This window comes from Silurus meridionalis, chromosome 1 (genome assembly GCF_014805685.1).
Source record: "Silurus meridionalis isolate SWU-2019-XX chromosome 1, ASM1480568v1, whole genome shotgun sequence".
Taxonomy (NCBI): Eukaryota; Metazoa; Chordata; class Actinopteri; order Siluriformes; family Siluridae; genus Silurus; species Silurus meridionalis.
In genome coordinates, this window is record NC_060884.1 from 22,479,538 (window position 1) to 22,752,751 (window position 273,214).

The 273,214-nt window shown below is 38.2% G+C and overlaps 1 protein-coding gene and 1 non-coding gene across 4 annotated transcripts; both read left to right on the forward strand.

Moving 5' to 3' along the window:
• The first annotated feature begins 108,165 nt into the window (after positions 1 to 108,165).
• On the forward strand, positions 108,166 to 243,028 carry LOC124390770. Of its 3 annotated transcripts, none has more exons than XM_046856770.1 (5): positions 108,166 to 108,429; positions 128,089 to 128,210; positions 133,048 to 133,095; positions 214,600 to 214,805; positions 241,490 to 243,028. In XM_046856770.1, exons 1-5 carry the CDS (start codon positions 108,384 to 108,386, stop codon positions 241,677 to 241,679), a joined length of 612 nt encoding a protein of 203 aa, XP_046712726.1. In that variant the 5' UTR covers positions 108,166 to 108,383; the 3' UTR covers positions 241,680 to 243,028. The 3 variants fall into 3 exon arrangements, with proteins under 3 accessions (XP_046712726.1, XP_046712742.1, XP_046712733.1); XM_046856786.1 differs by lacking the exon at positions 241,490 to 243,028 and adding an exon at positions 239,812 to 240,299; XM_046856777.1 differs by lacking the exon at positions 108,166 to 108,429 and adding an exon at positions 116,704 to 117,730.
• trnav-cac lies at positions 118,362 to 118,433 on the forward strand. Its single transcript has one exon. It is a non-coding gene; the product is annotated as a tRNA-Val (tRNA).
• Positions 243,029 to 273,214: the final 30,186 nt, after the last annotated feature.

A 273,214-nucleotide genomic window follows, 5' to 3' on the forward strand; every position in this document is an offset into this window, starting at 1 on the left:
TTTCATTGCAAAAGCGATTAGTGAAAGATCAGAAGGAGCCAAAACCTAATGAGGAGAAGGGCACTAGTGGCTATCTCGCAAAAAAACCCAAAAAAAATTCAGAGCATGTCTGGAACACTGTGCTGTGTTGGACACTCACACACTCCAGCAGGCACACTCTTGCATCCGGCCCCTTATGGCTTGACTGTCCTTAGGAAGACCATGGAGCAGAAATGTACTCTGTGCTCATGCTTTCACATGTAGCTCAGTTTATTTTTTCTCAGATTCTAAAACTAATCAGTATAATTGACTATTACACACAAACCTAATTAGGAGTGTAACAGAGGAAATAAATCTATGTGATGCTTACTTTTTGGGCAGAAGTTGTGGAAGGTTATTAGACAAATTATCATATGAATGTGAGTTGATTATGTGAGAACACTAAGCGAGCAAACTACTGCAAGGAGAAAGAAATACAGAGAGAGAGAGAGAGAGAGAGAGAGAGAGAGAGAGAGAGAGAGAGAGAGAGATAGTTTGTATTATGATTATAACTGTAAGGCATTATACAGTATTAACAGACTACAAGGTAATATGGACTGAGTCTTAAATGTTTGCTTTAACTTACGGGTTTGATATCTATCCATAAACCCCTCTATATAAACACCTATATTTCCTTTGGTACAGGAATGAATACTATAATTCATTTAAAAGTGTAGCTGTTAATCCATTACTGTAAAAGCTAATTCAGCATTGCAAGAAAGACTTACATCAGCACTTGGGATGAACGATTATGGAAATTTAAAGATTTAGAAGAAAGATAATATCATCACTGCTTTTAAACAGACCTGCAGAGGTTTCAGAGACAGAACTGCCCATTTCTGACAAATTCTGAGAAACTATTTTATTTGGTTTCTTTGGTCACAAAACAGCTTCACAAAAGTTTGAGTCCAGACCCCTTGGCAAGCATTGCAAATAAAACCATCTCAAATTCACCAGAAAGAAATGTGCCAGTACCCGAAGTTTAAAAGCATGAAAGTGTCTGCCATTGATAAACATGCATAAAAGAATTTAAGCAATTACAGTGAACAAGAGTGACTTTTTATATTCTGTTATATATTTTCTTTTAAGTATGACTTCACAGTGTAGCCCGCATGTGCCATATTTAACCGATTCTTAGTTTGTATAAAATTTGGCTTATAAATATTCCTAATATTATTTCGACCTTATTTTCTATTATGTCTTTATATTGCTATACTGAACAGATTTCATATACCTGACTAAAACTTGGAAGTGCTTGGAAGTGTGGACATGCATCTCTAGTATAACACATATAATGTTTATTGACTACTACTAAATAACATTTAAACTGATTTGGATGAAACTTCACTTGTATATGTCGGGTAGCTTTCCAGTAATAGTCAAGGTCACCAGTCAGTCACTATTACATAGTTACACACTAACAGACTGAAGGATTTTTTTTACCCTCAGTTCTCATGCAGCTTGCATCTTGAATAACACATTATTAAACAATAAAACATCACTACATGTATGCTGTTGTGCTATACTGCTTCAGTTTGCACATAATATTTGCACATTATTGCTCTTCCCATTATTGAGTGCAACACCATATATTGCACTCACCTACTTACATTCTCAGGATAATACTGCACATTGCTTAACATTTGATTATATTGCTTTTTCACACACGCTTGCTTTTTAACTCTTATATCTCTTGATATTGATTATTTTTTGCATCTAGTGTTTACATTATTTGTAGTAATATGTCTACATCTGTAGTGAATAAGAATGGCAGTGCACTTATTATGTGCGCAACAATGTTATATTGAATCTAGCGTGTATTTGGATATCGGGTGTAACGTATACACGAAACCTACCACTATGCTAAAGGAATGAACAGAGGTGGAGGTAATGCCAGCACTGTCAGCATTATGTGTAAATTCCTCGATCTCAGCTATATCTCACAAATTCATAATCGATCATAACTGGAAGTTTTTTCTTTTGAATTTTCTTGTATATATCCACTATCTTTTCTAATAAATGTAGTTTTATAAAAAATTTTACATAATCATATAAAATCCATAAATATATAACATTGTAGCCTGATTAAATTGCCACGATCAGGCAGTTACTTAGGATGAACGAGTGCTATAGAATGCTATAAATGCACCACATGCACTCGTGTTAATGATCAGCGTCTTTCTCCTGCAAACTATACACAACTTCTTGCTTTCATCCACCTAAAATTGTGATCACGTGTTTATGTGCTCATTTCAAACAACATATTCATATTCGGTTAAGTCACTGTGTGGTAATGAGTGAGGTTTGTGTCTCTTAAACTAGTGGTTCTTGGGGAAATCTGAGAAAATCGCAACCCACAATGAAGTTTTGATGTTATTGAGTTGGTATAGTTATTAGTCTGGTTGACTGGTCACTGTAATTAGATGGGTTTGATTCAAACCTCAGAAATTTAAAACAAGTAGCCAAATGTAAGTAATGCCAAATACTGTGGGAGAAAAGTTCAGGAATAAAAAGCTTTAAATATATCAATAATGAGACTAATATTTAAATAGATTATAGGGTAGGTTATATATAAATGTGTTATATTTGGAGAGGATTTGGGCCTGGTTAAAAAAATATATAGTCATTTCAAGTAGGATTTTATTGTCATTCCAACACACATACAGTAAAGTTCACAATGTTCCAGGACCAAGGTGCCACAAGACCTGTGAAAGACAATCAAGGCCTGTCTTTCAGTTTACAGGCTCTGTATGGAGTACACATGTCGTGTGTAACAGGAAAACGAGGCGCTTCCGTGGGACTCCGCTTCTCTCCGGAGCGGGAACAGTTAAAAGCACTACGACGGCAGGAAGTCGGTGAAGTTGCTCCGGGCGCCCGTCCGGTGTGGACCGCGCACGCGCACGCGCACTGGCTCACGTAGAGGCGCGCGCGCACGCGCGCACGCACGCCCGAACGCCACAGCGGTCCCCGACGTTGTTAATCACGCGCTTCCCGCCTCGCGCCTCCGCCGCACCCCTCACGCGCTGATTTGCAAGAGCAGATTAATCAGAGCGCGAGGCTCTTGATGAAATTTTGCTGTTATTGTGCCCAATTTTAGCAACATCTTTTATTATCTTCATTATTCATTTATGTGGAAAAGGGAGGGCGCACGCGCGCGCGCGTGTGTGTGTGTGTGTGTGTGTTTATAGCTTAGTGGCACCAAATGTCCCCACAAAAACATGGGAATATCTGCCAGTTTAGACCTTGTGTGGTTCAAATAAAGTAAATAAAAATTATATATATATATATATATATATATATATATATATATATATATATATATATATATATATTAAAAAAAAAAAAACTAAAAGATGCAAAAGGTTTAATATTCGGCACTGAGGGTCAATGATAGAAAATCATAAAAAAATTAACAAAATTAGTTGCATAAACATATTTGTCAGTTTAATGTCCTTATAAGGATAGTAAGACAGTCGTGTGTGTGTGTGTGTGTGTGTGTGTGTGTGTGTGTGTGTGTGTGTGTGTGTGTGTGCAGGGGGGATCCTGACAGGCATGCTATCAATTATGCAAACCACCTCCCAACTTTTGCAGATTGCTTCATTTGCTACAACATTGTTTGTGAGAAATGTATTAATTAAATATTGTCAGCCATACGTTTCAGTTGATTTTGTTTTTCGAGTGCTGGAGTTTCATTTAGGTTTCCTCATGCAGCTGTTATGTGGCTGGCCTGTGCCAAACTGCACGGCCAAATAAACCCCGAACCCTTCGAGCAGCGAGCGATGCACGCTCAATGTAATGAGCAGAAATTGAATTTGAGTTTGCTCGGAATTGACTTCAATTAAGGGCTGCCTTAATGATAAATTAATCTTTTCTTCTTTTGTAAGCATTTGTTTTTCAAAGGCCTTCTTTGGCAGCTGCGCACAGAAGGGACTCAATAAAGAATCCCAACCGGAGCGAGATCCGTGAGATGATAGGAAAATTAAAGCTTTTGTAGTTAACACGCTCGGATAAAATTGGATGTAGGCTAAGCACACATTCTAATTTCCATTCATTGTACCACGTTTTCTCGCACGTGGATAAACTGGCAGTTTAAATATTGTCAGGCGTGGCAGATAGTGTTAATCCGTTTTAACGAACTCCTAATTAAACATACATTTCAGGGCTTAAAAGTGTGTGAAATCCAAAGGCTTAGGGAGAAATTGGATTGGGGGTTGCTTTATAACACTTTTTTTTTTCAGACTGCAGAAATGTGTCATTGACTCTTTTGATTAGCTCACCATGTCCTAAGCATGGAGCACATTATTCCCTGATTGGCACTGAGAGACCCTGGGGAGGGAACTGAGTGAACGAGTGCAGTGCAAGGCTCTGTGGCATTTTGGGGTTGGAATGCGGAGCCTTTTTAATGCTTTGTGCATTCGATACCCTTTGCGGCCGCTGCAGGGGGCAGACGGGCAAGCGGTGTGACTCCTCATACCAGGAGACAGGGTACCTGGCAATATTAGCCTGCAATCCATCATTAATGGAGTGTTGTCATCCTTTAGAGGTATTGGATTTCCTTGCATGTGCTTCATCTTTGATAGGTTTCCCTCATTCATGGGGCAAAGCATACCCAGTTTGTGTGTCAGCATATTTGAAATTTTGAAATACAAAGGCCATCATTATCTTATCTGCCCTTTGCTACAAGATACAGTGGATTACCGGCATCTGCTCTGAATTAACTGCAAGAAAAAGCTAAGACTGAGAATATATGCTGCTAATATAGGAATAAAGGTGTGTACTGTATAGAATAGGGACACAGGAGGAGAACCAATTGTGTCAGAGCTGTATCCTATTCTTAGTAGTCCAGTCCTTTAAAGGTGTAGACATGATTTTAAATCAATAGAAATCCATTCAATCTAACCAACAATAATAACAAAAATGTAAAGAAAAAACTGCAGTATATCAGTCAGTATCATCATACATTATGAGTGCACATGTGACACTTGGTTATTCACTGTTCCTAACCAATAACTAGTTTAGGGCCTACATTAAGGTTGAAACCAAAATGTTCTAGTGTTGAATGCATCTATAATTCTGTTTACCGAGTAACACACTAAGATAAATAAGGTCCTGTCTAGTGGTATAGGTATCTTTTTGAAAAAAAAAACATTGTTTAGGTTACTGAAGTAACCAGACTTGAATGTAAATTTTGACATTACAGTGTCAACCTGCATGTGTTTGTTGCAGTTTTGCATGTGTTATGGAACTGTGCAGTTTCCTATTTGATAAATTGGTTAAAAAAATAAAAATGTAATCCCTATCACTCCACCCCTAATGGTATTCTTGAACCATTTGGCATAGCTACTATTACGTGGCTTTTGTTCATTTATGAGCATAAATAAAAAATTGTTTCTGAGCAAATGGAGATATGTTCAAAATGCGGTGTTAAAATGTGTACTAATGTACACTTTACCAAAAAAATTCTTTATATATTTAGACTAATTAGAAAGTTCGGTTTGGTGTTTAGCAAGCTAGTCACACACGCTAGCTACCTACAAAATATGTGGTGTTACATTACCTGGCTAAATTTCATTAGGAATGATCAATATACATATGAACACAAATATGGCACACCACACACTTGTAAGCATTAAAATCTGAATTTTAGGGGATTGCCACAGAAATGCACTGATAATAAGCACCATGACTGCTTCTGAATGAGACAGTCTTATTAATATTGCCCCCAAATATACTGTCTGTATATGTATGCCAGCTATATATGGTTGAAATGAGAATACAAGCTTCTTGACTTGACTTGAAGTGTCTTCTTTTTGTAACTCAGTAAAGGAAACAATGAATTAATCAATGCTGACAATTAGCACTGAATGGCTGTTATATAAAGAATAAAATGTTTTGTTTGCTTTCAAGTATTTCTAAAAACTTTTATGTTTATCTAATTGTTTTTTAGGCAACAAGTAATGAGCATGTGGATCTGTGTGTGCATGGTGATAAACTGGCATCTTATCAAGGTTGTCTTCTCTTGCAGGGTTATGACAATTAACGCTGGATCTACTGTGACCCTGACCAGGATAAATCAATTACTAAAGATAAACAAATGAATAAACAACTAGAGGCTTTTATTTCTTCTATTATTTTCCATAATGGTTGAAATAAAACCAGTTCTTAGAGATTAAATCAGACTGTTGAACCCAGTGAAGAGGGCATGCACTGTAGTAGGCCTCAGGACATGTAAACCATGTCTTAATGAGTCTGTGTTTCTTGATAGTAATTATAAAGACTTAATGTCAAGCTGCTGTCAGCTGTCTGGACGTTAAAAAAGGGTCTTGGTATTATAAGACAAGTGTAAGCAGGAAATTGGTAATTTGTGGAAAACTCCATAACACATTTCTGAACTGTACACTAAGCAAAGAATGAACCGCAGATATTTCCTCATGTAAGCGAGCTGGGGAAGTGATTATTTATTTGAACATTGTGTATCATACCCCTGTAATTATGTGACACACCGAGGTGAGACCACTCTATTTTTGTTATTGCTGGGTGCTCAGACTAATGAATTCCATGAATCATAGGTTAAGTATATGTATTTTAGAGCCATGTAAAATAAACTTGAAATTAGGAGTTTGCCAGACTACACTGGTCAGTAGAGGTCAGTTATCTGTGTAAACAACAACAAAAAAGACTTTTAAATGTTTGTTATATAACAGATGATTAGTCATAGTATCATAGTAATGGAGTGCATCCTGATAGAACACATGGTTTAGTATCACTAATTCCACAAGTTTTCTCTCTCTCTCTCTCTCTCTCTCTCTCTCTCTCTCTCTCTCTCCATCCCAACACACACACACACACACACACACACACACACACACACACAAACACCCACACCCCTCAGTTCTACAGCAGCTGAAAGTGCTCTCAGAATTGATGACTCCTCTCCTCTCCGAGCAGTTGTGTATTCAGGAGTAGTTTTAATTAGTGCTGAATTATTGAGGCTTACCATTGGAATGATGTCTGTGTGTGTGTGTGTGTGTGTGTGTGTGTGTGTGTGTGTGTGTGTTAGGCAGGGAATAGAGTTGATTGAGGCTGATTGGGGCGACCTGGATCCTCATTTCCTCATTTTTTTTAATACTTTTTCAATCTTTCTTGTCTACCTACCGTACACACTATTGTACCGTACCTACCGTACACATTACTTCAATGTACTTGTTATGTTTTCCAAAATTAAAGTATATTTGAACTAGTATATTTATTTATAGTTTTAAAATTTAGGGCTTTTAAGTTGTACTTTTTTTTTTAACTCATCATGTGTGACTAAACTGTTTGGTGCAAATCATCTGGATTTTTATACTGCAATTTTGTTTTTAGGAATGAGAAATTGTGAAATATTTATATACTTTTTTTGTATGCTTATTTGTATAATATTTATTCATCTATGGTAACCATTTTATCCACTTTATCACTTTGTCAGGGTTGCAGTGGATTGTGGGTACACTTAGTGCAAGGTGTGGAATATGCCCTTATTGAGGCACTAATCTAAAACGTCACTAGGTTACATATGTAATCCTAGTTCCCTGAGAGAGGAGATCTTTGGGAACGCCCCGCATTGTTCACGCCCTCAATGATGTGTAAAATCTGGCCAATAGGCAGTCGTGACGTCATTAGTGGGCAACGTCGCGCAAACCAAGAAGCTACGAAATGGAATCGCCATCAGCTTCTGAAAAAGGAAAAGGTTAGAGCTGCAGAGATGCAGGGAGTATGGCCCATTGATGCAGCTCTTATTCCCTCAGGGAACTAGGGTTACATACGTAACCTAGTGACGTTTCCTTTTCAGGAACTCGAGCTGCGTCGAAAATGCTTTGGGAACAAGTGTCCAATCACGCCATATTGACCAGTCCCTGCCTAGTGTGTCTAAGCACAACCTGCATGCAGGACAGAGGAGCCAGGAGTGGCTCTGATGTCAAGGCCGTAGAACCTGGCAAAGGTCAATGGGGTGGACCAGCCCGCAGCGTTACAAATGTCCTGGAGTGACACTCCAGTGGACCAGGCCATAGAGGCCGCCATACCCCGGGTGGATTGAGCCTTAACACCGAAAGGAGTGGAAAGAACAGAGGACTCATAACACAAACAAATGGCATCCACAATCCATCTACTGAGCGTCTGCTTATTAGCCGGGAAACCTTTTCTGTGAGGGACATAGCAGACAAACAGCTGCTCTGACCTTCTCCACGGACTCATCCTGGAGCACTGGACACAGATGATTTTGCTTTTCCTAATTAGGGGGTAGGAAAGGAGGAGGGCAAAATGCCTGCAAAACGACTGGTCATGAGGGAGCCGCAGGCACCTTAGGCACATACCCTGGTTTGGGGTAAAGAACAGCACTGGCCAAACTCCAGGAGAGAGGGGGCTACGGAAAGAGCCTGTAGGTCCCCGACCCTCTTAAGGATGGAGATTGCCAGAAGAAAAACTTTCTTAAGCGACAAATACCCAAGGGCCACCTTGGCCAAGGGATCGAAGGGAAATCAGATAGAGCCGCCCGCACAACGGCCAAGTCCCACACATTCACTCTGGGTTGTGTCCTGGGCATCAGCCTCCAGGTGCCACGTACGAATATTGTCACAAGGGGGTGCTTCCTCAACGACTGCCCCGCTGGTTAGATACAATATCCCGCGATATCGGACACGTAAACTTTCAGGGTTGACGGCGCCAACCCAGTGGCATACTGTTCCTGCAGGAACTACAGAACTGAACCAACTTGGCAGTTAACTGGGTCCAACTGGTGGTGCTCACACCACGTGGTGAACAGATGCCTTTTAGCGGCATACAACCTCCTCATGGAGGGAGCTCTGGAATGGAGAATGGTCTTTACCACCTCAGTAGAGAGACCAGCTGCTAGGAACTGCCCCCCATCAGGGGCCACAGCCACAGCTTCCATAACTCTGGGTGGGGGTGAACCAGGGCTCCCCCTGCCTGTGAGAGGAGATCCCTCCTGGGAGAAATTTCCCAAGGAGGTCCCTTGAGGATGGACAGCAGGTACGTAAACCACGGTCTGCCTGGCCAATGAGGTGCCACAAGCTCCTTGCTGGCAGATTTTTTCCAGAACTCCCGGGAACAGCACGATAGGGGGAAAGGTGTAAAGACGTAGCCTCGGAAAGGGCATCTGCTCTCCAGTTTAACCGGCCTGGGATGTAAACTGCTTTTAATAAAAGGAGTTTTCCCTGGGACCATAAGAGGATCTGCCATGGCAGCCTGTACAGCGGAGACTCCCCTGGTGGTCGATGTACGAGACCACGGACATGTTGTCCGTATGGACCAATACTTGGCGACCTCTCAGGTCTCGGTGGAAGTGTTCCCACCACTGGAGGGGTTTTAAATGGAGTAGGCCAAGTGGGATTACACTGGACGCTGTCGCCATGAGCAGCCTCTGGCCCTGCCTCACAGTCAGTGACTGGCCTGCTTTTACTCTCTTGACTGCAGTGAGGATGACTTTGATCTGGGCAGGAGACAACTGTGCCCGCAACACGGTTGAGTCCCACACTATGCCCAAGAAGGTGTAGTGTTCTCTGTAGTCTTAACCCTAATTTCTTCATGTGGGTGAGAACGGCATCTCGATAGCAGACCGCCAGAAGCTCTGATCGAGCTAATACCAACCAATCATCGATATAGTTTAGAATGTGGTGAGGGTGAGGGGTGAGAGTGCTAGGCCAAACGAGAGGACCCAATATTAGTAAGTTTCGCCCCCGAAAGCAAACCTCAAGAACCTCCTGTGAGAAGGAAGGATGGCTATGTGAAAATTGGCATCTTTAAGATCTATCGTGACAAACCAGTCCTTAGACTTAATTTGAGACACAATCTCCTTAAGGGTGAGCATCTTGAACCTGAGCCTCTTGAGTGAGCGGTTCAAAGAGCGCAGATCTAGGATCGGCCGCATCCTTCTTTGGAACAACGAAGTACTGGCTGTAGTAGCCTGACTCTCTGACTAAGGGAGGAACCACCTCGATGGACCCTTTCCATAAGAGGGTGCACACTTCCTGTTCCAGGACCACCACGGTAGGACACAACCTGTTGAACCGGGGTGGAGGGAACCCGAACTGAATCGAGTAGCCGCTCTCTTTTGTGCGCAGGACCCACCGAGATATGTCTGGCAGGCCTTCCCAAGCTGCCAGGTCTCTGACCCTCCCAGAGTGGCTGGAGCGGTGCCCTGCAGACGTTGGGGCCTTCTAAAAGGCGGCAGGTCTCCTCCATCCGCAGCTTTTGGGCGGAAATAGAGGGAGACACCCACGGGAGGGAGGCTGAGGCAGAGTTAACAGCCTGGCCTCCCCCTCTGCTTGAAGTCTGATCGGAGAACCAGCCCCTTGAGGCTGGCTTCTGACCCTCTCAGAACAGCTGAGAAGATCCCCTCCAGCTGTGAATGCTTCCCAAGCAGGCCCGTCTTGTGGGAGAGCTAACAGTCTGGCCTCCTGGTGGTGTCAAGGAGAGGACCACCCTCAGGTTAGCCGACCCCTTCGACTTGTGCTGCTCCCGCCAAGCAGCCCAATGAGAGCGGCAGGGAAAGTACCGCTGAAACGCCGCCGACTGCGTTTTTGACTCATGAAACCTGTCGACTACCGCCCCTACTGCGTCGCCGAACAGGCCAGAAGTAGCTATAGGGGCATTCAGCAGAAAAACCCTGTCCCTGTCAGGAATTTCTGACAGGGTGAGCCATAGATGCCTTTCTGTGGCTACTAAGGCGACTGACGGCCCGCTCCTTGATATCATCAGCCCCAGAGTTAAAGCCTATGTCCAACGCTCGCAGCAGATCAGTCTGGTATGCCTGCAACACACCCATAGTGTGGATGCAGCCCATTACTTGACCTGCTGCTGCGTTAGCCCTGCCCACTAAAGCAAAGAGATAGCCAGCTAGCGTCTTTTCAACCCTGGGCATCTCCCCATAGCCGCACATTTCCTGAAACTTACTATATTTGCATATAGCGAATGAGGAGGAAAGGTACGGGCTGCATATGGGGTCTTCCAGGACCTAGACAACTCGGTGTGTAGGTTGGGAATAAACAGTAGGCTCCGGGGCAGGGGCTGTGCCGCAGGACGCAGGAAATGCTCATGCGGCTTGCTGATTGTTTGCTCGACGTCCTGGTTTGCTCGACGTCACCCTCCAATGACTTCACGACTGCCTATTGGCCAGATTTTTCACATGATTCAGAGCGTGAACAATGCAAGGCGTTTCCAAAGCGTTTTCGACAAAGCTCGAGTTCCTGAAATGGAACAAAGAACATAAACAAATTTAAACATTTATTCATGTATAACAAAATTTTTCAAAGGTTGGAGGAAACAACAGAACCCATAGTAAAGCCACACATACATAGAAATAATATTTACTATTCCATAAAGACCGTAAGGCAAAATCAGAATAAAACCTGGCACTGTGAAGTGTCTACACTACCTGACATTTATATGTTCATAAAAATAATCTAGAACAGTTCATGTGACTTGAGACACAGCTACTGACTAATGTTTGATTACCAGTTCTACATCAGCCCTGTACTTCAGGACTAATTTCCGGAGGGCAGTAAAGGTCACACATGTCCACCTGTGAAATAACATTGACATGATGACATTCAAATGGCAGGATGAAAAGAGCCATGGGTGGAAAATGTTCAGGGTCCTTTTAATCATTAAACCATTAGTGCAAATGTGTATTTGAAACCGAGCCATTAGGATCATGCACTGAAAAGAGAGAGCACTACTCATTTCTGAATGCACAATCTCTTTCTGTGTCTTACTCTGTATTTAAGCACTGTTTTTTATTTTTTCTCTTTCAGTCTCTCGTTGTTCCTTAATATTTATATTTTACTATTTTAGTCTGTCTCTGTTTCTTTACTTCTTTTTAGTTTAAACTTTTTTAGGGGTTGTTTTCTTTTGTAATTTGTAATCTAACTGAGTTTTTACTTTATCCTATGTTAATATCAATCCAGTGATCATAGACTTTTATTGATTTTTTTTTTTAATACTTTATATTAAACATATTGTATGTATTTAAGAGTTGGTTCTTGCTGCGACTCATCGGCAGTCTCTCTCTCTCTCTCTCTCTCTCTCTCTCTCTCTCTCTCTCTCTCTCTCTCTCTTTCTCTTTCCAAATGAGGTTGTGTGGAGAGAGGAGCTGTGCATTAATGAGCCTATGCAGGCCTGTATTATGTTTAATTAGCTGGTTTATATAATGAGCTGCTCATTGCTAATGGAGGTGACTTGCTGTGAGGAGTACATCTGCAGGAATAGCCCACACAATCAGCCCCCTTTTGGACCCATGTGAAGGGAAACAAGAGCTGCGTGCTTCAAAAATGAATAACGTCTCTGTGTCATCTTCAGAAGTCCATTAATTAACTTGGCCAGTTGAGGTCTTTTTCTTAATTTTATGTACCATTAACATAATAAACACAATTGAAGTAAGCATGATGCGATTGCTTTAATAGACACTATTTATTTTACCTTATTATTTAAAGCTGCAGTAATCGTGGAAAGAAACATAAATATAGCTGTATGGCTCCTTTGTGAGGAATTCCCATAAGAGCCGGAGCAGTCGCAGATGTTTGTTAAAAAAAACCCTACCAAAAAATAAAAAAGAAATTGTGCAGCCTTGTGCTTTTGGCTGGAGTTAATTTGCACAGCAAAAAGGTGTTGTAATTTCATACCATAACGGCCAGTGAAGTCCTACTTCAGTCTTCTGCTTGCTTTTACACCCAATACAAAATGGACCTTCATTCAATCCACTGCTTAATCCACACAAAAAAAGAGCTAAATGATTCAGTGGTAGGTGTTTGGACATGAGAGTAAATTTGACGGTGGCCGCATGGGAATTTAAGGGGGAAGGTTGGTCTGAAAAGATCTGCTGCTTAGCATTTGTGAACTTGTTTGAGAAAAGCTCCTTCATTAAAACAATACAGGAATTTAATTCTTGACAGTGAATCTATTGTGACCTTCTAAAGACCTGGCCTGGAGGTGAGACATGATTAGTGTTATAGTGTGGGACAGGTGCATCATTATCTCATTCTGCCTCCTCCATGACTGTGTTCCTGCTCCGAATTCGACTGGCACTCGTTTTCCTCTCCGGATCCAGAACAGATTTAGTCATCAGTATTCCAGCAGGCTCGGCCTGCCCTCCGGTTTTCTCCTCGTTTATTAAAGCTCCCGTTCCTGCCCCACGGTAATGTACCGCTCCATGCCTACTGTAAATGAACTGGAAGAAGAGTTCCTCACACTCTGTTTTTTTCTTACCAATGAAGCGAGGGGAATAAATTAGGCAAGCTCAGGACAAGGCAGAACTTGTATTTACGGAATACTTTATGATTCCCAATTTTGCCCGGCCCCTGTTCCCTCATTGCCATTCAGGGTTTATTAGTAGACACAGCATGCCTGTGTACTGTACAGGGCCGGTCAGTGACATGCTGAGAGTTATGGCTAAAGTTGAGCCCTAATTGGGAAGAGTATTAGGAGGCTTAGGGATGCTCTGGTTTGCATTATGGCTGAAGTCAGACTGAATCTGAAAATATGTATTGTGGTAGACTTTAGCACTTGGAATAAATTAAAATCACACTCAAATTTATTCAAAGCTTCAGTAGAGTAATGAGACAATAAAAGTGGGCTTTTATCTTATTAGTTCCGAAATATAAGGCTTGTGATACCTCCAGTTTAGAGAATCAGACACGCCGGATATTCTAGCCAGCTCAAACTTTGTCAGGAAAAAAAAGCACTTTTTGCCCCTGTGTTCCAGGAAAGTCAGGGTGGAAGGATGAATAATAGATAAAGCTTCTTCCAGAGCTGTTATCAGCTCGTGTCGGCCCGAGACTCCTGAATCTGTCCCCTGTTTTTTTGTGACACAAAGCTTTTTTGACCAGAATCAACTGTCTGTAGCGTGGCGGGGTGCTGTCTCATTAGGGCCAGTTCGAGTTACTCTTGAGCCATGCTGGTCATCCACTGGCGCCATAAGCATATGGCTAATGACTGGAGATCAATTGTCCGGTAACCTGAATGCAGTTTGTTTTGGCATTTGGTTCAGCATGCGCATGCCGGACGACACTCTGTGGCAGGATTACGTAGACTCACAAGGGAACTATGGTCAGAAAGCATTAGAATGCAACCTGTACAAGAATTTATGAGCTCCGTTCAGTGTGTGTCTTTATTTGTTTTGTAAGAGAGGTGAGATTTCTCTCTGTTAGATTGCAAAAAAAAGTGAGAAACCTTTTCCATAAATATATACTCACACATAAAACATGTAACACAGAAAAATAAAGTAAAAATGCAAATTTCCTTGTGTGTATTAAAAAAACAAACAAAACAACCCCACTATATGTGTATATATATATATATATATATATATATATATATATATATATATATATATATATATATATAATAAATTAACAAATATAAATCATTTAAATTATGATATAAATATAAAATGCATAAAGTATATAAAATAAAACAAGCATGCATTTTTATAATAAAAGATAAGAAAACAAAAAAAAAAAACAAAAAAAAATGAATTTAAAAATCATATGGTTAGACCTCAAAAAGTCACGCAACATGAAAATACAATATAAAACTATCATATGCATACAAATAAAAGCACATACTTTACATTGACAAATGAACTGGGACACTGGGATTTTCCAGCCATATATGGTTCTTCCAAGTTAGAGGCACACAATTGTATAGGATGTCCTTGGATGCAGTAGAATTACATTTTCCCTTCACTTAAACTAGGAGACTCAAACCTGTTTCAGCATGACTATGACCATGTGAAGCATAAAAATGATAAGCCAAAAAAAAAAAAACATGTCTAAAGAAGCACTGAAGACTCTGTTAAGTAAAAGTGGTTCTTGGCACTCTTGTGCAGGCCCAAAAAAAGTAAAAACTTTCTACACAGTCATCATTTGGTTACATAATATGTAATAAAGTATTCTTGGTTTCTTGGTTTTCCTTGGTCAAGAATATTCACTTCTGTGCATCTCTACCACACACTGTCAATATTTACCTTTGTGCTTAAGTAACAGGCTGATGTGGTTTAGTACACTGTATTCCATAGAGGCAACTTTGTAGTCTGCTAAGAGTCAGTATTTTCCATAGTGCAATTTGTTATCAAATGCAGAAGTGCTTTTAAATATAAGTCTTAAAGAGTAGTGCACATTCTGGATAATAAACATATATACACAGCAGTGATGCTGCACTTAAGAGGAAGTTCTAAAATACATAGTTCCAACTCATTGAAGCCCAGTGTTTAAGACACTGGACTTCTGCTTGGAATGAGGGGAATCTAATCCTTGAGCAGGGCCCTTAAACCTTAACTAACCCTAGATCATTGTAATTAAAACCATTGCTTTAGCATAATAAAATAATGAGACTACAATCAAAATATAGCTACTTACTTTATTCTGTCATGTTTTCCCCTCTTTATGTTTCAGTGATATCTTTAGCACTGTAAAACTAATCTAAATATTTTATGCTACAGGATATTTGGATATAAAAAAGGGATTTAATGTTGCTTTCACAAATTTCTTTTAATGCTCCCCAGACTTAGAAAACAGGACTGGTGCTGGATCCTCCCCTGTACATATGAAGTGGATGCTTGAAACAGAAACTTTGCTTCCTTCCAACACCTGCAAAAAGAGCCAAAAATATATTCGTCAGTTTAATTTAACTTTGCAATATTCAAATCAAAAGGATTGGAAGTGGACATTGAATGTGTGGATGCATGCCACTCTTTCAATGAAATGTGAAAATTCCACACAGTGTGGGCTTTATAATGGGGCTGATCATTTCTGGCAGCCATGTTGTTTTTTTTGAGCTTGCATTTAAAAGAAAGAAGGACTGCATTTTCACGATGGTTTTGGTGAATGTTTTTACAATGCTTCACTGTCATTAAACTTAATGGTCTGTTTAAATTCGGCTTCAACTTGTCTTGTGCATGGAGGTTGCTCAACACCAGAAAGCATGGTTGGGTATGAGACAGAAGACGTGGCAAGCACATGTGCGTATATAGCACTGGTTTGTGTTCAAGTGTACTCATAATGTCTTATTCTGTCTCCTGTGCTGTTTAGGTTCAGTTGAGGTCAAGTGGAGTAAATTGACCATAAAAGCAGCTGTCTTAACACTTGTCATCGCTGACTTTTCCATTGTCCATTTAGCAGGAACAGATATACAGAGAGCTGCTGATTATAGTGATGGCAGAGTAAAACAAAAATTCCCTGCAGCAGTGTTCCCTCATATGTAAAAAACAAAACAAACAAAAAAACCCTTGTTTGCTAATTAGTTGCAAATTTGTGCAAACTTTGGCTGCTTATGATCACTTCAGAAGGCAGATCTAATCTCTCTAGAAGATCAAGTATAAAACTGAAACCTGATATTTACTATTTATTTTGGACTCCGTGTTATATTAAAATGGGATTCGGTTTCCAAATACTGCCCTTTCCACCCCCTGATGTCTCACAGGCTTTACTCTGCTTCCCATTAGTATGTGTGTGTGTGTGTGTGTGTGTGTGTGTGTGTGTGTGTGTGTGTGTGTGTGTGTGTGTGCGTGTGTGTGTATGAGGCTTTTGGCCTGCAGCTTTGGTGCTTCCCCAGTGACCATGTCGGCTATGAGCATTTACAGTGTATAACGTACATGTCCAAAGAACTTGTCTCAATTTCTCAATTTCTCTGAAACACTGCGAACACTGCAACCCTGACACTGCCTCAAGTCATAACATCACAGTGCAGATTATTTACACATTACATATTTTATACTGTGCTTTTATGCTATTGAAAGTTAACGTCTCCTCACCTTTTTGTAATCCCCAAGGTTCAGGTTCTGGTTTGGGACAAAATGACTGTAAGTGCAAAAATACAAATTATGATTTGCTAACATGATATAAAACAACAATTTAGAATATTTTTTCTTGAATTTTTATTGATAATGTACTCCTGGTATCTAGAATTTTAAAGCTATTTAAAAAAAATGGTGCTTCTAAATGTGAAAGAAAAATGTGCTTATAGCTGTCCTGTGTCTCCTCTTAATCCTCGCATATTTACATACACACACATGCCACAAGAGGAGGGAAGCCTGGCATGGAAAATGCTTTTGGTGGTTATTTTTATTTAAATGTGGTTTATATAATGGCTGTCTGGACTTGGACTTCAGTCAGGTCTCAAAACAGTTTCTCTATTAATTTGGACTTAACTTGGAATTACTACTTGGACTTTTCTTGCCTTTGGGCATTTGTCTCCTTGAAAATGGTTTTGGTCTCAATTAAGAGTTTGTAAAAAGTGATGTTTGTTTTGCCTTTTCTATTTGTGCATACAAAGTTTGACAAGAGGTAATTTCTTTTTCTGGAAAACATAGTCTAATCATGGGACATACTCGAATCATCTAAGCATGAGGGAAGCCAGTGAAGTTGAAGTAAAGTTGGCCTCAAAAAGGATTTGATGGTTTTTGGTTTCAATCTTGACTCACTTTCATTTGGATTTGACAGTGGTTGGTCTTGACTTCAGCCCTTTTTATGCAGGGGAAGAATACATATATTGAACATTAAAAAATACTTTATACAATTGAACAATTGTGTGGGTGAATAAGATATTAATTGCTGTATAATAACAGAACAATGTTTTGCATCTAAGCCTGAATTTGCTTCACTCTTTTAATTCATTCCATGATCTTTCAGGTTCCCTCTTCAGGCTTTACTGTCACACCTTGGGCTTTCAGGTCTGCAGCCCACTCTGGAAACAAGGCCTCGTAAACCTCACTTCACAAATCCAAAGTTATTATTACGTGCCCACAATAAATCGCTGCTGAGGAGAAAGAGAGAGAGCAAGAGAGAGAGAGAGAGAGAGATAGAGAGATACAGAGTGCTTGAGACATAGAGTCTTGATCTTACTCGGCTTCGTCTCACATATCGTCCGGACAGGACAAAGCGAAAGCAGCATGGATCAATGAAGCTCTCTCCAAACAGCATTAGTACACAACAGTGTATGATCAGTTTACTGAACAAAAAAAACACCCTTCAGCTGGCTCCTTGCGCTCAGCAGGCCCTTACTGGAAACAACTGATGCATTGTTGCGGTGAAATTAATCCTCCGAATTCATTAGCTGAATCAGATATTCAATCGACGCGACCCAAAATAATTACGTGCCGGCGAATGGATGACAGACGACTTCTATGCCTGAGTGTTGTGCTTGCTCGCTGAGCCTGCCTTATTTCAAAAGTGGGAAATATGATACAGGCCAAGCTCATCATAATAACAAAACGCTGTCCGCATCTGAATCTAATTTATCTCTTGTTTTAGGTTTGTCAGTGTCTTCTGTTTCTCTTCGAGGCACCAGCGAGAGGAAATGAGACGTGAAAGGTGCCAGTGTGAGCTGGCTCTCTGCTCTATTCTCAATTTTTCCGCAATTATTAATCCATACACAATCTGACTGAGTGGCCTGGGTTACTGAATAGGGTGGGGAAAAGAGTGAGAGAGAGAGAGAGAGAGAGAGAGAGAGAGAGAGAGAGAGAGAAATAGATAAAGAGATATCTAATAAGAACAAAACAATGTCTGTGCAAATATATCAGGTTCTTTTTCGCTCCAAACATGATCGACGTGTTGGGACGCGAGTATGTCGTGCACAAACACACACACTCTGATCAACGCAGTGAGCACACAAATCTCTCTGGGCGAAAAATATGATCTAGAAGCCAAATTGCCCACCATTAAACAACAGTCTTCTATAGAGAAGGTGTGAAGCGAACACACGGCTCTTTCACAACGGCCTATGAATAAAATGTGGCCCAAATGCGTCTAATTAATGGGCTCCTCGTGAACCGTGTCCAAAAATCACCTCTTTAAAATGTGCATTATTTTAGGCTGCATAAATTGGCCAATAGTTGCTCCAGTGTGTCACCAGAATGAGCAGTGTGCAGTCAATTAGTTTAAAGTCCCTTGTGCTCTAAATACATTTGTGTTCACTGTTGGCAGTCGCAGACTGTGTAGATTGTACTGTAAGTTTTCCCAGACATTCTCTTCCAGCATGTACAAGAGACATCTGGACTGTGATATTTCACCATAAATCTTCCTGTACAGACGAAGGTGGTGTGATGATTGGTGTAAATGGAACAAAAGGCTCTTTTTGGAAACACCCCCACACACACCCTCATTTAAAATGAACTGAAACTGCTCAAACTGTGGTTAATAAGTGGTTGTCAGTGGATGTCAGTGTCTTCGTCATTGTGTGAGGTAGATGGCAATAAATGAGGCTATCTGATATCACATTTTTCTGCTGGGTGCCAACCGTGGCTCATGTAAGCTGTGGCACAGCTGCTTGTCCGATCTTCACGGCTTTTATCTAATTAAATGACGATGCCACAGATGACCTATTTCTTAAGGTATTTTTAACCCTAAAAAAAAATTTATTTTATAAAATTAAAGGCAACAGAGGTGCTATGAAGATATAGGTTAAATCAGAATGACTTTAATATGTGGCATTTTTCTTTGTTGTATAATGCTGTGAATATCAAAAGAACATAAAAATAATGCCCTCACAACAGGGACTGTGTAGCTTCTAACATATACAATTTTATATATATATATATATATATATATATATATATATATATATATATATATATATATATATATACAGTGAGGAAAATAAGTATTTGAACACCCTGCTATTTTGCAAGTTCTCCCACTTAGAAATCATGGAGGGTCTGAAATTGTCATCGTGGTGCATGTCCACTGTGAGAGACATAATCTAAAAAAAAAAAAATCCAGAAATCACAATGTATGATTTTTTAACTATTTATTTGTATGATACAGCTGCAAATAAGTATTTGAACACCTGAGAAAGTCAATGTTAATATTTGGTACAGTAGCCTTTGTTTGCAATTACAGAGGTCAAACGTTTCCTGTAGTTTTTCACCAGGTTTGCTCACACTGCAGGAGGGATTTTGGCCCACTCCTCCACACAGATCTTCTCTAGATCAGTCAGGTTTCTGGCCTGTCGCTGAGAAACACGGAGTTTGAGCTCCCTCCAAAGATCCCAAAAGACCCAAAATCTCGCAATACATGGCCCCGGTCATCCTCTCCTGAGAGACATAATCTAAAAAAAAAATCCAGAAATCACAATATATGATTTTTAAACTATTTATTTGTATGATATAGCTGCAAATAAGTATTTGAACACCTGTCTATCAGCTAGAATTCTGACCCTCAAAGACCTGTTAGTCTGCCTTTAAAATGTCCACCTCCACTACATTTATTATCCTAAATTAGATGCACCTGTTTGAGGTCGTTAGCTGCATAAAGACACCTGTCCACCCCATACAATCAGTAAGAATCCAACAACTAACATGGCCAAGAGAGGTCCAAAGAGCTGTCCAAAGACACTAGAGACAAAATTGTACACCTCCACAAGGCTGAAAAGGGCTACGGGGAAATTGCCAAGCAGCTTGGTTGGAAAAAAGGTCCACTGTTGGAGCAATCATTAGAAAATGTAAGAAGCTAAACATGACTGTCAATCTCCCTCAGACTGGGGCTCCATGCAAGATCTCACCTCGTGGGGTCTCAATGATCCTAAGGAAGGTGAGAAATCAGCCCAGAACTACACGGGAGGAGCTGGTCAATGACCTGAAAAGAGCTGGGACCACCGTTTCCAAGGTTACTGTTGGTAATACACTAAGACGTCATGGTTTGAAATTATGCATGGCAGGGAAGGTTCCCCTGCTTAAACCAGCACATGTCCAGGCACGTCTTAAGTTTGCCAATGACCATTTGGATGATCCAGAGGAGTCATGGGAGAAAGTCAGATGAGACCAAAATAGAACTTTTGGGTCATAATTCCACTAAACGTGTGTGGAGGAAGAAGAATGATGAGTACCATCCCAAGAACACCATCCCTACTGTGAAGCATGGGGGTGGTAGCATCATGCTTTGGGGGTGTTTTTCTGCACATGGGACAGGGCGACTGCACTGTATTAAGGAGAGGATGACCGGGGCCATGTATTGCGAGATTTTGGGGAAAAACCTCCTTGCCTCAGTTAGAGCATTGAAGATGGGTCGAGGCTGGGTCTTCCAACATGACAATAACCCGAAGCACACAGCCAGGATAACCAAGGAGTGGCTCTGTAAGAAGCATATCAAGGTTCTGGCGTGGCCCAGCCAGTCTCCAGACCTAAACCCAATAGAGAATCTTTGGAGGAGCTCAAACTCCGTGTTTCTCAGCGACAGGCCAGAAACCTGACTGATCTAGAGAAGATCTGTGTGGAGGAGTGGGCCAAAATCCCTCCTGCAGTGTGAGCAAACCTGGTGAAAAACTACAGGAAACGTTTGACCTCTGTAATTGCAAACAAAGGCTACTGTACCAAATATTAACATTGACTTTCTCAGGTGTTCAAATACTTATTTGCAGCTGTATCATACAAATAAATAGTTAAAAAATCATACATTGTGATTTCTGGATTATTTTTTTTTTAGATTATGTCTCTCACAGTGGACATGCACCTACGATGACAATTTCAGACCCCTCCATGATTTCTAAGTGGGAGAACTTGCAAAATAGCAGGGTGTTCAAATACTTATTTTTATAAAAATAAAATAGTATGATTACTTGGGTGTGATGCCGGACAACACGGGGAAACATGTTAGCATATATATTTATATTTAGGTCTTGCCTATATTTGCCTATATATATTTTGGACATGCATGTGAGTTTCCAACCCACAGGCATGTATTTGGAAAGGTGGGAGGAAACCAAAAAAAAACAGATAAACCCATGTGGATTTGAAGAATACATGTGAATCTAAGATAGTACAGCAAAGACAGTAATCTGAGTTCAGAATCGAATCGGAGACCCTGGAGCTGCAAGAGAGCCGTGAGGCATCCTGGAGCTGTACTGCTGTGTTGCACATGCACAGAAATATGTGCAAATTTGGTAGGTTGAATATTGCAGTCTTAAAAGGTATCAAATGTAAAAGTGGTACTCATTCTGGTTCTGGTGTTGGCTCTTTAGTGTTGTAATTGGTTTAAGGTATTTTTCCAGAAGGAAGAAACAGATTGAAATGGATTATGATCAAGGTGTAAAAGAATCTGTGATGATCGTTGATGTTTTTTTTCAAAATCAGATCTCAATGTCGAATCGTTAAAAACCTTCATGTACAACCATTTGTTTGTTTACTTTTGGTTTGTATAGATCTATGCCATCTAATGTGTGGCATTTTGCTTGTATAATGCTGTAAATATCAAATAACACAAAAGTAATACCCTCACAACAGGGACAGTGTAGCTTATAATATGTACTATTTATATTGTTTATTCACTTTTGGTGCAGTGAATTTTTAGGGAACGCTAGAAACATTGAAATGCACTTATATTTGCACAAGGAAAATCAGAAAAAAATATATATTTATACTGTTTTTTTGAAAAGTATATTTATTATCTTCCACTCCACATGCAAAAACCTGATAATAAGCTCACAAATGAAAACAGGATTATTAGAGAAGGGAGGGTTTTACAGTTTTTGTTTACTGCTTGCTAATTTCCTGACCAAAGAGTTGCAAAGCTATCTGATAAGCTAAAAAAAGTCTAAAAAACAAAATAATGAAATTAATGTATGTGGTGAATGTACAGTATCCCAACAATTAATTTGTTCCACTCAATGCTTCGAGTGTGTTTTGCATGAGGTTACGATTCAAGAATGTATGACATGCGTACTTGTCTTGGAAATATATAAAAAACAATCATATATGTATTTATTATTGCAACTGATAAAGAAAGAATACAACACAACATAAGACACAAACTATTCAATTTAGAGAAGATCATTAATGACATAAGGACCTGAAAGATAAAAGTAGTAAATTGTAGGGAAGCAGAAGGAAAGAAAAATGGCTCTAGTATTCGACTCAAGCTTAATCAGCCTCTTTCGTGGTTAATATACAAACATCATTAAATAATAAGCAGTGGCATGAATACTGATGATGTTTACATTTTGTGAAAGTGCTGTTATGCACTAGTGGTTTGTTGTATGTGCAGCCCCCCCATGACTTAAATCATGTGTCTGAGAAGAATTGCTTCACACTGTCTCTGATTGGTGAATACATTGCAGATTCTACAGCCTCTTCCATCAAACCATTATTTCAGGTTTTCTGAAACAAACCTTACCAGTGTGTATTTGTCTTGCAGCACACTGCTGCCATTACAATCAGAATCAACATTTGACAGCTACTGAAATATCCTTGTTAATCCATAGTCTCAGAATGAGCACAGAATTTGCACAAACACTTCTAAAATGAGACATACACTTGCTCAGGTTTTGCCCAGTTTGTTTTTCAGTTGTTTTCCCCAAGCTACAGGGCTGCTTCTGACTAGTTATATTCATCTTTAGTATGATGTAAATGCACGTGTCCACTAAATCTGTGGATTTAAATGTATAGCTCTGATTTCAATTATAATCAGATTTGATTTCAAATATTACTGAACATACTTATTACTGAGCATATTGTACATTACATGCAACAAACTTGGTAATAGGCAAAAACACCAAAAAAAATGGATAGTGAATGAGCACAAAAGAGTTCTGTAGACAAATGAGTCCAAAATTCAAAAAAACAGGAGAACCTATATAAGTCAAAGAACAGGAGAGATGTTAGCAGACTGCCTCACTACCACAGTCAAAAATGGAGGTGGAAGCTTAATGGTTTGGGGTTGTTTTGGTGCAGAAAAATAATTCCTGGTAACCCAACATGGTGACCATTCCATACATTAACACTATGCAATTCTGGTTGAACTGCAGTTAACTGAAAACAACTTCACCATGCAAAACAATGACAATTGAAGCATAAATCAAAACTTTTTTAGCATTATTTAGTAAAAAAAAAAACAATCAGCTGAATTGTTATCTATCATGGAATACCGTGCCCAGCCATTGGACCTAAATCCTAATGAACTGCTCTAGGATAACCTGGAAGGTCAAAAAAATATCCAACTAGTGAGAAACACCTTTGGCCACTTTTACAAGAGGAATGGCAAAGTATTTCAGATAAATGTTTGGAATGATTTGGGTTAAAAGTGTTTTCCGTGTAAATAAAGTTGAAATGTTTATTACATTTTATACCATCTATACATTTTATAACATCTATACATGTATTTGTTTGGTCAAAGTAAAAGAAGTTGCATATAAACAAAATGGACATACATGTGTGTCTCAAATACTAGGTGTTTAAATAATTTTTGACAGGCATTGTACATACCAAGAACTACAGACATGTTCAGATATTGCCCATGGGCAAACATGCAAGATTGTGTCTTTACTCACCACTCACTAAGTGATTCACAAAAAAACTCAGATCAACCTTTTTTCCCCCTCCATATATAGTGCTCCATAAATAGTACATATATAAAACTCCAAAAAAGCTCATTGTGTTTCGGTGTCCAAATGCATATCTCCCAGCAAGGAGTGTGTAAACATAGAAGTATGACAAGCCAATCATATTGTAAACATTCTGAAGGTCGTGGCCAGAACTGTACAAAAAATATCAGACACTCTGTATCCCGTGGGCGGAGTATCTGAGGCTGAGACTATTTCCATCATGAAGCATGAATATTTCAGAGCGGTTGTGCTAGACCCAATACCTGAATTAAAGATGTGTTCAGCTGAAGCACCACAGCTGAATCTGATACCATAAACACTAAAGTGTCACTGAACTGTTTGAACTGGTGTACACAGTTTCACTCCTAAGGCCAGTGTAATGGGGATTCATTGATCGCTTGGGCTCTCACTGATTGAGTTAGATAATTAAAAAGCCTCTTGTATCTGTTCCATTAAGGGCTGCTTGTGTTTGTCCTCTTTGTGTGCTTGTGTTGTGTTCCTCTTGGAAAGTGGGCATGCTTTGAAAGTCTTTTACGATTTTGTCTTTTAATGTTATTTTATTTTTTTATTTTTTAAACTTAGTTTGATCTTAAAATGGTTTCTTTTTGTTCTTTTTTGTTTTGTTTCTGCTTTAATTAAAAAAAAAAATATATATATTTAGAACATGGACATGACAAGAGTATTATAAAATAACACAGATCAGGTGACTACATGAGAAGCGCTAATGGGCAAACCTCACAGGATACACTGATCTGGCAATGACTTTGAGGAAATTACACGAGAAATGTGGTCTGGGTTACAAAAAAAAGGGTACAGATCAGGTGAGGATGCAGGGTTTTTGGAAAATTTGTTTATTGATGTATCAATTTGGACCACCTTTAACCTTTAAAAGCTAGAATGTAAAGCTTCTGTCACCGCCTTTTACTGCTAATATCTTCAGCATTTGTATTCCTTGCTCGATGACTATTTGACTCACCCGTTCACAAGCTGTATTTCTGTCCTCTGCTTGCACCGTTAGTATTAGCACACCGTTTGTCCTAGGTCTGAAAATAGCCGAGCACCTCTCATTAACAGATTAGGTGTTGCAATGGAGCTCTGTGCGGTTGGAGCTCCATGCTCTGGTATTGTTCCTCTAGGACAGCAATTAGAGCTGATTGACGGGTTTCCACTTGGGCAAGACTGAATGGAGATGAAGGACACAATGCTCTTCCTCACAGGCTTGTGAAGATAACTTCTTGCAGCCCTGGTGCCTCACCAATCCAATCAGTGCAAATTTGTATGACATTTAAGGAGGTGGTTCATTTGTCAGTAAAATGAATTATATGGGTATACAGAGGTCTCAAGGAAGCAAGAGCATACATGTATTAACACGCACGCACTCACTCACACTAACACCCACACACACACAGTCTCTGCAATTTGCTGAGCACAAGCTCTTCATAAATAATAGATGAATTCTGTGGCCTGGATGGTGATAGTGGGATGATGGACATGATAACCTGATGTCAGCTCTTCACCATGTTACTCAACTAGCGCTCGCTGTTTACATTGTTTACACTGCCGGAGAGCAGCAAATTAAACCCGCTGTTGCCAGACACTGATAAACCTACATCCTTCACCTCTCTCTTTGGGCACGATAACAAGGCCTTTATGCTTTCAGCCTGGTTTCTACTCATTGCCAAAGTTATCATCACTACAGCTCAGAGTATGTACCACTAAAAATGCTTGTGTCTCAATGTGTGTATTCGAGAGATCAACAATCAAATGTCAACCTGTTTGACCACCACACTTCCCTGACAGGAACAAAAGGGAATTAGGATTCTCTGAGCAGCACTGGGGTGATACTACATGCTTGGACCAGTGTTTAATTAACGTCTCAGCCTCTCTTTCTCACCTGAGAAATGGAGAGACAAGACAGGGGGACCTTTTGGGGTGTAATTACACCTCAACATTCCTCTTTTAATCAGGGATGCCTGACTTTCTCTGACTCACCATGTCCCAGGATGTTAATCAAATAAAAGTGTAATGTAAATGAATGGTGTTTGAATTCACTCTGCAAATCTCCCAGTTTAAAAGACACCATCCAGTATGTGCCTCAACTCTCTGCTGAAATGGTTGATGTTTAATCAGAATATTTTTACCCCCTTTATTTGTGCTTTTGGTAGATATCAAAACAACATTTTTCTTATTAGTTTCAGAAATTCAAATGAAGCAGTGTTTTGACAGGGCTGCCTCTGATCTGTGCATGCTCAGAGAACGCAGAACCAAACAACAAACTCAGATATTGCGGAAACTGAACTTATTTGGTCCATAGCACTCTGTTTATTAGCTCAGATGCTCATTGCTGTGCTTAAACAGCTTAAATTATGTCTGATCACACACCAGCCACAAGCAGCAATTCCTTGTTTTGAGCCCAGTGATAAGGTTGGTATAGAGGAATAACCCAAAGATTTAATAGTCTTTTTGGTGACAGCCAAGATTGGAAAATGCAATGCTATGAAGTGATTTTATCATATTTCATATTTATTTCATATTTTATATATTTCATTAATTAATATTAATATATTAATATAGTTCATATTTTGCTTTATATAATGCAATCTTCTCTCTATTTCACTAGTCAGTGAAATAATCCGTTTCAAAGAGTCAAGCAACACATTATCAAGTAAGATATCTAGACTGTTATGGCAGATGCATAAACATTTTAAATTTATATACATTTGTGTTGCCAATGATGCTCATAGAGTGTAAAAGGTTTGGAAACATTTTGAATGCATCAAATGAATCATTAATTAATATGTACTTTAGTTAACAATTTGCTCTTCTCGTCACTAAATAGAAGTAGCTGCAAGACTTCACTGACAAAAAAAATAAAAGTTTCAGTGACTTACTTTATTTTGATTTTTATTGTTTGATTGTGAATATTAGATCCTAATAATATCATAGCAATTCATAGCCAAGAGCCAAAGGAGCAATACGTTTCATACTTTCTGAGTGAGAGGGACGACATTCTCTCTTCATTTCAATCACATATGCCGATTGTGACGATCTGTAAGATCGTGAATGGAGATTTTCCTTTGCATGTGTTATATCATGTCCCATGACACAGCATGAACAGCTGATAGTTGTCCTCTGATAACTAGAAATGTTACAATATAAGGCATTTTACTCTTGCATTAAAAAATAAGATTCCTTTCTATAACTCACATCTAGTTTTAAATATACTGTTTTGTAACACAAATCTAAAACACATATAATATGGTTGGGTAGGCATATATATTTTCAGCTTTAAAAAAACCAAGATCAGCTGTTGAGAAAATGCTGAAGCATGCACAACAATTTGAGATATATCCTGTTTGGTTTTGTCATATGTAAGAGGCAACAATGCTTTGAAAGAAAGTCAAACGGAATCAAACGCCATTTTTGCTTCACCATTTCACCATTCAAACACAATGATATACACAAAAATAAAATAAAAATATAAACAAACTGTTCACATATTGGACCATTACTCAATGCTTGTGCAAACCTAATGGCTGTACCCTGCATTGAGTAATGGTCCAATATGTGAACAGTACTCAATGCAGGGTACAGCCATAAGGGTTGCACAAGCCAGTACACTCTTAGTGCCGGTTCCGGTTGCGTTTGGAAGGGCATCCAGCATAAAACATGTGCCAAATCAAATATGCTGATCACGAAAGAGAAATTTATACCAGATCGGTCGAGGCCCCGGTTACCAATGTCCGCCACTGGTATTGTTAGCCAACAGGGTACCGGGCTATTGTTGGCCGAAGGAGGAGAAGGAGAGGAGGAAGACGTCTACAGAGACAGCAGGGAAAGGAGAAGTGTAGGAGAGTGGAGGTTAGGGTGGGTAATTTAAATGTTGGTACTATGACTGGTAACGGGAGAGAGGTAGCTGTACAGTAAGAGTACAGTAAAAGTGTAGTGGAGGTGAAGAGAGTTTTTGATAGGGTAATGAACGTGAAGCTGGAAGTTGAAGGGGTTTTGATAAATGTCATCAGAGCTTATGCTGCACAAGTGGGTTGTGAGATGGAGGACAAGGAAAAATTCTGGAGTGAGTTAAATGAAGTGGTAGAAGGTGTACCTAGGACTGAAAGATTGGTTATTGGGGCAGACTTAAATGGGCATAAAGGTGAAGGAAACAGAGGTGATAAGGAGGCGATGGGTAGGTATGGCTTTTAAGGAGAGAAATGTGGAAGGGCAGATGGTGGTAGATTTTACTAAAAGGATGAAAATGGCACTGGTGAATACTTACTTTAAGAAGGTGGATCATAGGGTGATTGTCAGGGGACAGTGTAGTTAGACAGCATCGGATGGTGGTCTGTAGGATCATTTTAGAAGTGAAGAAGAAAAGGAGGAGAGTGAGGACTGAAAGAAGAATAAGATGATAACAACTAAAGGAGGAAGAGTGTAGTGTAAGATTCAGGGAAGAGGACAGACAGGAGCTCGGTGGTGGTTTGTGGTGATTGGGCAACTACTGCAGAAGTAATAAGGGAGACAGCTAGAAAGGTACTCGGTGTGACATCTGGAAATAGAAAGGAAGACAAAGAGACGTGGTGGTTGAATGAGGAAGTGCAGGAAAGCATAAGTAGAAAGAGGTTGGCAAAACAGAATTGGGATTGACAGAGTCAATAATAATAAAGATAATAAAAGTAGGCAGGAGTACAAGGAGATGCGGCAGCAGGTAAAGAGGGATATGGCAATAGCCAAGAAAAAGGCATATGAGGAGCTGTATGTGAAGTTGGACACTAAGTAAGGAGAAAAGGATTTTTACCGATTGGCCAGGCAGAGGGACCGAGCTGGGAAGGATGTGCTGCAAGTTAGAACAATAAAGGATGGAGATGGAAATGTGTTGACTAGTGAGGAGAGTGTGTTGAGAAGATGGGGTGAGTATTTTGAGCAGCTGATGAACAAGGAAAATGTGAGAGAGAGAAGGTTCGATGGTGTGGAAATGGTGAAGCAAAATGTGACAGCAGTGAAGTGTGCAGTAGGAACGTCAGACTGGTACAAGGTGGAGGTTGGACTGCATCAAGGATCGGATCTGAGCCCTTTCATCTTTGCAGTGGTGATGGACAGGTTGATAGATGAGGTCAGACAGGATTCTCGATAGACTATGATGTTTGCGGATGATATTGTGATTTTTGATGTGAGAGTAGGAAACAGGTTTAGAAGATCCTGTAGAGCTGGAGGTACGCGCTGGCGAGAAGGGGAATGAAAGTCAGTAGGAGTAAGACAGAGTGCATGTGTGTGAATGAGATGGAAGGCAGTGGAGTGTTGCGTTTGCAGGGAGAAGAGGTGGAGAAGGTGGAGGAGTTCAGGTACCTGGGGTCAACAGTGCAAAGTAATGCAGAGTGTGTTAGAGAAGTGAAGAAAAGAGTGCATGCTGTGGTGAGACCTGCTATGTTGTATGTTTTAGAGACAGTGGCATTGAGTAAAAGACAGGAGGTGGACCTGGAGGTAGCAGAGCTGAAGATGTTGAGGTTTTCGTTGGGAGTGACGAGGATGGACAGGATTAGAAATTAGTTTATTGGAGGGACAGCACATGTAGGACGTTTTGGAGACAAGGTGAGGGAGGCGAGATTGAGATGGTTTAGATATGTGCAGAGGAGGGACATGGGGTATATTGGTAGGAGAATGCTGAGGATGGAGCCACCAAGAAGGAGGAAAAGAGGAAGGCCAAGGAGGAGGTTTATGGATGTGGTGAGGGAAGACATGCAGGTAGTTGGGTTGAAAGAGGCAGATGTAGAGGACAGGGGGGTATGGAGACGGATAATCCGCTGTGGTGACCCCTAATGGGAGAAGCCGAAAGAAGAAGAAAAAGACTAAATGCAGGGTACAAAGATTTTTGTGTAACCCTTTCTCTCATTGGCTGCTCATCTATATTTCTGTTGTCCCTAAACAAACAAAAACATTTATCGTTTACACTACAAAGGTTAAATTATCTTCAGAGTAACTAAAAACACAATACGCCAATGTTAGCCAAATTCTGAAAGTGAAAATTTCACTGTAACAACTCTCCAAAATGTATACATTTATTAATGAAAATAAACTGAAATTAACTGAACTAAAATGAGAGTAGCAATCTCTCTTTCTCTCTCTCTCTCTCTCTCTCTCTCTCTCTCTCTCTCTCTCTCTCTCTCTTTTGCTATTAGAAGCATCCTAGCTCATTTTAATGGATTATACCCTGCTTTGATCTACAAATCAGCTTCTTGATGCTTATTCCTGCCTGTTATATTCATATACTAAAAACATTATTTCCTCTACATAAAAATTGATCTTGGTATAAAATTCACTCCCAACATATAATAACTAGGCCCAGGGTGTTCACTATCTCAATATTCTTCTCCTTTTCTTTCTCTCACTCTGCAGTTCACTCTGTTTAGATGGCTGTTTAACCAGGGCTTTTGTCTAAACCAATGTAAAACTGAGGCTTTTCCCTCTGTTCTGTGTGTGACCTGTCATTTTCTACAGTATTTTATTCTAATCAGTTTCTCACCAGGGAAAAGAGCTCGCAAAACAGCACTAATGTAAATGTCACTAAGAAGTGCAAGCTGCTTGGCTTATGAGGTAATAAAATTAGCACAAATGGAAATGAGTCAGGGTTATGTGTTTAAACAATTTTGTGAATTTTCATTTCATTTGAAATCGGTACTTGTGTACCTTTTTTTATTGATTTTTCTCTCGTCATTTTCAGGAAAGTGCAACACATGATGTGAATTAGACACAAGCCATGTGTTAAAGTGCTTTCATATAAGCATCAATCTTTGGGTTTCCATTCATGTAACTCTCATCCTCGTGGGTTTTTCTGTTGCATGTCAGTGTCACCAGCAGTACACGTCAGTTGGACTTTATGCTTATGTACACCTCTGTTTAATGAGCAACAGAATCTGTAATACATGTTTGTGGTGAATGTGAATGTTGGCTACTGTTAGTCTTCAGTCTAGGTCAACAAGATTTACTTGGCAGTAGGTGGCACTTCATACTGTACAACATCAGCCTGCCAGTCAGTGTCTTTAGAAAGTACCAAGGGCATTTCCCTGTTTTAGTGCTCTTTTGGAATTTCTTAAATAAGGCCTTGAATTCTTTATTTTCTGTACTCCTTGTTGTCAGTTTACTCATTATTTATTTTTTAGCAAAATGAGCACTAACAGTATTGCAGCATGAGCTTTTTCAGTTGTATTCATCTTTGTCATTTTACATCTTACAGTTTTCTAGTGTTCTACCTATTATTTATTTTACACAGTTTTGAAACATACATTCAGAATGGCAATATGCTAACAATATGACAGCAATAGAATATATATATTTTTCGCATGGGCTTATTGTAATATAGTGTAATTAAAATGGGATTTTCCTTTAGCAAATAACATTTTCTCTCCATGAGGAACCCAGCCATATCTAGCAAGCTACTCATCAAACCATATATATTTTTCTAGATTTACCACCATACACCTAATAAACTAGGTAATTCTTTACCTAATGTAATCATTACAAATAGGCAAAGTCAAATTTGAGAGTGAATATAAAACTTTTCTCAATCTGAATGGTAGAATGTTTTTTTTTGTTAGCAGTATTCAAATAAATAAATAAATGGGAGAAAATACAAAATCTGATCTTTTTTTTCTCTCATTTTTTGCCACAGCAACATCTGACTGGTAATCCAATCATCAAATCCAGATGATGTTTTTCCAATCCTTAATTGTCCCGCTTCTGTAAGCCTGTGCCCAATGTAGCCTCTGATTCCTGTTCATGGGTCATAGAAGTGGAACTAAATGTGCTTTTTTGCAGTTGTTGCCCACCCACCGCAAAGTTTGAAATGTTTTGCATTCTGATGTGCTATATGGATTAAGTGGTTATGTGAACTAGCATAGCCTTGCTGACAGCTTGTGCCACTCTGGAAATTCTCCTTTAACCCATGTCATAAACAATGTATTTCTTCCTAAAGAACTACCACATACAGGATGTTATCTTCACACAATTTTATGTAAATTGTAAACTCTGCTGTCCATGACAATCCCAAGAGACTGGCAGTATCTGAAATATTTAAACCAGTCTATCTGGCATCACCAACCATGATTAAAGCCACCTTTTTTGTATTTTTTGTTTAATATGAACATTATCTGAAGCTGTTTACCTGTGTCTCCTTGATTTTAACTACATCTACTGTAATATTTACTTTTGACACAAGGCCACAGGACGGCCTTACACATCCTGCTTTTGCAGGTCATGGAGAATGGAGCAACACTACTTCTGTGTTTTTGCTTTGCTTTTCTGTCAAGGATAAGGACACTTCAGCCTGAAGAATTTCTTCCAACTCTTGTATTGACTTCCGGCATTTCCTTTTTAACTGCCAATTTCTATATATCTGTATTTATTTCTATATATTGTTTAATGACATTTTAGACAGTAAAATGTGTGAGCTGGAAATACTTTAATACCATTTTAAAAGTTCTTCCTTTGCTTTGTAAGCATTGACTGGCTTTATTTTCTGTGTAGAATACACCAAGGTTGTTCAGTGTAACCACAAGATGAAATGAAGAAACTGGAAGAAGTCAATTGCCACTATTGTTATGTTTTTTTATTTTTAAAGTTAATCAAATGTAATGTTGTAATTAAGTGATATTTGCAGATGAATAAATGATGTTTGCTGCTTTTCAAAAATAAATAAAACATGCTTTTTTATCCAGGGGTGCCCAAACATTTGTATTCAACTGTGTGCATAATTTCTTTTTTTCAGATGCATGTCAGAATTAGCCTCCAAGTTTTGTACATGCCTCCAAAGGCATACAGTGAACTAAAAGCCTTGTTGTCAATGAATGTTACCCTTTCAATGAACGACTTTGCTCACCACTGAGCATGCTGCCATCTTTGCTCTTTAAATCTCTACTGCCCTGCTGTTCTGAGTAGACACCCTGTCATATTTCCACAGGGGATACAATCAACCCTAATATCACTAGGACTTGAGTCTGCAGCTAAAGGACAGATTTGCTTTTCAATTGAGATCTGTTCCATGAACCTTTTGTGTTTTGGCCTCAGTGGGGGCTGAATAGTGCTCTTTGAACCAGAAATGCAATGTGGCATTGTCTGCTTTAATCTTCTGACTCCATTATGACATGCCATACAAATCCAAAAGGGCTATGGAAGAGAAGAGTGTGGTCTTTAGACAGCAAGGTAGTGGCGGCTCTTGGGAACGAACTGTTTGTGCTTAGAGGAGATAATATGGGGAAGTAAACAGAAAGGCTAATCAAACTTCAAGACGCTCAATCAGAATGCTAAGCGCTAAGTTTTGATTATCCTTGATTAGAACTGCGCAATCAAAAGGACAACAAGATGACAAACTTAACCAACAATACTTTCCCTGCCACTTTGCCAGTAGCACAGAGTTTTGCTGTCAAACTTCAGTCTGTGTGATTGAAATGATAATGATTTCTTTGAAGGATGGAAGATAGAAGCGGGTTCTTCTCATCATAGAGAGGCACTGATATACATTCTGGTCATTGTCTATTTTCAAGCCTTTGTGACACACATGTCAAAATAACCTAAGCTCTATGAGCAACAAAGCCTCTTTTGTTACTCTTTGTGTAATTTACTGCAGCAGCGGTGGATGACTTTTGCCAGGAGTGTGTTATTGCTCTTGCACAAGTCAGTCAAATTGTTAGATGAGCAGCCAAATGTCTGTCCTTGTGACCCTTGTGCTCCAGCAGCTTGTTCTCTTTGTATGATCGTGCATCATCAATTTCAGGTAACAAAATTGTGGGAATTGTGTTTTGTGGCAGAACTCAGCAGAAGACGAGCGACATTGTCACCGTGTCAGAAGCCATAAAAAGCTAATCAGACTCGCAGTGGCTGTGGCTCTGGCTTCTTTGACAGACTCATCAACTTCTGAATCACTCTGTTTCCCTCTTCAATATCACCATGCATGGATTCTACATGACAAGTACCCCATAAACGTACAAGTAAGTATGCACTCATCTCACCCCTGATCATCTAATAAGCAGTCGTGCTTGGATCATCTGAATTTTCACCGCTGAAAAATCCGCCGTTATTACCAAAGAGTGCCAGTCCAAGATGTAATTCAATAATAAAGAGAATGACAGTTTGCACGCTGTTGCCTTTATGTGGCTAATGGAATCGCTGGAGTGGCAGACGCTCCTATCCTTTCTGATGGAAGTATAACAGAATGAAAGGCTCTGTTTGTTTCTTCACAGTCGCCTCTTTCAGATGCAGGCCAAGATGCTGGGTTAATGACCCATGAGAAATAAGCAAATGTTTAAGTAAATGCACTCACAAGGGGGGAAAAGGCTTTTACCAAGGCAGCGTATCAATATTTTAAACGGTTCCCATTGCCGTCTTCTCCTAACTCGATTAGTTGTGTGATGTGTCCTGACAGCGGTGTTGTTAGCGATAGCCCATTAGCTGTGCCTGTCGTCCTGTTTTCCATTGGCATGCTGCAAAACACCCTTATATTTCATAATTTGTTTTGCTATCAGAGCTGATTTGTAAATGCGCAAATTCTAATTAGCAGCAGCTACTGTTTCTAATTAATTAAATATTAAACGGATCCTGCGGTGGACGCTTTTCTCCCCGTTCCCCAGATGGAAGTTATGCGCTATGCAAATTACACTCCTCGCCTTTTAGGTTGTCAGCACTTTTAAAGCGTTGCATTCTTTGACCAAAAAAACAAACCAAAACACTTTCTTCCCCTGGTCGTTTGTTTTGCATCTGCAGTCTTGTTTGAATTAGTATTTATTTATCTTAGCTGCTCTGCTTGCTTCTTTTTTTTTTTTTTTTTTTATAAAATGTACAGCCCATGGAATCACTGTTCTGTTTAGCTTTATTAGAGTTGTCTTAATCTCAGGCCTGGCTGGATTTTCTCAGAGGTGTTTTTTTCTTCTCAGTGACTTTAGACAGTGGGGCAATACATATTTATTTTTTTTTTACATTTTTCGTCCACTCAATTTATGCAAAAATTTCAATGAGAGAGAAAATGCCAAGTAAGAATTTGTGCACATACAAAGTAGGAATATTGCAACCAAGGCTAACAAAGTGTCTGCATTTTAATTTGTATTTCAGTTGAGTGTTGCACACAGTATAATTTGCAGAAATTTCCCCCATTAGTATCCGGATCTCAAACATAATTGCAGACTTATGCACTATTTAGAAGTTTGAGAGTTATGTACAGTATACTGGGTGGAGCTTGAAAAAAACAAAAAACAAAAACATGGCCGGTGTCAATTATGTGTGATTCTGGACTTTCATAAATAATAGTTATTTTAATGTTCTTTTGAAGTTCACCTCCCCAATACACATACAGTGGTCAGAGGATGGGCACTTTAATATGAATTGCTCATTATAAATCTATTTTATTAATCTCTCTGTTTATTTATTTAATGGATTAGGCAATGAATAAACTTAAAATATAGCAGATGGGTGCTTGACCATCTTATCCTTTAATCTGTATGCATATTATCTTTACAGGAAAGTGCATCAAATTGTGAAGTGTGACAAATAGCTCACATCCCAAAAAATCCCCAGACCACAGTTTAGTATCTAATTGCTTCATTAAATTGTGTGCACAACTACTGTATATTATATGTAAAAATACAATAATTGTTATTATATATTATTAATAAATCAAATTAAATTAATTACAGAATGTGCTGTAACAAGCACTATTTTATTCATTGACAAATAATAATGGTAGAAGTCATATTTGTTAATCAAACATCCAGTGACTAATGTGATTATGGACAATGATCATTCATGCAGCTATATACTGACTAGACTAATTATATTTCACTTACATTCATTTATTTAAATGCTTTCCATCTTCACATGCATATTTCATTGCATATCATTTAAAATGACCTTGCATGCTTATATTGTATTACATTTGACAGTAAAGAAAATTTACCTGCATAAGTATTTACGTAAATTTCAGAGTTAAGAATACATGCCTTTATTCAAATGAGGTTACACCATTGCACATACAAAACAAATAATCAAAAGATATGGAAAAGCATGCCTTAAATCAACTTTATACATTAATATTACTGTTTGCTAATGATCACTTCTGTTGTTTTAGTCTCTAGACAGTAGTCACCAAGTCCAGTTCCAGCACCATAATGTTTCTTTGACAGTTGCTTGCTTTTGACTGGCTGTGATTTGAAGAGCTTTCAGATATTTCATTTGTATTGAAATGCCAGACATTTATTGAATGCCCACTTATCCCAAGTGAACTTCAGTCTAATTAAGTTTCAAGAACCACATCCATCAAGCTATTGAGGCAGTTAATTTGCCATTGCCTCCTGGATCCGTGCTCCCTTCCCAAATCGCTGAAATTCGCACGGGCGCCATCTCATCGCCATTGTACGAATCTCTTCACTTGCTGGGCTGAAGCTGGTATGGCCATTTCGTAATAATGTTCATCCCACGTTCTATCAAACACACTTCCAGAAAATAAAATTGTCCATTGTAAGCGATTGTAAAAGAATGTGCTTTGGAGCTTGTCTTTGTCTGTTAGGGAATTAGATATATAAATAATTAGTTTAAACCATTGTCTGTAGGATTCCTCCATTTGTTTATTTGTTTGTTTGGTCAACATATCCACATCCAAAGGACAAAAACACACCATGATTCGATTCAAACACTGAAAGTACCCTATGTACCCTACTGTATAACCCACTGCTAATCTAATCAGAGGATCTGTTTATTCTAAATATGTGTTCACTTTTTTGAGTTTTGTTTTTGTCTTTGCACTGGCTGGAGCTGTTTAAAACTAAAAAGGCTCGTCTGACGACATTGTTGGAACGATATATGATCAACAATAAATTGCTGCATTGTTTTTGTCATTTTATAGTCAACATATTAAATTTTAATGAACTTTATATTGTGCATTTTAAAGAGAAGAAAACAATTTGGCTCTTGCCTAAAATGTTCTTTTTTAATAAAAAGCAAAACAACTTTTATGCACCAATTGTGATTTGAAACAGAAACTCTCTTGTTCACTATGTTGCTTTGAGAAATGCCCGAAAATTACAGCCATAGTGACTAATTTGTTTTGTTTTACATTGCCAAGATGGAGTTAACATTTCTTTTGCAAATAATATGACTTTCAAGTGCTTGGTACAGACCATTTTGTGAAAAAGTGTGCATATTATTTACCAATCGGCCAATCAACATCTATAATATTAACTTAATTTCTTCATGAACATTAAGTTTAGTGCTAAAAAGAGTTTACTTGAAAATGACAAATGAAATGTACAGTGTACTTAAAGTACACCTGCAAGTTGATAGGAGGATTATTGGTAACACTTTATTTTAGGGATCAGAAATCAGCCAGTTATTAATGACTAATAACTGCTTTTGCTTTATTTTATGTCTCTTTTCTTATTGCATTTACAGCATTTATTTATTATTGGAAAACAACAAATGTTCACTTTAGAACAGATAACGTTTTATATTTATTTCATACTTATAAGCTACACATTCACACAGTGTACTGGGAACTTATAAAGTGTGTTTTTTTGCCATTTACAAGCTATTAGTACCTTTTATTCGTAGCTAACAAGGTCAACGTTATGACAGAAACAAGTGTAAAGGGGCTATAAGACAAAAATAAGAACAAATTAAGGCCTTATAAATAATTTGTAATAGCATTCACGTCCATAACTAGTCATTAACTAAAGCAGTTATTAATCATTACTTACTGGCTAATTTCTGATGCCTAAAATAAAGTGTTACCAGATAATTTTTTTTCACCGTACAAAAAGATGTTAAACAAATACAAAATGTACATTTTGAGGTAGTTGAGATGTCTATTATTTTAAAATAACCTCCTCTTCTATATTTTTCATCTCACATTGCTCTCCTTGATTGCTATTTGTTTGAGTAGCTAAAAAGAAATCAAAAATGCAGATTGCAATTTATCTACTTTTGCAAAACAATACAAATAATCTTAATAATCCTCAGTGTTGGAAGGATACCAATGAGCTAATAAGGACCTATGGGTATTTTAATTATAGTACACTGCATCTGTGTGCCAATTAAAAACATGGATATTAGCAGTAGGTAGCCTGAATGAAAAATTAGCTGCACCATCTAATTGGCAATCAATTTGGTATTCTCATCCACTGTACAGATGAAAACGACTAATTTAATCTCTTTTTTTTCTGTAATTTTCACAGAGGTATCAGTGAGAGCACATCTACATAATAATCAGCACAATTACTACTCTCTGTCCTTATTAAGCAAGCGAGCCTGATTATTGTGAAACTTTTCACAATAGAACTTTTACTCCTACAGCTCATAAAGTGTGTTTGGAGTCACGGACCACACAGTGTCATTGTTCTCCGTTCTCAAGACAAGATGAATGATTTTTTAATTACTCAAGCATGTGAGACAGTGATACAATCCAACAGGAACATAAGAGCATTTGTATAAACCCCTTTTGTGTTAATCAAACAATAGAGATTCCTCTGATGATGAATCTTCTGAAACTCAGATAATTAGCTGGTAAAAAAAAAACCCAACAAAAACAAAACAAAACTCAATTGTTTGTTTTCCCTCCCTGTCTTTGGAGTTATGTCAGCTCTGCAAATAATTCTCCCCGCACTGGGGTTCTCATGTGCACTGCAGCTCTTTCAGAAGGGCTAACAGGAGTTAGTTCACACCATCAGAACATGCTCTCATTAGTGCAATTATGCTTTTGTGCTTCATTTTTTCCCCCTCTTTTTTTCTTCATTTTCCCATTTTCTGCCAGCCTATGCACCATTCTATTTTGCTGCATACAAACCCCCCATTCGCTCCCACCCCCTCCACACTATTTGTCATGAAATCCCTCATTTGCTGGATCCCAAGGAAGGCAGATTATGCTTATTTTTCATTTGGACAGAGTGAGATGGAGCCAGGTGTTTGGCAGCAGCAGAGTGTTCAGGTGTAACCGGTTGGGCGATGGGACCTGACGAGCCAAGCCCGATGAAAGATGAGGCGTAGAAGATTTCGGGGAGCGGGACACCCCACTGCCCGCTCCCTCAAGAGCACCACCCGCCGATTAGGGAGAGAGAGGGGAAAAAAATCTTCCAGTGGAAATCTGCATCATAGCGTGATCACTTGCCACTGCCTTAATTAGCTCGTTTCAGCCTTGATGAAAGTGCAAGGCTTGCAGAAGCCAATATGGCAGCTTCTCGCTGTGCTAAACTCATCACGATTGCTCTGGAACTTTCAAGGTGAAATCATGAAAAGTTTTTTCTAAGGTCTATAAGGCTTTATAGGTTTTCAGGATATTCTTAATTGCTTGGTAAAGTGACCTTTTTGCATGCTTTTTGCATGTCTTAATTCACTATCTTATCCTGCACTGATCTTCAATAGTAGATCATGACTGCTAGATTATTCCACAGGTTACTCTTAAACTACTAGGTGTATACAAACTAAATAATAATCCTATACAAGGCAGAGTCAACTCAAAGAAAAACAGGTGACATAGAAGCAATGAGGATGAGAGAGCACTAGAACCAAACACATTCACAATCTGTGTGTGAGGGTTAGAACAGTGCTCAAGTGCTACAAACCAAACTGTGCATGACAGAATATTATAAACTAAAGTTGCACTATTTACAGCAATGGTCTAAATAAATTTGGTTTTATTTTTATAGTGCTTTTAGCAATAAACATTGTCACTAGGAAGCTCTACAGAAAACTCAATGTAGATTTATGGGCCTAATGAGCAAGCCAGGGGCCTGTAGCACACTAAAGATACACTAAAGTTGATTATGCTACAGCACACTTTTGTGCACTTCGGTACACTCACGTCGATGATTCATGCACTTAAAATGTGCTACAAAATCAAACTATACTTAAACTTGCTTCATTTAGTTTTACTGGGCTTTATTGAAGCCTAGATTTAATTGCTTCGTGTGTACTCAATCAAACTATTTCAAGTAGACTTTGGTGTGTTTTAAATATACTATAGTGTACTTTTGTGTATGCAATATTCTCTGTGAGTAGAAAATTCAGGAAGGGCCACTTGATGCCTCAAGTAAATAGGCAAAATATTATTGCAGACATTTAAATAAAGAAAACACAGAGCAAACTAAAACACATCTAGATAGACATTTGCTGTACATATACACTCAGAGGGAGAGAGAAGTGGGAATAAGAAGAGTGAATGATATATACTGTATTCTGTATATAATGCTAGACCGTAACTAGCCTCAGAGGAGGGATGAGGGAAAGCTAACTCTTTATTAATGCCATAAAAGCAATACGCTTTGATGTACTGGTTGATTTCTTGCTGCAGATAATATCTAGGCTATATCCTCTGGCACTGACAGGACTTTTCAGGCTAAATCAGCATTACTATATTTGGCTATGCCGCAGAGTACGACTGAAATAGGGAATATGTATCTAATGACTAAGTCTCACAGCACTAATTGGACATTCTTATTCCCCTTTCCCTACAGAACGTCTGCGTCATTACTCCTAGGAGGAACACTATGTACGTGTGTGTGTGTGTGTGTGTGTGTGTGTGTGTGTGTGTGTGTGTGTGTGTGTGTGTGCGTGCGTGTGCGTGTGTGCCCCAACTGCTCGCTCAAGCAGTAAATTACCTATTGGACTTATCTTGATTAAAAGAAGTGTAATATCTGTAAGTTAAATGATATGAAGATTGGTGCCAGGGGGTTTCAAAAATGAGAACAATGTCTCAGCTGATTTCTATGGTCAGATCGAGGACTGCAAAGGCTCTGGTGAAAATGAAGGTGTAACAAGGACCCAGGACATTTCCCCTCCCTGCCAGCAGATGTCATACTGAATTCTAGCATACATTTTTACTTCCCTTCCCACATCCTACACTAAACAGTCCTTGAACATTGTTTCAATGTGACTTCTTGCCAATAACATGTACACTATATGGACAAAAGTATTGGGACACCTGACTTTTCCAGCAGTATGTGGTTCTTTCTCAAACTATTACCCCAAAGTAGTGTAAGGCGCACAAGTGTAAAGTGTGTCTTTGGATAGTTCACTTTAACTAGGAGACCCAAACCTGTTTCAGCATGACAGTGCCCCTGTGCATAAAGTCAGCTCCATGTAGATATGCTTTTAACAGGTTAGGGTAGAAGATCTCCTGCTATAGAGCTTTAACCTCAACCCAACTGAACACCTTTGGGATAAATTGACTGCACCCCAGGCCTCCTCAACCTTCATCAGTACTTGACCATACTAACAACCTTGCATTTGGATGAGCACAAATCTCCACAAGCACACTCCTAAAAGAGTGAGAACAATTAAAAGAACAAATTGGTGTTAAATGTGGAATGTAATTTTCAAAAGCCACATACAATACCTATGACCAGGTGTCTGAAAACATTTGGCAATATAGTATATTGATGGGTCATGCTCACTGATCTAACTTGACCCTTGCGTTTATTGTTAGACTTGCTTGTTTGTTAACCTTTTTTTTTTTTGTCTCTCAATCTGCCATATTACAGAAGGAAAACGATCTTTATAATGAAACAAAAATCTACTGCCAGCAATCAAGCGCTTATCATCATAATCATCAACATGCAGCCGCTTGTTGAGTTGCTCTTGTGCGATCAAAAAGCCTTTTCACATGCTTCCAACAAGAGAAAAAAGAAAACAATAAAGCCTTCATGCACTTTTTGGCCTTTTTTGTTGAGGGTTTTTGATGGTGGGTTGACTGAATTGTGGATGGTGTGGATGTATTTATGTACTGACATGCTAATTGTATGTATTTTTCCTATTTTCTTTGCATTTTTATTGTGTTTTGTGTTACCGTATGAAACATACAAACGTAGACAAATGTATTGAGACACCTGACTTTTCCATTCGCTTTTCCCATCACTTGACCTAGAAGTCCCAAACATGTTTCAGCATGACTATGAGCTTGTACATAAAGCCAGGTCCACAGGGAGCATCTTTTGACCATAAAGCTTCTTCATGGTGAAATGTTCTGAACATTGACTAGTGGCTAATGCCAAATCACTCTATGAAACTTTGCTACTAGGTGAGGCCCAGTGTATGAAGTAAAAATTGTGTAAGAGAGTTAAATAAAATTACGGTGTTAGTAAGATTTTTTCCTTTTTTCCTTAAGGCTGCTTTTACATACAGTAAATATACAGTCGTATTTGAAAAAGCGATACCTTTTGAGTCAAGTGCGCATTGATTTAAGTTTCTATTGCATTCTATTGCATATTATATTTGCTGCATAGCTACATTACACACTTTATATCAAACCATGACATACATGTCTTGGTTGATGAACTGTAACAACAAATATGCTATTGATTTTACCATTCATAACTATTCATGTAAAATTTCCATGGAGTAATGCGCTGTTGTCTTTTGCAGGGCTGGGGGCAGAGGTGGTCATTTACCATATTCTTATAGGAGAGTGAAAAATGGATTTAGTGTATGTCATTCTAGTGGGGTGGTTTCATTGTGGTGCATGTACTGTAAACCAGCATTTCTGTGTCCCTGCAAAGCAAAATTGATTGACACACTTCCGCTTGTGATAAATGCTTTGTTATTATGGCCAGTATCATGCTATTGACTATGAGCTTGTAATTACACTCACACATATACAATCGACATTATATCAATACAGTGCATTCAAGTGAAAATGAAACAAAATTCACTGGCAGTGTAAAGATCAAACCTCTATGACATTTAGGGTCACCTCACCTCACCTCACCTCACCTCACCTCACCTCACCTCACCTCAACTCAACTCACCTCACCTCACCTTACCTCAGGAAAGCGATGCTGGCTACTTCATAGTGTTTCTTGGTGATCATACTCTCCAAAGAACACAAGAAAGTTGTCCACACAGACACACAAACATGTTCTGCAGTGCATACACCAATTCTTTTCTCTCTATAGGCTGCTTCAGGAGTTGCTCTGATCTATTGGTTGCCATTTGTCATGGAACAAAAACCTTTAGGTTTATTTTTTTTCCTCTACTTCTCCTTGAATTCATTATACAGAGCCACACTAATGTGCCTTTGTCTGCTCTTTCTCGGTACAAATGCTCCCTGCATTATTGTGTAAGCGTCCCGAATTGAAACATCAGTCTGGTGAAATATTGACTTTAATATCTCATTTGAAAAATTCATGAAACCTTTGATGTTAAATCCATACTCAATTTAGCAAAATGCCACTAAAATATGCAGGGCTGGGGAGGGAGGTTGGAGGGAAGTAGAAAGCATTATTGTCTGTGTTTCTGTAGAGAAATTACATTTTATGGCCGTTACACCGATCCTTACTGTGTTTTCTTTCCTTTTTTTCTTTGCCGTCTTGGGAGAAGAGGGGGGTATCGTAGTGGAGGCGACCCATTAGAGGCAAAATGAAAAGAGCTATTGATTGGTCTCTTATTCCTCCACTCTTTGCCTCATTTCCTAAATGCACAGTAATAAGGGCTTAGCCGTGGTGACACACAATAAGCCTTAATGAATTAAACTTTAGGGAATTAGTGAGTGCGAGTGTGATGATTCACATATGTCCCTATAAGTGTTGGCCTCGCATTTTGTTTTGCTGTTTAGAGTTCCAGCTGCTTTCATCCTTTATCAAGAGCATGCCCACCCCTAATAGCACTGTAATGCAATCATGACAATATATGATGATTTCTATTTACAAAGAAGAGCTGCTCTTTTCCACACGAATAGGAAAGGCGGGGTTTGCGAATGGATTGAGATGTTTTAAGTAGCACCACACTACAATTCAATTTCTTGAGGCTAATTATGATCAAACGTGGCCTTTTGAAATGAAGGGTTATGGCAGGTAGCAATGAGGAAGCTTTTAGCAAATGGAATTTGCTAAAAGAGGAGAGAGGGAGTGTGAAGGGGAAAAGGCTGAGAGTGAGAGAGAGGGGCCTGTGAAATGAAATGACAGCCAGACGAATGTCATAAAATCCACTCGCGTGCTAAAAGATCCGCATTTGGGTATGGTAAGCACTTTAGCATGGCCTATGGATCAAACAGTAGAGAGAAGGAGGAGGAAAGAAAAACCCCCATTAAACAGCAACAACACATAGAGAGCTAAATCTTCTCGCTCTTACTCTCTCATTCTTTCTCATTCTCTTCAATCACCCAATATATTCGTGCCCAACTCTCCACCTCCCATCCCGTCCCAAAACAAAGGGACATTCTTCCTTGTTTTTTGTCGACAGGCCTTCCCTTTGTGTGCACTCGATTAGTAAGGAATACTATGGCACACATCAGAACAGGTCCGCCTCTTCTATTAAAACTCATTCCTCAAGAGATGGCTATCAAAGCCAAACACACACGCTGTCTAGGACTTCAGCTCAAGCAGAGACGGTGATTTTTACAAAATGAAATGACAACAACCCGACCCTCATGCAAAAGCAGGGGCAATCATTTCCTTCAGCTGCAAAAAATCCCTGCTGATGATTTCAGCATTTCAGAACATGTTGCAGAGGTTGACTTTAAGTATTTAAGTAAATCCTGGGAATTATAAGAACTAAATAGTTCACACTGGATCTAAAGAGAAGCAGGAAACCCTGCACGTGTTCCAAATGATTATATGCCCGCGGGACAAGGGAGTAGGGGGTGTGGAACCATATGAGGAAAAGAATTGAAAACAGACCCCTATACTATGCCTGTTAATGAGAAATGCTTCTCTTGTCTTGTCCACATTTGCCTTGACATAGCTCCCAGTTTATTTTCCCATGATTTGTTGGGTCAGTGTAATAGTGTCTAGTGTCTGATATTGTAATCTATGCTGATTACTGAGAAGCCTCTTAAAAATTATTTTCTTCTAGAGGAAGAAAAATATCATCTGTAAATGATAAATAAAACAATTTATCTACAAAGTGGCTTAAAATACATTATATGAACAAATGTTTGTGAACAACTGGCCATAAGATTTGTATGCGTTTTTAAACATCCCATTCCACATTTAGTTCCTTTTTGATATTATAATAACCTCCACTCCTCTGGGAAGATGTTCCACTAGATTTTGGTGTGTGCTTGTGGAGATTTTTTCACATTTAGCCATAAGAGTGTTAGTAAATCAAGTGTTGGTATAGGGTGAGGAGATCTGCAGTGCCGTCAGCATTCCAATTAATCCCAAAAGTTATCAATAAGGTTATGATCGGAGCTCTATAACAGGCTACTCAAGATCTTCCATTCCAAACCAGCTAAAGCATATCTTCAAGGAAATGGCTTTGTGCTGGAACATTATGCTGGAATAGGTTTGGGTCTTCTTGTTCAAGTGAAGAGAAAATGTAATGCTACCACATCCAAAGTTATCCTATACTATTGTGCACCTTCAGCTTTATGGTAACAGTTTGGGGAAGAACAACATATGGCTGGAACAGTCAGGTGACCCAATATGTTTGTTCATATATAATGTATGTATTGTATGTAGTTGCAGTAGTATGTTAGTATGCTGGACCAAGTAAAAATTCAGGCTGCCTTTGTGTGGCTGAGACATGAATTATTCATAGCCTAAAGCTCTGTCAATGAATATTATATATATATATATATATATATATATATATATATATATATATATATATATATATATATATATATATACACACACACACACACACACACACACACACACACACACACACACACACACATGCTCACATGCACCTGCACCTGCACACACAAGAACATGCTGACAAACAAGATAAGGTATTTATATACATGCTGCATGATGGGAAAACCCACAGGTAAACTTTAATGACTCTAATCAAACCTAAGTATATTTTACCAAAACTATGTAGATGTTTTATTTACATTCTCACCACATATACTACTACTTATATACTACTTCTTACCTATATGAAGGAACTGGTTTAACAAATTAAGCTGTTAGGATGGAAATCTGTCTAAAGAAAATGCTCTAATTGCTTAGCCTGTTAGTAAAAACTGCTTTTTTCTCACACAATTAAAGTCAACTGTTGATCAAGTTGTTGGTTACACACAATAAAGGAACAGACATAAATCTAATAGATTATTTTTACATAGTATTAATAGCAGTAGTCTGTAATGAAACCATGACACTGGTTTCACTATATAGATGCAATAACTAATGTAAATATAATAGTTGAAATCTAATCAAAAATGTAAGCTTTGACCAACAGCTATAGTCTCATCTCCAATATAAAACTTTGAAAAGTGAATACTGATGATGATGATGATCTTGATCATGATCAGATGGCTGTTTGTGGCTGACATTTACTTTAAGTGACTAGTTAGATTGATATGGATCATGCTTATGATCAGAATTATTACATCATAAACTCCTAATCGTTAATAAAATATCACCAATGTTATTTTTTTTTCAAATGAGATGATTTAAGGATTTCAAATTGTACAAAATGTCAACATTCTTACAATGAGAAAAGTTTCCTGGGCCATCACACATATTGGAAACACACATAGATGTTTGAGTGTGTTTGTAGAGATTTGTGATTTGTGAGATTCAGCCACAAAGGCATTAGTAAAGTCAGATACTAATGTGAGGAGGCCTGGGGTGCAGTCAATGTTCCAGTTCATCCCAAAGACGATTAGTAGGGTTGAGGTTGCAGCTCTATAGCAGTACACTCAATATCTTCCACTTCAACCAATGTAAACCATATCTTTATGGAGCTCATTTTGCAAACATGGGCATTGCCTGGCTGAAACAGGCAGAGGTGGCAAAAGTATACACATCCTTCACTTAAGTAGAAGTACAGACACTCATGTTTTTAAAAGACTGAAGTACTGACTATACATTTTCACCCAAGTTAAAGAAAAGATTATTACTACTTGTTAAGTGTCATGCCGGTAACTGGACCTCACATTATATTAATATATTAATACAAAACGAAATCCAAATGATGATCAGGTGATCAGGAATGTCTCTGTTCTCAATTATGTTTACATCACTGACTCCCTCTGTCTCATACATGTTAGCCATACTTCTTGTTGCCTTCTGCCTTGCTCATTGTTAGCTTGGTAGGCTAGCCTAGGTCTATGGTGCGAGATAGCCAGGAAATGATACACCAGTGGTTGGTTGAAAAAGCCGTGCAATGACAGAAAATAGGTTGATGTGCTGAAAATACAATGCAATGAGAAGAAAAACAATGACATTTCACCAAATAGATTAAAGTATAAAAGTTGTCTAAAAAATAAATAGTGAAGTAAAGTACTGATATGAGAAAGATCTACTTAAATACAATAATAAAGTATTTGTTACTTCCCACCTCTGGTTTGGGTTTACTAATGTAAGTGAAAAGAAAGATTTCATGTCTAAAGACATTCTATACAATTGTGTGCCTTCATGTTTGTGGTAACAGTTTGGGGAAAAAACACATAAGGCTGAAAAAGTCAGGTATCCCATTCGTTCATATAGCATGTACAGTCTCTACCTTATTATTGAGAAGTGTGCTTAATGTGTATAGTAAAACAGTCATTTTAAATATAATAATTAGCATCAAGAATGTTTAGTTCTAATAACTTAATTAAAAGCCACAGTATTTAGTGATGTAATAAAAAGTAAACTTTTAAGAAAGATTTACTTTTGCCTGTGTAGACTTTCAGAGGTGAGGCAGGATGAGTGCACTCATGCAATTTCAATATGACTTATTTAATTTAGCCTTAAGCAAATTTCAAAAGAAGACAGACTATATTTAACATTGTGGATACTATTTTAAATGTTCGCCTGTTTCCTGGAGAATGTTAGAAACTTTTAGAAACAGTCTGTAGTCTTATAGTGACAAAGTAGCCAGTCTTTTCAGTGCTACTCAAAGAGCATTTCATCCAAAAATGAAACTTACATTAATCATGCATTGCTTGACAGGTAGCCTAACTGTAGCCAGGTCATTTATATTTGTTGATGGCTTGTAACCACCTCATTTTATTACTACTTAAGGTACTACTGGGTGTATTTGGCATACTCTAAAATGTCTGAACCTGAATAGACAGACAGGAACCATTGGTATACTTTGAACAGGATACTTGCTATCATGACACACTTCTCATCTATTTAGTATGCAAATCTTTTCTTTTTTCCAGGGTTAATTTTTAAAACCTCTTATTAACGAAACCTTTTCAGAACTGTCTTGGGAGGGCTCTCATAGGGTGAAACCAATAGTCAAGATGAATCATAGATTTAGGGAAATGACTTATTGGTGCTTGTGCATGTGATATGGGTACTTTGGCCATGGTGCAGCTTCACATACACATTTATCTGCTCTTTTATTTAAGATAAATATGATTGATGTCCTATAAGCTCACTCATTTATTCTAATAAAATGGCCTTGATGTAACATTCTCCTGAAGAATGAAAGAGCAGCAACAGACTGAAAATAGTCAGTGGTAGAAGAAGCCATATAGGTGAAAATACCTGTTTTATACAAGTTCCATTTTCTCTGGTTGGACAGGTGACTTGTTCTGCTGCCAGCACTTCAAGAACACCCTGGTGACATGGTCAGCACCTTGATATTACAAGGTGAAAGTATGGTAAGAAAGAGATGACAGCTTTAATTACCTTTTGAACTGAATCCAAACCTACTGTCTACTGCAACATGGACAAGGGAATATCTGTCCTAGAAAGCATATGTTGGAATGAAGGAAGCATGGGAACGTGCAGCAAAGAGAAAGAGTCTGCATTACCATAACCATTCAAAGTACCTTTGTGGCAACAACCGGTGTAATCTAAGATAGACAACAGTCTGCTCCACAGTAATATCTTGACAATATTTGAATGACAAAATTGATTGTTGTCTATCCAGACAGTGCATTTTGCAGTTACTAGCAGAATTTTTTAGTTATTGCTCATTTTAAAATGTGAAGTTCTTATATCTTAGAGATGTAACTAGACCAAATCCTTTCAGTTGGGCCAAATCTGTGGCTGGTGTAATATACAGTAATAGCTTTACCTGTCTCTCTTCCTTGTGTGATTGCATTTGCCCCACTGCATCTGGCATCAACCTACAAATTAAAAAGATGCTAGAACATGAGCATTCACAAACCTGGCCTTCAAATCCAGGAAAGTAATTTTTTTTGCCCTGATGTCACTGAGATCATCGGCCAGGTAAAGTAATGTATGCATACGAAAGTATCTGAAAATCACCATGAAACACACAGTTGTAAATCTGCAATCTGCAAATTTTAAAGCTTACATGTGAATACCCTGCAGCCGTGCTCAAGCTTAATCTGGTACAACCTGCAAATGGCTGGACCCACTGTTACAGGAGATTCAAATTTCACATTTTTTCCTCAGGACTTTTTATTAGCCATTTTCCATGTATTATCTCATTTACAAAAAGGGGTTTGATTATTTTACCTCTAGCCATTGATTTGCATAATTACCATACTGAAGTGCAGGTTTCTTTAAAGCAGACAAATAGCAATAGTCAGCATTTAAAAAGGGGTGTGGAAGAAAAGTTTTAAATCAAATAAAGGCTAATCAGAAATTTAATCCGAATGCTTTTACAACATTTAGCATGACTGCCCTCATCATAGCAGCATGAATAATTTCAGTAATGATTTTACCTGTTCTTATATTGTACCTACTATACAAGTACATTATTATCACCATCATAATTGAGAGCAATATATATTACCATGAGTGCATATGTACTTTTTCTGTTTGTTACTACTTAATAGTCATAATGAGCCTTAACAAAATCACCTGCTTAACATTGTCTTGGTCCCTTCTGTGTTGCCAAATCACCCCTGACCCCTCACGGTAAGGACTCCACAAGATCCCTGAAGGTGTGCTGTGATAGGCATCAATACATTAGCAACACATTCTTTAATACCGTTTTGGATATACTCTGACCTACTTGTTTAGCTTTCACAATCTGCCCCTTGTGATCACTGATCAGATCCTTACACTCACCTATTTTTTTTTCTAAACTCCAGCACATCTGTTTTGAGAAGTGACTTTATTTGCTGCCTAATTCTGTTTATCCAACACCTTGGCAAGTGCAACTGTAATTAGATCATAAATGTTATTCACTTCACCACTCTGTGGTTTTAATGTTATGGCTGATTGGTTATCATACCTGGACTCCTGTATTAAAAATAACAGTCTACAGATACACCAGGAAAGAAAAAAATCTTTCTCTCTCTCTCTCTCTCTCTCTCTCTCTCTCTCTCTCTCTCTCTCACACACACACACACACACACACACACACACACACACACACACACACACACACACTCACACACACACACACACAAACACACACACTCGCTTTATTCTTTCACTGTTTTGGCTGAATTTCTGGAGTCACTTTCAGATCACCTGTCAGTTTCATGGCCCAATGATTTAATCAGAGAAAAGGATCGTTTTTTGCTGGATGCGGAGGGTGGGACGTTCAGCTCCTGCTTGCTTCTGAAATGAAACTAAAAGAAAATAGGTATCAGGTATTAAAGTTTTCTTCATTAGTACATTAGATGACACACACATGCTCAAGATATATAAAGCCTTAAAAGTATATTAAAGGTTAACTTTATACGAATTCCCCCTCATCCCCCTCAATGCAGATTTTTAGCTATATGTTTGGTGTTTGTTATTTATTTCCTTAATTTTGCAATTAGGCATTTATACCTAACAGATAAAGAAAGCTTATAGAATCCAGTTTAGCACTGTGCAAACTTCGAAACTACATATAGTATATTGACCCATTAAGTATGGACCCAATTAATTTGAAAACAGAACTGGGAAGTTTTATCACATAACTAAACAATGTTTTTTATATTTGACTATTATGTCTATGTTACTTTGCAATATACATCATTTGTCCTCTTCTTGTCTCTCCTGAATAACCGTTTTCTTTCCTAGGACACCTTCCCAAAGAGCGGCAGATGCTCTAATTTTATGCACCCAGGAGTGGCATTTTCACTTGCACACACTCAGTGCATACAGACTCTTTCTTCTCACCTTGTATGGATTCACAGAGACATTGTGCCAATTTGTTTGAATGTAGGAAAAATATAAACCTTAAACAATGTTTTTATAGCCAAAGTGTTTTCTAAGTGATTTTTGTGCCCTGAGTGCTTACTGTGCAGATTCGATCCACTGAATACGATTTACACTGTAAATATCAAGATGTTTACACATGTACACATTAGGATTAAAAAGAAATGCATAATAAGTAATGCAACTTAATTATAAATTGCAGCTTTAAAATAAAACAGAACTTTCATTAGAACTCATTTTTATTCAGACATGTGTTTAGCCTATTTTGCAGTATTAAGAGTTCCAAAAAGCTAAACAAGGCCTCAAAGTTGTTAAGTCTATTTGTGATCTATTAAATGCTACAATGGATGAGGCACAGTTTATGGTGCAGTGATTTTTCTGGCACATGTTAAAACCAATGGCAGTAGAAGAATCCATGAACCGTACTCTCAAAACTCTAAGCGCTAGTTTAGCCCAGTTTTAGGAAGACCAACCTTGCAAACCTGTCCACATTCAGATCTTAAAGGACCCTTGAATTCCTGACAACCAGTTCTTTCCAGTGGGAATTAGCTGACAGATTGAGGCTATGCCAGCCTCAAGTTCCATCATGGAAGCAATACTGAATTGTGTAATTAAATTAACATGACGGTACACTTAGTTTCTGTGTTAGGTGGTGGAACAACATGAACGTGTAATTGACTGCTCTTATATTGCAATAAAGGCAAGAAATCCACTAACAGCCAAGTCAGCTATGGTGCTATTTATGCTTTAAACAATATAGTTGTTCAATGGCCTGGATCAAAGTCAATCACAGAGCCCCTGTGTGTGTGTGTTAGGTCATATAGGTAGACCAGCTAACATTCAAAGCTAAGTAGTAAAAGGTTCTGTTTGGAGTAAATCTGGCAGAAATGCTAGAGAAAGCAGGAGAAAATAAGAAACTGCATACAGATATTATTTTGATTACTTAATAATTAAATATTAATTACATTAATACAGACAGGGATGTAATTACTTCCTCCTTCTCCCAATACTCAAGCATGTTTAAAGCATGTTTAATGTCTGAAATCCAGGTATTTATTTGAGATGAAGGAATATACAGAGGAAACAGTATGCAGGAGTACATATACATGCTTTTATAAATATGATTTTTATTTTTGTGAAACAGTGAAACAATTCATAGATGGGATATCAATGTCCAATATTGACAATGTACAATTCTGCTGAATGTATCAGTGTGTGTCTACACTGATGTAAATACGTTGTTTGTTCAACATCCTGACATCTTGAGGGACTTGAGATTATACTTTAAGTCATTACAATTATGTTACATTTGGAATTAGTATTTTTGGTCTATGATTTATATATGCTTCCTCATGGGTTTTCCAACTTTCAACTGTAAGATTGGGATACTAGCCGTATACTCATGTTCTTGCCTAATAATACCCTGATTTGGTCTCCTGTTTTCCTAGCTCAGTTGATTCATGGTCTGAGATTAATTTCTTCTCACCACAGTTGTAAAGAGTGCTTATTTAAGATAATAATGTTTTCTACAACTTTTTGGAAGTCCCAGCATAGCCCTTAAGCAGATCCCTCACCTGTTTGGTGGTATAAATGAGATAGATGTAAGTTGATCTGTATAAGTCTCAGAAATTCAATAAATGTCGTTAACCCTTTGGTCAGTTGAAACCAGTCCTGCCAGTCTCAACTGACACAAACCATCTACCAGAATTGCCATAGACTGGATAAAAAAGATATTGGACTATTCTGTGAAAACACTGGAGACATTTGTGTCTAAAAATCTCATGAGATCAGCAGTTTTTCAAATTCTCAAACCAGCCCATCTGGCACTAACAGCAATTCCAGAGTCAAAATCACATTTATCACAAGTTTTCCTCATTCTGATGTTTAAAGTTGACCTGATTCTTCATGATTATTTTGAATGCCACTGCTTCCACGTGGTTGGCTGATTGGATAATAAAATCAATAAGCAAAGTTTTTACATGCATTGCACAACATTGCATCTTGCTAAACTACAATGGTGGTTTAGAAATCACTCTTGCCTGCTTCTTGTTGGTGATGAAAGTCATTCAAAAATCACCATTACTGTTTCATCTTGAAAATGTCTCTATTAAAAGACAAGACAGCATTGCCCTAGTACATTAACCCCTCCCCCTTTCTTTATCCCCTTATCTACTTAACTAACTTTATGTGCTATATGTGTAATTTTCAGCTATATAAGCCAGAGGCTAGATGAATAGCTTCTTGACATTTATAAATGAGAGCCCATCTGTATGAAAACAGTGGTGGAGGAGAAAAGAAGCAGTGAAGAGGTTTTTAAAGAACCTAGAAAACAAATAAATTGATGTGTATTCCTGGGAAGAATGTTCTTGCCAAGGTACTTTTATTGCTCATGCCAAATAAACAGACATTGACACCCTATTTAGCTTATTTGTTTATTGTCAATTTATTTATTTATATTAAAATAAATATAAAAAAATATATATAAAAGTAAAGGTTATATAAGTAAAACAAACAAAATTAATTTGTATTATTATAGTGTTGTCCCAATTTTAATATGGATGTTTTAGTTTGTTCTTTTGGAAGAACATTTTGGTAGGAATAAGAAAGCTTTATTTAACCATCCTAACCATCTTCAAAGTGTCAAAAAAAACACAACAACTAACAAACAACAACAAAAACACAATGAGTTAACGATTTAAAACATTGCTTTATAGAATACATTTTCACCATGACCATTGTGCCCAACTCAGTGACAGACCCTCAACCTAAACGTGTTCACATGACCTTGGGTTTCCCCGGCAACTCAGCATTCTTTAGAATATTAAAACAATTTTGGTGGCTCTAAGTTGTGTTGGAGGTGCTGTGAACTCTTCAGCTCATTAGAGCTTGGCCTCGCTGAGCTATGTCTATATCCTGTGGTAATGAAGACCCCAATGAGGCCAAGGAGACAGTGTGTGTGCGTGCGTGTGTGTGTGTGTGTGTGAGAGAGAGAGAGAGAGAGAGAGAGAGAGAGAGAGAGAGAGGAGGAGGAGGAGGGAAAGTGAGAACCTGCCTGGAGAAGAAATAGTGTGGTGCTAGTATCAATTTTCTGGATTATTAATTCAAATTCACATGTGCAGACTGCTTCAAATTAAGAGCCCAGCCGACACTCTTCCCCTGCTCCAGCCAGATCAGATTTGAGCATATTCTGTTTCAGACGCTCAAATTAGACGGCCCACTCAGCATGCTGGGAACCACTGCGTCCCACTAATGAATGTACAGCACAGGCACGCACACACACACCAAAACACACACACACACACACACACACACACACACACACACACACACACACACACACACACAAAGGGATCACGAAGATGTGCAAACTACACCTGCTTCATTGAAAACGGAACTTTCAGTCTGGCAGCCTCGACATGGAGAACAGGAGCTCTTTGTTTTTGGCTGGGTGAGAAAAAAAGAGCAGAGTCTTGAAAGGAAGGATTTGGAGCGAGGCGTGAAATGTGAAGGTAGCACATTAACTGCTAAGGTTTTTGCTTTTCTAATATTATGCACACTGTGTACTCTGGCTCGGCAGCTGCAGTTCAGCAGTATGATTATGTGAATAACTGAGAAAGTCCTAACAAGCTCTTTTTACCTCCAACTCACTCTTTTAATGTAAACTTGCCTCGACTTTCCCGACATCTCCCAAATGTATAATGTATAAATGTAGTTATTATTTTCAGAAACATTTTTTAATTCCACAGCATAAAAAATCAAAAGGTCACCATTGGTCAAAACTATTTCAATTTGTGTTATCGCTTATCTCCTGCATGTCAGGAAATGACCTAATGCCTGGCAAGGTGCACTATTTTAGAGATATGGACCCTGTGGAACTATCAAAGCCTCATTAAGCATTGTCAGTGGCTTTCCAGTCATCTCCTAAATGATTTTGTTAACTATAGAACTTCCCCCCCCTCCCCCACCTCTACTCCACTTGCTGTGTCAGTGTCCTTGATCGAGGACGGTTGTGTCTCCCTGCAGTATCAGCAAAAGATGATTTGGCTGGGTACTGTGTTGCTAAACAGACCTCTGCGTAATGTCCTGAGGGAAAATGGAGACAACTGGAAACTGGGTCGTTAAACACAAAGCTGAATGTAACGTCTTATGGGCACCTAAGATCTTTTCAGCCCCTGAAACACTTTTTACTAATAACTATTTTTTTTTCTCTAAAATTTTATCTGTTCAATAATCTTATAAATAAACATCTGATCATGATTTGGCACACTTCAGATATCTCTTGACTTTCACACTGTTGATCTGAAAAACAACACGTGACTGCGAGGTACTTGGGTGGGTGGTGAGGGAGTCACTATCAAGATTTGACAGGCAGGTGGAGCTGTGTGCAAAGTTAAACCTCTGGAAAACACTACAATAGCATAAGGCCATTTGTTACACAGACTGAGAGAGAAATACAGAAATAGAGTAAATGAGAGAGAGAGAGAGAGAGAGAGAGAGAGAGAGAGAGAGAGAGACAGGTGGGAGTGCCCCTTAGTGATCTGGAAGTATATTTGTAACCACTTATATAAGTAACCACTTGCTGTGTTAGATGTGAGTCACGTTAAACATTACAGCATTGTATTTCAGAGCTGATGAATCCCCGTGTAACAATGACATATTCACTATAACTCATAAACAAAGTAATGAATTCATGCAATCAATAAACCAATGTTTACGAGAGATATTATATCAAACAAGCACTTTGCATATTAGGATCCATATTTATAATTCATTTTAACAGGTGGCATGCTGGCACAGTGGGAAGCTAGAGTCTCTGGTCTGATCCTGAGCTCAGGTTTCTGGATGTGTAGGAGTTTAGTATTTTTCCCCCATGCCTATGTACAGTAGGATGTCTCCAGGTTTTCTTCACCTCCACGAAAGGCAGTAGGTGGATTAGCTACTCTTAACTTGTTCCATTGGTGTGTGTGTGTGTGTGTGTGTGTGTGTGTGTGTGTGTGTGTGTGTGTGTGTGTGTGTGTGTGTGTGTGTGTGTGTGTATGTGTGTCTGTGTGTCCACTAGAATAAGGGACTGACTGAAGATAAATAAATTGCCTCATCACTCAAAAAAGCATGCTCTACATGTATTGGATATATCTAAAATACCAAGGAAGAATACTTTTAAAAGAACAGAAATGTCTTCACCTTTGGCACAATTTACTCAAAGTTTAATTAAAATCTCAGATAAAACCCACACAACCCAAATTCCAAAAAAGTTGTGGTTTCAAAAACTTTCGAAACTAATGGTGCTATACTGACCATGTGTTTCCACATCTGTAATTTCATCATGGACAGCAAGTTAGAACACAGCAAGTTAGCAAACGTGACATGACATAGGTTTGACATACAATAATGCTGCAATGAGGCTTTCGAGGTGTTTTGAGTGGCATGTGCGGTTCAAGTGTGAAAGAACATTATTGGAAGACAACAAGAAATCAGGAAGATCTTCAAAAAGCTCAACCCCCAAAAATGTCGAAACCATTTGGTAACTTATACATGACGATCGTCTGAGTACAATCCACATGATCTCACTTTCGCACCCACCACGCTTTGAAAAGAAGTCCTCCAGGACATATTCCAGAAGTGGCAGGAACTCAGGGAGCACTGTATTGCTGTGCAAATGGACTATTTTGAAGGTGATAGTGTGTAAATGTGGATAACTAAAAGTGATTTCTTGTAAGCAGAGCTAGACTCAGATTCTGGTCCAAACGTTTTGATACCACCTTGTTAAAGTTAAATATAAATTAAATAAAAACAGAATGCAATTATTAGCAAATTTCACAAACCTATATTTTACTCACAATAAAGCATATGAAATGTGTAAACTGAAAAAAATGTACCATTTCATGGAAAACAATTAGGTTCTATTGTGAATAAAATGTGGGTTTATGAGATTTGCAAATCAATGCAATTTACATTTAAATATTTTCCCAACTTTTTCGGAATTGGGGTTGTATTATTTTCTGCTTCTTGGTTTATTAATAACAGGATATCCTAAAATTGTAATAAAAACACAAGAAGATGCAGAGCAGCATAAAAATATTTTCTTTGTTTGTTGAAGATTTATTTCATTTTCTATTCATTCCTTTTGATTTTAATAATCTCTCTGTACTTCTTTTCATTGTTATGCAAATGTAGACTGGATAGAGCAGCAATATATGAAGAGAGTAAGAGTGGAGGAGACAAGCAAAACAATCAAAGCAGAGTAATCATCAGAATAATTTGCGGCCTTGTCCTGTGAATGTGCACAGCTCTGTGGCCTTGTTCTGTGCAGTGTTTGCGCATATCATCATTTTTTTCAATTACCCAGGCCATGGTTAAACGGTCATTTGCAGTAGGGTTGCCTGCAGCTAGAACACTGAGCTTCTCATTAGCTTCACCAGTGAGATTCAGAAAGGGGAAAATATCCAGGACGGGCTTTGGGAAGTGACGGCCTAGATCACAAGCACATCACTATCCCTGTGCTGTCCCGTACATATCATTAGAGAATCGAAGCAGGATGACCTCCTAGGCCAGAGCAGCACAAAACCTAATGACCAGGACAGGCCTCCTTCTTGCTTCTTACTGTCTTCCTAAATCTAAAAGCCTGAGCAGAAACAAGCCACATCACAGCAAACATCAATAAATGACCCATGATCAGCCAAACCAGCACCACTCACAAGGACACACACACACACACACACACACACACACACACACACACACACACACACACATGCAAACACAAACATACACATGCATACAGCCCACATTGGGATTTCATTAAGAAAAAAGCAAATGGAATTGATCAAAGGACTAACTGTCAAATGACGCCGTGACCACTGCTTTCCAGTTTCTCAGATTTCCTCCTGCCCCCTTAAAAAAAAATCTACTAGGCATTGAAATTATCCTGAACAAAGAGTGCTAATGTGGGTGTCATTAAGCGATGTCCTCTGTTCGGCTGTGACCCGAGGAGTTTTGTCTCCTGCAGCTAAATGGAGGTCAGCCGAAGATGGCATCCATTACGGAGGCATTTGATTCAAATGTCACACTGCCTTGTATGCGCTGCTTTTCCCTAATGTGTGTGTTCTCTGGCATGGGTGGGGGGCGTCATGGGGTGGGCCCACTCTCGGATCATGTGTTTTGTCTCAGAGCCTGATGCATTTTTTAAATAGCTAATTTGAAATGGGTTTGGGTGACCCTGCCCGGTGGGCCAGTGTGGGGTGGTGGGCTATTCATCAATAGAGACGGAGGGGGGGCACAGGCGGGCATGGATGCAAGGTGACACCACGCTGAGGCAGCAAGCTTCACCTTGGATTTGGAAATGATGCTGTTCTCCTGTACACATTCTATTTCTCTTGCTTTCTCTCTCGCTCTCTTGTTGAGAGACCGTTATCCTCTAGAGCACCAGCTGCTAAAACAAGACTGATTGTTACTATTCATCATCTTGCCTGAGCACTACAGGAACAGTAACGTGCAAAAATGGACATACCTGAGGACATGTAGCATGGAGAGCACACACCAGTGCCAGGCCTTTTTTCACCTACAAGGTGAAAAAATAAGTCAGTTGTAAACTGTCAAGCATCCCCCTAGAGCAGCAATTATTAATCAATAGTGTAAGCATAAATGTGCCTAGGATAGGATGTGAAGGTGAAACTTGATCACAGTTGAGAAATAAATATGGAAAAAACAAAACACTACTGGATGTACAGTTCACAGTGGTGATACACTTTTATTTTAATTTCTCCTACACCACAGTGATATGAAAACAGTTTATTTTTTATGCTTTTATACTTTCTAGTTACATTTATTCTTGTAGAACTGGCATAAAATTAATTCATTTTAGTTTGTTAAAAACACAAACACTTTACTGTCTATTGCCTGTTCTAATCTTTGACACTCGAGACTCCTTCCATAAATGTATATATATATATATATATATATATATATATATATATATATATATATATATATATATATATGCATGCAACTAATTAGATTAACTGGCACCAGTTCAGAAAAATTACTGGATATGAAAAGTGTATCTTAGTAAGGCAGAGAGAGTTTCACCAATCTGAAAAATCTGTCTACAAATTGTGGAACAATTAAAGAACAATGTTCCTCAATATAAAATTGTGAAGATTTTAAGAATCTCATTATCTACATGACATAATATCTTTAAAAGATTCCAAAAGTCTGGAGAAAACTCTGTGCATGGTCGCTGCAACATCTAGACTAAAGAGGAGAGAGAGACCATCAGGCTTGTTATCAGCCCTCAGTCAAAAGCCTGCATCTCTGATGGTATGAGGGTGCATTAGTGCCCATGGGCAGCTTTCACATCTGAAAAGGCACCATCAATGCTGAAAGGTATATACAGGTTTAAGAGCAACATGTGTTTCCATCCAGATGAGATCTTTTACAGACAAGGTCTTCCATATTCCACCAAGGCAATAGTAAATGCATACCACATCTATTACAATAGCATGGCTTTGAGCCCGGGTGCTGAACTGGCCTGGTACATAATGAAATGAAAAAATATGACCAAGAAGAACCAGGACTGTTAAGCAGATACAATTCTCCAGCAACTAGTCTCCTCAGTTGAAAGATGTATATGAACTGTTGTTAAAAGAAGAGGGGATGCTACGTAATTGTAATTTTTTTGAGATGTGTTGCAGCCATCCAATTTAAAATTCGTTTTTTTCCCTTAAAAATTTTACATTTCCTCAGTATCAACATTTGATGTGTTTTTATGTTCTACTGTGTATAAAATGTCAGATTTACAGATTTTTGCATTAGCACCAACTTTTTTTGCTGTAAGGGTTAACTAATATTATTTATTTGCACTCTATTGCTGTGTATTGTATGTATGTAAAGTATATAACAGGAAGAAGAAATTGGAAAGCCTAAACATTTCATTATTTCCAATTTAGAAACCCCCATCACTGATGCTCTACTTTAAGTAGAAAATTTTAAATGGGTCATTTTGTGCCGAACAGAGCATAAGGTTTAACATGTGATACCTTTGGTGCATTGGTGGGCAGAGGAGAGGGGCAGCAGCCAGCAGGCACTGAAACCCTGGCATAGATGGGCAAGTGAGGAGTTGGCATGGCCAGGCATCGGGGAGTCACAAACGCCTGTCATTTGCCGAGTCCCCCTTCTGTCACGGTAGCTCAGCTCTGTCATCCCTCACCCCAGTTGAAATTAACAGGTAATTTGTAAATGTCACTTCAGGTTAAACGGCTCATTCTGCTTCCTCACCACCAATCCGAGGCCCACCAGCTAATTTCTCTTGTCTTCTTTTAATAAGATGCTCATTTATAAATAGAATTATGCCCAGCTAAATAAATGAGACCAAGTGAAGCGGAGAGAAAAAGAGGCCGCGAGTGCGACAGCACGCAGAGGTACATTGCCATCGCCAAAGGTAAAAGAAACATACTTAAAAGGACAGAATTTGTTAAAGTTTTTTTGAGTAAAACTGATTATGGTCAGAAATGTAATTTTCTCTCTCCATACACACACACACACACACACACACACACACACACACGTTCATTTTAATGAGACTTGACTTCTGAGTTTCAGGAGTGTGACTAATTAATTGGTTGTACTTTAAAAAAATATACCAAGGTGATGAATCCAAGGTAATTTTTCTTACCTTTCATTTGTGGATGATCAAAGATAATTGAATCTAATTTAAGCATGATCTACTTTTATTACCTAAGACAGCCTTCACACCAGCTCCAACTGGGTGCTTCATTAAGGAAGAAAAATATCAGTGCAATAATGTAACTCACATACTTAACCTTTTAGATTTATCAGGCCTCATGTCTGTGGTTTTAGGCTGTTTTAAAACATATAACTTTTTTTTACACAGTGTCTTGCCTGAGGTTTATCAGATTATGTAGAGCACAGAGCAGCGAATAGGAATTAAACAATACCATGCATTCTCTCTTTTATAGACACATAAAACAATCTCTGGTGTTGATAAATCCTGCCACTATTAGGGAGTGGAGACTTCACTTTCAAAACAAGACTATAATCAACCATCAAATAAAAAGATTAGGCTAAAGATTGTAATATTTATGCTTTTGCAACCTTCCACTCCTCACTAACACACACACACACACACACACACACACACACACACACACACACACACACACACACACACACACACACACACGCACACACACACACACACTGAGCTACAGGAGAAAAAGAGTGATTATGGTGGTTTACGATAAGAATCCCCATAAACCATATTATTATAAAGCATCTAAATAGAATCACTTATCCTTGATGCAGAGTGTGATAGGCTACAGCCTCATCTATTCTCTTTCTCCATCTTTTTCCCTCTCTCTCTCACTTTCTCTCTCTCTTCTTGTTCCTCTCTTACTTTGATTCCATGAATGAGGATTTGTAACAGACCTTCACATTTCTTATTATTTCTATTAAATGATTTAATCTCAGATCTAATACAAAAAACAAAAAAACTAAACAAAACAAGTTTTATTTATTTGCCAAAAGTCTGGTTGTCCCTATGTACATAGTGTTACAATTCTCACCCCTTTAGACATGCCTAAGGAAGAATAATTACAAAATCACAAAGCACTACATCAAATTTGATTTAATGTGTGCCTCACACCCTTTTCACTCCAGATGGATAGAATGTAAATGTCAAATATCTTTCTACTCTACCTTCTGTTTTGCTCTTCCTGGTTTCCCCAGATCTTGGACCAGATCTACGTAACCTATTTTCCATGATCAGTGTAAAAGGTACAACTCAGCCAAGAATTACATTTACACCAAAAGTTGTTGATCTAGTAGGTACTGTAGGTAAGAAAAGCTTCCAGACACTGGTTTAGCATTTCCCAGGCCTTAAAATAAATCAAAATGAATATCAACTCTAACAAGAGCTTTATTACTATTTGAATGATTTATAAATGCCATCAAACTTCAGCCTACATCTGTGAGAGTCTGGTAAAGTAGGAATGTATTCAATACTATTTAATTTTCAGCTAAACAATTTGATTTATTATCTCTAAAATCACTAATTTCTTATTGATTAGTTCAATGCTGCCTGGGTAGTCTGTTATAATCCTTGTTTAAATAACCTGGTGTATATTCCTCTAAACTTGAGATAATGATCTTAGATCCTGACTCTTAAGCAAGACCCTTAACCTTTAACTGTTCAGTTGTATTAATGAGATAACTGTAAGTTGCTGGATAAAGTGTTAATGTTTGAAATGGCATAAATGTAAATCTATCTGTGCACACTGTTGCTGGATAGAGATGGTCAGTGGTTATGGTACAGCCCTAGATACAAAGAGATGTTGGTCTCTCAAGCAAAAGTTTTCATTAATGACTACTCAACTCATCACAACTGTAAGCTTCTTTAAATACACTGTAGTGTAGTTTACCTTTTATTGTGCATATATTCTGTTTTAGAGCAACACCAGCAATTCAAAGCTTCCCTGTTTGACCCTTGAGCAAGACCCATAACTCTCAAAGGCTCAGATAACTGTAGGTGTCTGGCAAATGTCATAGATAGAAAATGTCTCTAAATTGATTCTGAAGTCAAATACAGGTTTGATAGCATGATATTATTATACATTTTGTTTTAATTGAAAGACATAGTTTTATTACACACCTAATAGACTAGGTAGTGAAATGGCTACTCTTTTTTAATCAAATTTAATTTATAAATTTAATTAAAAAAAGAGTTGCTTCAAAGGGAAATTACTCTAGTGTAATTATTCATGGGTAGGTATAGAAGCTCATGGTAGATAATAGTATATGAGCTTTTACAGAAAAAGTATTTTTGCCCTGTAGGTTATGAAGTATTTTATATACAATAAAGTATCACTTGATGTAAATACTTAAGGTTTAATCTTTTATATTTTTGTGTTAGATTTTTTTTTCGTGTGTGTGTGTTAAGTTCTGTCAAAGAAATTAAGCCAGATAAAAGGATAGTTAACAAATTGTGTCAGGATTATGGATAGAGACTACAGTTCCCAGCAGCCACTGCACCCTAATGTCTCTTGGTTACATGTCTTGGCAATCAGACCTAAATCACATTGTCTTTCAATAGTTACACTAGCTTTTTAAACAATGCAGGGTAATTTTACAATAAACAAAGCAACAAACAAATGCTATTTTTTTCCTGCATTATTTCAACCTAAGTCAATATACTGTTTATTGCTGTCTTATTAATAGCATATATAATGCCAAATATTCCAATAAATGCACCAAAAAGTAATGATTTGTGGTAGCTATTAAACTCTGCATGTCTTAATGTGGTTTGATTTAGGTGTGGTTTTTCAAAATTTCCCAATCATGCTTTGCATCAAGTGCACTCAGGCACATTTGTAGATATACTGTATGACACCATTTTCGTACTGAAGGTGCATTGCACAGTTTTTGTATGCTGCAGGTGAGCAGGTACAGAATATTCATTATACAATAAGTTAGGAATAAAAAAAAAAACATTGTGTGATTTCGAACACATCGGCAGGAGGTTAGCCAATGACATGCAACATTTAAAAATTAATGCCTACCTGTTTTTTATTGTTTGTTCTTTTTGTGATTTATTTTCTCTAAATTTAGGGGGCATGTAAGGGGCACTGAGGCCTGCTGCTCTAGGTTGGAGAACATCGCCGCTAATCTGAAACTCCTATCAGCACTGCTCTTTCTTTCCACCGGGGTGCTATTAGCATGTGTGCTCTGTTCACTGCGATCGCATCGCCTCAGTTAAGGAGTTGCTGCAATAAATATTTATATATATTATAAAGAGATATGCCACATCAAGGCCATTAAAGACAACGCCATATGCAGCTTTCTAAAGCATGCATGCACATAGGTATCATCCCATTTGTCAAACTAGGCGAGCTAATTATCTCCTAGCAGGCGATATTTTCTTCTTCCTGTGTATTTCACTTCCCGGCATTAGGACATGCGTGGTCAGGCTGGCCCCAAATATATCCACCATGCTCATGAATGCATTAAAACATTTCAGGGTGCCAGTAATATTATTAAGATTAAGGACAGGGTGAATCCACAAGCCTTATGATCCCTCTGCCATCGCTTTTAGCAAGCAAAGGAAGGAAGACTGATGTTTATTGATGCTATTAGCCAAAAAGGATGATTCATTTAGCTAATGTAGCTCTCTCTATAATAACTGCTGCTGTTGGCTTCGAGTTTTATTTTAATGTTAGCACTAGTGATTGGCTTTGTGTATATGCAATGACAGAACATGGAGAAGTTGTTCTTTCTCTTTCTCTCTGTCTGTTAAAAAGCAGCAGCTCACACCCAAAAATGTCCTTTTGTGCTGGAGACATGTGAGCTCATTAGCAACAGGCAAATAAAAACTCTGCTAACTTAATAAAGTCTTAATGACTTCTTGGATATGAGATTAATTAACTTTGAGCCCTTTCATAATTACTTATACAGGAAATAATGCTCCAATTTCAACCCCAATTGTGATACATTTTTATAACACAGATTTAAATCTGTGATGAGGGTTTATTATTTGAAACATTATCTTGGATGTGGTGCAATTTATGCAATTGGAGAATGGAGCATATTGTGTATATTGGATTTGGAATGAAGTAATATCAATCAGGATAAAGCAAAATGTCAACTTTTAATTAAGGGAATCTTTTTGATGAAATATAGATAGTGAAATTAACATATCCATGGCATGCTGTGCATTTCACATGTAGGCCTTTAATAGTGTCCTACCTGAATCAGTCCTACTTTTAATACCATCATTATGACACCACAGCTAAAGAAACCATCAATATTATACAGAAATGCAGTAAAACAGAGCTCTGCATCACAGACAAGTATACTACAGTGAGAATCAAAGTATACACACAAAACATTTCATACAAATAAAATAAAAACAAGTAAGGGTTCCCAAATCACAAGCATTAAAATTAACCTCAGTAATTCACCCGGGTTTTACATGAGATTTTGTACATTTATTTAGTGCATTATGGTTTTCCTGGGAATTTGAAATTAAGGCAAATTGTGTATTTTTGCAAAAATTATACAGGAAAAAAAACACAAAGGAAGAAATGGTTCATGAAAAAGCTTAAGAACTGTTTTGAACTGTGTTGGCTGACCTTTCCTCACAATGTCCAGTTTTCTTGAAAAGTCTTGTAAATGTGTTTGTAAGTATATCTGTGAAAAAAAATCAGTTATTGTGATAAAAAAAAGCTATTAAATATGCAGTTTGCGAGCTGACAAGTGTGCTTTCTGACCATTCATTTAAAGGACGTGAAACTGCCGACATGACTGGACACCTGCTAATGGGCCTCGGAGCGACCAAATCGCAGTCTGATTGGTTAAAACAACAGATTCAAGCAACATGGATTTAAATCTACCAACAGCCTGCGCTATTTAATTTTGCAGGCCTTATTGCAATATCTGATGTGATAGCTGAAATCTGATTGGATAGAAACTACAACGTAAAATTGCTACACTGCTTATGAGATAATTGCTATAAAATGAAGAGAATGTACTATTGAGAATAATTTTATACTTATACATGGACAAACATATTAAAATGGCAGTCAGTGATTCTAATAGAGTTTAGGCCTCAGTATATATATATATATATATATATATATATATATATATATATATATATATATATATACAGTGCCCTCCACAATTATTGGCACCCCTGTTTAAGATGTGGTCGTGGACTTCTAAAGATTTTCCTTTTTTTTTAAAACAACATAGAACCCAAATGCAAAAAAAGAGAAAAATCCTACCTTTCATTTAAGTACATAACTTTGGTGGTAAAATAAATCATCCATTTAGAAAAAAAAAAAACTTGAAATCATGTGTCCCACAATTATTGGCACCCCTAACAATTCCTCTGAAAATTTTATTTTTTATTTTTTTTTATATATTTTTCTGTAGTTGCTAAGGTTGGTCAGGGTATCTAGGGACTTTTAATTAGTAATTCATGATTTCCTGTTTCCCTGGGGTATAAATATGACGTGACACAGAGGCCTAATTCTCTTACCCATTTGTCAACATGGCAAAGACAAGAGAACACACTATTCAAGTAAGGCAGATGTGTGTCGACCTTCATAAGTCAGGCAATGGCTACAAGAAAATAGCCACTCGCCTTAACTTGCCGGTATCTACAGTCAGAGGAATCAATAAGAAGTTTAAAACAACTGGAACAGTGACAAACAAGGCTGGAAGAGGTCCCAAGTTTATCTTGCCACAACGCACAGTGAGGAGGATGGTAAGAGAAGTAAAAAAATTTCCCAAGCTCACCGTCACAGAATTGCATCAAAGAGTGGCATCTTGGGGTCACAGAGTCTCCAAAACAACCATCAGACGCTCTCTACATGCCAACAAGCTGTTTGGGAGGCATGCAAGGAAAAAGCCTTTTCTCACTAACACTCACAAACGTAAACGTCTGGAGTTTGCTAAGCGGTACTGGGACTTCAACTGGGATCGTGTGCTTTGGTCAGATGAGACTAAGATTGAGCTTTTTGGCAACAAACACTCTAAGTGGGTCTGGCGTAAAACAAAAGATGAGTATGCCGAAAGCACCTCATGCCCACCGTGAAGTATGGTGGAGGATCTGTGATGCTGTGGGCCTGTTTCTCTTCCAAAGGCCCTGGGAACCTTGTTAGGGTGCATGGCATTATGAACGCTTTGAAGTACCAGGATATTTTAAATAAAAACCTGATGGCCTCTGCCAGAAAGCTGAAGATGGGTCGTCATTGGGTCTTTCAGCAGGATAATGATCCAAAACATGTGGCAAAATCTACACAAAAGTGGTTCAGCAGTCACAAACTCAAGGTCCTCCCATGGCCATCTCAGTCCCCAGACCTTAACCCAATCGAAAACCTGTGGGGCGAGCTAAAGAGAAGAGTGCATAAGAGAGGACCCAGGACACTGGATGATCTAGAAAGATTGTGCAAAGAAGAATGGTCAAAAATCCCTCTCTCTGTGTTCTCCAATCTTGTGAAATGTTATAGGAGGAGATTAAGTGCTGTCTTGTTGGCAAAAGGAGGTTGTACAAAGTATTAACATCAGGGGTGCCAATAATTGTGGCACACATGATTTCAAGTTTTTTTTTTTTTCTAAATGTGTGATATATTTTATATATATATATATAATAAAAGTTGCTAAAAAAAATATAAATAAAAACAATGCAATGATTTGCAAATCGAATAAACCCTTATTCACAATAGATCATAGTAAATATATCAAAAGTTTATACTGAGGAAAGAAAAAAATAAGTAATTTTAAATTGGATAACTGAAACACGTGTCAAAAAATTGGGATGGGCAAATAAAAGTCTGGAAATAGTACTTTGCAACTACCTAGGTTAATTGACAGTCATGATTCTGTAATGAAAATTACTGCATGGTCTCATTAACACCTCCAGAAATCATTGTATGTGAACACAGTTTGCCATATCATCTACAAATGCAGATTAAATCTCTATTATGCGAAGAAGAAAGTATGTGAAAACATAATACAGAAACACCTCAATCCTCTCTGGGCCATAGCTAATTTAAAATGTACAATGAAGCAAAGTGAAAATCTGTTCTGCAGCCAAACTGTTCGCAATTTTCTTTTCTTTTTGGAGACAATGGACATCATGTCCTCCAGACTGAAGAGGAGAGGGACAGTTTAAAAAGCCACATCTCTGATGGTACGAGAGTGCATTACTGCCAGTGGGATAGGTAGCTTGCACATTTGGACAGGCTCCATCAATGCTGAATCGTTTATACAGGTTTTAGAGCGTGTTTAGAAGATGGAGGGAGTATTTTGGGCAGCTGATGAAAATGAGAAAGAGAGAAGGTTGGATGGTGTGGAGAAGATGAAGCAGGAAGTGGATAGGATTAGTAAGGAGGAAGTTAAAACAGTGATTAAGAGGATGAAGAGTGGAAAGTCGGTTGGACCAGATGACATACCATTAGAAGCATGGAGATGTTTAGGAGAGATGGCAGTGGAATTTTTTCCACCAGATTGTTTAACAAGATTTTGGAAGGTGAGACAATGCCTGAGGAATGGAGAAGGAGTGTGCTGGTATCGGTTTTTAAGAATAAGGAAGATGTGCAGACTTGCAGTAACTACAGGGGAATAAAGTTGATCAGTCACACCATGAAGTTATGGGAAAGAGTAGTGGAAGCCAGGCTGAGAGAAGAGGTGACCATCTGTGTGCAACAGTTTGATTTCATGCAGAGGAAGAGCAACACAGACACATTATTTGCTTTGAGAATGTTGATTGAGAAGTATAGAGAAGGTCAGAAGGAGTTGCATTGTGTGTTTGTGGATTTAGAGAAAGTGTACAACAGGGTGCAGAGAGAGGAGTTGTGGTATTGAATGTCAGGTGTGTCAGAGAGGTATGTGAGGGTGGTGCACGACATGTATGAGGAGAGCGTGACAGAAGTATAGTGTGCAGTAGGAATGACTGACTGGTTCAAGGTGAAGGTTGGACTGCATCAAGGATCGGCTCTGAGTCCTGTTTGCAGTGGTGATGGACAGGTTGACGAATGATGATGTTTCGGATGATATTGTGATTTGTGGTGATAGTAGTGAGCAGGTTGAGAAGAGACTGGAGAGGTGGAGGTACGTGCTGGAGAGAATGGGAATGAAAGTCAGTAGGAGTAAGACAAAGTACATGTGTGTGAATAAGAGAGGGGGCAGTGGAGTGGTGCGGTTGCAGGGAGAAGAGGTGGTGAAGGGGGAGGTTAAAGTACATGGGGTCAACAGTGCAAAGTAATAGAGATTGGGTGAAGAAAAGAGTGCAGGCAGGGTGGAGTGGGTGGAGAAGAGTGGCAGGAGTGATTTGTAATAGAAGGGTATCTGCAAGAGTGAAAGGGAAAGTTTATAGGACTGTGGTGAGACCTGCGATGTTGTATGGTTTAGAGACAGTGGCATTGAGTAAAAGACAGGAGGTGGAGCTGGAGGTAGCAGAGCTGAAGATGTTGAGGTTTTCATTAGGGGTGACGGGAATGGACAGGATTATAAATGAGTTTATTAGAGGGACATCGCATGTATCACGTTTTGGAGACAAGGTGAGGGAGGCGAGATTGAGATGGTTTGGACATGTGCAGAGGAGGGACATGGGGTATATCGGTAGGAGAATGCTGAGGATGAAGCCGCCAGGAAGGAGGAAAAGAGGAAGGCCAAGGAGGAGGTTCATGGATGTGGTGAGGGAAGACATGCAGGTAGTTGGTTTGAAAGAGGCGGATGAAGAGGACAAGGGGGGTATGGAGACGGATGATCCGCTGTGGCGACCCCTAATGGGAGAAGCCGAAAGAAGAAGAAGAAGAAGAAGAAGAGAGCAACAAATTCTTTCATCCAGAAAACATCTTTTTCAGGGAAGGCGTTACATATTTGAGCAAGACAATGCTAAGTACATACTGCATCTATTACAATAACATGACTTCATGTTTGTGAACATTTGAAAAACACAACAAAGGACACTCAGAACTGTTAAGCAGTTTAAATTCTGTATCAGACACATATGGTACAACATTCCTTTCTCAACACTTTAGCAACTGGTCTCCTCAGTTCCCAGACGTATACGGACAGAAGACATCATGCTACATAGTTTTAAACATGGCCCCGTCCCAACTTTTTTTTGCAACCTTTTGCAGCCATCAAATTCAAAATAAGCTTTTTTGTTCTTTAAAATAGTATATATTCTCATTTTAAACTATATTTAATATTAGAATATTCAAATATTAGATATGTTTTTGTGTTTTATTGTGAATTTAAAATGTGTATAAAATATTTGTTTATGAGATTTGCAAATCATTGCATTCTGTTTTTATTTACATTTTACACAGTGTCCCAACTTTTTTGGAATTGGGGTTGTAGATATACATACATATATACAGTAAAACTGGTCCTAATTATGTGAGAACTTTTTAATAAATTAAGATAATCCTGAGTAAAAATTTTATGTATTAGGTACTAAACTGACTATAATTAATGGGCACAATTTATGACCCGTAATGGTGCTTCTGATTGCCTCAGCCCAATTTCAGGTGTGTTTGTTTTATACAATTAGGTCTGGTGAGTGACATTACCACTATAACGAATAATGACCTGTAAAATATAATAATTATTTAGTAAAGATGTTTGTTTCAGATTATTGGTGTATTTTAATTGTATATATAGATACACTAAATGTGCAAATGTATTGAGACACATGACTTTCCCAGCCATGAGAAATCTTTCCTTAAACTGTTACCACAAAGTTAGAGGCACACAATTGTTTAGGATGTCTTTGGATGTGGTAGCATTACATTCTCTACCTAAACTTGCTCCAGCAAAGCAAGCTTCATGGGCATTTGTTTTACATGGGTTAAAGTGGAAGATCTCGAGCGGCCTGCTATAAAGCTCTGCTCTAACCTCAACATTATTGAACACCTTTGGAATGAATTGGAACATTGACTGCACCCCAGGCCTCCTCACCCTACATCAGTACCTGACTTTACTAATCCCCTTGTGGCTGAATGAGCAAATCTCTGCAACCACAATCTGAAATCTTGTGGAGCATCTTCCCAAAAGAGCAGAGTTTACTATAACAGCAAATGGGGACTAAATGTGGAATGGGATGTTCAAAAAGCACTCAAAAAATATTTTGATCAGATGCCATATACTTTTTTCACTTGCGTTATACTATATAGTAATTCGAGTTTTATATAGAAAGAGATTTCATTTATTTGAAGATAAATAATGTAGAATAAACCCATTTAGTCAGGGTTAAAAAAAAAAGCAAATGCATTTCATGAAAACATTAAAAAAAGCAGATTTCCTTTTTCTTCTTCTACTCCAAATATTTAACAAAAAAAAAAAAAAAAAATGCACACTATGTACTTGCCAATTTGTTTACTTTTCTGTGACTTTTTGGGGATTTGTGCATTCGGGCTCTAAACAAAGGTAAGGCAAACATTTTCTGATGTAGCACTTGCAAATCCAGAAATGCAAAATGGAATGAGCATTGTCAAATGCTCTCTGGATATTCTTTACAACCAACAGTGAAATGTTATGGAATAAATTGGGTTTTTAATCATGTATGACTGATGTAATTGTGCTATATCACAATAATTAACCTTAATTGTGCATAATAGTTAGCTATCCTGATTTGTTCATATTGTCTTCTTCTTCTTCTTCTTCTTCTTCTTTTGGCTTCTCCCATTCGGGGTCACCACAGCAGATCCTTCGTCTCCATACCCCGCCTGTCCTGTACATCTGCCTATTTCACCCCAACCACCTGCATGTCTTCCCTCACCACATCAATAATCCTCCTCTTTGGCCTTCCTCTTTTCCTCCCTCCTGGTGGCTCCATCCTCAGCATTCTCCTACCGATATACCCAATGTCCCACCAGTTTTTCCACCAGATTTTAAAGTATGCTTCTAAAGATTTGTGCTCATTCAGTCACATGCTTCTGAAGTATGCTTCTGAAGATTTGTGCTCATTCAGTCACAAGGTTGGTAGCAAGACCAAATGCTGATGCAGGGTAATGAGGCATTGGGTGCAGTTAGCATTCCAATTCAGATGTTCAGTAGGTTTGGGGTTTTCATGTTCTTCATGTAAACCATATCATCTCCTCGTTTAAGTGAAAAAGAATGCTACCACATTTAAAGACATCCAATTACAGTAATTATACAATTGTGTTCTGCCAACTTTGTGGTAGCTGTTCTGGAAATAACCAGATATGGCACAATACTTATGTACATATAGTCTATCTTTGGGATCAACATAATCTAATAAGGGGTTCCAATATTTCAATGCTATTCTGTGCTTTCACAAATGCATGTATGTGTAAATGTATGTATATGTTTCTATAATTCATATATTTATATATAAGTAAGTGTAGACAGTAAACAACACAACGACTATGAGAACCTAGTATCCATGTAAACTGCACGAGAACACTATATAATCATCCCTCTTATTCTATTTCTTTTTCTTCCTCCTTTTCATCTTTCTGCCTAACATGTAAAATATAATAAATATTTCATGTGGCTGAAGGAGTTCAGTCAACAGTGAATGCTGAGTGAATGTTTTAGTACACTAAAATGTAAATTTTATAACCTATAATGGATTAACTCATGGACAAAGCTGATTTACACATGAGATGCTAGATGAATTCACACATTGGAGTATTTTAATAATTATAGTTGAAGGTAAAATAATTATAGTGGGCTGTGACAGGCAAAAGGATGCTTTCTAAATGCTGAAATAAAATTTCTAAGTGGTGCAGGTGCAGCGTTTATAGTTGTACTGAAAAATGAACAGTGGCTGGTAATGACAATTTATCTTTGTTGAGAAAGTTGTTTATCTTTTTCCTTTTTTTAAATACATGCCAGTCATCCATTTTTATTATTATTATTATTATTTTTTTTTAACTGTACATCAGGTAAGTATGCCAGGTATTGTCTCTGAATCTGATTCATTTATTTGGACTTTTCAGAATTATGTTAATTTACTTAAACGTTCAATGATTTTTAGTACACAAACAGAGCAAACACAGTGTACAGAATATAAAGAGCTGTGATTTTAAGCCTTTCTGATTGTTAATTCTCAAATCCATTGTGCTGGAATACAAATCTTTGCTAGTTTACAGTTGTTACAGACCTATATGAGTTTTATTCTTTTTTACACTACTTTCTGACCCGCTATGATTCTATTGTACTTATCCACTATTGAACACTTTTTTTTCTGCACAACCACTCACTCACTACTTAGTGAAGAGGCACTTTGAGCAAAAAGGGGGCATCTGCCAAAATCTTCTGCTAACTTATGTGACTGACAGCATCCATTTCCAAACCTCGAGAAAGACTGGCGAAGCTCTTGCAAAGTGACCCTGACATCAGTCACTTACCGGCAAAGGGGTTTTATTCAAGAAATGGATGTTCTCCGTCACAGAGAGGCACTTAATGGGTCTGTAATATATATCCTCGACAGTGCAGTACAATGCAGAATCTATTTAAGACCATACTCAAAGCATTATCTTAATTGAGGGGCTGAGGTAGAGTGGATGCAACCTCTCTCCATTTAATGAACAGATTTTTGTTCGTCGTAGTCCATTTCAATCCACATCTCAGCAATTTGCGCTAATGCAAGTTCTTGCTAATTTATAGACACCCAGCAGATATACAGTATTCTCTTATTCACAGCTATTCTGTGGAAAATATGACTTTCAGGTACTGTATAAAGTTATATAACATGTTTATAAGAAAGTAATATTTGGTAATATTTATTTTCATTTTATATATCTGATTTTGAATATAACCTGAATTTGTGTTGGTCTTCTGCACCAGAATATTTTTTGTGCTCCTTGTAATGATGCACTGATCCCATTTTCTAATTTATAATACAAGAACATTGGTTCTGACACCTTTCACTGATTCTATTCTGACTTCCTTAAAGTAATGGAAGCATTTCTGTTGCCAACTTTTACAAAACATCACAGGCATGAACAGGTTTTTTAACTTTTTTGTCCAACAATCAAATAACAAACATGGCATGCTCACGATATGAATTTAGAAACACGTCAGTAAGTTATAATATATATGTATAATATATATATATATATATATATATATATATATATATATATATATATATATATATATATATATATATATATATATATATATATATATTATATCAAATCTAATCCCATAACCTTTTAGCAGTGACACTCAATATTGGATCTGTTTACCTCTAGCTTCTGAATTGACATAAGAACGAGTACAAAAGAATTGCCAAAACATTAGAAACAACACTAGACACTTTTCAAGCCATCATCAAGTGGATAAAACTCAGCAATCTCTAAGAAAAGCCTTCCCCAACCCAAAGCTGATAAAAGGACAAAATGAAAATGTATCAGGAAACAATTATAAAATGTATTAAATGTATGTACATTTAAAATGTATTTTATACATTTATATGTATAAATGCATAACATTATAAAATATAAAATGTATTCCCCACATCTGGGCGTTGGGGTTAGGCTTGCTGGATGGAAACCCTTACTAAACGGTACACATATTCTTACCAAAATTTGCTAGTATGTACCACTTACTGTTTTTAAATCTTTTTGTTCTGGCTGGTTACATCATGCCTGTTTTTTTGTTTTGTTTTTTTTTTAGTTTAGGTGCATACACACATTAAATACATTAAGAATTATAGACTTTATTTAAAGCCATTTTTGTTCTCATGTGTAATGTGTTATAAGATAAGATAAGATAAGATAAGATAAGATAAGATAAGATAAGATAAGATAAGATAAGATAAGATAAACCTTTATTCGTCCCACAGTGGGGAGATTTCTATGTTACAGCAGCAAGACAAAGAAATTAAAATAGATGCAAATATATAAAAAAGAATAATAAAAAAGAATATACAAAAATAAAAACAGAGAAATAAAAACAAATAATAATAATAATAATAATAATAATAATAATAACAACAAACAAAGAAATAAAAATAAATGCAAATATATGAAAAAGAATATACATATACTACAATAACAGTATATACACAGTACAATGTATAAATACAAATAGGAAAAAAAACAAAAGTATGCGTTTCAAGTAATATTATCCAAGGCACAAACCCAAGTCGGTTTTGGAATGGCCCAGTCAGGGCCTAGACTTCAACTTTCTCTTGCTTTCAATTTGTAGAGTTCGATCTCCTTGAAGTGGAGTGGTGAGAAAAGAAGAAAGTATTAATGAAGAAAGAATTCTGTGTGTGGTACTTCACAAGTAAGACTGAGAATCATATGTGAATCATAATTTCATTCACACAAGATTTTGTGTTATTTTATTCTTTTTGTTTGCTTCTCATTTGATCCACCATGTCTCCTGGATTAAATAATCATAATTTCTGGAATGTATTTAAACAAACATGATAAATGTGACATAAGAAATGCACCAGCTGCATATTTTTTAAGTTGGCACATTGCTTTCAGTTTCTTCAGTGGCTTACTTTGAGAATAAGAAGTCACATTACATCTTATGAACTGCCAACCGGTAAAGACTGTCATCTCAGACAGAGGAGTTCCTTCCCGCTCTTTCTCTTTCCCTTCACTCATTCTCCTTTCCCACTGTCCTTCCTTCCCTAGCTGGACAGGAGCAACATTAATGAAGCCATGTCCTTACAGCCGTGTACTACTCCCTCACCATTAAGTGCTGCCTGTCCGTGTCACACACACACACACACACACACACACACACACACACACACACACACACACACACACACACACACACACACACATCTTACTGTCTTTGTTGATTAATGATTAATTAACACTTAAATATATCCCAAAACTCGGGTGAAGAAATCTTTAAAGGAAACCTTTGTGCTCCTTTGGTTTTTAAAACACAAGCTCTCGTTTTTCCTTAAGGAAACTTGACAAATGTCCAACTTTTCAAAACATTCGGAAGGTCTTAATTTTTATATCTTTATCTTTAACAAGATAGCAAAACATGTCCCCCTTTACTACACTCACATTTAGACACACACTGTGCCATGGTGAACGTGGAATGGTCATATATATTGTTTTATCACTAAAGAGCTGACAACTTCCCATATGAACTCTCTCTCTCTCTCACTCTCTCTCGTTTCCCTTCACTCTTTCACTTTTATTTTCCCCTTTGGCCATTTCATCCCTTCTTCATACCTCTTTCCACATTCCCCTTCTGTCTTTCTCTTACTGTCTTACTCTCTCTCTTTTGTCGCTCCCTTTCTGTTACAGATGTATATTTAGGTTGGTCGTGTCCATGTCCTGACACTAGCTCCTTTCTTAGTAGGAGTTGGTGTTGCTCTCTGTATTGATGTTTTGAGCCTGCTACAGTCGCTGTCCCTCTCGGCCTGCAGCTCTCTTCGCCACTGCGTGATTGCTTAGCTGAGGGCGCACGGGGAAGCCTGTAGAAAATCAATAAGAGGCGAAAGGCCTTGGCTTCCTTTTCTTAATAAAAGTTAGATATTATTTGTCACATGGTAAGGTGAGGATTTTATTACTTAGCCTTCGGTGTTGCAGTGGCTGCAGTAAGAGGACGCGGAGAAAGGTTATTACGCGCCGATCATATTGCTTAATATCTTGCCCATCGTGCTTTTTAGCTCCTTTATAGAGCACCAAGGGCTTCAAGTACATCTTTCGAGTAAAGTTCAATATGGACCTCTATTAGATCCTCATGAAAGTGCTTCAGTTAAAAAATGGAAAAAATAAAAATAAATTTCCAGTATCTAGTAATATAGTTCTGAAAAGAGGTATGTTTTAGGGCCCTATGTTCCTTTTTATAGTTAATAGCTTAAATCACTTAATAATCAAATAACCAACTTTCTGTCCATCCAGAGCAAAGGACTTTAATTTACACACCACAATTTAATTTCCAATCCTAATAGGCTTTGATTAAAAGCACTTGTCCTCAACTTAGTCCACTAAATTGGCAACTGTGTTTACTGTTTCGGAATCACTCGAGTAAAATATCAGAAATTTGTCAATCTACCATCGTGACATTTCCCCTCACTCTCCTCCCAAAGTTTTCCTTTGAATAATTGGGTTTGCTATCTCCTAAATTAAATTACAATCAGCAATCTGCATCAAATTATGTTAATACGCCCTCTTTAAGTGGATCATTATCTGCAAGGCTTTTTTCATAATAAGGACTGGATTCCTCTACTCATCTTTGTAGTGTACTCTATCTAATTGAATTCATTCCATCAAAGGATCAAGAAAAAAGTATTAAATAAATCAAGGTGTTTCAGGCAACTCTGGGATGAAATGCACTTCATTTCTTTTTTGGGGGTAACTTTGAGAAGGTAATTAATTCAACTAACCCTTAAATGTCTTTGTTTAAGCTTAAAATCGATGAGTTGTTAAAAATCTTACATTCAAAGCAAAATAGTCAAGTGACTGGGTAAAAACTGCTGAATTTAATTTGCCTATTGAACTATTGAAAGAAAAATGTGTGGCATTAAGAAAAATTTGAAAAACAAGCTATTGTTTATGATTATGATTGCTAATATTTGAAGTGTTGGTGCTCAATACCTTCTATTATATGCATTATGGTCCTGTCACATGGTATGATTTTTATTATTATTATTATTTTTATCTTGATGGCATATACAAATCCCAGGGTTAAAAATTTTAAAGGGTTTAAAGATCAGTATGGGTTTTATCCCATTGCACTTCACTGACTGTGCTGCTGCGCTTCAATGAAAATGCATGTAACCTTGAAGGAAAGAATGTTGGTCATATAATGTATATGTATTTATAATATTATGTACCTGAAAACTGGGCTTTTCCTATACAAAAGGGTAGGTCATGTTTTGTCCTCAGGTTTAGAAATAAGAGGAATACTGAATATATGGAATATACTTAGGTATACAGCACATAGGTCAACATATAAAACATTATAGTAAACGTAGGAGATTTTCTGTATTGGTCCTCCTAGCAAGGACAATTTACTGCACGAAAAGAATGTGTCTTTTGGAGAGCATGATTACAAAGCACTAGATTTATATTCTATAGTACTGTATGAATAGGCTCATTTTGCTTTATGTGAGGATTTGCAGACATTTCCAATATGTAGTCTACATTACTGTGATAACATAATGTCTTGCCAGTCTATTCAGTCATTTTTTGTTGCATGTGAGATTTGACAGTGTTGCTGCTTGGCTCAGGGAATCCACTCTACCAATGAACACAGAGTGGATGGAGTGGAACCATCCATGCCGGAACCAAATCAATACTACATTACGATCATTCATCTGCTGGGTGTGGTGTGCCACAACCAAATGGTATTTGATCAACAGAAAGTGTCTTATCATGCTCTTCACAGCCTCTCTTTTGACCTGGAAACATTCTCACATCAATAAGCAAAAGCAAAAGACTGAGAGGCGGCCATCATGGGGACGCCAGAGCAAAGAAAACGGATCTACTCTTCATTGATTTGTCTTACTTCTATAAAGACCCAGTTGCTCTGAAACATCACTACAATGATGCTTGAACACAGGCTTTCTGTTTAAGGTTAACAACAAAGAGCACCCTTTGGCTCTCCATTATCCATAAAGAAGGAAGCCAATGCCCACTTCTGAAAATGACTCATTAAGATTTTGATCAATCTAATGCTGATGTTGATCAATCTTATCCTACTGTGCAGCAGAGTACGGAAATGCCATCAGAAAATTGCATTCTAAATGAAATTAGGCACCATCCAATCCCATGTGTTTCTATTGAGGCATTAAGATCTGATATAATTTTGGGCTGAAAAACATCCTTTTTTCTTTTTTTCTCCTGCTCTCAATGAAGCAATCAAATTTCCTTGATGGTCTCTGGGAGCACTTAGCTTAAAAGAATACACTTCCAAATCAAAAAGCTTTCAATCATCTCAAATCGCATTTGGATGAGGGGGTGCTCCCAAGCACAGAATTTGTTGGATGCGATTGAACATTTGAGTGACTCACGTGCACATTGGCCATGTTGGGAGACATTAGGATTGACTTCCTGCATGGCTTGCCGATTGCCTGTGATGGCTGGGACAGCTTGAGCTCCAAACCAGCATGTCAAACACAGGACAGGACAAGAGCGGAGCAGGACACAGCACTTTTCATTACCACCCTGAGCTGACTGATAAGAACAGGACATAACTGACTGGCCACAGAAGTAAAAATGTGGCCTACATAGCTACAGATCTTTACAGAGAAAGAACTGACGGATTGGGCAGGTGTTTCTTGTTGGCTTGTACACTTAAAAAAAAAAAAAAAAAAGGACAATAATTATTCAAATATATAAAATGCAAACTATTCTTGTACTTTCCAATACAAATGAGCTCTGTAGATCTTGGCTTTATTTAGTATTTCTCAGAAAATCAATATACATTTTTCATTCTGTAAAAAAAAAATCCTCAGGTGGCTCAGGTGTTCTCAAAAAATGAACTCTTTTAAAATGCATTTATAGCTTGACATGTAAATGTCATAATAGAAAAAAACTTATCCTCATGCTCAGCCAACCGATATGAGAGGGAAATTATTCTCATAGACATATTCCTTTCTAATCAAATTTATGTCACTTATTCATCTAATAGCAGGGTGTAAATATACAAAAAACAGGGCAATAAATAAGAAAAGTGGATGTTACGAGCTGTGGTTTATCTGACGTATGCCTGAAAACGCACATGGCCGATGGAGAAGGCCAGTCACGGATGATAAGGCGGGGATAGCTTTAACACAATTTTCCTATGTCACTAATGGGAGACAGATCACCCCTTTATGCCAAAGTCTTATATCTTTCCTGCTCATGTGAGGGAAATGTATGCTAATGGCTTCCAATCCCCATCCACTCGTATTTATTCTATAATGACTTTAAATTTCTGCATTAAAATAAAATCGGGAATAAATCTGCCGGAAAGCCGAGAGAGAGGAAAGTTTAAAAGGGGTAGAAATGAAGCGCCATCACTCTTAAACCCTCATAAGAACTGCCTGATCTCTGTTGAGCTCAACATGTTTATTTCATTCAGAGAATTAAAAACATTAAGCTGTGCATTATTAGGCTTATAAACATGTGTGCGATTGCACAGAGTGATGACATCCATCTGCTTGCTGATGCTGTGAAGAACTGACTATACTTTCAGATTCAGATGGTGTTGCTGAGATTTAAACTCAAGACCTTCTGATTAGAACTCCAACATCTTTGTCTAGGAAGGCAGGAAGAACCCAAAAGCAGGACACCACTAGGAGAACAATGTAAATTCAATAGTGAAAACATACAGGCAGAAAAAATGTCCGATTATTTATGAACACCAGGTCCTTGCACACACAGGGTTATTATCAACAATCTGAAATGCTGGGAGCGCAAAGCAAGGGGCAGGACAGAGAGAGAGAAAGCACGTCCGAAAACAGTCTGAGTTTGAAACATAAAGCTGTGGGATTTATGACTTTGAAGATGGGGAATTGGCCAATGAAATGAGGGGCGAGCTTCTTGCACATGTATTTGAGTGACAGGTCACGAAAAGCAAGACCCTTTGGCCGATCCAATAACTGGTGGCAGAAAGGCGTCTGCGGTTAGCCCATTGTTATTAGCTCCAAGGGGACTTGAGAAGGGCCTCGTGGGCTTTCTTCCACCCTTGTCGACAACAGCTGAACAGGGCAAGGGCACATCGGGCGAGAGGCCTGGGGCGGCAGTGGGCAGACTATTATGGGCATATTCAGCCCAGAGAAGTTTTTCAGATCAGATGGAGGAGTCTTGAGCGCAGAGGATGTGGAGGCTAGTCTGTAGTTCCTGATAAAGCCTTTCTGTCTGGCCATTGGTTTGGAGGATGGAAGCCTGAGGAGAGGCTGCAGGAAATGCCCAAGAGATTTAGACGTATGGGACACTTTGGGCGGCCAGGAAGTCTGGGAGGTTTGCTGTGCAACAGTTTTAGCACTCAGGGCAACAAAAGAGACTGCTTGGGCCCTTGCCTGGTCCATGGCCACCCTATTGTCTATGAAAAGGCATCTATGGCTCATCTTTCCGACATGGATAGGGTGTGTTGCTGGATGCCGCTCTTGTGCTGACTTCCTGTTTCGCGATGCTGTGAATATGGTCTGTGCGAAGGAGTGCGTTCGGTCCGGGAGGGACTATTGCCGGCGAATGTCGAGGACAAAAGGTGTCCCGAACCGTGAGTGTGTGGGTAAGCCCTGGCGCGAGTACTGGAGAGCAAAGCGCCAGGGTAAAAACAAAAGTTCACTGCTTGGCGAACTTTTGCCTGTCTGTCTTTCTTCCAGTGCAGTACCAATGAGTTTGTTACAGTGGTGCCGAAACCCTGTGCTGAAAGAGGGGTATGACGCCAGGGAGACTACGCCATTAAGGCGGAATGGGACCAGGTCAACGGGGAGTGCTGCGGCTGCTGCAATGCCAACACCAAAAAGAGTGTGATTTCTTCATCACAGAGAACCACCTATTTAGATGTAGTATGGGATTCAACCTTTATGTGTGCGCAGTTGTCCCTTGCTCATATTGAATTTGCTAAAGGGTTAGCTCCTTCCACCCTGAAAGTTTACATATCAGCCATTGCAGCCTCACGGGACAGTCGCTGGGCAAAAACCCATTGATGAGTTATGTCCTCCATGCTAGAGTGCCTGCATGGGACTTGGCCAATGTCTTGAAGGCCCTGTCGGAGCCTCCCTTTGAGCCATTGACCGAGGTGCCTTTGAGGTTCCTCACAGTCAAGACTGTCTTCCTTTTGGCCAGCTCCTCTATCAAGAAAGTAGGGGATCTTCAGGCTCTCCCTGTGGCACCTTCTTTCCTGGAGTTTACTCCAGGCATGGCCAATGCCGTCCTCTACTCTAAGTCAGGGTATGTTCCCAAGGTACCCTTGGTCATCCCATGACCTGTTATGCTCCAGGCATTCTTTCCTCCTGCTTTTCAGGCCCCAGACCAGGACAATGTAAATTCAATAGTGAAAACATACAGGCAGAAAAATGTCCGATTATTTATGAACACCAGGTCCTTGCACACACAGGGTTATTATCAACAATCTGAAATGCTGGGAGCGCAAAGCAAGGGGCAGGACAGAGAGAGAGAAAGCACGTCCGAAAACAGTCTGAGTTTGAAACATAAAGCTGTGGGATTTATGACTTTGAAGATGGGGAATTGGCCAATGAAATGAGGGGCGAGCTTCTTGCACATGTATTTGAGTGACAGGTCACGAAAAGCAAGACCCTTTGGCCGATCCAATAACTGGTGGCAGAAAGGCGTCTGCGGTTAGCCCATTGTTATTAGCTCCAAGGGGACTTGAGAAGGGCCTCGTGGGCTTTCTTCCACCCTTGTCGACAACAGCTGAACAGGGCAAGGGCACATCGGGCGAGAGGCCTGGGGCGGCAGTGGGCAGACTATTATGGGCATATTCAGCCCAGAGAAGTTTTTCAGATCAGATGGAGGAGTCTTGAGCGCAGAGGATGTGGAGGCTAGTCTGTAGTTCCTGATAAAGCCTTTCTGTCTGGCCATTGGTTTGGAGGATGGAAGCCTGAGGAGAGGCTGCAGGAAATGCCCAAGAGATTTAGACGTATGGGACACTTTGGGCGGCCAGGAAGTCTGGGAGGTTTGCTGTGCAACAGTTTTAGCACTCAGGGCAACAAAAGAGACTGCTTGGGCCCTTGCCTGGTCCATGGCCACCCTATTGTCTATGAAAAGGCATCTATGGCTCATCTTTCCGACATGGATAGGGTGTGTTGCTGGATGCCGCTCTTGTGCTGACTTCCTGTTTCGCGATGCTGTGAATATGGTCTGTGCGAAGGAGTGCGTTCCGGTCCGGGAGGGACTATTGCCGGCGAATGTCGAGGACAAAAGGTGTCCCGAACCGTGAGTGTGTGGGTAAGCCCTGGCGCGAGTACTGGAGAGCAAAGCGCCAGGGTAAAAACAAAAGTTCACTGCTTGGCGAACTTTTGCCTGTCTGTCTTTCTTCCAGTGCAGTACCAATGAGTTTGTTACAGTGGTGCCGAAACCCTGTGCTGAAAGAGGGGTATGACGCCAGGAGACTACGCCATTAAGGCGGAATGGGACCAGGTCAACGGGAGTGCTGCTGCTGCAATGCCAACACCAAAAAGAGTGTGATTTCTTCATCACAGAGAACCACCTATTTAGATGTAGTATGGGATTCAACCTTTATGTGTGCGCAGTTGTCCCTTGCTCATATTGAATTTGCTAAAGGGTTAGCTCCTTCCACCCTGAAAGTTTACATATCAGCCATTGCAGCCTCACGGGACAGTCGCTGGGCAAAAACCCATTGATGAGTTATGTCCTCCATGCTAGAGTGCCTGCATGGGACTTGGCCAATGTCTTGAAGGCCCTGTCGGAGCCTCCCTTTGAGCCATTGACCGAGGTGCCTTTGAGGTTCCTCACAGTCAAGACTGTCTTCCTTTTGGCCAGCTCCTCTATCAAGAAAGTAGGGGATCTTCAGGCTCTCCCTGTGGCACCTTCTTTCCTGGAGTTTACTCCAGGCATGGCCAATGCCGTCCTCTACTCTAAGTCAGGGTATGTTCCCAAGGTACCCTTGGTCATCCCATGACCTGTTATGCTCCAGGCATTCTTTCCTCCTGCTTTTCAGGCCCCAGACCAGGACAAGTTTAACCGACTGTTTATAGTGCGAGTACTGGACATATATACATCCACAAAACGGAACTGTGGAGGAAGTCGGAGCAGCTGTTTATCTGCTATGGCCCTCCAAAGAAAGGTCTCCCTGCGAACAAGCAGACGCTCGGGAGATGGATTGTAGATGCTATTTCATCCTCTTATGAGTCCTCTGGTCCCCCCAATCCTTTCGAGGTTAAAGATTACTCGATTCGGACCTCTAAGGCTTTGTCCTTTGGAGTTCCCCTCCAAAACATCTGCAACACTGCACGCTGGTCAACCCTGCTAACCTTTGTCAAGTTTTATAGCCTTGACCTTAGTGCCACTCCTGGGCCCTTTGTCTGAGCTGGCAAACAGAACAATAAGGGAAAAGCTAAGCAAGTCAGACTGAAAGCAAGAGTCAGAGAATCCGGGAAACTGAAAATTAACTTTCCACGAGGGGAAAAGACAAGCTGAAAGGTCTCAAACAAAGAATGGAGTTTAACTAGACAATCTGGTGACAAGAGCATGCGACCGGCATTTATTTATATGTAAGAAAGATGGCCGCTGTCCCGGCACTGCCGACTGCAAGATGGTGCTGATTTGAAAGTGGACGTGGCAACCCTGGAAGTGTCTGTGGGACTGGCTGCCAATCTTAAGCATCAAATATATAATACTATAATAATAGAATAGAATACTATATATATAAGAATTGTTTTGACTCATTTATGCAGTTTAATGTTCCCCGTACATCTTTTTTTTTAAGGAGAGAGTTTTCTATACTTACGGATACAGAGACAAGCATATGGACCATTCAGTTACAGCTGGAATCTCAAGTTATCATTTACCAAAATGTATATATTTACTTCAAAATAATGAGGAATGAAATGTTTTTTTTTTTCTCCAATAGTAGGAAAGTAAAAGTTTCATAAAATGAAAATACTCAGATAAAGTACACATAATGAAAAATGTAGTTAAATAGAGTAAAATAGTATAAATATTTTATTACTGTCTCCCACTGAATTAAATGTAATGTAGAGGTGAAGATGCCCGATGAAGCTTCTTCTTTTACGTTTTATATCCATCAGATGTAATAATAAGGACTTGTTCGTGTTCATCAGATCTGATGATGTACCAAATTCAGGAATGTGTAAATTGTGGACTCTTATCAATGTAATTCATGAAAAGGAGCTAAAACAACTAAGACATCCTATTATAAAAACAAAAATCAACTTTCTTAAAAAAACAAACAAAAGAAGATGTGGAATTTACTGAATTGTTAAATCTTCTAGTTTTTATAATTAATAGGTTTACTTTCAAAAGTTCTAGGAACCAAGTGTGATTTTCATAATTGAGATGGCACTAATTCCAAAATTTCTTTCTTCACAGATTTTTCAGAAATGACTAATGTTAGAACAACTAGCCAGACACATTTTCCATATTCCACATTTTACAGTGGCTTTTTTTTTCTTCACACTTTTGTTGTTCAGATCAGATAATCATCACCTTACATGGTTGCTCTCTTATATCCACTCCAGTGTCATCTGTTGTTTTTTTGTGCAAAGATCAGAACATTGCAGGCACTCACTGAGTTTTCAATGAGGACCACCAGTGTGAAACACCTCCTCCTTTAGCCCAACGGGGAATGTGTGTATAATTTTGTCTCTTCAGCTGTCCCTCTACATATGGCTTTTTCATTTACTAGTATTTGGGTTACAGGGTTGCTCCAGACAGATTTCCCTTCATCTCTGTGACCATTTGTACATGTCTGACTTTAATGAAGATGCAGGGGAACACCGTTGCAGAGAAAGAAAGTGTGTTTGATTACAGGAATTAAACCTGTTCAGTTAAGAGGGAAATGATTCTTTTAGCATTCCTCATCAATTGAAAGCGAAAAAAATACAAATAATATTTTATTACATACAATTGTGAATTGAGTAGTTAATTATTTCTTAAAACTGTCTTGAAAAGTCTAAGATTTAAATGTACAAAAAGGTTATAATACTAGCCAAGTACATATATTAATATCTAAAACAGTCTTGTCATTACAGGTATCTGTAGTGGTTTTATGAAGATATAATAAATATTTTGTATATAATATGAAATGTATTTGAAGCATATAGTGCTGGAACAATTTTTCATTAAACACTAAACTCATTAAAGTTTATTTGCCAGTAATTCTGTATATTTTTCACAGGTACCATTACCTTTTGTTTCTGTATTAACCCAGAATAATATATTCCGCACTAGAAAAAGGCCTTGAGTAGAAGCTGAACATAAATTGACGGTGAAACATACAATAAATGGAATGTGTGAAAAGGCATGGCAAATAAAAATATTCTTCCTGATCTTAAGCAAAACCTCCACAAATTAAAAGTTCACTACAAGGTCATAAAGGGTTTTCACTAACAGTAATAGAAGCTTATATGAACCTGACCTAAACTTTATCAAAGGTATTTAAAGATTAACTTTCACCCAGCCTAATTTCCATTCTCTTATTAATCTTTTTATTGGGACATGAGGACAACTCAGATGTGAAAACATATTTCACAATTAAGGCAGTCAGACTCATTAAGGAGGCCAGAAGCAATGAAGAGAAGTGAGGCGCACAAGCCAAACACTTCTCATATAAAACACTGTTCATAGATGTCTGTTTTTATTAACTAGCCCTGCTGTGACTCCGCGGCTCGACCTAGAAGACTAAAGCAAGGCACGTGCAAGTTTACTTGCACACATGCACTTTAATTTCTTCATATGCAGTGTTGCTAGGATCCAAAAATATTAATAGTTTCCTTTCAGTTAATAGTTTTATTCTTAGGGTTTATTGTAAAAGACAGATTTGGTTATTGCTTTTTTTTCTATTTGTTCAACAATCATAGTTATTTTAAATTAACAAAATCTTTCTATTCCAGGCTTGATTTAAAAGAAAATGTAGCGGTATGCCTCAGGAATTTTTGCAATCAAAGAACTCAACAGTGTTCATCACTCATCTGTTTCATTCAACTTCAAATATTTTTCTATCAGTTAATATCAGTATTATGTTTATTATTAATTCATTGGCCATATCTTCTTTGTTATTGTTAGTCTAAAGTCCACAGTCACTGAACAAAAAGAGGCTGTGGACAGACACAGTTTTCATTGGTATTGCAGTGGAGTTCTTTCTTCACCTATAAAAGCGATGTTAGGAAGCTGGGGTCAGAAAGCAGGTTACAGCACCCCTGGAGTACAGAGGGTTAAGAGTTGCTCAAGAGTCCCAAGAGTACCAGCAACCACTGAGCCACCATCTCCCCAAAATAAAAATAATAATAAAATAAATTGTTAATAGATTTAATAAGAATAATATTCTTATAATATCCATTGACATCATGCATAATCTAAATTTATAAAACAAACCTTTAACTAAGGCTTGAGGGTAAAACGTCATACAGCATATGGAACCCAAAAAGCTCACTTCACACCTGCTTCATCCTGAGCAGATTTGTCCTCTTTCTAGGTTTGAATAAGTGTCTCATCCTTTCAAGTTGAGCCAAGTCCTAATGCAGTCTGTTTAACGCTGAACACAGTTATGGAGAAGGGGTGGAAAGGGAGGGTGGATGGTGAAGAGGTGACAGATTCTTTTCCCCTCAGTAAGCCTTGGAAATAAATCTCCTGCCTCTCTGTTTGACTTTTTGATGAGAAAGTGTTGTGCAATAATGCAATTCTGAAAGGAAAAGGCACTTAGGAGCCTGAGAGGTGGATTAGCAATTTGTACAAGCTATGTATAACCATAAATCGCAGACTATCAGGCCAGTGTTGTCTTTGATAGGGGGGTGTTTGAGTTCCACAGAGCCTGTTTCGATCTAAAACGTAATATCCAGGCAAAAACAGCTGTTTTAATACTGGAGAAATAAAGGATGGTGTGAGGGGTGAAGGGGCGGGGAGAAAGATAACGTATGAAGCCGAGAAAGCGATGCATGTCCAGACATGACCTTATCAAAGTGACTGGAGTCCTTTGCTTATTGCCCAGAACCAATTTGAGCTGACCAAACGCAGCGGGTACGTCGTGGGGAGGTAAAAGGACAGCTTTCTCTCTTCACCACCCCCTCCTTCTTTCTCTCCTTTGCTTACAGTGGGCCAGAAGTGGCTGAAGATTAGCATATGACATGACAGATTACATTAAATCACATCGTTGCAGTGCTTTATGGCATTAGCCTCTTAGCCCAGGCAGCTAGGCACATGCAAATGCAGCTTTGAAAGCCCTTCTTACTTAAATCTGCTGAGTGACATGACACCTTTGATATGATTATTAGCATGCCGCAGGAAACGGAGAGGAATTCAGACAGTTCTGAACAAAGATTTCCAGGAGCTGATGAACACAGCAGCACAGTACTACTTCAGGCTTTTATTGCTCAAGGACCATGCGCATAAAGACTAAAGCTTTAGTATTTTTTTAATGGTGCAATAATTTTCCATAGGCATGCTCAACATGTCCAAAGTTAACCTTGTTATCTGAAAAGAATATTTAATGCATTGTAAATGTGACTATTCTAATAACAGAAATGTTGCTTTCTTCTTTATTTTCCATCCAAATAGCTCATTCTGTGAGTGACTCAGCTAATGATTCAAGCCACTGAATTATTACGGCTTCAAAAAACATTCCACTTTAACGTCCTATTTCCTCTGCTTATGATTCAGACAAAACTAGCATTGTTGCATCCAGTCCATTTGTTTTGACACTCTGTTACATAACAACATATCACATTTCATTCTGTTTAAATCAATTCGTTGTCATTGTGCTTGGCCCTCTCACACACAGACTGTGTGTGCGTGTGTGTGTGTGTGTGCTTAACCTGGATTTTAGCTCCTCTTCATAATTATTTTAAATGTGACAGTGGAAACCCTCTGCCCCTTCACAGTGTCTTCCAAGTGTTCGCTGGTATTTAATCTTAATTATAAAGCTATCATTATGGCACAGACATGCGTCTGCCGGTAGCGTAGCTGTGGGCCTCCATGCTCAGAATCAATCACGCTCTGGGTAGGTTCGGCCATGGAGCTTTCTTCTCCTTTCATTTATTCTTGTTTCAATTTTCATAATTGCCATTGTTCTTACACTTATTGACATGCACAAGGACACACACACACACACACACACACATACACACACACACACACACACACACACACACAGTTCTCTATGTTCAGCAGGCTCAGGCGGTTTTAGATATTTTGTTGCATTTTGGATGTTCAGTTAAGTGGGAATAAAAGGATCTCACCTTATTTTGGAGAGTTACATGGACAGTGTTCAGCTCACAAACACGAGTAGAAACATTTCTTTGATGAGTGCTGCATAATCTTGCTGTGTGGCTGTTGTTTGTGTTTGTTCCATCATGGCCTAATCATGTTTCCGAAAGAGGTCTGGATGTGTCACTAAGAGTGCATGCATTTGGAAGTGAAGTCAGATGATGCAGTTAAGCTCAACATGGCAGAGTGCATTAGTGTCTCGGCGCCAATTTATGAAAGTAGAAGAAAAAGCCCAGCAGAGCAGAAAGCGACAGAGTGCTATTCATCATTCAGCATTATGCTGTTTTTATTTAATTCATGCACAAATCACTCTCCAGCGACCTTCAACAAGGGCTAAAATCTCCTAACATGGAGAGCATTTGCTCCTAACAGTACTTTCACACCTTATTAGATATGTTTGAGATGGAAAAAGAGGACAAAAGCTTGCCAAACTGTCAAGGTTCTGCAAGTCATCTGAATTCTACATAACATAATTCAAGATGGCTGCCTGTAGCATTCAGAGATCGGATGTATGAGGACATGGCGTGTGGCTAATTTCTTGAAAGCTCACTTGCTAACCTGAGTAACCAAGGAGGTGAAATTTAGGAGCAGTGAAGTTGTCAGGACTGCATTAGAGGAGCTGATCAAAGGCCTTCGTCAGGCCAGCCTCACCAGACCCTCCGATGACTCTGATCCCTCTGCCAACAGACTTGTTTTACAGTTAAGGCAGCTTTATGTTTGAATTTTATGTGCCAATTAATTAGGTGCTTTCTAATATATGTCGAGAGAACTGTAAACTATTTAGAGTGGGCTAAAGGCAGAGAGATCTGCACTAAAGTTCTCTTGATTTATGACATCCAACGTTCACATTCAGTAAGCAAGAGACAGCTGAGAGTGCATGCTTGCCGCTCGGAAAGCACTCCGCACCAGGAGGAAGGATTAAAATGGCTTCCATTGAAGTCTAAATATTTAATTTCTTAATAGAAGACATTAATTTTGGAAGATCTGTGAGGACATTAATGAGGCTAATGCGGAGTGGCATGCCCCATGACGTTAATTTGATAGGGAAAAAAACGCTATCTGAATTCTGTGATGTAGATGTCCTTAACACTCCATGCTCTTTGGATGTAAAAATTATTTCTCCAACCCAATTACCCAATACACTTAAAAATTACAATGATTGGGACTAATTTAGTTGTTTCGATAGGTTGTAAATAATTTGTAAATTAATAATATTTATATTTGCTTTTCAGCAGTCACATTTATTAAAAAAAAATGTATTTAGGGCAGAATTATAATCCAAGCATCCAGCTACTGAGCTGAGGGTTAATAGCTTTGCTTTAGGGGACAACAACTGCTCAATGCAAGACCTGGGATAAAATTTCACAACTTTGCAGTTGAGGCGAACACTTTATGTACACCTAAACTGAAGAAAATCAATCTCAGGTTTTAGTACACACTCCACACATTTTATGTTATGTTATGTCTGTATGTTTCTTTCTCTATACAGTAACATTACATGTGTTAGCTGGCTCTGTGAGGCAAATATGAAATCTGATTGGTTAAAGAAACATCGCTATTTCTTAAGGAGACAGTGGCAAAAACGCCAGCAGTACAGATTTTGAAGGCCCTGGGCAGATTAGATTGACATGGCAGCACATAGAGGCTGAAATCTGATTGGACAAAAAAATCTAACATCCACAAACACATACTGGAAGCAGTGCAGCCAAGAGAAACACTATGGAATGAAGAGAATAAACAGTTGGGAATAAATTAATACAATTTCATAGAAAAAATATTAGAATTTAGGTTGTAAATGTAGGTCAGTGCTTCTGATAGTGTTTAGGCCAGCAGAGAAGGCTTTGCTGGCCCTGACCGCCTGCCACTGACATGTGTGGTGTTAAAGTTAAATGTCTTTAGCCTAGATGTAAGTACATTTACATTTTACATTTATTAAATAATCACTACCTTGGAACTTAGGTACCCTGACCTAAGCTATAGACACCCTTATATTTTGACTTGTGTAAGTTCTTATACATTTTTTAAAACATGCTTTTTACAAATGTCTTTTGTAAGATCTTTTGGTGCTTGAAAATTATTTATATTTTTTTTGGTAAACTAATAAAATTGACAAAATTACATTTATCTTGTTTAAAAAGGTATTTAGATCATTTAGGTATTTTCCATTAGACTCTATTTTCGCCTGTTTTTATGTTATGTTTAGTATAGTAGGTTAGAGTACAGAGTATAGTTTTTTAAAATATAGCTTCAAGGACGATCTTTAAATAGACTGAAAACATTTTTATTTTCATTAAATAAACATACTGTGTGGCAGTGCATGAATTATATAATTAATGTATTTGATAAATGTTAAAAAGAAAAGAAAAAAAACCCAGGAGGCATGAATAATTTCATTAATTGGATGTTTATTTAAAAAATCTTTTTTTTTTTTTGCCAATGTTCTGGGTGTGAAGAATCATTTGGATTCAAGCCCCCAAAACTTGGCTTGGGTGACATAAAATGCTCAAACTTGACACTGAATGTATGTGACAGCTTGATGCTAATGTTGGTGGCATAAGCCAAGCTATATATATAATTCCTGGAAAAACATGGGAGGAAAGCATCACCTCAGATGGTGTGAGTGGGATCTGATACCTAATAAAGCTTAACACATTCACCTTCATTAGAAATTCACATAGCTGCTCTGTTAAAGAGGAAGGAGAGAAGACAAAAAGAAGACATTCTCATAATGACGCACATGATTGGAAATCCAAAAAGGGTACCAAAAGTGCTTTACATGATTTGGAGAGGAAGAACTTGAGTGGCCTGCTATAGAAGATACGATAAGATAAGATAAGATAAGATAAGATAAGATAAGATAAGATAAGATAAGATAAGATAAGATAAGATAAGATAAGATAAGATAAGATAAGATAGGATAAGATATACCTTTAAATGTCCCACAGTGGGGAAATTTTTCTGTTACAGCAGCAAAAGAAAAAGAAATGTTTAAATTTACAAAAAGAATAGAGACATAATACAGTAGAATAGATACATAATACAGTACAGTATAGAGCTCTGATCTCAACCCTACTGAATAATTTGGGGTGAATTGGAACATTGAATGCATCTAGTGGATCATCTTCCCAGAATAGTGGAGGGAAGCACATACCGTACTTATGACCAGTTGTCGACAAACATTCGGCAATACAGTGTACATTGTGCCCTGCAATGGACTGATATCTATTTACAATGTCGTTCCACTTTGAGTCCACTGTTCCCAGGGTCTGGATCCAAGTGTTTCCTAAACAGCTTAAGTTATTAAATGAAATCATAAATGAATATAATTAGATAGATATAATTCTGGAAATGTTTAATGAAAATTTATAATTTTCATCAAACAACATTAATCTAATTATGTTCTAAACTGGATAAAACAATGTACAGGTTAAATGTTAAAAAGTAATCTAAATCCACCAACTAAATTTGAAAGGGATTCTGCAGTAGCACAAACAAATAGCTCAATTTAAATATCTAGGTATCTAGGTTGTTTAGCTGTACAGTATGTGTATCTTTCATACAGAACAAAGACACTAAAAAAGAACCCATACAAACAGACACACAAGCAGGATATACTGTAAGATTGGATACAACAGTGAAGTGAAACCAATTGAATGTCCATAGAGAACATGCTGAGACAAATATCCAGCAAAGGTTTATTTGTCGGATAACACTTTCAGACCAAAAAAAAGTGTGATGGTTCTCAAGTTCTACTGTTTTGCTATGGTTGCTGCAGTGCTGTGAATGACTTCTCAAATGTCCAGACAGCTTGTGAGTCAGAACAAATGGCCAAGTGAATCTCAGCAGCTGTCAGAATACAGCATCTCTGCCATTATGCTATTAACATAGAGTGACTACCTATGGATGATAGCAGACCATTATGTTTCAGTTATGCCACAGAAATCACAGGAGAGTCCTTCCGCAGGGAGGCAGACAAACTTGATTAAGTGTATTCTCTGTATCACTGCTGATGACCAGGGGGTGAGTCCAGAAGTACTTAAAGCATGGTGGCTCCTAGGTGGTGTCTTGGTGGATAATGTTCATTTAAATTATTGCACAAAAGGTCAAGTTATGCTGGATGTACAGTATTTCAAAACGTTGCTACTGGCTTTGGTTTCAAATGCCATAAATGTAAATTTCTACATGATGAATTTGGTGAATGGATTTCCCCTGAAAGCTTGTTCTTTTCATCCACATAGTTAATCCAACAGTGTCTGCTTTTGTGCCAAAGAGGCAGGATATTTACTTAAAGTAAAATAAAGGTCTTACTCTCAATTCCAGCTATGTCCACTCAGATAGCCATCTCTTCCAGTAACCATCTCTGTTGTAATCGAATGGGTGATGAGGATTTCATTCTTGCATGGTATAATGACCATCTGCCAGACCTTAACCACATTGTATAGGAGTTGATTTGATTGTGTTCCAGTGATAGTCAACAGACAGGGTGAAGGAGGCAGATGATGAAAATTGGAACTGAAACGCAGCAAAGGTTGGCTTTGGCTTATGGGATGGAAAATGTACATAATAACTATATTTGGTCCGTATTGCACTTGCTGGATGTATTAAACACTCGTATACCCACCACATATTCCCACCAAGGACCTAACTTTTAGGGCAAATATTTTCATTGCATATGCCTTCTGTATCACCTACCTGCTACAAAGCTATCTTACATCATTCTGTGCAAGGTTGATATGAACTGAGAAGGATGACTTTTATTTATTCTTTGCTCTAATCTTTTTGTTTCGGAAAAAAAATTACTGCAGGAGTGGCCTTGAAATTTAGAAACTATTTTGCCTGTTACTCTTTGTCTAGGGATTGTAATGAAATACTAAGGTGGATGTCTTAGGGCTGCTTAGTATATGATATGTTATCCTTAAAATATCTTGGCGGTCAGATAATCGGGCCAGGAGCTCAACTCATGTTTTTTTTTCATAACTGGAAAAAATAAAAACCTGTCTAAAATGCATACATTTCTAGACAATTATGGCTGTAATGAATGTTTCATTACATACAATATGTGGCTAATAGCATTTGGACATCTAACCATCATAATAATCAGTATGGCTGTGGGGATTTCTGCTCATTCAGCCACAAGAGGATTAATGCACTAAAGTACAGATGTCCTTTACAGAAGGCCTAGTGTGTAAAATGAATTCTAATACAATCGATTGGTGTTTAGTGGGGTTAAGTAGCTTCATGGAACGCTTTTCCAGTTCAATTTGTATGGTGTCCCTGGTTTTGAACCTTATGTATTTGCCTGGATTATACTTGCTAAATCTGTTCCCTAAATCTGACTGTGAACATTGGCAGTGTACCTTGATAAACTTGAAACTTAAAAAATTCTGCATTTGAATCTGCACATGCCTCCAGAGTCTTACTTGATACTGTTATGATAAAACAGCAGAAGAGATGGGAGCTGAGCTGGAACTTGAGCACACGGGTCAAGTATTTAGCACAGAATGCTCTAGGAGAATGAGACCCTCTTTAAACCGGTAAAAGCCTAGTTTAATGCGGTTGCAAAGCACATTTTTGGGGGTTTTAATGTATGTAAAGTCCCACATTGTTAGGTGCTTAGTTAATGTGACCAGCAAATTACAACAGGGTATTTATAAAAGAAACAACATTTTGGCTTGGGTTTTTGTTTTAAATTAGGAAAGAGAATGTCAAAGAATATTATATTAGCTGTGTACCATAAATGTGTTGAGTGTAATAACATGACATTGATTATTCACAGGTATGTAAAATGTAAACCTCCTGAGAAACAAAGCCAATTGATTTCACTGCATCAAGACAGCTAGAAGGAGTATTTTTGCTTCCCTTTGAAAGAAACTCTTGGATGGTGGTCCAGCCCTATTCTCTTATATTTTTCCACCTCTCCTTATAAGTATGGGTTTTAAAACACTTTTCTATAATCAGGTACATATTAGCAGAGTCTCTTCTTTGTCCCAAAAAGCATTTGAGTTTTTTTGTCACTTTTTTATAGTGACAGCTAGTAGCTAGGCTTATAAAACTAATTTTAGATATATTACATAATCGAACAGAACTTAATACAGGCTCTATGCAATTCCAGTGGACACAGATACGCATAAGTTTGACATCAATTAAGCGCTTAAGTCATTCTGATTCACAATTTACTGACCTGCAGCTGATTATAAAGTCCAACACTTTAAAATATCTACCAATCATTATAAGGAGAAGCCATGCATCCAGCTGGGACAAATGAAAAGTGCACTGTCCAATAATCAAGATTGTGCAGAAGGCACCCACCCACACTTCATTCACTCCCAGTGAAGCTGTGCGTCCAGACAGGATTTAAAATGACATGTTAAAATCCGGTGCCCAATAAATGATAATCTTCTGTCTCATTAAAACAGCAAGTACACAAACACCTTACAAATTCTAGCTGATGTATGGGCTTTGGTGTTTGTGGGTGCTATGAGGTTTTATAATAGATTTTGCTAAACAGGTTTGAATTTAATGAACAAACAGTGTGATGTTGTAATTGGATATTTGACCAGTTGAAAATTGATGAACAACAACAAAAAAAATTCTCATTCAATGACACCTTTTAATGAAATTTTAATGGGTTTCCTGTGTTAAAAGTTTACCTTAGATTGGGTCAAGGAGAGCCTTGGAGCCTGTGTCAGGGAACTCATGTAATGCAACCAAATGCCAATCAGCCTATTAATGCATGACATTACACTGGGGGAAGAAAATGGAATACCAAGGGGGAACCCTCAAAGCACATTCAAAATCTTAGCACTTTGGGCAGAGATTGGATTGAAACCACCAAATACTGTAATAACATGTTCTCAATAAGTTTGTATCTGGTATTTAGTGCCAAACACTACAAGACATACAGTAGTGGTGCTTAGGCTAGGGAAAAATGCTACACTATGATATAATGCATGTATGCAGAAAGTCTGTAGAGATGAGTTGGTGTGCCTGTACAGAAGTTAATGAGTCCCCCTCCTTTTCACTTCTCTGGTCCTCTGCTTGTGATAAGATCCACACACACACTTCAAAGGAGATGATATGGCACTATAATGAAGTATTATAAAGCTAAGCTGTCTGCTGATAACCTATCTGCCTTTTATTTCATTATGGCTTACATGGTCACCACTTGCCTTTAAAGACAATTCTCAGTACACACATGACTCTAAAGAGAGAGTGGCTAAGCTAGCTGACCTTTTTAAAAGGTTAGGTCTTGTTTTGCTTCATGGCTTTTTCTTGGTCCCTTTGCCCCAGGAACAGATGAACTCTTTGTTTACAATTTGCCAAACAAAGAAAATGAGAATGGTAAAAAAAAATAAAGCTCTGGGCAGGTTTTAAACACTCCAGTTTCATAAGGCTATTCAACTGGATGCAACTAGATTTCTCCCTCTAATTTTGTACCTCTTTTTTTTCCCCTATAACAACCATCACAAATTTTGGGGCTGGTATGTCACTGTTAATTTATCTTTTCAATGTATGATATCCTGTCATCTCCTCATTTGTCTTTGAGTGTTTCTAATCAGAGATAATCCCGGTCAAATCCTTTGATTGTGTGTTTGGACGCGATCCATCTCTAAAGAAGCAACTTAATGGGGTCTGTGGCACATGGTGTTGAGTCATTTATCTAATAAAATGACTAAAGATGCTTGTTTTTATAAGAGGGCACTTTATAAAAAGAAGCAAGACTTGCCATTTAATTAGCCAAAGGAAGGCCGAACTTACTCCTTGATCAAGCATTTTCCAGGAATTTTTCTACTGACATGCTCTCTGGCCTTCTCTCCTACCTTGGAAGAGCTTGCTTGCTATCTCCTATCTAACGAGGTGCACTGGTTCCAGCACTCGCATTTTAAAAGCTACAAACCTGACAGGCTCCTCTTACATCACGGCTGATTACATGAGGGGAGTGAGGTGTGTTGCTAGGCTGCACACATTCCATTGATGGCACGATACAGATGTTCCTCCATTTGATGCCTGTCATGTGATTGAACTTGTCTATGTGCATGACTGTTAAATTGAGGGAAGAAGGAATCACACTTTCCAAAATGCCAAAAGTATTTAGTTTGACAGAATAATCTCCCATCATGCACATATTGAAAAGTAGTTTCCAAAAAATATCTATGCACGCATACTACGTATTCTGTTTGCTTTAAAGACCAACAGGACATTTTCAGCAGCGTGACATGTAGACCTAGCTTATGGAATCTGTTGTTTTAGTAAGACTTGGGAGCCTGAAACAGTTCTAGGTAAAAATATAATTATTAAGAGATTTTCAATTGCTGTAGTAGTGATGTTTCTTTGCTTTAGTAAGAAGACAGACAGATAAGGTTGTCACATCCAACATTATTAAATATGAATTTATTATCATGCATTTATATGATGTCAGATATAATCAGTAGTGCTCTTGATTCTACACAGATATCAAGAATACCTGGTAACTTGAAATGTTAATCAGCATAAGAAATAAGATTGCAATCTCACAGGAATGGAAGCTTTCAATTCTATTACACTTCAAATTAAGTTGATTATTGAGCAAAGCCATTACTGTAACTTGTACTCATTTGTATAAATAAAATTAAAGAATACTCTGTATCATTAAAAAATAAATGTAATTATTATTGTTTTTAGGGACAAATATAATTAAGCCTTTTTTAAGATCCACTGGAAAAGAATGTGATGTGCCAGGCCCCACTAAAAACAACTGAACATGAAACTTAAACAAGCTACCTATTCCCACCGACTAGTACAGTGTGATACATATCCACTATGATTTCCTGATAGAGTGAGAGGGTATTGCTCTGTTGCGGACCACTCATTCTACACCTGTCCACCTAAATCAAATTTCAGCTCATGTTTTGGGAGATGCAATCTGCCATATAACCTTGAAATTGGACGAGAGGCACCATCATTCAAATCCCAATGTTTATCAAGACCATGTGTCAGTACAAAATGCTGTATATGTATATATATATATATATATATATATATATATATATATATATATATATATATATATATACACAAAGGTATTGGGAAACCTGACTTTTCCAGCCATTTACTGTACATGGAAAATCTTGAGTGCTCTGCTATCGTGAGTGGTAAGCACTGACCTTAACCTATTGAACTCCTTTGAAACTAATAAAACTTTGACTGTACCCCAGGCCTCCTCACCCTACATCAGTCTTCTTCTTCTTCTTCATTTGGCTTCTCCCATTAGGGGTCGCCATAGTGGATCATCCGTCTCCATACCACCCTGTCCTCTACATCTGCCTCTTTCAAACCAACTACCTGCATGTCTTTCCTCACCACATCTATAAACCTCCTCCTTGGTCTTCCTCTTTTCCTCCTTCCTGGTGGCTCAACCCTCAGCATTCTCCAACCGATGTACCCCATTTCCCTCCTCTGCAATAAACCATTCTGTCCAAACCATCCCAATCTCGCCTCCTTCACCTTGTCTCCAAAACGTTCTACATGTGCTGTCCCTCTAATAAACTCATTTCTAATCTGGTCCATCTTCATCACTCCCAACAAAAACCTCAACATCTTCGGCTCTGCTACCTCCAGCTCCACCTTCTGTCTTTTACTCAATTCCAATGTCTCTAAACCATACCACATAGCAGGTCTCACAACAGTCCTATAAACTTTCCCTTTCACTCTTTCAGATACCCTTTTATCACAAATCACTCCTGTCAATTTTCTTCACCCACTTCACCCTGCCTGCACTCTTTTCCTCACACAATCTCTTTTACTTTGCACTGTTGACCCCATGTACCTTAACTCCTCCACCTTCACCACCTCTTCTCCCTGCAATCGCACCACTCCACTGCCCTCCCTCTCATTCACACATGTACTGTCTTACTCCTACTGACTTTCATTCCCCTTCTCTCCAGCACGTATCTCCATGTCTCCAGGCTCTTCTCAACCTGCTCCCTATTCTCACCACAAATCACAATATCATCCGCAAACATCATATACCACGGAGACTCCTGTCTGACCTCATCTGTCAACCTGTCCATCACCACTGCAAACAGGAAAGGGCTCTGAGCTGATCCTTGATCCAGTTCAACCGTCACCTTAAACCATCGTTCCTACTGCACACTTCACTGCTTTCACACTGTCCTCATACATGTCCTGCACCACCCTCACATACTTCTCTGACACACCTGACTTCCTCATACAATACCACAACTCCTCTCTCAGCACCCTGTCGTACGCTTTATCTAAATCCACCAACACACAATGCAACTCCTTCTGACCTTCTCCAATCTTCTCCATCAACATTCTCAAAGCAAATAATGCATCTGTGGTGCTCTTTCTCAGCATGAAGCCATACTGTTGCTCACAGATGGTCACTTCTTCTCTCAGACTAGCCTTCCACTGCTCTTTCCCTTAACTTCATGGTTTGACTGATCAACTTTATTCCCGTGCAGTTACTGCAGGTCTGCACATCTCCCTTATTCTTTAAAACCGGTACCAGCACACTCCTTCTGTATTCTCCATATAAATCCTTTTCTTCTTCCTTAGTTCCAACTTCTCATACAGCTTCTCATATGCCTTTTCCTTGGCTTTCGCCACATCCCTTTTTACCTGCTGCATCTCCTTGTACTCCTGCCTACTTTTCTAATCACTCTGTTGATCCCAATTTAATTTTGCCAACCTCTTTCTCCTTATGCTTTCCTGCACTTTCTCATTCCACCACCATGACTCTTTGTCTTTCTTTCTATTTCCAGATGTCACACCAAGTACCTTTCTAGCTGCCTCTCTAATCACTTCTGCAGTTGTCGCCCAATCATCCAGCACCTCTTCACCACCACCGAGCCCCTGTCTGAGTTCTTCCCTGAATCTCACACTTCAGTCTTCCTCCTTCAGTTTCCACCATCTTCTTCTTTCAGTCCTCACTCTCCTCCTCTTCTTTTTCACCTCTGAAACCATTATACAGACCACCATCCAATGCTGTCTAGCTACACTGTCCCCCTGCCAACACCTTACAGTCTCCAATCTCTGCATCTTCTACATAGAGCATAGTCCACCTGTGTGCACCTTCCTCCATTCTTAAATGTTAACCTATGCTCCTCTGTCTTCTTAAAGAATTCAGTACTGCCATTTCCATCCTTTTAGCAAAATCTACCACCATCTCTACTTCCACATTCCTCTCCTTAAGGCCATACCTACCCATCACCTCTGTTCTCTTCACCTACATGCCCATTAAAGTCTGCCCCAATCACCAATCATTCATTCTTAGGTACACTCTCCACCACTTCATTGAACTAACTCCAGAATTTTTCTTTCTCCTCCATCTCACAGCCCACTTATGGAGCATATGCACTGATGCCATTTATCAATGCCCCTTCAAGGTCAAGCTTCACGTTCATAACTCTATCAGACTCTCTCTTCACCTTCACTACACTCTTACTAAACTTTGCTTTCAGAATCACCCCTACACCATTTCTCTTTCCATCCACACCATTAAAGAACAGTTTAAACTTACCTCCAATGTTCCTGGCCTTACTCCCTTTTCACTTGGTCTCCTGAACACACAACATCTCTACCTTTCTATACTCCATCATATCAGCTACCTCTCTCTCTCCTTACCAGTCATAGTAATAACATTTAAAATACCAAAATACCCTTACATCCAATCTCCTCCACTTCTTCTTTCCCTGCTGTCTCTGTAAATGTCTTCCTCCTCTCCTTCTCCTCCTTTGGCCAAGAGTAGCCTAATTTTCACTGTTACACTGTTGGCTAACAATACCTGTGGCGGTCAATGGTAACCCGACCAGTATGAATTTCTGATTCGTGATCTCATATTTAATTTGGCATGTTTTACGCTGGATGCCCTACCTAACACAACCCTCCCCATTTATACAGGCGTGGGACCGGTTTCTGGCAGCGTGACATCATGACCAGTAAGCTAAAAAAAAGCACATACAAATGTTTCTCCTTGCCCCCACTTTATCACAAGGGGAATGCTAGTGAATCCTGTTTGAGGAGCTTTTGTAGGTGGTGACTCATGTTGTCACCAAGCTGGATGTTGCTTGGCCAGATGAGAAGCAGAAACAGTGTTCACCAAGCTTTCTGCAACCAAGTCACTGCCTTTCTTTCCGGACTCGCACACTGAGGTGTCCAGGTCTTGGAGCAGCCCATACTCGGCCCACCTCTTCAGTCCCAATGTCTGACATGCACCTCAGTATACAGTGCCAGTTCTTTCTTTGCTCCCAGGAGGTTGTGTTTTAGCTTCTGCCCAGGACCAGGGGGGGCTTGCCACCTCTCAGGAGGTCCCTAGAGCAGCTGCAGGGCACTGCCCCAGCCACTCTAGGAATACCAGAGATCAGTTTTGGGAGACTGGTTCCCTTAAGAGATTATCTGGCAGCCTGGAAACACCTTCCAGATGTGTCTCAATGGATCCTGCAAACAGAGGGGCTACTCGATTAAGTTTGGGTCTTGTTCCCCCCCTCCCCCGGTTTAACAGGGTGTGTCCCACTCTAGTAAGACGCAAGCAGGCTCTGGTAATGTAACAAGAAGTACACAATCGATTAGAGAAGGAGGTCATCAAGATGGTCCCTCTACTAGACAGAGAGTCCGGGGTTTACAGCTGGTACTTCATAGTTCCCAAGAAGGATGGGGTGTTGCGTCCTATTTTGGATCTACGTCAGCTGAACTGCTCACTATTGAGACTAAGGTTCAAGATGCTTATCCTAAAACAGGTCATATATCAAATCAGATCTGAGGACTCTTTGATCACAATAGAGCTGAAGGACGCTTACATCCATGTATCTATTCTTCCATTCGGCCTTGCACTCTTACCCCCACCTTCACAAAGGGTTCACCTTCTGGCCCAGGTGAGACTCCTGGGCAAACGCATTTTATACTATATTGACGATTGGTTGAGACTAGCTCAATCTGGGCTCTTGGTTGTCCAGCATCAAGATATCATTCTTGCTCACATGAAGGAACTGGGGAAGACTAAACACCAAGAAGAGTGTGCTTTCTCCGCCACAGAGGACCACCTATCTATGCGTAGTGTGGGTATCAACCGTTTGCGGGCACAACTGTCCCATGCTTGGATCAAGTCTATCTCATAGACATCAAGAGAGTGAGAGAATGCCAGTCACTCACTGTGAAGCAGTTTTAAAGACTGCTGGGTCTGATGGCAGCCTTGTCCAACGTAGTTCCGCTTAGCCTCCTGCACATGAGACCACTCTAATGGTGGCTCAGGAACAGAGGGCTCTCCCAGAAGGGCCACTAACTCTGCACAATCAAGGTCATGTGGCGAGCCCTATGGGCCTTAGATGTCGGGAGAGAACCCGGGTTTCTGTCTCAGGGCAGCGTGTTGGGAGCTTTTTGTCATTGTGTAATGCTAACGATGAATGCTTTCCTCTGATGGGGGAGTGGTCTGTGAAGCAGGCCCCATCTCACCTGGCACATCAACTGCCTAGAGATGCTAGCTCTGCTTCAGGCTCTGAAGCAGTTCCTTCCAGACCTGAGAGGCCACCATGTGCTGATCCATACAGACAACACATCAACCATCAGGGGGGTCTGCGATCTTGCCCATATACAGGCTGGCATGCCAGATCCTCCTGTGGGCCCAAGGGAAGCTGCACTCCATGAGGGCAGCATATATTCCAGGGTGCCTAAACAAGGGAGCAGACGCCCTTTCAAGGCAAGGGCTGAGGCCCGGGGAATGGAGGATTCACCCAGACGTGGTGGAGCAGATATGGAGGAATGGTACAGAACGCAAGTGGACCTGTTTGTGACTCAAGAGACATTGCTTGAGCTGGACGCCTTCCCCCTGTTTCCCAGGAGGGATCTTCTCTCTCAGGCAGGGGGTACATTGGTTCACCCCCATCTGGGGTTGTGGAGGCTGTGGCTGTGGCTCATCAGAGGGCATAGCTCTTAGCTGCTGATCTCTCTCCCTCAAGGAGGTCACATGCCGCAAAGTGGCACCTGTATACAATGTGGTGTGAGCACCACCAACTGGATCCAGTTAACTGCCCAGGCGGTCCAGTGCTGGAGTTCCTTCAGGAACAGTTTGCAAAAGGGTTGTCTCCACCCTGAAAGGTTACATGTCAGCTATTGCAGCTCCGTTTGCTGAGCAGTCACTGGGCAAGCACCCATTAGTGACACTTTTCCTCTTTGGTACCCGGAGGCTAAGGCTTCGGGTGTGACCTAGAGTGCCTGTGTGGGACCTTGCCTTTATCCTGATAGCTCTGTCTAGGCATCCCTTTCGAGGCCTTGTTAAAAGTTCTTTCTCTGGCTATCTCATCCCTAAAGAGGGTCAGGGACCTTCAGGCCTATTTTCCTGTAGTTTACCCCAGGCATGACCAGTACCTTTTTTTACTCCAAACCGTTTTATGTTCCTAAAGGCCCCTCGGTTCCACCACGACATGTCATGCTTCAGGCATTCTATCCTCCTCCCCAGATCTGCCCCTTTACCTAAGAAAAATCTACTGCTAAAAGGCTTCACTAAATAAATATTTTTTTTAGCCTTGACTTGAACACTGTCCCGAACACTGATTGGAAGGCTGTTCCATAACTGTAGGGTTTTATAAGTAAATGATCTGCCCCCTGCTGTAGCCTGCAACCTTTGTTCTAAGTAGGTATGAGGGATCATATTGTTACAGAATTTCACTCAAATACTGCGGTGCAAGACCGTTAAGTGCTTTATACATCAGTAGTAGTATTTTATAATTGATGTGATATTTAATTGGGAGCCACTGTAGACTGAATTAAACAGGGCTCATGTGGTCATATTTTTTAGATGCATTCTGAAATAACTGAAGGTTATTTATACATTTACTTGAACACCCAGACAGTAAAGCATTAAAGTAGTCTAATCTAGATGTAACAAAAGCATGAACTAGGTTTTCTGCATCCTGTAATGACATCATATTTCTAATCTTAGCAATATTTCTAAGGTGAAAGGCGATCCTGGTAATATTATTCACATGAGCCTCAAAGGAAAGACTAGAGTCAATAATCACACCAAGGTCTTTAACTGCTGTACACACTGAGACAGAAACACCATCCAGAGATGCTGCGAAATCTGAAAGTTTACTTCTAGTTGCATGTGCTAGTACTTCTGTCCTATCTGAGTTAAGCAGAAGGAAGTTATCAAGCATTTACTGTCTAATGTCCTTAACACACTCTTGAACATTTTTAAGCTGATCTCTCTCATCTGGCTTTGCTGAAATATACAACTGTGTATCATCAACATAGCAATGGAAGTGAATACCATGTTTATGTATAATTTCACCCAGAGGCAGCATATATAAAGAGAAAAGCAGTGGGCCTAAGACAGATCCTTGCGGAATACCAAACGTTACCTCAGAGAGTGTGGTGAACTCACCGTTTACATCAACAAACTGATAGCGATTAGTCCGATAACACCTAAGCCAGGAGAGAGCTGTTCCCTTTATTCCAACAAAATTATCTAGTCTAGCAAGGAAGATAGTATGATCAGTGGTGTCAAAAGCTGCACTAAGGTCGAGAAAAGCAAGTAAGAAGACACAAACATGTTAAGAGGGCAATAACCGGTCATTTACCTACTAGCGCTGTTTCTGTGCTATGATGAGGCCTAAATCCTCATTGATTCATTTAAAAATATTTATCTCTAAGTACTAAGTGCTACAACCTTATCTTAAAATCTATGATAAAAAGGGGAGGTTTGATATTGGTCCATAGTTTGCTTCCTACCTGGAAGGTCGCTCATACCAGGTAACATGGAGAGGATCCACATCTGCCCTGTGCAGACTCACCAATGGTGTCCCACACTCTATACCCGCTCCATTGGTGAAGTCATATCCATATATGGGTTTTCTTACCACTGCTATGCAGATGACACTCAACTAATCTTTTCTTTCCCTCCATCAGATACCACAGCTTCCACTCGGATCTCAGCATGCTTGACAGACATATCTTCATGGATGAGTGCTCACCAACTTAAACTCAACCCCAGCAAAACAGAACTGCTGGTGATCCCAGGTGATTCACCTTCGGGTCAAGATCTCCAAATAACACTCAATGACTCTCTGCTCTCCCCTGCAGCCACTGTTTGTAACCTTGGGGTAGCTATGGACAATGAACTGTCCTTCCTTCCACATGTCGCTGATGTGGCTTGCTCCTGTCGATTTCTTCTCTACAACATCCGAAAGATTCAACCATTTCTGTCCACACAGGCTGCCCAGGTGCTTGTTCAGTCTCTTGTCATTTCAAGACTGGACTACTGCAACTCTCTGCTGGCAGGTCTTCCCCTGAACGCTATTCGTCCACTGCAAATGATCCAAAGCGCAGCTGCATGTCTTGCGTTCAATCAGCCCAAGTTCTCCCACACCACCCCACTGCTGCGCTCCCTTCACTGCCTTCCAGTAGCTGCATGTATCAGATTCAAAACACTGATGCTTGCCTACATGGCCAAAAATGGACCAGCACCATCTTACCTCAGAGAACTCATTACATCTCACATTGCACCACGCTGTCTGAGATCTTCCAGCACTGCTCGATTGGTACCACCTTCTCTCAAAATGAGAGGTAAGTATACGTCAAGGCTCTTCTCTGTTCTGGCACCGAGGTGGTGGAATGAACTTCCCCTAGATGTCGGTACAGCGCAGTCCCTGACTATCTTCAAATGATGATTGAAGACCTACCTCTTCCTGAAACACTTAAATTAGCACTTTCCAAGTTTGCTTTGTAGAATTTGAGAGCTATATTTATATAAAGTTTGTAATTTTGCGTACCAGTGTAGATTTATTAATTGCTAGAGACTCAAAACACTTTTGTACGTCGCTCTGGATAAGGGCGTCTGCTAAACGCCGCAAATGTAAATGTATATGTAGTTGGTTTTTTAATTGAAGAAACTTGTAGGCAAGGGATCGAGAATACAATCTATGCTAAATAATTGCTAACAAAAATTATATAGTCTAATTTATTAGGCACAGAGTCCCTCTTACCAGTTTAGCAATTTTTATATAAAATAGTGTTCATTTCTGATTATATAAAATATTCAATGTGCATTAAGAAGTCATAATTTACAGCTAAAACATGATATAAAACAAGTTTAAATGAGATAGCAGTATAACAAATCTGGCCAAGACAACTGGCAACAGCAGAATAGTCTATGTAAATGGTATATTAGCTTAAGCTACAGTATGTGTGATGATGCCATATTCATAAGCAAGCTTTGCTAAGCTGTTAAGTAATGAGTCAAACATGAGTTTATATTAACTAACTGACTAACTAACTGGCTGTGAATCTTTGTCTTAATCCTTCAACTTATCCTATTCATGAATGTAACTGATTTGTTGCCAGTCAAGGGAACAGTAAGTCTGAGGCACTGGATACATCATGGATGGGATGTCAATCAATCAAAGCATACCACAGACACACATAATACAATAATCCACTTTTGACATTTTTAGTGTTACTTATATGCACAACACATAGCATTTGGAAGTCATTCATTTATCTTTAGTAACCAATTTTGTGAAATATAAACATTGGAGCATCTAAATCAGCTACATAATGAGGATAGAAAACCATGCAAAATTCTGCACATACAATAGCTTGAAAATAGGAGAGAACCCTGGCTCCTGCATGTATGGTGGCAGTGCAGTTTGGTTCCTGGGCTAGTTAGATCACTCTCTGTTACTTCTAGTCTTTGTCATGGAGGATCCGAGGAACACTGGATATGAGGTGTGGATACATTGTGAATGGGATACCAGTTCATTGTAGGGCACTATGCATGCACACACACACACACACACACACACACACACACACACACACACACACACACACAATTAAGGCAAATTAGTACAATTGGCATTTTTTTTATGGAAGTGGGCAGAAACCAGATACCCCTGAGAAAAACCTTAAAGAGACGATGACAACATGCACAGAAAGGAACAGACACACAAGCTCAGCATTAAACCCTGGAGGTGTGAGGCAACAATGCTACCCATTGCAGTAATGTGCCTCTCACTAAAACTTGTTCAGCCAATTCCATATTTATGGAATTAAGTTGTTTGTTTAGCTGTAAAAAATGTTCTAATGTCCACATCTCTGTAACTCTCATATTTATACTGTAATAAGTAGAGCAGGGGAAGCCTGAGTATTGTGCTTGCCCCTAAGCCTATCAAGTAAGGGTATAAACAGAGATTTATGGAACCCTTTATGGAGCTGATTATTGTGGCAGTTTGCATGATGTGGAAAATATATATGAATAGACAATCATAAACTCTGTTAAAATTGGTAGGGAAATGTTACTAAGATCTATATCCCAATTAGGTTGCTGTTGTTGTTGCTGTCTTCTTGTTCCTGTTCTCATTTTCTTTTTCTTGTTAATATCACGCTGATATCACATCTAGTATGAATTCCTGCCTTGATGAAATTCGAAGAAGTCCTTGCCCAGTAGTCCTAGGATAGATTCTAGATTCACCACTATCCTAACTAAGAAAAACAGGTTACTGAAGGTAAATGGATTAGCTGAACACATTATACTATTAAAACTAAAAGTTTAAAATACCCAGGTTCAAACTGTAATATTTGAACTAGGAAACAAACAAGCCTATTTCATGTGAACTAAAATTCATTTCATATGAAATGCTGCCCAAATATTTGTAAAAGAATAATAAGAAAAGCTCTCAATGTGCAATTTTTTATTAAAATTATGATTTTGACTTCATGCTTAGTTGAAGCAAATGAAGGGGTGACTTTTTCTGTGTCAGATATCCTCTGCATGTTAGGCAAGATTAATTAGGCAAAATTAATACACTGAATTGGCTTTGTTTTCCCTTAGCAACCACTATTTATTTGTGGAGGAAGTTTGCATGCTCTGTATCAGTCTAATAATGAAAAAGAAAGAGAGTCTATACACTGTGGTAAACTAAACATGTGAAATTATATCAGCTCATTAAAACCTCTTAGATTTCAGGTGTAACTAACTACTAACTTAATTTATAATATATCTTTTTACCCCCAGGGATTTTTTTTATTTGTTAAGGTTAATATAGTTTTAACTTAATCAAAAAGGAAGACAATAATAACTGGGGAATTAAATAATGCTATTACACTATCTAATAGTGTGAGCAATATAATAAAAAAAAACTATATTATTTATTGAATAAATGTGAAACAATTTACTGCCATTATTTTGTGGTTCTGCTATAACCAGCTAGGAAACCTGCCAAGCCCCATCCTGTGGATGACTGCAGACTGGCTGGGGCAGGCAGATGTTTTTCTCATCATGCACACAAGGTGACTCCATTTTTTCTAGACTCACTTCCTGTATGGGCACAGCGAAGAAAAAAGAAGCAATCTGATTGGATCCCTGTTTGCTTATTTCCTGAAAAATAAAAACAATGAAGCATAAATGTTAGAAAAGTTGGGGCCCTGTGTCAGTTAAGGACAACAGAACCCTGAATGTATGCTTGGCATGTCTGTTGTCTGAAGAACTGCATTTTGGATCAGTGCTAGCCGTGTCAATGAGAACGTCTAGCACACAAGAAGAGAGGGGCGGGCAGCAGGACAGCAAATAGTAAAGTGAAAGCATTAAAAAGCACTTGTAGGTTTTAAAGAAGGTGTCAGAGCCATGACAAACGATGGCTGTGCAGATACCTGCAAAGTTCTGATCGCAGGTAAGTTTGAATAACAGCACAGTTTTTGTTGTTGTTGTAATTAACATGGGGAGAAGCCATATCAATAATTAGGTGAAAGTTTTTTATTGTTGTGGTCAAATAGAAGTTTGAAAAAATGTCTCTCTAGTTTGCTTAAAATCTGGACTAGATAATAAAAGACTTTTAATTCAGTTGATCTGTACATATTATTATAACATGCACATACAAATTTTTCTTACTATCCTTGCAAGGTCCTTCCTCTGATATAATTATTAGTGCAGCTAATTATGCTAAATCTAATGCTAACCTTAACAACTGAAGTAACTTAGGAAACCCTGTGGCTGTTCTATTAGTATAAGCAGTTTTTGTTAAAAAACAAAACAAAAAACAACTAAATGTCCTCACATGTCTTGAAATGGTTGTTATTCTAATGGGATTGTGGGACATTGATACCCCACCAAGATATAAAAGATACACATACACACATACACAGTACAAGGACACTTGTAGTGTGTGTATAGTGCACTCAATCTGCAAACACATCACATTTTCTATTTAGGGACTTTGGGGAAGTCATGTGCCTGTGCTTAAATATCATCTTGCTTTTTAAAGACCATCACCATTTAAATAATTGTAATTCGATTAATGATTGATGCTATGAGTAAACTTTACCCAAGAAACTAAAGCCAAGAAAATACAATGACAAAATCTATTGATTGTTTAATAGACAGAAACAACAGCAATACTACTACTACAGTACTTCTTCTTCTACTACTACTACTACTACTACTACTACTAATAATAATAATAATAATAATAATAATTATGATAATTATGATTATTCAGTCTGTATTTTCTTGACTGAATAAAACAAATTAATTATTAATCTATTAATTATAGTTGTAATCTTAATTAGATCTTATATTAGTTGGCTGACTGGCTTTCTTCAGCTTCTGAAATGGGATTTAAAGAAATCCCATCTGTTGAAAGAAAGAAATATCGAATATTTAGCAATACCTCTAACCTTAATTTCTTTCCTAGAATTGAACCACCGGTGTTATTGGTGTAATTCAGACTAATGTACCATAATTAAATAAGACTTTACATTCCATTCAGCTTGAATTTTTTTTTTTCCATTTTCTTTTCCTGTTACTGTTGAAGGTTCATTCTAATATTCTTCAACTGACATAATGTTGCAAAATATATTAAACTTCTCAATATTTCCACATAGAACTTGGCTTAAATTTCCTCTCTGTTTCTGAGTCAAATCGTTTTCATTAATAAAAGCTCATATAGCTTAGACAGCTTTTGGAAGTGAGAAATGGATGAAAAGAAAATCAAGTGTGAACATCACTAATGAATATTCATTAAAAGCTATAAGCTTAGTGTAATTGCATTTGCCTGTCTGAGCCTCCTCTCGCAAACCCAGATGAAAACATATCAATCGCAAAATCAAATCACATTTCTAATTATTATGGCTACTAAACATAGTAATGAGAGTAATAATTGAGACATATCCAAGGCAGTATAAACTTTATACAAGAAGATCATAATTGCATCCATAATAATAAATGTCGCCATGATGATTCTAATGTTATGTTCGTTGTTGTTCAACAGGTTTGTAAATTAAAAGCAAATGTTATTCTTGCAGTTAAATAGAACGGTGCCATTTATCATTTGAGACTAGAAGGACAAAAGTTTATGCCATAATATTTATTATAAATAATTATAAATACACGTGAATTTTAGATTATTATTAAGTATTCAGTCAGTTATATGCAAAAGTGAGAAATAAGTCAGGACTTGCTAAGGGGTCCTGGGAGTTTAAGCATTTAATTTAATTTTTATTCTATTTGTACACTTTTTTTAGTTTGTCTCAATTATTTGGAATAAACCAAAAGGGAATTGGTTATTTCATAGAAAACTTTATTTATTAGAATTTTTAGCTTGCTTATTAATTGATTTCGACTCACAGCTCTATAAAGTGTGATGCATGATAACTGTTGTTATCTACATCAATTAAATTGATTTAAAAAAACCATAAAAATATATAATATAGTTCAAGTCATAGAGCGTGATCATAGTCCTTTAAAATCATACTAATGAGTTTAATTTACATACAAATATTAAGCTAAGATTGTAATTCTTAAAAAATCAGGCGGCTGCTCTTATCTGTTGACTCGAGTTAAACTTGTGTATCTGAGACTGCACACTGTGAAAATGGCCAGATGAAAAGTTCTCTGTGCTGACTCTCAAGGCTGCTCCTGATCGACCTTGTCCTTGGCGTTCAGATGCCTATCACACTCTGTACATTCCTGATTCATTATGCTACATCTTGGAAAATTGAAACAAATTAACAAAATGGGCTGTTTCAGTGGAGCCATGAGCCAAGTGCAGTTAAAGTGAATTTATGCCTCCCTTGCAAATTGAAAGTGCACTAATGTTTGCTAATGTATTGACCCCCAGAGTCTTTTTTTGTGGTGTGAACAAACTAAACCAAAGCAACTCGCTCTGCTGCCTCAGATTAAAGACAATGGATGGAGGTTAATGTCGGCTGCTGCAAAACAAAATAGCTACATGTCGCTTTTAAGGTGTAGCAGTAGTTAGTTTTCTTGGGCTCTACCAGATGTTAGAGACGTTTTGACAGCTACACTGCATTCTAAGAGACAAGATAGATGAGGCCAAATGGCAGAGGTCCAAACATGTATTTGGATGGTTCCCTTGGCTGTGGTGCAATCCTGTTTTATTTATTTATTTATTTATTTTTTTGCCTCCTGTTTTGGCCAGATGGCTGTCACATAAGCTATCCCTAACCCAGATTGGCCTAATTCACCATTATTCTTCTTTTAATGCGCTCATTAACAGCATTACTGCTAATTGAATTTTAAGTCCACTTCGATCAGGCTGTTTTGGAAGCTGTAGTGGCAGACTGGCAACTTATTTATCAATTCCAAGCTGGGCTTTTAGGTTTCAATTCAGTTAAAATTTTATTTAACACATACACATTCATCCAGAGTATGACATATAGTGAAATGCTTTTTAATATTGTCCAACTTGCAAACATGAAAAAGAAATACAAATAAATAAATTACAAATTAAAAAGAGTAATGTAACATAATAAATAAAAAAAGTAGGAAAGTATATTAAAATGATAATCTGACTATAAAGTATGAAATGGTTAGAAAAAAAATTATATATATATATATATATATATATATATATATATATATATATATATATATATATATATATATATATATATATATATATATATATATATATATATATATATATATATATATATATATATATATATAAGTGTCCATATGCTGGTATAAAAAATGTAAAAGTGAAACGGTATAAAAGTCAAGCTTTGCTAGTCCAGAGTTAGGGTGCCTAGGTCCAGAGTTAACGTTTTTTCACTAGTGCAAGTAATGCAAATAATACTGAATAATTGTAAATATTAGTTGTGCAGTGAAGGAAGTGAGACGGAGAAAGAAGTCCAGGTGCTAGTTGCTGGGTGTCTCCTGGTTTAGACACTGAATGGCTAGCGGGAAGCTGCTCCTCCTCATTCCTTCTCGTTTGCTTTCAAAGTGCAAAAGCGCTTTCCTGAACGTAACAGAGAAAGGAGTCCATTGTTTGGATGGCAAAGGTCCTTCACAATCCTTCACGCCCTGGTCCAGCACCACTTGCTGTAGATGTCCTGCAGGCCAGGGAGCTCGGTGCGGATGGTATGTTCAGCTGACCACACCACCCTTTGGAGGGCTAGCTTGTCCTGCATAATGCTGTTCCCGAACCAGGAAGTGATGCAACCCATCAGGATGCTCTCAATAGTGCAGGTGTAGAAAATCTTCAGCACCTAAGAGGGCAGTTTAAAATCCCCTGGGCGTCTAAGAAGCTGCCAGGCCTACTTCACAAGGGTGTTGATGTGACAGGTCCAAGATAGGTCCTGTGGGATATGAACCAAAGGTTTGGCCTCAGCGTGTTCAGGAAATTGATTTTAGCTTATCTTGTCAAACTTCAGAGTATTTGCTGTTTCTTACTCACAAAATATATTACAATGCCACATTTATTTCAGGTTTGAATCTAAATATATTTAATATATATAGATAAATAAATAAAATAAATTTCAGCCACATCAATTTCATAATTGACCTTGTGGGACAATTGACCTTTGCTTGTACCATTATAATATTAAATTAATTATACTCAATAATAAAACGCTAATAATTTTTATGATGTTTTATATTTTGGTAACTTATTTTAAACCCATCACCCTGACCAGGCAGTTATTAAACAAATTAATAAACAAAAGCTGAAATAGCTGTAATTAATGTGGTCTTTCTATAGCCAAATGAACATAAAAACTTAATGCTTACCTTAACCTTTTTGTTACACTCTCTCAAATCTCAAATACAAAAAAAACAAAAATGAAAATGATTGCAGTTATTATTAGCACCTGTATTTTTATTTGTAATAAAAAAAACGATAGGGAATAATAGTTGGCATTCGGGTTACATCGCTATTATATTTGTATCTCAGCTTTTGAAAGAGAAAACCTTCAGTGTTGTAGTTGTATATAAAAGGGGAAGAAGTCTTGACAGGTTCATGCTGGGTGGTTTTATGATTGTATCGCCGAAACATGCAGCTATCTGTCAAGAAAACACAGACTGCATATTTGCCAAGTGATTTTTTTTGTGCAGCCGTCTATTTCAATGGGAAATGTAGTGGTTACAAGACATGCTAATTTAAGTCACTTCAAGACACCAATGTATGTAATGTAATTCTGACAAACTGCATATTGACTTACATGGCAGAGCTCTGAAGATGTCTGAGATATGATCAAAATGGCGTGTTTGAAGGCAGTACTGTCTCTTTTCCTACTATGTGCAATGGGAGCAGAGGAACACGCCTGACATCCACAGGAAATTTTGTTCTGTCAGAAGGTGTTTGCAGGCTGACTTGGTGCAGTTAGTTCACTGCTAACCCTGTATTAGGAGGCTACCCATTCAGAGAGTGAGAAAGGTTGACAGTTAATTATGGGAGCCATGGATCGCTGTAGAAATGTGCGTCAGCTGTGCTGTGCTTCACTCACCACTTGCTTACTGTGTTTTTTTTTCTCCCAGTGTTATTCTATTGTTTTCGCAAGCTGCTGAAATGAGTCTATTTTGCTGTATGTGAGAAAGGCCCCGAGGGCTTGCCATAATGATGGTAATAAGAGAGAGAGTAAGTGTGAGAAAGAGAGAGAAAGAGAGAGAGAGCAGTAACATATGTGAAAAGGGAAATAATTGGTGGAGTTGACCTTGTTGACATTTTTATGACTCTATTACCATTGGCTCAAACCCCAGCTGCTGCCCCGCCTTTACAGCAATTAGCCATAGCAATTAGCAATTAGCTATTGTGTTTCTGTGTAACACACAACATGTGTTCACCTCTGAACATGGTGTACCTTGGCGAGGCAAGACTTCAGCCACCGAATCAGTATGAAACAAAACAATTAAGATACAAAAAGGGGCATTACAACTACTATGACACACATGTACATTACTTTGAAAACACTGCAGCTTTTGGGACAGTGACTCCTCTGACACACTCCCACATACAGACAAACCTTTACTGGCTTCCAGAAACAAATCATTACTTCCTGGATGTGGGCAGTGGCAGCAGAGCAGTTAAGGTTTTGTTCAAATCACAGACCTGCCAAAGAACCACTGCTGGGCCCTTGAGCAAGACCCTTAGCCTGGATTTGATCTTTTACTAGGTTGCTACTGAAAGGATATAGTAAAAAAGAAACAACAAAAAAGAAAACTCCTAGTCAAGCACTTTTAAAAATATAGTGGTTGTGCTTTTATTAAGGTTCAAACATTAAACTGCTACAGACCAAACATAAGACTATCAATGTAAATGAATCAAGAAAGCACACTGCATTAAATAATGTTACTCCAAAACCTTTTTCTTTTATTGACAGACTGGCCACTCTCAGATTTTAAATTAAGGTACTGGTTTATGCTATATTAAGACAGATACAATCTGAAGGTTTTAGGCTTGTTATACACATATAACATCCATACCAGCCTAGTCTCATGGCATTTTGTGATATAGTCACAAAACAGAATCTATTGATTTGTGCTCATAGCCACAAATGTCCCTCTTTTTTTGTGTCACTTAGGACAAATTTCTATGTAATGTATTTCAATAGGAAGTATTTTTTTTTTGCCTCACTCAAAGTTTTCTTTCTTCCACTGGACACCACAGACAATGTATTGTTTTTTTCTTGTTTTTTTTATTGATTTATCAGCCTTATTCTCTGATAAAAAATTAGGGAAAAAGATTATCTTTATCATTTCTCTGCCTCTGTTGCTATGGAGCGTGACAGAGGCAGTCGTGCTGAGTGACACGAATTGCTGAGGAAAATTTGTGTCCATGAACACGAATCAATAGATCAAAAGTCTGAGGCTATATCACAAAATTCTGTGAGACTGGTTTTTGTCCATACACATCCTTTCATTGGTCAGAATTATGGTTATAAAAGTAGTAGGCTCGTCATGAGGCACATCAAGACCAGCTTCCACCCGCACTGGACCCCATGTAGTTCGAGTATCTTCCAAACTGCTGGATGATGCAATCTCCACGACCCTCCATCCGGCCCTCACCCACCTAGACAACATGGACTCTTATGTACGAATGCTGTTTATAGACTTCAACTCAGCATTCAACACGATCATCCCTCAGCACCTGATTATGAAGCTGAGCCTACTGGGCCTGAACACCTCCCTCTTTAACTGGATCCTGGACTTCCTGACTGGGAGACCTTAGTCAGCCCGGATCGGAAACAGCATCTCCAGCACCACCACACTGAGCACTGGGGCACCTCAGGGCTGTGTGCTCAGTCCACTGCTGTTCACTCTGCTGACTTATGACTGTCTAGCAATGCACAGATCAAATCACATCATCAAGTTCGCCGATGACACGACCATGGTGGGTCTCATCAGCAAAAACGATGAGTCAGCATACAGAGAGGCAGTGCAACGGTTAACAGCCTGGTGTGGAGCCAACAACCTGTCTCTGAACGTCGACAAAACGAATGAGATGGTTGTTGACTTCAGGAGAGCACAGAGCAACCATTCTCCACTGGTCATCGATGGATCGTGGAGATCATCAAGAGCACCAAATTCCTTGGTGTTCATCTGGCGGATAACCTCACCTAGTCACTCAACACCAGCTCCATCACCAAAAAAGCCCAGCAGAGTCTCTACTTCCTGAGAAGGCTGAGGAAAGCCCATCTCCATCCCCCTATCCTGACCACATTTTACAGAGGGACCATTGAGAGCATCTTGAGCAGCTGCATCACTGCCTGGTTTGGGAACTGCTCCGTCTCGGGTCGCAAGACCCTGCAGAGGATAGTGAGGACAGCTGAGAAGATCATCGGAGTCTCTCTCCCCATGGACATCATGGACATTTACACCACACGCTGCATCTGCAAAGCCAACAGAATTGTGGACGACCCCACACACCCCTCACACACATTCTTCACCCTGCTGCCATCAGGGAAGAGGTTCCGAAGCATTCGGGTCGATGCTGTATGTGATGCAGTGCCGTCTAAGGGCCCAAAGATCACAGGCATCCAATATGGTTTTCCAGCCTTGACCCTTACGCACAGAGATTGTTCCAGATTCTCTGAATCTTTGGATGATATTATGCACTTTAGATGATGATAACTTCAAACTCTTTGCAATTTTTCTCTGAGAAACTCGTTTCTGATATTGCTCCACTATTTTTCCCCTAATTTGACCTAATAAGTTGTAAATTGGTCCTCCAGCTGTTCCTTATATGTACATTTAACTTTTCCAACCTTTTTGGAATGTGTAGCTCTCATGAAATCAAAAATGAGCCAGTATTTGGCATGAATTTGTCTCACTTTCAACATTTGATGTTATATATATTCAATTGTGAATAAAATATAAGTTTATGAGATTTGTAATTATTGCATTCCTTTTTTATTCACAATTTGTCCAGTGTTCCAAAAAAGTTGGGACATAAATATTAATGTCAAATGTGCAAAAAGGTCTAACAAGATAGCAGTGCATTTTCATATTGATTCATACAGAATCATACAGATCATACACAATTCTTCATATTTTTGGAAGATCTCAGACTGACTGAGGAGTGTGGACATGCATGTGTAAAGTGTTGTTTTTTTCAATCTATGAAAAAAGGCCCTTCAGTTCTGGGGTAAGATGTACATCTATGCAAGGCTGCTTATTGTCATCGCACAAGGCAGGCTAAAAGCTGGAATACTGTATGTGTCTGATATTCCTCTGTTTTAACTCCTCTGCCAGCTCTTTACTTAGATTTAAAACAGTTTTTGGTTTGGAATGAAGGCTTTCCTCTACCACATCATTTTAAAGTCAAAAGCCAAGTTACGAAGGGTGTCTTCTTTTATCTGCACTGTTATAGAAAATCTACAAACTTTACACTCCTGGCAGAAAGCCCTGTCCATTAGAAACTGTCTTCTCTTGTGACACTCCTCATTATAGCATGGCCAAAAACATGCCTCAAATATTTACTCAAAGCTTAACCACGTTCATTTGTGCATTTTCCCTACATAGCGTGATTACAGCACAGGGAATGATTTTGATTTTCAAAAAGCAGGCTTTGCTGGTAATTCTAGGGATTAACATGATGATGGAAGACAGCTAGGCAAAAGCAGAAAGAGTTTTGTGCACGCACAACTAGCATTCCTAGAGGGGTGCGTCTCTCCATTTATTATATTTTATTGCATTTTTGAATTCTGTACATCTTGAATCAGTGGGTAACTGAGTCCAGGTCATCTTGAACAAAATTTCAGATTATTTGTAGATTTACATTCTGAGAGTCAGCAGAAGAGGAGAACTGCTTTGCTTCTTTTTTTCTTTCTTTTCTTTTTCTTTATTTTTTAAATAAATTAAATCCCCTGAAACCTAAGATTTATGTTCACTCACTTAGGAAGGGCTCATCTTATTTAAAAAGATTTGACACTAAGACTTAATGGACTAATATGAAAAACATTTTCCCCTCACACTCATTTCAAGACAGGAAATGAACAACCACCATGGAAAATATGTGTAGTGAAGAAGTAAAGCAGGCCTGCTCGGTACATGTAAGGGCTTGCACAAGGTTAGAAAGGGAAACTACATTATTTCCTAAACAAGTATTTTTCCAGAAACACACACACACACACACACACACACACACACACACACACACACACACACACACATATAAGTCTAAATAAGTCAATTAACACAAAACTGGAAATGTCCCTTCAAGATGCTGCCAAAAGGTAAGAACACAAACTCAGATTATTCATGAGTGCACATTCACACAGGCTAGTGGAAAGTTAGAATTAATGAAACGGATTCTTCAGCCAAAAATTAATTTTAATACTTATTCAACATGTATTGTCCAAAAGATTTTTGTTGCTGAAGTTTGCAATTGTGGTTTTAAACGTGAATTAAGAAACAAGATAGGAAATCACACAGCTGCCAGATTTGTGTTGAGCAAACTGCACGTCTAAAATTATCATGTACTTTGTGTCACAATCCATGTTGAGATATTCAATTTCTCATGTAGACTTAGCTGACCTTGACTGACCTTGTACTCTTGTTTCTTATTTCTTACCTATACTAAATCCTTTCTAACAGCTCAAATGTATTCTTAGCCCCTGACCTATTTGTGCATGAGGAATTTCTTTTGTATTTTTTTTAATAGAGACTAAAGTATTTCTAAAGGTCTCTTTTGATAAGGATGTTTGCTAAATGCTAAAGATTTCTAACACTAAAACGTAAATTGAATGGCTCAGGGCTGGTGAGCAGTGATTCTACATCCAGAATCACACAACAAAAGACTTTGTAAGGAAGAAAAGCTGGAATTTTACATTAAAATTTATATATATATATATATATATAAAAGGTTCCCTGGTGGTCTAGTGGTTAGGATGCGGCACGCACAACGCTGCGGCCCGGGTTCGATCCCCGGTCAGGGAACCAACCCCAGCCATTAAGGTTGCACAAGCCTTAGTGCCAGTCCCAAGCCCGGATAAATGGGGAGGGTTGTGTTAGGAAGAGCATCCAGTGTAAAAACGTGCCAAATCAAACATGCGCATGATCTGCTGTGGTGACCCCTAATGGGAGAAGTCAAAAGAAAGTTAAGTTGTGATGGTTTTCGCTCACATTTAACAAAAACCCACCAAATCTCAAAAAATTTGAATATGGTGACATGCCAATTAGCTAATCAACTCAAAACACCTGCAAAGGTTTCCTGAGCCTTCAAAATGGCAACTCAGTTAAGTTTGCTAAGCTACACAATTATGGGGAACACTGCTGAGCTTGACACCCTTCACAAGGAGGGTAAGCCACAAACATTCATTGCCAAAGAAGCTGCTGTTTACAGAATGCTGTATCCAAGCATGCTAACAGAAAGTTGAGTGGAGGGAAAAAGTGTGGAAGAAAAAGACAAACAACCAACTAAGATAACTGCAGCCTTGAGAGGCTTGTCAAGCAAAATGGATTCAAGAATTTAGGTGACCTTCACAAGGAATGGACTGAGGCTGGGGTCAAGGCATCAAGAGCCACCACACACAGACGTGTCATGGAATTTAGCTACAGTTGTCGTATTCCTCTTGTTAAGCCAATATTAAACCACAGTCAACATCAGAGGTGTCTTACCTAGGCTTAAGAGTCTCCAAAGTCCTCTTTTCAGTTTTGTATTTCATTTGGAAACTAAGGTTGTAGAGTCTGGAGAAAGGGTGGAGACGCTCATAGTCCAAGTTGTTCGAAGTCCAGTATGGCCATGCCTGTATGCCTCCCCCTATTTTGCTGCTCTCGGGAGTTCTGAAGAGAGTTTCCCCGGACAGATTCTGTCTCCTTCTGGTAGCCCCTTGCCAGGGTTTGTGGACCTGGTAGCCCTTTTTGAACACCCTCCCTGGGAGATTCCTCTCAGTTGGGATCTCTTTTCTCAGGCAGTAGGTACTCTATTTCACCTGCACCCAGAGTTGTGGGGGCTGTGGCCCCTGAGGACCTTTAATCTTTCAGCCGAGGTTAAAATGACTGTTCTCCAGTCCAGAGCTCCTTCCACGAGGAGGTCTATACCACGAAATGGCAGCTGTTTATTATATGGTGTCAGAACCATCAGTTAAATCCCGTTAACTGCCCAGTTGGTTCAGTGCTGGAATTCCTACAAGAACAGTTCACAAAAGGGTTGTCTCCCTCCACTCTACAGATTTACATGTCTGCTAATGCACCATATCATGTTCCACTTGCTTCCCCCTTTTGGACCCTGACCAGGAGAAGCTTATTTGCGTGTGCAAACACTGGACACATACCTCCACAGATCTGCCCAGTGGAGAAAGTTGCATTAGCTGTTTGTCTACTGCTGTTCATATAAGAGGGGTCTTCCTGTGGACAAGCAGGTGGATTGTGAATGCTATCTCCTCTTCTTATGTGTCATCTAGTCTTCACGCTTCTTTCAGGGTCAGAGCTCACTCAACCAGAAGTGTAGTGGCATCTGAGGCCTTTTTCTCTAGGGTTCCTCTCCAGGACATTTGCAACACTATGGGTTGGTCCACCCCTCTATTAGGTCTTACAGCCTTGACCATAGTGCCACTCTTGGCCCCTCAGTTTTTCGACCTAGCTGTGCCCTTTCACACAAGGCAGGGGTTTGTCAGTCTGGTGGTGTTGTACTTTCGTTCGCAAAGTGTTGTTGACGCAGCTCAAGTTCCTGAGCGGTAACACCTCTAGGTTACGTATGTAACCCTGGTTTCCTGAGGAAACAACTGGGTCTCTGTGCCACACTTCCTGAATCCATGCAAGTGCTTCCTTCCCTCTCCGAAGCTAGAGCCGTTATCACCGCATGTGCTTTTATAGCTTCCTGGTGGCTACATCACCCCGCCGGTGACATCACGCCCTTCTGTTGGACAGATTACACCTGAGTTCAGAACCTGGTCACATAGAGGCATTCCCAAAGTGTTGTCGCAGCTTCATGTTCCCTCAGCACACCAGGGTTACATACCTAACCTAGAGACGTTCTTCATAGCATGGTTTCCACAAGATGCTAAGGATATTCAACTTAGGTCTTATTCTGTTCTTTGCTGACATGATTTGATCATTTTGTTCTTGCTGATTTTTCAGATTCGCTTCTATCTTGCATTTCCCTCCCTGGTGGTCTAGTGGTTAGGATTCGGCACTCTCACTCTCCCAACCCCAGCCACTAGTGCCAGTCCCAAGCTTGGATAAATGGGGAGGGTTGCGTTAGGAAGGGCATCCAGCGTAAAAACATGTGCCAAATCCTACATGCGGATGATCCGCTGTGGCGACCCGTGATAGTAGAAGCCAAAGGAAAGTTTGTATATAGCCTAATAGCCCCAGTCCAAATCTGAAGAGCTGAAGAAGCTTTGGATTCCAAACATGTCTTGGTGGACCGACTAGTAGTGCTAAACAAACAGAATTGTGTCACTTTGACTATTTATCTAAATGATTGCTGCAATATTAGGAGTCATTGTGTTTGCATTAAATTAAATAAGCATTCTCATTGGAGCTTGTAGTGGATTGGATTAAAGAAAGAAAAAGGAGAAGTAAAAAGAGATATCACACATGCAGAGAGTTCTGGAGAGCAACCTAAAGGGACTGAGCTTTTTTATCTGCACACAGCACATATGATGGCTGAGGATTGTTACTTTAAATGCCATTTGGCTTAGTCAGATGGTGAATGTGTCTGCACTTGTGTGTGCACAGTTAACATGTTATTTGAGTGCCTTCATTAGCGCTTCTGAGTCTGTGCTCATTAGTGAGCGAGTGTGTGTGTGTGTGTGTGTGTGTGTGTGTGTGTGAGAGAGAACGCATGGACCCTCACTGATAGGGGTAAGAAGAGGACCTGTGATTGCTGGGTGTGGAGTCTGATCAAGGCTGACAGTATTTAACATAATTATGAAAAGCTTCAGTCACAGTGCCATTAAATAAACACCTCTGCAAGAGAGGGAGGATCTGATGAGAAAAAGAGGGAAAGGGCAAGTGAGAAAAAGAAGGAGAAAGTGAGTGAGATAGGGGTCATTTCTCAGTCATGAGATGAGACGTGTGTGTGTGTGTCTTCTCATTACTGCACAGCTTGACCCACATACACTTCCTGTCTCGCAGCAGTAGGCCCTTGCACACACATGTGCATTGACGATGCTAAGCTGTATGGTAAGTTAGAATGCCTTACATGGAATAAAAAAAAACCCATGTTCAACATAACAACAAATGCCACAACCCTAAGATAATCAAATGTACCAGTGTGTACTTGAAGATACAGCCCCTTGAACTTAGTTTGAACTCACTCGTAAAATGTGTTTGAGCATCTGTGACACGACCTGGCTTGAAGTATCTCGCTGTTTAGTCAGGAAGTATCAAAGGAAAACAACCTGATCGCCAGTTCGATTCTGAGCTCAGGTTACTGGCTGGGAGTACAGAACATTATTCTCATTGTGTTCTTGTAGGGTTCATGTTTGTTTTGTGACTTCTGTTTGAATTTTCATTTATGATTTTCTGTTGTTTAAGTTTTTGGTTTCTGAAGATAAATGAATGAATAAATTATTGTGAAGTGTATTTCCATGTGATTATTCATATGTGAACCCGTTAAACTCTTATCCATATGCATACACTATATGTCCTTTTTTTTTTATGATTACAGTAACAGAATATTAAACCTGCACTTAAAGGAATTAATATGCACTGCTTTGTGTGATTTATTTTTTTTAAATAGAAATTCAAAGGGCACTAATTTGACAAATAAGACTTACAGTCTTACTTTGATACTTACTTTGAACTATTGGACGCTAAAACGCAGTCTATTTAAAAAGCCTAGCAGTCTAATAGAATAACAGAACATCATATTTCTTATTTTTTAATGTTGTCCTATTCCAAAAATGTAATGCTGTAAGCGGATATTGTGAAATTGCATTTGACGTTTTTCACAACATCTTCTTACAACTTAAATTTTTTACAACATAAATTTTTGAAAAGGACAGCTTTAAATAAAAATGTCTGGAATATTGCAAAAATCTAGTATTTTAATACTGCAAGCTATTCAGGCTGCCATAAAGCTGTTTTCAAGTGGTTAAGGTGAGCACTGTAACAGTTTTCCCGCTAATGAGACGCACAGGCAGGACCCCAGACTATCTGATCCGTTTGCCTCTAATTGCCAGTGTCCTCTGAGAATAAGGCCTTAATAATCAGCTCTGTCTTTACATCTCTCTCTTAGGATTGCCTTGATTATAACCATATGCTCTCGACATCCCCTTAAAAGATAAGACCATCACTGATGTCATACATTCAGACACGTTTTCCTCCTCTGTCTGAGCACTTGTGGTAAAGCTGAACATTGAGGAGGCAAATGATCCCTCAGGTAATTGTATTTAGAAAGTTAGTAATGGGCTCCCTTACTAAAAGAACAGTCCATGCTGCAGATATGAATGCAATTACAGAGTCTAAGGATCCGATGCATGACGTGCCCTTTTAGGTGAAGGCCTCTTTTGCATTCCACATAGACGTTAAGCTCCACATATGATGTATATGGCGGCATGCGTTGGGCAGCCGTGCAGTCTGGGGACAGCCTGAAGACGTGCCTGACAAGGTGACGAGAAACAGACACTCGCACACACTCCTCCATGGCAGTGTGCATGTGAACCGCTCTCCTCTCTCCTCTTACACTGCCCCCTTAGGCTTTAGTTTTGTAATAGAAAACACATGACTTAACTAATAAAGGTCTTCTTTATTCCTTGCAAAGAAATATGAAAAACAGTGCATTTAAGTCTTGTGCAATTAGAGAAAAGTCACTTATAGTAATATTGCAACTATCAAGAATGTAAAATGTGATCTGTGTTTGATACTTCTGTCTCCCTGACGTATTGACATAATAGAAATGATCATTCTATTAGTTTAAATATTTTATGTCTAGCAACTTTTGCTTAACTTGCTGTCCTAACCAACTCAGAAGCCCTTAAAATGTCTGACTTATTTAGGAGTACCACTACTAATTCCTCTTATAGTCCATAATATTTACACAGCAAATTAAAATGAGATAATGATTTTTTTTTTCCCTGAAAGCACTTAGGTGTTCATGGCTGATGGAGTGTTCATTAAGGGGCAGCCATTGCATGATGTAATTGGGTTTTTTTTTGCCGCAGATAGTTAATTTGTTCTCTGTTTACGGCAGTTCCCGTATAATTTTTCGTTTAGATCCTATCTGAGGCGGCACCTCGAGTGAATGAGCCTGTTAATGACTTGACAAAAACAGATTCACATCAATCGCTGTTAGGTGTGACAAAATGACAAATTGACAAGGTAATAAGCAACGCGTGTGAGGCAAGCCGTAGAAGATTTACTCCCACATCTCTCTTGGCGTGCCCTAATCAAATAATTGCCCGGCGCATGGTTAATGTTGCACAAATTATGCCTGCATTAACCCAGTAATGGACACACACTAGAGACTGCGTTCGGCTGCAAATAATGATCATTTCTTCTTCTTTTATCAGTCTTCATCATTCTTTCTTTGGTGTTAAACCAAAGTTTTCTGTAGATGTGAAACAGATGGGGTTTTATAATCAACTGAAAAGCCAATGAGCTAAAAAACAAACTTGGAAGAAAAGAATGCAGCTCAAATTCATTCTCACTGGATGTTTTATAATCCAACCAATCTGATAGTGTACTGTCTATCAGGCTGTGCCTGACTGGCACTTGGTCTTGTTACACCTTGATTAAGGGCTCTGGAAGAGTTAGTGGTTGTATCGCTTTCTCAGGTAACAAGTCTAAAGGTTCAGCGCAAGGCCACTTGGCAACTACGATACTGCCACTTACTTTGACACCAGAACTCATGGCCACTACAATATAAGCCATAAATGATAAAGCAACTATTCTCAGACTGTCAGAATTAACAGATTCTGTAACTGTAAATGATCTGAGATGTCAATATACTGGTCATCTTGAAGAAGAATGGTTCCAAACCTACCATTGCTGGCATCATTAAGAGTTGCATGATCAAGGAACTTGATCACATGAGTAACTTGAAGGACATGAGTAGCTTGTCATATACCTGCTGGTGAATCTGTGTTTCAAATTCTGCATTGCTAAACAGTCTGTCGTAGATGAATGTGTACCCTATGGCATGCCCAGACTTTTGAAATGTCTACTTTCAGACTATCAGCTATTACGAATGAGCCCACATCTGGAACTGCTAATTGACAAATAGAAAACTTGTATTGCCAAATCACTTAACAGTGAATTGCAACATGCTGTTGTATTATGGATTCTCTATCCATAATCCATGTAGCACTAACAAAAACCTTTCATCCTGCAATCCAAGTTGATTGTTGAAGTATATCTATGAGGCATGAAGGGTAACATCTATTAAACTGAATCTCCCATCTGGCATATTAAAGGTATTGACATTCAACAATGTCTCATATGGATCAAATTTAAGTAACCCAGCAGCCGGCATGGTGGACACAGTATCTTCTGAGGCACACATGGGATAATACCACCAGCTAATTATGTCTTTATTTAGGCTATTTGGGTCTAAACAGTTTCTGACACATCCACTGGCCATTAGAACTAACCAATTGTGGAGGTTGGTTTAATTCCATTACATATACTACTCTCTACTCTATCGTCTTACTTTTGAGTGGTGCCATCCATCAACAGACAGGATGAACTGCACACTTGCCTGGCAAAGTTTCATTTCAGTGCCAGTTCAGAAAAGACATCCAGTTCAGTGGTAAATTTTGCACTAATGAGACCTTGCCAGCACTGGCTATCTTGTCTTTTTAGTGTCATGCTGTGGGGAAACTAATAACTAGACCTAGAGCACATTCTCATGATGCTTTGACTGAGTACTTCAACTTACCATGGCAGTCCACAATACGTCTGCTGCACTTTGCACATGTGTCTACTCTGAATTGCACATCCTGAGTTTTGACTTTCACTGTCCGTTTATCTCTTTCACCTATTGCTGCCAAGTCACCTGTCTGTGCCGCATTAAATCCATAATTTCATCATCTAGAAAATTTATAGTGATTCCCAAGTGTTTTATTTCATGTTTAAAGCAACCAGCGATCCAGTGATTTGGTAAGAATATAAAGAGTCTTTAGCAGGAATTCGTGCAGTTCAGACAGGTTCTAAGCTTGTGTCCTGATTTGTGGTTTTCACCCTTTTACACTGTGGCTGATTAGTTCTCGTAGACACAGCGGACTCTTTTGCACTGTTACTCTGGCTATTTTGATTTTTAATTTTTTTCATTTCATACAGCTGAGAAATTTCAACTGCCAGGTCTTCACTCTTATCTAACCTTTCATGTACTTTCTTTTCCCACACTTCTGCAATTATGGAGTTTATCAACATGTCATCTGGGTCAGCATACTCCCAGTCTCAAAGTAGGAGTCACAAACCGTGCACAAAAGTGATCAAAGCTCTCACCCACACCATGCTTCGTATGCCTGAAATGATGCCTGGCTAAATAGTAGTTAGCAAACTTCTCCAGTACTTTAATGGGATCTGCCGTCTCACTGTCACCTCATTCTGGTGTCTTGGAATTTCTCTGCCTTGCTCGCCAATCTAAGTGTCTAGCCTGTTCACTGGATCACTGTGAGTTCAGACAGAGAGCCATTGGGAAAAAAAAGTAGCTAGAGCTTGAAAGTTAAGTTGTATGCTTTTTGTGATCAGTATATTCTTATTCTAGCCGGTCTCACTGTTTACAACTGTAAACTGCAAATAGTTACAAACAGTCAATACAAATCACTGGTATTTAATTAAATCTGATTTCCGTAAGGTTTTAACAATAGGCATTGTCACAAAGCAGCTATGCAGAAGTCTGAATGCAGATCTAGATCCTTAATGAGCAAGCCAGGGGCGACAGTGTCGAAGAAAACCTCCCTGAGACGACATGAGGAAGAAACCTCGAGAGGATCCAGACCCCAAAAGGAAACTTTTCTTCTTCTAGATGAGTGTAAAACAGTGATGGAAAACAGTATTAAGTGGGCTGAAAGGAGGTTCAGTTCGAGCATACCGAGAAGACATTTTATATAAACAAATGTATTGATTGATTTACTATAATGATTAGGGGTGTAAGAGTACACAAAATTCAGGGTTTGGTACATATGGTACCTTGGTTTTTAAATCACGGTTTGTTCAATTTCGGTACAGTTAGAGAGAAGAAATGAAAAACATAAAATTGCTTGTTTTTTTATTAACATCGTTTATTATTAACATTAACAGTTTACATTTTTTTTTTAATAATTTTAAATAAAATGCCTGCTTGGTGTAAATAAGAAATTATATATTAAAATAAAATAAATTAACTAAATGCTATACAGTACACTTTTTATTATATTTAATAAATTGAGTAAGTGATTAAATAGGCAGAAATTAAATTGATTTAATCAAATTAAATAAATGAAAATTTTTAATTAAATAGTATACATTTATTAGACCCTATTTGGGTAATACTGATGTGTATATGTGTGTATTTTTCTTTTATTTTTTGATATATGGAATTATCAGGAATTTCTCCTTTAAAGAGGAATTCTTTAAGCTGTATATAAAATGCAAAAGAATCCATATCACTAGAGGTCATAAAAACATTGGTGATGACAGGAGGGGGCAGAGATTTTGCACATGCGCAGAACAAATTCCAGGTTTTCACACATGCAGTGCAGTACAAATCGTGTTTCCGGTACAGATTGAGTGCAAGACAGAGACTAAACAAACTTGCGGTCCACCACTTAATGTGTTCGTGAGGGAAGTTTTTAACTATATATTCCACACACAAAACAAGGTTAAAAATGCTACATTACAACTTCTCCTTTATCAACAAAGATATAGCTTAATTAACTTTTAATTATACATTAATTAATATTATTAAACAAATAACAAATCTGCATAGTTATATTCATCATGGGCAATACTAAAGTAAAACCAATGTGGTCTAAAGTCATAGTTTATTTGCTCTAATGTTTGTGCTCTAAGATACAGTTCTGCTCACCATGGGTATGAAAAGAATCTGTACTGTCCTGTTACTGTACTGATGGCATGTCAGATCGGAGCAGACTGGCTTGTTGCTCTCATTATTGAGACCTTTCTGCCTGCACAAAGTTTTTTATGCCTCACAATGTTATTAATGCTTCACTTTGTGTAAACTCTACAGAATATAGTGTATAACAATCACAGGAGGTCAGAAGTTTCTGAATAACACAAGTCAGTCTGTGTTAACAAGTCAGTCTGAAAAACTATGTCATGGTCAGATTTACTGAGATCATATTTTCTTCATATGTAGGTTTGATTGCAACGTTGCATCTTGGATTTATTCTGGAAAATTATCATTGCACTGCTTTACTTACATTATTATTTGCACTGCTGCACTTCACATACCCTCCAAAAACTGTATAGTTAATGTCTTTATCATTATTTTTTATTTTATTTTCATAGTTTTTCATATTGTTATAGCACCAGCAAACCATGACAAATTTCTGGTACGTGCAATCTATGATACTTGTCAATAAAGATGATTCTAATTCTGATTCTGGTTCTGATGTGAAATGTATCTAAATCTCTTCACCTGCTTGCATTTATTTATTTAGTTTCTGTTCTTTTTTTTTTTAAATTTATTTTATTGTAGAAACTCCTGAGTGCTTCATCTGCAAAGATGTCCAGCTTGTGGACAGTGAACAACTGAAAAGGTTTTGTGACTGCAAGAACCTCATGGCACACCATGGCTGCCTGCTTACTTGGATCAGGACGGTATGCATTGTTTATTTTGCACACCAACTTTCTTTTATTTTGCACACCTGTGCTGACCAAATGTGCTGTATATCCAGGCAAATGCACACCTGGTCTTAGTGCAATACTTAGCATTGCATTTTCTGTGCACAGTTTGGTCTATTCAGCATGTACAAGAAGTAAAAGATAGCAAGTAGAATGTTAGCCTACACATTCTTTGCACCTTTGCAATTTTTCTTTTTTAATTAAGGCTTCTGAAAGGCTTGTTGGGTGTGTAAGTTGGTGGCATGCCTGTTTTTTATCTTGTAGTCGAGGCTGTGTAAAGTTCTGTAGGTGGAGGTGGTAGGGGAGCTGTTCTCACCCCAGGACATGTGATGAATATACACACAGTGTCGTTCATCAACGCTGCACATTGGCCATCGATAGCCCTTCGCCGTGATTAACTGCAGCCAATAGGTGTTGTAGTTAGTTCTGTTTAATTAAACTCCATGCTCAGTGCAAACAAATGGATTTTAACCATGAAAAAAGGGAAGAAAGACATCCCTAATGGAGGTTGTCTCAAACATTCTCTAAAATATTACAGAAAATGGATGTAACAGCGGTTCTTCCTTCCTAGCGGCAACGTTTTTTTTTTTTTTTTTTATTGCCACAATAGAAAAGTGACTAAAGCACAAATCATGCATCTCCATCTGACAAGCAATGTGCAGGCCAGAGCTAAAAAAAAATGGTACTTCAGTATGGTTAAGTAATGGCAGTAATTAACAGGACCTCCCAGTTTGCAAGTATATAAAGAAGAATAAAATGAAGGCAAAATCTCTTTTTGATTGGGCCTGGTTGTTTAGTTTGTGACAGAAATCTGCCAACACAGCGATCGCTTGTCCCAACAGTTAATACTGCTTTATGGGTTTTGCGTCTTTTGATGAAAGTCTTGCTAAATCCTGTTTATGCAGTTGCCGTTTCATAAACACAGGCACTCTGATTTGAAGACCGCCACAAATCCCAGCATGCTTTTTTCAAAAACAGTCTCACACAGACACACACATGCGTATATATACACGCACAGGACTCGTCTGTTGTTTTCCACATGAAATTGAAACCAGCGGATCTCCTTCATCATCATGCCGAAACTATTCCAAAATAGAGCACTCAAATCCGCAGCGAGATTATGATGATCAAAAGACACATTTTTCCAAAGTGACAAAGGATTTGTCTTTGTTTTATATCCTGCTTAGCTCATGCTGGGAGATTCAGTTTTGTTCTTCTCACTAAATAATGAATAGGTTTTCCTTATCGCATGAAAAGAAATTATATATCACTTATACTGTGCACACATAATTATAAACTTTTAAAATCTGCCCCATGAATTTTCCAGTGTTTGGTTAAGCCATTTGCCTGGATTTGACAAAGCCAGAGTAAAACTTGATGTGTGCAGCTGAAAGACACATTAGAGAGTCTAAGTGCTGCACAGCTCGTGTGTGTGTGTAACAATAGAGAGTGTTGGCATGATACAAAAGTCATCTGTCCTATATCTGAACTCTTTAAATTCTCAATTAAATGAGACAATAGAGAAAAATGAAAGAAAAAAGAATAGGAAAAAAGCAAGGAAGGGAGAAAAGAGAAAAAAGAAAAAAGGGGAGGAGATATTTTGTCAATTTTTGTACATCCACTAAATATTTATATGATTTTATATTTGATGTATGATGTTTCAGTGAAAGTAGGAACGTGCTTTACTTTAACCCAACTCAGCTGTTAATAATTTCTGCTTATTGGGACTCCTAATAAATGACAATAGTTGATTTGGGTGGAATTGTGTGTGGCAAAGTTTGGGTTATGATCTAGTTTTAAATATTCTACCCATGTCCATGTAAAAATGTCTCTAAATTCTCTAAGCGGTCTGTAGGTTCTTTGCTTTCCTTCCATGTGGCTAAAGCATGCTGGGAGTTTCCTACAAGTGATGAACAAGTGTTTAAATGTGTGTGCATGGTGCTGGATTGGCATCTGACTGAGAGTTTCTCGCACCCTGTTCTTGGGATACTCTATAGAACCACCATAACTCTGACCAGTTAAAGCATTTACTGAATATGAATAAATAAGTGAATAGATAGCGGATAGTTACTTGTATTGAATACTCATCACTCAGGAGCATTTCTGGCCTTAATATAGAATGATATGATTGCACTGTGTAATTAAAAATTATGTAAAGGAAAAAAGTCATTAAAAATTAAATAAATATGAAGATAATAAAAAAAAGAAAAACAGAAAGGGGTGGAGAGTGGAGCAGTAAAGAGACTATTGTAAGAGTGGAGAGGAAATGAGAAGTGTGGAGACAGAAGAGAAAAGAGCAGAGGAAAGTAGAAGGAGCTGTGTGCCTCCGACAGTCAAACTGAACTCGGTGATTGACCTGTCACTTCTCGTCTGATAGATATCTCTCCGAAAAGCAGGTCAGCCGCGTCCACCTAAAGTGCCTCTTAACCGCATTTTATGAAGCCAGAACATGTAATCCAATAACCATTTGACTCGTGAGTGCTTTGTGCCATGAAGCTTCCAATGAGAACATGTAGACCTACTGATACTACTCTTAAAAGCAGCCTGGGTGAAGAAAATAAAAGAGACAATAAAGCAAAGTCCTTGTCCTTTTCTCAGATCACTAAGAACATTTACTGACTGGTTAGTAACTACAAATCTTTGTCATGATCCCAAATAAAAAAAAAAAACAATCCTTACAGAATTTGTACTGTTGTAGCCTTGGAAAAATACATTGTGCGTCTTTGTCATGGTAAAGAAAATATTGCATGCACTTGCCATCTTTTTTTAGGCCAGAGCATCCCCCCATCCCAAAATCCCACCCTGGCTCACAAAGACAAATAGTGCGACACGAAAACTAATTAACAACAAGGAAGTAGTTAAGAGATGCAGCCGAGCGCCAGAGGCCTGATTTAAATATAGGGCCCGAGTCAGTGACTGAGTGGGCCTGGGAGATCCTGCCTCCTCTAGGCACACAGCTCAGTGACCTTTGGCCCTCATTAGGAGCAGGCTGCTCCTGGCAGAGAAAGACTCTCAACAGAGTACAAGGACGTAGGAGGCATTAGAACAACTGAAATCAGGATCAGGCTCGTAGTGTAGGGCTGTTGTAGCACTGCAGAAGCAACTTACCTCTGTAACAGTAAGTGGTCTCTTTTCAGTGTAGAAATAAGGCACAATTCTTGTGTTGAAAATCATTATAATTCACTAAGACAAAACTAATAAATGAACGAATAAACAAATAAATGAATACATGAAAAAAAAATTAATTAGTTTTTTTTTTATTATTATTGTTGGATTCATCATATTTACTAGAGCATCTGAGACGAACACATGCATGTTGAAGCATTACATGAAATTAAAACTGCTAAACTGCTAAGTTTTACTAAAACCTTTCATTTTTTGTCCCTGTGAGACAAAAGGGGTTGGTACATAATTGAGATACCCCAGAACAAGAACAATATCATCCATTACTGCTCAGCGTAAAGCTCAAGTCAAAACCACCGCAATCATTCGCTCCATATACCGACATATGAATATGTTTTCCATTCTTGTATGAAAGGGCTGACATCTGTTTTCAGTCTGCCGCAGTTAATGGAAGTGATCTTACGTGAAAAATAATACTCTTTTCAAAATATGTAATTCAATCCATATGAAATAGACCTCAGAGTTATGGAGCAAATGACAAGGGAAAAATAGTGGATATGATTATGGTTGGCCAGATGCAGCACAGTCTGTAAAATGCTAACAACTGCCTAAATTTAGCCTGCGCCCGGCGTTGGCTTCTGAGAAGTGGCCTTGGCTAAATGATGTTTAGGATTTTTCAAAGACCTGCTCGCAAGTATAAAACGGTTTTATATGCTGGATTCAGTAAAAGGAGCTTAACCACAGTTCCTTAAGCTCCCTGCATGCTGCATATTGCATTTAGAGATTTTGGAGTAACATAATACATTATAAATTTGTGTTCGCAAAGTCTAAGTCTTTTATTTCCTCTCTGTAAATAAACAGGAGGATGGAAATTTTGGAGAGGTTTATTTTAATGTCGCTTAATTACAGGGTTCAGAACATCATGCTTTTGTATTTCATTTGTTGAAAAAGAATCATACGATGTTTTTTTTTATTTGTCTATTCTCATACAAGAAGCTCTTGTGATCAAACTGAACAGTGTATTCAGTGCTCGAGGCGTGTGTGTTGCGTTTGTGACGAATGCAGCCGTGCCTTGGTGGGCGTATGAAGAATGTGTGCGGTTAAGTGGACTCTGTGTGCTGAGAGTAATCCTAAGTGGACGGGTTTAGATGTCATATCTCTCTCTCGCTCTCTTGTGGCTTGATAATTCTCATCATTGCAAACACACATGCATTTCCATTCATTAGCCAAACACTCTCAGCAATCAGGCCAGTGCGCCAGGGGGCAACGGGCCCCTTATAAAATCACATCGCTTAATAGCACTGTTCCATAATTATATGCCATTAACATCTATCAAAATGAGCTCCCGCATGTCAGGCATATAAGCTCTAGATTTAACCATCTCTCTCTTTCTCTCAGTCACTCTCTCTGCACGTCTTTCCATTACCACGTCCAACGTTTAGAAGGATAAATCTGGCTAATTGCTAATGAGTAGCTTTTATACTATGAGGTCCTTAATTATTTAGGTAATTAAATTACACATAGTGCATAAAGTACACTATATATCTTTCCTCCTAAATTATGCATACATTTTTCCGCTAGTGCACGATCACAGAAATGTAAACGTTAGCTAGATAAGTCTAGGTAAAAGAGTCTGTAAGCATTTAATACTGTGCTACATGCATTTCAGTTTACTGTACTTTTATTTTAGGGGCTGAAGCGAGAGGAGCAGCTGAGGTGTCGCATTTGTAATGCAGAGGTAAGGCCAATATACACACAATGCACTTGATTTCTGAAAATCTGATTGGGCAGATAATGTTTATTATTCTATAAAAGCAGCTTTGAAAGGAGTCCTGGATATAATTCAAATCACAACTTTATATGAATTACACTTGTTCTGATATGCTATTGTTGCTATAGTAACAGCTTTTTGAGTAGTTAATTGTTACTTCACAAAATCTAAGAATACAATAACCATGAATAAGGTTGATATTTTCCAGAGTAAAACATTGAATCATTGACTTTATTGAACATTTTTACAAGTAGTCCTATGTGTCAGCCAATACGTCTTTCCTTATGGTCATTTGTTGTCACATAGATGGGGATGAGATCCTTTCTGAGTCTGTTTTTTTCTCAAGGTTTCTTCCTCATGCCATCTCAGAAAGTCTTTCTTTGCTACTGTCTCCAATGGCTCACTCAATAGGGCAGAAACGACAGTAATCTATTTACTTCAGTACAACTGCTTTGAATTGAACTGTACTGAATTAAAGTCTTTCTGCTACTAAAGAGTTTTTAGTTTGTTTTTTTTGGTAAAATGACAAGTTGCTTTTTTTTGTCATATTTATTTTAAAAGTAGGAAAGCGAGCAACTGGTGAAACACTAGCTGTTTACAATTGTTTGTATCATATGTGGTAATGGAATATAATGTTTCACAATATGAAATGTAACCATAAACATAAAAACAAATCTTTTTTTTTTTTTACCATAAAATAAAATGTAATTAGATTCCAACTGCTTTTAGTATAAGCTTAGGACTAGGAAGATATACAACACACTTCATTGTTTATTTGTTTTCCTTAAACAACAAAACTTGAATGATTTTATTTATTTATTAGGCCAGTATTTTAGGCCACATTTTTTATGCTGGAAATGTATTTGTCAATGTCTTTGCATTCATTCATGCATGGGCACCTTCATTCATCTTATAGTCAGCAAGTTCAATGCAGTTAAATGTATAGAAAAGACAAAAACATTGATTAGAATTTGCCAGAGCCAAAATGTTCTTAACTCTGCCAGTTGCATTGAAGGACAAGGCCACTGTCACAAATCCTGTACAGCAAAGAATATGTAAATCATTAATAGGACATTGTTTTTCTGGTACAGAGCGAAACCCGACGATTCAGCCCACTAATAGAACTAATGAGCAATCAGCTCTCTCTCCCCGACTCCGGTTAAGACTGGTCTAACAGCGGCCATGTTGGTTATGCGTTTTATATGCCTTAGGATTATCTGCTAATAATGTTCCAGGACACTCACAGTAGGGGGGGTGGGAGAAATAAATGATCATAATATTTGGCGCGGGAGGTGAGGGATGTAATTTCCCAATGCATATTCAGTGTGTGAGCTGAAATTTAGCACTCAGTCCCCCAATACCTCCATGATGCTAATTCCATGAGGATGTATCACGCGGCACTGCAGGAACTCATTTGTGGAAAATGACAGATGTTGATGTCGGGACACACAGGAGGTCAGCACTGTGGTACGGCACATGTTTGGGGCGCAGCGTCCTACTTTTCTGCTTGCCCATGTTATGATTTTAGGTGTGTATTCATACTAACGTTTCAGCTGAACTCTGAGAAAGGTGGTAAACACTAGTGACTTCATTAGAATGTAATGTATGAGTTATCACAGGAAGAAGGTTTTCTTTTATGTCAACTGACATAGAGGATGAAATGTGTAAGGATTAACCGTTTTGTTGTGTTTCAACTTGCTTTTGTAAAAGTTGTTCTGTTATTTTTTCCTAATTTTCTCCTCAAAACTATGTGAGTCAAAGACCCTTTGAATTATTAAACTTTTTTACTTCATTTGAATGTGTTTAAAGATTCCAAAGTTTCATAGTTACAAAGTTTCATTTTGAGGTACTTAAATAAACTGATAAACAGATCAAGTCATGCACCTAAGTTAAAAACCAATACAAAATGTCTTATAAGAACAAAAACGCTTTAAGTCAGGATACTGAACACACTAATTGTGTATACATATTTTATACACAGTATATTACACAAGATGCTCCATTTTTACATTAATCATCCAAACTCTTCACAATCAATAATAACAACATACACAAAGTAGTTCATAGAGAACAGGGAGACACACATTACATATAGTGGATCAAGGCCTGGGAAAACCCATCACTTTAGATTGAACCTGTAACCACCTCAACTGGAATCCAGTGAATAAAGCAATAAAAACCACAAAACATTAACTCAGAGAAAAAACACACCAGTATATAAATGGCAACATACAGTATATGTATAACAATTTTATTGGTGGCCTCTTTGTCTTTTGTATTTATATACTGTGATGTATATACTTGCATTATGCCTCTACATTTTTAAATATTTGCACATTTCTTTTCTTTGCTGGTGTACCACAGAAATGTTCCCATTGTGTGACAAATAAAGGTATATCTTATCTTATATATGCTCTTTAAAAAATAATCAAACACTTTACATTTAACAATACACATTAATTTAAAAGACGGACAAAATAATTTAAAAAGAATAATAAATAAATAAATAAATAAATAAATAAATAAATAAATAAATAAAAAACATGGCATTTAATGCACCTGCCAGCTCTTAACTCCTTCATCTGGCTTCTATGTCTATTGGAACAAAATAAAAAATAAGCTTTATTTCATTATAGCCCATATGTCCTTTACAGTCTCTCATCCCTAAGGCTATTGTCTTTACTGAGTGACATAAAGACTACTATGACTACTAGCTCATTTTAACATGCCACATGTTTAAAAAAAGAAGACCTAACCCTAACATTAGGAGCATTATATAATGTAGAAAATAGCATTTAGAAGACCATGGGTCTCTGTCTTGTCTGGCCTGACTACACTTCAGTATAGATTTTGCAATAGATTATGTGCCCACTTAACGTTAGTGTGCATTAGCTGCCATCTGATGATTATCGTGCCAAAACAAATAATGACTCCATTTAGGCCCTGTTGCCCTGGGGCATTAGAGTTCCTATTGTGTTGTTTTTTGTGTGTAAAACTTGGCTCAGCTAAATGATATATCTAAATATTAAGATATGTCTTCTTATATTTCAAGAGCCATAAAACGGTAATATCACCAGCATGACTGATCATGGGAATCTCTCTGTCTTTATTGCCCTTCCTCTCTGTCGCTGTTTTTTTTTTTTTTTTTCATTTTTGTCTTATTTTGCGCCTTGCAGCACCAAGTGGCCTCCACAACCCTCCATAATGGCTTGCAGACTCTCCCACCTGACCAGGGTAATGCAACCCAATACCCTTTAAATGGGAGTCATTTTCAGCTTTTGTTGCCTCGCAGAGCCTTTGGGGCAGCTGAGCGAGGCAGGCCGGGGACACTGAGCGTGCAAAACAATTTCGAGCAAAGTGAGCAGCACTCTTCCCTTCACCTTACTCTTGAGTGAACACACACACACACACACACACACACACACACACACACACACAGAGTCAGTCTTCAATCAGTAGTATCATTCACTGATTTTTTTCATTCTTTTATTTTTTTTTTGAAGGGACACCCCCCTCAACCCCAATGACCACCATAATCATCTTTTGTATCCATGTATCCAAAAGGTGTCCCTTACTGCCTCTAAGATAAAGTACTTTGTTTTTTCTGCATATTAGGGAACTTTCAATTCCAATCTTTGGATTATTAGGTTGTGCTCTGATTTAGGGTTTTTTTTATGCCTCAATATCTCCTTTTGTTGATCCTAGTGGTTTATTTATCTGGACAATTTGATGTGAATCAAAATCTTACCCTATATACAGCACGAATAATCATTTTGGGCTGTATATAGAGTTGGTGAGCTAAAGTCCAAAACGTATGTTAATATTTAAACTGGTTGTGCACTTGCTTAAGTTGTTTTTCTGGGCTTCCCATACAGGTTATATAAATAATTAACACAGCACCATTGTTTTTCATCAAAATATAGGCTGTCACCGTTATCTGCAACAATTAAACAAAAAACAAAGAAAGAAAGAAAGGAAGAAAGAAAGAAAGAAAGAAAGAAAGAAAGAAAAGAATAGAATAGAATAGAATAGAAAGTGACAAAATACAGCAACAGCTTTTGTTTGCTGTTGTTACACTGTAACATAAAAGCAAGAAAAAATAATAAAAATAATAGAAATGAAAATTAAACCTACTTATATGGTGATATATGGATGTGAAGATGTCAAGCACTGAAATAACATCTAATAGGAGTGTAGTATATTGCCAGTTTATACAGCACTTAGTTCTGGCCCGCTAATTTGATTAGTTGAGAGGCATTCCAAGAGTATTTAGAATACCCGCACTATAACTGTTTCATTGTGTGTATCACTTTACTTGTCTTTGTTCACAGTGTATAATTCCACTTCATAGTTTAAAATAGCATAGTTACCTATACAATATTCCTTTCTTTTTACAGAACTGTTGTATAAAACACAATAATAATATAATAATAATTACCATACATTTGCAATTAGCCATATCACAGCTTTCATTAAATGTAACCACATTCTTGTTCATGTGATATTGTTTATCACTACATCCACAGCACTGGATTTTTACATGCATTATTTCACAACTTCTAAACTAGTATCAGATCCAGGACATCCTTTTGTAGTGGTAAACTATCAAACTATCAAATGTTTTCCAGAGGCTGAAATCTAATTTGTTTAACTGAAAGGTATGTAGCAAGAATAACAATTACTGAGCATTCTAGTTAAAAAGCTAATTTCTTTTAGAAGTCATAGATAACAGCAGCAGGCCTCAAAATAATCTGCATTTGCTTTTAGGCTGTGCAAACATTGAAATGAATCGATTTCTCATCTTGTTTTCTTCAATAATATTATCATTGCTAGTCAATTATGTAAAAATAGGCAGATTATTAAAGATGTTTTCTTTCAGATCCATCATGACACCAGGATTAAGTGGTTACTAATGATAAATAAATGGCTCTTGAATATTTTTTTTTTTTAAACAATAGCCTATTTAAGAAGCATTTTTTCCTCTATCTTACCAAATAATACAGTAATGGATTTCAAATGAATTTATATTTAATATCTTATTGTAATATATATATAACATAATGTCTAAATATCACAAAAAAACAGTGAGAGGACAAGTGGCCTACTCGTTACATGTGCTAGGCCATCCAGTTAACATTAAAAACGTTGTTAGAGCCACAACTAAATGCTTTCACAGCCTTATCCACTGCTGTGACACACAAACACACACACACACACACACACACACACACACACACACACACACACACACACACACATATATACAAACACACAGGGCAGGTCTACAGTTTGGAAGATGTTGACTACCTCCTCCTCTTCATTAACCTCGGTTGCCACCCTACTTTGACAATTGGCTAATGTTACAAAAAATGTGTGATTTCACACATAATATAGCCCAGTTACAAAAAAATCACAATATGCCTCTGCTTGTGTAAGAGCCGCTTTCTAACTCATAATACACATACAGTACCACATCATCTGACCTAATATTCCATTTGCTTTGCAGAGCCGTTGTTAGGTGTGAGTGAGTGAGAATGAAAATAGTAACCTTTTGGCATAAAACTCAACCCAAATAAGGGAACATTTAATGTGTACTGGATTAAATTCAGTAATATTGGCCCCATCATTGCACATCGTCCCTAGCTACATTTAACATTAGAAGGTGAAAATCATGCACAATCTACTGTAGCACTAGAGATCTACTGTGCAGCTGTTTTCTGAAATACTACATTAACTCATTCATGCATGTGTTTTTTTTCCAAAAACTGACTTTTTGGATGCTTTTCATTACTTAAAACTGTTTTTTTATTTAAATTATAGAGAAATGGCAATGTAGATTAAAACTGATGTGTGACTGAAATGTTTTTTTGTTTGTTTATTTGGTATATTTAAAAAACATATATTCTATATATACTGTATATATAATAGAACAATAATAGAAAGTTATGCTAAAAAGACTTACACAAATATACACTTTATTTAGGCCCATATTATGTGTGGAGCATAACAGTAACCTTGTAATATACACATGTTGATTGCTGTTGTTTTGTTCAGTTATCACAGGTGTGTATGACATTATAAAAGAAACACCAGCCAAGGTAAAGCAAGCAATGTGTCTATGGCATATTTAAATAGATTTCAATTTTCAGCAAAGATTTCTGCAAGATCTAAAAAATGATTTTGTATCTCAGTTGTTAAGAAAGTATTATTTTGTCAGAAAGTCATATTTAGTATTTGTTTCTGATACCTGATGCAGTTATACTGTAATCAGGTTTAAAATCTGATTGTAACTATAGATATGAACATTGTGTGTTTTATTTTATTTTTTCCACTTTGAAGTGAGTTTGATTATTTAAATCAGTCATTGTGTAAAATCAGAGTTTGTTTGTTTTCTTCCAAGTCTGGCATACAGCACAGCGGCCATGTGAGCGTCGTTTGTGCCCTCATCAAAATGATGAGGTTTCAGCAGCACTCAACATCAACTAATGCATCAGTGTAATAACCTTTTAATGTCTGCATTATGGTGCCCATTTAATATTCACTCCTAGAACGATGCACTTGTAGATCAGCTACGATGGCTATGATAGTAATGATAATCATGCAGTGCTAAGCTATTAACCAATACAGAGCTCTGCTCTACTCACCGGTGGTTAAAATTAAGAGCCTTCAGCCATTATGTCTTTAGCAATTAAAAAAAAAGCATTTTATTAATGCCATTTTTTCTTCTTGTCACTGCCGTTGTTGTTTTTTCCTTGTTATTTTTTTTTTCCTCTGGTCTTAACAAGTGGCTCCAAAATGTGGGCCATTTGCATGAGTTATGCTAATTTGTTAGGGCAACGAATGCATTAATTTCATCAGCACATGGCCTCAAAGCAATAATTACCAGAGTAGGTGTGTCACAAGCAATCATGTTAAAAATTTGCCAGTTAATTATTAAGATTTTGTTTGGAGGGACCGAGATTTGACATGAATAGCTGAAGGAGAGAGAGAGAGAGAGAGAGAGAGAGAGAAGTAGAGAGGTAGGGTGGAGCATTGATCTAACGTTCTTGTGGCCCGCTGCAAGGTGCTTGTTGTTTTGTTGGCCTCCGGAGCAGAAAGGCAGGGAGGTTTCTTTTTTCTTTTCTTTTTTTTTTGCATGTCGACAGCACACATTGTGCACTAATTACCACAAATAGCAGCAGGCTTGCTCTTGCTCTCTGAATCCAGTGGGGTGTAATTAGAAGAGAAAGGAGGGCATAGGCTGGCCGTTGCCTTATGCCTTAACTAGCAGAGGCTGAGAAAGGACACAAGGACTCATGATAGGAGGTGCTGTTGTGATAGATGATGCTCTACCAGACTAAAGGGGTGAAGTGCCCTAAGAATGCTGGGTAATGTATGCTCATGGGAGCCAGTGTGCTGTCCTGTGCTCACATTGTTTCAAGCTTCTGACTCTTTTCTGTTGCACTTCCTGTCGGAGAAGGTCAGGTGACAAGAATGGTGGGTAATTCATGGCTGGACAAATCAGTAGGCCGGGCTCCTTGAAGAATCACTTTTTGTGTCAGAGTTATTAATTCATTTATTTTCATTCTCTAATTCATTGTTCAAGAAAAAAAAACGTTGTACTACTTATTGACCTTGACAAAATAAAAAAAGGTTTATTGTTTTATTTATGTTTAAGCATAACATACCATTTTTTTCTTTATCCCATCAATGCCATTAACTGCTAACTACAAGTACAGTATTGGCCAAGGTGTGATCTGTTGTCAGTGGAACATTTTTATTATTTTTATACACTAATTAGTGTGCATGGATGACAAATTATATTTTTTAATTCAGGAATTTGTACAGTAGGTGAGTGAAAAAAAGAATATCCAGCACAATTGTGTTATATAAATCTCATGTCATAGGCAAAACCATGAGGTGTTACTTATCAAGTGAAGTAAGAAACAGAATGCCAATGGTGACCGACTGAATTTCTGTTAAATGCATTAACATGATTGATGATTTATTACTGGAGGCAGGATGCAAATATATATATATATATATATATATATATATATATATATATATATATATATATATATATATATAAACTTTCTTCGCTTCTCCCGTTAGGGGTCGCCACAGCGGATCCTCCGCACGTTTGATTTGGCACATGTTGTTACGCTGGATGCCCTTCCTAACGCAACCCTCCCCAATTTATTCGGGCTTGGGACCGGCACTGAGAGTGGCTGGGGATGGTTCCCTGACCGGGAATCGAACCTGGGTCGCAGCGCTGCGTCTTAACCACTAGACCACCAGGGGACCCCATATATATATATATATATATATATATATATATATATATATATATATATATATATATATATATATATAGATATACTTGTTTTTATACTTATATATATAAACAAGTATAAAAAAACAAGTAAACAGATACAGGTCAAAACAATGATGCCAGTGACCTAGAAACAATAGTTGGGTAACATATGCAGCATTTGATTAACAGTAACAGAGAGAGGATATAAGGAGGCAACTAATCATGAACACAGAACAGATGAACACAATAAGTAACACGTTTATGCCAGGATAGAGGCAGAGACAGGGCTAGAATAGAAACAAAGGCATGGTGCATAATAAACAAAAGCACATGGAGAACAAAAAAACAAACCACATGACATAAAAGCAGCACTTGTCATGCTGGGCATATGTTATTACAGTACATTAGCTACAGGTTTAAGCTTTTCACTTAGGTTTCTGGGAAATCAAAACATGAGACTTGGTAGCACAGTGGATAATTTACTTTCCTGGTGGGCTAGCTAATGAATTTATAATTTGTCCAACCTTTTAATGCATCCTGAGAGGAGATTTGTGTTCCTGTAATCAGTATGTAGCATGTATTTGATAGTGCCTTTAACCTGTAGGAGGTTAGAGAAGAATTGACACAAAAAATGACTAACAGTTACTCCTGGACCAGAATGAAAAAACCCTACAGTAGTTTTTAATGAAAATCCCACGATCTAGAGATAATAATACAATATAATGTTAATGAGCTGTATGTGGTTGGCCAAAAGACACCAGAATTCCAGAATTGTCTTATAATAGGGACCAATAAAATAACCAATCAACCAATCAGTTTGTTCAATAAGTTGCCACCCTGTAACTATGATAAACTATGTAAGATTCTTTCTGTAGCTTCACCTTAGCGCCACTGTTGCACCAGTTCCCAGCAGCCACTGTGGACTTTTGTGGCCAACTCTGGCTCCAACTCCCAGATCACTCACACAATCTCCCATTCTTAATCACCCAGATGCATTCCAACAAACGCGAACATGTTTTTATAAAGCAGCTCAATTACAAAATCAATGCAAAGTATGCGCTGCCTAGTACCTAGTTCCATGGTGTTTACTGAGCTATTTCTCTTTTTTCAATATTTTATTGCTGACCTTGTTTGCTCACGTTTTTGATCTTGTCTAGTTTGTTTGTGGATCACCTGACTATTGCCTATTTTTTTTATTTTGCTCTTGTCTCACATATCTGGATTGTTTTACAGTCATACCTGTCGTTACCTGTCTGTGTTTTGCATAGTATTATTTAGGCTATACAATGTAAACCTATGAAAATTTACTTTTAAAAGATATCTGATTTTAGACATTATGCATATCTTCTCATTGTACTCACTGTGTTGTTCCTTATTTCCAGTGCATTGATAATGTTGTATTTATGCGTTTATTATTTTGGATATGTATGTTATATAGACATCTATTATAGAGATCTCGGTATACCATTTTTATACAAATGACCAAGTAATAACCAAGCTGAGGTAACAAGAACTTCTGAACTTCTGTAGAGGAAAGCCAAAATCTCAGTCAAAGAAACCCACCAAATGCTTTACGAAAGATAGCACATCTTCTTTAGATAGACTGCTGTCTCTTTGGAGAGGAAGTTGGCATCCATTCTCAACACTCAAACTATAAATCTTCGACTACCTTTCTACCCTTTTCTTAATTCACTAACGCCCTCTCAAAGCCTTGCTTCCTCCCATCTCTCAAGTGCCTCCTTGAGGTGAACAAGTCCATATTTGCTCCTCTCCATCAAACACTCTAGGAAATAAAACATATTAATCATGGCTTGATTCCAAATGAAAGCTTTATTTGGAAGAGCAGATACTAGGTTCATCGCTGCACTGAAAGTGGGTGTCGTTTTGATAGTCTGTCTTCCTCACGACTTTAAGATGTACTGCAGGAGACGATGACATATAAACAGGTTCTCACTGTATATTGTCTAAACAGGATTTAGCCTTAATGTGTTTTTATAATATTGAATTAAGTGCTTGCAGGTATTTATTTATTTATTTATTTGTTCTGTATATGCTATTAAATTTATACTGTAGGTCTCAGCTGTTTACAAAAGAATAACATAGCAACATATATTCTTATCCATGTCTATATAAAAAGAAATATAGATGCATTTATTGTCACATGTACATTTTTCACAGCACAGTGAAATTCTTTCTTCGCATATACCAGGAAGCCAGGGTCAAAGTGCAGGGTCAGCCATGGTACAGCGGAGCAAATTAAGGTTAAGTGCCTTGTTAAAGTGCCCAACAGTGGTAGCTTGGCAGTACTGGGGCTTAAACCACTAACCTTTGAATAGTAATCCAGTGCCTTAACTACTGAGCTACCACTTTTCCATATTGTAATAGAATAGACTTTATTTGTCACATATACATTAGAGCACAGTGAAATTTGTTCTTCGCATATCCCAGCTTGCTCAGAAGCTGGGGTCAGCCGTGATACGGTGGCCCTGGAGCGTAGAGGGTTAAAGGCCTTGCTCAAGGGCCCAAGAGTGGCAGCTTGGTGATACCGGGGCTTGAACCCTCAACCTTCCGATCAGCAACCCAGCACCTTAACCACTGAGCTACCACTATTTTATCTGTTAAGGCATTGGCCTTAACAGATAAAATACAGAATATTTTGTAGCAATATTTGTATATTGCTACAAAATATTTAAACATAAAATAGTGGAATCTAAACTGTATTTTTTTTTTCCTTACCAAACTCTTTCATCCTGCTCATGCAAATATTTATGATATTTTTTGTAGAATTTAGTTGGTTCTATTTTCTAATATATAGGAAAGCTAACAGCAAATTCAAACCACTAAAAACCTGACCAGGCAGTTACTAAGGATGCTGAAAATGCATCACACCGTGTTGTTTTTTACACTGGGAATGGCATATTGTCTGCATATCTATTCTTATATCCATGTGGAATATTTATCTGTTCAGTCCAAATAATTTATTAACATTTGGTTACATCTCCAGTCTCTATTATTGGCAAATGAGTCTACTGGGCTACTTAACTCACTTGGACAGTCGCATTTGTATGGACCAAGTCCAGCTTAAAGGGGGGATGTGGGGTCAGGAGTGAAATTGCCTCCATGAAGCAGCTGGTCAGAATTAATATGTTAAAACAGCAGTTTTAATTTACATCAATAGTCAAGCAATTGCAGCCTGGCATACAGCTAAAGCTAATTGAACTCCATTTCTTTAACCCCTTTGCCCTCCTCCTTCACTCTCTCCATGTCTGCACACCAGGCTCAGCTCATTTGAGCTCGGCCTTGTGAAGGTCCTGTGGTGCACTCAATCAGATGCGCCTTTAATTGGCTCTCAGGCATTCAGATTGAAACCGATGGAGGATTAATAACAGCCACAACTGGTTGTCTTGCAGGTTTGTAGCCCTGGAAATGGATTGGAGAAATTGGATGAAGGTACTGGTCCTGGCCACTTTTTGATTGCAAACAGGATGATGGTAGAGTTAATAGAGAGCGCTGTCACATATAAACACACATACAATCTCTTAGAGCACCTTTCTCTTTCTCTAGTGGTCCAGTGTGTGTATTAATGTGTGTGTGCTTCCATGAAGCGTATTCCCCCTGTCATCACCCTCCACCTTTCCCTCGTGCAGACACACATATACACACATACACAGATACACAAAGGGCCAGGTGTTCAGCTGTGGAAGTAGATCTTTATCCTAAACATACACAGACGCACACATGTGTGCACATAGCTCAGGCATGTCCCAGTGCTGCACATGTTTACTGAAAACCTGCTGAGTTGTGCAAGGCTTTATTGCCATTTGTGTTTTGACAACTGTGGATGAAAGGATGGCACAGGTGAGAGCAAGATGAGGCTTTTATAACTGAAACATTCTTACTAAATGCTGGCGCTGACCTCTGACCTCCAGGCCAGATGGAAGAACTCAAAGGAAGCTCAAACCTTCAATCTCTGAAGCTAATTCCAGGCAACAGGATTTTTTTTTATCCACCTTATAAAGTGCAACAGTTTGTATTAGAATATAATAACAAAAATCAAAGTATAAAACATTTTACATACCTTGGAAAAAAAAATTGGTATTATTAGACCTTTATTTTAGTTAGAAGGTAACTTTTATGCATGATATAATGGTACTGTTTCATAAACTCCATATGTATCTCATCTGAAGCTTGTACCTTCTGACTTAATTCTTCGTTGTGATGTGCTAACCTCACCTGACAGATTAGAGGCAGGGACCCGCAGGATGTTTGTGTTTTCTGATGTATGTGTGTGTGTGTGTTAGAGAGACCAGTCAATGTTTGTCATTGTGGACATGCGTGAATAGTCATAGCATCCTTCATATACTGAGGTCACTGAGCATTATTCCAAACAGTACAGGCCAATGAAGATCCTAATATTCCCTTAGTGCACAACAGACCTTATTTAGCACCTAGCTGGAAGGAACAATATGCCAGACCATTTATTAAGGCTTGTTTTGATGCTTTGATTCTATGGAAGACTGTGCTTAATGTAATCAGTTACAGGGAGTCTTGAAATAAAGGGCAATTTTTTTTATGCAGATTGATGACCTGTGCTTCCCTTTTTAAAGATGATAGTTAGAGCATAATTAGCTTGAAAACCTATAGATTCTTACCACATCCTGTATATGCAGCTCTAAGCAGAAAAATTCCTTCATCTGAAACACAGGTAAAAATATTCTTGTATTGTAAATTGGGGTGTTGTTGCTTATTTTGGAGAATAGGATTTTGATCTATATAAGGTATCAATGCTTTATTATACAGTTTAATAATATTAGATTCATTTCAAGACATGGGCGCAGACAAAACTTAATCGACCATGAGGGACCTCATGCTGTCAGCATGTTTGGGACATGTCTGGAGCTTACACTGCTGACATTTAGTTTGGGGGTGGGGCAAAGCGTCTGCATCTGGTGGCTCTTTTTCAGCCTCATCACTCAGCATAATGGCTAATTTTAATACATGACATGAATCAGGAATGCGATTTGATTCAGTTTGAAAGGAATAGCTTGGTGGAATAAAAAATAAATTTTATGTAAATATACAGTAGATCAGTCAAGCCGTTTCTGATGTTTGCATGTTTGGTTTGGTATATTAGCTAATATTCCTCAATTCAACCAAACTCTTTTACATCACTGTGTACGAACAAGTGCTGCGGTTTCTTCAGAAATATTTAAATACAAAATTATATATCTTAGTTGACATGGCCTTGCATCTGGAAAAACCACCATAACTGTATGCATGAAGGAGCTGTTTGGTGATCTTTGCATTAATTACCTCACAATACCCACAATAGTCTCACAATGAGATTTTTAGCAATGTAAAACTGTAAGATTATAGTTTTAAAGTTTTGCATTAATATTTTCACAAAGCCACAGAAGGTGGCCTGAAAAGACCGTCCATCTGTGAGTCTGTACTGTATGTGTGATTGGTTGGTGACACCTTACAACCAAACATGTACATGATGTACTTTGAATCATGTCTCCCCTTCAGGATTCATTGTCCTTCACACAACTAAGATAATATCAGTAATAGCATCTATAATAAATGACTAGATTGATACACAAGTGTAAAGCTTTGTGGATCTACATTCCTTGGGTTGATAAATGTGAGTTTTATACGATAAACTATGCAGAACATGTCCATTCACAGCGAAGCAGCAAAGACTTATGAATAATTCTGAGCGATCTGATCTGAACACAGCTATGAATCCACTTTAAAACAGCTTAGCTCATTATTAGTGAGACACTTAAGAAGCTTCTTGTCCGAAATGGCCGATGTCCTCGGCTGACCCGATGTGTGATGAGGCTCGCGTTACCCCAGACAGAAATGTCGTCGTCATCTTGTTAGCCTCCTGATGTAAGCCTGAGGCGTGGTGTCAGATGGTCTCAAAATTTACAGCTCAATTTGGTGGCCACAGATCCAGCTGAGTATGGCTATGGGCTGTATTATAATGAAAATACCAATCCAAATTAGTGGCACTTGCCACAAGCGAAATGTTAATATCAGAGCTGGAAAAAAATGCTACTGGGGGTGGGAGAGAGGCTTGCTGTTTACGGTTGTGACATTCCCAGTGTAAGTGTGTGTCTTATGGTATTCAGTGACGTTTGATAGTTTTATGAGCCTTTGTGAAGAATGAACAATGGTGACCTAGTAATGAGGGAGGGTAAATCTACAGGCCTGGTTTTATATCAGTGCCATTTAACTGACCACTGAAGGCTTGGATTATAAGGGAGAAAGCCTATCTGCAGCACTGAGGAAGACATGGGGCATCAATGCCTGACTAGTGGCAAGTGCATTGTCTCCATTTGGTGCCTCACCCTTCTGCCCTGTGGCACCAAGTAAATTAAAGCCTTTCTCTTCTGTCCAATTTTTTAGCAATGCCATGCTTATTACACAAGTATATTGCCATTAACTCATAGAAATAATGAAGGGAAATGAACACATTGCTGTCTGAGAGTAGTAAAAACATTTTATCCTCGTATCCTTGGAAAACGGCATGAATCCCTGTCTAAAACAATTTCCTTTTGAATGAAGCAACCCCCCCGATTTGTTTGTGTGCAAGGCCAGGCTGCGTCAGTGATTGTGTCTGATTAGGTCGTAGTTTCATAAGGTTAGTGTTTCACTGACTCAAGTGAGACTCAAAGAGCAGAAAGAAAGCTCTGCAGCTCGGCTTGTGATTCTGTTTTAGCTTTTACCTGCCAGTTATTTTCCAGCCCCTTACTTAAATGTTATACTTTATTTGCATTGACATATATATATATATATACAGGGAGTGCAGAATTATTAGGCAAGTTGTATTTTTGAGGATTAATTTTATTTGAGGATTTAATTTGAACAACAACCATGTTCTCAATGAACACAAAAAACTCATTAATATCAAAGCTGAATATTTTTGGAAGTAGTTTTAGTTTTAGCTATTTTAGGGGATATCTGTGTGCAGGTGACTATTACTGTGCATAATTATTAGGCAACTTAACAAAAACAAATTCATACCCATTTCAATTATTTATTTTACCAGTGAAACCAATATAACATCTCAACATTCACAAATATACATGTCTGACATTCAAAACCAAACAAAACAAATCAGTGACCAATATAGCCACCTTTCTTTGCAAGGACACTCAAAAGCCTGCCATCCATGGATTCTGTCAGTGTTTTGATCTGTTCACCATCAACATTGCGTGCAGCAGCAACCACAGCCTCCCAGACACTGTTCAGAGAGGTGTACTGTTTTCCTCCTTGTAAATCGCACATTTGATGATGGACCACAGGTTCTCAATGGGGTTCAGATCAGGTGAACAAGGAGGCCATATCATTAGATTTTCTTCTTTTATACCCTTTCTTGCCAGCCACGCTGTGGAGTACTTGGACGGTGTGATGGAGCATTGTCCTGCATGAAAATCATGTTTTTCTTGAAGGATGCAGACTTCTTCCTGTACCACTGCTTGAAGAAGGTGTCTTCCAGAAACTGGCAGTAGGACTGGGAGTTCAGCTTGACTCCATCCTCAACCCGAAAAGGCCCCACAAGCTCATCTTTGATGATACCAGCCCAAACCAGTACTCCACCTCCACCTTGCTGGCGCCTGAGTCGGACTGGAGCTCTCTGCCCTTTACCAATCCAGCCACGGGCCCATCCATCTGGCCCATCAAGACTCACTCTCATTTCATCAGTCCATAAAACCTTAGAAAATCAGTCTTGAGATATTTCTTGGCCCAGTCTTGACGTTTCAGCTTGTGTGTCTTGTTCAGTGGTGGTCGACTTTCTGCCTTTCTTACCTTGGCCATGTCTCTGAGTATTGCACACCTTGTGCTTTTGGGCACCCAGTGATGTTGCAGCTCTGAAATATGGCCAAACTGGTGGCAAGTGGCATCTTGGCAGCTGCACGCTTGACTTTTCTCAGTTCACGGGCAGTTATTTTGCGCCTTGGTTTTTCCACACGCTTCTTGCGACCCTGTCGACTATTTTGAATGAAACGCTTGATTGTTCGATGATCACGCTTCAGAAGCTTGGCTATTTTAAGACTGCTGCATCCTCTGCAATATATCTCACTATTTTTGACTTTTCTGAGCCTGTCAAGTCCTTCTTTTGACCCATTTTGCCAAAGGAAAGGAAGTTGCCTAATAATTATGCACACCTGATATAGGGTGTTGATGTCATTAGACCACACCCCTTCTCATTACAGAGATGCACATCACCTAATATGCTTAATTGGTAGTAGGCTTTCCAGCCTATACAGCTTGGAGTAAGACAACATGCATAACGAGGATGATGTGGTCAAAATACTCATTTGCCTAATAATTCTGCACTCCCTGTATATATATTTATATTTATATTTTATTTATTTATTTATTTTTAAAAAGATCATTTTTGTTGCTCCCCAAAAACAGTAAACTAATTTAGCAGTACACTCTCTCAAAAACGTTAGGAAACTTTACTTTTCTTTATAAATGCAGTAGTAAATATTGTTAATATTATTATATAATATTGTTAAATACTAAATATATTTTACCTAGGTACATTTAATTGTACTTTAAAAAGTAATGACCAAATGACCATATTTCATTCAAAATCTACAATTTTCTAAGCATGTAAGAGCAAAAATAAAAAAGGCAATTTACAGCAAATATGGGTGACCCTCACTGCAATCTAATGTGGGGGATAATGTCGGTGCAAATGTGCATTGAAGTGTGTTATGAGCAGCACATATTGATAGCTAATGATTTACTCAATCACAGCTGAAGCGCCCGAGCTGATTGGCTTATTTGACAGTCCCCAGTGTCCTCCCTGCACTTTTTTTCAATTACATACCCATTTTATGTTGTAATGGTCCATTTACTATGGTTTATGCCTGATGAGTTTAGGCCATGAGTAATTACAAGGATTATTTACTTCTGTTAATTGAGGTCCCACATTTGCATGGGCGGTAAAGGTTAATGTCCTTTTGATATATATTTTCTCTCCTCCTTCACAGACTGAGACGTTCCTGTGCAGAACAGAAGTAGCTTATGAAGTCCATCCTTTATTTTCAAGAGTAGGAGGATTAGATGACCGCTTCCAATGGCTTGAGTTTCTGACCCATGTCAAAAGATATACAGTCTTTTGGCATGTTTAACATTTTGGAATCGGCTAATCGACATTCATTTATAAGCTCAGCTGATGCCCCAGGTTGGTTTATACCACCGCTGTTTTAAATATATCAGCTTTCCAACAGGATTCTAATCCTTTACATTCTCTATGCCTCTTAAACACATGTACATGTAAATCATGAAGGTTTATTGTATCATAAAATGCAGACATAAAGCGACATCTTTGTGCAAGTTTTTGGTTGCTACTCCTTTAAGTGACTCTATAGTGATGTTTAAATAATCTTTCCCTTAAAATGTCAAGGCATGACACTAAAGTAGAAATGATAACATAAGGTCTTCCATCAAATTGTAATAATAAATATATAATTAGATTTTTGCATTTATTTTTTGTTCAGTCCTGGCCAGCAATACTGAAGGTTTTAGTCCCACCCACTTGGTACCCCTCATGCCATAAATCCTTATGAAGCTTGATTTCTGATGTGCCAATCTATCATTATAAACCTTGTATATAGCACTAACACATTGTGTATTTGGGTGAACAGTTTTTCCTTTAAATCTTTATTTTATTTATTTGAATTTCTTTATTCAGAACCAAATATTTTTGTTCGTAGATGATTTGCTATGATAAAAATGGTCCAAATATCCCACTAGATACATGTGGATTATTGTTGAAGCTACTTAAAAATTTGCTTTAAAAAAAGAGAATCGTTTGTTAATGAAACAATGTTTCTATAGAAGACTTTCTCTTGGGTGTGTGTTTTCAGGAAAAGAAAACTTCAACAATATAACAGCATATTTTATTAAATGACAAAATATTTGCATAAATATGAGTGTGATATATAAAAAACAACAAAGACAACAGTAAAATCTACCTTTTTTCCTACAAATTTCTAAATATTATATTATTCCAAATAATAATAATCTATTTCTGTAAATCACAAACAAACCCTGACTTCCAAAAGAATTTTAATTTCTTTATCTAGAGATTAGTTTAATTGGCTTCCAAAGAGCTTTAAATTTGAAAAAGAAGTCTGAATCTCCAGATGTCAAGATAATAGACGAGGCCATTTTATCAGCAAAATCTTCTGATAGAGATGCAATGTACTTTCCTGACACAATGGTCCTTTAAAGCAACGAATCACGTAAATATGTTAAATATTTCACAGTCCTTGTGGCTTATTCTGTGCATTTTATCCCAATAAAAGTGCTGGGAAAAGGAATGAGGTAGTCTATAACTCGTGGGTTATAGTTGCTTTGGCCTTTGATATTCTTCTTTTTGAGTACTATAGCATGTTGCTAATGTTTTCTGATCTATAGAGCCTCACTACCTATAGCAATATTGGCTGATTTCGATTCATCTTATTTACTGGCTTTGAATAGAGATTCATTCCTGACAGTATAACCTTGAGCTCCTGGCCTTTTATACTTGATCCAATGAAAGATACTCACAATGTACGCTTTATATTTTGACAGTATAACCTTTTAATGAAAACTATCTGCACCATGCTTTCATTGTACTGTGCATTATTTCTATATTTTAGATTTTGGAAGCAGAATATCACAGGATTGTAACTTTTGCAGGTATCTAGATGTAAATCTGTGAGCTGCTAACAAAGCATCTAATGTGACAGAAAGTGCAGCTACAAAGCTGTGAGACATCAGTGTTAGAGACAGTAAGTGGAGAGAAGCAGCTGATGGAAACACTCCAGGCATTTGATGTGACTCTCTTTAGCATGGATACTGTTTCACATGTTGATCCTATTGACTCCTCTCTTTGGTCCTAAGTTTTCTCTGTGTATCGTGTCTCAGTCCTCTGGGAGATCTGCTCCTCTTCCCACAGGACCAGTGTGGATCTGCCTTCAATTAAGGGATTACTGTATGTCAACATATGACTTCCCTTCATTGTGTGTGTTTTTCAAACATCAAGGTGTGTTTCCCTCCATTACTGCATGGGTTTCAGGTAATTTAGGGTAAAAGGATAGCAAACAGATAGGCCTCGTCTGACACCAGAGTAAAAAAGGATGAAACACAATCAGCCACTTCAAAGTGTCCACTTCAACACACCTTAAAGGAATAGTTCTCTTTCAGTAAAATATCATATTTACACAAAGCATTATTTGACTTTGTTAAAAGAAGGTAGCTATTATTAATATATTTTAGATTTTATTTTTAAATAGTTAAGTTTTAATCTAAATTGACTAGAAGGCTCAAACTATGTTAAAATCAAATATTTATTTTTCAGGATGTACTGAACCTAATCATTAGAGACATGTTTGGGGTTAAATGTTATATTGCCACTTTAGCTATAAAGTTAGCTTATCAGTTTTCAGAAATATGCCATTGATAGTATGTATGTATGTATGTATGTATGTATGCATGTATGTATGTATGTATGTATGTATCTATGAATGTATGTATATATAAAGTTTTAAAGATGAGGTATCCTGTACTGTGAATAACATATAAAGCTCTACATTTTGGACAACTGGAGTCAGTTTAGTGTAGTGTGGTATCATTTTACACAACAGACATGCAACAGACAAAGTTTGCAAAATTATGATGAATATTTGAGAATTATACAGATAGTAAGACAGAAAGACTGTTAAAACATACATTTTACACTCATTTTATGAAAACATACAGTGACGATTTTGGGGTGTTTCTGTTTTACTGTATTGTACGCTTCTAGAAAATTTTCAGTGACATACCCTAATAGAAAATTTACACAAACTTTGAATGACTGACTTTTGAATTTAACACAAGCCCCTCCCCCACTTTACATTTACATTTGCATCATCTTGGCAGACACCCTTATACAGAATGAAAATGATCTAATTCATACAACTGAGCAGTTGAGGGTTAAGGGCCTTACTCAACAGCACCGCAGTGGCAGCTTAGTGGTAAACTCCTCCATGACTCACGCATTCATGGGATCACACAATCATTTATATAATGTCACCTGTATTCACTTGTATTCATGTTAACAATTTCATAACATAGTTTTTACATGGGTTCACATATTATTCATATACAGCAGTCTGTGTAAAAAACATATATACATACATATAATTATTTTGGTGTAGAAGCATTAAACTTGACCCAGCAGTTTTTTGGGGTAAGGGTGTAAATGTAATGTATGAATTAGATTTTTGTTAAAATATTTTAGAGTTAATTAAATCAAGCTTTTTATCCAATTTAACTACATTCCTAACATGGAAGAGGAAGGCTAAACAGTGAAATGTTGGGTCTGACTTTTTTTTGTGTGTGTGTGTGTGTGTGTGTGTGTGTGTGTGTGTGTGTGTGTGTGTGTGTGTTGTTAGCCTCAGGGCTTAAGCTAATGGGCCACCCAATTCTCAGCAGGCCCAGAGGCTGCAGCAGCTCTACATGAGTGGACCCTCATCATTAACTCTCAAGCATTGCTCTTGCCTTGGCCATGTTCTGGCACTCTCATCAAATAGCCTTGCTAATTATCACTCCTTGTCTTCTGTGAACACGTGTACAAAATATACCAATCAGCATTTAATCTTTTTTTTCAACTTTTAAACAACATTGCGAAAACTGTAGTCAAGTTTTCCAAATGTTTTTATTTATCATAATGCATGCCATGCATCTTGCACAATTAAAAAAATAAGGGTGTGAGTAGCATCAGTTTTAACAGCACACATTTACTGGTCAACCAGAGTGGTCAAATTTTCCTTGCCAGCACTAACCAGCATAAATTGCCAATCTAAGCCAAATTTTTCATCAGGCCTGAAGAAACTAATGCCATATTGCAAACCCTTGACATTCCATAAAGCCATATGAGTTATCCATTAAGTGCTGAGATATATTCTAATCCCAGAAATGATTTAAATCAATAAAGCCATGAACTATTACAGTTTTTATGTCACAGGACTTACAGTCAAGAACACAGCATTAATTAATTAATATCAGCATTTTACGTATTTTTATGTTTTGTTTAGACATTTGGTTTACATAATACAACATCTATAAATTACAACAGTTTTCTATCAAAGAATTCCAGTGGTACATTGGATGTGTGGCTTCTCATGTACAAACCCGATTCCAAAAAAGTTGGGACACTGTACAAATTCAATCCAAATGCAATGATGTGGAAGTTTCAAATTTCAATATTTTATTTAGAATACAACATAGATGACATTTAAAATGTTTAAACTGAGAAAATGTATAATTTTAAGGGAAAAATATGTTGATTTTAAATTTCATGGCATCAACACATTGGAAAAGTTGGGACAAGGCCATGTTTACCACTGTGTGGCATCCCCTCTTCTTTTTATAACAGTCTGCAAATTTCTGGGGACTGAGAAGACAAGTTGCTCAAGTTTAGGAATAGGAATGTTGTCCCATTCTTGTCTAATACAGGCTTCTAGTTGCTCAACTGTCTTAGGTCTTCTTTGTCACATCCTTCTTAATATGATGCGCCAAATGTTTTCTATGGGTGAAAGATCTGGACTGCAGGCTGGCCATTTCAGTACCCGGATCCTTCTTCTACGCAGCCATGATGATGTAATTGATTCAGTATGTGATCTGGCATTGTCATGTAGGAAAATGCAAGGTCTTCCCTGAAAGAGACCACGTCTGGATGGGAGCATATGTTGCTCTAGAACTTGGATATACCTTTTAGCATTGATGGTGCCTTTCCAGATGTGTAAGCTGCCCATGCCACACGCACTCATGCAACCCCATACCATCAGAGATGCAGGCTTCTGTACTGAGCCCTGATAACAACTTGGGTTGTCCTTATCCTCTTTAGTCCAGATGACATGGCGTCCCAGTTTTCCAAAAAGAACTTCAAATTTTGATTTGTCTGACCACAGAACAGTTTTCAACTTTACCACAGTCCATTTTAAATGAGCCTTGGCCCAGAGAAAACGCCCGCGCTTCTGGATCATGTTTAGATATGGCTTCTTTTTTGACCTATAGAGTTTTAGCCTGCAACGGCGAATGGCACAGTGGATTGTGTTCACCGGCAATGTTTTCTGGAAGTATTTAAGAGCCCATGATGTGATTTCCATTACAGTAGCATTCCTGTATATGATGCAGTGCAGGGTCCGAAAATCACGGGCATCCAGTATGGTTTTCCGGCCTTGCCCCCTGACTCACAGAGATTGTTCCAGATTCTCTGAATCTTTGGATGATATTATGCACTGTAGATGATGATAACTTCAAACTCTTTGCAATTTTTCTCCTTTCTCATATTGCTCCAATATTTTTTGCTGCAGCATTGGGGGAATTGGTGATCCTCTGCCCATATTCACTTCTGAAAGACACTGCCACTCTGAGAGGCTCTTTTTATACCCAATCATGTTGCCAATTGACCTAATAAGTTGCAGATTGGTCCTACAACTGTTCCTTACATGTACATTTAACTTTTCCGGTCTCTTATTGCTACCTGTCCCAACTTTTTTGGAATGTGTAGCTCTGATGAAATCCAAAATGTGCCAATATTTGGCATGACATTTCAAAATGTCTCACTTTCAACATTTTATATTTTATCTATCTTCTATTGTGAAGAAAATATAAGTTTATGAGATTATTAAACATTCATTTTTTATTTACAATTTGTACAACTTTTTTGGAATTGGCTTTGTAGTTGTTAATCCTTGAGAAAAGCTAACCAGTGATGAAGGTTCATTCTGTTGCCTTAAATAGAAAGTAGATGGATACTCTAATAGCTGTGTTCAATCTCTGCACTTGCAATGTTAAAGTTTTTCAAGTGGAATCCTATTTGTATTCTTTTTACCTTTCCTTGATTTATGAAGCACATTCTCCAGCTCTCAGTGGTCACTGAGTGGCTTCTGAATGCTCTGAATCCTCTCACTAAAGCAAGGGCAGTCCGTAGACATCCATTACACCAGGCCCTTTGCTTAATGCATTCTTTTGTGACTGATGTCCTTTTAAACGCCGCTCATAATCTCCTTTCATATTGGGTATTGATATGCTGCTCTAAACACGTTATCTCTGCATATAAACATGGGTAATAGCAATAGGAGTGTTTACGGGAGCGAAAGGGACACTCGCCACTCTATTTGCATGAGAATGTGACAGCGGGCTTAAATCGTATCGGCCCCTACTCTACATGTTTTCAAGGTCAATGCTGATGCTGCTGTTCACTGCTTTAGGTCATTGTGGTTTTTTTTTTAAACTCTTGCTATTCGAACAATGACAGCAAAGTGAATAAAGAGCTACTTTAGACAGATCTGCACAGGTCACAGACCTGAGCCCAAAGTACTCAAAGACCCTATGTAATGCTTTGTTCACACTAATAGCTAAGCGAGCTAGATTTAAGTGTATTTTAAATTCAGGTTACCTTTATGTGACATTGCCTAATTGGAATGGTGTTGCTTTCAATGTGGGTTGTACACAGGACGGTTTATACTTTTAAGTTTATCATCATGCACATAAATAATGCTTTAATTATCTATATACAATGTAAATCTTGCACTACAGTTTTACACTTCTACCCAGACAGTGCAAAACTATAAATCCCACCCATTCAGTTATACATTTTTTCTTGTATTTCCTTCAATTCTTTCTCCAAAATATAGATCAAAACAAAGTACAAGCCTAATTCATAGCACTGTTAATCTGAGCAGGTGGTTACTGAGGAAAAATCATTGGGTTGCAACATTAAGGTTAAAACATTGTAAATGCATCGTTCCCAGTCATGTTCATAACCAAGTTACAAAGATAAGAACCCTCAAATATACATTGAACATTGAAAAAAAAAAAGTGGTAGGACTAAGCCGGCAGACATGGAGCTTGCAGAACATAGAAAGACTAATAAGTTCAGTAACATGACTGTGAACAATGCATTTACAATGTTTATTTATTTAACCATAGCAACTATTTGGTCAGGGTTAATAGTGTTATAAATTAGTCTCTCTCTCTCTCTCTCTCTCTCTCTCTCTCTCTCATATACAATCTCTCTATATCTAATATAATATAATAAATATATAGATTTATATATTAGCAGACTGCAAGTTGGTTTAGTTGTTTTGTTTTTTATTATAATTTTTTAACTTTTAAACATACACAACAATGTCAGGGGTATAAAAAAGAAACTATAGTTAGTGTAGCGTCACTGTGGCTACTCACTCCATCCTGGAAATAAGATTTGTTTCGCATATAACTAAAAATGCAAAAAAATTAATAGCGCTAGCGCTATGGATTCAAGTTCCCTTTCAGGAACTCGAGCTGCGTTAAAAAATCCGGCCAATAGGCAGTCGTGACGTCATTGGCAGGTGACGTCACGCAAACCAGGATGCTACAAAATGGGAGTGCGATGGCAGCGACATTAGAGGAAGCAACGTGTTCCCAGCAAGCTGGATGAGCGTTTCTTGTGTCCCGTGGAACAACCTCCGACCGTGAGACACGTATGTGGCCCGTACCTTTCCCCAGCATTCACTATTCACGAATATTGTAGGGTTCAGGGAGTGCCCCTTTAGGGAGATATCCAGGCTGGAAGAGATGCTAGCTGGCTATCTCTCCCCAGGTGTTGCATCGCTGAAGGCTACGGTATTGCCTACTAAGCTGTTGAAATCCACTTCGGCTCTAGTGGGCAGGGCTTACGCAGCAGCAGGTCAGGCCGTGGCAGGCATGTGTGTTGCAGGCATACCAGGCCAAACTGCTGCAAGAGTTGGATGAGGGCTTTAACTCTGGGGCTGTCGACATCAAAGAGTTACATCGTGCTGCCGACCTAACCCTTAGAGCCACCAAGGAAATGGGCCGTCGGTCGCTCCATGTCAGAATTAGTAGCCACAGAAAGGCATCTGTGGCTCACCCTGTCGGAAATTTCTGACAGGGACAGGGTTTTTCTGCTGAAAGCCCTGATAGCTACTTCTGGCCTGTTCGGCAACGTGTTAGGGGCGGTAGTCGACAGGTTTCAGGAGTCAAAAACGTCAATGGCATTTCAGCAGTAGTTTTCCCACCGCTCTCTTGGGGATGCTTGACGGGTGCAGCCCCAGCCCGTCATGGCCGGGCAGTGTGAAGCCTAAAAGCAATAAGCCCAAATCAAAGGGGTCGGCAAACCTAAGGGTGGTCCTCTCCTCGAACAAACAGGCAGTGGTGCAGTGGCACTGACAATCAGAGCGCCTTATTTTAGGAAGGGCGGTTTACACCTCATTATACGGTGCCCATACCACCAGGAGGCGCGACTGTTAGCTCTCCCACAAGATGTACCTCAGAGCGCAGTCTCCCTCCACCGGGTGACTCCTTCCAACTCCACATGGGATGGAAGGGACCTGGGCCTGCTCAGGAAGCAGTCACAGCTGCAGGTGATCTCCCCAGGTGTTTTGAGAGGGTCAGACGCCAGCCTCGAGGGGCTGGTTCCCCGATCAGACTCCCAGGCAGATGGGAGGCCAGGCTGTTAACTTTCCCACAAGATGTGCCTTAGAGTACAGCCACCCTCGAAAGGCTGGTTCCCCTAAGAAATTTCCTGGCAGCTTGGGAAGGCCTGCCAGACGTATCTCGGGGGGTAGTAGAGAAGGGCTACTTGATTCAGTTCGGGTCCGCTCCACCCCAGTTCAAGGGGTTGTGTCCTACCATGTTGGGACACAAGCAGGCTCCAGTCCTGGATCAGGAAGTGCGCACCCTCCTAAAAAAAAAGGGGCCATTAAGGTGGTTCCCCCCTTAGTCAGAGAGTCAGGCTACTACAGCCAGTACTTCGTTGTTCCAAAGAAGGATGGCGAAATGCGGTCAATCCTAAATCTGCGCTCCTTGAACCACTCACTCAGGAGGCTCAGGTTCAGGATGCTCATTCTCAAGGAGATCGTGTCTCAGATCAAGTCCGAGGACTGGTTTGTCACGATAGATCTAAGGGAACGCCTATTTCCACATAGCCATCCTTCCTCCTCACAGGAGGTTCCTGGTTTGCTTTCGGGTGTGAAGCTTAATAATAATAATAATAATAATAATAATAAAATGTTATTTATAGAGAGCCTTTACAACAGCCAAAGGAGCACAAGGCGCTTTCCAGTAAAAACAATAAAAGACAACAAAATATAACACCACAATAAAATAAAAGCTGAATCACAGGCTATGTGTTAAAAGCTTGTATAAATAAATGTGTTTTTAACTGCGATATAAAAACACTCAGCACAGTGATGCTTTGAAGGTGTGCCGGAAGTGCTTTCCACAGCTTTAGTCCCTGGACGGCAAATGACCGGCCTCCAAACTTTTTATATTTGTACTTGAGAGTGACCAGAGAGGTATATTCAGAGGAGCAGAGAGTTCTGGCTGGTTGGTAGACCGTTACAAGTTCAGAGAGGTAGGCCGGGGCCAGACCATTAATGGCCTTGAACACGAACAGCAGGACCTTATACTACACCCTAAGCCGCACTGGAAGCCAGTGAAGCGAGGGGAGGACAGGGGTGATGTGTGAGTGTTTGGAAGTGTTAGAGAGAAGACGTGCTGCCGCTTTTTGTACCAATTGAAGCCGATTGAGAAGTCCAGTGTAGAGAGCATTACAGTAGTCTATCCTCGAACTGATGAAGGCATGAATAGCTTTTTCAAGATCAGCACGGGACAAGAATGAATTGACCTTACTGAGTAGTCTTAGCTGGTGAAAGCTTGCCTTTACTACTGCACTGACCTGTTTATCGAAGTGCATACTTTTGTCAAAAATAACACCCAGGTTACACACGATAGGTGCAAACTGAGGTGTTAGAGGACCAAAACTGGGAGAACTGCTGGGTGAATCCGGATGTACTCAGTCTTTTCTTTATTCAGATGAAGGAAGTTCTGAGAAAGCCACTGTTTGATATCCTGAAGGTAATTATGGAGAGGGTCCAATGCAGAACGATTACTCAGAATCACAGGAAGATAGATCTGGAGGTTTCTAAATTTCTGAATCGTAAAGCTTACCAATATCTGGTCCTCCAATTTGGCCTAGCACTCTATTCCCGCACCTTTGCCAAGTGCATGATAAATTATATAGACGATTGTTTGGTATTAGCTCGATAAGAGCTTCAGGAGGTCCGGCATCGAGATGTCGTTCCTGCACACATGAAGAAATTGGGGTTAAGACTAAACGCAAAGAAGAGTGTGCTTTCTCCTGTACAGAGAACCACCTTCTTGGGCGTTGTGTGGGACTAAACCATGTTGCGGGCACAATTGTCTCCTGCCCGGATCGAAGTCATCCTCGCTGCAGTCAAGAGAGTAAAAGCAGGCCAGTCACTTACTGTGAAGCATTTTCAGTGGCTGCTCGGTCTCATGGTCAGCAGCGTCCAGTGTGATCCCACTTGGCCTCCTCCATTTAAGACCCCTCCAGTGGTGGTGCAGTTCCTAGCAGCTGGTTGCTCTACTGAGGTAGTAGAGAACATTCTCCATTCCAGAGCTCCCTCCACGAGGGCTTAATGGTATCTGTTCACCACGTGGTGTAAGCACCATCAGTTGGACCTAGGTAACTGCCCAGTTGGTTCAGTTCTGGAGTTCCTGCAGGAACAGTTTGCCACAGGATTCGCTCCATCAACCCTGAAGATTTACATGTCCACTATCGCAGCTTAATGTACCCCGCTAGTGGGGCAGTCGCTGGGGAAACACCCTCTCATGACACATTTCCTACACAACACCCGGAGGCTGAGGACTGAGACACGACCCAGAGTGCCTGTGTAGGACTTGGCCGTTGTGCTGGTGGCTCTATCTGAGCCCCCCTTCGACCCCTCTGGCCGAGGTGGCCCTTAGGTATCTGTCAGTTAAGCCGCGTTTCTCCTGGCAATTTCCCCACTTAAGAGGGTAGGGGACCTTCAGGCTCTTTCCGTGGCCCCGTCTCTCCTGGAGTTTGCCCCTGGCATGGCCAGTATGTGCCTAAGGTGCCTGGGCTTTCTCAGACCCTGTCGTTTTGCAGGCATTCTGCCCTCCTCCTTTCCTAGCCCCTAACCAGGAAAAGCAAAATCGACTGTGACGAGCCTGTGGAGGAAGTCGAAGCAGCTGTTTGTCTGCTATGGCCCTCATAGGAAAGGTTTCCCGGCTAATAAGCAGACGCTCATTAGATGCATTGTGAATGCCATTTGTCTGTGTTATGAGTCCTCTGGTCGTCCCACTCTTCCGTAGTTAAGGTTCATTCCACAACTGGAGTTTTGCTCCAGGACATTTGTAACACTGCGAGCTGGTCCACCCCCTGACCATTGTAAGGTTTTATGACCTCGACATTAGAGCCACTCCCGGCTCCTCTGTCCTGCATGCCGGTGTTAAGACACACTAGGCAGGGACTGGTCAGTATGGTGTGATTGGACATTCATTCCCAAAGCGTTTTTGACACAGCTAGAGTTTCTAAAAGGGAATGTCACTAGGTTACATATGTAACCCTAGTTCCCTGAGGGAACGAGAGCTGCATCAACGGGCCAAACTCCCTGCATAACTGCAGCGCATACCTTTTCCTTTTTCAGAAGCTGATATCGCTGCCATCGCCCTTCCATTTTGTAGCATCCTGGTTTGCATGACCTCGCCCGCCAATGACGTCACGACTGCCTATTGGCCGGATTTTACACATGATTCAGAGTGTGAAGAACGTGAGGCGTTCCCAAAGTCACAAACAGTTATATGCACTATAAAACTAGCAGAGAATTTTCACTTCCTGGCTAGCAACTAATGCTAGCGATATTGATTCTTTTACGTTTTATGTCCAGCTTCAAGAGTTTCTCTTAAAAAGAAGAAAATCCTGAAAATTCCACATATAGAGAGAGTGAATGAATGAAGTATGAAAGAATGAAGACATTTGTTATGCTGAAATAAGTAGAACAGTTAAGTAGATCATATCTTTAGAAAATTTTACATTTAAATGTTAAACACACACTTATATACAGACATGGAAAATTGAAGGTAGAAAGAAAAACCCAAATGTTGCTGAAATACTTGAAACTGACAAAAGTAATAAATATAAATTTACTACAAATGTATTAATGAAAATCGGACATTGCTTTTGAATTGTGGTTCAACACAAGCATTTAAAAAAAAAAACTAATGAAATTGCCCTGGACAAAAATAATAGTACCCTTAACTTAATATTTGTTACACAGCCTTTTGAGGCAATCACTTTCTGTAACTCCCAATGATAATTATGTACCTGTCCACAGGAATTTTTTTGGCCCACTCCTCATGAGCAAGCTGCTCTAGCTGTCTCAGGTTTAAAGGGTGCCTTCTCCAGACTGCATGTTTCAGGATTTAGATCATGGCTCATAGAATGCCACATCAGTAGTCCAATGTTTTGTTCTTAGCCATTCTTGGGTGTTTTTAGCTGTGTGTTTTGGGTCATTATCCTGTTGAAGAACCCATGACCTGCGATGGAAACCAATCTTTCTGACATTGGGCAGCACATTTCGCTCAAGAATGCCTTGATCGTCTTGAGATTTCATAGTACTCTGCACAGATTTAAGACACCCTGTACGAGATGCAGCAAAAGAGCCCCAGAACAAATCCCCCTCCATGTTTCAGGTACAGTGTTCATTTCTTTGTATGCCTAATATTTTGCATCTGTGAACATAGAGCTGATGTGACTTGCCAAAAAGCTTTTGTCTCATCTGCCCAAAAGACATTCTCCCAGAGGCTTTGTGGCTTGTGAATATGCATTTTTGCAAATTCCAGCCTCACTTTATATGATTTGTTTTTAACAGTGGACTCCTCCATTAAGTCCACTTTGGCTCAAACAGTGACTGATGGTACGATCTAACACTGATGTAACTTGAGCTTGGTGTCCACCCCTAATCTTTTTGGAAGATTTTCTGGGCTCTTTGGTTACCATTTTTAATATTCATCTCTTTAATTTGTCATAAATTTTCCTCTAGGGGCCACATCCATGGAGGTTGGCTACATTCCTGTGGACCTTGAACTTCTGAATAATATGTGCAACTGTAGTCACAGGAACATCAAGCTGCTAGGAGATGGTTTTATAGCCTTTACCTTTGGATGCTGGTCTAATTTTCTTCTTAATCTTCTGAGACAACTCTCACCTTAGTGTTCTGTGAGCCATGTTCAGTGTGGTGCACACCATGATAACAATGATAACAAACAGCACAGTGACTACTTTTCACCCTCTTAAATAGGCAGAATAACTGATTACAAGTTTGAAGACACCTGTGATGCTAATTAAAGGGCACACTTTAGTTAAACGTGTGGTCAAAATATGGTCAAATTATTTTTTAGCTTTTTTAGTGGTACTTTAATTTTTGTCCAGGCCTTTTTCATTAGTTTTTTTTATGTTTCTGTTGAACCACAATTCAAAAGCAACATCTGAATTTCATTAGTTAATTTTTCAGTCTTTTTTTTTATTTTTATTTATTACTTTTTTCAGTTTTAAGTTATTTCAGCAGCCTTGTACATTTTTCTTTCCACATCTGTTTATGTACAGTATATGGTCATTGGTTATTGCTTTCTAAAGAAATTAAGAGAAGGAGGGAACAAACTGCTTCTGTTTAAGTGAATAAATGTACAAATAGCCAGCTGTGCAAATTTCTTTTATTCACAGAGATGCTCACAGCATGAATTTCTTATAGCCAGCACAAAAGAACATCTACATCTGTACAGTGTGTTTATTCACACCTGACCTCAGAGAGTAAAACAGCCATCATCAGTAATGCCCAAAAAGTTTAGACATAATTTAAAAATAAGGTGATGGTGAAAGCCAGGCCAGTAGGTACTGACTAAACTAGATTCCGAGTAATATGTTTTTCTGTGTAAGCGGAGTTTACAGTTCAGTGGTCATAGGTCTGTATGCTTCTAAGAGGTTATGAGTTTATGTACTTGTTTCTGTGCTTGAAATTGATACATTGTTAGTAATCGACACTGGATAAAATACTCTTTTGCGCAATGAATAAATGTAAATGAAAGAACATGAACTGAATGTTTTTACACAGTCAAAGTATGTCATCATAATAACAACATTGACTAAACGCAATTTTCTTGTTCCTGCAGCTCCTGGTTTAGCTCTGTGCCTCTCCTCGTTAGAGCTGCATAAAGATTAAGGGAACGAGTGAGTACTAACTCACTTCCTCAAGCCTGCAGGGCAGCAGCAGCATGCTAATCTGCTATCAGTGTGGCATTCTCATTTGGCTTAAGAGATAGGCAAGCTTTTATAAGCAGCACCTCCGGATACAGCCTAGATTTCCATGCTCAGGATGATAAACTTGTTCTGGCACCTGTGTAATTTGCTAATGACACATCATTTTAGCATGAACCAACTGTAAAGCAGAGTGAGAGATAGCGGCTCAAATTTCCACACTGGGAGAAGAAAACCTCTGCCATCATATCGCAGAGACTTTTTTAGACTGACGCTTGTGTGGTCATTTCAACTGTCACTTTTTTTATGAGGTGTGCTCAGTTTTTGGTCTTTTTGCAAAGAGCACAGAAGTGCCTGGAGATGGGTAGATTTAATTAAAGGAAGTTGATGAAAGCACAAAGCCCTCGCCGTCTCATGAGTGTTTCCTCTGATAACAGTGAACATCCTGCCAGCGACAGGCTGAGCTGGAGAAAAGCTACAACTGTCAGTGAGCTACACATCCAGAGGATTCATGTCACTTCATTTTTTAATTCATACATGAATGTCAGTGGTGAAATAACTCTTAGATCAGCTGTGTGTGTATATATATATATATATATATATATATATATATATATATATATATATATATATATATATATATACAGTGGAACCCGGTTATCTCGCCCTCGGTTAACTCGACAACCCTATTAAGTCGACGTTTTTGAAGTGGAACCGCCAAATTCTCGCATTTTTTATCGGTTATGTCGATAAAAAATTTTATTCTATGTCGCCGAACCCTAATATCTCGAGCACAAGGGGGGGGAAAGTTTGCCATTTAACGTCGGTTATCTCGGTGCAGCCGCAGAAGAACTCGCGGAAGTGTCGGAAAAATCAAGCCTTACAGCTGCTACAGGTGTTGTATTGTATACTGGTGAATCTCTGCTGTTAGTTAGTGCTAGTGTTAGTAGGGGCGCGGCGCGGCTTTGGGAAGAAAAGAGCAGCCGTTGAGAGAGTGCCGGTGGGAAGGCACATACCGGGATACGCATGCGCGATAACAACGACCGCCGTGAACCAACATATACCAACAATAACGGACAGTGAGAGTGTGGAAGTTTAAATAGGAGCTGGTGATGATGCTAAACGAGCACCATATGTGCGCGATTGATGCTAATTTTATTATTAGCAGCAACAATTGCAATCAAGCTTTTGCAATAACTTGCAATGAGTCTGTTACAGTGCCGTGGAGGAATTTTGGTCCGCTCATCTATGCAGAATTGTTGTAATTTAGCCACATTTGAGGGTTTTCAAGCATTAACTGCCTATTTAAGGTCATGCCACAGTATCTCAATAGGATTCAGGTCAGGACTTTGATTAGGCAACTCCAAATTAACATTTAGTGTGAATGAGCACAGCTAATTCGAAGGACAGAGGTGCCAGGAGTGGCACAGAGGTCAAGGTTGAAAACCTGGCAAAGGTGAGTGGGGTGGACCACCCGCAGCATCGCAGAGGACCAAGCCTTAGAGGCTGCTACACTCCAGGTCAAGTGAGCTCTGGGTGGATCTAGGGAGAACCATAGTGGACAGTGCGACGTCTCTAAAGACATGAACAGGTCTACTTGGGTTGTGCCCACCTGCGGTCCGAGGCGCCACTCCCCAGGGTGTCTGCTGCTTCATTTAAGTGGCCTGGGATATAAGCTGCGAAGGCAGACCCCCTGGTGGTTGATATACAAGACCACCGAGGTGTTCAACACGTGATAGCCTTTGAGATCCGGGGGGAAGTGCTTTAAAGCCAGAAGCACGGCCAGCATTTCTAGGCAGGTGATGCGCCACCACAGATTGGCACTGTCCCATAGACCTTGTGGGACATCCCGTGAGGGACACATAGTCCTAAGCACAATATGACGACCGGGAACTCCCAACACGGGGCCTTGGAGTAGAAACCCGGGATCTCTCCACGCAACTAAGGCACATAGGCATCGCCGTGTGACCTTAATCGTGCGGAGGGGATTGCCCTTCTGAGAAAACCCCGGGCTCTGAGCCACCACTGAAGGGGTCTCATGTACAGGAGGCCAAGTGGAATGACACTGGGGTGACTGTGAGTGACTGCCCTTCTCTGACCTTCCTGACCGCCGTGAGGATGGACGCTATGTGGGCAGAGGACAGCTGCGTGCACATATTCGCCAAATCCCAAATAATGCCGAAATAGGTGTTTCTCTGTGACGGAGAAAGCACACTCTTCCCAGTATTCACCCGAAACCCCAGAGACTTCATGTAAACGAGAACGACATCTCGATGCCGGACTGCCAACTGCTCTAATTGAGCGAATATCAACCAATCGTCGATATAATTGAGGATACGGATGCCTTGAAGTCTCAAGGGAGCCAGAGCCGCATCAACACCCTTTGTGAAGGTGCGGGGTGACAGGGCAAGGTCGAATGGAAGGACCTGATATTGAAATGCTTTGACCCCGAAGCAAAACCTCAGGAACTTGCTGTGAGAAGGGAGGATGGGTACGTGAAAGTACGCATCCTTTAGATCTACTGTGACAAACCAATCCTCAGATCTGATCTGAGACACGACCTGCTTGAGGGTCAGCATCCTGAGCCTCCCCAAAGAGCGGTTCAGCTGACATAGATCTAGGATAGGACGCAACCTACCGTCCTTTTTGGAAACTATTAAGTCTGACAGAGGGTCCACCTCGATGGCCTCCTTTCTTAGGAGAGTATCTACTTTTCGTTCCAGGACCAGAGCCTGCTCGCTTCTCACCAGAGTAAGAGAGAGCCAGTTGAACCAGGGCCGGCGAGACGCGAACTTAATTGCATAGTCTCGCTCTACAGTAAGCAGGACCCGCAGGGACACATCTGGCAAAGCCCTCCAAGCTGCCAGGTTCTCCCTTAAGGGTATCAGTCTCTCGAGACTGACCTCCGGTGTATCTAGAGCTGGGGCAGTGCCCAAATGCGAGTCCAAACAAGACCCCCTGGTCCGCAATGATGGCAGGTGGAACCAAAGGAGGGAGCTCGGTGGAGCTTGCCGTGCCCTGAAGCACATTTCATGGCAGGGTTAACAAACCAGGTCCCTGAAGGGGTCATCCCCCCACAGGTCAGGTCAGGACCTTTTTGGCCAAAGCCCTCTTCCTGGAGATGACAGTCCTCAGATCTGTCACCTCATGGGGCTTTGACCCAGGGCGCCCGGCCCAGGGATCCCGCACAGGGGGAGAGCGATTTGCGACGCTCTGTCTCTGCACTTCGCGGTACGAAGTGCTGGGTTGGGGTTGGGGTTGGGGCTGTGCCCGCCGAGCAAGATGCCACACCCGGGGAGTGATAGCGTGCTAGCGTCTCTTCAACCCCTTCATTTAAAAACTGCATGTTGTGTTCACTTGTGCTATCTTTAACTAATAATTAAATTAGTTTGATGATGAGCAGAAACAATAAAGTGTGACAAACATGTTAAAAAAATAAAGAAATCAGGACTTATAAATACAGGATCATATAGTTTTAAGAAAAAAATTATTGATCAATCAAATCATCAACATTTGACCACCTTTTAGAGCCTGTTACTGACTACAGATGCATTGGTTTAAAGTACATGTATAGTATTTACAAAGAGGTGCTCTACATTAAAAATTTGTCCAACATATGATTAAAGCCTAGTGTGTTTTAAACCTCTGGATGTGGGCAAATTACATCAAACTGCAGGGTGTCCACCATTACCAGCCAGAAAAATTAATGGCTCTAGAACATTTGTTCTGAATTTTTTCAGATCTCAGGCACTCCTCTTTGACAACTTTTAAGCTTCTCCCTAATGTGTGCAAGTTTTGGTCTTCAGACTTGTAACTGTTTTTTTTTGTACCAAAAGCCGAAACATTTCTGAACAAACTTTTCAAAGTAATTAAGTTGAAAGTATCTTCATCTCTTTTACCTGCAAAAGAGTCTGGCCATTATGCCTCCCTACTCATCAATTAATTGAGTTTATACATTTTTTAAAAAGTTTTTAAAATAATTTAAAAAATTGTGTAAATTAAAGTGCCCTTTTAATTGCAACACTCATTAACTTTGGTACTTTGACTACTGTACTAAAAACTGAACTAGGTTTAATAAAAAAGTTGGGATGGTGTGGAAAAATGTCAATAAACATAGAATTGATTTAAGCCCCATTTCTAAATAAAACATAGTACAAAGACAACATATAAATGTTAAAAATATGAAATTTTCATCGTTTTCTCAGAAATGCATGGTTATTTTGAATGGAAGTAGTCTAGTACCCAAATAGTCTAGTAACATTTTCAAAAGTTAAAAAGGGTCAACAAACGACTGGAAAAGTTGAGCAATTTCTTTAAAAAACCCACCTGGTGGAACATCTCACATCTAATTAGGTGATTAGGAATAAAAAAGAGCATCCCAGTGAGGCTGAGTATTTTAGAAGCAAATATGGAGAAAGGTTCAACACACTGTATAAGACAAATAGTTCATTATTTAAGAATTTTATATTCTCAATGTAAGATTGCAAAGAATTTCATCACATATGGTACATAGTATCTTTAAAAGATTTATAGAATCCTGAGAAATCTCTTTAAACCAGGGAAAATGGCCAATATACAATTGTGAATGGCCCTTATACTCTGGCCCTCAGGCAGCATATGCACAAACAGACATGATTCTGTAATGGCAATCACTGCATAGGCTCAAGTCAACTTCCAAAATCTACTGAATATTAACATAGTTTGTCACTGCCTCCATAAATGCACATTAAAGCTACCATTTAAAGAAATAGACATACGTCAACAACCTCCAGAAACATTGCCATCTTTTCTGCCTAGGATCATTTCAGATGTACTGGGAAAAACTCTCCTGTGATCTGACGAATCAAATACATTTAATCCTTTTCAGAAATCATGGATGTATCATGATGTAACCATGATGTATCCTGACAAGAGGTGAGGGATAGTCCAGCTTTTTCTTACACACATTTCAAAATTCAGCATTGGTGATGGTATGGAGGTGTTTTAGTGCACATGGGATGAGTAAATTTCACATCTGTGAAGGCAGCATTAATGCATAACAACATATACAAATTTTGGAGCAACATACAATGCAATGTACAACATGAAATGTATGCTGCCAACCAGACAAATGTATTTTTGAAAGACTGATTTGCCTTTTACAGTAAGGCAAATCCAATCCACTTTCTGCATGTATTTCAACAGCATTGCTCCAGAGTAAATGAGCCACATAGGCCTGCCCAAAGTTTAAACTGTCACCATTTAAAAAACTTTGCATTTTGTAATGAAAACTATGACACAGGAGGCCCTGAACTGTAGGTTTTTTTATTCTTATAGCACTTGGTTATTTAAACAATAAAGAAATGATTTTCCAACACACTGTTCTTTCACTTTCACTTGAGAGCATCTTTAGACCAAAGTAAATATTGAATTCTAACATCAAACAAACACTAGATTTTTGTTTTAATTAAGTATGCAAATTGATGCAACAAGTATGCAATTGATCCTTATTTACATGAATAAATATATTGCGTTTTTTCGTTTCAGTTTGAAAATTTCATTGGTCTAATGTTATGGGGTTCAGCTTTTTTGGCTTGAAGTTTGTGAAACCGGGAAAAACCCAGGAAAAATTCATAAATAAGCTGCTTCGTTTTTTAAAAAAGTGGAAAAAAAGTAACAGCTTATAGTCCGAAAAATACGGTACACATTAACCTCCGAAGGCCAGTAATGCTTAGCGTATATTTATTAGTACATATATTGTTCTTTGTGTTCCTAAAATTCATACATTGATCTAAAATTGGCAGATTAGTCATATGTCTTAAACCCATCTCTGTAGTCACCTCTTACAGACCCAGACATTCTCATCCACAGAACAGAGGACACATTGCCAGTAACCTCATCTACCCTCCTCTGTTGTCTCAATCTCAAACAGTGGTTAAACTGTAGGTGGGCTCTGAAATTGCCAGTCTGCTGTAAGAAAAGCTGACTTTATCACAGCCTTAGCTTCCCACTATGCCTTAGACTTTCTGGCACTCACTGAGACCTGGATGTCCCCAGAAAATGTCCTGGAACTGTTTTTTACTTGCCGTACCCCAGCTACAGACATGACTGCTTCAAATTTCTGATCATCAACTGGTTTCCTTTACAATCACTCTTTCTTTTCTACCTAAAAACAAATTCCAACATCTCTCTCTTATCCGTCCTAACCTCCACTGCATCCTCCCTCCTCTGAAGCTCCCTGTATCCCTTTCCTCTCTACCCTTGAACTATGCCACTGACTCTTTTCTCTCCTCTCTCTTTCCTCAACGATGGATGTCCTCTGCCCACTGACCACTAAACTCAAGAAGACTTCTTACATCACAACATCCAAAGGATTCGACCATTGCTGTCCACACAGGCTGCCCAGGTGATTGATCAGTCTCTACTACTACCTCTGAACGATATTCGTCCACTGCAAATGATCCAAATTGCAGCTGAGCAGCTTGTGTTCAACCTGCCTAAGTTCTCCCACACTACTCCATTGCTTGAGTAGCTGCATGTATCAGATTCAAAACACTGATGCTTGCCTACAAGGCCAAAAATGGACCAGCACCATCTTACATCAGAGACCTCATCACACCTCGCCCTGCACCACACTGTCTGAGATCCTTTAGTACTGCTCGCCTAGTACCACCCTCTTTTAGGATGAGAGGTAAGTATTCTTCAAGACTCTTCTCTGTTCTGGCAATGATGTGGTGGAATGAACTGGCTATCTTCAAGCGAAGGGTGAAGACCTTCCTCTTACTGAAACACTTCGTGTCTCATGCCTCAGGTCTACTAAATGCCGCAAATGTAAGTGTAAATAAGCAAAGCTTTGGATGAAGTGAATTGAATAAGTCTTCACTCTGTGGTCTCCCTGTGCTTAATAGCGTATCCTATCACTGTACTAAGACCACTAAGAGAGAGTCAACCTCGCCCTCATTATGTATTCTTATCTCCTCTCAGTCAAACATCGAACAGATGGCACCTTCATATCAAAAGATAATAATGATGTAGTTTGGAAATTAAGGTTATTAAAGCCCATTATATATGAAGAAGGGACAAAAATTCAAATTCAGAATACATGGAGGCATTAGTCATTCCCTGATGAGCCCATCTGTGTGTCTGTGTGTGTATTCAAATGAACCAACACTTGTTTCACATGCTCTAATACAATCTGATCCTATTTTTAAGGTTTTTAGTTAACTGGTTCATATTCAGTGTCTTTTGATAAAAAGCCGTGATTGAACCAGTGGTAAAAAAAAGCACCAAATCCACTGACCTGACTGAAAAACCTTTTACTGAAGGGAACGTTAACTCGTAAAAATATCTCAGAAATTGACATAAAGATACGTAAATAAATTGTCTGATTTAAAACTATTACTCTTATACATTTGACATTTGTACTTTTAACTACTACCTGTAAATGTTCCAAACCAATATCAGTGGCGGGCGTTCAGGGCCAGCAAAGCCCTCTCTGCTGGCCTAAACACTATCAGAAGCACTGACCTACATTTACAACCTAAATCCTAAATTTGTTCCATGACATTGTATTAATTTATTCCCAACAGTCTATTCTCATTTCGTAGCATTTCTCTTAGCTGCACTGCTTCCAGTACGTGTATGTAGATGTTAGATATTATGTCCAATCAGATTTCAGAGACCAGTGAATACGAGCGGTACCACTGGCTTACAGCCTTTGAGAAGCGGTGCAAATTATGAGTTTGCATCTCTGGCGAGTAGGTTGTATTTTATTTACATTTTTAATGTTTTTGTCATGTATTAGACAAATATTGATTCTGAACTGCTCCAGATGATGTAGGTGGCACAGTTGCAGTTGTAGTGTAGAGGTTTCGAGTTTTCTTAACTGAGTTTCTTGCTTTAGTAAAATGGTATTCACCCTCCATATGCAAAATGTCTCTCTCTCTGTAATGCTACACTTTGTTATATTGTGTTTTTGTATAGTATTGATGGTTTCTATAATCGTGAAGTGATAGTGGTGGTATTAAGAGGTGGATTAAGTCGGGTAAGTCCTCACTATAGGCACAGGTACCAAATGCACGGCCTGTCACTGTCCAATATATGTATACAGAGGAAGGCAATGCTAGCTTCCCTAGTCAAATACTGTTTTTTTAGTAGCCTGCTAGGTTAATTGGGTAGTAAGCTAGTTCATGATAATTACCTGTTTTCAAGCTATAGTCTGGTATCTAGTGAACATGCCTAATAGGCATTATATGTATGCAGACTCTAAAGGACATCAAATTAATATCTTATGTTTAATACAGAGCTTTTACAATGTAAAAGACTAAAAGATCTGGCTAGTCTACCCCAGTCAGTTAGCTAACAGCTTATCCATACATGTTACTGCGGGTAGAATTTTGAGCTGTAAACAGCTGATATCTCCACATAGTAATTTGCAGATCATTATTATGCTGTTTCCTTTGATGCATTTGAAACTAAATATATCATATACAAATGGGTCATAGATGTTCACTTGTTTTCACTGTCAAAGCTTTTTGTGCCTTAAGTGTACACTTTTGGCAGGATACTGTTTTAGTTTGTTTGGAAGTTGGGCATTAAATGTCTTATAAAAATTAAAAAAGTACTAATTAAGTTCATCAGAAAAGTACAGTTATAGTAAAACAGGTTGTTTGTTAATGTGCATTCTAGCATTTAGCTCACTTGTCTTACACTCCAAGCAACAAATGATAAAATCGAAGAACTGAGGAAGGCCCCAACACTGGTGTCACAACATCCCAAAACAGTACTCCTCCCTGCAAGTAGAGGTCAACATATTCAGATTACTAATTAGATGTTCAATTTATTTTTTCACTTCCTGCTTGCACTATACAAGCATATATCTTTCAGTTAATCTGTGTAAAGTCTTGCCAATTTTTTAAATTGTGTTTATCCCCAGTTGCATCGTTTGTATTCTGTCTAATTTACCCTTCCATGGTTTTTTACTCTTTGGAATGGTGTCTTGATTTGATGATTAATGCCATTACTGTGTTTGACAATTGGTAAGCTAAACAAACTTTGCACATGCATCCTCATTCTTTGAATTTAGTGTCTAAGTTTGGTTCATTAAGATTAGAAAAAGAACAAATGAGAGAAGGAAGAGCAATCTTTCTTCTATCACCAAAACAAATTTCTTGTAAGTGCAAACATACTTGGCAATAAAGTCCTTTCTTCCTCTTCTTCTTATAATTTTTTGGCAGTTTGACTATAGTCACAACCTGCTGCTCCCTAGAATTTTAACTGCAGTGCTACCACAGCCAAATCTATATGGCTAAACAATATTATATTTAATGTTTTTTTAAAGTGAGTCATCTAATTGTGGATTTTTGTAATCCATCCTGGGATTTGAAGTCACACACCACTGCCAAAGCCACTGGTACCATCTATGTTGCAGAGCAGTCAGCGCAATTATTACTATTAGACCGAACTAGTGCTGGGTGACTCTAAGCTTAGCTGAATGTTTTTTAGCTCTCATGATAGGGGGCTTTTCACTTTTCAGCAGGAAGCCCACACCTCAGTCAATCTCTAACAAGAAGCTTTTGGTGAATACCATTAACTGAATGGCCTGTGTACATGCCAGGAGGCTTTTTAGGCCTCTTTTTAGATGCCATTATTAACAGAATGACCAAAACTGTTGCACTAACAGCTGGCTTGAAGGATTTATGATCAATATATCGCCACTACAGGGAGTGTAACTGCTTCAGTCCAATCGATTTCAGGTCATGGGCTGAAATTGCATTATGGAACGTAAACCAGCCATTGTTTGTGTGTGAATATATCTTTATTATCCGACTGAATTTTAGATGCTTTGCTGAATCAGAATGGTATTGGTCCTAGTTTGGTTTCATTGGCTACATTTGGAATGATGTTGCTGCTGCTCAATACTCAGCTGGTCATAATATTGCCCTCCATGTGCAACCAATTCATTAGTAGTTTTACATTTCATTTCTGATTCTATGATAGAGTGAGAGAAAAGCCCAAATTCATCTGTGTTGTCACTCAGAATGTGAACTTGAGCCACTGTGCGAAAAGTTTCAAATGTCTCTCAACAACAAAGAGAAGAAGACTCCTCATGAAAAAGACTTGCCTCCCTTTGACATGTCAAATTATTACTGTCAGGGACCTCATGACTCGAAATTCCTCTGTGGCTTATTAGTAGCCTGCAGCTTGCTCTCTCTGCTTTAACAGGGCTGACTAATGGACATGATTGGCAGACTACACCTTAAAAAAAGGTCACAGCTCAAAAATGTGCCTCCTTATACCTATATACTGAACTGACTGTTCTAACTGTATTAATTATGTATATTGTGTATAAAATCTCTCACACTCTTGCTTCATTTGCACACTGGATAATATTGTAACATCTTATTTATATATATTAAAACCCCGGCTAATATATTCAAATATAACAAATAACAATTATCGAAATAGTCAAGATGATGTTATAAATATATGAGAAATCACAGCAGCTAATTGAAATTCAGTCTCTCTTTCTTTTGCCTTGCTGAAGGGTCAACTGTGGCTGAACATTTCCCCTTGTCTTTTTTTTGTTTAAATGAAACCTATCCATGCTATTCGAATACAGATTAAATCCTCTTATCCAATATGTTCACTACTAAGCAAAATGTTAAACAACATGGTCCTGCCTCAGACATGGAGGTTAATGTAGCTTGGAATGTGTGTGTATACAGTTTACATTATGTGTGTGGTCACATAAAGCACGATATAATGAATTAAGTCCTGGAATAGCAAGATGCTTCCGTGCTAAGGTAGCAAATTTTCAATAATATAAACGCTTTCAGGGTTTTGCCTGCTTGCATTTTGCATTCATCTGCTTTTGTTGTTGGTTTCATCTTTTTTTAATGATGCAGTGAATGATTGAAATTTTGGTAGGAAAGTAAAAAATGTGAGCTTTCAGAAATGATCGCAGTTTAAGAATAAACTCTGTGCTTATTTAATTTACACCAGTTACTCTGTTTTAGCAGTAAATGAAACGCATTTCAACGCCATTGAAATTCAGCTCTAATCTAATGCCACAGTATTAGAGTGCAGCTTATTGATCTCGGATTATATCAACAGCTTTCATTTTCCAGGTTAACTGATATTTTTTTGTTTCTGCAAAGTGTAATAAATTGCCTCGTCTATGAAAAAAAAAACATAAAGGCATATTGTGTAGGATCAAAGGGCAGTTTATACAGGCGACTATGTTTTAGACTAGAAACTGCCATGGTAGTCCTTTTTTTGCTACACCGAATAGTTTAAATCATCTGGATCTGAAAAAGTAATTTGTATCAGATTTAGATGGATGCTGAGAAAATAGGAGTGTAATAGTTTCTAAATTACGCTGACAATTTAAGTGTGTATATAATGTGCTATTTAATTTCAATACTAGAACCCTACACTTAAAACAATATTAGTGCAACTGAATCGATAAATATTATACTGTGATTGATTGATATATATATATATATATATATATATATATATATATATATATATATATATATATATATATATATTTTTTTTTTTTTTTTTTTTTTAATGGGTAAAATTGACTTTTTTTAATTTTTCCTCTTATCACATTTTACAGGCTTGTATTGTAAATTACCTGATAACGTGTGTGACTTATTTTCAATCAGTGTGCCTTTAAGGATATTAGAGGCATGTAAGAAAGATAAATATTCTCTCTGCAATTGGTACATGCTTGCCACAAATGGACCTGTCTGGGGTTCAGAAGGTTTGTGATGAATCAGTTTGGCTAAAATCACTTTGATTGAAGACAGAGAGAAAGAGCAAAAACAAAGATAGAGAGGATACCTTTATATTAGCTCTGGTTTATGAGGTGTGATTTTGAATGACTTGGAAGAGATAAAATAAGAATACACCACATAGGACTCTAGATTCAGGGCTCATCACTGAACCTTTCAGGCTTCTGTCTGATATTTTCCAAAAGTATACTGACTCATACTGACTTTCTGCATTATTTAAATAAAATAAAACAAAACATTTGTCTATGTTTCCCACATGCTTCCTAGCTGACCTAGATAGCAATGCTGGGTAATACAGTACATATACAAGTTAATGAGAAATAAAAATGAGTGAAAAATATTTTGTTGGATGTTTTGTTATGGGGTTGTTTACATTACTTATATTGACAACTAAAGTTTTTTCAGTACGGTGACCTTATGCTCTTATGAAATTACTTCAACTATCTAATGTTTAATATCTTATACCTTATAATTCATATTGAATCTGTGTATCTGAGCCTTCAGTTGTGTCCTGCCTGAATCAATCCACATCTTAATACCTTCATTATGACACCATGGCTAGAGAAACAGTCAATATTATACAGAAACACGGTATCGGAGTGCTGCTTTGCAGACAGATATCTGAAACAGCACGAATGCATGGCATTACTAAAGCAGGAAAACCAATCAACATAATTCAGCAAGTCCCCTTTCACTGTAGCCACAGCTGCACCAACTGCATACATCATCTCTAGCAGTAACATATAATTAACCTCATAAAATGATCCCAGGTTTTCTGTAAAACCTTTTGAGTTCTCTGGCCACAGAACCCCAGAAAAGAAAACACAAGAGTATAAACGGTGCATGAAAAAGCTTAACAACTGTTTCAGCTGACCTTTCCTCATGATATCCAGCTTTTCTTGAAAAGTCTATCTTGAAAATGGCCTTGTAAGTGTATCTGCAACCAAATAAATGTCTTCTCCTCTGTCAGCAATTGTGGAATGAATAAAAAAAAACAGCTATTCATTCTCAACAAATATATCTGAGCTTTTGCAGTTTGCTCCAGTTGCTGTTTTGCTAGCTCTGCTAGTGCTCTCTCTGACCATCCATTCAAAAGATGTGAAAATGTGTTATTGTATGCTTGCAATATGTCATTGGTTATATCAGCAGTTTGTTTTTGTAAATTTAAAGTTACAGGCACCCATATTCTTTATTCCTGACGGCATCAAGGCACATTTCTTTAGCCCTGGCAATGCATGATGGCTGGCATATGATTGGATGCAAACTCTACCATAAATCTAGATTTCTGGAAGTGGCACAAAAGAGAGAAAAACTATGAAATGAAGTGAATGTTCTATTGCGAATAATTTGATAAATATTAATGGAAAACTGTTTTCAAACATAAGTCAGTGATTCTTAGTGTTTAGGCCAGAAGAGATGGCCTTGCCGGCTCTGATGGCCTGTGACTAGAGTAGCCATACTTTAACATACTGTATCTCACGAAAGTGAGTACACCCCTCACATTTCAGCAACAATTTTATTATATGTTCTCAAGAGACAATACTATAGAAATTAAACTTGGATATATTTTAGAGTATTCAATGTGCAGCTTGTATACCAGTACAGATTTACAGCCATTATTGTCTAATTAACTGGGAACAAAAGTGAGTACACTCTCAAGTGAACATGTCAAAACTTTGTCCAAAGTGTCAGTATTTTTGCATTTTTTTTTTGCCCACCACCTTCAACTTCTGAAGTTGAAAATCACATAATATAATGATCGCATTATAAAATTCATACATCAATGATTTTGTGTGTGAAAAGTTTTAAGAAGCATGCGTCCCTGATTCAGCTAGCAGCAGCACTAGCTAGTTTAGTTGTTTTGGTCATCAATCATGGTGAGAGGAGTGGATTACACCTAATAAAGGTGGCGTTGATAGCTTAGATGTGGGTGTTGAAACCGTGGCTGTAGCTCCTCAACTGAAGGCGAGCGGTTCCATCTGGATCTGATCAGTGTAAAGCCGCAGGACCCACCATCATCGGCCCAGAGTAACTCAGGTAAACTATCGCAGATGTGAGATAATTGCGAAGAGTTCGCTCTCAAAACAATATAATTCATGGGGAAGTCACAACCCTTTCAGCTTCCACATCACTAGAGCTTCATAAGTAACACTAAAGGAGGAACTTGACTAAGGGCTTTTAATAAATAGCTCTTTGTGCTCAGCTCATTTTTTTCTTTAATTCCTGAGAGGAAGTTTAACGTGTTTAAGGTCATAAGTGTTGGTCATGTCTATTTTTGTTCACTGAAACTTTAAACAGAAAAGACCAATTCAGTTCAAACTGCTATAAATAAAGACCTAATTGAACTAATAGTTTTTTTTTCTTATATTTTCTTATATTTTCTTTTTTTATATATATAATCTTTAGAATCAAAAATATTTGAGGAGCAGCCTTCCATTTTTCTTTCAAAATTGCAATAATGAGAACACTAATAAAGTGTTGTATCTATAGTGTAGTGTTTCACATATGACTTATTTTGACCAACTTCAGATTCAAAACACATTAGCATTGTATATTGTATCACATTACAAGTATTGTAGCTTTATATTAAGCTAGCAATCTTGGATTGAATTATATACACCACCCTTGTCTATTAGTAATTTATTTGTAACTATATATAGTGATATTCTAGGCATTATCCAAAGAAATCTGGGCATGGATTTAACCAATTAAATTATTATCACCAGGGAATAATTCTAAATTTCTATAAGAATTTGCAGACCTTTTCTTGAATCTAGATCTTTCACTAGAAAATAGTAATCAATGGAGAAAGGGGATTTTTCTGATACTCTTTTTTTACCATCTGAACCTGCCTCATTCATCCTACTGCTCTACTTATGGATCATTTGGCTTATAATTTGAGATTCATAGATAACCTGACATACTGCACCTTACTTGCGGCCCCAAGTGTACTGTGGCCTACATACTGCACTTTACAAGCTACACCCAATATACTGTGACCTACAAACTACACCTTGCATACTATCCTCAGGATACTGTGGCCTATATACTGCACCTTACAAACTACTCCCGTGATACTGTGGCCTACATACTGCACCTTACAAACTACTCCTAGAATACCGTAGCCTACATACTGCACCTTAAAAACTACTCCCAGGATACTGTGGCCTACATACTGCACCTTACAAACTACTTCCAAGATACTGTGGTCTACATGTTGCACTTCATATGCGCCACCCAGGAAACTGTGGCCTTAATACTGCAGCATATTTACTTCACCAAATATTAATTGAGCTAACATTCTGCAACTTGCATACCAAACCCAATAAAATCTGTATAAAAAAGTATATACTGCACCTTACATACTACACCTAGGGTACTATGGTCTACATACTGGCTAGAAATCCTACTTATGCACGCATGCATAGCAGTGTTTTGGACCCACTCTTAACAGCACATTTTTCAGGAAAATCAACCAGTATGTATCCCACTATAAAATATGATAATTTGCACAAGGTGCTGTAAAAGTTTTATGTATTTATTTGCCCTGAACAGCTTCCACTGTGTTATTAAATGAGGAGAAGAGGGCAAAAACTCAAGGCTCAGAACAGAAACAGGTGCTGAGGAAATAAAAATGGTTTTTTTTATGAATCATGTTTGGATCCAGCAATTACTTTCTCTCCAATTACCTTTTTTTTTTTTTGCCCCCGAGAAAATAGTCGTCTTTTGGCTCACTAACATTCACACACGCACATCTCTGAGAGGCTAAGAGCCATTTTTGTGGTCATGCTTTAACAGTGTATGACTGGAGGGGAGGGAGAATCAATATAATCAGGAAGGAAAAACGACATAGAGAGGAAGAGAGAGAGACAGTTGGATTTAGCCTGTGCATGTTCAAGGGTATTTTCAGTAATTGTAAATAATTGGTTGCTTCATGGAGAAGTGACACGGATGCCAAGTCATACCAGGCTACATGGTAGAATATTCTAACTAATTGGCTCTTTCAAAAAGGCTAAGGCATTTTTAAGGTCCTCAAATTGGTCTTCTCTCCTTCAGAGAATGGCACAAGTGCCAAAACTAATTAGACCGTTGCTGATTGTTTAGAAACCCAAAGTGCGCTAAAGCAAACCAGACAAGAGTGAGAGAGGGGCCGAGCCAGGAACTGCTCTACAATGTCTCAGCTGGGGGGCAAAAACAAAATGAGCCTTATTGGGTAAGAACTTCACAACAAGGCTTGCTTTGACAATATGTGGTGCACCAGCACAAAAAACCCTCATTTCAGATCTCTTTAATCTGAGCATATGTGACTCACACATACTCTCTCTTTCTCTCTCTCTCTCTCTCTCTCTCTCTCTCTCTCTCTCTCTCTCTCGCTTTTGTTCTTTTTTCCTTGCAGATTTGGAGCTGTTGCTCTGTGGAATGGCATAGAATAAAGTCTCTAATGAGAGATGGTTGTGGCTTGAGGATCTTGTATCACACAGGGCTGCAGCATTTTAATCAGAGAAAACATTTAGCTGTGTGTTTATCGGTCTCTGTCACGTCTGCTCCGGGCTTTAGCGGTTTCCTGACCTTTGACCTGTGTTCTCATCAGAGACCATACGGACTCCTGTTTCCATTTGTAACAAAAATTATGGTGCTTATTATTTACAGCCTGTTGCCCTTTAACAGAGGAAATTATCCAGCACTGTTTTGACTATACATATTTCCCTTTCTTAATTCATCACAGATGCTTTTGACCTCGATTTTCTTTTTTTGAATTGTTAAAGATTCATGCCTCATTCTTACTTTCAGTCCTGAGTTCTGGTGTGTCCCATTCTTTACACCTAGAGATATGTATCATGTATGCATTAATTGTGGCAAATGTGGAGCAACAGCTTATTCCCATGGTGCACTGGGAAAGGTTGGTTTGGTGTGCTATGGTAAAATAAAGCCCTGTGGAACACAGAGATGAAAATGTTGTGAGAGAGAGAGAGAGAGAGAGAGAGAGAGAGAGAGAGAGAGAGAGAGAGAGAGAGAGAGAGAGACCAGTGTGTCCTAGTAGCCTCATTCTCCATGCTAGCAGAGCATGTCCCAACTGTTGTCAATTTATCAATGTAACGTGCACTAGTGGGCACAGTTTGAGCCTCCATTAGTGCAGGTGTTTCCATCCATCTCTGCCTCCCTCACTTACTCCACCTTGTCAGAGGAAACTAAATGGGGCATTTGAAGAAATGTAAACAAGCCTCAGTGGACGATTGGTGCGTCCTCAGGCCTAAACGCTGGGGAGGAGTTCAGGCCTGCTGTTCGACAAAAAAGGCTCTCAAAGTGCTTTATGCGGCTCCATTTCATCACTCATCACTCGTTTTCACTCTGGGAAGACTGTCAATCTTTTTGCTACATCGGTCTTTTTGCCATCTGTCATGTTGTTATTCAATTTTTTTCTTTTTCAGACAAGGGTATTATCACTCTGTGTGATACAGACCCTTCTGGTTCTTAATGATTAAAAAGGCATTTTTTATGGGTTTCTAATTTGTCAACAACTTTCCTGAATAGTTTTCTTCTCACATGCACATTGAAGTGGGGTTTATTCACTCATTATGAATGATAAATTGAAACAAACAAGCCAGGTTTGATCGTCCGATGCACTGAATTGCTTTCAAACCCTTAATAATGTAAAAATCCAGGGCAATGTGACTATAGACTATACACACTACAAACCAGTGGTGGACTCTACAGTAAAAGTAAATAAGTAAATGTAATTTATTACTGTACTTAAGTAACTTTTTCGTGTATCTGTACTTTATTGAAATATTTCCATTTGGGGAGACTTACTTTAACGTCACTACATTTCAAAGTTAATTATCGTATTTTTTACTCAACTACTCATCCCTCATTCCTTTTTATTTATGAGTGGATAAAAACTTAACTGGACAAACACACAGCCAGCCACCCATCAGGGTAGAGTGTGTGCTCTGTTTTACACTGGTTTTGATTGCTGCTTGGTGGTATCTACTTAGCATGAAAATACAGTTCAGAATCAGTTCAACAGTAAGCAGAACATTTTAAGAGTAATAAATTATGGAAGAAACTCCTGACGCCTTATTTGCGCAATTTTTGAAAAGGGTTTAGGCTCGTGATAATTTTAATAGATTATTTTGACTGGTTAATATAATTTATTTCTATGTTTATTTTAATATTAATTTTACTGGAGCAATATTTTACATACTGTATCTACTTTAACTAAAGTACATAGTTTGTGTATTTCATCCACCACTGCTAAAAACTAGTGATGGCACAATAATATTTTCCTAGTTGGTGGCAAGTACATGAGGGCTCACATTTTCCAACTGGAGTCAAAGATGCCCTGTGGTTATTTACAAGGTCAGGAGAACAGCCTCTTCCTGTTAATTTAGGCAGGACCTATTAATGTTCCCAATACTAGGAGCTATACATAAATTCATTCATTTGTTTATATTTACTAAGCACTTTGTCCTAGTCAGGGTCACCATGAATGCAAAGCTTATCCTGGGGACGCAGGTGGAAAACATCCTAGAATTCTGGCAATTCTGTTCATCAAATGCAATCCAGAATTTTTCTATGTCTTTTGAATAGTGCTTTTAAATCATACTTGTTCAGTAGCCATGACTCTTTAATTTATTTATTATTACCCACTGATTAGCTCAGCCACAAATGTCTGGTGAGTTGTTTCCATATTGCTGTGTGTATTACTTTTATTTCACTCTGAATTTTCTTACATCCATGTAGTCATGTTTAATACTTGCCATCTTGGTTTAACTGGCTGAACACCAGATTCTATGCTCTGGTGTGCATGTTTCCATTTTCAGTGCTAACCACTGACTCCAACAGTCCCAAACACATATCTACAAATGAGCTGACAGACTTGGGCAGATTTGGAATGTGGATAGATCATATAACATTAAGTGTTTTTGTCAGATTAGTCATAAAATTTATATAAGTATATATAATAAATTTAAAAAAATGAATAAATGATCAGGTTTCATCAAACCTTTGTCCATATATTGTATCAACAGCAATTTAATATTAATTTATCAATTCTAAATAAGAAATGTGAAATGTATGGGCTCTTTAGATTTATTTTAATAATGTTATTTAAAAATGATCACAAAAATTCATTATTAAACAAATTATTAAATGTATATTTCCAAAATATATCTGTGTGGGGAATTCATATTATTTATTTATTATGTTTTTAAACAATGAATGAAAATGAATGAGCCTCTGACTGTGAAAACCCCAGACAGGTCTTCTGCAAGTTATAAAGTTTTACAAAAATATGTGCAGCGCATTCCTGCTCCTCACCTGGTTCCTTAAAAAAAATGCTACGTACTAAATCTGTGGTAGGTAAAATTATAGCTCTTGTAATCTTTTTCAACTTCCTTCCTGTTACACTCTGTAATGCCTGATTACAGTATGTGGCATAACTTCATGTTCCGCTGTCCCTTTGCCAATAGCTTCAAGTTAGGCATTGCAGGTGTGAGGTGTGGGTCCTTCACTCATTTCCTTTGCTTTTGAATGTTACTATAGAGCTCTGCCATACACTGCAAGAGCTTTATTTTACTAAACAGACAGCACTGCACAAGACATGACTCATACTACATCTGCTGTAATGGCATCCATTAGTGAGGACATTAATTTTCCAGCCAGTTGACTGTGGTTCATGAAAGACTTTATTACTGGAAATATATAGAACTAGCAAGAATTGTTTTTATTTCACTGCATTGGTGTAGATGTGGATCAGCACTTTTACAGACCATTCAGGTGTTTTTTTTTCTTCCACTTTCTGATCTCCACAGCCTGGTTAAATTATTCAGGTCTAGTTTGGAATATCTAAAGTCTAAACAGCAATGCAATAATACTAATAATACTAATAATAATAATTATAATTGAAGCATGTCCTTGTGCAAAAGTTGTTCTGCTCTTGACAGCTGTGCTGTAATAAAAGTGAATACAATAAAAGAGGCTGTTCTATATTTCTGTTTATAGACGTCTGACAGCTCTGGATCTCTAATATAAGAAACTATTTTGCCTGTAGGCATTTGTTTAATGAGTGCAATATATCAACAGTGTCAGAGTGATAAAACTGTGAAAGATGTTCAACAGTGATTTAGTTTAGCATTCAACATGTAAAGTATAAAACTAATTGAACACTTTACGCCACTATGACTTGAAAATTAGGAACAGTTTTTGTACAGAAATGGTAAGAGAACCAAGTTTAGCTTACATTTGGGTAGGGTGTGTACTTGACTTGTTGTGATAGCATAACTTTTTTGGTGTATTGTCATGAGTCAGTGAGAGAGTGAATGACCATGTGGGGTTGGTTGTTTAAGCTTGATTGTAATTGGGTGAGTGAGTAAGTGAGTAAATGAGTGGGTGAAGGAAATTATAGGTAAGGAAGATTGAGTAAGGTAATATAAGTGAGTGAATGCGAGTGCATGTGTAGGTTGTAAAAAGTAAACTTTTGCAGATTTTTTTCCTAAATTGTATTTGTAATATGTTATTAAATAATTTCTGCCTAAAAGCAGTGTGAAAACAATGACAAAAACACAAATTAAAAGTGGTAATTTGTCCAATAGCAAGTGTTAGAGTTTAAATGATACTGTAGATTTGCCAATATTTTTTTTCTAGTGGACTATACAAATGTAATAAATATCATAAAGCAAAAAGTCTATACAAATGTAATAAATATGTCTGTAATATCCAGCCCAATCAACATTGCAATGTAGCCTAATATAGTTTTGAGTATTGAGAAATTAAAGGAAATTATGTATTCAAGTTAATAATAAATCATTTGTAAATTCACTTTAATCAGCTTTAAAAAACATTTATTTCTAGATTGTCCAGAAATGCAGTAAGGTAGTATAGAACTGCAATAACCTGACAATGAAACTCCATAAATTCATGATTAGCAAAGCTACTTGCCTATTATTCTGTGTTGGATATTTCCCTTAGGCTAGCCTATGTTCATTTCAATGCACAGCAGCTCCATGCAGCCGGTAGGTGAACATAACTAGCTTTTAATTAAAACAAAGAACAGAAATTGAAATTAGAGGGATAGGACAGTGATATGAAGACAGCATAAAGCTGTCAATTGGTCATGGCAGTTACAATTAAGGAGCACTGCACCTCATAATGGGAGTAGAAAATTTCTGTTGTTTTGCTACTCTAATTTGACCCTTCCAGCAATGACTCGGGCAACAACTCGAATTCAGGAGATGGATGCTCATTCTGCCCTCCGATTAGCCTACCGCAGGCTGCTAACTGTGGTCCATCATGCAGCCTGGCCTCTCCTCAAGCAGGAAGAAAAGTTGGAGTTAATGATGATTTTAAGCTCGTTGCATGCCGAACAAGCTAGATCTACCCTGAAGCACACAATGCTTCCATAGCACTGTGCATTCCTCTGTTATTTCTCATCTGTCCTGAACTTTAAGAACATCACTGTAAGGGAATGATGCACAATCAAATCAACTGGAATCAAAATCAGAGATGACTGGTGAGGCAAACTGAGGAGAAAAGCGAAGTCCTTAGTTTTAAGTGGCATTTCTTTGCCATGCAGAATTTTATCCAAGAACATTCAAATAGTCTGTACATTTTGCAGGCTTATAGCTTTAAAACCTCTAAACTAAAATTCTGCAAATAAGAAATCATGTTTTTTAACATGGCAATTTCTGAATGAAATTGAAAAATAACCAGTTGCTTATAGTAAGGTGTATCTTAGATAAGCAGCTAACAAATTATAGATTTTTACAATGACATACCATGATTGGCTTCTTTCACAGTTGTCCCTGTATTTGAAGGCATTTTTTTTTAGGTTTCTGGTCTATGATTATTTTGCCAATAGCTTAATATATGTAAATTAGCAGGACGCTTGCGGTTTCATTGGGTATACTTGGTGGTCTTTAATACACTTTGTGTAATACACTTGTAATAGTAAAGATGTTCTACACTAGGCATTAACATTCCTAAGGTGTTGTGTCTGTTGAGGAACTGCATTTAATAATACACCAAAGATTTTGTCACATATCCATGGCCTCCTAAAGTAAACATGAGTAGTGTATGGGCTTTAATGATCTATAGCAGTTTTGTGCCAGAGATTTAAACATTCCCCTTTCAAATATAGCAACCCAATACCACATACACTGACCCAGTTTATAGTTAAAGGAATGTACCCTAATGGCTAATGTTGACACAAACTAGCAAGCTGATTTGGCTAGCACTGTTCCGTACAGTATACATTCCTATCATCCAGTCATTTCTAATATTTAGGCATTGTGATACACGTTTATGCAAAGCATAGCTTGCAGTTTCCATTCTGCCACCAAAATATCAGAATGTAGTTGTCACCATATTGAATTCGACAGAAGATATGTGGTACGTAAAGGGTAAAAAAAAACATCAAGGTCCACACTTTTTTTCCATCTTCTCTAGTTATTGCCATGCTAGTTTACTGTCAGTTTCAGGGAAAGAAGCATGGTACAGTATGGCCTCTGATCCTGTCAGTCCTAGAAGGAAGTATTTGTCTCTGTCTGTCTGAATGAGGGAAATATGGCTTCTGTGTCTGCCTGTCTGAGTAGATAAGGTGTTACCTCCATGTCTGTTTCTGTAAATGAAGAAGGTGTAGCCTTGTGTCTTTCTGTCTAAAAAGAAAGGAGTTGTGATCTCTCTATAATTCTGTGTAAAAAAAGAAGGTGTGGCTTCTGTGTCTGCCGCTCTGAATGAAAGAGCTGTGGACTCTGTGTTTCTCATTCTCAGTAAACATGTTGAACTCTCCGCTAGTGAAGAAAGCATGAATTACATTATATAGTATTGCTTCTAAATCATACTGGTGTAATTGGTTGCTAAATTAAATAAATATAATAAAAATAAATATATTTATTATAAATTTGAGTGAGTGGCTAAAATGGCGGTTTGTGTGCATAGTGCCCTTTAATGGACTGCCATACCATCTAGGGTGAATTCCTGCCTTGTGTACTGTGTTTCTGCTCAGCATCTTTTTGATTGATATTTATTTTACTGAACTACTACTTCTACTGTTGACAAATAAGATTATTAATGTGGAACAAACTATTGTAACCAATTTTTTTTACAAATCAAGGTGTATCAAAAGCATCTTAAAATAGGCCAGAATCAATACATTTTTCTGGATGGATTCAAAGTAAGGCCAGACTTGCCTCATAATGGAAACAATTTCTAAATTATTGGCCAGTGGTTTATCATTCTTATTTGATTAGTAACATATTTAGATACATATTGTATAGTTTTCAGAGCAGACATACTGCTATTCTAATGTTCCCTTTCTAAAGACAAGCTTTTAGAATTAGAATATTCATCATTTCATCATCTTATTTTATTATTCATAAGACCCAGATGCAAGTCAATTAAGTCCTGATGATTATGACATCGATAATTGTGTCTTTATTGGATAATTTATGGAAATTTGAGTCTAAGGTGGGCCAGAGATTACAACCATCATTCTCCCATTTAATCTATTTAACCTGCGTTTATTCTTCAAGGCTTTTTGGGATACCGTTTGTTCTCTGGAGACTTTTAAACAGGTCAGCCTATTTAAGTGTTTTTGAGTACTTTGTCCTTGCTAAGTTAAATAGCTTTGGATGAAAGTATTTGGGAAGCTCTGAGCTCCAAGAGCTTCCCTACAGAGAACATCATAAGTTTCCAATATTTGTTTTTGAAGACAACCACATCCTTGCTGTTTGGGTTTCCTTTTGGGCAGAATCCCTCGAATTTCTTAAGTATTCATTACAACAAAAAAAGCTCTCTTCTTTGATTGGTAATAAAATACATTATATTGTTTTCCCAGTGCTCCTTTTCAATGTTGATATGTTAAGATTAGATGTGTGCATAAAGCTGATATATTGTAATGTATGCAATCTGCAAATGAGTCTTATTTAGTCAAGCTCGAGGACAAAAAGAAAGACTTGAAAGAGCATGACTGCAGTACTCATTTGGAGCCCAGATACAATTCATCTTCTCATTTAAATAATTTGCTCTGAAGTGAACTTGATTCAATGCGAAAGTAATTACGGCCTATTATATTCAAACACGATGTTGTAAACCTTTGGTCACGCTAATCAAATCTCCTTTTATTCCAAATTAAGATTCTGGTTTTCTCTCTATTTCGCTCCTTTTCATATTTGCTACTTATTATCTGTTTTTTTTTCTTCTGAGGCCTTGATTATCCCTCATCTAAAAAATGGACAATAATTACTGCCCCACTGCGTACAAAAGGTCTATTTCAAAGAGGGGAAAAATCATTCTCATTCACCTGACAACAAAGAGGGCAAATGATTCACGCTTTCTATTTCCAGACGTCTCCTTTTATACAGGAAATCTCTCAAATGGATTACAACCTTATTAGTCTCTCTGTAGATGGGGTTTATACATTCTCTATTCTCTTTCATACACAGGAATCACATACTGTATGCACATATGCTATATTCCTGCTCTGACACAGAACATTTTTACAGTAAGCATCATGTACTGTATGCACAGTCCAAACACAAATACAAATGGGAGATGGGCTAATCTGGCAGAAAGGTTCAGAGGGCATCTTGTTCAGACTAAAGGTGTGCATTGGGAATGGGATCCCAAAGGACACATCAAAAAATCATTGGGAGTGGGAGGTTTTTACTTTCACGTAGCTGCACAAAAGGGGTTGGATATGAAAGTGCAGGATTACATAATGCATTTACAGCATTTTTAGTAACTGCATACCCTGTATTGTGGTGGTTTCATTTAGGGTTTTAATTTGCTTATACATTTAGAAAATAAAACCAAATAAATTTGTTGAAAAATATTACAAGCTTGTAGAAACAAAAATGATAAATGTGGGACATGTAGCTGAGTTGGAGCTTTTTTTTTTTTGGTTCATGTCATGCGCATAGATGTGGATATTTGCGGCATTGATAAGAAACCAATGCAGATGCACCCTCGTTTATCACATTTACTTATTACATTTATCAAAATTTCTGTATTTATATATTTTTTTTTGTATTTGCACAAAAATTATTTATACTATCTCTACCTTACATGTATGTGTCCCATGGTCTTTTACTTACATAGGAAATATTTGCTATTTTTTTTTCTTTAATACAAAAATCATATGTTCTGTATATCTTTCCTGCAAACACATTGATCTGTAGACCTAAGCTTTACTTTGCTCTGCCTCTTAACTCATGAAAAACAGTCTGGCTGGTCTTTTTTTTATTTATACGGTTTATATTTATGCACATGCATCCTTTCCCCAGGTGTGTGTGTTTGTGTGTGTGTGTGTGTGTGTGTGTGTGTGTGTGTGTGTGTGTGTGTGTGTGTGTGTGTGTGTGTAGCATGAGACACCTCCTTCAGATCATCAGTTTTACCATGAGGTGGTTCCTAACTTGGCGCAACCGAAAGGTGTGAAATGATTTCCCGCTCTAGAAACAAGATTTCATTATCAGCATGACACACCCTTCTCGCCTTCTGGTGCAGGTATGAGTGTGGAGATGAGTAAAACCATAGAAAAGGTGGAACGAGTGAAAAAGGGAGGAGGTTAATGATTGTTTTAATGCTTTAATAATAGAAAAGATGGCATCATCTGATTGCCATCAGCTGGAGAGAAGTATAAGGTTAATTTCAAAGAGAGATACAAAGTGATTGAGGAAATAGAGGAAAGAGAGGCAGGAAAAAAGCATGCATCTGTCTGTAACTGATAAGATTTACCTTTATCTGCATGCCACACCTAAGGCAATGCCACAGTTGCTTGATATGCTCTGCTTTAGTTCATTATGGCAGGTGAAACTCTCTTTGGTGTATGAAAGAGAGTGTTGTTTATGTCAGTTGGAGCGCTCTTGCAGACTGAATTAGTGAGATAAATCAAAACGAGAACAGAGAGAGGGACTGTCAAAACGCCACTGGACCACAGGCACACAAAGGATCATGCTGTTTGATCTACTTTTCATCAAGCTTCATGGGGATGTGCTGATATTTTCTGCACTCCATTCCAATTTGAGACTGTAGTTTGCCACTCAGCTTAATTATGTGATGGAATTTAATATGATTATGCAGATGCATGAGATGTGAGATCATAGCATTTACACACTCATAGATGAAGTACATTATAACTCTTTTTAGGCCTGGTTTTACTGATGTGTTACTAAATATCATGAGACACTTTGTTGAACAATCTGACCTGTTTTTCTATTGGGATCTAAAGTTAACCAATCAGAATCGTATCTTGGTGGGTTTCTAGGATATTGAAGGGGCGATATCCAATACTGAAAGTCCATATAGTTCAGCTCCAGGCACAATACACGAATCTGATTTTGCAATATTACAGCCTACATTTTCTCATTTCGAGCTACCAGTGGATACACACAATCACTCTGAAACATGCAGACACTTCCATACAATACCAACTGCTTTATTTATGGCTCTAAGTAGTTGACACACAGCAATATGCCCTTTCCTGATTACAATAATAACTCAGTGCCGACTTTCCCATTTTGAGTCATATTGCAATCTCCCTATTATAAGGAGGATGGAGGGAATGGGGAGACGAATAGGATATCAAACGGGCAGAAACATGGAGTGTATTACCACTTGTCCTTCCTGTCTGAATACAAAAGCTCTGCCTCATGTGCTATCGCAAAGCAAACAGCTTAGCAGTGCAGGGCATTTGTTTTCTATTCAGCTAGGAAGGCACTTTGTCTTGCCAATCGTTACCTGTCTGGGAATCAGTTCCTCCATTAAGGCCAGAGCTGCTGTCTGGGGCTAAATTGCAATTAGTGGCGCGGCGAGTGAGTCTGGCACCGGTTAACTTGGGATATTGGAGTGCAGGGGCCCCGTAATCAGCCTTCGGTCATGTAGAACAATGCATAAAATTAAATTGACATTAATGAATAATTGTGTAATGGGAATGGAGGGGGCAAGCTAATTGCATGTTACGGTGAGTGTAATGCCCAGATAACCTTGTGTCTAATGCTAACTCTGGAGCGGCCTCTCTCGCTCGCTGGGAAGTCATTAGAGAGGAGGAGAGGAGATAATGCTGGAGTGTGGAAGGCCAACAACTGAGCCTAAGTATCTTTCTCTGTGTGTGTGTGTGTGTGTGTGTGTGTGTGTGTGTGTGTGTGTGTGTGTGTGTGTGCATGCTTGTGTTTGTGTATATTTGTGTGTTTGTGTGAAGCAGGCTGAAATCATTTGTATACAGTGTGAGTAGAAATAAAGGTCAGTTTGCAGAGCTAAGCACGGGTGAGGCAAGCAACAGCTGATTAAGGGAAGAACTTGTAAGCAGGAGCAGGATAAAAAGGCCATAAACAGATATACTAACTCTTTCTATATACAATAATTAATATGCATATAATGAATATAAAATATTCAAAATAAAGACTATAGTCTATGAGAGCATATCACATTTAATACATTATGTTTTGTGCAATTACACACATACACAAGTGTACCATATTGTGAAAAGTTACTCTGTAACATAGTAACAGTAAAACAAACTAAACACGTCAAGCATTCACAAATTCAAGTACTGCACTCTTCTCAAAGCCGATCAGAATAAAGTAATTGAACTCAAGTGCAATCCTTGTAAACTGGACAGGCTCCTAAATTGGAGCTCCAGGTTATTATTTGGCCCCATGAATATTTTAGTTCAAATACGGCCTCTGCCAAATCTTAAACTAGCCATTTATTATGATCACCCACTGAGATACACAGCTTGCACCTGTTTGTCTTCTTCTCCCACTCCATTACTATAGGAATACACTAAATTCATGTGTCTTCAGGCAGAATCAATTTAATAATAATAATAAACATCATCATTATATACTCCCCTTTTGATTAAATCAAATACTTTAGATTTAACTGCCTAATATTGCTTGCAACTGCACAAGAGGTGACTCACTCCTTTTGATGTTGATATTAATGCAGTGGCGGGCCATGCATTTGGTACCTGGGCCTTCAGTGGGGACTTACCTGACTTAATCCACCTCTTAATACAACCACTATCAAGTCACAATTATAGAAGCAATTAATACTATACAAAAATGCAATATAACAATGCGTGGCATTACAAAGAGAGAGGAGTTTCACATATGGAGGGTGAATACCATTTTACTAAAGCAAGAAACCCAGTTAAGAAAACTCCAAACCTTCACACTACAACCACAACTGTCCCAGCTACATCATCTGGAGCAGTTCAGAATCAATATTTGTCTAATAACATGACAAAAACATTAAAAAATTTAATCAAATACAACCTACATACCAGAGATGCATTCTTATAATCTGCACCGCTCCTCAAAGGCTGTAAGCCAGTGGTACCGCTCGTATTCACTGGTCTGGAAGTGGAGAACCCTTTTCCGGGCTGAGACAATCTAGCTAGCTTCAGGGTTGGCCGACCTCTCCTCACAATGTCTAGCTTTTCTTGGAAATGGATTTTTAAGTATGTCCAAAACAATTTATCTTCTCCATAGGCATAAAAAAGTCTAACTCAGATGTATTAATGTGTACAGAGTGCTACACATGTTTTGCCAGTCAAACTTGGCTGTAACAGTTTCTCAATGAAACAACCAATCAGGGGACGGAAAAATTTTGACGTTACTGTGGGCCAGCTAGCTGCCCTGTGAGGCAAATTTGAAATCTGATTGGTTAAAGAAACAGAGCTAAATCTTAAGGAGACTATGGTCAAAATGCCAGCAGTACAGACTAAGGCCCTGGGCAGATTAGATTGACATGGCAGGACATAGATTTTTTGTCCAATCAGATTTTAGCCTCTAACATCCACATACACATACTGGAAGCAGAGCATCCAAGAGAAATGCAACGAAATGAACAGAATAATATAAATTAGAATAAATTAATACAATTTCATTAAACAAATATTAGAATTTAGGTTGTAAATGTAGATCAGTGCTTCTGATAGTGTTAAGCCAGCAGAGAAGGCTTTGCTGGCCCTGACCATCCGCCACTGTATTTATGTCTAGGTGCAACTGGTTGTAGTGGCTCAATGTAAACACTGGTTGCAGACATGAGCATAAGCAGTCAACTTTAAACTCTTAATGAGACAAAACAAACCAATTAAATAAAATAAAACAGGCCTACTATAGCTTCTGTACAGCTACACATGCACCACAGGTGCTATAGCTTGCCAGCTTCATCAGATGCATCAATAAGCCAAATCAAATAGTCACCCAATCTCATTTCTGTTTTCATGGAAGAATGCATAATAAAAATACAAAATAAAAGTGATTCTAAAACCACTTGATCTGGTCTGAGTTGATGTGTCCACCTGCAAATGTCCTTACACAGAGACAGAAATCTTGACTTCCTGCCTCCTAAAAAGCTGTCTCTTGAACAGAGTATGTTTTGATTTATCCTCCTCCATTAGCAAGCTCCTGTTAGTGCTGAACAAAGAACTTGACAGCCATCAGGAATGCAGCTCTGTCAAAACTCAAGCTAAGTTCAAGGTCAGTGTGGCCATTACAGAAGGCTAGTAACCCTGCCAATTACTGACCCACTGACACTGGGTTCGTTTGAGAGAAGCACTCGGGTACATTAACCAGAATGAATTAGTTGCTCATTAGAGCTGGCTGTAGGTAAAACTCTAGGACCAGAGTTGAAATAATTAGGCAGACAAATGAATCATGCCAGGGCCTTGCTTGCACCTGCTCCGAGTTTAAAGCCACGGTTGCCATTTATTTCATCACAAGTGCTCACTTCAGGCATAATTCAACAGCACCCACCTTCTTAACTTTTACCTTATTTTTTAAAGTTGCACAAGCATTATATTACTAAATATAAATATAACTAATATATATATATATATATATATATATATATATATATATATATATATATATATATATATATATAGTCAAAAATATCGTAAGTCGAAGATTGTACTATGACTGTGACTGTCTTTTCTGCTTCATGCTGGTTTATTATTTTTATTTTCTGCTCCAAACTAATGGCTTTCCTCTTCTTCTTTCTAACTACAAGCAGGAGACATACTTAGGCTCTTGGAAGACATTCTATAATCACTAAAATTGCTGTTTGAAACGTTTGAAACAGAAAAGAATACACACTATGACAACTTTACTCCATCTACCGCTAGCGAGAATGGGGCATCTTACAGGGCGAGAGAGTCGCTCATCCCAGCTGCATGTCCAATGTAACGTACATCGTACGCTGGTGCCTGTGCCTGTGCCTGTTGTGTGAAATTTTCAATATTTTTACAATTTTGTCGTATCGTTATCGTCATCAAAAGATCGAAAAATCATAAGTCGAACCATCGGTACTCGGGAACCATTTGTCTTTTAATTAAGGCTATTAGTACAGCAATAAAGCTTAAATAAGCAAAGATTAGTCCCATCATACACTGAGGCAGTGTATTTGTGTACAGATATAAAGTATGCAAGATAATAAATCTATTTTAAAATAATAGTAATGATTAAAAACAGAGTGTGATGTTCATTAATGCAGCATTGCAAGATTTCAGTTTCAGTCATATGTTTAGAAAAAATGCTAGAATATTACTAATTAACAAATATTGCTCTTTTAGAGGAAAGAAATGTAATATGTAATAATAACTGTAATTTTATAGACATTATGAATTGTATCTTTTTTCATATTTGTGAAATTCATTCTTTGGAGAAACTACATTTGCTGTCTGTCAGACTATACAAGACTATACAATGAAAAGCAAATACTGCTTAAACTACAATATGATTACAAATGATGCTTTATAGTGTACATACATCATTGAGGACATATAAGGTTTTAAAGGAATATTTGAATTTGATTATTTGGTAGATTTTTTTTTTGCATGGATTATCTGTAAGAATTAAGGAATTGGCTCATGTTTCAAAACACACCTTCTTGATCTTATCTGTGTATTGAGAAATAATCTTATAACATATAACACTGTCATTTAAAAGTAAGAAATCAGTGGATGTATTTACCCTGTTTCATAGTTTAAAGGATGTATTTGTGGTGTCAGTCTATACCAGTGAAAAGACTTCCATATTACAGAATACAGACCAGTATTTAATCACTCTTTAGTGCCAACCTTTGGTAGGTAAAAAAAAAATAAGGCTGCTGGAGTCTTGCATATGCTATGGGCCCTAGTAACCTATTATGTAAGTCTTCTGGGAGAGGAGAGGCTTAAGTCTGTCCCGTTGGCCTGGTTTAAGTTTTTAAGCTTCAGCTGTTTTTAGTTCTTAGTGTATATGACTGGATGGAATTGGTGTGCTGCTGTGAGAGTGTGGATTACAGAAGGAAAAGTGGGTGGGAGAAGCAGGTGGGGGCAAAATTTTGATAAAAGTTTCAGCATAAGAGCCATTGGCTTTCATGATTTGCAAAGCTAAATTAAAGTGAATGATACAGATGCTTGGATAAGGTTAGGATTTCTATGACATACAACAACAAAAGAATGAAGGGAACAACATGATGTGGCTCCAAATGCCAATCACATCCCCTCTGTCTATTCAAAGTGCTTGCCCAGTCGAATGTCTTTATGATATTCCTTCAGAGTTATCGGTCAGCTGCATCAAACGGTCATGCAGCAGTGTGGCGATCGACTGCCTGCTGTGTTCCTCATTCCCTCACAGCAGGACAGTGTAGACCCATTTGTGTTTTCCAAGTGCCTCTCTATCTTTTCCTCTCTTTCTCATCCTCTTCTCTTCTGTGTCACTTGGCGGGATGCTGAGAATGCCACTCTGACCTATTAGAGAGATGCTTAAAATGAGAAATTGATCCACAATTGGAACTTTTGTGTTTAGCATCTGCTTATGAACACATTTCTGACAGGCATTTTCTAGTAGCAGTTTTATGTTTGGTGTGGTATGCTAAATTCTATGACTTTTACTCCGAGACCTTTCCTCTCTATGGTTTTATACAGTTGTTTTTGACCAATTCCTGAATTTCTTTTTTTAATCTCACATTTTATTAAATTTTTATTTTGCTTTCTTACACAGGTTATAACAACTGCTGCTGTTTAAGATGAGAATCAAACATACAGTACCGTTCCTCCTTTTACTCCTGTCCTTTTCTTAAAAAAAATTAAATAGAGACAAAGACAACTTTATCTTTCGCAGGAGTTAATCTCCAACTGTAATCTTCCTGTACTTTATTTGTACCGATTCTGTTTGCTATTTGGGCTCAGCTAACAGCAACTACAAAGCCATTTTGAGAATATGTATACTGTAGTTTTAGAATAGGAATCTATACTAATAAAGCTCCACTGTGAGCTTTGCCTTTCTATTACCATTATTTGTGTCCTGCTCTGACCAAGATCAGGAGAGCAACCTTAATAATTATAACCCACAAACAAACATACATACATATAGGAATCACTTTATTACTTTAAATTACTTTACAATAATTACACAAATGGTTATTTTTAGACATAAAGGTGCTTTACTTGCAAAGATTTTGTGTGCATTATTTAGCTGTACAATGTGTGTAGTGCAGCAGGCAGTGTAATTTTGAAATACACCGTATAGTTTTAGCATGGATGTGAAGCACCATAAAGTACATTAGGTTAAAACATACTTTATGTTCAAAGTAAAACTTTTTTTTTTTTTAAGTCGATTGGGAATAGGAATTTTTAATTTGAACCTACTTGTCCATATGGGGACTAAAAATAAAAACCTAATAGCTTAAACGCTAAAATTGCTTTTAAGAACATATGGATAGTGATTTTTTTCACCCATGTATACACTTTGTCATGTGAACTATGAGAAGCTAATTATTTTGCAGCTGGCATATCAAAAATGTGAAATAATCTTTTGCATTGTTTTAAAGGAAAAGTAACAAAATCTTCCCTTGGATCACACAGGACCCATCATTTAATGACATGTGAAATAAGAAACCAAATTAGTCCTCTTGGTTGGAAGTCATTTAAGCTCTGCAGATGTGCATGTAAAAGAGGCAAGAAAGGAAAGCTCCAAAGCTGAGCCCCAAGGTGTTCATAAGCTCAGCTAGAAAACTTTGCAGACTCGCTGCGCATATTGACGCTCCGGGGTGTGCGGGCTTACCTGTCTAAAAGGAAGCATTAGTGAATAATTCGGTCGCATTTTTCATTTCGCACGCGGCGCTGAACAAACAGGAATCTGTGATTAACAGTTTTAATTAGGATCCTAACGTGACAAACTCCGACTGCCTTGCGACACTCTGCAGACGAATAAATCATGATGCAGAGTTTGTTCAGTTGCCTGCTAGAAGCCTGGGCCTGTGGCAGGGTTGGGAGAGTGTATCACACCTCCACCTCTTTCTTTTTTCACTTTTACCTGCTTCATTTATTCTACTTATACCTTTCCCTTTCATGTATTACACTTTCTTTTTCATTAATTTATTCAATTACTCTAGAATGCTCTGTCTCTCTTTTCCAATCTGACCCCCTCCTCTCCTTCTTCATACTTCCTGCTGCTCCTCCTGCATATGTTGTGACATATGGCCTGTTGTTTTGGTTCTGCATGTTCTCTTTCCTGTGCTTGCCATTTGCACTTTGTGCCAAGCCTGGAGTCAGTGCTGCTAGCAGGATGCTAACATTATGAATCACTGTTTAGCCCTAGATGTACAATGCCTTGAATAAGTATCTGCCCCCTTAATCCTTTCACCTTTTGTCTTATTTTTTAAATTAGTTTATGTCTCACATTTGGGGGTAAAGAAGATTTTTCATTGTGACCGATATGTAAAAAAAAAAAGAAAAACATAGTTGCATATGTATTCACCCCCTGGGGCAATACTTGGTATAATCACCTTTGGCTGCAATTACAGCTGCAAGTCTTTCGGGATATGTCTCCATTAGCTTTACACATCTGGATCCTAATATTTATGTCCTTTCTCTGCATAATTACTCAACCCCTGTCAGATGGAGACCTACTTTCAAATCTTGTTATACATGGCTATGACTGTGGAAAGGAGAACCTCCACCTCAAGCTCAATATTTTGGCAGATTGGAACAGGTTTTCTTCTATTATTGACCCATGTTTGACTTCATCCATCTTGCCCACAACCCACAATCTCCCAGTCTCTGCTAATGAAAAATACCCCCCACAGCATGATGTTACCGCATCATGTAAGTATTGAATTCTGTTCAATACTTCTAATGCCTACTACTCCCACTACTACTGCTACCACTAATGCCTGGTTTATTTTCTGCAAATTACATTACTTTTCCCCAGTTTAATATTGCAACCTATTTTGTGTAGATTCATTACATATAGTCCCTAAAGAAATCCAATTTTATTTCAGGTTGTAACATTAGGAAATCTGCTTGAAAAAAATTCAAGCAGGGCAAATGCATGTCCAAGGCACTGTAAGTGAGACGTGTAATGTTTTATATCTAAACTGGATTTGGTTGTCAACTCTTCTTTAATCTGACAAAACCTTTAGGAAAAACTGTGTACAGAAAAATGAATACAGTAACCGAGCTAATTGAGCCGGCATTCTTCATCCACTCCATTATAGCCATGGGGTTTAAAGAGGAAAATGAGAAAGTCACAATTGTGGCAACTGTAATGTGTTGGGGAAGTTCTAGCAGGAGGTAGTCTACAGAAGATGGACTTGCGAGAAGTGCGCTATGGTTAGTGACTGAATGTTGAAGGAACTCAGACGGTGCTATTGTGTGGTCAGGGTTTGGGGTGGTATTTCGGAGCCTTTTAGGGGTGCTCTCTCCTCCTACAGGGCATTATGCGACCTCTGAAGTGGTCAGAGTGGTTTCTCCCCACAGTGAAATGGAAAGAAAAAAGGGGATTTATCTGGAATGCCTTCTTTTTTTTCTTCTCTGTCTTTGAATAACGCTTCAGTGACTCTCCATGCTGACAAATATAAAAAATAAAAAGAGCGGGAAGGCCGCAGAGCCCTCTTGATGTTCGAATAAATAAGTTTGACATTTTGAATGGCTCAGAAAGGGTAAACATGTTCCCCAAAGGCGTGGGCATCAGGACGGCATCTCTGTTTGATGTTTCTGCCTTTACACAGGCATTCTCAGCCCTTGGCCCACTGCTGATTGATTCTAGCAAAGGCAGGTCTAATGAAAAGTTGTTTTAATAGTTGGCGTCAACTTCGCTTTCACTTGTCATGATCTCTCGGTGATTGTAAAACAAGCCAGACTCACAAAGCAAAGGAAAGGCTTCCAGCCCCTCTATTACACCAGCCCCTCAACTACACCAACCCCTACAAAAACACACACACAACAACACACACACACAAAACACACCCTCCTTACTGGAATCTTTACCCACTTTCAGAAACCAATGAAAATACATGAGGACACTAACAGCCAAACTGCCTTAGCTTTGCTAAGATGTTTAAAGCTACGAGATGTGCTCACCTTTCTCCATTAACCTTCACTTAGGCACACAACACCTATTCATCAAGTGAAGAGGATTGAATCGACTAATAGATTTGGCCTGTATCAACTGACTGATGTTTACATTGATGGAACTCAATTTTAAGGCTCTGATTTCCAGCACATGAATAGTGCTTTTGAATGCCAGTGGGTGTTGCTTTCGGAATGCATCAAGGTTTCTACGGAAATAAAAGCCACAGAGACATCTTTTAGTTGAATTTTTGGATCACTTTTCTGTAACATTAGAATTAATTAGAATTAAATTACCTTGTCATTCTTTCTGGAACTTTAATAGATCCGTAATACTTTCCAGGGAAAAAAAAAGAAACAGTAAGATAGATCTTTTGAAAGTGGAGGGTTTACCATTTGCCTGAACCAGAGATATCTTTCTTTGGAGAATGTTAAAAGACCCCGCACAATGTCTTTTAATAAAACCCTCCACTCATTGGCATAATGCACTATTCACATAGACCCAATCTCAAGGATGTTTCTGTATCACTTTAATTCTTGATGTTTTCAGCGCTTCAAAACCTGATATACATGCTAACTTTATCATAACAACCATTCTGTATATGTATATAATTTTTTTATTATCATTTGAATTTTAGACTCAATAGGAAAATTAGAAAGCAGATTTTTAATAGAATAAAAATAATTATGACATTGCAAAACTGCACTCCCCACAGAGGATATAGGCATTGAATATTCTTTTTAATTGCATTGCTAAGTCTTTAAATCCTAAATAGGTGGTCTAACCTAAGGTCAGTTTAACTTTTGTTCTTCACAATAAGCCCTTAAAGCTGCAGGAGTGCCATATTAGCAGTTGTATAAGGTTGCAATCAAGATGAAGGGAGTGATTGAAGAACAATACGTAATCACGGTGGATTTTTGTGAACCTGAGTGGTGAGCTTCTCTGGTACTCTCATGATCAGTGAGAAAATGAGTTTGTTAAGCTTGTGATTGTGCTACCGTTTGGAGGTGGACAGATAGCCACTCAGTGTGAGGGCCTGCTCTCGACTTTATCGAAACTACTCAGCATCTCAGAGGCCTCCTCCTTGTTGACCCGTTGACTTGTGCTGTTCCCATCCTGTCCTGAGACACTTGATTGAGAGAGAGGAGAAAGTGTGTGTGTGTGTGTGTGTGTGTGTGTGTGTGTGTGTGTGTGTGTGTGTGGGTGTGGGTGTGGGTGAACAAGCTACTTTGGGCAAGAGGACCATGTGGAAGTGCAGAGGGACACTTAGAGCAGGGAGAATGCATTCTTGGGCTAAAACAAAGTGAAGCCATTAACCAAATACCATAAAAAGATGGAAATCAATTTGTTGAGCGGTGCTGTGAGATGATGTTTTGTATGGGACAATAGACAGCTGACACAAAACCAAAGCTGACACAACATGCTATTGAGAGATGGTTAGGAAAATAATTTTGTGGTAAAACGTAAAATAAATAACAACAGCATAACCACACGATTAAACCATGCTAAAGCCCTAAAAAAAACCCTCATCATTCAATCTATTTATTAAGATGATTTGGTAATTTTTCTTTTGTCAGTTTTCTTGTATACAGTATTTAATTTATGCTAATAAATTTGAGTTTTGTATATATATATATATATATATATATATATATATATATATATATATATATATATATATATATATATATATAATATAATATTTATATTTATTTAAATATAATATGTTTTCAACTATTCTTGAGCTCATGTTTATACTGAGCAAAAATGATCTACAATAACATCTTATGAATGGCCTTGATAAAAGATAACCACAAATATAAGCATCAGCGCATCATCATGAAGGCTTATAATAGGTCTGTCTAAAGATGATGATTTTTTGTTGTTACTTCCCCTATAAGCCTTCCTATGTTCTCCATGACTGTTTGAGGAGGGAAAAAAACAAGCTTGTTCCATTTGGCTTATTTTGACAAAATGAATCACATGCTTTAAAGTGAGCAATAATCTATCTGATTAAAACGCATGCAAGTCAAGTGGAAGAGTCACTAATGGCCAACAACCTGGATTAAATTAAACATGGGAATGGAGGATTTAAATTTTGATTATATGCATCATAAGTATTTTAATTATAGAGCTTGGTCTTTTCCACCATTATTAATTGTCCAAAGCATTATGATTTATCATGGTCTTATGGTCTTGGAAAATTATTATTAATTTTCTGGATGAGTTTACCTGTGGGTGTGTACAAGACTTGGCAGAAGAGAGAGAGAGAGAAAGAGGGAGAGAGAGAGAGAGAGAGAGAGAGAGAGAGAGAGAATCATAAGACATCCCTGAGGACAGAACTAATTTTTACTTTAATCAACTCACACTTAAAAGAGCTGATTATGAATGCTGAAGTTCTTTAGGGAAATTTAGTGAAATAAAAATAACGTAGCCCTTAACATTACTTGCTTTGTTATTTATTAATGCGATTGCTCAACTGTATTGTTTGTGGGAAAATATTTTTTTGTAAATAAATAGCTGTTTACAGTGCTGTTAAATTGCATAGACTTCGCTGAAGTAGACTTGTTAGTGTAGTTGTTCATTTGACTTACTGTATATTCTGTACATGTAACTCTGCAATAATACACAAGGGAATTTTCTAGTATTGTGCTATTAATAGTTACTAGGATAAATGTCTGGATAAGAGATAGAAAACTAAGCTTTAAAAAACAGTTTTTTTTTTCCTGTCACTATTAGGCACCCTGTGAAGTGCACTGGAGGTTTGGGGCTATGATGCAGTTTTGCTAATTAACCTTTTAATATTATGATTAATGTAATGCTATAACAATATTATTTAGTGACATTAAAAATGACAGTTAATCATGTCTAGCTAGAAATTGCCAAAAACCAGAAAGAAATATCGGTGGTGTATGCAGAATGTATGTGAAACTTTAGATTTATCTAACAGCCCTATAGAAGCTGGGTTTCATTTTTTTAATACCAAAATCAGCATACAAAATAATTTGTAACAATGATTAGCATATTTTGGCTAATACTAACCAGTTAATCTAGTGATCGAAGATATCCACTCCAGCAGAGGTGGTGAAAGTACACACATCCTTCACTTACGTAGAAGTACAAATGCTCATGTTTTAAAATACTCTGGTAAAAGTTGAAGTACTGATTATACTTTTTTATTCAAGTTAAAGTAAAGAACTTTGGGCTCCAACATGTACTTAAGTAAAAGGTAGCCATTACTACTACCTGTTTTAGTGTCACGCTGATAACTGGACCCCACGTCAAATTAATAGTAGGGATGTCAATCGTCAATATAAAATATTTAATCACAATTGATAACATGATTGTCATGAGTTAACTCACGATTAACTCAATTGCACATTTCTATCTGTTCTAAATGTACCTTAAATTAATAATTGTAATGTTTTTAATACTCTAATCAACATTGGCATGGACAACTTTGGATGTTTTATGCAAATGTATGGTAATTATTAAATGAAACAATGCTCAACATAGAGCATGAAGACAAAATATTCTTTCAATTGTTTTAAAGTGATTATTGTGATTTACATTACGCAAATCAGCAGAACACCAAACGGAACATTTGCTATTTTTTTCACACAGATGAGGTGATACCGGAGAAATTTCATACGGATTACATAATTGGAGAATATTTGTTTTCTATGTGAATTGGTTCATTTAAAAGTAGACAATCGAGATCTCTACTCATATATTTATTTATTATGTCTGTAAGGCAAATATTCACTGAGATTCAGGTTGTTTTATTTATGTCTGTGAAGAGAGATGACAGAGACAATAGAAAGCACCCCTGCCTGTTTTCTTTATTTTACAAAAGCTTATTATGAGTGTATACAAATAAAAGTTTGACCTTTACAGATATGAATGATGTATTGCTCTTATCTGTACAATCAAAAAAGACTGTAATTTCATTTCATTTCGACATTATGAGGAAAAGATTCCACAAAACGCGCCGGTAAATTTGTTGACCCCAGAGAGTTAATTGCCAGATGTGTGCATCATGCTGGATTTTGGTGCTGATTTAAGATTTGGAGCATCAGTAAAACAAATGTTTACCAATGAAATTTTTTTTTTATTAAAGTTATTTACTTTTTTATATATAGTAAAGATAGGACATCATGAATAAACATGTGTTGCATTGAAGGTTTTAATTTTGCCTCTATGATATTTATTTATTTCTATTTTTTTATAAAGATTGTCAAACAGAAATGAATGTTAATAAAAATTAGTGCTGTTAAAATGTATTTGCATTAACGCGCTAATTTAGACAGCCTTAATTAATATATGAACACACAATACATTTTGTTACCTATTGAATGTATCCAGGCTGAACATCCACCCTATAGAACAAAAGCAGAGGAAAGTAATCAGGTGATCAAAAATGTCTCTGTTCCCAGTGTTTACATCGCTGACTCCCTCTGTCTGTGTGATAACCAGGAAATGATACACCAGTGGTAGATTGAAAAGGCCATGCAAAGACAAGAAATAGGTTGAATGGCTGAAAAACGGCACGCAGTGAGAAGAAAAAATATTGACATTTTACCAAATAGATTAAAACTAAAGTAATGAGTCTGGTTTGAAAATGTAAGAAGTTAAAACCACAGATATTCGTGTAAAATTTAATTTAATGAGTGACAGTGAAGTAAAGTACTGAGACCAGAAAAATCTACTTAAGTACAGTAACAAAGTATTTGTACTGTACTTCGTTACGTCCCACCTCTGAATTTCAAGGCATTGGACTTTGGATCCAGGGTTTTGGGTTAGAGTATGGCCATATCATGCTGCCACTCTTGGGCACTTGAGCAAGGCCCTTAACTTCCTATGGGTGCTCAGTTGTGGGATTGGGAATAAAGTACTCCACCGTGGACAGTCCCAAGGCTGGCTGAGAATAGAGAAGGGTGGGCATTGGGCTAGCATCCCAACCCCGTAACAAAACTGCTATGGAAATGGCAAGTAAGTGATCCGACCCTCGCTGCACAATGCGCCTTATGGAGTGGGAAGAATAAAAAATACTTGCATATTTACTATTTGGAAAAGTAGTTTTTAGGATGCTTTTGAAGTGGCATATTGTTTAATTATTATTATAGAATAATAGGAATAGGAATATTTCTCAACTATTCCTAGTCATGAAATTAAATTGCAATGTAATAATCAATGATGCATTAAAAAACCCACCAGTTGAATGTTAGTTTGATCATAAGTCAGGCTATTAAGTTGTTTTCAAGCTACAAGTAGGGAGTACTTTGTTTAAAACTACCAAGGTGCCGATTTCCGGGTGCATATCGTAAAACTTGTGATGCACTAGTAGCCAAACAGTAATCACTTTCTGTATTTCATGTTTAGGCCTATATCCATGCCTGAGATGACTCAAGACACGGGAAGCAGTTTATGCCTGTCTTGATATTTTAAAACTAGATAAGTGAACAAAATCTAAAAAGGGTGTGCTTTACAACAAAGTTATGATTAATTCATCTGTCTCTTGTGTTGCGATTTATACATAAATGTGTGGTTGTTGTGTATATGTATATGTGTGTGCATGTGTATATATATATATATATATATATATATATATATATATATATATATATATATATATATATATATATATATATATATATATATATATATATATATATATATAGAGAGAGAGAGAGAGAGAGAGAGAGAGAGAGAGAGAGAGAGAGAATTACTATTTATTTTTTGTTGTAAATGTGTTTCTACATTCTAAAAGCATTGTTTACTCTGAACATTGCATAGGTGTATGTATAAACTTTGCAACTATTATATCGTTGGTATAGATTTCAAGTTGTGACCTATGGCTATGTTGTAACCGAAATTGAACTTAGACTATGACAGACTGTTCAGTTTGTGCAACTGGTTGCATGTATAAATATCTTTGTCACTTATTACTTCTTATCCAATCAGGTGTAAATGGCATTCATTATCAAGACAAATCTTAGGTAACGACAACTTACAGCGTGAGTGTTTTTGCAAAGAACAGTCGGGAAAATAGACAGAATAAAACAGTTTGTGTGTGGGCAGCTGGTGCACTGACCAAAGGCAACCTACGCCTACAACACACACACACACACACACACACACACACACACACACACACACACACACACACACACACTCCTTGCCTCTCATCTCACTGTTAGCAGTCTGTTATTTTTTTACCACAGCTGAAGGTTGTGTAACAGCTCTGCACTCTTGATAAGCACAGTGGGTGCCAAACATCGCTCATTGACATGTATTAATTAATTTTGTGTCTGATGGATCTGTCCTGTGCCATTTGTTGCGAGGGCATTCCTTTTTAATTAAAAAAAAAAAGGCCCCACGCTTACATGTGTGACTAATATGAGTTTCACATCGACCTTGTGCAAGAGTTGTTCCGTTCAGTAAACGAGGATTATTTTATTTTTATTTATTTATTCTTTTTTCTCTTTTTTTTCCCCTTATGTAGGTTTTGTGTTAGGGTCAGTTGATTATCACAAACCAATTTCTGTTTAGTGTCTACTTTCAACCATGCACTTTGCTTTTGCACTCAGCCACTAAGTGCTAATAATACATGGAGAGTATAATTACCATCTGAAACCCAGCACTCCTAGCATTTCCTTTTGTAAATGTGACACACTCCAACATTCTTCCTATTGATCACGACTCCTGCTTCCCAGGCTTAACATAACCATTTCTCTTTTATTGCTGTATTAATGATCAGACAGACAGGAGAGAATTTTCAAGGCGCCTGGCCGCTTTGTGATTGATCATGAGAGATATTGCCGTGCCCAGGACAAAGGGTCTCCCAGCTTTCATTATCTGAATTGAGTAACTTATCCGATTACGGAGGTTCACTCGATTGCCGAGCGCTATCTGCCGTTAATTTAAAAGGCAGGGGGAACAGAAGAGGGGTTTGCAATACGCCTATCGCCTCCTGTCTCTGCTGCAGGCTGACATTTGGTGGATATGTGCTGAGCAGATTTGTTTGGGGTGGCACTGTTGACCCGGATTGGGTTCGATGTGTGTTGAAAATGAAAGTGAGAGAATGAAAGTCCCTGAAGTAGTGCATGCACGAAGCTAGAGGCAGATGAATAGATGGACCCAGTGTAGCCAATGAAGACAGGTGGCAATAATCCTGCTAAGAGGCAGACGTGAAAGTGCTCATACAAAACCAATTTCGGTCACACCCCCATTTGTCAAAAGCTCATCAGAGTGAGGGGTGAGAGCACTGAGGCCACATGGCCTCTGGATTGCTCTGTACCTGATTGCCTTGTCAGGATGTGCTTATCCACCTGGGATTGACACAACACATACAATCACGTACCGAGCTGAAGTATTATAACGTGGCTGCTATTGCTATACTGGCATGCTCTTCAGAAACTCTGTGCTTCTACAATTCCTCTTTAGCCTGTAGCTTGCTCTAAAATAGAAGTCACACGAAGCTTTATCACCCTCTATTATCAGGGAAATAAAATTGCTACCTGCTAGAATTCAAGTTTTACGAATATGTAATACTGAAAAGGTAGTGCCATTCTAAACAACTTTAGGAAGCTAAAGCACATGGTGTCCGCTTTTGCAGCTCATGCTAAAGTGCTTCCACTTATCTCCTCCAGACCTCTCGGTGTGTTTACCTCGTTCTCCCCTACTGTGACAGACCTAGAGTAAAGAGGACGGAGCGATGGATGAACAGACTGAGGGAAGGAGGCTTTAATGAAAGAGTAGATTTCAGTCAGCCTGCTGGTTCTCATCAATCAGCCGGCGCACTTTGGAAGCGTAATCCAAGGGAGGGGGCGAAAGGCATCAGGCTTTTAATCTCTATTAGTTAATGGACTCTCCTCTCGGGCAACAGGAACTTTAGCCTGCTCGTCTGCAAACACAGCGCGACACAAAAAAACGAGTCCCTCTGTTTCATTCTGGCCAAACCCTCCAAATAGCAGCAATGCTGTGGCTAAATAAATGCTCTCAGATTAGTCACTGGGTTGTAAAAACCTCTCTTTTTTCCATAAACATTTTACTCTTTCAGGATATATTTAAGTCAATTAGTTTTTATGTACAATTTCTGGAACATTTTTTCACATCACCAAAGGGAGGAGGTCAGCATTTGTGGAGTGGCATTGCACAGCATGGCCTGTTAAATTAATTTTATTGCTGTTTTATTTTTGAGCACAGTTTTTTTTTTAGATGTGTTTTACAGAAAGATTCCAAACTTTGCAGTAAATTTGCATCCCTGTGAGACTTTGCAGATGCACAGAGCCACATCCATTTCATTCAATTATAAATTAAGTTGACTAACGAACCATGGCTCATTATGGGAGGCAATTGCTCAGAATCGTCTTTTGACCAACAAAAAAAAAGGAAAATAAAAGCACATCAGTGACTGAATCAGACGATTGAAACGATCTAGAGAAATATTCTATAAAATTAGAAGCCCTTAACTCAGTCCCACAAACGCCCTAGCATCTATAATATATTTAGAACACTATATAGGAACAAATACACATTCACATCTAAAAGCAGTTGAACATGGCCACCTACTGATATGCTTCTGGGAGGTGAAACAAAACCAGAGAACATAGAGGAAATACACATGGACACATGGAGAAAATGTAACCTGAGATCAGGGTCAAACCATGAAACTTGGAGGTGTGAGGCAACAATGCAACCTGGTTTCCCACCCAGTCACACTTACTGCATGTTTCTATGCTTATAAAGAAAAAATCATTTTATTTTTCCTTGTACCACTTTTTTTGGTCAGGCTTAATGGTTTCATCTTCCCTTCCTGCTTCCTTCAAAAACATCTCCCTTAAACAAAGTCCCTCAGCATATAGTCTTCAGGCCTTTTATTTGGTCATGCCAGACTATGCTAATGCTATGCTTACAGCAGCATCTGCTTAGACCTCCCACTCTAAAGAAGCCATTTATGCAAAACCAGGGCAGAAGAAAGAGAAAAACGCTTTGTTTTTCCTTCTTCCAAATTTCTCACTAAAACCCATCATCCTTCTTCTCCAAGACACTTCTCTCTTCCCCCCCATGAAAGTAATTTAGGCTCCACTTGTTAAAGATAAACGTGTAGATTTAATCTGCAGTTGTGGGATCCTCTGAGAAAAACATTACATTCTTGCAATTTTTCCAACTCTCCTAATCTTTCCAAGGCCTACTTGTGGACAGTTTGAGTCTTAGTGTGGATAAAAACTGCACCACGTCTCTGCACCAGCAAGTGTGTCTGCATATACTGTATATTTACATAAATTCAGAAAAGAATTTATAATGCACATGTACCTCATCCACCAGACAAAAAGTACATCTGGAAAAACAAAAAACTCAGAACAAAACTAGAAAATGTATTTGGGCTAACCAAATGCTCATTAATAATGATTGCACCGGTGTACACAGTGTCCTACTTCTTGGATCTTGGGGTTTAAATAATCCCAGCAGACCTCTTGCCAGCATATTGATTGATTGGAGAGGCCCCTAAAGGTCATATTCATAAAACATTAGGTAGTGATAAACACATTGCTGTCTGCAATTGTTAACCACTAGTTAATATATTGGGGCAGTTGTTAGATGGTGTTTTCTTGGTCTGGTTACTTAGTACTAGATTTTTTAAGTTTTCGAGTGCATGTTTCTAAATAAAGTTTTACTTAATACTTTTCTTTTCTTCTTTTTTTCTTTAACAAAAACAGGTTTCTGTTGAATTTTTTTAATCATTCAAAATATGATTTCACAAACATGTTCAAAAAATGTAATGGGGTCATGCATCTAAAGCTGATGGAGGCATTAGCTCATGTTTAACCATTGCTTATTAAGAGAGATAATTTAATGCTATATATAGTTGTTGTGAACGCATCATATATTACACGAACAGAGCGATTAATTGGGGTCTCTGAGCTCTCCATGTACAGCAACTCTGTGATGTGCCTTCACTTAATCAAATTATACTTTGCAGCTTATTATTAGCTTTTACCTTTTTTGACTGTTAAGTTGACTGTAATACTTGCTGCATGTTGTAGTTAGTTTGTAACATTCTGTCTGATTTGCTTTTCTTCCACCAGCTTGTCTTGCAACCTTAGGTGCAAACAAGTTCATCCAGATACACTTTACTAATCTCCTTGCTGTACTGCTTTTGACTCACTTGATGAAACAAGCTATTATGGGATCTTCTTTATTAAAGTGCTTTCGTCTTCAATATTCCAAATGCACGTTCAAGGCTGCCTGCATTTTCAGAGAACAAGAAAAATAGGTGAAAAAAGCCCCTTTCTTTTTCTTTTCTTTCTTGGCTCAATAATGTAGCTGCTTTCCTCAGAGTCTAACAAGATAATTAGATTTCCTGGGTATATGTGATGACCCTCTTTGTGATGCTTTTAACCTGACCAGAGTCGCCTTGGCCTTTGTAGGGCCTTCATTTTTAAATATAAATATAGCAGGGGCCTGCTGAAGGACTGGGTAGAGGAGGCTTCCAGGAACAGCACTGTTTCCATTCGGCTCGGCACATGGCCATTAAAAAAACTTTTAACCAGCCCCTGTTATCTCTCCCCTGATTATTTAAGACTTGGAGACTGACCTCCTCTTCACATCCTTATCTTCCTCTCCCTGCTTGTCTCCTCCTTTAGCGTTTTCCATCAGAAGACAGAGCGACATTGTTCGACAACACGTCCGTCCTCCAGAGTTTTTACCTTGGGAGTCGAGCCCATTATCTAGTGAGATGGAAAAGTATGTTACTTTTAACAAAGCAATATCTCTTGCGCTTGTGTCTATTCAGCAAGGAGACAACAGCGGAAATTGGTCCGATAAGCTTGGAGACGCTCGCGATTGTGCCGTTTCATTTATTTATTTATTTGTTTGGTTGTTTATTTATTTATTTGTTTGAAATTCCGTTCGCTTTTGCTTTCATTCCAGTAGAATGGGGCGAACTGAAAGGCATTCATTAAGTAAACCAGCTGTGCAATATCAAAGCAGAAAAATAATCTCTTATGATCTTTTTTTTTTCTAATATCTGATTATCTCGGTCTATGCGTATTTACAGAGGGCTAAACTCTATGGCCAGCAATAGTCATATTATATGGGCATAAATTACATTAATGTTGGCCCCATATGTTACTGCTCCTAACTGTTCAAACCGCTGATGATGCATTATTGGGGAGAAAACTGTGTGGGGTCCACTTGCACAAGTCCATCTCTTTTCTTTTCAAGATACTAATGCCACTGATCTTTGACCTCTGGTCCATAAGAGTCCATAAAGAAGACAAAAGGGGCCAATGTGTATCTAATTACTTGCACGATAAGTATCAAGCTCCATCTGTTTTTAAAATGTGTTTTCTTTGGCTAGGAGAATTCTCATAGGACCACATAGCACTCTCAGAGAGGATTCCTTAGAAATATGCACTCCTCATGAGGAAGAAAAAAAACACCTCGCCAAGAACCTTGAACAACCACACATTTAAGAAAGCCAATAAAGACAAGTCTACACAAGCAGAAAACCTATAAGTACTCCAGTCTAGGGAACAAACTGTGATATGGAGGGATTGAATTTGGGCCTGCTTTTTAAATTCCAGTAGAGTAGAGAGATCAAAATCACCAAAATCAGAAGTCTAGATAAAAGGGATTAGTGAGCGTAACGGTCCAAAGAGCCCCATATCCTTTTAAGTGGCCCCATTGTCAGTGTGTAAATATTTTCTTGAAATGTACCCAATACACAGAGTCCATTGAAATCGGTGGCTTGTCATTAAATCTCGCTTACATGGCAAATTGAATTCCTATTACCTATGCAGCACTAAAAACCGGACATTCCGTGCTATTAATAGTTGAACTTTCATCCACTAGCCAATTTATTTGCTGCTCAAGTGTATTTAAAGCCAATGTTGGCCCTTAAAAAAAAATTCCATGAGAAATGTAGGCGGGCAGCCCTGATGTAAAGTGTATTTAGTGTCTGCGCTGAGATGAAGAGAGCTTGTTTGGATAAGGAATGGGGGTTGGTGTAGATAAACATAGTACTTAGGAACCAATCAAAAACTGAGAAGGGCATTCAGGAAGTACAAGTGGGTTTTGGGACAGGCCTAAAACCCAGGGAGCATCTTTTCCTAGAAGAACAGCTTAACTGTTGTTTTGGTCCATTTATGTCTGTTTTGTTTTGATGTGTGGATTTTGACATGCTATAGAGAATAACTGTGCCCCTTGCTGTGTGGACACACAAAAGTCTTCATGAATGCATATTCAAACACGTGCAAACACTGTGGGAATTTTTGGTAATTGTTGTATGTTAAGTCAATTGTTGATGCTTCAGCTTTTAAATTATTAGATCTTTTATGCACTTATTTGAGTCATGTGAACTTCACATGAAGACACATGATTAGCATTTGAAATGTATGCCTTTTTCCCCATCGATTTGTTTACTTTCACACATTTCCCCCATGCATGGCATGTGCTTTTGTAGCTTTATTCTTTTTGCATTTAATCAATCATTTCGATATAGGGCATGTTGTTTAATTCTTTTACGTGATTTTCTCACATCACTAAGTATTTTTTACATGTGCTCACAATGATCTTAAAGTAAACATGTGGAATAATGCACACAGTCAAGTAACAGGATCCCTCTTGTTTACATACAGTAAAACACATTGCATGCACTGTATTCCATGAGTGTGTGACCTGGTGATCTGAAACCATGAAACTTTCACCATAAAGAAATAATTATCTTCCTTCAAAAAAATACAAACAAAACAGTGTATTAATGCTTATAGACATGCACACTAGTCATAAAGCATGTTCTTATTTTTAAATCAGAAAACTGCACCTACTAAGGGTTGGTTGGTATATAATTTATATTTTTTTATGATTTCATTTCTTGTGATTTTCCTTTTTAAGAAATTATCCATAAGTAGGTTCCTGCTTGCTCTCTGGAAAACTAATAAGCTTCATGTGGAAATAAAAGCAGGCAACATTTCGAGAGTGTCTGAGTTGGGTCCTATCAACCCCTTTCTCTCTCTCTCTCTCTCTCTCTCTCTCTCTCTCTCTCTCTCTCTCTCTTTCTCTCTTTGTTTCTGGCTGAAGAGCACAGCCTGACAGCGGTCTGAGTAATGAAGACAGATGTGGCCTGCTATCAGGAAGCCACTTACTGTGGTTTGATGTAACCTTAAACATTGCGGATGGCTTGATGGCGGTCGCCGCAAAGAATCTAATTAATGAATAGTGAATCTAAAGAGGGTTATGCACTGTGCATTTGTACATGAAACCCAGGCGCTAATTAAAATATGTTCAAATATCATGCCACAACTTTAAAGCCTGTGATTTTTGTTTTCTGTCCAGCCACAGGTCTTAATGCCCTTCATCCAAAAAAACCTGAACACTGAACAGCTAATCTTTATTAACACTGTGTTAACTCTTAGCTATAATTGCAGGTCTAAAGCATTAAGCGTTTATATAATCCCGAGCCACATTTCTTTCTACACATTTTAATAGCTTCTAATTTTGCATTAAAACTGTTCACCTGTAAGTTGAGTCAGGTATATCAGAAATGAAACACCTCAGGGGTGTACTGATAAAGAACACACACTCAGCTTCATCCACACTTACACTTACACACACATACACACTACAAACACACCTACAGACCTGCCTAACCTGCCCTGCTTTTATAATCCCCTCTGGTGCTAGAGCTGATGTTAAGTGGAGACCTGTATGTGTTGTAACAACAGAGCACTCTACGCCTGAAGGGAGAAAAGAGAGAGAGAGCAAGAGAGAGGGAGCGAGAGAGAGTAATTTAAAAGAACAGGTGTGAAGCTGCTCTCATCAGAGGAGTGTTTGGACCTCACAAAGGGGCCTTTGTTCATTTTTTTTTTCCCAATCAAAAAACCTAATGACTTGGCCTAAGAACAAAAAAGCAGTATTTGAAACATGGGTTAAAGACGCAGATTCTGTGCAGGACCTGGTGAAACATAAAACTTAAAACGTAAAACTTGATGCCTTTCGAAAGCATTGGCATCAAAACTTACAGTATAGGAATGTTTAAGAAATGAAGGCAGCTTTATCGAATGTTATATGAATTCAATTATAAAAACATGTTATGACAACCACACTATACAAGGTATCATATGCTTTCACAACATTTCATGCTACCTGCCAAATGTATATGAATTTCCATGAATCAGGCTATAAATCAGACAAATTCTTCTTCAGGTATGTGTTTTACCATCAGCAACCAACCAGAGCTACAATCTAGCATAAAATAAACATTTCATCTATTTGGTACAAAACCTGTCTGTCAGTTAAATCAAAGTTTAATTACAGCATTTACAATTGTTTATTCACTATATTGACAAAAGTATTGGGGAACCTGACTTTTTCAGCCATATATGTTTCTCTCGAGCGAGCTCCAAAAAGATATAATTTATATGGGTTGGAGTGGAAGCAGAACCTTCAGGTTCTTTAGTTTCCATCTACATCCCAAATCAACTTGATGAATGTACTGTATATTTACTATTTGCTAGATATGATAGATTTATGGAAAGGAATTAAAAGTAGCTGTGAACCCTTTTAATGTCTAAATCTAGGGACTGTTTCAATCTGTGTAGTCATCTGTCACCACCTAGATGCATTAATCTACACTCTGGGCTACAATGAGATCAACTCTAGCATTGCTTCTTCAAACCATTTTGTGTATTTTTCTTATAAACATTGGTGGTACTTAAGCAAATAATGTCAGAAATGTAATACTATACTCAAATTGGTTCATCTTTAAAAGAAATACCATGAATCTATGGTTTAGAAAGTCTATTACAAAAAGTTTTTTACTGGTTTTCCACCAGTCTGTGGAAGTTTAGTTGCATTAACCATGGAGTGTTCACCCTTTGTGTTCTCAATCTGTTTTTTCAGTACCAGCAGCAGAAAGTTACATCATGGCAGGTCGTGGTGTCTCATTGGCGTGTGTGGCCCATGGTGGTGGTGGTAATGGTGTTGGTGGCCCTGGTTCCCTATGCTGTGTACCACATGCTGACAGCCTTCAACAACCCTTCTCCACATATGTTTTTCAAAATGGCTGCCATCTGCTTTGGAATCCTTTCTGAAATCCTGCTGCTCAGGTGAGTGGTGATAATCGTAGCCTTCCTAGTGACGATTCAGTTTCACTGTGGAGAAGAAATTGGAATAATGGCGAGTTAAGAAATCCAAATGCATTAATCAAAATGTATTCAACAAAGTAAAAAAAAGTGATTCAATGTATTGATATATAATTCAAACCTGTATTCATATACATTTAGTTCTAGAAGTATATAAAATAGAGTAAAATTCAAAGAGTAGTATAGATACAAATTACAGTCAAATAAAGAAAAATGTACATGCTAGAACTGTGAATATTCACGCTATTGGCGTTGGTGTGATATGGGTGTAAAATGTACAAATGTGCAAACAATCTGTTTAGAAGCTAATTAATGAGCATTACTGAATTCTATGAATAAAGCTAAATGTGCAAAATGGGACATGACAGCTACACAATGTGCAAAAAGGGTACAAATGCCTGTTTAATAGTAAGAAACCGACTGGGTCTCTTTTACAGCAAGCCACCTAAATGGGGGTAAAGCCCCAGGGTTGAGTAAAGAAGCCTTGTTCCCTGCTAGACCTGTTTGAGTGAAAGGGAGGGGGGTCGGGCGATCTAAAATTAATTTGGTGGTTGGGGGCTTTGTGGTTGCCAGTAGGTATGCACATCTGTGGCTGTCTAATTGCAGAGATGACAATAAACCATGTGACTCACACCATCCACAAGCATCCACCACACTGCTCCATCATAGAGAGAGAGAGAGAGAGAGAGAGAGAGAGAGAGAGAGAGAGAGAGAGAGCTTGATTGATTGAGTAATCCTTTTATATATGAACTTTTAATCAGAATCCATGATTTGTCTGATATAATATAATATAGAGGTACACAGTGAGTTAAGTAGCTAAAATATCAGTGTCTACATGTAGGTTCTGCTAACCAGAAAATGGCTAGTGGCTAATGATAGCACTATGGATTCTTCAAAGTTTTATGTCCAGCTTCAAGAATTTTTCTTAAAAGGAGAAAATCCTGACAATGTCACATATTAAGGGAGTGAATGAATGAAGGATAGAAGCAATGGAGACATTTGTTAAAGTATACTAAAATAAGTAGAACTGTATGGGGTCTTACAAACGTAAACTATGTAATTACATTAATTAATTAATCAAATTAATTTGTGTCAATTTAATTGATTACCCAATTGAATCAAAATAGTAAAGTGTTTTTCATTAATTTTATTAATTCTACTTTTAACATTTTATAAAATATTTAATATTATTGAACAAAGCAGGCATTTGATGTAAAATTGTTTTCAAAATGTAAACTGTTGTTCACAAATGTTAATAATAATAAACTACAATAATATAAAACGACAAGCAATTATGTTTATATATATATATATATATATATATATATATATATATATATATATATATATATATATATATATATATATATAATAGACTAAAATCCTGTGGTACTAGAAAGACATTGTGCATAAATATGGCTATTTATTGTATTATTTAACATACTACAATGTCAATAGTAAAGAAACTAAAATTTGTGCTAATTATAGACATATGGATAAACCAAATAATGAATAAAAAACAATTTACATGTTGAAGCTGAATAGAAAGTTCCAGTATTTACATCTTGAAAGTAAAAATAGAAAAATATGTAGCTTGTTTGGGAGCATAACCATTTTATTATTATTTCTTATCAGTTTATGTCGATATATTATTTAGTCATGGATTTAAGTCAACACAGGTGTATTTTGTTAACATTTTTACACCAATTTATCATTTGTAATAATTTTGTACTTTAACATTACTTATAATATATAAATGCTGCAGTTCAGTGTTTAATAATGTTAACAAAAGCGGTAAATAATGTAAGTTCATGGAACATTTCTGTAAATTGTTTCCCACAATATTATTGAAAAGGTTTAGCAACATTAACTAAGCCCAGCTACCGAAATAAAGCAAGGCTAGCCATCTATGTATTCAGCTTATATTACAGTAACATCCCTTTTTCAGTAAGTAGCTAGCTTCCCAGTTATCTAGCTACAGTTACATTAATTATTGTATTGTGCAATTAAAACTTGATGCCTGGTTTAATAGCAAGCAACATGGCACAAAGGATTACATTGTGTAATTATAACCATGATCCTAGTTTGCTACTAAACCAGATAATAAAATGTGGTAGCCAGGAGTTGGGTTGTGTTAGGTAAATTCTTGTAGTAATGTTTTTTATTCAAGTGTGAACTTGGTTGATCTGTTAGTCAGCAGATCATTTTGTCCTTGTAAGGACAAGAAAGCAGCCTTTTGCAATAATTTGTTTTATACTTAAATAAAAAAAAAAAAGTCTGAATGTGGCAAAAAGTTTTTTGTTCCCTGAGGTTAAGGTAAGGGTGAGATGTTGGTGTAGGAATAGAATTAATTAGCTACATTAATAATCATGTCAAAGGAAGGTCCTTGTATAAGGCATGTGTGTGTGTGTGTGTGTGTGTGTGTGTGTGTGTGTGTGTGTGTGTGCGCTCATGCGTGCACATGTGATTCTAGGCTTTTCAAAATGTTTTTTTTTAACAATCTCTTGACCGTGTGCGTGTGTGTGTGCATGTATTTTTGTGTGCTTGTGTGCTGTATTCATTACAGACCCCTGCTGCTTGAAGTATTTGCTAAAGTTTGATTAAGTTGAGCTGAATTTCATTAGATTTCAATAAACACCCTTTCCTCTCAACGGCTCAGTTTACCTCGCTGCTTTCGCCATTGCAATCACCAAAGCAATGAGCCAACCACAAGGAAACGAAAGCACTTTGAAATACACACCCCGCAGACCCTCTGTGTGTGTAAGTGTATGTATGCATGTGAGAAAAAGAGAGAGGGAGAGAGAGAAAGAGAGAGAGAGAGAGGGGGGGGGGGGATGGTGTGAGTGTGAGTATGATTATGATTTTAAAAGCATCAAATGTCTAGGCTTCATATTTATACAATAATTCTTTGTCCAAAACGGAACAGATATTAATTTTCCTTCCAGGAATACACGTCACACTCACAGACAAGTCATTACAGCCACATCGCCACCAGAAATATGAGTCGCTATTTCTGCCAGTTGTGAAAGGTGTGTGCGCTATTGACATAATCAATGAGGGGTAAAATTAAAAGCTGTATTGATCTCCCTTTATTTTTTTCTTTCCTATTTCAACCTCTGTGATTCTGTGGCACCAATTTTCATGCATAACAATTTCTTCTGCATTTTCCAGTGTAATGTGGCATTTGAAATAGAAATTTAACCTACTACGTGATTGAGATGTCATTATTCGGGCAAGCGTGCTGTTTACAGGATATTATGAGGTGTGTGGTGTGAAGCAAAGGTTCAGAAGAGCTCAATAGCAGGCAACAAGATATACATTTGAAATCAGTAGGCAGCATTGGAAGACTGAAGGAAGCATAAAAATGTGGTCTAGTAAGAGAGCAGCAAAGTCTATATAAATGTACATGGCCGACTGTGTGAACACCAGACCTAAATGCACTTGCTGAACATCCTATTCCAAATTTAGTCTCTGCTTCACTGGGATAATAGACTCCGTTCTTCTAGGAAGGCATTCCACTTCTGTAGATGTTGGTATTTGTGCTCATTCAGCCACAAGACTATGAGTAAGTTTGGACACTAATGTTAAGCTAGAAAGTCTGGTGCATAATTAGTGTTCCAATTCATCCCAATGGTATTCATCTATACAAAACCAACATTCCAAACGATGACCTTTTCCTTACAGTGTAGAAAAGAACCATGTCGAGAAGGCTGTAAAAAGTTATCTTAAATGTAAAAACATTAAGATAAATTGATCTGCTCACTTCACAGATGTGTTTTAAAGAGCAAGGGAAGCAGTGTTACACTGTGGAAAAAAGTAAAAAAAAAAAAAAATTCCTCTAATACTTTTCCCATGTGGCCATGCATGGACACTCTGTTTAATGAGAATTGTGCTGAGGTAATGAGGGGACAAGGGCTATATTAAGATTCCCATATTAGGCAGTTAACCGGCTCAATGCTCTGAGTAAGATAGAAGTTCTCATGAGTGTGTCAGGTCTTATACAAGGTTTAGAGATTTCCTTTCTGTTGGAAAGAAGGTTCAAATCACCACAAAATAGACTGTAGTTACCATCCCTAGTCAAAAATGATAAAAACCGGAGCCAAACTGAAACTCTGGTAGAATGATTACAAAAGGATATCATTCATTGTACACATCAGTCAACTAATATATACATTTGTAGTGTTCACTGTCTTCTTTGAGCCAAAGCTTATCAAATGAACTGAGGCAAATTGGAAAATTGTTTTTGGTCAGACCAGTTTGAAATTTCAATTTTTTGGGGGGAAATCCTTCAGACTAAGGAGTAAAAGGATCATCTGTTGTTATCAGTGCTCAATTCAAATGCCTGCATCTCTGATGGTATCGAGGTGCATTAGTGCATATGGAATGAGCAGCTTGCACATCTGGAAAGGCACAATCAATGCTAAAAGGTATATACAGGTTTAGCGCAACATACTGTATGCTACAATCCAAATGACAAGTTTTTTTCAGGGAAGGATTATATCTCATATTTTAGCAAAAGAATGCTGATAGATTTCCGGATGCTGCCATTCAGCTGGATGGGCTAGCCTCATTTCGTTTTGACAGAAATGCAGCTCTATAAAGTAAGGCTCATAGCATCGGCCTATATGTTTACAGCAAATATGGAATTGTGCAAGCACTCCATTTTGACCTTATTTTCACCCACTGCTAATCACTGGTGAAGTTTGTGATTGTCAGATGCAAACCATTTTATTTACCCTAGGAATTCACCACCGTTATAGTACTCTGAGTGTACATTCCACCTACTGCTAAAGCTAAGGAGGCACTCTGTGTACTCTACGGACTATAATTTATCTGCAGAACACCCTGACAGAGTTATTTGTTTCCAAATATTTCAACCATGCAAATCTCAGGACTGTGCTCCCGAAATTCCAACAGCATGTGGACTTTGGAACAAAAGGGGAAAACACTCTACATGTTGTACACAAACATTCCTGGTGCATACCAGATAAAGCCTCACCCTTACCTCAGTTCCTCAGACCGCATCTCTGTTATGTTAATCCTAGCATACACTCCACTCATCAGGCATTCTAAATTAGTTCTGAAGCAGACAAAAAATCCTGGCTAGCAGAAGCCTCTCTCCGGGATTGTTTTAAATATACTGACTGGGACATGTTCAGGGAGGTTGCAACCAATGATGACTACACCAACTTGGAGGAGTAAACATTATCAGTGACCAAGTACATCAGCATGTCCATTGATGTCACTGTCCCAAAGAACATCAGCTTATGCCCCAATCAGAAACCTTGGATAACTGCGGAGGTGTGAGCGACAAGGCGGCCCTATGAAAACCAATGGCCAAACTGTGCTGGGCCATCAGAGAGGGGAACTACAGGACATCATTATCTGTCTGCAAAAGTGATGGCTCCCTTCCAGATGTACTGAACAGCTTATTTATTACTGAACAGCTTCTTTATTAACAGTACTGAGCAGTTGCTTTATTCAAAGCTCATAAAAATGCCTTCTTTTGCTTTGTCTCTCCATGGCTAATGTTAGGAAAGTTCAAAGCAGAGTTAACATCTCTCTAAGCAGTGCCCTTCCGGGTCGGTGGCCATTTTGCTGTTTTTCCCACACCTCCCGGTGTTGAAGGACACCCAAGACTTTATCTTGGGGCCAGATTATTTTACCACCTCCCTAGGCACTGAGATTATTCTTGCCACCCCGCCTGCACCTGCACCTGCTCCTGATCCTGTTCCTGTTCCTGACCCCTATTCTGCTCTGCTTCTGGTTTGGACTCTGGACTGGTTTTCGGTTTTTGTTTTTGCTTTGCCTATGTTGCTCTGTTTGCAGCCTCTCTGAATCTTGGACTGTTTTTGGTTTTGTCTATGCACCGCCCTGTTTGCCTGTGTTTCAGGCTCTGGACTGTTTTTTTGAACTGTTTTTTTTCCTTGCCCCATTGCTCAGTGTCCTGCATTTAGGTACTCACTTACCCAGTCTTCACTCACCCAGACTCACCTGCAAGATCCCTGACAGAATAATCTGACCTTGCATCGTGTCCCACCCCACTGATAACTACCATGACCCCATGTCAAAGGAGTCATCTGTGTTTTGCCTCAACAGCTACTTTCCCATTGCACTCACTCCTATCATCATGAAGCACTTTAAGAGGCTCAGCATGTTGTTGCCCCACTTACTGGACCCACTGCAGTTTGCATATCTCCACCACACTCCACCTAGCCCCTATTCACGTGGAAAATGAGGACTCATACATATGAATGCTGTTCATAGACTTCAGTTCAGCATTCAACACTATTATTCATCAACATCTAATTGGGAAGCTGTTGGGCCGGAGCACCTCCCTCTGTAACTGGACCTTAGGCAGTCTGGCTCATGAACAGCACCTCCAACACAATCCCACTAAGCACTCGGGCACCACAGGGCTGTGTGCTCAGTCCACTGCTTTTCACATTGCTGACTCATGAGCAATGCACAGGATGAACCACTATCAGATTTGCCAACATCACGACCATGATCGGTCTCATCCGCAAGAATGAAGAGTCAGCATACAGCGATGAAGTTCCATTCAGTTCAATTAACTGTATATTTATTAATTTGTATAGCATTTTTAACAATGAATATTGTCTTAAAGCAGCTTTACACAGATAATGTGGTGAAAAATAATGAATAAGAATGTTCTTTTTAAGTGGAAGTTTGTCTATATTAAATATCCTTATTGTTGTATAAACGTTAAGGACATTGTGCAGTTGGAGACTCTGGCAAGACTCACTATGGCAGCATAACTAAAAGGGAGAACCAGGAGGAAACACAAACATTAGGGATCTCTGGGGTAAGAGATGGCCCACCACACCACCATCAAGAAACCTGAGTGAATGCGTGGAAGTAAGGGGACTACAGCATAAAATATCCCACTTCACCGAACACTCTATATCTGTGATTCGTCCAGATCTGCTCCCTTACCTACGAAAAATCTAACGATAAAAGGCTTGACTAAATTTTTTTTTTTTTTTTTTGCCTCGACTTAAACACTAAGACTGTGCCTGAGTCCCCAACACTAATTGGAAGGCTGTTCCATAACTGTTGGACTTTAAAAGAGAAAGATCTGTCCCCAGCTGTAGTCTTCATTATTTGAGGTACCAACAAATAGCCTGCAGCTTTTGGTAGATGAAGGCAGGGGGATCATAATGGTACAGAAGTTAACTCATATATTGTGGCGTGAGACCATTAAGTGCTTTCTACGTTAGTGAGTAGTATTTTATAATCAATGCAAAATTTTAATTGGGAGCCAGTGTAGACTGATTAAAACACGGTTGATGTGTCATATTTTCTAGATCTAGTAAGGACTCTGCTGAATTCTGAAGTAACTGAAGCTTATTTATGCACTTACCCTGTCACTAAAGCATTACAGTAGTCTAATCTAGATGTAACAATAGCATGAACTAGTTTTTCTGCAACTGAAACATCAGATTTCTAATTTTAGCAATTTTTCTAAGTTGAAAGAAGGCAATCCTGGTAATGTTATTCAAATGAGCATCAAAGGACAGACTAGGGTCAATAATTACACCAAGGTCTTTAACTGCTGTAACACTAAAACAGAAACACTATCCAGAGAAGCTACATAATCTAACAGTTTACTTCTAGCTGCATGTGGTCCTAGTAAAAGTACTTCCATCTTATCTGAGTTGAGCAGAAGGATATAAAGCATTCACTGTCTAATGTTCTTTGCACACTCAACATTTTTAAGCTGATCCCTCTCATCTGGCTTTGCTGAAACATCCAACTGTGTATCATTAGCATAGCAATAGATGCAAATACCATGTTTATGAATAGGTTCACCCAGAGGCAGCATATATAAAGAGAAAAGCAGTGGGTCTAAGACAGGTCCTTGCGGAACACCAAACTTTACCTCAGAGTGTGGAGAACTCACTATTTACATAAACAAACTGATAGCAATCAGTCAGATAAGATCTAAGCCAGGAGAGAGCTGTTCTTTTTATTCCAACAACATTCTCTAGTCTAGCAAGAAAGATAGTATGATCAATGCTGTCAAAAGTTGCACTAAGGTTGAGCAAAACAAGTAAGGAGACAAAACCCTGATCAGAGGCCAATCACAGGTCATTTACCACATTTACATTTACAGGGACCAGCAGTAGCAGGTTAATGGTTCTGGGATTTGAAGCTATGACCTTCTGATCCAGAGTCTAATGCCTTAACCAATAAGCTACAACTTTCCCCAGTTTAACTAGCACAGTCTCTGTACTCTGATGAGGCCTAAATCCTGACTCATACATTTAACATTTTTTATTCCTAAGTAGATGTGATCATAACTGCTGCGCTACAAACTTTAAAATCTAAAATCTTGGAGATAAAGGCGAGGTTTGATATTTGCCTATAGTTGGACAGCTGACAAGGGTCAAAGACAGGTTTCTTAAATAAATAGGTTGATAACTACTAGTTTGAAGGATTTAGGTACACAGCCATTACTGTTAAAAGAGATTAATTGAAAAATAATACGGTTCTTTTTAAATTATCTTTTCGAATAAACTTGTAGGCAAGGGATCAAAAATACAGGTTGATGTTTTTGATGTGGAAATAAATTAAATTAATTCATTCTCTTGAATAGGAGTAAAACTTTGTAATTGAGTGCTATCTACAGGGTTACTTATAAAATAGTTTTGATTTATATTAATCGTCTGGATTTTTTGCGTGATGTTATCAACTTTATTATTGAAAAAGTTCTGAAATCATTACTACCTATTGATTGTGTGCATGTTAGTGCAGTGCTTTTATTTCCTGTTATTTCTGCTACTGTACTGAATAAAAATCTAGAATTATGTTTGTTATTTTCTATGAGGGTAAAGAAATATGCGTATCTGCTATAGCAGCACTAAGAGCTTTTCTATAAATCGGGAGGTTCTCCTTCCGTGCTATTTGAAATGCTGTCAATTTGTTTTTGACGCCATTTACTTTCTAATTTCAGAGTGGTCTTTTATAAGGAGCGTGTATGATCATTTTACCACAGTGCTTTTTTTTCTCCATGAACATTTTGTTTTTAAGGGGAGCTACATCATCTAGCGTGTAACGGAACATTGATTCTAGACATTCAGTGGCCCAGTTGAGCTCTGTGGGGTCAGACTAAGACTTTTTAAGAATTTTTGCATTTTGATTTCTCTCAGGAGACAGACACAGTCTGAATTTGGTGGACCCTGAGTGACAACCCCGTGCAGTAAGCAGATGTTCAGTTGCCTGTTTGTCTGCTCCCTACTTGGCTCTGGACAGTCACTGGTTAACTAGTGCTGTTCTGAGACTATGACCTATACTACAAGAAATGAGAGCAGCACCATCCCGAGTGGGATGTTTACTGTCCCACCTTAACAGGCCAGCCTTGCCCGCAAAATTGCTCTAATTATCTCTGAAGCCCACATTGTTTTCGGAGCACCACTCGGACATCCAGCAGTTCAGCGACCAGAACCTGCTGTAAGCTGCATCACAACGGGTGCTTCACTGAGAAGTGCAAACCTGATGAGCTCCTCTAATGCTAGGATCTTCTCCTTTAGAGAGCTAACTAACTCACACTTCACACAAATAAAATTATCGGTAGTGACAGAGAAAGACTGACTATACATGTCACACTTCACCCACTGAATGAGCTGGATGATAGCCATATCAGAGAAATTACGTACCATAATGTGTTTACTGTAGTGTTTGTTCGCAGTTTCAAACACACACTGCTTTAAAACAGGGAATAAAGCGATCCTCCAAAATAAAAGAAAAAAGAGAAACTGAGCCGACGCAAAGTAGAGAATACAGGATCTTAAAACAATAATTTTATATTATCTAAGGGATATGAGCTAGAGAAAACTGTAAAAATGTAATCCCCGACATAAACACAAAATTTGCAGCAAACAAATCTGCTACACGGTTTAACAACACCACCTGTCCAGCACCAAAGTGTCAGCAGTCCAGCACCAAAGTGTCATCAGCCAGCAACTGAAGTGCAGGTTAACAGACTGGTGCAAAGCATTCTCCTATTGCACTAAATGTTGCACATGTATACTTTATGTAGTTAGTTTTGAGATTTGTGGTTTTGTGTTCTTTTTTGTTAATTTATGTTGTCTTACTGTATGTAGCACCTTAGTCCTGGGTGAATGTTGTTTCCTTTCACTGGGTATTGCACTGTGTATGACTGGAATATAGGACTAAATTGTTTTCTTGAGGACTTAAGTAATTAGAATACAAAAAATATTTATTGGGGCAAATCATTTGCCTCAATGCGTCATTTAGACCTTTTAACTACACACATAGCATTTTTTAACTACACAGAGAGCAGTGTTTCCCCACGGACCATTATTACTGACGCACCACCTGCTAAACTCTGGAGCACTCTGGACATGTAACCACAAAATGCGCTGTAGAATGAAAAAAATGAAGGAACAGGGAGATAACAGCAGGGGCGAGGAGAAGATTCAGTTTGCCTAATTCGACATACCCCCCTGTCCATTCCAACTTTTTTAGCCAATCAACCCGCATCCCCACTCTTTATTGCCAGAAATCTGTGCACATTAAAAATAAAATAGGCTACAATCAGTAGAATTGCATAGTATCAGACTAAGCCTCTGAGCCCTGGAGAGAACAATCGGCTATGTAGGAGATGGATTAAGACAGATGAAGAAAAAGAGCCTTTTTCATACAAAACAGCTTCAAACTTCATCCCCACAACATGGTTACCAGTGGATGCACCAGAAATGTTGGATGTTTAGGAGAATTCTTCTTCTTCTTCTTTAGGCTTCTCCCATTAGGGGTCACCACAGCACATCATCCATCTCCATACCCCTCTGTCCTCTCCATCTGCCTCTTTCAACCCAACTACCTGCATGTCTTTCCGCACCACATCCATAAACCTCCTCCTTGGTCTTCCTCTTTTCCTCCTTCCTGGTGGCTCCATCCTCAGTATTCTTCTACCGATATACACCATGTCCCTCCTCTGCACATGTCCAAACCATCCCAATCTCGCCTCCCTCACCTTGTCTCCAAAACGTCCTACATGTGCTGTCCCTCTAATAAACTAATTTCTAATCCTCATCACTCCTAATGAAAACCTCAACATCTTCAGCTCTGCTACCTCCAGCTTCACCTCCGGTCTTTTACTCAATGCCATGGTCTCTAATCCATACAACATCGCAGGTCTCACCACAGTCCTATAAACTTTCCCTTTCACTCTCGCAGATACCGTTCTCTCACAAATCACTCCTGCCACTCTTCTACACCCACTCCACCCTGCCTGCACTCCTTTCTTCAATTCTCTAACACACTCTCAATTACTTTGCACTGTTGACCCGGGGTACCTGAACTCCTCCACCTTCTCCTCTCCTTCTCCCTGCAACCGCACCACTCCACTGCCCTCCCTTTTATTCACACACATGTACTCTGTCTTACTCCTACTGACGTTCATTCCTCTTATCTTCAGCGCATATCTCCACCTCTCTTCTCCACCTGCTCCATACTCTCACGGATGTTTATGAGAAATAAATCTGTGGAAAAAAAAGTCAGAATTATGAGAAATAAACTTTTGCAAGAAATTAGGCAAACCTTTTTTTTATGTGGTGGAAACAAGCTTCCATGGGATTCAGGCCAAAAAAACCGAAATAAAGGTTTCAAAGTTTGGGATCATTGTGACCTGCCGCTCACTCGGACTGTCTACAGAAAATGCGAATCATTCGTCACGCTGAAAACAACCGGGCATGAAATAACACACTATACCTGTGTTCTGAGCTGCACTGCATCGGGAGAAAAGTGTCACCGATGGTGATTTTTAAACACACGACGATGCCAAAAGAAAAACTCCCGAGAGAAATTGTTGTGAAAGGAAGGAGGAAGACAGTGAACAATGACTTTCTTAGAAGGCTATTGTTTAGATACAAGCCGTGTAACAGACACTGTCTTTCATTGAAGCCTGTGTAAAGTTCATTAGTTTAAATGTAGACACCTGCGGCTTACAGACAGGTGCGGCATATTTATGTTCAAAATAAAAATCTTTGTCAAATTCAGTGGGTGTGGCTTATATCTGGATGCGCTTAATAGTCCGGAATTTGGTACCTGGGCCTTCAGTGGGGACTTACTCGACTTAATCCATCCCTCATAATACAACCACTGTCACATCGCGATTATAGAAACCATCAATACTATGCAAAAACGCAATATAACAACGCGCAGCATTACAGAAAGAGAGAGTTACAGAAATATATAATACATAACTTACCACTTAACTGTTCTACTTATTTCATCATACTTTAACAAACCTCTTTATTCCTTCCATCCTTTATTCGTTCACTGCCTTAATATATGGAATTTACATAATTTTCTCCTTTTAAGTGAAATTCTTAAAGCAAACGCAGATTAATATCACTAGATTGTCCTAAAAATCGGAAGTTAAGCGGTACTAAACCGAAAGCCCTGTGCCGAACAATTTCGGTATTAACACGTGTACAGTTTATATATTAAAATACGTAAAATTTTATATCCTAATTTAGGATAATAAATGTAGTGGAGGTGGACATTTTAAAGGCAGACTAACAGGTTTTTGAGGGTCAGAATTCTAGCTGATAGACAGGTGTTCAAATACTTATTTGCAGCTGTATCATACAAATAAATAGTTTAAAAATCATATATTGTGATTTCTGGATTTTGTTTTTAGATTATGTCTCTCACAGTGGACATGTCATCGAAGGTGCATGTCCACTGTGAGAGACATAATCTAAAAAACAAAATCCAGAAATCACAATATATGATTTTTAAACTATTTATTTGTATGATACAGCTGCAAATAAGTATTTGAACACCTGTCTATCAGCTAGAATGTTGAATGTATATATATATATATATATATATATATATATATATATATATATATATATATATATATATATATATAAAAAATTAGGCCGTTTTTAAACATGCGCATGTTCCTTTTGTTTATGTACAACATAAACTATATAACTAGTACAACTAGTGGACAGTGAATGTTATTTTGCACGTTTGCATACAAATATTTATACATTTTGTAATATACTTTTTTATTTTTAATACATCATTATGAGAGCAGTTATATTGCTTGATTTTTTTTCCCTGTGAACAGTTTTTTTTTGTTGTTGTTTTTTAAGGAATTTGAAGAAATTATCTGGTTCATTGGTTTCTTCAGAGAATAAATCCATCAATGGATTCAATTTTAACACCAAATTACTCTCACAACATATAATGATTTAAAATAAGATGTTGTGCTTGATAGTTTTGCAGAAAATGGCCTTTTCCTAATTCTCAGTTTCAGTGTGCATGTTCAGGGTGACTTTTTATAATGACAAACTCCAAGTTACCGATTCTAATATGCAGTTAAGTTTTTCACAGAAACACATATCTGTGCAAAAAAATAAAGTAATCTCCGAATCATTTCAATGAAACTGAAAATTGGGTACATACACACACCCTGCCTCTCTTGTTGGTTTTAAGTCTTTTGCAATATAAGTAATTGGAATAACGCTTCGGGTGCTCTGCATCATTAGCAAATGAGCAGTCTGCTTTTATTAGCCTCCGACTTGTAAATAATGCATTAAATTCTCTGTGTAAACATGATCAACTGCTCGACATGTTCATGATGGAAACAGAATGTTGTTCGACTTGTTCAATGTAAAAGTTGATCTTTACACAAATAGTAATACAAATACAAAATCACCCTGGGGTGTCCTTCCCTGCTAACAGGGGAAATTAAAATTTGACATGTAGGTTTGTGTGTGCGTGTTTTTTGTTTATTTTTTCCACTGCTCTCAACTTGTTTTAGTGTTTATGAGAAAACAAACATGGGGGCTGTTTGTAATTAAGGCAAAATTCTCCTATTAAACATTTTCTTTGGATAAAGAATGTACCTTATGAGCTGGTAATTAATATCATGGCTGTGCTGCTAATCTGCTGCTGTTCTAGCCCTCATTGTGCTCACATTAGTGAGCTGTAATTTTACGTCAGGAAATTGGTTTATGTTTAAGCAACACTTTAAATAGCTGCAGATACATGATTGTGCAATGTTGTGGTCAAGGAGGACTTGTAAATCAGTATACAGATCTACCTCCAGGGGCAAAGCGAAATGTGCATGGGTTATAGCACATTCAATTTAGAAGTGACTTCATTTTGTAATTGCCTACGATGGGTTTCAGGCCAAGTAGAGTACTAAGGATATTGTTGTGCAAAGAAGTGTCCAGCATGCTTTGCAATTTTAGTGCAGAAGACCTGCAGGAGGCCTGACATTACTTTGCAGTTTTCAGCCAAAGTCTAATGTCATCAGTGAGGACTTTTGAATAATAAGCATTGCATAGCACTAGCCTTGTTTAAAACTACTCATGAGAGAAAAATAAAGCAACCAGAGAACAAAATGAGTAATTACGTTTATTCTGATACAATAGATAATCCTAAAGCATGTAATGTATGTAAGGTTATAGGCTCTGATTACCAGATATCCAGTGTTTACTTCCTAGCAGGGACAACCCAGCCATTAGGGAGGCACAAGCCAGTGCACTCTTAGTGCCGGTCCCAAGCCCGGGTAAATGGGGAGGGTTGCGTTAGGAAGGGCATCCAGCGTAAAACATGTGCCAAATCAAATATGCGGATCACAAATGAGAATTTCATACCGGATCGGTCGAGGCCCGGGTTAACAACGACCGCCACAGGTATCGTTAGCCGACAGGGTACCGGTGGAAATTGGGCTACTGTTGGCCGAAGGAGGAGAAGGAGAGGAGGAAGACGTCTACAGAGACGGCAGGGAAAGGAGAAGTGTAGGAGAGTAGAGGTTAGGGTTGGTACTTTAAATGTTGGTACTATGACGGGTAAAGGGAGAGGTAGCTGATATGATGGAGAGGAGAAAGGTAGATATGTTGTGTGTTCAGGAGACCAAGTGGAAAGGGAGTAAGGCCAGGAACATTGGAGGTGGGTTTAAACTGTTTTATCATGGTGTGGATGGAAGAGAAATGGTGTAGGGGTGATTCTGAAGGAAGAGTACAGTAAGAGTGTAGTGGAGGTGAAGAGGGTTTCTGATAGGGTGATGATCGTGAAGGTGGAAGTTGAAGGGATGATGATAAATGTCATCAGTGCCTATGCTCCACAAGTTGGCTGTGAGATGGAGGAGAAGGAAAGATTCTGGAGTGAATTAGATGAAGCGGTCGATGGTGTACCTAGGAAAGAACGATTGGTGATTGGGGCAGACTTTAATGGGCATGTAGGTGAAGGAACAGAGGTGATGAGGAGGTGATGGGTAGGTATGGTTTTAAGGAGAGGAATGTGGAAGGGCAGATGGTGGTAGATTTTGCTAAAAGGATGGAAATAGCAGTGGTGAACACATAGGATCATAGGGTGACGTATAAGAGTGGAGGAAGGTGCACACAGGTGGACTATGTGCTATGCAGGAGATGCAACCTGAAGGAGATTGGAGACTGTAAGGTGTTGGCAGGGGACAGTGTAGCTAGACAGCATCGGATGGTGGTCTGTAGGATGGTTTTGGAGGTAAAGAAGAAGAGGATAAGAGTGAGGACTGAAGAAGAATAAGATGGTGGAAACTGAAGGAGGAAGAGTGTAGTGTGAGGTTCAGGGAAGAGGTCAGACAGGGGCTCGGTGGTGGTGAAGAGGTGCTGGATGATTGGGCAACTACTGCAGGAGTGATGAGGAGGCAGCTAGAAAAGTACTTGGTGTGACATCTGGAAATAGAAAGCAAGACAAGGAGACGTGGTGGTGGAATGAGGAAGTGCAGGAGAGCATAAGGAGAAAGAGGTTGGCAAAACAGAAGTGGGATAGACAGAGTGATGAGAAAAGTAGGCAGGAGTACAAGGAGATGCGGCAGCAGGTAAAAAGGGATGTGGCGAAAGCCAAGGAAAAGGCATATGAGGAGCTGTATGAGAGGTTGGACACTAAGGAAGGAGAAAAGGATTTATACCGATTGGCCAGGCAGAGGGACCGAGCTGGAAGGATGTACTGCAAGTTAGAGCAATAAAGGATGGAGAGGAAATGTGTTGACTAGTGAGGAGAGTGTGTTGAGAAGGTGGAGGGAGTATTTTGAGCAGCTGATGAATGAGGAAAATCAGAGAGAGAAGGTTGGATGATGTGGAGTTGGTGAAGCAGGATGTAGATAGGATTAGTAAGGAGGAAGTGAGAGCAGCGATTAAGAGGATGAAGAATGGAAAGTCGGTTGGACCAGATGACATACCGGTAGAAGCGTGAGATGTTTAGGAGAGATGGCAGTGAGTTTTTAACCAGATTGTTTAACAGGATTTTGGAAGGTGAGAAGATGCCTGAGGAATGGAGAAGGAGTGTGCTGGTACCGATCTTTAAGAATAAGGAGATGTGCAGACCTGCAGTAACTACAGGGGAATTAAGTTGATCAGTCACACCATGAAGTTATGGGAAAGAGTAGTGGAAGCCAGGCTGAGAGAAGAGGTGACCATCTGTGAGCAACAGTATGGTTTCATGCCGAGGAAGAGCACCACAGACGCATTATTTGCTTTGAGGATGTTGATGGAGAAGTATAGAGAAGGACAGAAGGAATTGCATTGTGTATTTGTGGATTTAGAGATAGCGTGCGACAGAGTGCCAAGAGAGGAGTTGTGGTATTGTATGAGGAAGTCAGGTGTGTCAGAGAAGTATGTGAGGGTGGTGCAGGACATGTATGAGGACAGTGTGACGGCAGTGAAGTGTGCAGTAGGAAAGACAGACTGGTTCAGGGTGAAGGTTGGACTGCATCAAGGTTCGGCCCTGAGCCCTTTCCTGTTTGCAGTGGTGATGGACAGGTTGACGGACGAGGTCAGACAGGAGTCTCCCTGGACTATGATGTTTGCAGATGATATTGTGATTTGTGGTGAGTAGGGAGCAGGTTGAGAAGAGCCTGGAGAGGTGGAGATATGCGCTGGAGAGAAGGGAATGAAAGTCAGTAGGAGTAAGACAGAGTACATGTGTGTGAATGAGAGGGAGGGCAGTGGAGTGATGCGGTTGCAGGGAAAGAGGTGGAGAAGGTGGAGGTTCAGGTACCTGGGGTCAACAGTGCAAAGTAATGGAGAGTGTGTTAGAAGTAAAGAAAAGAGTGCAGGCAGGGTGGAGTGGGTGGAGAAGAGTGACAGGAGTGATTTGTGATAGTAGGGTATCTGCAAGAATGAAAGGAAAGTTTATAGGACTGTGGTGAGACCTGCGATGTTGTATGGATTAGAGACAGTGGCATTGAGTAAAAGACAGGAGGTGGAGCTGGAGGTAGCAGAGCTGAAGATGTTGAGGTTTTCGTTGGGAGTGGCGAGGATGGACAAGATTAGAAATGAGTTTATTAGAGGACAGCGCATGTAGGATGTTTTGGTGACAAGGTGAGGAGGCGAGATTGAGATGGTTTGGACATGTGCAGAGGAGGGACATGAGTTATATTGGTAGGAGAATGCTGAGGATGGAGCCACCAGGTAGGAGGAAAAGAGGAAGGCCAAGGAGGAGGTTCATGGATGTGGTGAGGGAAGACATGCAGGTAGTTGGTTTGAAAGAGGCAGATGTAGAGGACAGGGTGGTATGGAGACGGATGATCCGCTGTGGCGACCCCTAATGGGAGCAGCCGAAAGAAGAAGAAGAAGAAGACTTCCTAGCAGGGACAAATTCAAGCCTAAACCATCAGCAAAACTCACAATAAAATTACCTTGGGACTTTTTCAACATTTTACGACTCAAGTAATAATGTAAGTTACTCAGTTCTTGCACAGAAAGTATTCAAAGTTGGAAACACAGGAACTTAACTGATTGTCTGTGTGTCTTATTTAAATTATTCATCTTACCTGTGTGAAGAGAATGCCTACAAGGTTGGCAGATTTTTGCAGAGCAAAACATTGGTTTTATATTCATTTTATGTTCTTTTTTTTGTTGTTGTTGTTATTTTTGTTTTTAACACATCTAAAACATCCTTGTATTGTATTTTTCATTTATTCAATTTAATATTTTTTTTGTGTGCTAATTGTGCACACAACTTGATGTACCTAACATAGGTCATAAAGCCATTATGTTTGCAAGATTTAGGTACATATAACAGTATTATTTGATTATTTTAGTTGCCAAATAAATTTACTAATGTTTGGTTAATATTGTTCTCATCTATAAAGAAAGCATGCCCATGAAAGACATTAAAGTATATTCTGTAATGCCTTGAGCCCATTCCCACTTCAGTGCAAATAAATCTATGATAATTCATTACAATTATATATTCAAATTCTAATGTTATTTCACATAACACATATATTAGCGTGTACTTGACTGTTCTACTTATTTCAGCATACATTAACAAATGTCTTAATTCCTCTCGTCCTTCATTTATTCACTACTGCGATATGTGGAATTGTCAGGATTTTTTTCTTTTAAGAGAACTTCCTGAAGCTGGACATGAAATAGTAAATAATCCATTAGCTGCTAGCCACTTCCTGGTTAATGGCTAAAGCTAGAGCTATGGATTTTTAGCGTTTTCATGCATGTGCAAATCTTATTTCCGGTACAGTTACTGCGCTAACTCTATTTTTTTATATACCCCTGGCATTGTTGTGTATGCTTTCAAATGTAATAATAATAATAAAAACAATAAATAAGCAAACTTGTGGTCCACCACTTAATACTTTCCTGAGTTGAATTTGGAATTTTGGTATGAATTTGTGTACTGTTAAACCTGTAATATATATACACTATATGAAAAAATAATGTGGACACCTGACTAAGATTTTAATGTGCTTGTGAAGTTTTGTGGAGATTCACTCAGCTACAAAGGTGTTAGTAAAGTCAGGTGAGGTGAGAAGGCCTGGGGTGCAGTCAGCGTTCAGATTCATCCCAAATCTGTTTAATAGGATTGAGGTCAGAGCTCTATAGCAGCTCTATAGCAGGAGAGCACTCCAAAACCATATCTTCATGAGGCTTTGCACACAGGGGCATTGTCAAATTGGAAAAGGTTTGGATCTCTTAGTACAAATTGAGGGAAAATTCATGCCTCCAACTTTGTGATAACAATTTGAAAAATAATCACATATGGCTGGAAAAGTCAAATGTCCTAATACTTTTGTCCTGTTTTTTTTTTTTCTTTGCTTGTTTCTTTGTTTCAATGATGAGATGCTACTGAAGTAAATGCAAAGTAAGATGTATTTGACTGCAGGATCACTATAAATACAAAATAATTTTTTACATAAACTCTCAGTGAATTACGAAACATATTTATTTAGTTAGTTATTTTGAATGAGTCATGTTACCAGGAAGTAGGTTTTAATTTTGATCAGATGAGAACATATTGCTAAAAACATTTGACTTTGGGGAGGTTTACACTAAATGAGATCACTGTTTGTTTTTTTCCATCCCAATGTCTCAAAATTGATCTTGATCTTCACTCACAGGCAGAGTGTAACCTCATGAGCAAGTGATAGCAAAGTCTGAGAATGTGTCATGGCTAAGCACACAGAATACACAGACACTCACATGCAGAAGCTTGTGTGGGGTGGGGGGAGGCCTATGACCCAATACCTCCCATAGGCAGTGTTTTTGTGGTACAACATTACAGTTACATGGTTAATTAGAACCAACTATGAAGGAACATATATCACAGTCCTCGTTGCATACAGTTCTGTTTGCTCTGTATGTGCTGCTTGTTTGACGGAGTGTAGTGAGTACTATCTGATGCATTGTTCCCCAGAGACACTTGATGCAAATTAACAGCCACTATAGTGTGTGTAAAAAGCTTATTTCACCTCTCCTAATTAATCGCAAGGGAGTTATTTACATGCAAGTAAATATGTTTTTCCCTCCTTGTCCATGTGAACATTGGAATTAGTTGATGTCTTCACATGGCTGCCAATGTACAATATGTGGTGTTTTGAATGTGACAAGTCGGTGCAGAATGAAAATTAATTTGCCCAACTAAAAAAACATCAGGTGGTAGAAGACTTCAATAAATAAATTAACTTGGAATCTTCAAAGTTAATTAAGTTTTTTTGTTGAATTCTTTCATAAAAACTTTAACACTAAGGATTTTAGAAACTTAAAATTCTCAGGCAAAAGTAAAAATAAGAGAAGAATGTGGTCTTTTCTCTTTCTGAAAAAATAAACAAAAGGTAAAAATGTCACTCACACTTGAAGAAAACAAAAGACATTCAAACTAGATAGATATTTACAGTGATCCCCCGCTTTACCGCGGTTCGAATCTCGCGATAAACGCAGAATTACTGTACTCTATTATTACACCTGACTTTTAGATTACCATGCAAAAATCTAGTAAGGTGAAAATCCTGTGTGGAATCAGCAAAACCTCTCCTGAAGTTCTGATTTGATTACCTTAATAAAACCAAAAAATGGAGTGTGAGAGAGACCTAGGTCAAAAGTAGGTCATCAAAACTTCCTAAATCATTTTGCCTTTCTAATATATACTTACATTTGCCCTACATACATACATACATACTTACATTGGCATAGGTGCCAAAAATATACAGTTTATTTTCAGCATTTTAATTCTTGACCATCTTGACATGGCAATAGTCATTCTGCTTTTTCAGTTAAAACAACAGTCAGACCAAGAGCAAATAAAATTCACTCTGAAGGAAAGTCAATTTTTTGTTACCTTGGCTTTGTGCCTAGATGGTTTTTTTTTTCTGTGAGCACATGAATGTTGGTCTTGTTGGATAGTAGAAAACAAAAGGATGAGTATTTTATCATTTATGTGAATATGCATCTATATAATAGATAGATAGATAGATAGATAGATAGATAGATAGATAGATAGATAGATAGATAGATAGATAGATAGATAGATAGATAGATAGATAGATAGGCCAGTAACAAAATAATTTAAAAGTCAGGTAATTTTCCTTTTGGCACACCATGTATCATACAGGTGTAACTTTTGCATATTGAGCTGATCTGTATTACTGCTTTGGTGGCAATGAATTGTTTGATCATTTCCCTTTAAACAATACAATACAAACCTTACCATTATGGCCCCAGAATCCCAAAAAGGTAAAGATATCAGTGCTGTCAGCATTTTCTCAAAATTTTGAATTTGTGAGCTACATCACTCTGGTTCATGATTAACCTCAATTAGAATGGAATGCATGGATGTTAAAACTGTTCACATAATGTTTGTGTTACATCCTGTAGAATCCCAGTCTTCACTTACACTACCCTATAACCTTTTGACAAGCTTTTAAAACACAATGTATTTGAAAAAGAAAATGGAGAGGTTAGATCCTTAAAACTCAAATACTATGTTGTGAGAAATATATGCCATGTAAATAGATTTAATCATGTATTCACCAAGCCATGGTAAAATTCTGGTTCCTCTCTCTGCCTACTAGGATTTTTTACTTTTCTAAGTGTTTATTTGAGCTTTTGTGAACCCAAGAAAGGAAGCTTTGTCAGGTATCGGCCAGGCAAGCTTTCCTGTGCTGTACTGCCCATTGTCACAGCGTGTCTCAATCATTGTGACACACATGCACCACCCCTCTTCCTTAGCACAGCATCCTTCCATGCTTATGACGTCTTAACCTTTGGAAAAGTGCTCGCAGACAAGCATTTAAGAGAAAACACGAAAACAGCTTCCCTCCTGACCTTTCCATGCTGTGTATTCTTATTCAGTTTCTTTTAGGAAGTGGAGATGCCTATTAATTTATTGTGGCAGGTTATTAATTGAGGAAAATACAATAGAGCACAGCTTTTGTCTCTAGGCGGGAGATATTAAAATTGTGGCTGTTAAACTTTGGAGATATCTTTTATTCGCTCCCCTCACTGATATTGTGTCCCCACTTTTTCCTTAATGAGCATGTTCTAGCAAAATCTCCTTTATCTTTAACACTGCCACAAGTTAGACAGTGGTAGTGTTGTTTTGGTCTTTAGACTTGTGTGTAGTATAACTGTTGTCTTGTTATCACTAAATAACCAAGAGACAGACATCCTTAGGCCTTGTGATCATTCTGTTAGAAACTCTACTGTTAAAACTTACCTTGTTTCTAGTTGATAAGGGCAATCATAGATTTTACCTCTAACTAACGATAGTGTAATATGGCCAGCTTTCTGAGGACAGACAAATCAGCTTGTTTGGATTCTTCTATCATTTGAAACTTTATACAGAACTTACAATCTTATACAGAATGTAAACCTTATATATTTTTTCCAAAATCATGCCTTCCAAAACAAGGGTTCTTCAGTCCCATTGATGTGTCACATGCTCATTCTTATTTTTCCATAGTTTTGTTTTGGATACTTACGATATGGGATTAGGATTACATTGCCATTGTACCTTTGTTTCTGTTCTAGTCCTATTGTTGCCCCTGTGATGTCATATTACCTTGTTGTTTCCACCTTTTCTTTAACTCATTGATTTTTTTATATTTTTATTGTAGTAGTTTTTTTCCTGAGTCTAATTTTCTAATCTTTAATAAGATCTGTACTGTAATTACTTCTACTGTAATTTATACTTCATGCCGGTTTTTAACTTGCTTTTGACAATGCTTCTCAGATTTGGCTAAAATAAAGCACATGATGAGTTTTTGTACTTTTATGCTGTCTCTCACTTCTGCACATTGCAAACTGAACCTTTAAAGGTCCTACATGGAATCCTTTAAAAATCGTCCCTATCAGAAAGCATACATTTTTAAGAAGCCAAGAACTCTGATTTAATCCATAATTTAGAAAGATGACTATTATGCAAGTATACAGTAGCTGCCACCATGTACTAATTGGTCCACACTATTCATGTTTATTTACCTATTACAGGACCTGTGCCAGGTACAAATATTAAAAATTATAAAAAATATATATAAAGGCATCTTCTAGAATCTGGTGATTGATAAATATTCTACAAAAATTGTCAATTATACCCATTTTTAAGGCTTTACATTTATGACTGCCTGAGGTGAATTTTTGCTTCTCAAGTTTTTCCATTGTTGCTGACGTTATTTGCAGAAAGTGTACTGTCTAAGTGTTTTGGTTTTTCCTAGTGTTAGAAGTAAGCCATATAGAGGGCAGCATGATTCCAGGTTAAAATGTATGAGCACCAATAGCCCCTTATTAGTGCATCTCATCAGCAATCAGTTCTTTTACAACAACATCCGTTCTAGACCCCAATGCCCACAGATGCTCCACATCATTGCCTTCTTCTTGTTTCATTTACACCCCCCACACACACACGCAATAATGCTCACCGCCTTATCTGTCACTGCTGCTTAAATAATGTAATTAATGAGTTAATTAACATTTTCATAATCTATTTTAATAAATCTCATGCGGCATAATGAGATATTCCAAGCTCTGGGCAATGACAGTGTGCACTGGAATGCTGCTCAGTTGGGATGGGTAGGGAAAGGGGAGTGGGTGTGGGGTTTAAGAGCTCTTCTTTGTAAGTCTCGACTCACTGTGACAGTGTGGAAAAAAAAAGGGGGGGGGATGCAAAGAGGGATGAAACACCGATGATGGCAGTTGCAAAGAGATCTCGACCCTGACAAATGTCACTGGACTTGCTGGTAATGCACAATGAACATCCCTTGGCAGTTTTCTGTCTTCTTTCGTCAGGGAGTCAGGCATCTCCTATTCTATGCTTTCCAGTCTTGGATGTTCTGCCACATCAAGTGCCATCACAGCTGCTGTTTGATAATGCTACTTGAGTTTGTGTAAACAGTGCAGGATATGAAGGCTGAACAACCCGTTGTAAACAATTTTGTATGACACATATAGGGGGAAAAAACAAGAAGTCAACAAGCATCTTGCATGTGTGAGGTCATAACACAAAAGATCACTAGAGACGGAATGCTGCATGCACAAGGTTTGCTGTCAAAGTGAATCCAGTTCAGGCTTGCAGGAGTTATTGAACAAAAGAAAGACATGCTTAAGTGTCATATTAAACTTGGAAAAATATTGCCTTTTATGTGAATCCTTACATTTTAATCTGAAATAATTGTGCCCTGTACATTACCTATATATATGTTCACACTTGAGAAAAAAAACATATGTAGTAGTAAATTAACTGTTTATAGTATTGCACACAGAAGTACATAAAAACTTACAGTATGAGGCACTTGAAATTTGACTTTTAACACAACATATCCCACTGTTCCATGTGTCTACTTTAGTTTTCTTTTCGTTCAAATCTTTTAAGGCAGAAACATTTAGAGAAATCATCAGGAGTGGCATTCGGGCAAAGGCCCTGAGCCATATTTTAAAGCTGTTTGGAAAAAGAAAATACAAGGGGAGCGATGGTGAGATGGCAAGATGGATTACCAGCGAGGCGATACTGTGAACTTCCTTATCTGCTGACAGCTTGGTTACCGTTAAGAACACGAAATGTGTTTTTCAATTCAGCACAAATGGAGTTCTGCTTTGTCCCTGCAGACCTTCATTACAGAACTGCACGATCAGACCAGATAGCTGCAAATAACAGCTTAAAAATAACTTCAGAACATTGCCTGATTTGGTCGGTGATTCCGATTATATTGGCTGTTTACTTCGGCAAACACTTTCCAACCAGAAATGTGAGAAATTTCTGTCAATTGGCACCCTCTTCTGAAGACTTTGTATTTTGATGATCTGCTCTGTAGAAAGTCTTTTAATGTGTTTTTATATGGACGTTTACTATTAGTGGTATAAAAACACATTCCAGTGGCAGAGAAGAATATTTTTGAACCCAAAAATGTGACGCCATGTCACTGTTGAACGCTCTTCAGTAGTATCAGAAAATGTCTTACTTAATCAAGTGAGAATCAATTGTCACAAGCCACTGCACCTCTATGACCGAGAACATCCACTGGATAGTCATTGCTCAATAAGGTGCCATGGTGTTCTTTCCCCATCAGTGTGTGTCCTGCTGGGGGTAAATGCTTCATCAGAGTGCTCAGATTGAACTGTAACCTAAGAGCGATCACGTCCAAATGACACCCCTCCATCTCTACATCTCTATTTCTTTGTTTCAGGTTGCCTGGCAACAGGTATTGGCCCAGCTCTCTAAAACCAAAGATGTTCTTGATTGCCAAAGTGAATGACTGTTGTATCTCGATCTGAAAAATACTTCGATATCAGTGCCCTCATGAGACACCAAGGTGACACGTGTCACTATAACTGATGACATGGCAAGTCTGTACATGACCTCACTAGTGCACTGGACCAGCTGAGGGTGAGAGACCGAAAAAAAAACTGAGAGAGCAAAGAAAATATCATTTAAGATTTCAAAAGAGAATAAGGATAATAAAACTAGTAAAGAATCCATCTGTGCTTCTACCATACATTGCCTATTCAGTTGACATTATTACTATAACTGATACTTAATTTACATAATAAATTGATCAAATCAGCAAACTTATTTCTCTTTAGCCTATGCCTAAATGTGTGGTGTTATGAAGATACAAAGCTGTGCTTTTTTCTGTTTTTCATGTATTTAATGCACTTCTTTTCTTATGTCATTTTAATTCTTATCTGCCTTTTCATTATTATATCATGTATCATCATCATTTAGTCTGCTTAGATTGTTGCTTTGTAAATCAACTTGCTATATTCACCTATATATATATATATATATATATATATATATATATATATATATATATATATATATATATATATATATATATATATATATATAGTGCTCAGATGTGAGAAAGTAACTACATTTCTACACAGTGTTACATGAGAGTTACTACTATTGACTATTATACATTATTTTAATATTTTTCCTGATCAGAGAAATGTGTCAATTGTTTGTGATCAACCAAACATATCATATCTGTGGTAATTCTAAAAGCCTTAAATAGCATCTATGTTTAATTAAGTAAATAAATATATAAAAATACAAGGCACAAGCTTTTTTGTTTTGTTTGTTTTTGCACAACTTTGAAGCCTTTGCCAGGGAACACCATCTCTCACACAAAGGCAAGCGGCGTGACAATTACAAATATGCCACCTAATTAATTAATACTTTCTAATTACTAAAAACAATGACTCTGTAATGTTCTAATTGCTACAGTATGTTGTTTGCTAATGGAACTAAAATCATGAGATATGACATATAAATACATATACAATACATGCAAATAAATAGGATTCATATAAATATTAGTTAAATATGACTGACACTTCCAAGTGTGCATATAATAATTTTTAACAAAGTAATATTTTTCCAAGTGTTTGCCTTTGTAGGGGAAACGTGCTAAGTTCAAAGTTTACACTTTAATATCACCTCATAAATGAACACCTCACCTTAAAATGTATTTCAATCAGATTCAGTTTCAATTTGATACTTTTCTTATTATCTCAAACACCTTCCATTTTCTTTAATTATTTTAACCAATTAAATGTGTCATGGTGACAGTGTGTGTAGCATTTCAAACAGATCTGCTTTCCAAAAGAAAAAAAGCTCCTTCAGCTCGATCGGCCTGATCAAAATCTCCATGGAGTGTTTGAGGAAACTTTTTTACATGAAGCCATATAGAAAAGAGGTGTACTAATGTTTAAGAAGAGTATATTTTCCTTTCTTTGCTTTTATTAAACACTGCATTTAAAATCTTTTATATGCCCCCTATTGTTTTCTGTCATTTATGTTAGGTAAAGTTCCTTCAGTTATTTTCTGACATTATTTTCCTTTTTTCCTCTCCTAAGGTTTATACACTGGTATGTCACCAACAATTTCTGGAAAGGACAGCAAGCATCCCTCAGTCTTCAACCTCGGAACCTGGAGGGGGAGGAGCAGGAGGCTGGGGTCATACGTCTCAACCACAAGGCAGATGCCCTCTGGCATTGGAAAAGCAGTCCTGTGGTGGAAAAGGCAAAGCAGATTGAGTCACAGTGATTCATTTAATTTCTGGACAGGATGGAGCGTCTGCCTGCTGCCCTGATGGCTACGTGTCAGCAGTACCAACCTGGTGCAAGCAGCCGAGCATCACCTAGCCTGTCTCACATGGAATTGAATATGAAATGTGAATATTGATTGAGAATAGTATTATTGGCTTTCTTTCAACCCTTACCCTGAGCCTAAACCATTCAAACTGTGGTATATGTGTTGATAACACTGCTATAATAGCCTGTGTGTGGAATGATATAAGATGCTTCTGGCTTTGTTGTTTGTCTATTTCCCCTCTTGTTGCACTTGAATTGGGTTTTAGCCAAAGTCCGATGTTGTCCAACATGGCTGGTGTAGGTCCAGAATTTCATTCCAACCAGAAGCACACCTGATTTGGCTGAGCAAACTCTTGCTTAATGAGTCATTATTGCTTGATCAGTCGAGTTGATGATGTATTCTAACTTGTAGAAGGCATGCGCTGATTCACTTGCTGTATTTGCACAGTATGTGATTGCACTTGTCACTTTTTTGGTTACTTGGAACTCTAGACTTGCCATATAAGTGTAGCTAAAGTTTAGCATGAGCAGGAATTCATGTAGTTCTCCACTAATGATTTTAAAATTTCTTGAATTCTAACTCTTTATTCTCTGAATTTTAGTAAATTGTAAACCAATTTACATTTCTGTCAATTTTATTTGTTTGTAAAAACTTTGACCTGATGTTACAGTAATAATTGTGTAGTATTCATATGGACATGTATCTCGCATTTTTTATTCATTCTCATGAAGGAGAGCGTGGGTGCTCAGCTATACAGTTTGTGAGACAAACAGAGACAGCTTCCCAGTAAAATTCAGTGAAACTCCATTACTTCCCTGACTATAAATAAGCAGAACATATACAGTGGTGTGAAAAAGTGTTTGCCCCCTTCCCGATTTCAAATTTTTTTACGTTCGTCACACTTTAAGGTTCCAGATCATCAAACAAATTTAAATATTAGTAAAAGGTAATACAAGTGAACACAACATGCAGTTTTTAATTTAAGGTTTTTATTGTTGAGGGAAAACATAATCTAAAACTACATGGCCCTGTGTAAAAAAGTGTTCGCCCCCTAAACCTAATAACTGGTTTGGCCACTCTTAGCAGCAACAACTGCAATCAAGCGTTTGCGATAACTTGCAATGAGTCTGTTACAGCGCCGTGGAGTAATTTTTCCTCCACTCATCTATGCAGAATTGTTGTAATTCATCCACATTGTAAGGTTTTCAATCACGCCTTTTTAAGGTCATTTTTCTTCAGCCATTCAGAGGTGGACTTGCTGGTGTATTTTGGATCATTGTCCTGCTGCAGAACCCAAGTTCGCTTCAGCTTGGGTCACGAACAGATGGCCGGACATTCTCCTTCATGATTTTTTGGTAAACAGCAGAATTCATGGTTACATTTATCACAGCAAGTCTTCCAGGTCCTGAAGCAGCAAAACAGCCCCAACCCTTACACTACCACCACCATATTTTACTGTTGGTATGATGTTCTTTTTCTGAAATGCAAACACTTTTTCACAGCACTGTAGCTGGAATGTTGTTTTTGAAAAGTGAAAAAGAAAAAGCACAGATCTGACTAGATTTTAAACTATAGTTTAAAATAAAAGAATATAAAATGGGCATGTGGACTAAGTGCTCAGTGTTTAATTCAGAAGCTAAAAACCCATTTAGGACAAAAAGTGATGCAATGTTTTAAATAACTCTGAACACAATTTTTTACAAACAAAGGAAACTGTGCATGCATTGGGGAATTATTTGGGGGTAGGAGGTGTAATCTTATAACCCTAGTAATCTATGGTCACGCTACATTCTCTAAACTACTGGCACAAGTCAAAGTTGGCACTTTCAGGCTTCTGTATTGCACCATGAGGTGCTATTTGCAAGGCAACTTTCTATTTATTATATTAGATTTTCACTGTCAGTAACAAAGTCAGTCTGATTATGGTTCTAATAGAACCTGGGAACATGGCATGAAGCAGAAATAAACTTGACATGGGAGAAGGGTTCATCACAGGGAACACAAATTTATACCTAGGACCTGTTTACTTTAGCCAGTCAACCTTCAGGCATGTTTTTGGTAGGTGGGAAGAAACCCATTCTGACCCAGAGGAGAATATGCACAGAAATTACACACAGACAGTAACCATTTAATTCCTTTCTCTTTTTGCAAGCTTCCTTTTCGTCCATTTGGTCCTACCTGCCTACTCTAACACAAAACTTATATTTAAACAAGCCCCCCCAAAAGGACTTCAGGTCAGTCTCATCATTCAGGTCTCATGATTACTATGTAATTGCTGTCCTCTTCTAGTATAGTGTATTATATAGTAGTACAGTGTAGTACTGGACATTACAACTCTTTGCATGCACAGTTGAAAGCAATAGACTCTGCACAAGAAAAAAAAAGAACCGAATGGGGTTGTTTTATCTGTGATTTGCTTCTAAACTGGGATCTTTACTTTTAAATACATTTGTTGAGAATAATAGTAAATTAAGTGTTGTGTTATTTTGATATTAATATTTCCAGTATTTTATGCCTTTTTTTTTTATAAAGAACTGCTTTTGTTTATTGGCAAACAGTCTTTGTAAGATAATATCTTTTTATACTTAGCATTGAATGTAAAATTATATGCAGTATGCCTGCAATAGCCAGGTGTTTACTGTCAAGAGCTGGTTTCAGATTTTGTCTTTCTTTGATAAACAGTGATTATATAGTCCTCCATAAATGCACTCATGTAAATTTAATTATCTGCTATTGACAACAATGGAAATAAAATTATCATAAAATATACAATGTAAGTTTGTATATGTTTTCACTTTGATATTGCTTACCCGGTATTATTATTTGGGATACTTCTCTTATTTGACTGTGATATTGGGGAAGAAAGTATTATTATTTTATATTGCATGGCTTTTATTTCTGTTTCACAGCAACTGGGACATGTCCATGCACAAAAGTACACAGAGTTAAACTATTCATCAAACACCAGGAAAGTAAATGGCCATGCAAGGTGAGGTTTATACATCAAAAAGCTAAGTCAGGTGGTTAATTGGCACATGGCAAAAAGAGGACAGAGGATATATTTCTTTGTGTTTTGTTTCATTTCAGACTCGAGTAATACCATCCTTCAGCAGAGCGATAAGAGGGCAGGGAGAGAGCGGCCTGAGGGCAGTCAGCGAGCCCTTGACTTTATCTGTGTGCACTCACAGCAGCTGCGATATAAATGGATCCTTTTTATTTGGTATCTCAGTGGCACTTCCTGTCTCAGTGGGCTTCCTCCTGTGCCAGACCTCTATGATATCCTGCACTGTGGCTCACTGTCTTTCCATGGCAAGTGTGTGTGTGTGTGTGTGTGGGTGTGGATCAAGTGCCAGTTGGCCGCTGAGGTTGGGTAATGCCACAACAAAAACAGCAGCAGTGAGCATCAGAAGGAGAGTAAGAGTCTCCTGCTATAGAGTGCGAGTCTCCAGTGAGTTCATGCCAGGCATAGAGAGTGTGTTCTCTAGGCTTAGTGTGTGCACATGGGGCCAGATGGGCATTTTTATGAGTGTGTGAGTGTGGATTACTCTGCTTGCTACATCTGGGCCTCCACATGGCACAGCAGACTGCGGCCTTGCTGACGTCCATGCTCGCCGACATGGCGCTGGCACAAATGCCACCCGAAAAGGTCACATGCCCGAATTGCAGCCACGGCACTAATAGAAGACTTGCGCCAAGTCATGCAGAATCATGCTTGCGTTGTTGGGTCTTTGTGTAAATATATAGGAAATATCTCTTGACTGTTTCTGAAGGTAGCTTCTTGATCCATTTCGATATATTTGGTCTTTAATTTATTATTAGAATTGTGAGTTAATCAGTACATTCAAATATAGCAAAGACAAGCAAAGACCAATGCTACATTTCAGTACTATTTTAAAATGCAGTCCTTCACTTCTCTTTAGCATTAGCTCTTGGTTAAATCACCAGTGCTATTCCTAGTGCTTTTTGAATACTGTTTTAATCCAAGTTAATCCAAGACTATATGATAGGGTCAAAAAGCATTGAGGGTGTGTTGGTGGAAAAGAGAATTCTGTATCTCATGTGCTATTTCAGCTGAAATTAAATGAGAGGCATGTGATGTTTGATAAATGACTTGCAGTTATTCTTGGGTGAATCGATGAGTGCAGTGTGTAGGAACCATGTAACAGTACAATTCATCTACAAGTTAATGATCATGTATCATTAAACTTGTTTGACTTTAAGTAGGTGTCGTCTAACTCTGTAGGATGGCCCACCATGCCATTCCACTCCATTACTGATGAGGTAGACTGATCATGTAGCTAAAGTGCTTTTCAATTTTCATGAAGAACAGATTCTCGACTTACTTCCTGGAAACGAAACAAACAAAAAATGCTCTTATTGTGTAACGGCTGTTCAGATAAGTAATCTGCTTTGCCTACCATTAGATGAACACAGACATCATAACTAGCTGTTAACCCACAGATGGCAATCTCACAAGAAACAGAACAGTTCTTGTTTCTGTCCTCTCTACCCTCTAACCCTCATACACATAAACCCACTCAATTACATTAAATGTGTCATGCTTCCTCATTACACTTTTCTAATGTTACACTCTGATAAAGTTGAAGTAAAATCCAGGAATAGATAATGACAAAACAAAATAGAATCACATTGCATTGTGAATGAGTGTAGTGTATTCTACTAACAAGCACAGTAGGTTAGCCAGTTTTCCCCCCACAAACACTTAATATCACATAATTATGCTGTACTAACATAAACCATTATGCCACATTGCTTAAAATTATGGTTCTGTGGAGTAAGATGAAGTCCAGTGCATTTTTATATTCTTACTTCAGGTATGACTTAATGACACACCTAACATGAACTTAACAAGGCTCTCATTCATGCTGAATGGTTTGCTTCGGTCTAGTTTTGCACTCTTCATGTCACATTACTCATGGCCAATGGGGACCGCAGCTACAGTAAAATCTATAGAACATAAGTGCACTATTGAGCAGAGGTGACTGTGTTCACAGTACTCAGAATGCATTATGTGTGTCTTAAAAGCTTTCACACATCTGTCCATTTTTCTTGGAGTCAATGTTATATTCCTTTTTTCTTCCAATATTTGTAAAAATATTTTTTATTTCTATTTTAAATTTTGTTTCACATTAAACATGTTTGTTTAGTAGAACATATTGTATAAATATTATACACTGATCATATTTGCTCTCCGTTCTAACGTTTAATGTGCAGTATCTGTTTGCATGACTTTATTCATTGCACTTGCATCCACCATATTATGATTGCATGAGTGTAATTTTTTTTATTTCATCTATTGTTTATTTGTATAATACTACTTCTCATTCATCTCCAGTAAACATTTTATCCTGGTCAATGTCATGTTGGATCTGGAGTCTATCTTAAGAACATGCAAGGTTTGAATACATTTTGGATGAAACACCCGTCTAATACAATATACAGGAAACATAAAGACTCCAGTCCACATAGCAGCATGTTTTTAAAAGATAAAATAAAACCATAGAACCCTAATTAAACTTACATGGACACAGATTAAAACTAACAAAAGGTATATACTAACATTAGCCCAAACACAATATAAGTAAAAACTATATACCTTTCTTGCTTTTTGATTAAATGAAGAGAACATCAGATTATTTTCATTTGTCACTGTGCTAATAGGGCAGTATAAAGTATTAATGTATACCAGGAGTCAAACAGATGTCTCATTCCTCTACATGGATTCTCCAGGTAAGAACAACATGCTGAGTTTTAACTGCAGGTGGGACAGTGCATGGCTTTGAAGCACTACAGCAGGCCTGGAAGTACAGGTGTCCGTGCCAAATGTCCGGTACTTTATACCATGGGGGACTTTTGATCTGTAACTCAGCACAGAGATCTGAGCACATAGATTAACTGAACCCTGGAATCATTTAGGTTAAATATAAAAAACCTTGCAGTGTGGTGTAATATAAAATATCAATATGCACAAAATGTGGTGTTATGTGTGATCTGATGTTGCAAGTTAGAAACCTATTACTCAATATTAAGAATAAAATATAAAATATATTACCCTTAAAATTTGTAATGATAATAATCTGCTACAAAAGTATTTTTGTATGTAGATAGTGTAAAATTCCCATGTAAATCACGTCTGATTACTTACTACTTACCAGTATGTTTAGCACATTTTGTTGAAGGAAAAACATGTATTACTGTAGTATCAATGAAGCACATTAGTGTGGAGTTTATGCGCAGAGTTTGCTTACAGAGACTTCTTTGCCATGGCAGTCATGTTTATTGTCCGCTGTTATCGCCTGACTGAAGTCTTCCAAAATGCAGAATATTTCAATCTATTTCCATGCCTTACAAAGACATTTATCTACTCTGAACTCTAATAGCTTGCTCAGCTCTGAGCATTGTGTCCTAAACGATTAAAATCACATCATGCTGTTAATGCCACAGGTATTAATATGACATCACTCCAAACTCTTATATATAGCTAACCTCCAGTTCCAGCTAAAACAGATGATTAGAATACATAAACAGGGGAAAGAACAGGCTGTTTATTTTGGCTTTACCACTTGAATAGCAACAGCATCATTTTTATTCAAAGCAGAAGTGTTTTATATAAAAACATTTCTTAAAAAATGCATTGACACGATTAGCTTGTACATGATAATGTGTTAATTTAGAACAGAGGTCACCTCTCATTAAATCTTTTCCATGATATCAGAGAATGCTTGCCAAACAAATAACAGCGATGAATGTCATGAAAGCACTGAGGTCAGTTAAGAGTTCAGACTTTTCTGTAAAGCTCTATATTCACAGATTTATTGCCAGTAAAAAGTTTTAGAACACATGATATTTTTTTTTGTGTTTTATTTAGTTATTTATTTTTCTACCACAGCACTGTAACATTTTCAAATCTGATTGTTTAGAAGCTGTTCATTAAATTTCAAGAACAGCAGCTCTGGCAATTCTCTGTACTGGCACCGAGGTGGTGGAATGAAATCTTCTCCTAGATGTCCGAACAGCTGAGTCACTGGCTATCTACAAACAACCCTTTTTCTGAAACACTTAAACTAGTGCTTATTTACTTTGTTTTATGTATTAAAAAAAGAAATGTGCTATGATCCCTTCCAACAGAGTTTTAGCTTAATGAAAGTTTAATTCTGCAACCTACTGAGACAGTCTTAAATGTATTCATTGATAGAGACTTCATAGATACTGGATAATGGCTCAATATATGCTAAATATTCAAAATGGCATAAATATAAATGTAATTCTTGGATCAGGATCTGTAAAATTATAAGCTGTGTTCAAGAAAGCAGCATGAAGAACCTGTCGAGAAAGCAGATGTGTAGCTGTTATAGCATAAGTGGTAGCAGGAACTGAACATTCTATAGTATTAAATGTAACTGTACATAAATGGCTGAAAAAAAAAAGGATGAAATGTTTCAGTAATGCATAAAAAAACTATTTTTTAATGTCTTGACAAATTAGTTTGATATAAGTGGACTACAGCATTTCAGGACATGCTGTTTTGAAAAATATTGATTTTCAGGGTGTTAACAGATATTCCACATCATTAGTGCTGCAGCTCCAGCAAAGAAATAGCTAGACAGACAGACAGACAGACAGACAGACAGACAGACAGACAGACATAAATAAATCAGGAGCAAAAAAAAACCCATGTCATTTATTTATTTACTACCACCAGATGTTAATATCAGTTTACTCCAGATTTAAATATGTTCACACTCAACAAAGGTCATTAATAACCATTCTCCTGACAAAAGCAAAGTGTTACTTGGTGACAGGTGCAAACATCCAAACATGTTGCTTTAAAGACCACTGTGGTTTGATTAAATAAATTATGCTTAGCCAGTATTACGCTCCCTGATACACAGTGACACAGCAGCACGGCTATACGCAGAAAGAGACGTGTCTGACCTTGATTTAAGGGAATTATGCATAGCGTCAGAGGTCTTTGAGATACAAGCTGACAGTCTTGTGCTCTGTACTGATTTGTCATGACACACAACAATGTTGGACTACTTAAGGGCTGACTCACCTGATCACCTGTCAAATAAAGCCGAGACAGAAACACTGTCTCAGCTGCAATCTGTGTGAGCTGGGCATTGAGTTTACCTGAGTAATAATTCAATAGCATCACACCACAATAACTTGCTTAGGTATAATAGGAAAAGTGTAAAATAATCAAGTGTCATCCACAGCTTATTTAAGAAGATTTAACAGGACCTTGTTGATGTACACTTCCTTTTAATGTCTGTCTATTTAACATCACAATCCAAGTTGATTAAAAAATAAAATAAAATTGGGACACTTTGTAGATCCTTATAATCGTACCATATTTGTGTGCGAGTCATGCGTAAGTGACCTCTTCTTCAGCTTCGTCTTTACCTGTAATCTGATGCAGTGATACGTAGAGGAGCGAGAACCGGCTGGAGCTTCTGCTCATGATTTATGATTGAGGACATGTTCATAAAATATCAGAACAATCGGAGCTCTGCTGGGAAAAGATACCAAAGTGTTACGTACATCATGCAAGACAGAAAGGCCAGGCTGTGGAAGAGCAGTGAGCTGGTAAAAAGACGCCTGTCCTCATGTGTGTCCTCTCTTCCATTTTAAACAGTGTGTGTATATCAGTATTTGGGTGTGTGGAGTTTTTCCTTTTTTTTCTTGTGTTGTTTACTGTTCTGTACTCTTTCCTTTTTTTTTTTTTTTTTTTTTGCAAATTGGTATCATTTAACCACAGATTACACCACAGCTCAGTTCTGATTGTTGTTTAATTTTCTGTACTAGAAATAGTGCTGACTGCAAGGTTTAATTTAATGCACTTATTCTAACATGTTAGTGTTTCTATAGAAACAGCTTACATATTTACTTGTATATTGGATATTCTATTTAAATTTATAAAAATTTCAGAGTTTTTTGACAGAGCCTTCACTTTGTTAACAATGAATCTCTTTGTATTATGCTTTCCATGTACTTTGATAAGCTACCTTTATCATCCTAATTCAGAAAAACAGAATAAATACAAAATAATACACAAAATGTTAGACTTTTTTAAATAATAAAAATCTACCTACAGGCAAAGATGCTGTGGTATGTCAATGACACTTCAGGGTTAAAACTTCCAGGTGGTAACCTTAAATACACTTACTGTAACATCAGGCCACATAACATCACCCTGAAGTTGATTTTTATGACATTATACTGTATTGTGTGTTTTTTTTTCAGTGTTCTAAGTGTCTATTAGATAACAAACTGGATTTGTAACTATAAACAGTGCTAATAATGATTTTGTGAGAATTACACTTAGAGTACATTTAGAGTACACTTATCAAGCTAAATTTTTTACCAAGAATTGAGGGTGGAGTATCTTTCTAATGAAGTTATTGCCTGAAAAGTATAGCAAATATGCCTCTTTTTTTAACACCGTTCTTTGTTTATTTTTTTCGAAAAAAAGGCTTCAGTGCTCAAGCAGCGTAAAACGAAAAAGTGTGTGTGTGAAGGACCGAAGCTAAATGTCTCTCCAGCATGGACCTCACCTGACCTTTCGAAACACATTAGCTGAAGTGAGGTGTCTTTGTTCCTGCAGCTCTTTCCCCTGCATTCCCACTGACAGTGAAACATGGAGGGTGCAGGCCACAGAAGAAAAGCTTTTACACTCGTGTCGACTAAAGACATTCCATGTGTGCTGTTATATCACTGTTGAGGGCATCATGTCCAATGTCAATGAGAGAATGCTTCATCTGCTGGACAAATTTTAAAAAAAAAAATAAATAAATAAAATAAGCAGATTGTAAATTGTGGTGTCTCGGGTGCTTCACAAGCTCTGTCATTTTGCAGCTAGCGTTGATGGATTTGCTCCAAGTGAGTGAATGGACGAAACAGCAATTTATATGTTAAAAGTACCTCCAAGTGGCATGATGTAGCTTTCAGCACGCACACTTAATTCCACTTCCATCATTACTATTCTAGAAATGTCAACGATTTTCTGTCAGGTTGTCATGCCCAAACACAGAAATCATCTCCAAGTAACACAATGTTCTAGTGAGACAAATTTCACCTGACATGAGCAATTGTGTGCCGACACCAGCAAATTTTGAGTTGTGTGAAAGTCAGAAGAGATGTGTAATTCTTTTGTTCCCAGCTAAAAAAAAAAAAAACTTGCCAGTTGCTCAATTCCACCAGGAATGTTTTAACAGAGCGGTTAATTCTGTAATTAATTAAAGGAATCACAATCCAGTGAGCAGCTCAAATTAATCTTTGGAGACTTTCTTTTACACATTTGACGGTGTTTTTCACATCTAGGGCATGGCGGAAATTACAGTTCATCATCATGATGATCTTTTTCTTCTTCTCTAGCGCTATTTCTGGAGTTGAGGTATGGCATTGGTCTTGCCTATACATACTATAACACAGCTTGTCTCATCATGTCACCTACATGCTACATCTGATTATGAGTACAACATAAATGTGTGTGTGTGTGTGTGTGTGTGTGTGTGTGTGTGTGTGTGTGTGTGTGTGTGTGTGTGTGTGATTCAGAGTGGGAGGGGGCTGTTGGTTCATGAGGAAACACAGAAGCTCGACAGACAGAGTAACATTTGTGTGCCATGCCTCCAGGAGATGTAATGTTGCATTATTTACTTTTAAGGATGAAATTGCTTAGAATGAGGATATGTGTCAGAAGGAAGCATGTTTTTAGTGTGATGTTAATTGGGTGTGCCATAAAGCAAATCTTGAGGTCAGAAAAATCTGCTGTCTGTTAAAATGCTGAGATAGGCATGACACAAACAAAGAAAAACCTGTGAAGCGTGTGTTTCTCCCTCATCGTTTCACCTTTTTCTCTGTGTGGTGAAAATACATTTACATTTCAATTCACTCTGTGTGTGCATTTGTACCGTGGCAGTCCATCTGCATCAGCATGCAACTCAAAAACTTCTGTTGAATGTTTTCTCTGAAAGTGGGGGACTTTCCTTTTTCTCAGGGCTGGCAGTGCCATGAAATATTTGTACAGTGTGCTCATGACTTTACCTCTCATTAGGCTAAAGAAGAGGCCTTAGGCTGCTCAGGCACAGGAGCCACGCTATAAATACTCGAACTGGGCGGCTCGGTGTGCAGCATGCCGCCATTTGGCGGGTGATAAGGCGCTAATTAGTGGCTCTTAGCAGGAATACCACTTGTGAGGAACGCAGCTCATGTTGGCGTTGTCACCGAATGATCATACCAAACCCCCTCCCTTCCTCACCCTTCCTCCTCTCTCCTCCTTCCCTGTTCCAACACTTGAAAGATGTTCCTATTAACACTGGCAAGGAGAAATCTGTTTTTTCTCCCCAGCCTGACAAATGAAGCTAGTGGAGTCAGTAGATTAAGATAAGAACTTATCTTCTGCTTCGAGACAGAATTTTATGTGTTTTGTTTTTTTTTCTTTCTTTTCCTCTTCCCCCTTCTTCTCTCCTCCTCCTTCCCTCCCTGCAGTAATTAGGGGGCTATGTGGTCAGAATCAACTGATAGGGGTTTTAACCCTGTCACACGCTGACCTTTATAACCGAAGGGGTGGGCAAAGACAAATTCTAGAACTCATTTACACAAAAGAAAGCATGGAGAGACTCCCAAGAGACACACTCTTTCTTTTTTCTCCTCTCCCTTCAGGTAAATGTGATGAGGGTGCTCCGTCCGACGTGTGCTTTCTTCCAGGCGCTCTTATTAAAGCGCACAATGGATCTTTGGGGTCAGTGAACACTGTAGCTCTTCCGTGCTTGAGAGCATCACTTAGAAATATTCAACAAGGCTTCAGTGTAGGACAGCCCCGAGATATTTAAAATGCCCTTTTCAAGTTCAGCACAAGCAGGCTGTCTTAAAATAGGATCGCTGCAGAACGAGGCAAAGGAAACACATTCCACCTGATCACATAGAACTAGATATCAAACAGATATCATTACTTTAACCAGCAGATCAGAGTTTTCCCGTCTGGTATCTCCTCAAACAGCGATCAATTAGTCGTAATGCTCAGTCCAAGATTTCCTAAGATGTTATTTTTTGTGCCTGTTGAACTTAAGCCAAGCTAAATATTTGATCGAATGAGCGAGGCTTGGATGCCTCTAATCTATATTTCTTACTCTTATCACATTAATGTGTGAGTTGCCTTTGCTCTCGCACTGCAAGCATCCCCGCTCAGGCTCACATTCTTTCTGATTAGCTTTGTGCCTTGCCTGGTTTCATGAAAATCATCTTAACTTCAGCCCAACTAGTAGACATGGTGTTTTGTAGAATATTTAAAGATCGTTTTGGCATTTCTCAAAAGATTTTATCTCAGAAAAAAAAGTATTACTGAAATTTCAAGCCATCTGACCTTACTAATTACTGTAGCTGAAATAAAAATGAAACAAAAGAAATTTAAAAAAAAATCAGAAATCTGAAGAGCATGTTTATTTATTGTTGTAGTAAAGCTATCCTTCTTTTTTATTCTTTTTAAACAGGGAGGGACTTGAATAATGAAACAAAAAGCAAAACACATTATGCTTCCCATTTTAATGTCATTTAAGTGAGGGGAGCTACATAAAAGAGCTTCAGTGGGACCTTCGATGGCATGTGGCTGTTGGGCACGTTGACATGGCTTTGATGTGAGCCCTAACAAGCTTGGCACTCGACTGTGCAGCATATCAAACCCAGCCCGACTGAAATGAGTATTCCATCTGCATGAGACGCTCTCGGTAGTTGTGCCTTCTATACCTTTAATTTGATATTCTCTAATTTCTCAGTGTGGTTCGCTGTTAAAAAAAAGAGCCCATTAGTTTGTTGTAGATCCTCCCTTTCTTTATTCATTCTTCGGTTCACTGTGCTCAGCTTGACCATCAGCCCTCTAAGAGTTGTCATATTTACCAGTGCACAATGTAATGAGATCGGAAACTATTTACATATTGGAATCATTCGGCACCAGCGAGCATTAATAATTGAAATGGCGCAAAAATCAAAAAGACTGAGCTTTTTCAAATTGCAGTTTGATGTCCCTGTTGACAGGGAGGCGTTGGGTGATGCTATGAACACAATTATTTCAATTCTGAACATTTTCTGTAATACAAAGATCCATAAACAAGAATAGACGAAAAGGATTGTCACATAAATCATATTTTATCCCTTTGTAAAAATTAAATAAAATAAAATACATGTGCACAAAATCTAAGCATTTATACTTTCTAAAATGTTAGTCTATGGTCAATAAAATCTGAAAATAAGCTCCACAAACAGTAATCGTAACTAAATAACATTACACAGGACAATGCAGCAGGTCTCCATTAGACCAAACCTGATTCCTTTGACAAACCACATTAGTTGGGCTGTGCTCTTTGTGTCATTCGCAGCAGTTGTGTGCCTGCCACATTGATGGATAGCAGTGAACTGGGACGAGACGGCTTTCAATTGGCAGAGAGCATGGACAATTATTAGCCATAAGGCTTAGATGAGCACACATGGGCCTTCAATACATCAAACACAATCTTGAGTAAATACTGCCTTGTCATTTATCTGTTTGCTCGGCAGCTGGGTGTGCATGTCGCATTGTTTCGTCCAATTCATTCACAGTTCAGCTAATGGTAAATGTAATAAAACGGTGCTCTGAATGGTGATAGATTTAAAAGAATGTCTGAGAGAAACACACTTTGTCCTCTGTCTAAGACCCAAAAATCAGATAATCTCAAATTCTCTGGAATGGATCTATATTGTATTTCAAGATGCTATCTATGTAGATCTGGAGTCTCTGGAAACAAAAAAGGTGTAAAAATTTGGAGGGTTTACATTTATTCATTTGGAAGACACTTTTTTCCAGAGCGATTTTAAGTTGAAGGTTATGGGCTGTACTCAAGGGCCTAGCTTGGCAGTCCCAAGGTTTAAACTCACAACCTTGCAATTAGTAGCCTAGAGCCTTTAACTGCCGTGGCACCGCTGCACCACTTGTCATAAGCTATCTTGTAAAGTCATCTCTTAATGGGTGTTGGTCTACAAGCATTTGCATTTGACGATGTTTCTCCAAAGGAGATATCTGAAATGTGATGCGTACAATAAAGAGTCCTAACTATGTGACATGGTATTAGCTAATGAAGTTTATTTCACAAATAGACCAGACTATATAAATTACAGACAAGGCAGTGGTGGAGAGGATGTGGATAAGCAAAAATACTAACAAAAAAGGTGTATCGACTTATAGCTTGACGCTTTCTCCCCCAATCAGCCATTAGCGCTAATACAACACACACATTCAACACCCGAGACATTCAGACCATTGATCTTCAAACACCAGTGTGTCTGTAATTAGGAGCAAGGTGTTTAATAAACCTCACACACTAGGAGAAGGAGGAAAAGAGCCACTAAACCATATATACCTTAACTGGCTTTCTTTTAGCGTTAGGGTTTTAGGATGAGAATGCCCTTGGCACAAATGCATGTGCATGTTCATTTGGTATATTAAGAGAGGCACACAGCTGAAGAGTCTTCATTACAATTGTAAATTTCTGCCCCAGGGCCTCCAGCCCAGTGTTAGATTACATGAGGTCTGTGCTCACGGACACAGCCTGGGTCTGATTGAGAGTCCAGTGCACCTAATTAATTTCATTAGAAAGTGAAGTCATCTTCTAGCAGGAATTAATATTTGGAGCGTCGTGCCACTAATTCATTTCCAGATTTAATTAGCTCTGAGAAGAAATGTTGCTTGGGCAAAGAGGACTTTTTAATTATCAGCTTGGATAAATTTGAAAATGTTGATGCCTGAGGGTTGAGTTAATTAAAACCTGCATTATTTTAACTTTAATTAGTTCCCATCTTTGTTTTGCTCTGCCATATGGCCATGTCCTGTAGTCAAATTTAGTTAATTAAGCTAATTAAGCTAATCATTTTAATTACTCAAGACATTGTGATTGGATAGACGACGACTACAAGTTTATGGCCTACTACTTGTTTTTTATTAAGTTAAAGGGACAGTTATTTCTGACTGCAGCTGGCAAGCTGTGTGGCACTCCAACAGACTTGGAAATATTACGGATGCATCATAATTGCATTCCTTGATAAAAACATGTCACAAACACAACTCTTTTAAATTTAGAGCTCAAGCTATTAACATTCTGTAGGACTGTGTGTGCTGGTCCAGGGCTCTATCTGATTAAATGGTACGGCAGGTTCAGTCAAGTGAGAGAAGCCCTTCTCCATCTCCTTCTCACCATCTCTCTCTCTATTTCTCTTCTCTCTCTCTCTCTCTCTCTCTCTCTCTCTCTCTCTCTCTCTCTCTCTCTCTCTCTCTCTCTCTCTCTCTCTCTCTCTCTCACCCCGCCGGCCTTGCAGTCCCCTCAGCCTGTGATCTATTGCGCATATAGTGACACATACAGAGCTTTGAGATTAAACTTTATTAAATCCACTCATGTAAATTTATATGGTGTGTCATAGACCTTCAAATAACAAAGCTCTCCTGTGATTTCTGTCTCCTGACTTGCTGTCCAGCAATATGTTAAAAGTGACATAAGATTCCAGCATTGTGCTCATTATTGCTTATTACCATATTTATATACTGTATTCAAATATTGCAAAACCTTTATATTGGGTCACTTCCATGATAAGGTAAGTGTGAATAAACTAGACTTTACCAGAAACACCTGCACACCTGCACATTCATGCAATTATCCAATTCGCCAATAATGTGGCAGCAGCACAATGCATAAAATTATTTGTTGAGGCCAAGAGCTTTAGTTAATGTTCACATCAAACATCAGAGTGAGGAACAAATCTCAGTGAATGATTGCGGCTTGGTTGTTGAGCTGTATTAACTTTTTCAGAATGCTGATGTCCATGGAGTTTCACACTCAGCAGTCTCTCGGGTTTACCCAGAATGATCGGAAAAACAAAAAAACATCCAACGAGCAGCAGTACTATGTTTAGAAATACCTCGTTGATGAGAGAGGTCAGAGAGGAAAAGCCACACTAGTTCGAACTGACAGGAAGGAACTGAATTAGTTCGAACTGATCAGAGAGGAAACGCCACACTAGTTCGAACTGACAGGAAGGCTACAGTAACTCATTTACTTTTTACAGTCATGTTGGGCAGAAAAGCAACTCGGAGGTAAATAGGCTACAATGGCCAAAAGCCACATTATTTCAACCAAAAACAGGAAACTGATCCTGCAATAGGCACAGACTCCCCAAGAGAAGAAAGGCGATGATTATAAGGGGGAAAATCAGGAGTTGGTTATTCCTATTAAAATTGACAATGAGTGTAGATGTTTAAAAGTCCTTGGAACTTTTTTGGGCTCATGTAGGTTCCCTTAACTAAAGCCTTGCTATTTCAGTCGCGATTAGTCACTAAACCTGACACAGTACAGTCCTATAAGGCAGAGGTGCATCCTTGTTTTCACTCACACACCAGGATGGTGCTCACACCCTCTTTAGACCTGACGGAAGATCAGGGAGGAGATGTGTGTCTCCGTTTATTCCACTAAGCCAGCTCAAAAGCAGCAGCTGTGTGCCGTCCTGCAATGGCAACACACACAAGGTCCTGTCCACTGACATATGCAGGGGCGGAGTGGCTTAATGAAATAACACACCCAGACATCATGTCAGTGGTCTCCATTATGGTTAAAGATTTTGGTAGCCACAGTCTGCCCACTTAGGTAATTTGTTTCTGTGTATAATCCCATTGCCTGCTATTAAATTAAACCAACTGGTCATTTGGGTTTGGGGGCTATAAATAAAGCCTGTTGCCATGAGACACGGGAAGTGTGTGTTGCATCTCATTCGATTAAAGGGAAACCACTTCATAATTTCATCTGGAAAAGGTGACCTTGATTGCCAGGTGACCTAAGCGAGTCTGACTCCCACCGAGTGGCCCAGGCTAATGGATAAAAGAGGTAATGTTAGTTGCTAATGTATTTCCTGCCTCATTCATAACCATGTCCTGTGATTTCTCTGTAAGAGTTCTGACGGAAGCTTTGCTCATCCTTTATGTATCTTTATAGACCATAAAATAAATGTAAACGACACAAATAAATCTAAAAAAAGTCCACTTTTTTCAAAAAAATTTACTTTTCGTTCTATTAATTATTTCATTTAATTAAACGAATAAAGGTTATTTTGAAATTTGAGAAATGTCAAAAATTTAAATCTGTCTGAAAAACCAGCTTACAAATTAATTTATTTGTTTGTTGGTTTGTTATTTTCTCTCAATTGTTTTGTATCCATTAACACTGGCAGCTAAATAACCTACATGTTCTTTATTTATTACTGTAATAGCCACAAAAACACAAGCACTGCAAATGGAAAATAAACAAATTATAGCTTCAAATGCCCTTTTCACCCAAAACCGTCAAAAACTTAGTGCGCTTTTATCCAGTAGAAAAATAAAATATATGTTGTGAGCAATAAGTCCCTAATTATTAAAAGTTTTATTTAACTTAGTTCCAATCTCTCCATTTAAATAATCTAAAGTGTCTGATCTTGAAGTTTTAACTATATACTGTTTAATACTCTTTTGCATGTTGGGGAGGTTGTAGCTAAATGGTTAAGGCTTTCGGTTCCTGATCGGAAGGTCAGGGTTCAACCTTCTGTGCTCCAGGGACACTGTAATGTGGCTGACCCTGCACTCACCCCAGCTTCTCAAAATCACTAGGATATGCAAAGAAAGAATGTCACTGTAAAAGTACATGGGACAAGTATGAAGCACTTTCCTTTACTTTTGAGATGATTTTACCATACTAATGGTTGAATTACATAATCACACAGTAACATGTTCATGTCAGAGTATATAATCATAACATCCTTGAGGGATAAACTTGTTTTGCTTACATTATCAACCAGCATGATTTGGGCAGATGTAGAAAACTGGGTCATATGTGTTTCTTAGAATGCTTCATTTACATTTTCTCGATGCCTTGACCATATTTGTCATTGTTCAGAAGGATTTCTGAGAGATTTAAATAACTCAATGCCATCCTTCAAATGGTATCCTTTACACATGCTTCACACATGAGCTGAAGTTACATGAGCTGAGATTTTGAACTTGCCAGAACTTTTATTTACTTGCAATGAAAGTAAATCAGCTGCAGTGAGACAATGACATTAAGCTTTTTAAGAGCACCAGTTTTGACTCAGCCAAATCATTTAAGCCAAACTATGCAGTGTTATATGTCTATGTCTTTCAACTGGTAAGAAGACAATGTCTTGACTTAATAAAAATTAGATTAGATTAGATTTAACTTTGTCATTGTGCAAGGTACATGTACAGAGACAATGAAATACAGTTACCAAAAATATTGGTAATGCATAATATTGTGAATAAAACACAAAAATAATGGTAATGTATGATATTGTAAACAATACAAACAGATGTTGCTATGGGATTTAGCCTTTTGATTCCAGTTTATAAATAAAAAATAAAAAAAACTTTAGAAAAATGTATTAAATAAATCAGTCAGAAAAATACATCATGTTTCAGTGAGAGCCTGGAAATGCATTTTGAATGTGATTTTGTTGCAAGTTGACAAAGGAACATTATAAATCTCTGTTCAGCTGTGAGTAACCATGTCCAAATAATATCAGAACACCAGTAGTACATCCCGTTGCCTGTATACAAAAAAAAACCCTGACATACATAAGCAAGCTAATATCAACACTAGCTATATTTTCATATGGTCTATTTGTAGCATGGCTTTCATGTTCCTAGTAAATAATAAAGCTCAACATAAGGTCATATGTGCCTTTAAATAATTCTGCGAAAGGGCACATGATGACAAGCTAGTCTAGAAGGGATCCATCGTGTTAATCCCAGTTTTGAAGCAGCTTCAAGTCTCTCCTTGTGTTCTATCTGTCCTGCATGCCCCACTGAGAGGGAGCTTAATAGATTAACTAACAGAAGGCCATAACTAAGGCCCCAGCTAGTTGACACCAGGAGGGGCATCTGCTCAAAGGCCACCTTTCTCTATCATGGGCCAAAATCACCACAGAAACCCAGACTTTGAGCTTTCGTCCTGGGCCACTTGCTAATTCCATTCCTCCGCCTCCCCCTCCTCTTACTCTATATCTCAAAGAGGTTAATTAGCTCCATGCATTTATTTATGACTGTGCTCATTAAGCCTCATGTTCTGTTCAACATAAAAGAGCCCATTACATTTTTTTTGTACTAAAAGCAGAACAATGTTCATTTTTCCTCCAACAAAAAAAACCTGCTCACTGTAAAAAAAAAAAAAAATCATATTTATATTATAGACATTAGACTGAAGTTAAAATTTCATGCTGAGACATACAAAGTGAAATTTTAAATGATATTCAGTTATAATGTTTCCCTGTAGGGCTGCAAGACTTCAGTCCAATTTTCTATTCAAGTCTTATTGGCTTTTTCACATGGGCATTGGTCTTAATAAATATAGTCTTGGTTGTGAATTTGTGAGAAAAAAATGCTTGTGATGTCTTTTCTTTTCACATGCACAAAGTACAATGAGAAGTAATTAAATCAAGAAAATGTACCCTAATAGTTGGTGAAATGCACAAATTTAGCAATGAAAATAAAAGATTGCCTTAAAAAAGATTTAATGTTTTTTTGTCTCAATCTCAGCTCAGTCTTTCTTTAAGTGAACTTGTGTTAAGTGTTTTGACTTGCCCTTGAAAGCCCTAAACGTTTGTCTGGGCAAAATCTCTGCTAGTCCTTGTCTTGTTTTTGGCAGTGGTGGTCTTTAACGATATAAATCTTGAGAAGGAGACTCAAAACGTGGAACCTATGGAACCTATCCTCTTCTGGTAGACATAGATAGTGAAATTAGAGTAAGATGAGCACAGATGAATTGAACAGAGTTACTCGGATCAAACAGAGAGCAATGATTAGGATTAAAAGTCCATCAAACATTTGACAAACAAAAGTATATACAAAGATATGATTACTGAAGTATGGAATGTTAATGTATGTTTGACACAAAAGATACAGTTTCATGTGGAAATCAACAGTCAAGCTGGATTTTATTCACAAATTAGCCAGAGATTAAAAGTTGATAACTGTCTACATGGTTTCAGGCAGTTTCATTAGAACTGCTCTAGTATGTCCAGAGATCAGCAGGAGCATCTGGAAAGAAAAGCTTTAATGACTGGTGTTTGTAAATCTAAAATAATGCAGTAAATGCTGTCTCTTCCCCTCCATTACTTATTTACACTCCATCTGTGCACACACCTGCCATCGGTATGAGACGAGCTGTCTATTTCCATACATATTTCTTTACTTTGCTAACAACGGAGAGGAACATTAGATATACTGGATGTTATAAAAACAAACCTGAGCTTCTGCAATGCGGGAGCACTGAACGTACACGACCGACAGAGGAACATAAATATAGAAATCGGTGCACTAAGCAGGATGAACCATGGGTAAAAAGTGAAAGCTCTTTGGGGTCCATTTGGAGCTGCTTGAACTACTTGCTTAATTATATGTAAAGGTCAATGGTAGATAGAGGGAAGAAATGCCAGGGAAAGGGTCACTGGTTAAGGTTTTGTTTTGTGCCTAAAAGCATATTCCACCTTTAGCACGTACACTGCTTTCCCATCCATCATCCTCAGCCCATCCCAAAGAATTAAAAGCAGCAGCTAATATGTACTGACAGTCATGCTAAGATAAGACTAAAGTGAGCGGGCAAGAACATCTGTCCCAGAAAGTACTTAGAAATTATTTATCTAGGAGAATTGAATTGAGATATGGTGCTGCAGCTTCATTGTCCCTGGTTTGATACTGAGCTTGGGTGTTTCACATGTTATCAAGTTTCCCTGGGTTCTTTTGGGTTCTCTGGTTTCCTCCCACTGTCACTGTTTCTCCCACAATCTCACTGTCCAAGATTAACTAGAGACTCTAAATTGTCTCCAATGTGTGTGTGTGTGTGTGTGTGTGTGTGTGTGTGTGTGTGTGTGTGTGTTGAGCAGGACTGGCATTCCATTGAGGGTGTAGCACTTACTGGAGATAAATGAATTTAATTGAAGAAAGATGACCTTATCTTGCTCTGCGATTAGAAGTTCACCATGCCTATTGGAGGCACTGTTATGCATATGTCTGTACTGCTGTTCCTGCAAGAATGTTCAGGATTTTAATCCGAAGCCAATCCCCTAACCCCATGACCTCTACCTAATACACTTCAGCACTTCAACACTTATCAGTGCATTACTAGTGGTTTTCAATTATCCTATAGCAGACTCTGTCAAGGAAGAATGATATGTAAAAAAAAATGCCTATGGCACAATAGTCTACTTAGATCATTTATATGCAGTTCGACTGACTGATTTAAGACTAGTGTGTCCAGCATTTCTGAATATAGCCACTCAAATCTATGTGACTCTATCTGTTGTTTAAAAAATGTATTAAGCCAGTTGGTGGAAATTTGCATGATGTGTATCTGAAATGGCTCTGCGTTTGAACTACATACTGCCCTTATTGCAGGGTGCGTTAAACAAAAGTTTCTACCGATCAAATAAATTACAAATCTAATGTACTGTAACTAAAAATGTTTCCAGGAATCATAGATGTTAATCTCTATTACTACATTGAATATTTATATCAGTAATAGCTGGGTAAAAACATTACCGGTTGGGGAATTCTGGCAGGGTCAAATTCTGGTATGAGTGTAAGCATGGGCAACTAAAGCAAATAAGAAATGACTACAAGTAATGGCTCTAAAGTAAATGTGTGCATGTGTGGGATGGGCTGAGAATGAACAGATAGATCCACTCCCCTGGATGTAATTGCTCAGATAAGGGGAACTCACACTGCCTCTCTACGGAAAGACAGCAGGCTACTTTGTGATTTACAGCTCACTAATGCTTCAAAGTCTCGCCGAAATAATCATTAATAGATATATTTAACAATGTGAAACATTAGTCATTGCCAACACATTCTTTTTTGCAGCAGTGCTTGAAAGAGAGAGTGATAGAGTGCCTTGAAGAACTGATTTCAAATACTTTATTAATAGGTAATGAGATAACTCTTCTACTGCTGCTGCGTTTTCTTCTTCTTTGCTTTTGTTCATCAGAACAATATCTAATTGAACAGAGAAGGTCACTGATCATTTTTCAATTCATTATAATTCATAATAACATATTCTGTCTGCAATATAAGTTTTAAACATTTTTATAGCCCATTTGTCCACTGAAAAAAAAAGATCATTTTGTATGAAAAGCTGTAATCCACACAATACCCGATTAATCCATCTGGGGATCGGCAGGACATTATTCAAAACTTATATCATTAAGCAAATCACAAAGAAATCAAACAGGGGTGAAGTGGCGGCTTTTCTTGCTCTTGATGTGGTTCCTCCAGCACAGAGAAGGAGATTTGCAGATTTTTTAATGAGCTCTCTTCTCGACGTCTCGCCCTGGTTTGGCTGATTAATGAAAGCATTTGGTGACCTTTCCCTGTTCTTATGGAGTGTTCAGCCCTCTCCAATTCCTTTCCAAGCTCAGACAAGATCATGCTCGCTGCTGCTTTACTACTACTGTACATTCCCACTCACTTTCATGAACTTTACTTTTTCATTTTGTCAACCACCCCCTTTTTGTTTTCTTTTCTAAAGGCTTGTTTTAACTATTTTGTTTGCTAAAAAAAACTGATTCCTTCCCAAAAACCTAGGACACAAGGAAAATAAAGCTGCAGTTCTACTAATTTGTTTGGACTTTTAGGTTGGATTAGCTGAACAAAGTTGTTCAACTGTCATGTGTTTCTTGTGGTTGCATGATGTCCTAATTTTTCAGGCATTCTCTCACATGGCATCAAGAGCAGTAGGAGGCAGATGATGGAGTGATCCTGAGCAAACGAAATGAGTGCCAGCCCTGCTGCTGAGGCCTTCACAATGGGCATCTTAGCCTGGTTATCATTGGCACATACTCAGCCCAATATGCCCTATTCCCTCTTCTACCACTTATATACACCAGAGCCATTACACTCAATAATCACAAAATAAGGAATTGAATAATTGTGGAGCAATTTGACAATGCAGATGGTTTCAAAACAGCTTATAGATATCACCCAAGTGAGAACATCAAGGACACCAAGGAAAATTGGCTGTAGAGATTCCAAAACCTTTTCTTGTGACTTCCCAAAAAATCCAAACTTAATTGTGAGCTAAAAGTAAATATTATTTTATATTAAACTGTATTATAATACAATTAAACTTGCTATGTCTTCTTTCATTTATGATTTCATAATATTTAGAAATTAATAAATAGAATATACTTTATCTGCTCAACTAATGCTGTAATATTCTCAAAGTTACAATAGATTTCAATGCCTAATTCATCTATTTAGGCTATTTAAACATGTAGGGTGATAAAATATTTTTACTATAATTAAATGACACAGGTAACTGAATGTACAGTAAGAAGCATTAGCTGGACCTTATAGTCAGGATGGAAATGGAGCTTGTTTTCCTGATATCGTAGGATGTTGTTGGTCACAGGATAAAACAATAGCATAAAAAGAATCTGGATGAAACAAGATATTGTGGCCATCAGAATGACAGGAGTAGAATCTTGTGGCCCTCAAAATGACTGGTAGAGATTTTTGGTCTAGGATATAGTGAGGCTCAGAATGACAAGACTAAATAGATTGAGGCCTCAGGATTCCTGTAGAAAATGGTCAACTTTGGGGTCATAGGAATTATAGTGTGTGAGCCTCAGAATGGGTATTGTTCAGTTGAAGGATAAACTTGTCAGATTATTATTGTAGGAATAAGCGCTAACGGGTCACAAAAAAGGCTGGAGTATTGTTAATTGTTTATATTAGGATGGTAGGAGCGGTAACGGTTGGATTTCAAAATGGCTGAAGTAGTATTGTTGGCTTTAGAATTGTAGGAGTAAAATCTTGTGGGCCGAAGTGTTAAATTTATGATAGTAGAGGTACAGTATGGTTTTTCAGATTTGCGAATGACTGGAGTAAAACTTAGGAGTAAGATCATGTATACCTTTTATAGTGACCAAAGTAAAATTTAGGCAGGCTTTAGGGTGGTAATATGAGCAAAACATAGGAGTAGAACTGGTTAGTTTAGGGTGACAGAAGTGAAATTGTCATGTTTAGGATGGTTGGAGTAGAATTGCCAGGTTTGGAATGACCAGAGTAATTCTTAAATGCATCCCACAGTAAGTCAGAGTGTGTGCGTACAATTTTTAAGAGCTTTTTCTATCCAGTGTATTCTGTGAGTTTGGCCTCACTGCAGGAGTCCATCCACACTCGGGCGTGCTTTCAGGCCAGCACTTAAGAGGAGACACACGCCATGTTGTCGCAAGTTGTGGCTGACTTAATGGATTATTATTGTTACTGCATTCCCTCAATGCACGCTCCGGAAGGGGGAAGAGGCTTAGAAATGTCTTTCAAAAGGCCTTTCAGTGTGAACCTACTACCAGAAATAGTTATACAGTATATGGCTTTGGTATGGATTGGTTATGTTTTTATTCTTTCATCAGTGCCCCCCTGAGGTAGTAAAAGGAAGGCGAGTCGAACCGATCTTTAAGAGGACGTGTGACGTATATGTGGTCAGCCTTCAATAGCCCAGTCTTTGATCTTTGGCTTTAAATTGAATTTTTATTCTTGAACATTGATTTGTATCGACAGTGTGAGAAGATATGTGTGTCAATACATAAGGCATGTCTCTGCCTAAATATAGCATGTGTTTAATTATCTTTAATGTTAAATTAACAATTATTATGAACAGCAATGTATGTAACACTAATGGAAGGTGATGCATCACACTGGAGTGAGTTATTTTCAGATGACACCATTAACCTTTTGTTTTAATGCTTTTGCACTTAGAAAGATAAAACCTAGCTGAGTGTTTGTGTGCGTGCGTATGTGTGCGTGTAGTTAGGCTCGTACACCCAGGTGAGCTCAGAGTAAATGGGAGTAGAGTTACTAATGGGGCCGAGTCTTCCTCTTTTTGTTTGATGAAAAAAGAATGAAGTATCCCGTAAACGCCTCCCTTCCAGAAGTACATTGTAGCCCCCAGGGGAAAAGGAGGAGTGAAGGAAGGGAGAAAGGGAGAGAGAAACAGAGATGGGTGGTGTTTTCAATCTCATCACATTACAAGTGCATTTACACGACGGGCGAAGATGGCCGTTGGCGAAAAGTGAGCCTTCTAGTCGTCGCTAGCTAACCCTTTTAGCTGGAAGAAGCACTGGCTTTCTGGTGCCACTCACAACTGCGTTAGCTGTATGCTCATAATGGCCTGGGATTGGGTTACCCCTTTACTTTAAAGAGAACAGGACTGGCCTTAATTGCCTTACCAATATTTGCATGTCCCTCTTCATGTTATCGAACACCATGCTAAGTAACTGAGTACCTCTGCCCAGGTGCTATTTCTAGTTTGTTTGCACATGCCACGGAGAAGGCTGTTAAAACAGAACAATTACTAACCAGATTTCACACCATAATGGAAGGATGAATGCTTTCTCCATTTCCCCAGGCTTATTTCCTGGCACAGGCGCACAGTGAATACGCACAGAGGCCGTGACCTCAAAATCTGCTTATCACGAATCTGTCCCAAATGCTACAATTTGTTTGTTTGTTTAATCAAATTGAAGAAAAATGTCGAACACTAGGTTGCATAAAATCCAACTTCTTCATGGTCTTTATTATGGTTAAAAGTTAAAACAAAATATTTGAATAAGAATTGTGATTATTGGAATTATACAGTAGTGTATTTAGCATATATATTTTTTTCTAAGGTTATTACATGCCTTTACAAACACAATATAATTCCAAATTACATGTTGTGGTTCAAATATTTTCCAAAAAACACAACCTTGAAAAATAAAAATACCATTTTTTATGTAAAAGATGAGCCTGTCTTGGCAAAAGTAGAAACTTGCTATTAGTACCTAACTTCTGATGTTCTTGCTAGTCAGGTTATACAAATTGTATCTTGCTAGTAAAACTTAGCTGTTTTAGAGGAATTATTTTCTGTAGTAAAATATAAAAACTTCCCTCATTATATACCCTCAGTTCTGAAATAAATTTAGCCCACCTGTTAGACTAAATGCCAGTCTGAAGGTCTCTTCTGGAATCTCCTGATGCATCATCTTTAAGCCAATGTTCACAAAACTATTTTTTGATTTATTATCTTTTTGATTTATTTTTCTAATTAATATTTTCTTGCATGAGTAAATTTGCATTCATGTTTGGAAGGGCAACATGTCCCATACGAAGAAAAAAATAAATAGCAAAGAACACAACAACAAAAAAGTTAAAATATCAAAATATTTAAATTACATGTTTTTAATTTTAATATACAAAAGTCATACAAAAAGTCTACCGTATTTTTCGGACTACAAGCCGCTACTTTTTTCCCACGTTTTGAAACCCGTGGCTTAAACAACGAAGCGGCTTATTAATGAATTTTTCCTGGGTTTTTCCCGGTTTCACAAACCTAAAGCTAAAAAACTGAGCCCCATAACATTAGACCAATGAAATTTCTGAACAGAAACGAAAAAACGCACCTCACCTTTGTTCTGAGCTGCACAGCATCGGGAGAAAAAACTTTTTTTTAAACGTACAACGATGCCAAAAGATAAACTCCAGAGAGAAATAGTTGTGAAAGGAAGGAGAAAGACGGTGAACAATGACTTTCTTGGCAGGCTACTGTTTAGATACAAGCTGTTGTAACGCGTTGAGTCTGGGTGAAGGGAGAGCGCGCTAACTTCAGTTGCAACAGAAATCATATAAGCACAGACAGGTCTCCAAAACTCGTGCGTTTTTATTTTTCTTGGCAACAGCGTTACGGGTTAGTCAAAGAAACTTAGAAATGAGCATCAGCAAATAATAAGGACATATTCCTCATCTTGCACACGGAAAAATGCAGTGACAGGCTATTCCCAAAATACCGCTATGCTCCTAAAGGAAGCGCAACATATTTCACCCGTTACACCGTGTGTAACGTGTCTTTCGTTAAAGCCTGTGTAAAGTTCATTAGTTTCAGTGTAGACACCTGCGGCTTATAGACAGGTGTTGCTTATTTATGTTCAAAATAAAAATATTTGTAAAATTTGTAAAAAATTGTAAAAAAGTGCGGCATATATATGCGCTTTATAGTCCGGAAATTACAATATATATGTACACTAAAAAAAAATTATAATAATAAATAAAAGCTAACTAATATATATATATATATATATATATATATATATATATATATATATATATATATATATATATATATATATATATATATATAATATATACAAATTATTAGCTGGCATAGCTTCATTTCTAGTATTAAAAATTAGCTTACAAGACATTTAATAAGACCTTTGTCTGTACAGTCATCGCTAACTGCTAATTAGCTCGATATCTAGCAGACTGTTAATAATTAATAGGCTACAATAGCATGAATTCTTGTTTGGAATGTATAATGTTTCACTATCCAGTGAAAAGTAGAAAGGCTAATCTTAAACTACATTGCCTCAACAACTAGCTGTCCATTGGCATGTTTAATCTAACCAACGTAAAGAAGTCCAACATAGAATTCGCACTTTGTTTCAAGAATAAATGCTAATAAGAACTATTTGGTTAAACACTATTGTTTATTAGTAAGCCAATTCAGTGTTGCTGCCATGCAGGAGGTCACGTGTTTCAGACATCATTAGAGTAGGTAAAAGAGAAGACAATGTTCAGGGCCTTTAATTATTGAAACTTTGAGTTAATTATTAATGTGTATAATATGAGGATGGGAATAAACTGGAGAGATAATCTTTTCCAGAGAGTGTTTTAAGAGCACATGGCATCTCACAGTAGCACTATTAATGACCAGGAGTGTGTTTAGATGTGCACAGGCAGACGTAATGGTAAATGCATGTCCAGTTTAAAAGAAAAAAAGGCCCTGGCTTAGATATTAACTGGAAGGGGGAAAAGCATTTTTGACGAGACGTCTTTACATGATTCTGGTAAAACTCTTGTTGCTCTTTGTGTAATGAGAGACTAGGACTCCTGCAGTGAGGGCTAACAGTCTTTCATAGTTTCATGTTTCCTGGTGGTGGTGTTTTTTTTTCTTTCCTACATGGATTCCTTGTTTTAGTCTTTTCTCCTGCAGTGTCTTTTTTATCGCCGCATGTGTCGACTTATTAAGCCAACATCTTTAAGACTGTAGATGAATGTAATCCATTAAACCTTTTCTTTATCAGTAATGAATGATATATATGGGAAGAAAAAAGAAAGAATAAAGGGGTCTCATCTTGCAGGTGTCATGAGACATACCGTTCCACTGTGCGTAAAGGCTTTAAGTGCATATCTCTGAAACAGGGCTGAAATGTGTCACATTCCTGTCTGATGAAGAGACTGAAAGTGATGAAATGTTGACCTACATAATGACAGAGCTAAGTGCTCAGTGTTTACACCCACTCGCACACTTTTGCACAACGCCCTTACCACCTGGCCAAACAGTCAGCAATTCAAAGGAGCTAAAAAAAAAAAGATCATAAATAAATGCTTCTTTATACTTTAATGTATTAACTTTAAGATCAAATGAGGAACTGAAGCTGAAGAGATTTTCTACTTTATAAAAAAACACTTAACCAAGCTGTCTCTTCCTTTTTATTTAATCACTCTATATGTTCTATCTTTATCTATATGACTGTAAGCAGGCAGGCAGTAATCTGTTTAAATATCACACAGCAACAGGCCCAAACATGCCATGGCATTCACAACTGCTCCTAGGGGGACTCTCTCTCTCTCTCTCTCTCTCTCTCTCTCTCTCTCTCTCTCCCTCCTACCTTCTCCCTCCTCCACACATTTGAAACCTAAAAGTAATCCACTGTACTATCTGTTGTAATTATTTTGTACTTTGTAAAAAATAAATAAATAAATAAATTTAAAAAAAGCAAACAATGTACCTAATTTCATTTTTATTAGAAATAAATCAACTGAACCATTATTGTTATCATTAAGATAACGTCAAACAATCTCAGGTTAATACATATAGCACTAATCTCTAAAATCATTTTGTTCATTTAAATGTAATAGGATATGATTCAATATTTTATTTGTTATTCATGGCTTTTGTCCAAATACATTACATTTAACCGAGCACACCATTACATTATCTTTGTCCTCATTACTAATGCTTCATCTTCAGAACATTACAGTTACTCATATAATGAAACCCGTCTCTTGTTTTGTGTGTGTTAGCTCAAGATACGTGACTTATTTTGGTTCAGTGTTTCAGGCTGATCTACATCCTTGCAAATGTTACCTTCTATGGCATTACTTGTTTGTATGCTTTTTCTGCTTTTTACTCAGGGATGCACTACATGGCCAGACATCTATATGACCAATATCTGTTTTTTACACAAAATTGCAAGAATTAAATTTTATTTTATGTCTTTGCATGCTGCAGAATTATATTTCAACTGTACACAAAGCTAGTGGCCTGTTCAGAGCCCTGACCTCAACGCTATTAAGCACTTTGGGAATGAACTGGAACACTGGCTTCCTCACCTGACATCAATAATTGACTTTGCTAATGCTTTTGTTTCAGAATGAGCAAATTCCTATAGCTAAACATAACTTCCAAAATCTAACATGCAGCCTTACCAGAAGAATAGAGGTTATTATAACAGCAAAGAGAATAAGAGATATTGTGAGTCGCAAACTTAAAAAAATAAAGTTGTTTTTTTGGTTGTCTCTTTGAACCCTTAAGGTATGTTTCCTTATCAGCAAGTGTTCCAGTTAGATCTGATTTAAACCTCACATCCACACATGCACTTGGTGATAACAAAAGATAATTGTATAGAAGGACTGTTTGCCATAGGGTACAGTGGAGCTGCTATTTGCTTGGCCTCTGTTACTAAATCTTTGTTAGCCGCATCTTAAAAATTATGAGTTCCCAAGTAACTTTTTAAAATGTCTCTATTAGTATCAAATATGGATTTTGCTCTGATTAATAGACCTGTTAATGACCTGTTACGACTCATGCCCTATTATATTACACGATAGCTAAAAGCCAAACTGGCCAGGGATAATTTTCTGAGTTGTAGTAAGTTGTCTTTATTGCATTTGCAAGGTTGAGAAAAATCAGTTAAACAAAATGAAAGACCTTATTTTGCCCTATATAAGTCTTAAATCCATCGGCTTCTGATTAAGACTAAACCTGCCTCCTAACTGTCCTGTCAGCATTATGTCAAGCACAAGTGTCCTTGTTCATTTTAGCTGTATTTGATTAACAGAAGTAGCACCAACATGCCATTTTCATTCAAAATAAAAGCTATTTGGTTCAGAGTTTAATTATATTATATTTAATTTTTTTGTCCAGATCTAATGTATTTAACAGATTAAACGATCCTCATCCTTTTCCTAATCCTTATCATCAGAGTGATTATCATTGCTCGTATGATTAATACTGTTTTTCAGTCCCAGCTCCAGCTGTTGTTGTCTACTGTATCACCTGTTGCTCATCAAATTATTTTGAAATCCACACTGTATCCATTACACGTAATGCTTGAGGGGGACATGGTAAAAATAGCCTATTTACAGAGGTTATGAAAGTTTAACAAAGCATTTGCCTAAACCATCATACAAAGCACACACATTATGGTCTTTTGGAAGGATATTTCCGCAGTCTGCGAGTCAAAATGTACTTTCACTTCCCACTCAGTGTGTGAAAAAGGGATGCATTTTTTGAGCTTTACAGCTAAAGCAAACTGTTAAAGCACTTAGGAAGCAGGGTGTGTGTTAAAACTGATTTCATTTCCTCATGTAACTGCTAACGGCTACACCTGCTGCGTAGGCATACAGAATTCACATCTCTCTAATTAAGACTCAAAAAAGAGCACATTTCCACGCTAGGACCATGATAGAATTTTCTCCTAATTTACCTCACTCTCATCTGTTGTCATCCTTTTGCCATCGAAAGCTGCCTAGGACTCAGCAGGGATAATATTTTTAATTTGAAAAATGTTACAGCATTGTATATATGGCATACTGTAAACTACCATAGGATTTAGGAGTATGTGGGGATGTGGCTCGGTGGTCACAATTCTGGATTTTTCATTGGAAGGTTGTGAGTTTGAATTCCAGAGCTGCCACTGCTGGGCCCTTGAGCAAGGCCCTTACCCCTCAAATTCTCTGTCAGAAATGAGATAAATGTAAGTCACACTGGATAAATAAATCTGTCAAGTTTTGTTAATTAAATACATGTCCATGATCTGTATTTCTAGTGTTTTTTTTTATATCAGTTACCAAAGCCTATGCAATCCCAGCATTTTCTTATTTCCCTGATTGTCAGATTTTGGTCAGGAATACTTACAATGTGTCTATCTAAACTCTCCAACTGTGGAACTTTCCTTCCTCAAAGTTAAACCATCAATACATCCCGTATTTTATTTTATCATTAAAAAATGTTTCCCAATAAAATCTCATTATCTCTAGATGTTGTTCAGTTACAAAATCAACCATTCAATTGCCCTTGTGAAAGCAA

What these genes read in the sequence shown, in the direction of transcription:
- LOC124390770 (XM_046856770.1), top strand. Translation starts at nt 108,384, where the DNA reads ATGACAAACGATGGCTGTGCAGATACCTGCAAAGTTCTGATCGCAG. An exon ending in TGCTTACTTGGATCAGGACG is followed by an intron (nt 128,211 to 133,047) that starts GTATGCATTGTT and finishes CTTTTATTTTAG; the next exon opens with GGGCTGAAGCGAGAGGAGCA. An exon ending in TCTGAAATCCTGCTGCTCAG is followed by an intron (nt 214,806 to 241,489) that starts GTGAGTGGTGAT and finishes TCCTCTCCTAAG; the next exon opens with GTTTATACACTGGTATGTCA.